The following is a 268932-nucleotide window of genomic DNA, read 5'->3' as shown; positions in this document are numbered from 1 at the left end:
CAGGTGGATCATGAGGTAAGGAGTTCGAGACCAGTCTGGCCAAGATGGTGAAACCCCATCTCTACTAAAAACACAAAAAAATTAGCCTGGCGTGGTGGCACGCACTTGTAGTCCCAGCTACTCTGAAGGCTGAGGCAGAAGAATTGCCTGAACCCAGGAGGCTGAGGTTGCAGTGAGCCAAGATCGTGCCACTGCACTCCAGTCTGTGTGCAACACCACCATTACTTCTATTCGATATTGTGCTAGATATCTTAGCAATCTGACAGCATAATAATATACTAAAGCAGTAAGATAAGATTTTTAAAATATGTAGGGATTAAAAAATTTTAAATTATACTCTATTTGCAGATGATATAGTTGTCCAGAGAAAATGCAAGATAATCTATAGTTAAATTACAAGTAGGAACACAAAATCAATATATCTCAGTAATGCTAACTAGAAAATGTGTTAAAATGTGTAAATTATAATAGTAATATATATGTAAAATAACCATGAATAAATCTAACAGGTGTCCAAGCCCATTATGCAGAAAATTAAAAATGGACAATGGCTGGGTGCAGTAGCTCACACCTGTAATACCAGCACTGTGGGAGCTTAAGGCAGGAGGATAACTTGAGACCAGGAGTTCCAGACCAGCCTGGGCAATAGAGTCAGCACCTGTCTCTATTGAAAAAAAAAAAAAAAAAAAAAAAAAAAGGAGCTGGGCCTGGTGGCTCATGCGTATAATTCCAGCACTTTGGGAGGCTGAGGTGGACGAATCACCTGAGGTCAGGAGTTTGAGACCAGCCTGACTAACATGGTTGAACCCTGTCTTTAAAAAAAAAAAAAAAGAAAAAGAAGGGAAAGACATTAAAGATTGAAAGATGACCTAAAAGAAGATATACTAAGTTCATTAATAGGAAGTCTTAATGCTATAAAGTCATTAATTCTCCCCAAACAGATATAACAATTCAATAATATTTTAATTAAAATCTCATGTTTTTCCATTAAGCCTGGCAAACTAATTATAAAATTCATATGAGAATGTCTAGCTATGAACATCTAGATTTATCAGAAACCTACTGCTAGGAATAACTAAGAAAACTGGATAAAAAAACAACAATTCATTTGAGGGCATCAGCTAAATATTAAGGCAATGAGGATTCTAGGGGCTAAGATCTTAAGAAAGAATGACAAATGAAAAGAGATAAACCTGACACTCAGTGTGTCACTCCTCCTCTTTCAGCATTTGCTAATTTGTAAACAGTAGGCTAAAAGAAGAATACAGAGAATAGCGGTAACATGAGAAATTGAGCAGAGCTTTTGCCATTGTTATGGGGCTAGGAGACAAAAATCAGAATTTAGGACCTACCAAAGAAGAATGGCCCTGATGACCAACCCAAGGCTTCACATAAGATCTTTGAAGATCCACATTGTAAGACAAAGACCTAACTAGAAACAGTCCAGCCCTCACGAAGAAATACAAATTCAAAATTGTTCATTCCCTAATAAAGTTATTTGATCCCATCTTTAATGTTGCTACAAGCAAAAGTGAATTTTCTCTGAAAGAATTAATGCCATTCGGATTCTATTTCTTAAATTTTTATATATATAACATCTGGCATTCAACAAAAAATTACCAGACAAGCCAGGGGATAATTAGCCAAAGCAAGGGCGGGGTGGGGGGGGGGAGAGAGAGAGAGAGAGAGAGAGAGAGAGAGAGAGAGAGAGAGAGACAGAGAGAGAGAGAAAGAGAGAGAAATAAAAGGCCAAATAAGCAGACCTACAGGAGATTCAATTATTGAAGTTATTAAACATGGATTTTAAAATAACTTAGGTTATATACTGAAGAATACACAGAGTGAGAAAAAGAATTTCAGCAAGAATTGGAATCTTTAAAAATAATAAACTTGAAAATACAATAACTAAAAGTAAGAACTTATTAAATAGGTTTAACAACAGATTAAACACAGCTGAAGAAAGAATTAATGAAGTAGAAAATAGATCAGCCAGGCATGGTGGAGCACACTGTAGTCCCAGCTACTCAGGAGGCTGAGGCTAGAGAATTGCTTGAGCTCAAAAGTTCAAGACCAACCTGGGCAATATAGTAACAGAGTATGTGTGACCTCATCTTAAAGAAAGAAAGAAAGAAAGAAAATACGTCAACAGAAAATATCTATGCTGAAGCATAAAGAGAAATAAAGAATAGAAAATACAGAAAAAGCATAAGAACACAAAAAACTTCTAATGTGTTTTTTAATTGTAGAAAGACAGAAGAAAGACTGGGGTAAAAGTGATATTTGAAAAGATCATATGTGGAAACATTCTAATAATGAAAAATAATAAGAAACACTACAAAGCCAAGCAATAAATACAAATCAAACCATAAATAGAAATCTTAAAATTTTTTTTAAAGCAGTCAGATATAAGAAACATTATTTTCAAATGAACAAGATGGTCCAATGATTTATCAATGGCAATTATGAATGCCAGCAGAAAATATAATAATTGGCTGAGTGCGGTGGCTCACACTTGTAATCCCAGTACTTTGGGAGGCCAAGGTGGGAGGATCACTTGAGCCCAGGAGTTCGAGACTAGGCTGGGCAACATAGGGAGACCCTGTCTCAAATAAAATAAAACATAAAAAAAATTTAAAAAAATAGAACGATGTGTTTAAAGTGTTGAATGAACTAGAATTCTACATCCAGCCAGCAAAAATAGTGTTAAAGGTGAAAGCAAAATAAAGACTTTAGATAACAAAAACCTAAAGAAATGGACAACAAAGCACCTGTACCAATACAGATATTGAAGAAAAACTTTCAGATGAACTCATGAAAATACAGCAAAAAATAAACAATTGAAAGGGTCAATATGTAGGTAAATGTAAATGAATACAGACTCAATGAAAAATGGCAAGTTATACATGAAGAATTAAATAGAATGACTTGATCTATCAGACACCAGAAATTATCATAAAGCAATAACTAAAAAGTATGGTACTCTTTCAGGTTAGACAAATAGGTGAATGGAATAAAAAAGAGCTACACACAGAAACTTGAAAGATGATTGAGTGGGCAATGAACATCAGTGGTATAAAAATGAACTATTAATAAATACAACTGAGAAGACTGATTCTCCATTCATAAAAGAATGAAACAGATCCCTATTGTAAGGACTGTATGTACAACCAAGGTAGAATACAAACTTAAATTTGGAAGGTCAAACTATAAAGTTTCAAAAGAATTTATTGGCATACACTTTATAACCTTGGGGCAAGGAGAAATTTCTTAATCAAGACCCCCCAAAAGAGGAAAATATCAAAAAGTTGCCATTAAAATAAGAACCTCTAGTCTTTATATCATAAAGAGGGTAAAAATACAAAATTCAAGCTTTGAAAATAAATTTTTGATAGCTATAACTGACAAAAAGAGATATAAATCTAGAATATATAAACACTTCCTAAAGTCAGTCAGAAAGAGACAAGCAACACAGTAGAAAGATGTGAAGTGGTAACACAAATGTGACCCCAACAGCACATGAAAAGGTGATTGGTCACGTTAGTAATAAGGGCAATGCCAAATGAAACCACAATCAGATACCACTTCGCACCAGCCATTGGCAAAAATTTTTAAGTTAGGTAAGTACCAGATTCAGCAAGAATGTGGGCCTATCAATACCCTTACATACTTCTGGTGAGAGTGTTAATTGGTACAATCACTTTGGCATTACCTCGTACAGTTGAAGATGTTTATATTCTACAACCTAGCAATTCTAATCTGAGGTATATATCCTGAAGAAACTCTGTATCTGGAGATACACAGGTATCTCAAGGCACAAGCAAAAGAGTTCATGATCACGCACGCGCACACACACACACACACACACACCCTGAAAACTGGAAACCACATAAATGCCAACAGTAACATAAATTTTGAAATTATGGAATGCTGTATAGCAGTTAAGAAATGAATTACAGCTAGGCACATGAAAACTGATTAATCTGAAGAGCTGTTTAACCTGGATCAATCAGAAAAATAGAAAATAGCTCACTTTATGAACAAACAATTCCTTTATATAAATTTTATAAGCAAGGAAAATTAAACAGTATATTGTTTGTGGATGCAGGCTTGAGTGGTAAATTTTTTTTTTTTTTTTTTTTTTTTTTTTTTTTTTTTTTGAGACAGAGTTTCGCTCTTGTTACCCAGGCTGGAGTGCAATGGTGCGATCTTGGCTCACCGCAACCTCCACCTCCTGGGTTCAGGCAATTCTCCTGCCTTAGCCTCCTGAGTAGCTGGGATTACAGGCACGCGCCACCATGCCCAGCTAATTTTTTGTATTTTTAGTAGAGATGGGGTTTCACCATGTTGACCAGGATGGTCTCGATCTCTTGACCTCGTGATCCACCTGCCTCGGCCTCCCAAAGTGCTGGGATTACAGGCGTGAGCCACCGCGCCTGGCCCGAGTGGTTAAATTATGAAGAAAAGCAAGGGTATCACTGACCAAAAAATTCAGAAGCGTAGTTTTTGGCTGGGCACAGTGGCTCACACCTATAATCCCAGCACTTTGGGAGGCTGAGACAGAAGGATCACTTGAGGCCAGGAGTTCAAGGCTGCAGTGAGCTATGATCAGCCCAAGGTGATCGGGTGAGACACTGTCTAAAACAAACAGCCGCAGCAACAAAAGAGAAAAATCAGGAAAAAAGAGTAGCTGTCTTTGGAGCTTTAAGAGGATGGCTTCAGTGATAGGTACTCCAGGGCTTCTGAGGTCCTGGTAGTGTTCTACCTCTAAGTCCTCGTGGTGGGCACATGAGTGCTTTATTATTGTTGTTTCTCTGTGAAGTACCCAATACATTTTTTTTCCACTTTTGGAAAAGAAATTGTTCTTAAGTTTTCTATTAAGCATGTCTTGCATTCCAAAGCAGCATTATTCACATTCTTTGCATTCATTTGGGGTGGGTTTGCTGAACTCCGCATCTCTGAAGCCATGGAGCATGCAAGCTCGATTCCCATGTTCAGAGCTGGAAATTTTCCTCCCCTGTGTGAAGAGCCTCAAGAGAGGCAGAAGATGCTGTTTCCTACATACCTTGAACACTTAGAGAGTTAAAGAAGGTAATGGAAGAGCCGAGGAAAGAAGAACTGTAATGTACAAGAGACAACAGAGAAAAAATAGAAATTCGCATTTGGAATCTCTTAAGAAATTATTTGGTGAAGATGATAAAAATTATGCTCATAATTATGATGAGAAGGAGCATGAATTACGGTGCTTTGGTTTGCTCTACTGTTTCATCTTTTCTCTTCTATTAATTTATTCTGACCTTTGACAATCTCTTGTTTGGGTTTTCCCCTGCCTTTCAGTTTTACATTCTGCCTTTTAAATTCTTATGCAAGCTTTTCTCTGTTTGCTAAATTAAGTAGATCCATAAAGTAATACATATGTTTGTAGTGAGCTGGAAATTACAGTGAAACTGTCTGTACTTCCTGTGTTCATGAGATAATGAATAGGGGTAACTTTTTAAGGAATTAGAATAGAAAATCAAGATCACAAATGGTAGGAAGCAGAAGCTTTCACAATCTGGCTCCAAGGTTTTCTGCCTCTAACAACTCTTTAATCCTCCACTGTATTAGAACTCTCAGAACCAGCTTCGTTCCTTTCTTATTCCAAAATTACAGCTCTCTTTCCATTTGTCTCAGGTTCCAAATGACTTTTTATTTCTGCACAATTGTTACCATCTTATTTAAAAACTGTCATAAAAACTCAGCAAGTTTCTCAGAAAACAAGGCAAATGGAAAAATCTGTGCTTCAGTGATTGCTTAGAGTCTTGAAGTGGGCACTCTGTCTGCTCATGAAGAGAAGAAAAAAGACCTTCATAATCCTAGCTCTGCAACTGGAGAATCTTAGAAATATAGCATACCCTAGAAGCCATAGAGTTCTGCTCAGAATAAAATCCCCTTTTTCTTTGGCTTCAGCTTTTGACTTACTGTAGTCACAGGAAGCTTGAGACTTCAAAAGACAACTGTTATGCTGTTGGAGTTGTATGAAAATTCTTCCTTAGTGAGGTATTATAGGCCTCTTCTGGGCTAGCTTGGACCTCTACAAGACCAATTCTTCAAATATGTAAAATGCCGTCCCCTCATTTCGACATGTCTCCCAAGAGTCTTCTCTTCTGAAAGCCAGCATCCCTGCTTTTGCTTTCCACGTCATATGTTTCTAGGCGTAGTTTCAGACTGTGCTGGTGCCTCTTGTTTGGAGGCCTGGCTGCAGTATGGCAGCACCCTTTTTGAAGTGAGATGCCCAAACTGAGTATCAGACTCCAGATGTGGCTGAAATCCTGGGGATACTAAGTGCTTTATTCCCCCTTTTATGCTCAAGTTCCCAGATTTTGTTAGTTTTGATAGAAACTACATGACACAGGAAGCGTGTATAGAAACAATCAGGGATCAGCAACGGAAATCCACTGGAGTGCTTCTCTACAGATATATTCATGGTAAAGTCGCCACAGGTAGCCAGGGCTTCCATCAAGATATGAAGTGGAATATCCTCCCTGGGCCATGGGCAGGATGAGCCCAGGAGCGGGGTCTACTCCTCAGACCCCCACCCCAGGGCTTCCTGTTTCTGCTTCTGTCTGCAGGTCTGTTCTGCTCTCCTTCTTCTCTTGGCAAAGTGAACTTTCCATGTCTTTTATGTTTCTTTTTAGCTTTGGTTTGCCTGTGCTCCGTGTGGCATGAAACAGACCTACCCCAAACTCTGTAAACTTTTCATTTCAAGTGTTCCCATTTCCATTGCCCAGTTCCGTGTCTCTCAAACTTTTGTGTCCATGAAATCACCTGGGGATTTTGTTAAAATTCCGATATACTTCCATAGGTCTAGGATGGGGAATCCACATTTCTACCAAATTCCCAGATGACGTGGATGCTGCTAGTCCACAGATCATACTTTGAGTAGCAATGAATCAGGCTGCAGCTGTCCCAGTTTCCCAGTTCCCCAATTCCAACTTCCAGTTGGGAAAGGGAATTTTATGACTGTGTTCCAGTTCTTGGATTTGTTCACTCTGGTCCAATTAGCCACTGGAAGGGGAACGGATGTACATGTTACAAACATGGCCACCTTGCCTGGCCCTTTCAGCAGAAACTGTGGGTGGACTGATTTAAAATGCCAGTATAAGTCTACAGCAGAGGTCACTAAAACCCTCAGATCACCTTTGTATAAACGACTCACTAAACCAAATTTTGCTTATCTTACTCTTGTGCAATTTTTCTGATGGGAAATATCGTCATTTTCTTTTTTTAATTTAAGTTCTAGGATACATGTGCAGGATGTACAAGTGTGTTACATAGGTAAACGGGTTGATGGGTTGATGGTTTGATGCACCTATCAACCCATCACCTAGGTATTAACCCAGAATATATTAGCTATTAATCCCGATGCTCTCCCTTCCTGCACCCCCACCCTACCCCGACAGGCCCCGCCGACAGTGTGTGTTGTTCCCCTCCCTGTGTCCATGTGTTCTCATTGTTCAGCTCCCACTTATAAGTGAAAACATGCAATGTTTGTATTAGTTTGCTGAGGAAAATGGCTTCGAGCTCCATCCATGTCCCTGCAAAGGACATGATCTTGTTCCTTTTTATGACTGCATAATATTCCATGGTATGTATGTATCACATTTTCTTTATCCAGTCTATCATTGATGGACATTTGGGTTGATTCCATGTCTTTGCTATTGTGAATAGTGCTGCAATGAACATATGTGTGCATGTATCTTTATAATAGAATGATTTATATTCCTTTGGGTATATACTCAGTAATGCGATTGCTGGGTCAAATGGCATTTCTGGTTCTAGGTCTTTGAGGAATTGCCACATTGTCTTCCACAATGGTTGAACTAATTTTACATGCCCAGCAACAGTGTAAAAGCGTTCCTATTTCTCCACAATCTCGCCAGCATCTGCTGTTTCTTGATTTTTTAATAATCACCATTCTGACTGGTGTGAAATGGTATCTCAATGTGGTTTTGATTTGTATTTCTCTAATGATCAGTGATGTCAGGCTTTTTTTCATATGTTTGTTGGTCACATAAATGTCTTGTTTTGAGAAATGTTTATGTCCTTTGCCCACTTTTTAATGGGGTTGTTTTCTTCTTGCAAATTTAACTTCCTTGTAGATTCTGGATATTAGGCCTTTGTTAGATGGATAGATTGCAAAATTTTTCTCCCATTCTATAGGTTGCCTGTTCACTCTGATGATAGTTTCTTTTGCCGTGCAGAAGCTCTTTAGTTTCATTAGATCCCATTTGTCCATTTTTGCTTTTGTCGCAATTGCTTTTGAAGTCTTTTACCATGCCTATGTCCTGAATGGTATTGCCTAGGTTTTCTTCTAGGATTTTATAGTTTTCGGTTTTACATTTAAGTCTTTAATCCATTTTGAGTTAATTTTTGTATAAGCTGTTAGGAAGGTGTCCAGTTTCCATTTCCTGCATATGGTTAGCCAATTCTCCCAGCACAATCTATTAAATAAGGAATCCTTCCCCCATGGCTTGTTTTTGTCAGGTTTGTTGAAGATCAGATGATTGTAGATGTGTGGTCTTATTTCTGACCTATTCTGCTGCATTGGGCTATGTAAGACTATCATTTTCTAACATAATTGACATGGTTCTGATTTTCTTTGAATGCTGTCCACATAGTTAATATATCTTCTTTCTGATGCTTGGGTGAGGCTTAGGCCTATGAAATTCATATATTCATAAGCCTAAGAAAAAACTATGAATTATCCTCTTATAACGTCTCATATCATAGATGCTATTCTTCTGTCATTTCAGTGAGATTTTAGAAGAAAGGAAGAATTGCTCTCAGTCAGCCATCCTAAAGAAGAAGCACTTTACATTGTAGTTTTAAAATCCTTGTGCCATGCCCTGAACTCAGTGCAAACCAGCCGTCATTTATGTGAAACCTACAATTATAAAGGTTACACGTCCCTTTTCAGTTGCTTCTCCAGGTGGGTCACTATGGCCCTTCCAAGGGTCTGTCTGTGTGAGATCCAAGCTGTGGGAATGACATCCACAGGAAAACTTTGTAGAAGTTCAGAACTGAAACTTTCGCGTTACACCTCTCCATCCACACACATACCAGATGCTGACTTCCCTAGTACACTACGTCAGCAGGAATGATGGCAGCACTTTGCCTTTACTCCCTGATCTAGATGCTTACTCCATTGTGATGATTCTATGGTGCTTTATCCTCCCAATCTGGTGTGTTTTAGTTTCAAATATATAGGTAGTTTCTAAGGATCGAAGCACTTGAAGGAGTGTGCAGTGGAGAGGGGATGACAGGGATGGATGCAGTAGGATAATGAGAACGTTCTCTGGCATGAGTCTGGGGAAGGCAAAGAAGTGCTTCTAGCTTGGGGAGCTTAGGAAGAAATCCCATAGCAATTCATTTCAGTCCCGGATTGTCAGACTTGGTCCTATTGTTCATTCACTCTTTTAAAACTAGTCCTACAGAAATCATACGATCCATTAGAGGTTTGGAAGAGGTCTTCCATAATTCAGAGAACTGGCCCATTAATCAGAAAACTGGCTTATTTTCCATCTCTTCATTTTGTCAATGAAAGGCATAGCCACAATGGATAGATTCATTCTGGATGCAGAGAAAATCAAAGTACTCTTAGAGATTTGTTGGGCCAAGGAGACACTCACATGGGACCACTTTGTAGATCAATTTTCCAAGCCCATGAAAAATAAATGGAAATGTCCCTATGTGAGCTTGTTAGCATCTGTTCCGCTGCATTATGCATGATCCCGCCATGTTCATGGTGCATCTATCCATCACACTGTTTCAACAAGGATTTTCCATTTTTGCCAAATGGTAGATATCAAGACAAAATACATAGTTTCCTCATGCTGGTTTTCTTGGCAAGACTCTCTCTTGTACTTTTTTAAAAAATAGCTATCTGTAATTTATCGTTGTTTAGTATAGCCACAGAGGTTTGGCCTCCTCCCTTAGGGGACAGATTTGAGGGCTTGTAGGCACTTCTCTAGTCGTAATATTTGCTTGATAGTTTTTCTTTTGATAGGACTGTCATTTTTTAAAATTTCAAATAAACTTGTTTTCACTAGTCTGTCTAAAAGTAGATCCCATGTAGGTCATTGATAAATATGACTCTCATGTAGATGTTCTAAGAAAAAAAACCCAAAGATCTGATTCCTTTTCTGTTAGCTTACACAAATGTATACAGATATAAAGCAAACAGCATTGTGAGATTTTTTTCTGATAAAAATTGATTTATTCACTTTAATGCTATAGTAGGTAGAAGGGAAGCTTGCATTTAAATTACATTCTGATAAACAGGGTAATTATACTTGCCTGATTAGAATGATTTCTGCATTTAATAGGCATTGAATTTTTGCATACCAGAGCAAGTACAAAGCCTATGTGCCATTTTTCTTTCCTTCCACAGATTTAATATATGCTAATAGCTATTCAGACTCTTTCAGACTGCCGAATATTTGTCTTTGGTGCATTTTTCACCCTTGGCTGAGATAGTAATTGCAGCTGTTAAAAAAATTTATTTTCATTTTGTTGATTCTGTCTGTGCTCCAGATCTCCCATTCTAATTTATTTTATATTGCCCTCTCTGCTATTCTAGATTTCTCAGTTTCTTCTCACTAAGGACTTTTGTTTAAATCTTGTGAATGGTAATTATTAATTTGTCAGAAAAAATATTTCAGTCCAAATCACTATTGATTTAGATTGTCATTCGACTCAAATATTGAGTAATTGATAGTTGTATATACAAAGGAACCTTTCTTGCTCAACTTTAATAGTATCTGGTAAACCAGCAATCAATAGAATAGGGAAAAATTTTTACAATCTGCCCATCTGATAAAGGGCTAATATCCAGAATCTACAAATAACTAAAACAGATTTACAAGAAAGAAAAAAAAAAACTCATTCAAAAGTGGGCAAAGGACATGAACAGACACTTTTCAAAGAAGACATATATGAGGACAACAAACATATGAAAAAATGCTCATCATCACTGGTCATTAGAGAAATGCAAACCAAAACCACATTGAGATACTATCTCATGCCAGTTAGAATGGTGATCAATAAAAAATCTGGAGACAACAGATGCTGGAGAGGATGTGGAGAAATAGGGACACTTTTACACTGTTGGTGGGAGTATAAATTAGTTCAACCATTGTGGAAGACAGTGTGGCGATTCCTCAAGGACCTAGAAATAGAAATTCCATTTGACCCAGCAATCCCATTACTGTGTATATATCCAAAGGATTATAAATCATTCTATTATACAGACACATGCACACGTATGTTCATTGTGGCACTGTTTACAACAGCAAAGACCTGGAACCAACCCAAATGCCCATTGATGATAGACTGGACAAGGAAAATGTGGCACATATACACCATGGAATACTATGCAGCCATAAAAAATGATGAGTTTGTGTCCTTTTAGGGATATAGATGAATCTGGAAACCATCATTTTTAGCAAACTGAAACAAGAACAGAAAATCAAACACTGCATGTTCTTACTCATATGAGGTGTTGAACAATGAGAACACATGGACACAGGGAGGGGAGCATCACACACTGGGGTCTGTTGGCGGGGAATAGGGGAGGGACAGTGGGGAATAGGGAGGTTGGAGAGGGATAACATAGGGAGAAATGTCAGATATAGGTGACAGGGGGATGGAGGCAGCAAACCATATTGCCATGTTCTATGCACCTATGCAATAATCCTGCATGTTCTGCACATGTACCCCAGAACCTAAAGTGCAATAAAACTATATATATATATATATATATATATATATATAGAGAGAGAGAGAGAGAGAGAGAGAGAGAGAGAGAGAGAGAGAGAGAGAGAGAGAAAGAGAGAGAAAGAGAGAGAGAAAGAGAGAAAGAGAGAGAGAGGGGGGAGAGAGAGAGAGAGAGAGAATCTGAAGCAGTGGTTTAAGTGGCCACACTTAATGAAACTTATGAAGTTCCATAATTGTCAGTTTTGATTTTTTTCCACTATGCCCTTAAAGACCTATTTTTTCAGTGACTAAGACTTCCAGAATCCAAATCCCTCTCTTTTCCTAAATAATGACTTTCCTGAAGGAGAATATAACTCATTCACAAATTTGAGTCAGTTGTTTCAGAATAGTTTGAAATTGAGACAAATTTGAATAAATGTACAATTTTTGATATGAAAAGTAGATAAGTGAATATGAACCTAAGCCATAAATTTTTTACTCAGCTTTATAGACTTAAATGGAGCTAGAGCCGGGCATGGTAGCTCATGTCTGTGATTCCAGCACTCTGGGAGGCCGAGGCCGGTGGATCACAAGGTCAGGAGATCAAGACCATCCAGGCTAACATGGTGAAACCCCATCTCTACTAAAAATACAAAAAATTAGCTGGGTGTGCTGGCACATGTCTGTAGTCCCAGCTACTTGGGAGGCTGAGCCAGGAGAATCGCTTGAACTTGAGAGGCAGAGGTTGCAGTGAGCTGAGATCGGGTCATTGCACTCCAGCCTGAGCGACACAGCGAGACTCCATCTCAAAAAAAAAGAAATAGAGCTGAAATCGCGTTCTTTTGCAACTCTAGATGTCAACAGAAGCAAGTTTTTGCTACTGCAATGTTTGCAGACTGTGAATATTTACTGCTACAGGGAGGTAAAGTGTTAGTAAGCGGTACCTGTATGAACCACTTTTATAAATTTTAGTGATTAGGTATTTACTTTTTAATAAACATTTTATTATGAAAATGTTTAAAGTACAGCCAAGTGGGAAGAATTTTACAGTGAACACCGATAAAACCACTTAGATTCTTCCACACATTTTTCTTTTCTTGTTTATCACATATCTAACTTTCTATCCATCCCTTGATGCAGCCGTCAATCCATCTTATTTTTCATGCTAATTATTGTAAGTTGCAGACGACAACACATTTCATTCAAAATACTTTAGCATGCAGATTAATGAGTTCAATATTTGTTTATAGTTTACTTTTCTTTCAGTGTAAAATTTACTGTTTGTCAAAATGCATACATGCACCTGTGTAATTGAAACCCCAATCAAAGTATTGAACATTCCCTTGCTTCCTCCTTGGTCTCTGTCCTTACCCATATCCCCAGGTAACCACTGCTCTGACTTTTTCACCATAGATAAATTTGCCTATTCTAGAACTTCAATTAAAGGCAATCATGTATTATGTACTTTTTTGTGTATGTTTTCTTTCACTCAGTCTAATTTTTTTCTTCATCTCTGATTTTCATTCCTTTTTAAGGCTAATATTCCATTGTGTGAATATATCACAGTTTGTTTATCCATTCTCTGGTTTGTTTTCAGTTTTTAACTATTACGAATAAAACTGCTATGAACAGTCTTATACAAGTCTTCTTGTGTAAATGTATTTTTTATACCTCCTGGGCAGGACTGTAATTGTAGGGTCAGACAATAGGTGTATTTTTTAGTTTTATAAGAAACATACAGAATTTTTTAAAGTGGTTATATTATTTTTATATTCCCATCAATAATGCATGAGACATTCAGATATCCTGCACTTTTTTTTTTTTTTAAACTTTACCTATTCTGGCAACGTGAGCAGTAGTATCTCATGGCCTTATTTGCATTTCCCAGAGGTTTTATTCCTTTTCTTTTTTTCCGTTTTTTTTTTTTTTTTTTTTGAGACAGAGTCCCACTCTATTGCCCAGCCTGGAGTGCAGTGGTACGATCTTGACTCACTGCAACCTCTGCCTTTCAGGTTCAAGCAGTTCTCCTGTCTCAGCCTTCCAAGTTGCTAGAACTACAGGTGCACACTACCACATCCGGCTAATTCTTTATTTTTATTTTTAGTAGAGATGGGGTTTCACCATATTGGTCAGGCTGGTCTCAAACTCCTGACCTCAGGTGATCCACCAGCCTCGGCTCCTAAAGTGCTAGGATTACAGATGTGAGCCACCGCACCGGTCTAGATGTTTTATTTCTAATAGCTTTTAGAAAAAATACAATTAGAACATAAAGTCCATAATTTAGGTCCAAATAGAAAATAAGTCAATTTAAGACAAAGTTCAATAAAAATACTAGGTAAATAATAGTTGTGATGGTACATGGATATAGCAAAATTTGTTGAAATGGTCTATGAATAAGTGAAGTTTGAGAAATACTTTTACAGAGGAGGTAATTTTTCAGACTTCCACGATTTCATGGCTTTCTGTTTTGTTTTGTTTTGTTTTTGAGACAAGTTCTCACTCTGTCACCCAGGCTGGAATGCTGCGATCATGGCTCACTTCAGCCTTGACTTCCTGAGTTCTAGTGATCCTCCCACCTCAGCCTCCTGAGTAGCTAGAGACTACAGACACAACTAATTTGTAAAATTATTTGTAGAGACAAGGTTTCACTATATTAGCCGGGCTGGTTTCATGGCTTTTAAAAAATCCAGTAAAAAAAAAATCAACATGTAAAAATATTTAAGAAATTTTAATTATCATAATCCACTATAGAGTGCCTGAGCTCTGAGGTTAGGTTTCTAGGTAAGCCTAGGGAGAAAAAGATTTCCAGCCTCATCACTGCTTTTGAGGCCATGCTTTAAACAGTATACTTGTACAAAACCTAGAAAAGGAAAGAAAACTATATTCCAAAGACAAAGTGGCAAGGCGGATATTAGTACACATACTGGAGTCGGCCTGCTGGATTTGATCCTGGTCCCACTGCTTACTAGCTATGTGACCCTGGCAAATTACCTTCTCTGTGCTTCGGGTTCCTCATGTATAAAATGTGAGTTATAATAGTATCAACTTCATATGGAATTGTGAGGAGTATATGTGTAAAAACATGTGAGCAGCATGTAGTAAGCACGATGTAAGGGGCAGGTTACCATTCATTGCTACTGTAAGCAATCAGCACAAATATATTCAACTGAAAAACGAGGCAGGGGACTACATACCTCTAGAAAGCAGAAAGACATGTGCTTTCTGGAACAGTGTATCTTATTGTCAACCTGGCACTAATTTCCCTTTGATATGGTTTGGATCTGTGTCCCCGCTCAAATCTCATGTTGAACTATAATCTCTCATGTTAGAGGTGGGGCTTTGTGGGAGGTAATTGGATAATGAGGGTGGATTTCTCACAAATGGTCTAGCACCGTCTCCTTGGTGCTGTCCTTGTGATAGTGAGTAAATTATTGTGAGAGCTGGCTTTTTAAAGTGTGGCACCTGTGCACACTCTCTCTCTCTCTCTCTCTCTCTGTCTACTGCCTCCCTCCACGTTAGACACCTGCTCCCCCTTCAGCTTCCACCATAATTTTAAGCTTCCTGAGGCCTCCTCAGATGCAGATGCCTGTGTTATGCTTCCTGTACAGCCTGCAGGACCATGAGCCCATTAAACCTCTTTTCTTTATAAATTACCAGTCTCAGGTATTTCTTTATAACAATGCATGAATGGTGTAATCCACCTTTGTTCTAGGACAGTGACTGGCTCTTCCATTGGGCAACAGCTCTTCCCAGTACTCAGTGTGAGGCTGACCCTACGTCTTGGCCATCTGGTCTAGGCCTGGCCAATCTACATTTCCCATCCTTCTGTTCACATCGATTGGACACTTGATCTCAGTCAGAATACTACTACTACTCAATAAAATTTCTGCCGCCGCAATTGAGAAAGTAACTCCCTTTCTTTCTGCTACTGTTGCTGAGCTGGTAAGACAGGATGGTGCCTCTGGGAGCCATTTTGGATCTTCTAGGGAGAGCCCACCTGAATCCCACAGAGCAAAATGCAAAGCTAGAGAAAGAGAGAGAGGGAGCAAGAGAGAGAGAAAAAGAGAAAGATGTCCACTGGTATCACTTGAAGACTGGCTCCAGCTGTCTTGATCTGACCTTCCCAGCTGTGGACTCATACATTCCCTTTTTTGCCTAAGCCAATTTGGGTTTCAGTTGCTGTGATTTGTAACTGAGAAATCTGATGAATACATCTTTTATAGTCAAGGGCACATTTCTGCAAGACAATTTCCTTCAGTTAAGTTGGGGGGCTTTGCTGTGTGTATGTAAATGTTTTGCTCTGATGAAACTTGTGTGTAGGTGGTTTGTTTATATTACATGGAAAGACTGGTAGAGCCAGGTTTATGAAATACCCCAACAGATCGGGAGGCAGATTTGGAGGAAAATGATGCCAGTCTGTTTACTGCGAAGCCGCCGTGGGAAGCAGGAAGACACTCACTGTTTCTCAGTGTCATCTGGATTCCATGGTCTGAGTGAGATGGAATGGAGAGGGATGGGGAGTGAGGAGGAGAGTGGGGCAGGATTCTTCTGTAGGTTCTTCTGTCTCCCGCACCCGTTTGCCCTGGTGCTGCAAACGGGTGGGGAGACGAGAGATCTGCTGCTTTACTCTCCTCCTTCTTTCAGCCCGCCCTTATCAGCTGTTGCAATTGGAACTTCCAGAACCTGTGCCTCCAAGTCTCAATATTCTTTGATAACACCTCTGATAATAATCCTACCTTATACCCCTGGACTAAGACTCATACAAACATGATGTAATAATCTGATTTCAATTGGCCCAGCCATCTGGAAAAGGTGCCTTTCAATCATTTGGTTGCACTGAAACTAAGCCTAAGATTACCACATCTATATTTAGTGACTTCCTAATCACAGTATCAATAAATATGGCTTCTTATTGCAAAGCTGGATAATTGCACTTATTCTTGTTAACATCTCATGTGCTTCAAAGAGTAATTACAGATAATGAGAAAGTTTAGGTTCAAAGGATTACGCATATTATCGAATAACAAATGAAGAGTGTTTGAAAGGTGTGATAGGGGTTAATCACTGAGGGCTAAAACTGCCTGCTTGTGCATAGCTAAGGGAGAAGCAGCATGAGCTCCTCCATGGTGTGCAATCGATGCAACTCCACACCTCCACACCAGCCTAAATTCTGAAACCCTAACCACCAAGAAAACAAAAGAAGTGCTATTAAGAAATGAATGGGTTCAGTGAAGGGAGAGAGTGAGTGTGTGTGTGGTGGTGTTGGGGGGCAGGGGGATGGGGTGTGTGTGTGTGTAAAGTCTAGTAAAACTAACCTGTGATGTTTAGCAAGAATTTCCTGCGTATGGTCTAGTGTCTCTTAACTTCATTTATTAATGTTTTATATTCAATTCATTCACTCACTGAAAAAATATTAAGACTCCACTTTATGTTGCAGGAATTATACCATGTGCTGGGTATAAAATGAGGCTGCCCTCATAAAACCTGTAGTCCATCCGGGAGACAGATGTTAAACTACAATGGTGATAATCACTGCAGAGCAAAGTTACAGTGTGAGATGCTTTGATCTAATCCAGTCTACAAAGTTCAGGACAGATTTCCCTGAGGACCTGACATTGAAGTTGAAGCCAGAAGGAGAAGTTAGATTAGCAGAAAACGGAGGACAGCAGAAAATAATACAAAGCGTGAAGGCCCTGAGATGGGGAGCAGCTGGTTCCATGTAAAGGTGGGAAGAATGTTAGAGATGTTGGAGAAAAGTGAATAAGGCTGGAGAATAAATGTAGCTGGAGATGTGGGCTGGGGTCAGACCAGGTAGACCCTCTTGGCCCGGTATGAGAGGCTGAACTTTATCTCAAAGCTATTAGAGCCACACCACTGACAGGTTGTATGGGAAACTTTACATTTTCTTTTTAAATTACATTTCCTTTTAGAGAAAGGATCTCACTCTGTTGCCCAGGCTGAAATGCAGTGGCACAATCACAGCTCTCCACAGCTTCAAACTCCTAGGCTCAAGCAATCCTCCCACCTCAGCCTCCTGAGTAGCTGGGACTACAGGCACAAGCCACCATGCCTGGCTGTTTTTTAATTTTTTCAGAGACTGAGTCACTGTATATTGCTCAGGCTGGTCTCAAACTTCTGGGCTCAAGTGATCTTCCTGCCTTGGCCTCTCTCCCAAAATGCTGGGATTACAGGCATGAGCTACTGCACCCAGCCAAATTTTACATGTTCTTAAGTCACTGTATATTGCTCAGGCTGGTCTCGAACTTCTGGGCTCAAGTGATCTTCCTGCCTTGGCCTCTCTCCCAAAATGCTGGGATTACAGGCATGAGCTACTGCACCCAGCCAAATTTTACATGTTCTTATGGTTGGCATTTACATAGTTTCAAATACATATGATATCTTTTCATTCTGTTTTGTAGTTTGATCACTACTTTTAAAAGCAAAGCAGAGAAATTTAGAGTTAAAAAGTTAATAAGTGGTCAACAAGGACAAAGAACTTAAAAGGGCTTCGGGATTTTCTTTGTTCCATTACACCATTTTAGAGTTATGGGTTTTTTTCTCCCCTTTTATTTGTATGTCTTGGAAAATAGCTGTAAAAGCATTTTGTGAGATAGTTGTCTTTCCAAATTTTGTCGAATTTCTAAGGCTATAAATGACGGTGATATTTAAGATTTGATTCTAGAAAAAAGCCAGTATTAATAGGGCGGTAACTGGAATGTAAGAACAATGCAGGAGTTAAAAGTATGAGTTCTGGACTGAGGTCAGTCAAATTCAAGTCCAGCTTTGTCAGTTACTAGATGTATGACATCGAAGACGTTGTTTAGCCTCTCTTATCTGTAAAATGGAGACAATAATATTAACTACCTTGCTGGGCCATGATGAAGATGATGACAGAATGCCTTTAAGCAAGGCAATTGGTAAACAAAATAGTACATAATCAATCCATAATTAATACTAACAATTTCAGTGCAAAATCATCTTTTTCCACTAAAATAGATAGTGGAAAGTTCCATATTTATTATAATACATACCATTTTATAAGTACATATGTGATAAATAACTGATTACTAAGCTCATACACACATACAGTAGCTAATATATAAAAGTTTTGGGAGGCAATCTGAAGAATTAGAAGTTTGGATTAGAATTAATAAATAACAGAGTAATTAAAGTTAAACAGAAATTAAATACTGAAAGACGAACAGCCAAGTTTAAATGGGTTCATGAACAGAGATGTTCAAAACAAAAGGCAAGAAGTCAGTTCAGAGGATGCAAAAAGCAATACAATTTTTATCTTATTTATTTTTATTTGTGAGACAGAATCTCACTCTGTCTCCTAGGCTGGAGTGCAGTGGCACAACCTCAGCTCACGGCAACCTCCGCCTTGCGAGTTCAAGCGATTCTCCTGCCTCAGCCTCTCAAGTAGCTGTGATTACAGGTCCACACCACCACAACCAGCAAATTTTTGTACTTTTAGTAGAGATGGGGTTTTGCCATGTTGGCCAGGATGATCTTGAACTCCTGACCTCTCCAGTGATCACCTGTCTTGGCCTCCCAAAGCTCTAGGATCACAGGCATGAGCCACTGTGCCCAGCCCAATTTTTAAATTAAAGCTTGAAAGCACAGGGACAGAGAAAAAAGCAAAACAACTAACAAATATCTTCAAGGGCCAGGAGGTAATATGAACAGGTAAAGCCACTGTGTATAACAGACTAGGTGTAGCAGGCTCTGCATAAAGCATTCACATTAAAAACTATGTATATATTTTTGAAATCATGGTGACAAACAATTTGCAATCCCAGGAATAAAGTGAATACCCCAAATTAACAGAAAATAGTGATGGAATTATTGAACTGCTCCTTTCTGCTGCATATGTCATGTTCTGTGATCCTTCTCTTTTTCCTGATCTGCTCCCAGGCATATGCCCCCAACTTACTGTTGCATGTGAGCCAGGTGCTGTGGTTCCTTGGAAAGACAGCCCCTTTCTATCCTTAATTTGCCCAGCCCTTTCTCAGTTGGGTGTGCTGAGGTTTGACCCTAATTATGGATCTGGTAGCCAGGAAGGGGCATGGGGCAGATGATGAGAAGGGTAAGCATTGCCTAGCAAGGCACTTCTCTAAGGTGAAGCCTTTCAAGTAAGGGTGTGTGTATGTGTGCGTGTGTGGTGGCGGGGGGGAGGCTCTATCTTCCAACAATGAAAAATGGGCTTTTACTGCAAATCCGGAGAGTTCAAGGAAATCTGGGGGCATCAAGGTTCTCAAGTGCATCTACCCAGATAGACCCATCCCAATTTTGAGCACTTACTTCTTCCTCATGGAGGTTCGATTTGGTCTGGGAGATTGGCTTTTTTTCTGGGAATCCAAGCTTCTCTCGAGTTCTGCCATCCTTTTTTTTTTTTGAGTCTTGCTCTGTTGCCCAGGCTGGAGTGCAGTGGTATGATCTTGGCTCACTGCAACCTCCATCTCAGAGGTTCAAGCAATTCTCCTGCCTCAGCCTCCCAAGTAGCTGGGACTCTTGGCACATGCCACCGTGCCTGGCTAATTTTTTTGTATTTTAGTAGAGATGGAGTTTCATCATGTTAGCCAAGATGGTATTGATCTCCTGACCTCACGATCTGCTCGCCTTGGCCTCTCAAAGTGCTGAGATTACAGGTGTGAGCCACCATGCCTGGCCAATTTCTGCCATTCTTATAGTTAAGTCTTCAAGCCACGGGAGATGGGGGTCACTGTAAAAACTGCAAAGAGTTTTCTTCTTTTGCGTTAAATTGTTGATCAATAGATCTGCCAACAGATCCATCAATCAGTAGATAACTTCCTCTTTTTGTTAAATCAGTTTCCCAGTCCTTACAGTTACTATTTCCCTCATACCTTCCAAACACCTATCTCATTGCACCAGTTCACATAACTCTTTCCACTTGTATCTCGTCCCAGTTCTTCACGGGTAAAGGTCTTAGCAATCAGCAGGCCAGGGACCAGCAGTGCCTTGTCTCCTACCAGTGATGTGGTTCTTCATTCCATCCTGCAGCCTAGTGATCCAGTTAGAGGATCCTATGCCTAATATTGCTTCCTAGAACCATATGCCATATGAACTCTTAGACTGGATTCCCCGGAAGCAGCACCTGGTGTGAGATTTCTTGTTAAGATTATTATTGGGAGAGCGCTGTCTGGAGAGGCATGAGAGAAGAAGTCAGGTAGGGAAGAAAACTAAACAAGAGTGTGGCTGCCCTAGAGACCGACTTCCCCTTGTGGAGGATCTGGAGCAGAAATTGCACTGCAGAACTGGCTCCACCTGGAGTAGGAAGGCCTGTCTTTGATACATCAGTGAGTACTAGCTGGGGTCTTTATTCATGTCCCCACTCTCCCAGAAACATACATAAAGAGCTAGCAACTCTCCATTGCTTTTTGTTATAGTTGTTGTTTTTTGTTTTTTTGACACAGAGCCTCACCCTGTCACCCAGGGTGGAGTGTAGTGGTGCGATCTTGGCTATACCGCAACCTCTGCCTCCCGAGTTCAAGCAATTTTTCTGCCTCAGCTTCTTGAGTAGCTTGGATTACAGGCTTACACCACCATGCCCGGCTAATTTTTATATTTTTAGTAGAGATGGGATTTCACTATGTTGGCCACGCTGGTCTCAAACTCCTGACCCTAAGTGATCTGCCCACCTTGGCCTCCCAGCATGTTGGGATTACAGGCATGAGCCATCTTGCCCAGCCTCTCCATTATCAGCCAACACACACACACACACACTCTCTCACACATACACTCACACACACTCTCACACATACTCACACTCACACACACTCTCACATACTCTCACACACTCACACACTCACACTCTCACACATACACTCACACACACTCTCAATACTCACACACTCACACTCACACACACACTCTCACATACACACACACTCTCACACATACTCACACTCACACACACTCTCACATACTCTCACACACACTCACACACACACACACACACACACACACACACGGGACAGGTGCTCCAGGAGTAAAGATGGCGAACATCACCCAACTATAGCTGTCATTGTTATCCATCATAACTGATATTATCAAAAGGCAGTTCAGATTTTTGCAGCTGGAAAAAGTTTCCCTTTAATGGTGGCTGTGAAACTGGTACTATATTTTTTCTCCTACAAAAGGCTATGTTTCCCTTAATGTTCAACTGCAATTAAGTAGAAAAGCCTATTAATTTGAAGGGAAAATGCAAGTGAGTTTATTAATGGAGTGTTAACAAAAAGGTTTATTGTAGCAATGTTCTCCTCATTCCCTATGAGGCCTCCTAACACATACCACATACATTTCTCCCCTAAGAATGTCTGTGGGTTTCTGAGGTAAAAACACCCTTTTATTTTTTGTCTGCTGTAATCGAAGCAAGTTTCCAAGTTGGTGAATTAATTCACTGTGCCCTGCTTATAACTAACTAGCTAAGAAGAATACAATATCATATTATATATGCACGAAGATATATACTTTAATATGCGAACCAGAATTAATTAATGCTCATGTAGAAAAATCCATTTTGCCTCAGTATGTAAGCACCTGAGAAATGCATTTATCTGAAAGCTTCTGGGAAACTCCCAGAGTGATCTATTGAACTATAAATGTAAATCTACTTATAATTTATAAGCAAATAAGCCTCAGGCATGTTTTGATAGTTCCAGCCTTCTCTGGCTGGTCTGTACAGCAGAAAAGAAAAGAAGTACTTTTTGAAAGTAACTCTAATTTTCTTCCCACATTCAGTATACGTGAAGGAATTTGGGGAAATTTTGCATTTAATGGAAACGCATTTATAAATTTTCTTGTGACAATATTATAACCATTGTAGCAATCTTGGGGAAAGGAAGTCCTTGATCTTTGTTCAAGTCATCAGTTATGAATATTGGAAGTGAAAGCTGCTGAGGTTGCGGTGTAAGGGTAGTGAGCTGAAGGATCTTGTGAAAAACGAAGGACTTACACATTTCAGCATTCACGTACAGTTGTTAGACCACAAGTAATTATGACCTTTTTGGAAGAAAAATGCAGGAAAGCTGAATTGTTTCCCTTGCCAGGAGAGAGAATTTTTGAGCAGCTCCCTGGAGAGCAATAATGACCCAGCATGGGTTTGATTCATTTGTAATGGAAAAGGTATTAACTTGAGGAAAGTGTTCAAGAAATATTTGGAAGTTATGGTTTCTCTACCGGACTGCCTTGAAGATTTAGCTATCCCCCCAGGTGCCATGTGATCAGTAAGAAATGCAGTGACTGCTGAGTTTTTGGAGGTGGGTGATGAAGGGTGATGGTGATATGTTGAAGAAAATTAGATTTTCTTTTTCTTCAGGAGTGGTGGCTCACTATGACACATACTAGCTAACATTTATTGAGGACTGAAAATGTACCCGGCACTGTCTGAGAACTTTTCTTATTTATGAGAGAGGTACTATTGCAATCCACTTTCCACAGATAAGAAAATTGAGGTAAAGAGAGATTAAGTAATTTGCCTGTGGTCACACAGCTAGTTAGCGATAAAAATTGAAACCTAGATAGTTTGACTCCAGGGCACATGCTCTTAGCTTTTTGGGGACACAGCTTCCGAGGATGTAACCACAACCAGGAGAAGGAACTTTTAGGCTTATGTCATACTCAAGTTACTCTGAAGCAAGGTTGTGTCCCTGCAAAGTTAAATGAGGAATTAGATTATTTGCTAATATATTCTATCAATTCTATTTTGCAGTCCCTCTATTTTTAAAAAGACAAGTTGGTGGTGGTGGTTTCTGGGTCTTTGGTTATTGTTTTTTTTAGCCTACTTTGATAAATTCTCCACCTAATTTTGAGTTTGTACCAGTTGAAAAGAACCAAAACAGGGTGATACAAATGAAGAAAGTAGCCTGACTCTGGCTTCAGGCACGTCTTCCGTGCCAATGTGGATTTATAGAAGGATTTCAGTGAGACATATGCAACTTCAGTTGGGAAAAAGAGTTGGAGTGATGATGACCTTCAAAGATGACCTGGCGATGTGGAAACTGAGTGACTGAAGGCCAGTGACTTGGACAAGTTCATGCAGAATGACTCAGAGAAGTCTTTAAAGGGAGCCTCACACGTGTGCTTCCTGGAACATGCTCTTTCCTCAACTTGCCCTTTAAATGAAAGACCAAACTATCAGGCAACACTTGACAAATCACAGTGAAAGGTAACAGCTCTGGTGACAAGGTGTTTACTGACAGAGACAAACTCAGATGGAAAAATGTTCTCATAGGAACTCTCTTGGGCCCTTCAGCCATAGAGCGTCCTCTGGGGAAGAATACATTCAACTCAAGTTTACTTTGGTAGAAGAGATGCTGGGCAATGAAGTGGTGGAGGCTGGGTGGAAGAGTGATAATGACAAATTGTCAACCAAAAAGAGAATAAGGAGATTTATGGCTTGAAAACCTAACCCAAGCCGCAACTGTGAAGTACCAAGGATCTCAGGGGATTTGATATTTGGGGAAATCAGGCCAATTTCTTCTTTATATGTCTCGATCTTTTGAATACATCATGCTAATATTATCCAACCTTGGACAGTTGTGAAAATAGTTCAATGGTGATTGATTTACACTCTCCAAAAAAAGTTCCTATTCTGGAAATTAATTTAACATCACAGCTGTAAGAAATAAGTATTTGTCCCTCAAGTTTCCGGGCACATAGATATTTACTGACTAAATAAATCGAGGAATGTTTGCTGTAGCCAGGACATTATGTGCCTGGTCAATCCTTATCTATTTTGACATGGAACAAAATATTAAACTTATGATCAAAACATGTCTTTTTAGTTATTTAACTAAAATTAAACTGAATAACTGTCAAAAGTATCATTTGCATAATACTTTTTGAATTGCTCTGTACAATTTCTTTAAAGCCTTGACTAGCTTTAGTTCATAGCGTGAGAACGTGAGAGACGCCTTAAGGTTTACATGCATTTAACATCCTGTACAAGTAAACTTCTGCTTTTCTATTCAGCTTACCTTGTTAAATGGGGATAAATAGATTTTGTACAAACTTAGTAGGAATATTGCAGAACCAATGAGGAAATGCCCAAAGCTCTTTGATAATCTTACTTGTGGATGCCTGGTAATTATATTAATTAAAACGTCTTTTGCCAGCAGCACACAACCTGGCAATGTAGTCAAACTCGGATTCATTTTGAAATATAATATTTTAGAGTAGGAAAAAAAAGGATCATTTTCCACTCTAAAGGAAACCATAACTCCTTAGAGAAATGGTTGATTCTGGGTCTGGGTCTGCAAGTGCACGCGGTGAGCCTGGGATGTCCTGTTGTGCTGAAAACGAAGGAAGGAAGGAAGATATTCAAGACTACTGAGCACGTGTCGAGAAAGTGCAGAACCTGTGCTGAAGGACTCCCACTGCCCAAAGACGGAAGAATTTTAGCAGCCAAAAAGAATAATGACTACAATTGGTTGAAATATGTTGATTATGTAAAAATTCATAAGATCAGAAAAATAATGGAAACAAGAAAGAAAAAAGTTCTCAGTACTTGTCTGTTTCCATTGCAGGTGGTTGGTGCATCAAATTAATGCTCTGAAAATTGGTGAGTCAAACAAAAAATAATTAAGGATTTCTCTATCCTGTCTGTATAAATTGTATCTCAGTCTGTATAAATTGTATCAAATTGCCTTAGTGGTTGAAGAACGATTTTTTAAGCAAAAGATATTTAGTTATGACATGTGGAAGAAATGACAGAAATATAAAATCTCAGTTTTTCATCCCCCAAAGAAATAAGTGATTCAGGCAATTGTTACCAAAATGGATGCAAAGGTTGGGCATGGTGGCTCATGCCTGTAATCTCAGCACTTTAGGAGGCTGAGACTGGTGGATTACCGAAGATCAGGAATTGAAAACAATCTGGCCAACAAGGTAAAATCCTGTCTCTGCTAAAATACAAAAATTAGCCGGGTGTGGCAGCAGGCACCTGTAGTCCCAACTACTCAGGAGGCTGAGGCAGGAGAACTGTTCGAACCTGGGAGGTAGAGGTTACAGTGAACCGAAATCACATCATTGCACTCCAGCCTGGGCAACAGCAAGACTGTCTAAAAAAAAAAAAAAAAAAAAAAGTATGCCGAAAAGAGGAAATGAAAGATTTATAGAAAACTGGATATTTGAAAGGTATCAGGGTACTCATCCACAGGAGAAGAGGGGAAAGTCAGCATTATAATTAGGAGATTGTTATCTGTACCACTTCATCGATCCTAGCCTCTCTAAAAGTGGAACACCCAGACATCATGTGCCTCCAGAGAGAAGCAATATGAAGTTGATGGTACCATCTAAAATATTCTTGCAGAAATCTTAAGCTTGAATCTCATTAGGTTTTATAGGCAATACCAGAGACAGGGGAATTAGCTAAATGATACCACAAGTTAACAGTCAGAAATATCCAGAATGTGGGGCATTTCATAGGACCATTGACTCTATTTCCTTACTAAATCTGTCTTGGATGAAAAAGCAGGGAGGACCTCTCTCTAAGAAGACATTTTGAAGATAATTAGAAAAACTCAAAAAAATAAACAGGATGTTAGATGATAGCGGGAAATTATTGTAAATTTTGCTAGGAGTTATCAATATTGTGGCTATTAGAAAATATCTTATTTTTTAGCAATGTTTATTGAAGTATTCAAGAGTAAAATGTCATAATGCCTGGGCTTTGCTTTAAAACAAATATGATAAATACAGTAAAAGATTAATAAATGTTAATCTAGGTGCTGGAAATATGGGGACTCATTAAATTATTCTCTTGAATTTTTTTTTTTAAGAGACAGGTTCTCATCTGTCACTCAGGCTGGAGTGCAGTGGCACAAACACAGCTCACTGCAGCCTCTACCTCCCGGGCTCAAGAGATCCTCCCACCTCAGCTTCCCGAGTAGCTGGGACTACAGGTGTGCGCCACCATGCTTGGCTAATTTTGTTTTGTTTTGCTTTAGTTTTGTAGAAAGGGGGTTTTGCCATGTTGCCCAGGCTGGTCTTGAACTCCTGAATTCAAGCAATCCTCCCACGGTGGCCTCCCAAAGTCCTGGGATTGCAGGTGTGAGCCACCATACCTGATCTCTCTACTTTTATATATGCTTAAAAGTTCTCATAAGAAGAAGTTTAATCAGCAGTTAGGCTAATTAAAATTAATTTTAATTATATAATTATAAAATTACTTATAAATTAAGCTCTCAGGAGCAGTTCAAAATATAGAGAAACCTTCACATTGCTTTAAAAAATATGCATGAGGGCCGGGTGAGGTGGCTCACGCCTGTAATCCCAGCACTTTGGGAGGCCGAGGCTGGTGGATCACGAGGTCAGGAGTTTGAGACCAGCCTGCCCCACATGGTGAAACCCCGTCCCTAATAAAAATACAAAAAGTTAGCTGGGGGTGGTGGCGTGTGCCTTTAATCCCAGCTACTCTGGAGGCTAAGGCAGGAGAATCGCTTGAACCTGGCACGCGGAGGTTGCAGTGAGCAGAAATCACACCACTGCACTCCAGCTTGGGTGACAGAGCGAGACTCTGTCTCAAAAAAAAAAAAAAGCATGTATGTAAATATGAGACATTTTGATAAGGACTAAAATAGTTTTATTAGATGTATTAATGGTTTTTCTTGATAAACAATGTCTATGTAATAAAAAGAAGAAAGGAGAGATAAACAGGCTGTAATATTTTATTTGTTAGGGATACTTGGCTTTTTTCTAGTTTCAGAGCTGGGACCCGGATGAAGGCTGAAATCCATCAACTAGAACTACAATTTTGAGAGAAATATGCTGTTATAATTAAAATGCAGTTACTGTAATATAATTGCAAAGTAATACAGAAATATAAAGTGTACCAAAATCCTAGACAAAGTGAGTGCTTTTTAGTGGCATTATGCTGAAATCAAATGAGGTTTATATAATTCCTATTGTTAAAGCAAAATGGCACAACCTAAAACCTCAAAATGTAGTTAATCTAATTTGAATGAACAAACAAGCAGTTGTGCTCCCTCAGCCCAGGTGCAGCTTCTGACAATTTATACAGGTTTCTTCCCATGATCTCCTTACAGACATTTTTAAAGGCTTTTTTTTTTTTTTTTTTTTTTTGAGACAGAGTCTTGCTCTGTTGCCCAGGGTGGAGTGCAGTGGCACGATCTCGGCTCACTGCAACCTCCACCTGGTGAGTTCATGCGATTCTCCTACCTTGGCCTCCCAAGTAGCTGGGATTACAGGTCCCTGCCACCATGCCCAGCTAATTTTTGTATGTTTAGGAGAGGCAGGGTTTCGCCATGTTAGCCAGACTAGTCTCAAATTTGTGACTTCAAGTGATTTGCCTGCCTCAGCCTCCCAAAGTGCTGGGATTACAGGTGTGAACCATCAGGCTTAGTCCATTTTTAAGGGTTTATTTGTGAGTTTATCGGTGTTTTAGTCGTTTTCACATAGCTGCAAAGAACTGGCCAAGACTGGGTAATTTATAAAGAAAAGAGGCTTAATTAACTCACAGTTCTTCATGGCTGAGGTGGTCTCACGAAACTCACAATCATGGTGGAAGATGAAGGGGAAGCAAAGCTTCACAGGGCAGCAGGAAAGCGAGAGCTCGTGAAGGAGGAACTTGCCAAACGCTTATAAAGCCATCAGATCTCGTGAGACCTCACTATCACGAGAACAGCATGGGATAAACTGCTCCCATGATCCAATCACCTCCCACCTGGTTGATCCCTCAACACCTGGGGATTACAATTCAAGATGAGGTTTGGGTGGGGCGCAAAGCGGAAACATAATCAAACAGCAAGTGAATAGGTATACATCTGATGATGCTTCTAGTGAGTGATTTTTTTATTCACTACTTTTGAGTGACAAGTGCCTATTTAATTTGCTTAGAATTTTCAGTTTTAGGATTTGAATATACTAATCATTTGGGAATTGTCTGTTTCTAGAGTCAAGTTTATTTTACTGAAAAACCTCGTAGAAAGACACACCTGGTCTTGACAGTCTTGCCCATCAGGACCGTGATAAAGGCCGTTCTATTTTAAACTCAGATGTTTGTGTTTGTAGTAATAGCCTTGACAATTCCAAATGCTTTATGCAGAAACTGATATTTAAGCTATAAAATATAGAAATTCACCTCTATCTCCTGAGGAAATTTTTTATTACATCATTCATGCTAGAAGTGGTGTTATCATGAAAAATGATCTTTAGGGCAGATTAAAAATATCTTGCTCAAATAGCAGACACTCAGCTGAAGTTTTTTTTTTCTTTCAAAAGACTTGGCTAATTTATCATAAATGAATATGAGAAACAGCAAACAAAAGCCAAACTACAATGGGTATGTCAAAATATACTTCACATTTTCCCTAATAGAGGTATAGTTTCTTTTACCTAGCACCTCAACCTCTGTTAGTCTGGAAAAGATATTTGTTTATAGTTTCATTTATAGTTTGTGTGATAATAATAAGAGAGAAATTCCATGGGCAAATTTCTGTAGTATCACAGTGAAGACAAAATAGCGGCTTATGTGTAGACTACCCAGAAAAGAGAAAAGAAGTAACACAATAGTAGTAGTAGTAATAATATTAGCTAACATTTATTAAGCAATTATTATGTACCAAGTACTATGCTGTTATGGTTTGAATGTGTCCCCCAAAGTTCATGTGTTGGAAAGTTAACCCCTAATGCAGTAGTATTGAAAGATGAAAGCTTGAATAGGTGATTCGAGCATGAGGGTTTCCCCTTATGAATGGATTAGTGTTATTATTGTGGGAGTCGATTAGTTACTGAGAGAGTGGGTTTCTGATAAAAGGATGAGTTCTGCCCACTTCTCTCTCTCTCCTTCGACCTGCCACCTCTCTCTCTCTCTCTTTTTCTCTCTGTCTCACCTTTCCACCTTCCATTATGGGATGATGCAGCAAGAAGCCCTCGCCAGATGCAGACCCCTTGACCTTGGAATTCCCAGCCTCCAGAACTATAGGAAGTAAATCTCCATTCTTTATAAACTATCCAGTATTAGATGTTCTGTTATAGCAGCACAAAATGTATTAAGAGATATTAAGGGCTGTAAAACTATCATCTAATTTAATCCTCATAATAACTCTATGCAGTAGGTACTATTTATTTATTTATTTGAGATGGAGTCTTGCTTTTATCGCCCAGGCAGGAGTGCAGTGACATGATCTCAGTTCACTGCAACCTCTGCCCCCTGGGTTCAAGTGATTCTCCTGCCTCAGCCTCCCAAGTAGCTGGGATTATAGGCACCCACCACCATGCCCAGATAATTTGTATTTTTAGTAGAGATGGGTTTTCACCTTGTTGGCCAGGCTGGTCTCGAACTCCTCAGGCGATCCATCTGCCTCGGCCTCCCAAAGTGCAGGGATTACAGGCGTGAACCACCATGACAGGCCTGCAGTAGGTACTGTTATTATTGTGTAGATGGGGAAACTGAGACACAGAGTGGGCAAATAACCATCCCCAAGCAGATGGCAGTTAAACTCCAGAGCCTGTGTTCTGAAGCCTTAGACAAAAACTTTTGCTCATCACAGTCACAATAGTACAGAAGATTGTAACATTTCCAGTGGAATAAGCAATTAGTCATAATGCAATGGCTCAAAACAGTTCAGCCTATTTAAAAGTATACAAGGAAAAAAGCACAAGGACTTTATCAGCACACACACAGACACTCATGCAGACATACACACTAAACACACAGACGTGTGGAGAAGATAGAGATCTATCATATACCTACAACCATACACGAAAATGTATGTATTCTTTCAACAAATACTTAGTCTTCTACAGGGGCCTGGAATTTCAGGAGCAAACAGGCAAGCTTGATTCCTGTCCTACAGAGCTTGTGATCTATTGAAGAAGACAGATGTTGAATAGACAGTACACAAATGACTGAGTATGCATTTACCGGGGTCACAAGTCTCCTGAAGTAGGAAAGCACAGTGCTCTGATAACGTAAGAGGGAGCCCTGGCCTGCACTTCCCAGGAAGAGGAAACAGGCGCGTGTGATAGCCATGAATCAGAAGTGGAGAAAATCCACGTAATTATTGTGATTTTCTGCAGTTTGATCTTTCAATTCAAAAAGCTGATTCTCACTGGAAAGGCAAGGACTTGTGTTAAGTATTTTTGTACTTCGTTATTTCTTTACATACGTAGCATGGTGCCTGGGTTGAATTTAAGTGAGTCTCAGGGACCTCTGCACCTGTGGTGGGGCAGGTAATAGGGAGCCTTAGGGAGATCTAGGGCTTCTAAAAAAAAGAACTCACTTCTGCTGGGCTCAGATATGCCTAAGCGGGTCCGGGAAGCTGGCGTGGTGGCCATAGGTCTATTTACAATCGGGTTGAGGATGCTCCAGAAGGGGCATTCATCCATGGGGAAGAAGGTAGTAGGTCTGATGAGCTGAACCGGAGGAAAGCTTTGACCCGTCCCTGCAGGGGAGGGAGTAGAGATTCTGCTGCGGTGCAGCGGCCGTTCCTCCAAGCTATCCCCTGCCCCTCCGCATGCATGTCTGGCTCTTGAGTGGAGGGGGCCAGCTTTCTCCCACAGAACGTCTAATTAGGAGAAAGGGGCATCTTGCCCCACTGCAGAGCAAAGGAACCATTGCTTTTCTGAAAGAAGTGGGTGATGCCTGCTGAGACTTGCTGAACCTGGCTGCCCACAGCGATTTCAGGGCCCAGTGGAGAGATGAAACAGCAGCTGCGCCGGGCATGGATGGGAGAGTGGGAGGTGGGGTGTGGCTAACCACGTAACCGAAATGCCTGGTAGAGGCTGCGAGACTCACTCTGGCAATTTCCAGAATTAGATGCAAGGAACTTGGCAGGAAGCCAGAGGTCCTACATCAGTGGGAGCTACAAACCAGAAAAAAGGAAAAAGAAATTAAATTGCCTCTGTAGGCTGATGGGTTCTAGGGAAACTTAGGATAGATGTAAATGAACAAATGAGTTGGCATGGCAGCCTAAGTCAATTTGCAAGCTCAGTAGGCTTATTTATGTTCTATTGGTTTCATTATTCTAAAACTAAGTTGAAATTAGAACTGCTTCTAATTCAGACAAAGTGCTTGTTTTGCAAAAGAGCTCTGGTGTTTTATAGTAACTCGTATACAACTGCGAGCAGTAGAGGATGCCGGAATAGTGAACCCTGTTTCTCTTTTCTTCATAGAGAGATACTAACAGCCTTAACAAATACCCACTGGAGTTTTCACAAATACAACATAGCAGAGAAACACCCAGGGGGATAGGGTTTCCCTCTAGTATGAAAGGAAATAGTGTAGTCAATAGAAAAAGAAGCTGTGTGTGAAACCCCAGAGTGTAGCATGGGGTTTTCACCCTGGGGAGGGGGGCTGAAAATACCGAAGATGACAGAGTCCAGTGGTGAGACGGGTGGCGTGTCAGAAGGGGGCTGTGGTATGTGCTTAACCCTTAGACTGCCACGGTGCTTTCATAGTGTGTATGTGTAGGATTTTCCCCATATAAATACATACTCTGTGATGCATAATAAGGCAAAAATCCCAAAGGTTCCCTCCTTCAACTATTATATAGATGAAAACAATGAAAAGCAGTTAAACATAAAGTGGATATAGGTTAGGCATGGTGGCTGATGCCTGTAATTCCAACATTTTGGGAGGCCAAGACAGGAGGATAGCTTGAGCCTAGGAGTTTGAGACCAGCCTCGGCAATATAAGGACACCTCATCTCTACAGATAATAAAAAATTAGCTAGGCACGGTGGCATGTGCCTGTGGTCTCAGCTACTCAAGAGGTTGAGGTTGCAGGGAATGCTGATCGAACCACTGCCCTCCAGCCTCGGCGACAGAGCAAGACCGTTTCTCCGAAAAGAAATAATAAACGAACAAAATGCATATAAAAATATAAAAGGGATAGAAATGAGATAATTAATTAGATAACAATGTCTTTTAGATCAGTAGCGTCCAATCTTTCCTGACCTAGAGCTTCTCTACTTGCCTGGAATCCTTTGCTTAGTGAGATGGCACTACAGGCAGAGGGCACATGTATAATCCTGTGCATGTATGTGTCTAGTTTTATGAGGTTAGGGGGTCACAATGCAGCCTCTCCTCCTCCACACACACACACACACACTGTGGAAGTCTCTGCACTCAGGTCTCCCAGTTTTGTCTCGGGGAGCAGTGTCTGGTAATAACCGAGACCCTGTCCCAGACCTACCAAGGCTGGAGACTAATCGGCTACAGACCAACCAGTGGGGAGCTGTTTCAGTTATTTTAACTGTCTTGCCCATTGATTTAGGGCACCCACCTAAATTCATTTATTCCAAAAAACAAAACAAAAAAAACCAGCCAAGAGTGGTTACATTACCGAAATACTGGTATTATGAGCCTATTTTTGTTCTTTCATAGGAAGAATAATATATCTTGGTCTTGGAGTTCCGTAAGTACAGCATTTTTGTTGGCTAGACAGTGATATGCTTGCATGTTTTAATGCTTCCTTTATTAAGTTCTGAAGCTTCCATTTTTTGAGACATGTAACAGAAGGTACATAATGGCACTGTCATCTGCATTAGGTTTCTGGGACTTTGCTAACCAAACAGAAACGCTCCCTGAAGTCTGATTCTCCTCCCCCTCCCTGTCCCCTTTTGAAGTTAGTAAGAACACATTGTGTGCAGGATGGATTTTTCCCCATTTAACCCTAAGTTAAGAAAATACATTAAATAGATTGCAAAGTTCCATCTGAACAATTCTGAGATGTGAAGAGGCAATAATTTGGCCATGAGAAACCTGCACAAATAATGGTTTCTTGGGTTTTACATATAAACGCTGTAGGGACATTGCTTTTGTACCCACTGTAACGATGCTCCAAAAAGTCATGAAGAGGGACAGACTACTTCATCTGTAAAGTATGCAATGGAACTTACCAGAACACTGGCGTTTGAAGGCTAAATTATTTGGGGATCGGGGAGTGGATGACTTAGACTCCTCCTGCTCATAGCCGGCAGGCATGTGAGTAACGTACTGCACCACTAACTAAGAAGGAGGTGTACTTACTATTTTCCCTAACGTATATTTTGCCCTGAGACACTCTGTCCAATGACATGGCAAAGATCAGTGCCAAGTACTAGAATTTTATTCATTTACACTCTCATTCTTTTCAAAAGGTTGAATGGCTGCAGCAAAATCTAAGCTGAGATGATGATGTTCAAATTTCATTCCTTCCACTTCTGTAGCAGTGGATCTAACCAGCACATTTTCCTTATCTGTTAAAACGGAGATTCGATTTAGTCTGCCTGCCCCATTAAGACTGCTCTGGTGAATCAACAGATGCGGAAAACATGTGTATTGTAAGATGCTATATCCATGAAAGGGGTTACTGAAGGGCTGGACATCTTATGGACACTTAGTCAGTGGTAGTTGAGGGCTACAACATTTTTGGGCTCTACTAGAAAGCAAGGAGTTTCAGTGACTCGTCTCCGTTCCCTGAGCCTGTGGGTGCGAATGTGGAAATGGCATTTCTGAATATTTGAGGAACCCTCAGTGTCTTAGACGTTCCATTTAAACCACCCAGAGTAAGAGAGAAAACAGAAACACAGTTTGATTTTAAATCAAAAGTTATGATTTTATTTTTAATTTTAATACACCAGGAAAAAATATTTTTTTTAATGTCGTGAAATAAGCACTTGAAAATAACAACTTCAACATTGCTGTGATTTGCTCTGTGAAGCTTATATGGGTGGGCTTCCATATGAACACAGGCTCTGAGGTCCCCAAGAAGCTGAATCTTCCAGTGGTTTTCAAGATAGCAGCAAGCAACCTCCTGCCTGAGCATGCCCAGACAGGCAGACCTGTTTGAAACAAGTATGACCAGGGAGGACTACTAGGCTACTGCTGTGGCCTTCTTGGTTTCTGTCCACTGAAATACAGTCTCAAGTGGTACTAAAGCATTGGGAGAGTAACAGCACTTAAATACCAGCGTGAGTCAGAACCCTTCACTGCAGGCCCGAATGGGTTGTAAATGTGGCTTGGCCCCAACTTGTGAAACCAGTTCTTAATTTAACCAGTTACTTCAGAAGAGGTTACTACAATGCAGTTGTGGGTTTAGACGTCCAGTTAGATATATGTTACTGTGAGACTTTTGCCTGCCCAGCCTAAAACCAAAGTGCCATTTTTGAGACCTCCCCAAGCCCCACTCACGAATGTGCTCCCGCTGTCCATCTAACTCCCGCATCACTTCCTTTAAAAAGTGTCATTCAGGAGGAAGGGAAGCCTGAGAATTCCCCCCTGCCATCTGTGAGCCCTGAATTGTCAGTCTCCGAGGATGAGGAAAATAACTTGATGATTCAAGAGGCTTCTGCATGTTCTTCAGTGCTCTGTGCAGGTGCACTGAACTGGCCTCTTCAACTCTGCGTTGTGCCAGATGGCTCGCAGATGTTTACAACTGGAGTCTGTCACAACAGCATTCGAGAAAATGCCGTGGCTGCGCTGACACTTGTTTCCTGTAAGTCTTGGATACCAGCGTACAGAGGCTGTTGGCTCACTGGCAGACTGGGACCTACCCCTTCATTCTGATTGTCGGAACAAAATAGGGCGTCACGATTTCATCAGCTCTCACTTTAATGTGTATACACCACTGGCCAAATGTGGTGCTGGATTCTTGGCAAAGTCTCTTCCTGATGGCAATGAGTCTGAGGCACAAAGAATCAGGTGTGGTATAGAAAAGAGAACGATGTTTTTAAAGCTGTGGGACACAATGACTCACAGCACGGACACCAGCTCTACGATCGTTCTAAACTGAGAGCGAGATATTTATTATCGGAAACAAAGACTGGAGAAAGACACTACCTTTGACTACGGGGAAGTTCTGGGCTCTCATAAGATTCTGACACGATATGATTTTCACTACGAAAACTTTTAAGGAAGTGTCTAAAAGAGGTGGACATGGACCATGCTTATACAGCTTAAAGCTCTGAACTCTGAGAGGCAAAACCCATTTGTGCTACACTCTCCTCACAGCCGTCTTGAGTCACCCCTTGGCCAATCCAGTTACTCTGATAAAGAATCATTAAGCAAACCAGAAAAAAAAGCTCTCAGAATGTGCTCTAGCTGCCTGGGTTATGTGACACACACATGGTCTCTGAGTAGAAGCTGTACTATCAGAATACAGAAAAAATAGTAATCTGAGCATTTTGTTCCTCCCAGGTAATTCAGAGTCTAGGACTATGGCCAGATGTCTGGAACATTCTATGCTAGCGTCACTCTACTCCAGGAGCTTTGTTACTTCTATGTGACAGGCTTCACCTTATGAAGATGCTACATCTGATTTAAAAAAAAGACATCTGGGCCGGGCACAGTGTCTCATGCCTGAAATCCCAGCACTTTGGAAGACAGGGCGGGAGGGGGTGGTGGATCACCTGAGGTCAGGAGATCGAGACCAGCCTGGCCAACATGGTGAAACCCCATCTCTACTAAAAATACAAAAATTAGCCAGGAGTGATGGTGGGTGCCTGTAATCTCAACTCCTCGGGAGGCTGAGGCAGGAGAATTGCTGGAACCTGAGGCGGGGGGAGGGTTGCAGTTTGCTGAGATCGTGCCACTGCACTCCGGCCCAGGCAACAACAACAGCGAGACTCCATTTCAAAAAAGACATTCTGTGGGTCTTTTCCTGTTCTCCTAGGTTCTCACTGTCTTTCCAATCAATCCCACAAAACCCACTCATATGAAGTTTCTAACTCAGTCCAGGTATATTAGTCTCTGTTCTAATCAGTTTCTTTACATAAGTAAAGAGAGATGGAGAAGCAAGGGGGATATAATCAACCCTGTCTCTTCCCTCTAGCATTGTAAATGTAAAGTATTCCCTCTCCTCCCCTTACTTTTGTAGTGGAGCATAATTAGTAGGATGGGAGTAAGTGACTTTGAATAACAACCTCAATCCGTGGTTTTAATTTGGTACTTTGGCATTGCATTAGATGTAATATGTTAGTTACTCTTTTCCCGTAAGAAGGTCCACATAAACCCCCTGCTTTATGAATAGAGCACTTCTCACTAGAACTTCAATGCAAACTTGTGGACTTGGGTTGATGCTCAGACCTAGTGTATGAAATTGTGTGTGTATGAAATAAAGGATTTTTTTTAGTCCAAGAACAATGTTTTCACCATAGTAGGATTGGAATGCAGTGGAAAATCTTCAATAGAAAGATACTCTTTTGCAGCATAGTGGGGCAGCTATAAAAACTTGCCTGCCCAAGTTTTTCTGGAATGTTAACTGACAGCAGGATTATCTATGTGGCAGTCAATTCTCTGGTAGCTTTCAGATTTGTCATGGGCCAGTGATCCAGCCTCATATCTTGATATGATTAAAGCAGCTAAGCTGAGATGTTCAAAACAGTGTATTGAACCTATACTACCAAAATTTTGTTTTCTTAAAAAAATGTGGCTTTTTTCCCTCCCATGATGAACATTGGAATTGCCTTTAGATACATTTAGCTAATTTAAAAAATATCAGACATTCACCCTGTAAACAAAAATTCCAAATTATTTTACAAGTAAAGACAAACATGAACCTAATACCAAGATGAAAGTGCTTTGGAAGCATCATTTAGAGTCTTTTTAAGGTTTATGCTCACTTCCTTATTCTAACCTGCATGAAAAGAACTGCAATAAATCATTGAATTAAATAATTAAGTCGACCAGATGAGGCTCCAATGGGTCCTTCAATTAAACTCAAGTCAACTGTTATGTGGCCTTCTCCTCATTTTAATTATCCTCATTTTCTGTTATAAGGAAAAAAGGCTTATTGCACAGTATCGTGTATTTGCGAAGCTCAAAATAACGTTTACATCCTAAGAATCTATTAGTTTTTATAACAGGACCTGTCCTTTCAGCTCATGTCAGATTTTGCATAATTTATAATACATTCTTCCATCAGTTGTGTTTCATCTATGACCCGACACCAAGACATTATAGACTGCTCACAATAATTCAACACAGATGGAACAGCTTTCCTCCCCTGCACTGCCCCCCTCCCCCTCATTCCTCCAATCATGACTTGCTTTGCATGGATTCTTTGTTCACTGCTCAAACCATTCACACAGAATGGAATAAAACTTTATTCTTTTTAAATTCCACACATAAACGAGATGCTGAAAAAGCCCTTGCCATCTCTGACAGAAAAGCAGAGCAGCTCTGTTTCATGAACAACAGCACAATTAAAGCTAAAATAATATAAAAATAATTTGAAAAAATCCCTTTTACTGTACACTTTCAAAGGAAGAAAGAGAAACAACAGTTTTGTTTTGTTTTTTTTTTTTTCTGCTAGCCAGAAAATGTGTTTCTATTCATTTGGGCTTTGAAGTTCAGTGTACCCCACATCTGTGTGCCTGTATGCGTGGCTGTGTGTGTGTAATCTACGCAGTGCAGAAGCCCCTAATCTTTTCATCTAGTTTGCCTAATCATTAAGCTACTTAACCAATTATAATACTATTATGTCACATTGAACAACTTTACATAATTGCTTCTTTGAAATACTAGGAACATTGATACATGTATTTGGCTTGTAAAGGACTGAAATATTACAGATAATATTATCCAGCTTTTTTTTTTTTTAAGAATATGGCTCTTAATAAATTGATTTTGAGTTCCAGAGCGAAGGTCCCTTTTAAACAATTTCTGAAGCTGAGTTGAAGCAGGATAACTATCTTCTGATTTGGCCAAAGATATGACAAGTATTTCATATCACTTAAAATTTGAGGGATAAGTATATAGGGGGCCCTTTCTTGTCGACTTTCAGCCAAATTTGCCATGAAGTTTGTTGTAGTATTGCAAGTCAGCCAGCAGAGGGCACTTTGAACACCTCTACATTGCTTGGGGAGCAAATGCAGATGTGCAGAAACAGAGCCCTGCGGGTTCCTTTTGGAATTCACAAAAATATAGGAAATATGTGCTGTGCTACGGGGTATCATTTGGAAAGTTATGAGTGTGTGTGAAGTGAAAATAGGGAGGGGCATACACACCGTCTGTCTATCGAATTGATCTTCAGCTCACCTCTTTTCCTACTGTCTTTCTCCCTTTTCCAGCTCACAGTGGTCCTGGGCTGGGCCTTTTTACAGATACTACAGAACCCGTTTTTACATTGTTTGGTTGAGTGTTTATCTTTTCGATTCTGTATTTACTCCTCTGTTCAAAAGCTCGGGGCAACTGAACAAAAGGATAATGCTTCATACCTCATTTAAGACTGGAAATTACAGTTCAACTATCAGAAGTGCTCTGGGATGGAGCTGCCCCTGTGGGACCTGGGCTGTCCTGTTTCCATCCTCCCAGGAACAACCTTGGGAAAGTATTCGCCCCGTTTGGTTTTGGCAAACTCGCTAGCCTGAGGCTATGAAGTGAAGGTGAAGTTAGTTGAAACCTAGTTGTTTACATCTGTTTTCATAAGGATGATTAAAACATCTTTTCTCATGGGGGCTACAGCAGCTAACATTGCTTAAAAAGGCTTTAGTTTCTGCAAAAGCATTATTGTTCTAGATATACACCCTGTGTCTCTTTCATTTTTAGCTTTTCTGTTGGCTCCAGTTTAGTGTCCATAAAGGTTAGAAAGGATTGTGTGTGTGTGCTCGCACAGTTTCTAGAGTAAAAATGTTTCATCTTAGAGGAATGTGACACTTAGTAAATGCATTTTTTCCTATGTGTTAACAGCCTTTGTTTGACTTCGATTAGTCTCCTCTGCCTCTGGCTTGCTTTTGCTCTCCCTTGTCCTAGAGTTGACAGATAAAGAGGGAACGGGGTCTTCCAGCCGCAGTGCTTGGAGATGGAGGTGCACTCAGTGAGTCCTCACCCTAAAAGGATCATAAACTTACTGGGTTAAATCAACCTAATTATCCCTAAGCTGCCTTGGGTTTTGTGTTTGCTCATGTTTTGTTTTGTGTTAGCTGCACCACGTGTGATTCCTTGTGCCATTTTCTTTTGTCTGTTATTTTTCTTGATGACCCTGAGCTATGGCTTCCTCCTCAGTTCCAACACTATTCAGCCTTCGTTGTTTTCCTCATTTTGCCGATGTAGGCCTCAAAGAAGAAATGGCAGAAGAGCACAAGGTAGCTGAGGTACATGAGTGAGGACCAGAAGATGTTCTGAAAGTGAGAGTAACACTGGTCATGCTGCATCCAGTAGAAGACCAGGTAGTTAACGACACAGCCCATCAGCATCTGAGTGATCTGGGACAAGGTGATGAACATGGCAAACTTCCGGGAGACTCGGAAACCCGCCGCCCGCAAGGCATAGTAAGAGTACATCACGGCGTGCACGCCATAGTTCATAGTCATGAACCAACCTCCCCCGGCAACCATGTCTTTGTAGGAGTACCAAGAGTACAGGAGCACAGTGATGTGGTGGTACCAGTGCAGGAAGATCAGCTTCTGCTTCCTCAGAATAATGAATATTGTATCTCCTGAAAGACAAAGGGAAGAAGGTACATGAGGTCCCTGACCACCAATGACAATGACTTACAGTTTTGTAAGAGGGTAGACGTCTTGAGCTAGGACCGGAGGGTTAGATGGACTGGATTAGAACTCTGGACTGGTACTTACGAGCTCTGTGACCCGGGGCAAGTTATCCTCACTATTTCCAGTTTCCTCGTCTATAGAAATGGCGATAATTGAGAAGAGTAGTATGGAATTGCCTGAGCATTAAGTAAGATAATCAGCATGGCCCTCTTCAGGGCAAGACACAACAGGCAAGCAGCAAATGTTTCTTTCAAGGTATTTCACACAAAATCGTATTTATCATTGATTTGGAAGGGACACTACTAACTATGTTGCCAACTCCTAACTCAACATACATTTTAGGAATTATCACTTGGAGGGGACAGGTGACTTGTCTTAGATCACTTATCGATCAAAAAAGCCAGACTGGAATTTTAGATCATTTATCAATCAAAAGAAATAGATTGAAACTCAAGCTCCCAGCAACATGTTCTAAGGCCTCTTTATAAAGTAGTAAAACCATAATTTTTCTTTGGTACATGACAAAAGGTACACCTCAAACACATATCTTTGTGAGCTCCTGTAAATTACAAAGCCTTGCCAAGTGGCAGTGAGAAAAGTGAAATCTAAACAAAAGGCAGACAGAAAAAGGGGGACAAAGTCCTCTTCTAGGGCCGGGTGCGGTGGCTCAAGCCTGTAATCCCAGCACTTTGGGAGGCCGAGGCGGGTGGATCACGAGGTCAAGAGATCGAGACCATCCTAGTCAACATGGTGAAACCCCGTCTCTACTAATACAAAAAATTAGCTGGGCATGGTGGCGTGTGCCTGTAATCCCAGCTACTCAGGAGGCTGAGGCAGAATTGCCTGAACCCAGGAGGCAGAGGTTGCGGTGAGCCGAGATCGCGCCATTGCACTCCAGCCTGGGTAACAAGAGCGAAACTCCGTCTCAAAAAAAAAAAAAAAAAAAAAAGTCTTCTTCTAGACACATTTGCTGACAAGGGTAATAGGAATATTTTATACCAGTGAATCAAGTGAGGAGAAATTAAAAATAACAATTTCATTTTATAGAATTAACTTGTAAGCTTTCCAGGATCTATCAGAGTTTTGTCTCACAATATCCCTTTGAAGGAAAAGACCACAGCTTCTGAGGCAAGGAATTTATATTATGAAAGCTAGAATGATGCTGAGGTGGGTAGATGCTATGTATCTGCAACGCTTCACTGAAAAGTCTCAGGGCTCTGAAAATAGACTGTAGAACATTGGTGTAAAATTGGATGGAGAGGAAGTCCAGTGAAAAATACACCCAATTCGATTAGCGAGTAAGAGAATAAGGGAAGATACACGAGGATGTGGGACAGAAACAGGCTAATACAGGTGGATGCTTCTTTCTCTTTCCTATCTCTATGGTTAGGAGACATGGGAAAAACCGATATCCTTCATGACCTTTGGAGAACTCAAACCTGGCTTTTCTTAATGTAAAAACAAGAGCTAGAAGGTTCTTTTAATTTTTTAATTGTTTTTGAGGTAAGGTCTCACCCTGTTACCTAGGTGCGATCACAGCTCACTAAAGACTTGATCTCCTGGGCTCAAGCAATCTGATGTCTCACTGCAGCCTCAGGAGTAGCTGGGACTGCAGGCACGTGCCACCACACCTAGCTGATTAAAAAAAACACTTTTTTTGTAGAGAGGAGGTCTTGAACTCCTAAGTTCAATCTATCCGCTGGCCTCGGCCTCCTAACGTGCTAGGACTACAAGCATGAGCCACCACGCCTGGCCCTGGTTCTTTCTCTTCTTCCAAAATTTAATTAAGTACAAAAACTAGTACTTATTCCTATCTTATCTCTCATGTACTTCATGGATGGCCTAAAATGCTTGCACTGGGCAAGGTCAAAGAATGCTGGGCTGTTGAGAAGGACTTTGAAGGTTCTGATGGCAGTGGCTAGAATGATAAGATGGTTCTTTCTCTTCTTCCAAAATTTAATTAAGTACAAAAACTAGTACTTATTCCTATCTTATCTCTCATGTACTTCATGGATGGCCTAAAATGCTTGCACTGGGCAAGGTCAAAGAATGCTGGGCTGTGGAGAAGGACTTTGAAGGTTCTGATGGCAGTGGCTGGAATGATAAGATGGTTCTTCCTCTTCTTCCAAAATTTAATTAAGTACAAAAACTAGTACTTATTCCTATCTTATCTCTCATGTACTTCATGGATGGCCTAAAATGCTTGCACTGGGCAAGGTCAAAGAATGCTGGGCTGTGGAGAAGGACTTTGAAGGCTCTGATGGCAGTGGCTGGAATGATAAGCTGGTGCCCCATTCCATTCATTAGGAGAGCTATTAGTTTATTTTCCTATTAAACTGTTAAATCCTATTATTTCATATTTGTTTACAATAGAAAAGGAAAGTTGGCCAGGTATGGTGGCTCATGCCTGTAATCACAGCAGTTTTGGAGGCCAAGGCGGGCAAACTCCTGAAGTCAGGCATTTCAGACCAGCCTGGCCAACATGGTGAAAACCCATCTCTACTAAAAATGCAAAAATTAGCTGGACATGGTGGCAGGCACCTATAATCCTAGTTACTCAGGAGGCTGAGAAAGGAGAATCGTTTGTACCTAGGAGGCAGAGGTTGCAGTGAGCCAAGATCATGCCATTGCACTCCAGCCTGGGTGACAGAGCGAGACTCCATCTCAAAAAAAAAAAAAAAAAAAAAAAAGGAAAGTTGTCAGTTGCTATATTTCTGAGCCTATTATCAAATTTTTGTTGAAGTCCTCTTCTCTCTTGCAAGATGCCTGATTTTTATGGTGTCTATAAATGTCAGACAGGCTAATAATGACGGATGATGATGGTAACCCTCATAAGTATACTTAAGGGACAAAACTGGTGTCAGGAGACCCTGGGTCTGCTTCTCAGTGTTAAACTGTGCTATTTCTGTGTGCCTGTAAGAGATCTACCATTTCCGTAGAAACACTACGCTGTGCCTCCAATCCCTCTGTGGACAATAACGCAGACACGATCAATTGCAGCTACCATTGTTCATAGTGGAAGGAAGGTAGACATCCAAGAAACTGTATGTTTAAAACAAATTTAGTCATTCATAATTGAATAGATGTTTTTATGAGTCTCTTACCATTCACTAATATAAGTCCCCATACAATTCCAAACACATTATAATAAATTTGTCATAAAGTGATATGCATTTCATCCTAATTCTTTAGCTTAATTTAACCCTATCATCACTTTTATATTAAAATTTTATTGTCTAAAGAATGATTAAGAAAAACTATATTAGAATGGGCTAGTGTAGGATGGAAAGTGAAACGTACAATTCTGGAGTTGAGAATGGCTTTGTGTTTCTCCTGTCTGGAGGTGAGGGTGTATCTCCAGTTTATCTGAGACACACTGGGTGTTTCTAGTTACTTTAGGGGTAGGGAAGGGAGAAGGGTGGGGGACAGGAGGGGGGAAAACATGTCCCAAAATCTTGACGACAAAATTAATTTGAATTTGCTTAGGAGTTTTTTCCAGAATGCATATGCAGGATGGTAGGTGCAGGAATGAAATTGAGCATCTCCCAGCAATGGCTCTGAAGTTGATTCATAGCACCATTCAACACCCTATCACGGTTACTGTCCCTAAGACTGCTGACCCAAAGACTGGTAGTTTCCCTCAGGCAGGAGAAACTAGTGGGGTTCTGGAAGGGCTAACCAAGACCTCTCACGGTCTTGGATATGGCAGCTCAGATGCATCAGTTACGCCACTCTGGCAGGTACAAATTATTTTTCCTCTGGGGAAACCACATAATGTCACATTTAATTTGTCATGAGCCAGAGTCATGCCAAGTCATGATAATTTGGGGCTTTCCAAAGGCTATAGAGTGACCCAGAAATGTAAACTATCAGAGGGACTGTGTATTTGAGTTGGTTAATCAACCTTTCTTGTTCAAATGTCCTGTTGGCATAACAGGAAGGATTTTGGCCAAGTACAAGCAATGGGACTTTAGACTCTTGAATGTTTCAGTCATGTCATTTTAGCTACTTCCTGGCTCATGTTCTCTTATCATGATCTCTCTAACCTTTGGTCCAACTATTTTCATTCAAGAGGCAGCTTTCAGGCAGGGCATGGTGCTTCTCATACCCAAGTGTCACTTTTGAGCTATACCTTTGCAGTTATAGGAAAAGCAACCAGCATTTGGAAATCCCCAGTGTGCTGTCAGCCACCAAGAGACACAGAGAGGCAACTCTGTGTGTGTGGTTTGTCACACACAGCTGAGTCCCTCTTCCCAGAGCTAGCTAGAGGGCTGCTGAGTCAGAGCTTCAAAAACAATGACATGCTCAACTGAGCAAGGACCTGGGCTCAGAGCAGATGTTTCCAAGTTTTAACAAAACCAAATCTCAGCAGATTTTAATATAATCCAAATAGTAGGTGCTCAAAGATTTGGCACACAAAGCAGGTTAGTGGCTCCCTTCCTCTCACTTGTTCTAGTGGACTGCAACCCCCTAGTTCACTGAAATGAGCTCACGGTTTTCTGCTGAAATAGAAAGCTCTTCTTGCTATTTATTAAGAGTTTAGTGAAGGGGGAGTTAGTGTGGAATGAGTAGCATTTCACTTGGGGAAGATGCAAAAGTTCTGGAAGTTGACAGAGTGATGACTGCTCAACAATCTGAAAAATATGTATATTTTTCTGCAATTTAAAACAAAAGTGTGAGTTTGTGGGGGCTAGGGGGATACAGTTTCAGTATTATACATGAAAGAACTTTTTTTTTATTCTCACAAGATCTTTTCCTTTTGGTGCTTATAAGAGAGTCCAGAATCTTAGAATATTGAAAGGCAGAACTTGGGACCCAAAAATAAGAAAAGTTCTAACTAATTCAAATGGGTAAATCTCTTAATTAAATTGTAGTGACAAGATTTACCAACTGCAAAAACTGGAAAGAAATTTAACCTCTAAAATGCATGGGAATAAAAGAGTCATCCGGGCAAACATGTTCACTATATAAAGACCTGGGGTTGCTTGTCTTGGAGACCCTTGCACTGATTTTGGATCTGTTTTGAGTCAGCAGTTTCCCTCTGAATGGCCATTGTCAAAGGAGCTCCAGAATATTTGAAGAACAATGATATATATTTAATTTATTTTTCATTTTTTGAGATGGACTTTCACTCTTGTTGCCTAGGCTGGAGTGCAATGGTGCGATCTTGGCTCACTGCAACCTCTGCCTTCTGGGTTCAAGTGATTCTCCTGCCTCAGCCTCCCAAGTAGCTGGGATTACAGGCATGTGCCACCATACCCGGCTGATTTTGTATTTTTTAGAAGAGATGGGGTTTCTCCATGTTGGTCAGGTTAGTCTCAAACTCCTGACCTCAGGTGATCCGCCTGCCTCAGCCTCCCTAAGCGCTGGGATAACAGGCATGAGCCACTGCTCCCAGCCTAATATTCTGTATTTTTAAATGTTAAAAAAAAAGGTACTCAGAACATGAAAATTGTCTGTATAAAGGGTTTGAAGTATGAAGAATTTGTGTTAGTAATTAGCCTTATTAAATAACTGTGTCAAGATTAGAATATTATTTTTCCCAACACTTCAATCTCATATTTTAACTGCAAAGGGATCAATTATTGGATAATCCACAAAGAACTGCTACAAATTATTGTGATGAATGAGACCTTTCCAGGGAAAGGGATTATCATGCCAGTGGCACATCTGTCCTGTGGACTGCAAGTAGGAGACTGGACTATGGCTCCTTTGGGGCTCAAGAGAGAATGCTGTGTTCAATTACAATGTCCACTATGAGGCCGAGGGGCGTGGACATTTGGGCCTGGATTAAATTAAGACAGGTGATATTAACATCATCAGGATCAACACAACCAAGATGTAGGATGAAAACATGAACACCTCTGGGTGCTGCACTAGGAGATCTTCTCTAGGAATCCTCAAAGTCAGGACAGAGAACATAGATCTAATTACGTCTTTAAAGGAAATTCATCACTACAGATAGCTTGAGGTGGCATTTCGATAAATTATTCCTCCAGAAGGTAGAAAGGACTGTGAAAGGACTGTGTTTGTTCTCAAGCACCTCAAATACAACTGCATATAACTCAGAACACAATACAGGCAAGTAGTCCCTGCAGGGAAAAGGCATTTCTAGAAGAAAACACTAAGGCTGCTTCTTTGCGATCTGAGGCTTAAAGGTCAGAAGCATCATACCATTTCTTATTAAAAAAATTTTTTTTGGAAATAGTAGAAGTAGACATTGTGAAGCGTTCAGGGGAAGCATTCAGGGGTAACCACGTGTTTCATGCATTCACTGCATTTATGTAACTGTAGTCAGGCCTTTGTCAAAAAAGATAGGGGATTAATAAGGTTATTAAATAGCATGAAAGTCAGGGGGATATATTTCTCAACTTAAATAATTCAAGCTTTAATAATGTGTTAATTTATTTTAAAGAAAAAAAGTCATGGCTAGGTGTGGTGGCTTACGCCTGTAATCCCTGCACTTTGGGAGGCAGAGGCAGGCTGATTACCTGAGGTCAGGAGTTTGAGTCCAGCCTGGCCAATATAGTGAAACCCCATCTCTACTGAAAATACAGAAATTCGCTGGGCATGGTGGCACACACCTGTAATCCCAGCTACTTGGGAGGCTGAGGCATGAGAATCATTTGAACCCCGGAGGCGGGGGTTGTAGTGAGTTGAGATCGCACCACTGCACTCCAGCCTGTGTAACAGAGTAAGACTATGCTCCCCTCCCCCTCAAAAAAACTCCAAGAGTAAAGAATACATGCTCATACTCTCAGGTCAACCCCAGTTTGAGAACAAGTGCTCTGATTCAAAAACTCTATGAATCAAAGCAAATTAAAATACTCTTATATAATTTTTAAATTCCCAGAAATACCTCTTCAGATTTTTCAGGCTTTGTCTGTAGATCCAGGGTGAAAACCACTTCTCTAGCCTATGACTTCATACTTAGTGGTATCAATACCTCCCGGGCCCTTGTTCATAATCATATTGTAAAATTTTTTTTTAGATAAAGTTGCCATTCTATTTCAGCTGGTGCTTAACATAAATGCATTGAATGAATGACTGAATGAATCCACACTAATGCATTTCACCCTGAGACTGTCTTCATAGGCTGCACGTGTATAGGCGTATGTGTGGGGGCGTGTGCGGGTGGGCACATGCATGCGGTAGTTATCTAGTTATTTTGGACTATCTTTGTACCTCTGCCCCTCTTAGGAAAGGTTTTCAGGAAAAGTTTTCTTCTGTTGCTCTTCCCTTGTTTTTGACGTGGGAAGACAAAAGCTCAAACCAATTGTCATCTACTTGTAGAAAGCAGGTTTCTAGCATCGGTAGATGATGACTGGCTTGCTGGCCCTGCACACATCAGACATTTCCTGTTCTATCTGAATAGATGCAGGACATGAACAAGGGGCGCCTTACAGAAAGAAGACTGCTCATAGCTTATGTTGCAGGTGGCTCGTAAGGAAAGTGCAACCACAAACCCCCTTTTTAGGAGCAGATGAATGTGGCTGCAAACTCTTGGAATTACCTCAGTTTTGCCCTACGCCCAATCATTCTCCAAGTTCCCCTGGCTCCAGTCCCTGAAAACCTGTTTATCTCTTTAAGCAAACTTTTCCTCTACCTCTGGACTTGCCTTACCAGCCCAGGCTTTTTCGCATCTCCTTGGATTTCTCCAGGAGAGGGGACAATACATTTTAGGTTGGTGCAAAAGTAACTGCTGTTTTGCCATTGAAAACAATGGCAAAAATCACAATTTATATCTTTTGAACTAAATATATACAATTCTTAATTCCAGGTTAAAAAAAAAAATCCAGAACCCCAGAGGGTGACCAGGTTGGCCTAAGAATCTGTACCAGTTTGCTAGCATTATTGCTACCAGTAGATATCTTTCTGTGTAAATAAAGACAATTTCCTGGAAAACTGTGCCCACATCAACTCCTTGACTTGACTACTTCTGCTAACCTATGCCACACTTATATTCAAGACCACTAAAGAGTTGAGGGAAAAATTATAGAAATCTACAAATACAGCCTGTGTTTTCTATTAATTTCTAGAAAGTAAATTACATTCCCCTTCCCTAAGGCCATCTGGATGATTAAAAGCAAACACCACCAGAGACCAACCCTTAGCATTTGTTAATGAGAACATGAGGGTCCCCAAATGAAAAGCTTAATTTCTAACTCTACAGATGAAAATATGCTCAGATATGGGACTTGGAGACAGCTGTGTCGCTCTTTTTTCCCCATATTTTAATATTAGCTCAGCTCAGTGGGCCTCGGAAAGGGGGCTGTGTACATTTTATAAGCCCCTGGAAGTATATTTTTAGTAGTGCTCCAAAATCAGCCTGTTCAATGTAACTATCTGCTCTTAATATACACAATGTAAAATTATTTAAAAGGAAAGAGGGAGGAGTAATAGAAAGTAGAAGTTAGTCAAGAACTCAAATTCATTCATTGTAACTTTCCTGCAACCAACAAAATAGGACCTTCCAATTGTTTCTTTGTTCACTAAATAAATATTGTGGATATCTTGCTGCAAAGAGAGGGAGAGGAAATGGAAGAAGATACTCACCTAGTTCGGGTGCTTTGCTTAGCACAAATGCATAAGCCCAGAATTTGCTGACAGGTCCATTGTAAAAACTCTGGTCACAAACTGACTGCTTCAGGCCTTTGGTCATCAAAATGTACACCATATAAGCACCAGTTCGAAGAGCACCGAATATACTTCATGATGAAAACAGAAAAGAAACGGCATTTAGGAAAATAGTTTCACTTGTCACATTAACCATACTAAGAAGACTGGTTGACCACTGGCAGGAAATAGGCATCGAAGAATCATAATTATTTGTATTTCCTTGAAAGCATCTTAATATGTTCTGTAAACAAGAGCTAATAGAATGACTCAAGCACTTTATTCTGAAACCATACATGATACCACTTCCTCTTCATCAATGTTCCAAAAGGGGTCATGAAAAAGGGTAATAGATTCAGAGTAGGATCTCATGAAGAACACTGGTGACCTTTGAGTTTCAGCTTGGTGACTATTTCTTAGAGAGCAGGTGGGTGTGGCTGCAAACTCTTGGAATTACTTCAGTTTCGCCCTATGCCCAATCATCCTCCAAGTTCCCCTGGCTCTATTCCCCGAAAACCTGTTTATCTCTTTAAGCAAACGTTTCCTCTACCTCTGGACCAAGAATTTTGGTCTCTCCTTGGATTTCTCCAGCAGTCTCCAAATCACTTTCCACTCTCGGATCCATCTTTCTCAGAGATGTCAGCATGAGTGAGACTCCTTCGAAACCTTAGCTCTGTCACCTCCTCCAAGAAGCCCATTCAGGCAAGATAAGTGCTCACTCCCTGAGCTCCCTAGCACCATATGCTAACACTGCCCTAACACTGTTCTTCAGTGCCCTGCAATGTGTTTATCTCCACATAGGCACAGAAGTTTGATAAAGATTGTTGAAAAAGTGAAGAAAAATTAACAAAAATTTTAAATCAAGGAACTGGTAAAGAAACAGGAGAGTTCTGGAACACACTAGGCTCTACAAACACAACCTGCAGTGGGAAAGACTTGGTAAGGGGAACAAGCAGCCGCTGTTACAAAGTCAGCCCCTTAAATGTACATCCCAGAGCATGTGAACCATGCCCCGTACTGAAAGGAGACCTGGCTGACCATGTGGGGAAGATGGACCTGCTTAACCTTTTCTGTCCAAAAGGGCAGCATCTTACTCTAGAACTCAGTTGAGAGATCAATGAATGATCAACCATTGAATTGAGAAATTAAGCCTCTTTTCTCCTCAGAGGCACTGTTTTTTATTTAAAATATCTTATTAGAGTTGCTCTAGAATAAATCATTCCCCTAGGCTAACCTGTCCAGAGAGCATACATCCACCAACTAGAACTAAAGGTCAACTTTGTACAGAATCAAGATAATGAAGTTGAATTTCTGGCAATTGTCTATTAAGTTGGGTCTTTGTAAGTAGCTTCTCTAAAGATAGGAAGACTCCATCAAATGGTGTTACTCTTTCCAGTGTATGAAATTGTCCTGCAGAGGATTACTGTCATTTTACAGCTGTAGATCCTCTTTAATCCCTCAGTGATTTTTCTTTGTATCGGAATAAAAACCTCAACTCCTTTATCAGGACTGACGAGGCCTCTCTGCAGTGCCTCTCTCTCCGCATTCTCCATTCTCACCTCCTGCCATTCTCTTCCTGCTCACTGTGAGCCAGTCACCCCAGCTTTCAGACACTTTCAGTTTTCTGCCTCAGGACCTTTGTATTTCTCCCCTGTTCATTACAGAACAGGCTTCTTTTTGCTTTCTTATCTCAAGGAACTGCCTCCTCCCGGTGGAGTGACCTAAGTCTTCACAGTCCATTACCTGTCCTAATTCTGAGATGAAGGGCTGATTTCATTAGTAGCATCAAGTAATGGAGATTTTTCGGGATTTTTTTGGGTATAATGCCTTTCCCTCACCAGATGATGGCTATTTTTTTTTTTTTTTTTTTTTTTTTTTTTGAGATGGAGTCTCACTCTGTCACCCAGACTGGAGTGAGGTGGCGTGATCTCGGCTCACTGCAACCTCCGCCTCCCGGGTTCAAGTGATTCTCCTGCGTCAACCTCCCAAGTAGCTGGGACTACAGGCATGCAACACCATGCCTGGCTAATTTTTGATTTTTAGTAAAGATGGGGTTTCACTATGTTGGCCAGGCTGGTCTCGAACTCCTGACCTCGTGATCTGCCCACCTCGGCCCCCTCAAAGTGCTGGGATTACAGGCGTGAGCCACTGTGCCTGGCCAATGGCTACATTTTTAATATGTAAAGTTGTCACCATCACCAAATTAACATACTCGCAGCTTAAAACACCCATAATTTGCTACCATAGAGAGTAATATGGAAATATGAATGAGGCATTTCCACTGAGGCATATGTAGCAGAAAATGTTGGTTGCCTATTCAAGAGAAAAGTACCTTTTTCCTTCTTATTAAGAGAATCCTGATTTTGATGAGGTGCTTCCAAGTTTTGATTCTTCCAAGGAAGGTGACCTTATCTCAAATTTGGGAGTAAAACTGAAATACCTAAACCAGTTTTGGTAGCCCCATTTTCCTTACCAGTGATTTGTAGGGTGAGTTTGTGACAGGCATGTGCCCCAATTCTAGCCAAGATGATGTAACAAAAGGCTTCTGGCAGGTTGGGAAAGGTTTCCTTGCCCTTAAACATGTACCGCCTGGAAATGCAGCAGCCATCTTGCAATCCCGAGATCCCTTGAGAACAAAGCCAACACAGAGGATGGCAAAGTAGTTTTTCAAGATGTGACAGAGTTGCTGAATTAACCAATCATTCTGTGACCCTATCTCAAGACTTGTTGTTCTTAAGATAGTAAATCTTGCTTATTGTAAAACCCATTCAGAGTTTTGCTTTCTATTACTTACAGCCCAAAGCATTCCAGTGGACAAAAGACCCAAGATCTGATTTTCAGTAGACTTTTTTTTTTTTAGAGACAAGGTCTCGCTATGTTGCCCAGGCTGGAGTGCAGTGGCTATTCACAGGCGTGATCCCACTACTGATCAGCACGGGAGTTTTGACCTGCTCCGTTTCTGACCTGGGCTGGTTCACCCCTCCTTAGGCAACCTGATGGTCCCCTGCTCCCAGGAGGTCACCATATTGATGCTGAACTTAGTGCAGACAGCCGATTAGCATAGCACACTACAGCCCAGAACTTCTGGACTCAGGTGATCCTCCCACCTCAGCCTCCCGAGTAGCTGGGACTATAGGCACTCGCCACCGCGCCTGGCTCAGTAGACTTTTGAAAACTAGTTAACATTTTGTGCAGAAGTTCCCTCTGTGGCTATAAAATGCATCTAGCCACAGATACTGCTGTTTAACTATGTACTACATCAGTTATCTGCTTTTCATATACCAGTGGGGGAGATGTCAATGACTTTTGTACAAGGCCAAAGCAAGAAAACGTGCAAATCAATCACTTTCAAACTATATCCCTCCTTGCTCACTAGCTTCACATCTATGATTCTTTCAGAACCATCCAACCACATTTTATAGAGCATCCCCTTCCCCACTGACTCCAGCCGACTATATCCAGAAATCATACAGCCCAGAACCCTTCCTATACTCTACCTGCTATTAGACTATGATATTCACACATGATCAGAGTAGATCCAAAGAACGTATCTTTGAAATAGTTACGATCCTTTCATCCTTTTGGGTCTCAAAAAATTATTGTAATTTATTCCCAATTTCTAAGGTATTCACACAAGTTCATTTATTCTTTCAAGGGTCAAATATGTATTGGCATGGTTTTAGATGATGGATTGAAAAAAAATCATTAAGCTAACTCTGGCTAGTGGGTGGTAGTCCTGGAAGACTTCAAAAGAAATGGTATTTGAATTACGGGCAAATAGGTATTCACAAGTTTGAGGGTTAGGGTATGGGGAGGTCATTTCAGAGCACCGTAGAATTGAAGGTTTTGATATCATGGTGACCTACAATATTGCTGACAGCAAGTGTATAGCACATATTATTGTCCCATATCTGGACATGTGCCTCATTCTCTAAGCTCCGAACAATAAGGCTGACTCAGAACAGAGGACAGTGGCACTTTTCAGGGAAACCGTCAGTGCCAGCCATTGGGCCCATGTGTCTGTGGGCAAAGGCGCATTGTTGAGATGTGACAGTGCTACTGCTGGGAGCACTGTGGGGGCTGCCTGGCCAATGGGATGATTGTTATTTGTGGGAGCCACTAGCTCTGCCCTGGCACATTTCAGCCTCTGGACACTTTGAAACCAGGTGGTTTTCATCACAACAGTGTCACACTGTGACACTTTACCAAAATACACTGTAAGGTGAGGAGACTTTCCTTCCTCCCTAAGTTACATTAGCTTGAGAGGCAGCGTGATGCAGCAGGGAAACATGCTGCTGTGTTCTGCTACCCCCAGTCCCTTCTTAGGCTCACAGCAGATGTTGCTAATCAATCTCAGCACTCTTTCTGGCCATCCCTGGACAATGCATTGAAGTTCTAGACCACCCCAAGCCAATGTCAGTAGATTAGAGTTGCAAATCGAAGCCTTTGTACAATAGGCTCCAATCACAGCCCAATCACTTACTACTAATAGTTTCATAATCAGCCAAGTTACTTAACAATTCTTTCATCTGAAATGAGGATAATAATATCTAACATGCAATTCATCTTAGAAATTTTGTAAAGCAATATAAATAAGGTATTTAGTTAGCATCAAGCCTCTGATATATAGGTGCTCAGCGAAACAGTTTTCATTATATTACTCTTCTTACTTTATTACTATTTGTGTTGTTATTATTGCTGATTTACTTTGGCTAACCCTCAATGTTGAAAATAACCTTTCTCTCTGATCTTATTTTGTCAAGTCAGAGAGGTTAAGATTAACCCTAATTCAAAGTTAAGAAAACTGATTTACAGCTAATTCAATTTGCCACATTGATTGTTCATATTATTTCTATTGCTATGAGAATTTCTATTTATATACATTTTTTTCTTGGGCAACCAAGTCTCCAGGAGCCGAGGATGGGTGTCATTTTTGAAGCACTTCTCAGGTTTCCTGAGGCCTGCTCCTGGTGAGGCGACCCTGAGAGGGACATCTCCTGCAGTGAGGTTGCTCTTTTGGAGCAGCAGAAGCTGGCCAGAGAGCGGGGTCAAGGAGGGGCAGCCTGAGCAGTCCACACCTGGTGGGCTGAGTCCCCCAGTTCCTGATCCTGACTCTCATCTGACAAAAGGTAGTTATGCATCAACCTGCCAGAAGTGACAACTAGCAAGTTTACAACAGGATGCAAAATTAGCACATTCCATAGAAAGGCTTGAAGGAGAGGCTGTTGATATAGAAAAGTGTCCGGTTTAAGTGAAATGTATCGTTCCTTCAGATGATAAAGATTATTCCAAACCTAGAGCCTCAAACAGGCTGAGGGTCTGGACCACTGTGTTGAATGAAGGCAGATGATTACTTCATCATCTTTCCAGCTCTATGGTCATACTTTTTTTTTTTTTTTTTTTTAAAGAAATATACCATACAGGCCAAGCATGGTGGTTCATGCCTGTAATCCTAGCATTTTGGAAGGCCAAGGTGAGTGGATTACCTGAGGTCAGGAGTTCAAAACCAGCCTGGCCAACATGGTGAAACCCCGTCTCTACTAAAAATACAAAACTTAGCTACTTGGGAGGCTGAGGCAGGAGAATCGCTTGAGCCTGGGAGGTGGAGGTTGCAGTGAGCTGAGATGATGCCATTGCACTCCAGCCTGGGCAACAAGAGTGAAACTCACTCTCAAAAAAAAAAAAAAAGAAAAGAAAAAGGAAAAGAAATATACCATATATATCCTTTTTGTCAAAAGCCAAATGAATCAATGAAGTAGCAGAGAGCTCCATGGAGGGAGTGGTATATGTTTCTGCTCCCTCTGCAACATCAGACAGAACGCAGCAAGGAGATAAAGAGGCCAGGATCACAGTCCTGATTAGCTAAGGTGCTTTCTTCTCAAACTCCTGCTCTGGGTTCCTAAATCCACAAGGAGCCTGTTTCCTGATCACTAGCCATTTGCCATGAAGTATCAGGAATAGCCATTATACAATAACTGTCATACTTTGTGGGTGGGGGAGGGTACTTTCTATTTTGTTCATTTCTGCACTATTTGACTTTTTTTTTTTAAGTGATAAGATCTTGTTCTATTGCTCAGGCTGGAGTGCAGTGGCGCAATCACAGCTCACTGCAGACTTGAACTCCTGGCCTCAAGTGATCCTCCTGCCTCAGCTTCCCAAGTAGCTAGGATTATAGGCATGAGCCACCGTGCTGGTCTATTTAACTATTTTTAAACAAGCACATATTAGATTGATAGTTTTTAAAAAAATGAAAACGGGGTCTCATCGTCTTGTCCAGGTTGGTCTTGAACTCCTGGGCTCAAGCAATCCTCCTGCCACAGCCTCCCAAAGTGCTGGGAGTATAGATGTGAGCTACTGCATCTAGCCTATATTGACAGTTTTGAAAAATCTATTTTAAATAGGTGGCTGGTCACTATTGGTGCAATCACAATGGTACTAGCTTGTAAGGCTTTACTAGTGAATTTTTAGAATGAGGTTGAGATATAACACTAATCCCTAGTCAGCTTCTGGATGACAAACTGGCATTAGGACTGGTGGAGAAAAGACTTTCATTTATTAAATCAACACATTCTTAACACCCACCAAGTGTCAGATATTACAATAGTCATGAGGGAGGCTGGGGAGGGGGGTTTCTACAGACTATCATAGGAGACAGACATGAAAATAAATAAATATGTATGTATAATAGAAACAGTAGGAACAACAGTGGCACTGAAGAGCTGAAGAGTACATATGTGTACACGGTTGGCAGTTTCCTTTGGATATTTACATAAACAGATGTTGGACCTAAAACTTTTTTTAAATAAAAGTTTAGAAAGCCAGTTCTTGTTTTTAGGTTTATTGTTGTTTTTTCCTTTTATAGGGGTAAGTATTGTGGTCCTTTTTAAAGATGCTTAAGAGATAGAGCTAATCTTCTTTAAAACCAGGCTTTGGGCTGGGCTGGGCACAATGGCTCAGGCTGTAATCCTAGCACTTTCAGAGGCTGAGAGGGGTGGATCGCTTGAGCCCAGGAGTTCAAAACCAGACTGGGCAATATGGTGAAATCCCATTTCTGCAAATGCAAAAATTAGCTGGGCATAGTGGTACACAGCTGTAGTCCTAGCTATTCAGGAGGCTGAGGTGAAAAGATCGCTTGATCCCAGGATGTCGAGCCTGCAGTAAGCCATAATTGTGCCACTGCACTCCAGCCTGGGGGACAGAGTGAGACCCTTTCTCAAAACAACAGAACTACCTAGACTTCGACCATGACATCTGACCATTTACCTCCTTGCAAAAAGACTGAATAACTCCATATTTTAACGTTCCACTTTTATTACTATCTGGAAGTCAAAAGGGAATAGCTCAGTAATGTTAAGAATGCCAGAATTCTGCCCAGGGGGAAAAAAAAGCCTTGGGTATAAATCATCAGTACTTTAACTTATTTCACATGGACATCAATAGTTGATAAAAAACAATTTTATGTTGTTCCCTTACTGATCTCCATTTTAAATGTAAGATTTTTGGAATCAAACCATAGTTTCTCAATGATCTTTTATTCTGAGATCTCTACCAACCAATCTCCACCCTACTAACTCAATAACCAAAGGTACAATTACTTTTCAGTATTAGGCAATGAAAATGTTTTATCACACTTCTATCAATCAAATGGGGGCAGGAGCGAGAAAGGAGGGAGATTTTTGTCAGTTGTCAAAACATAGCAACAGGTGATCCAACAGTAGCAACTCTTTGTTAACATAGGAGGGGTCAGTGAGTTTCCTGAGAGCAAAAGTGGAACTGCTGTTGGTCTTAGACTCTGACGGTTTCCAGAGTAGGAAGAATATCCAGTGCTGCCAGAACAGGTTAAAACAAATTAATCTCAAATCCACTGTAATGCCTCTAGATTTGGGGGATGATATAGGATTACAGTGCCTGTGATACAGAATTATGGCACCTCCATGTCAACATCATATCTCTACAAACAGCATGCACCCCAGATTCTAAACGCTTTCCACACTTGAGAACAGTCATCTTTATTTTTATTTTTTTTAAGTTCAGGGATACATGTGCCATGGTGGTTTGCTGCACCTATCAACTCATTGTCTAGGTTTTAAGCCCCTCATGCATTAGGTATTTGTCCAAAGCTCTCTCTCCCCTTGCCCCCAAGCCCCCAACAGCCCTAGTGTGTGATGTTCCCCTCCCTGTGCCCGTGTGTTTTCATTGAGAACAGGCATCTTTAATAGAGAATGTCTACTTTAATTTGGTCTAGTGGCTAGCCTTAGCTAAAAACATATTTTTCAATAATATAACAAGCTAGATTAATATAATATAACAAGCCAACAAGTGTAGATTTTCTCTTCTTTGTCTAATAAATTAGCAGTTAAATGGGGGCGTAGTTTGTAATTTTTCTGATAATTTTCTTCCTCTACTATTTAACAATTCAGAGTGTGTACCATCACTTTACTTTTGATTACTTTATGATCATTTCTAGGTTTGAGTCATTTATCTTGCTTGAAATCTTTAATCAGATACCTCCATTAGAAAATTTGAAAATCTCCCTAATATCTTATGGATCAAGAAACATGAGGCAAAAATTACACATCACATTATCGAAATTAAAAAAACACGTATTTTGACCAAGCAATTCCACTGTTGGAATATGTATTAGTCCGTTCTCATACTGCTATAAAAAACTGCCTGAGACTGGGTAATTTATTTAATTGACTCACAGTTCCACAGAGCTGGGAAGTCTCAGGAAACTTGCAGTCAGGGTGGGAGAAGCAGCAAACATGTCCTTCTTCACATGGTGGCAGAAAGGAGAAGAGCTGAGCAGAGGGGGAAAGCCCCTTATAAAACCATTGGATCTCATGAGAATTCACTCACCATCACAAGTACAGCACGGGAGCAACCAGCCCCATCATTCAATTACCTCCCACTGGGTTCCTCCCACAACTTCAAGATGAGATTTGGGTGGACACAGCCAAACCATATCAGAACATAATATACCTTTAGGTATACCTGCAAAAATATACCAAGCTGTATGTTTTATAATATTAAAAGATGGCTGAACATGGAAAATTGGCAAATAAATTACAATGAACATAATATAGCCATGAAATGTACCAGCAACCTCTGCATCAAGTGCTGATGTGAAAGAACACCAAGATGCATGATTTTTGTTTGTTTGTTTGTGACGGAGTCTCGCTCTGTCACCAGGCTGGAGTGCAGTGGCGCAATCTCGGCTCACTGCAACCACCACCTCCTGGGTTCAAGCGATTCTTCCGCTTCAGCCTCCTGAGTAGCTGGGACCACAGGCATGTGCCACCATGCCCGGCTAATTTTTGTATTTTTAGTAGAGACGGTGTTTCACCATGTTGGCTAGGATGGTCTCGATGCCTTGATCTTGTGATCCGCCCGCCTCAGCCTCCCAAAGTGCTGGGATTACAAGCGTGAGCCACCGCGACCGGCCAAGATGCATGATTAAGTGAAAAACATAAGCAGCAGGATAGTACCTATGGTATGATCCAATTTTGTGTAAATTTTTAAAAAGGTTATTCATATATGTGATTATTACCATGTTAGAATGGTAATAATATCACTTTCTTCCAGAAGCTATTAAAAAATAGCTTTAAATCCTCATTTCTAATGTCTTTCTCATATTTTAAGTGGGTATTTGGTGTCAACTAATAATTTTTTTAATTAAAAAAATGATACCTTAAAAGTCTGAATGTTACCTAGACATTAACTCCTTTCACAGAGATCTCCTTAGAGATCTGACATGCTAGCTGGAGCTTTTAGTCAAGTGGGGAACCAGACAGTCAACAACTATGAAAAAAGAACAGTCATAGATAAATTAAAACTGAAATACATGATAAGAAAGGAAAGTACAAGATATAAAAGCTGAACTTAATTTAGAGTAAGGATAAGGAAGACAGAGGACAGAGATAAGGTCTTTTTGGAGAAATAACACTTAGGCCTTGAGGCATGAAGTAACTTCCACAGCATTCTGTGTAATGGTATCTAAAAATGACTGCTAAATAGTATCCTAGGATGATAATCTTGAACTCCTAGACTGAGAAAATGCTACGTGTTGCAGTGCGAAGCCTGTCTGTGCTGAAGACTTCAGGAAGAAGCAGCAAGTGAGGAAAGTCTTGCAGCACAGGGAAGCTACCTTCATGGATAATGTGATCCCCTGATAGACATAAGACAAGAGTGCACTCTAAGGCTGCCGTCTCAACTCACCACCAATCCTCTTGGTAAGTCAGAAAGCTTCAATCACAAACAGAGGTTCTGATTAAATGTTTGATAGAATGGGTTGGTTTCAATTCACTTTCAGAAGTACCTGTTTATTTCTCTATCTTGTAAACCTAAGCTTTTTAAAAATAAAAAAGAAAGCTTTAAGGGTGTGAACATTTCTCAGATAATAACTCCTTTGTTTTTCAGAGATCTGACATGTTGAACACTGCTCAGCACTGTCCTTGCATCTGGCGTGTGCAACTGGAAAACAGCACACTTGCTCCAGTTACCTGGCACGGCAAAGAAACGCGGGGGCCAAGTTTTAGAAACTAACCTGAGAAAAAACCGCCTGGCAGAGTGAGGAGCGGGGAGGGGTGGAGAGATTATAAATATTAGGCTGGACGGCCAAGTGCGCTGGCTCATTCCTGTAATCCCAGCACTCTGGGAGGCCGAGGTGGGTGGATGACCTGAGGTCAGGAGTTCAAGAACAGCCTGACCAATATGGAGAAACCCCATCTCTACTGAAAGTACAAAAAACAAAACAAAACAAAAAAAATTAGCTGGGTGTGGCAGCACATGCTTGTAATTTCAGGAGAATTAGTTAGGAGGCTGAGGCAGGAGAATCACTTGAACCTGGGAGGTGGAGGTTGCAGTGAGCTGAGATTGTGCTATTGCACTCCAGCCTGGCAACAAAACAAGATTCCATCTCAAAAAATAAATAAATAAATAATAAAAATAAAAATGAAAAATAAAACAAATAAAATAATAATAGTTTGGACTCTGTGGCTCACGCCTGTAATCTCAACACTTTGGAAGGCAGAGGCTGGAGGATTACCTGAGCTCAGGAGTTCGAGACCAGCCTGGCTAACATGGTGAAACCCTGTCTCTACTAAAAACACAAAAATTAGCTGGGCATGGTGGTGGCGCCTGTAGTTTCAGGTACTTGGGAGACTGAGGCTGGAACCTGGGAGGCGGAGGTTGCAGTGAGCCGAGATTGTGCCACTGCACTCCAGCCTGGGCTATAGAGCGAGACTTTGTCTCTAAATAATAATAATCATAATGATAATAATAATAATAATAATGGCAATTGGTAGCATAATGGATGTCAACTAGCATTTCCCAAAAGAAGCAGAACACCTGGCTATAGAATTTATAACATTTTGAGATTCTGATGAAGATATCCCTCTATTTTGTAAAACAAGCAGGATTTTATGTTACTTGAGCTACTATTATTTTTATTTTGAGATATAAAGATTTCATCTCCTTGGCACTACTAATAGCCTTGGCTCCATCAAGGCCAGGGAGAAAGGCAGTCACTGCTTGCTCCAGCCCAACGCCCAGGCTAAACAATCCAAGCTTCAGTGCTGGCTGAAAAGTACCTGACTGTGCAGGCACTGTGGGGGGTGCTGCCGCGGTGTTCCACATTTACAGAACTTGATTGAGCCCCTAGATTATGGAATTTGACTCTCACTATGCATCATGGGGCTCCATTATCCCTGTTTTATGGACAAAGAAACAGGCACGGAGAGGGCAGAGGACTGGCCCAAGGTCTCACAGTTACTAAGTAACAGAATCTTCTGTCTGCAGATCAGTGCTTGACTTTCACCTGAGAGCTGAGCCTGAAAACTCTCACCGGGCTTTCATTTAGGATAGTGGTTCTCTGGCTCTCTCCTCACTGAAAAGAGTTTAGTTTTTATCTTTCCATGTTTAGTTATTTTTATTGGGGCAAGAATGTGTATGCTCTGGAACTTAGATTATTTGCAAACATGAGCCGGTAAGTGTCTAGTCATGGTATGCCACTACAGTGAGAGGAAATCACCTTCTTTTCAGGCAGGGGACAAAACTTCAGTTTCAGAACTGCCAGGTGGAGGATTCCTCCTGCAGCTGGCTCCCCATCTCCCGCCCAGCTTTCCCTCCACAGTTTCCTTTACCGCTCTCTCCTAGCACTTGGCCAAGATCCACTGCCTGCTCGGAAGGATGCCAGGCGTCTGAGCACCACTCCAGAGCAGTGGAGCAAGGGGTTCTGTGTTTTAAGAGATTGCTCCAATACCACCACTGAAAAGAGATGGTAGGAAAAGATACTCCTTTCTAAATCACATCTTTCGTTGATAAATGTATTTTAAAGACAGGGATATACAGACCTCCAGGGAAGTTTCAGGAGGATTTTCCAAAGGGTTTCGGGGCCTGCAATATCTGGTAAACTCTTTGGCACATAAACTTCATAACGTGAGAAGGGCAGAGCCAGTCTCCTCCTTACCTGGATCCTTTGCATGAGAAATTCAGTAGTTCACAAATGAAATCAATTCACCATTGTGAGATCAGGAAGACAGATATCAACTGAAGCCCGTTGACTGACAGCCGTCAACTTGCTGGAGCACCTAACTCCTAGCAGCTGACCAGCGCACCCTCAGAACATTGAGTCTTCAGGCTTTAAATAGAAAAATTAAGCAGCACCTGTAAAAATCCTTTGTACTGGTGTTTCTAGAAATCATGAGAATTTATCTTCCAGGTGAAACTCACTACTAGTCTCTTCAATTGCAAAGGTTTATACATGGTGCCCAAATGGGCCACACTGGAACAGCTGGCAGTGACGATGTTGCCGAGTTCGTCTCCTTCAAGAGAAATCCCAGTAAGAATCCCTGGGGAGCACTTTGATCTCTGACCTGTGGCCAATTCAGCACCACTTATCCTAAAATCTCCAAGATGCTGGCATGATTACTCACACAGTTGAGAATCTCCAAATGGCCTTCTCTGGGGTCCTCTCATCTCCGTTTCAGAAACTTCCTTTTACTCAAGCCTGAAAATTTTCACCCTATGGCACTTCAAAGCCCTAACAAAAGCCTTCCAGATTCCTGTGAAATAAGGCAACAAGAAGTCCTGGCCCCAATTTAATCACAAAATAATTTTTGAAAATGAAAATCATAGCACAGATAAGCTGACTTTTATATATGTGTGTACATCTAATTTAAGAAGAAAAACTCAGTCTGTGGTTTGTGAATCTGTTAAGAGTTAGGGACACGCTTAAACTCTCCTGCCTGTTCTACTGATTTCTGTGTGTTTCATCCTCACAATTTTTTTTAAGGTCAATCTGCTAGATTTTGATGATACAATTCTGGTAACTTTCAAAATGAGAAATCTATGTATATCTTTATCTCTTGGTAAGAAATCACACTTCTGTCTCCATACGACACATACCACCAAGCTCATAGGGCTGATAGTTGGCACACACTGGACTGCCGCCTGGCTTGGCATTCTACCAGTGCTGTCCCAGGAATGTAGCTCTTTCTTTTCACAGAGTCATTTTTTTTTTTAATCCTCAGGGTAGAAAAAAAGCATAAAATGTCCTTAAGTGTGATTTCGCAAATTATCTTAAATGTCTTTGGGGGAAAAGTCTGAAAGTGGGTTGTGCCTGTGGAATAACCTTGGGTCCTTAAGCACCAATGAATAACGCAAACTCAGTGGGTATTTGTGAGCTACGGCGTTTATGATTATTAAGTAGGGTTTCCTAATAAAGGTTTCAAAAAGTCTGTGGACCTTGCTTTTTCTTGCTTTACAGATTCCCAGGCTACTGAATTTCCCTAATGGCCTCATAGCTGAACTCGCCAGGAGTCTCTAAATCCCCTCCAAGGAGAATGTATTTTTCTCACTTCACTGTGAAATGCAAGCACTGGGGAACAAAGGGAATTCCTTCCACCTCTGCCCCTGACCTCACAGCCAGTCCAGCAGCAGAGAGGATGGAGCCCTTGATGCTTTCGGGCTTTCTCTCTTCTGGAGGAAAAGCCAGTTTTCATCCGAAGTGTGAGAGGGGAAATGAAAAGACCACCACTGGAAGATCATTGGTTTATCTCCCTCACTTTCTGGCGTATTCCTTATTCTTGGTCTATTTTTTTCCCATAGTCCATGGTCCTTCCAAACTTTAGGTTATAAAATACAGATTTGTCTCCTCCGTGTCTGCAAAACAAAATCTCATAATTTCTCAATTAGATGTTAGGAGAAGACAAATGCAATGGGAGCAGGAAATGGCTGAAACTCTCTTGTTCTTTCTGGGGTATCATGTAAATTTTCAACCAATAGAATTGCAGATAGGTAGTCCAGGTTCTAAATATAGTCTTTCCTCAGTGTTGGGAAGACTAGTCCTAGGAACTCCCCAGGATACCAAAATCTGAGGATGCTCAAGTCCTTGATATTAAATGGCATGGTATTTGCACATAACCTATGTACATCTTCCCATATACTTTAATTATCTCTAGATTACTTATAATACCTAATACAATGTACATGCAATGAAAATAGTTGTTATATTGTATTTTAAATTAATTTTTATTGTCATCTGTGTTATTTTTTTCCAAACCAAGCTTGGCCGAATCTGCAGATGCAGAACCTACAGATATGGAGGGCTGATTGTAATTTCAGCCAAGGGGGAGGGTCATGAGATTTTAATGATTCATTTTTTCAACAAATATTTCCTGAACATTGTATATGTGCCAGGCACTATTTCAGGTAAGGATGGAGAGACCTGAAACTTTAAGAACTGGAGAACTTTGGAAATGATGTGGATAAGACATTAGGTACTAGGGTCATAGCAGCAAACTCTGATAGGAATCACATTTGTTGGAGCTTACATCTTAAATGAGGGAAATAGATAGTATGTCAAGAAGTGTATGTTATAGTATGCCAGATGGTGATAAGGACTATGGGGAGTGCTGGGTGGGAATATGGTGTGCTGTTTTATTATGTATAATAAACATTTATTTTTAATTTATAGGCAGGAAGAACTCAATAATATGGTCACACTTGAGCAGAGGCCTGAAGGAAGGGAGAGGATAAGCCCTACAATTGCTTTCCTTCCCGTAACTGGCCTTGGCCCTCCATTGCATCCTCAAGTGTGGTCTGGAGCTGGAACTGTAATCCAGAATACGTAAAGAACACTTACAACTTAACAAATAACTCTATTAAAAAATGAGCAACAAACCTGACTATATGTTACTCCAGAGAAAATATACAAATAATGAATAAAAAGCATATGAAAAGATGCTCAACCTCACTGATCATTAGAAAATGAAAATAATGAGGTATCGCCTCACAGTCATTAGGATGGCTACTATCAAAAAAAAAAAAATGAAAAATAATTACTGTGAGATAGATGTGGAGAAACTGGTACCCATGTGCACTGTTGGAGGGAATATAAAATGGTTCTATGGCTATGGAAAACAGTATGACAGTTTCTTAAAAGGAAATAGAATTACCACATGATTCAGCAATTTCACTTCTGGGTGTGTATTCAAAAGAATCAGAAACAGGATCCTGAAGAGTTCCTTGTACACACATGCTTAGAGTGGCAGCATTATTCACAATTGCCAAGAGATGAAAGCAACCTAAATGTCCATCAGCGGATGAATGGATAAACAAAATGTGGTATGTATATGATGGAATATTACTAAGGCTTGAAAGAAGACTCCGATACATACTCAAAGTGGATGAACCTGCAGGACATTATACTGAGTGAAATAAGCCAGTCGCAAAAAGACAAATACTGTATGATTCTGCTTATGAGGTATCTAAAGTAGTCAAATTCATAGACACAGAAACTAGAATGGTGGCTGTTGGCTTAGGAAGAGGCAGAAATGAGGAGTTTTTATTTAATGGGTACAGTTACAGTTTTGCCAGATGAAAGAGTTCTAAAGATTTGTTGCACAATGTGAATAACACTGCTGATCTATACACATAAAATGATGAAGATGATAAATTTTGTTATCCATTTTTCACCACCACCACCACCACCACCACCACACAAAAAGACCCCTGGAAGAGGGCCTTACATGTCTCTAACTCTAACTCCTATTCCTTAAAGAATCACTTCCAAATACCAATTAAGTGGATTTTCTAGTAAATGACTCTTACAATGTTGGGACAAAAAAAAAGTCCAAATGTAGGTGACATGTGCTTTTGATACAAATGCTAAAATAACTTCCCGAAACACGTCAAAGTTCCAACAATGAAGAGTTGATAGCCTAACATACACAATTTGATCAGAACTTTAATAAGCATAGTGATGTTGCATGGCAGTATTATGGCGCACAGTCAGTAATACAGAGCAAGCAGATTAGAAGAACTCCATTTCACACAGTCACAGCTAGCACCCTGCCAGGCAGATGTGAAGAAATTGCTTGATAATGACTCAGCACTTGAATCTATAAATTGAATCTTTTTATAAGTAAAAAAATATTAGTGACGAGTGCTGAAGAAAAGAGATAAACGGTGCAAGTGTTCTTGAGACAAGAATTATATATAGTATAAGAGATGGTGCAGCCGAAACCAGAACTGTTCTCTACAATTTACCACATGTAACTGTATAGTCACACACTCCTTGGTAATATTTCAGTAAGGACAGATCACATATATGATGTGGTCCCATATGATAATAATAGAGCACACGGAGAAACCTGCTTTGTGGCACTTGGTTTTGGCACTGCAGATCAAGTAGGAGAAATGATTCATATTCAGTCATGGTCCTGGGACACTCACTTTTTCATATGAAAAAATATGCAAATAAAAACATATACCCTCTAGGTTTGTGGAAGTATACAAGGATAAAAGTCACCTAGCGATCTATTTCTCAGGATGCATTTCCCACGGTGGATCCCTGTCACTAAGTGATGCATGACTGTGTATGATAGGCTATGCACGTTTTTATTAGAGAATATGGACTGAACAATTATCCACAAACCCTTTTAACAGCTCCATAGAAATCTCAATAAATTATTACATGTAAGTATCAGAACTAGTGATTGTTACCTGAATAGGAAAACAAGAATCTAGTGCCCAACATAAGCAAAACCAGAGAACACAGATATCCCTTTAGGAAACTCTGTTAATTAGGTTGTTTCTATCTGGGTTTATTCACTTAAAAACAAAAAAAAACAACAAATTTATTCTATACTTACTATATACTAGATCTTCCTCATACCAAACAATTAAGAAAAAGACAAATCAATTCTCACAAAACCCATATTCTAATGAGGGAGACTGATGAATACATTAAAAATAGCTTAATAATTTCAGTAGTAAGTGCCACAGGATAATAAAACCGAGTAAAGTGATAATGGACTAGGGATGCGGGCAAGAAGGTTGTCTTCTGACAGGAGAAAAGGCCTCTCAGAAGCGGGAACATGTGATCTGATAATGAAAAGGGGCCAAGTCTACCAAGACCTAGAGAAGAAGGTATCAGGTAGAGGGATAAATCACTAAGCACAAATCAGCTGGGCACGCTTGGTACGAGGCCAGAGGCTGGCAGTGATGGGGACTAGAAAGAGACATGGTTTAACAGGTGGGCATGGACTAGAGATTATAGGGCCTTTGAGGAGTCTATCTGACACAGAAATAGTAATATTAATAATCATAAAATTCATTTTATTCTAACTTCACTGTACAGGTATTGGGGGGTTTTAAGCAGATAGTGACATGATTTATATTTTTAATGATAACACAGGCTGCTATGTGGTGAAAGGATTATAGTAATATAAAGTAATTACTATGATATTAATAAATATAAATATTAAAATATTCATATTATTATAAAAGTAGTCAATTGGAGAGACACTTAAAAGTTTATTGTGGGCCGGGCGCGGTGGCTCACGCCTGTAATCCCACACTTTGGGAGGCCGAGGCGGGTGGATCCCGAGGTCAAGAGATCGAGACCATCTTGGTCAACACGGTGAAACCCCGTCTCTACTAAAAATACAAAAAATTAGCTGGGCATGGTGGCGCATTCCTGTAATCCCAGCTACTCAGGAGGCTGAGGCAGGAGAATTGCCTGAACCCAGGAGGCAGAGGTTGCGGTGAGCCGGGATCGCGCCATTGCACTCCAGCCTGGGTAACAAGAGCGAAACTCCGTCTCAAAAAAAAAAAAAAAGTTTATTGTGTCCTGCATTTCCAAAGAAGATGATGGCAGTAGATGGTACATGGTAACAATAGGCATAAAAGAAGCAGACAAATTTGGGATCTATTTTGGTATAGCTGCTTAGACTCCCTGAGATGCTGTGATGGGTGCTGTGATACATCAATAGCAAGGAAGAAAAGAAGACTAAGGCCACTGGCCTGAGCAACAGGGTGGATAATGACACCAGACACTGAGACGGAAAGAAATTGATTTAATTATTAACTTATTTGTGTATTGATTAAGTTGTAGCGGAGTGTTGGCAAGACTGGCTAAGAACGTTTTTATAAAACTCCTTCCAGACCATGTTGAGTTTAAGGTAAGACAGGACATCAAAGAAAATGCAGACTGATGTGAAAGCAAGAGATTTGGCAATTTATGTGCATGTATTGGAGGGACGTGGGGAAGGGAAGTCACAACCACAGGAACATTCCTCCTAGGAAGTCACAGCAGAGGGATGAGAGGTTGCTTTGGGGCTGCTTTGCCTCTCATGGCTCTGCATGGATGGCATGAGGCCAAACAGGAAGCCGACTGAGATAACAACTTCCTCAAGTGAGAGGTTACCAGAACACTACCATCTCAGGTGCAAGCCTCCAGTTAATAGTCCACAGTGCTGGAAAAAAATAGCAGGAGAAAGGTCAGAGGCACAATTAAGAAAGGCATGAGTAAAGATTAAGTATGCCATAGTTGACCAGAATCACAGTCTGATACCTGTCTAGAGAAACACACCATGTATTGAACTTCTCACCTACTGAACATGTCCCAAAAGCTTTTAGTGTTCAACGGGGACAATTAGTATAAGGGTCCCTGGACTCTGGTGAGGGGGCATTGGGTCATATATAAATGGGCATGTAAGCCCCTTAGTACTATATTGAAATTTTAATTACAGTAAAACATGGAGATTGTTAAAAAAATGCAGATTTCCAGGCTTCACCACCAGAGGATCTATTTTTTTTTTTTGGAGACAAGACCTCACTTTGTCTGGAGTGCAGCGGTATGATCTTGACTCACTGCAGCTTCGACCTTCCAGGTTCAAGTGATTCTCCCACCTCAGCCTCCTGAGTAGCTGAGACTACAGGCATGCTCCACTGTGGTCCAGCTAAATTTTGTACTTTTTGTAGAGATGGGGTTTCACCATGTTGCAACCCATCCACCTTGGCCTCCCAAAGTAATCCTAAAAGTGCTGGGATTACCGGCATGAGCCACCACGCCCGGTCAGAGGCTCTAATTTAATAGCTTTGGGAAAGAACTCAGAAATGGGAATTATTAATAAATATTTCAGATGTCTTGATGCAAATAACCGATAGGTCACAGTTTGACAAACTCTATAGCAAAATGTTTCTCTCCCTCCAATGCTCATAAAATCATATTCCTAATTAAAGCCAGTCACGAAGCCTTTCTAGATTTAGTCTTCTTTAACCTGTCTCAGTTATATAAGCAGCATGGCATTTTAAGTCAGACCAACTAATCCTGATCCTGTAACCAGCTATGTGCCCATGGGTAAATTTCTTAATCACCCAAGCATCAGTTCTTTCATCCCAAAAATGGGATATGGTTGTATTTTATGTGTATTTGAATCATTTTGAAATACCACTATATACATCATTATGGAGGATGTACCTTATATGTTAAATTTGAAGGAATGTGAATCCCTTACATCTAAACTATACTCAAGAATCACATAATTTCAAAGTTCCAGCTGGTTTAGTACCAAACGTAACAACCCATTTAGACGGCACTAATAGTATTTCCTTTGCAGGTCTGTTGTGAGGATGAGTAGCACCTTTCCTATTTTATAATTTTATAATGTTGCCACATGAGAGCAGTGTGTTAACGGGAAATGGAAATACCTGCCAATTTTGGCCATTAGCTTCTAAGCCACTCTCCCTCAGAAGTTCCTAAGTGTGATTTTGGTGACTCCTGTGCTGCTATTTTAATCATCACTATTGGTTAATTATGACCATGCTACCCAGGGGTTAAGTGATAGTGTTAGTGATAAAAATGAAAAAATTGTTAGAGCCAAAAACTTTTGAGAGAAGAAACAAAAGTTAGACCCAATAAAAAGTTGCTATTAGTATGTATCCATTTGTTGTGTTTAAAATTGTTTTAAAACACATTAGACAGATATAGATTTATAGGTTCTGAAAATACCTCCCTATGGGAAAACTGATCTTGAATTAGGAAAGTTCTGAGTTATTTGATTATCCTGAAATATTCAAAATATCTGTCTCATAAAATGTGTCCATCCCATAATAGTATTTCCTTTGCAGGTCTGTGGTGAAGATGAGTAAAGCACTTGGTATATGCTGTCTTAATGGGTTGTTAGGTTTGGAAATTTAGGGAAACACCTGTCACTATTTCTCTATTCTCAACAGGGGGAGCCTGTTCATTTTAAACCAGGGTATTACAAATTTGGGAGATACGAAGTTTTTAGAGCAATATAAGTTTCCCATTCAATACTGAGAGGTTCTTCCTGTCTCTGTTTCTCATAGCCTCCCCAACCACCACCCCACAAAAGGATTTGATGAATTACCCAAAAGTCACCAACGAAGCCTGATTGAAATCCTCAACTCTGTATTATTAGGCCGTCTAGAAGTAGATGAGTCTAATTTTCTTTCTCATTTTCTGTAATTTTGATCAGATGCTTCTCTACTTTGCATTCTATTAGTCAAAGTTAACAAATCACTTCTGAAGAAATTACTGCTTTAGAAATACTTTTTATAAAATTCAATCACTATTCTTGTACATTGACTCACATTTTTTTTTCCTACTATAAGACTAGAGTCATTTGAAATGCCTGAAAACTTGGCAGCTCTACAGGGTAATCATTCTCACTTTTGGACTGGATCCAATACAGGAAACAATAAAAGACTTCCAGAAGGTTTCCAAGCCCAGCTGTCTCTGACACCACTCCTCATTCTGCAAAAATATTTGAATGAGTTTTTAAGTTTGCACCTGTCAGTAATGCCACAGCAGAGAAACTGGTCCTTACCTTGTTTATAGTTACTTAAACCACATCTATATTTTTAGTTCAAGACATAATAATTTAAAACTTCTGGGGGAATGAAGGAGTAATTTTTTAAAAAATAGCTCCTGTTACCTAAAATAATATTGTGGGGAAAAAAAACTCTCTTATTTTCTAGTTGGTTTTCAGTACAAAATACTTCTCATCAAAAGGATTTCTGGTAGCTTTGTCTAGTCAAAAGATTGTTCATTTTGTTCTTAGCAATTAGAGTCGATTTGGCTCTTTTTCTTTTTTTCAGATTCCTGTCTTTGTGAAGGTTACAAATGCATGGTTTTATTACATTTTTGGAGTGTTTTAAATTGCAAATGTATTTAGAATTTATAGAACATCAAGGGATTTTGCCTGTAAAAGAAAAAGAGGTAATGGATAGAAAGTCCAAGGTGACCTTGACCCTCAGTTTGGAAACTTCCAGGCCCTTCAGTCATTCCCACTCAAAGGTTTTGGTGACCTCTACACATACAAAGTGTGTTTTCACCAAAGCTAAGCACAGAGTGCTCATTAGGGAATTGTAGCTTATACATTTTCTGGGAGTGAAAATGAGAATAAACACTAATTCTGTCAAAGGACTGGGTGCAATTAACCTCAAGTGAAAACATGAGGAATTCCTTGGGAGTACTGTAGTCTTTTCCTTACCCAATGGGACACATTCCAAGACCCCCAGAGCCTGCCTGAAACCCATCAATCGGGACACATTTCTGTTCATGTCTTTCACCCACAAATTTAACGCCTTTTCCATTTTAATTAAACACTTATTATGCGCCGTGGCTGTAACTCTTGCAGCTGGAGGTGCAACAGCAAAACCAGTATGGATTTCTTCTTTCTTCTTGGAAATTTCATGGATAGAAGATTTGTTTTCACCGTAGATCTTGGCAACCTCAGCATATGGTAGTTTTTTCCTTACTAAGTTGAAAACTTTCACCTTTTCTCTTAAAGCACTTTCTGTCTTCTCTTTGGCATATCTAAGTAGCCAGCATCACTACTCCTGCACCTGCAGTCATATTAAGTAAAATAAGTCACTCGAACACAAGCACTGTGACACCAAGACAGTCTGATCACCAAGAGGGCTACTAAGTGGCTCACAGGTATAAATCTGCTTGACAAAGGGAGGATTCAAGTCCTGGGAGGGACGGAGCGGGATGGTGTGAGATTTCATCATGGTAGTCAGAATGATGCACCACTTAGAACGATGAATTGTTCATTTCTGGAATTTTCCGTTTCAGTTACCGCGGGTAACTGAAACCACAGAAAGTAAAATCGTGGGTAAGGGAAACTACTGTACTCGTGTTTTATTGTAGGGACTAGAAGTGAGCCAGATTTTTTGCAACAAATTTCTTTGTCCTCCAAAAATAAGATCTATCCATGCCTTTTTTTATTTGCGTTATTTACTTTCTTTCCAGCAAATGTTACTCTGACAGCTATTTCAAGTGGTAAGCATACATTTATTTTAGGATAAAATGCTTACATAGGCAAAATTAATAGTGAAATAGAACCTCAGTCTTCTCTTCATGCACAAGTGTGGAGACGGTGGTGTATGAAAACATGCATTTAGCTTAATACAACTACAGTTGGCCTTTGAACAACATGAATTTGAACCACTTGGGCCCACTTGTACTCAAATTTTGTTCAACCAAACATGGTATTCATGGGATATGAAACCCACCAATACAAAGGGCTGGCTTTTCATACATTCAGGTTCCGAAGGGCTGGCTGCAGGTTTGAGTCTGTGCAAATTTTAGTACCTTCGGTGGTTCTAGACCCAATCCCCTATGTATACTAAGGGATGACTGTTCATTCAGACAGCTTACAAGCTTGGAATTGATTTCCATGGGCAATTTCAGAAAATGTGGAGCAATGCTAAACTTCTGGATTTCCTGATAGTTGAAATTTACTCCTAAGAGATAGCATGCCGTTTTTGAGATGCAGGCAGAACAGGACACTAGTTGCTAACGTTGTCTATGGATTATATGAGATCCTTGCCCAGTGAGAGCTTGTGGGTAAACGGGACAACTTTTCTTCTTGTCAAAGCAGCTCATCGTTGTGTCATTGTTGCATCAAGATAGCAAGTCATACGTTTTAGAGAGGCAGTGCTCCAACTCGAAAGACCTCAGGGCTGTATAATAAGCATAGCCACAATGGTGATGACAGAGGTGGAGAAGGAAAAGGAAGAGGAGGAAGGGGAAGACGGGGAGGAGTATAGTTACTTAAATATCCAGAGGGCACATGCCTCTGCAGTAGTTAACTGTGTTGGAGCAATTTTCTTTGTATTACACAACAGGCTTTAGGGTTTAGTTTCTTAAACCTCTCTGAGCCCAGGTTTTCTCATTTGTAAAATGAGAATAAAATACATACCTCAAGGCAGTCTTGAAAGTTACATAAGACAATATATCAAAAGAGCTTGGCACCTAATGTGCCAGGCACCTAATGAATGATGTCTATCGTTAGTGTTAGCATTATACTGCGAAAGATAAAGTTCTCTCAAACCTTTTCCTCACTAATTCCTCATTAAACAGCTAAATCTTGTGTGTTGAGGTGGGTGTTTAGACTGTGTTTGGAGAAGGGTAGTAGCATGATTGATAACTAATCATTTACCATTTATCAACGACATGCAAACCTTCTATAGATTAAAAGAGAAATAAAAGTAGGCACCCTCTATTCATATTTTTGTCAACCATAACCCTTAAAAGATGCAATTTATGTCATCCTTAATAGCAATGTATATATAAAGAAATCCAGTCATTGACTGAATTGAGATGTGACTCATGCTTGATGCTGGACCTGGGCATGCAGGAACACAAGAGTGACAGGGCTCCTTCTCATTAGGGTCACAGAAGGTAAGCCTTCCAGGAACTTACAGGAAAGTTTGACTTTCTTTCTTTCTTTTTTTTTTTTAGACGGAATCTTGCTACATTGTCAGGCTGGAGTGCAGTGGTATGATCTCGGCTCACTGAAACCTCTGCCTCCCATGTTCAAGCGACTCTCCTGCCTCAGCTCTTAAGTAGCTGGGATTACAGGCGTGCATCACCACGCCCAGCTAATATTTGTATTTCTAGTAGAGACAGGGTTTCACCATGTCAGCCAGGATGGTCTCAATCTCTTGACCTCACGATTTGCCCACCTTGGCCTCCCAAAGTGCTAGGATTACAGGAGTGAGCCACTGCTCCTGACTGAGAGTTTGACTTTCATACTTTAGAAATTCAGATCCAATTTTATTTGTAATTTTATCTTACGTGTGAATGTGTAGGAAGAAATACAGAACGTACTATAAAGGTATGGTAGAACAAGGATCAATACAATATTCACAGGTTAGGCAAATGAAGAGAAACAGACATAGCCAATTTAAGACAAGAAATACATGAGGCAGAAGATGTTTGTTTGCCTTTTCTTTTAATGACTTCAAACTTTAACCTAGTTCTACTCTATGACTTTAAGGATCCATGTCTTTAAAGAGAGCAGAAAATGACACACCTATCCTAGAGGTGTCAGTTAGATTAGAACACACCCCAGAGTGATTCCTTCATTCCAAGGGTGATAGAAGATGGGTTTGGTCTCAATAAACATGTATAAGGTGGCAAAAATCAGTTTGAGGAGTTAAGTTGAAATCTCTAGAGCTAGGCTGTCTGTTCAAAACTGGAAAAGTTTTAACTATATTCCTTTTAAAGGCAGAAATTAGATTTTGTTCTCTGCTATCCTCTCCTGAGCTCTGCAGCCTTGTCCTGGAAAGTTAGTTTCTTTTTTCTTTCTTTTTATCTACCTATCTATCTGCATTAAGCTAGTATAAACTCCAACTTAAAGCTGAACCTTTTCAGAGAAAGCACATCCCTACCCCCTGCATAAGAGAACGCTGAATAACTAATGATTCATAATTTCTTTAATTCACAAGCAACTCTATTGAATTGCATTGAAAATTTCTGCTCCAGCTCTGAGTTAACACAAATACCTGGAATCTATGAACAGTCTCTCCCAGCTACTTTAATCACCCTGCATACCCACTGCTAAGTCAATGCTGCTCACCCACATCTCAGAGCAAAAGACGCAAAAAGCCACCCCTCTGTCTACCACTGTACCACTGGTAGTCAAATGAAAGGAATAAAAGAAAATAGTTGCTTTATTACGTTGTTAGGAAATTGCAATGTGCAAGCAATGAAGTATTATGCCCCGAATCAATCAATCATTTTAATTACATAGATTTGATACTAAGTCCCAGGGCTCTGGAAACTGTAAGAATGATCTAGGATGACAACGAATACAGTGAGGATTGCTTGCACAGCCTCCAGCCAGCATAACAATTTAGTTATAAGTGACAAGAAAGGATCGAACAGCCAGCACCAACTCCCACTTAATACATTTTTGAAACAAATGCTAGGAAATGAGTTCCAAGGAGAGCTAGCAACCAATTAGTCCATTTACTAGTGCTCTGACTAAAAAGAGTTGCTGGTTTCAAGGAAGAAACAGAGCTCCCTATGTCATATGCAAAATCAAGTCAGATAAAGCACACCTGTCAATACCCTAGTATCGAAAACAGATGACAGTTATTATTTGGAGCTTTGATTAAAATGTAGGGAATAAAAATCGATAGCTTTCAGGAAAGAACTGTCAATACTTTTAAGGCTGAGGTCATAAGAGGTCTGCAAGAATTGTTTTATATGGGAAAAGCATTATATGTAGGAAAATGATTTTCATTGATCTAACGGTAGCACATAACCTATGGTGGGTGACCGATTTCTCTTTAATGAACACTAATACCACTTCTCTACAGTCCTTCACTCCCATCCACACCTTGATGATGTGTGGACTGTCAGGGGAAGGAATGCTCATCTTTCAATGTTTCGGTTAATTCTCTGCTCACTAATGGGAATCTCCAGAGAAGAAACTTCTAGTATTTTTCCATGTTATTCACTTTAATCTTTCCTTCTGCTAATCTATAATTTGGGTTATCTCGTTTTATTTATGGATGTCAGCCGTTATTTGAAGCATTCCAGATTATGCAATTAGGGAATTTCATTAAAAGTTCATTCCTTAAGTCTGAAGAATTTTTTAAGGATTCAATTTTTAGTTTGAAATCTTGTAGTACACACACACACACACACACACACACACACAAACACACCAAACCCTGCTAAACAAGAAGGATCTGTGAGATAACACAGGAAGTTTATAAGAACTGTAATCCCTAACTCAGCCTTAAATCAAAACAATCCTTAACAAATGCCTGCACGTGTTATTATACTTACATCTAAGTATACTACATCCTGAACTACCATGCAATCTCTTCTAGAATGCTCATGTTATTTTTCAACCAAGTTTCAAAAAAGTTATGGCATTCCAGCTATTTAAATACTATCCCATTTTGGTAAAACGATTTAAAGAATCTTACATGTCAGCTGTTTCAAGTTGTTATAGCACCTGTAATACAAAGATATTACAGAAGTCATATTTTTGTCCACACTCAAATGCATTAACTGTATTATAGAGAATTAAAATTATGGTAAAAGAATCTCTAGTTTAACATTAAATTATTAGAAGGTCAGACACCAAAATATTAACAGTAAATATCTGTGAGTACTGAGATTAAAAATCTGTGTGTATGCATTTTTGTGGTTTTCAGTTTTGATGCAGAGAATCCTACCTTTTATAACTAGAAAGGAAAATTACTTAGTCAAAAAGTGACCACTGGATAGATTTTCTAACTGTACATAAGCAATTCAAATCATATAAGGTTATCAAGTCAACTGTAGTTCCTGGGAGAATGAGAAGCCATTCTTCGCTTATGCATAGATAAACTTGCAGTTCTGCGTCCTATTTGCATGTATCACATGGATGGTGGTTTGGGAATGTCTGGAGCAGCAGGGTGACCTGCTGGCCAGTGCCCACCAGCAAGGATGTACAGCTTAGCTAAGGAGAGGCCAGCCTACCCACATTGGCCAGAGGCCCTAGTGCCATATGCAAAGCATGGCGATCTTCCTGGCTTCTCATCAGAAAGCCTCTTTCACAGCAGCTTGGAATTCTCCCTCTTACTGGGACATTTTTATTTAGAAACACACACACGCGTATGTGAGCACATGCAAAATATGCAGTTAACTAATCTCACTATTATTTTCTTGGAAATAACTGAAATTCCAGGTAGTTCTTGAATTCAAAGGAAAAGCTGAAAAATTTTCCTATTTCCCCCTTTGAAAATAAATGTGGACAGTTGTTAGTCTCTTAATTTCCCTTACTGTTTTTTTTTTTAAGCACTTACTGGCCAGATGTGGTGACTCACACCTGTAATCCCAGCACCTTAGGAAGCCAAGGCCAGTGGATCACCTGAGGTCGGGAGTTCGAGACCAGCCTGGCCAAATGGAGAAACCCCATCTCTACTAAAAATACAAAAAATGAGCTGGGCGTGATGGCCCATGCCTGTAATCCTAGCTACTTGGGAGGCTGAGGCAGGAGAATTGCTTGAATCCAGAAGGTGGAGGTTACGGTGAGCCAAGATCGTGCCATTGCACTCCAGCCTGGGTGACAAGAGCAAAACTCCATCTAAAAATAAAAAAAATCAGACAGACAAAAACCTCTGCCCTCATGGAACACAGAGTGCAGTGGACAGGACAGATGATGAACCACAGAAGTAATAAATACAGTGAACTGGAAGATAACAGGTGCTAAGGAGAAAAATAAATCAGGAGAAAGCGATAGCGAGCACGGATGGGAATATTGTGATTTTTGTATAGAGACGCTAGGGAAGGCCTCGCCAAGGCCAAATGTGAGCAAAAATCTAAAGGAGGTGAGGAACAAGCCGTTAGAATATCCAGGTGGGGCTGGACGAGATGGCTTAGCGCTTTGAGGAGCTGAGGCAGGCGGATCACTGAGGTCAGGAGTTTGAGACTAGCCTGGCCAACATGAAAACACTGTCTCTACTAAAAATACAAAAATTAGCTGGGTGTGGTGGCGAGCACCTGTAATTCCAGCTACTCGGGAGGCTGAGGCACGTGAATCGCGTGAACCCAGGAGATAGAGGTTGCAATGAGCCTAGGTCATGTCATTGCACTCCAGCCTGGGTGACAGAGTAAAACTCTCTTTAAAAAAAAAAAAAAAAAAGGCATGAAATTGGGAATGCGCAAGGTATGTCTGTTTTGTGGGAAATGATTTGATATATCATGTTGGCTTAGATAGAAAAGTTTGCACAGGGCAGTGGTAAAGGGTGAGTCAAGGCAAGGTCGTACATTAATACGGCCAGATTGAGGTTTTAATGTATAAGCAAAGGAGTTTCAATTAAGGTTTAAACAGGGAAACAATATGCTATGTAGAATATCCTTGGGTAGAGGAAGCATTTGAAGGATAGCAATTAGTGGTTGCAAAACTGAAGATATGAAGTGACAATGATCATAATCGGAGGGTCCAGGGTGGAAACAGGTGCAGTCAGCTACCTAAGAGATTCTGACAAGAACTGATAAAACTTGGTGACTGGATAGAGGAGATTTGTATACATATTTTGAATGACTTAAAGATGTTCATTAGGAAAATGATGAAAATTTTGATAAATAAATATCAAAGGGAGATCCAGTTTGGATATTTTAAATCTGAGTGATGATGTGTCAAATGTTTGGAAATACCATAGGCAGGCAGAACAAGTTTTAGTCGAGAGGTCAATCCTAAAATAGGAATCTGTTAGCAGTAAGTTGTCAAATAATCATTGGTGTTCTTCCTTTTTCTTTTTTTATTGAGCCAACACAATTTCTCAGTGGGTTATAAATAGAATAGCTGTTTTACTTATCATCCAAATTGAGACATTTTTAGAGAGTGAAGAGGGAGCTATTAATAATTACACTGAAACAATGTGTATAAACCTAAGACTGTCCAGAGCAGACCAGGATGCAAGGACCCCAGTTAAAAATTCCATCTCACTTTTAAAAGATGGCAAGTTGCCCATTTCTTATTTTTATTATAGCTCATGGTTCCTCAAAAGGGGTCAAGTAATTCAGTCAGGGTCACTTTATTGTGATTTGAGACGAGAAAGACCGAGATCTAGCAAAGGCTCCAGTTTTAGACATTTAGAAAACAAAGAGAATATTAATGAAGTAGTGTATGTCACATAACTCCACTATTACCTATTCATGAGGCTGCTGGCATGGTTAATGAAGCATGAAGGTTTTATGCAAGGGGGCGGGTGGGGATTGGAGCTAGTCTGAGTTGGCATCAGAATTTCTGATGTCAGGTCCCAGTTGAAGCAGTATTTTACCTGAGCTGTCTCTGATGTCAGGGGAATGGAATAAATTCCTGGTGAGCAGGAAGAGTGTGTAAAGGGTAACAAGGTTTGTGTGTATATACACCGTGTGTAGGTAGGGAACAAATTTTCTTTATCCTGTAGCTGCAATTTGTTAGGTAGTTATGTTACGGCATATATAGGTCACCAGAATAACAAAATTAATTTTAACAGCAGTTTTGTGAATGTGTGTATAGGACATTTAACAGAACAACAAAATTAGTATTAATAACAAAACTGAACAGGATAATGGAGGGGTATCCTGCCATTCTCAGATTGAAAGGGATTCAAATACAACTCAAAATGCTAAACAAATCCACTACGTTTCAGACTAGACATTGTAATCTCCAGTTATAAAAATGTTAGCAGGGTGTCCTTCATCAAGGAAAGAAGCCAGCTCTGGCAGTGCTAAGTAGATGGAGGGATTATTTTTCCTATGGCAATGGGGTTTTTTAACTTTACTTTTTATTAAGATTTTTGCCTTGAACATTTGTTGGGCTTTTTAATAATAATAACATGGGTGCTTCACTTTTCTCTTGGTGCAAAGGGAAACAAAATATGTTTTGTGTCATTTTGTGACCTGACCTTCCAAACAATGAGTGTGCTGCAGATGTTATCTCGATGTTGTGTTATTCCTAGTCTCAGTTATTTTATGTCTCAATAAACATAAATTATGTTATGTTTATTATTATAATACACAATTGCTCCAGTAATTTAGTTTTAAGAAAAATCTGATTCTGCAAAGAAAACTGTTATATGTTCTTCCTTCAGAAAAAAAAAAAAAAAGGATTTCCCACACATCCATTAATTTTAGTTTTGAGAAAATAGAAGAAACTGTAATTCACAAATATGGTATATTTATAATCAAGGCATTGGAGTCGACAATTTGTATGGTTCTTTGATAAAATGACGCAAAAATAAGAGGCTAAGGAAGGTGCAAAGTATTGGTATAGAAAATGTGTGTGATATTTTACATTTTTGAGTAGACTAATGATAAAATCAAAACAGGTTTTGATAAAACAAATAATTAAATGCACAATATCTGACCTACATCCTATCTGTCCACAAGTTAGAAACATTAACCAAGATAGATCCTTCAAGACTTGATCACAGGGATAGAAAAGAAAGGTCTCCAAATCATCCGCCCAGCAAAACATACACACTTAACTGAGGGTTACTGTCAGAAAAGAGAAAATGAAAGCCATTCTTCATTCTAACTATAAACCAATCAGTATTGGACAGGACAGGTAGAGAACGAGGACCCATAAAGTACAACATTTATGTTTTGATATAAACTAGCTACCTGATCTTATAATATGGCTATAATTGTTGCTCTTTCTTTTAATAAACAAATGCAATTAATTGCATTCAACTTTGTTTTTTATAACCATACTTTTTATCAAATAGTTATTTTTCCCTGGTTTGACCTTTTTAATGACATGTTGTAACATGTTACTATATGTAATGAAATATTACAAAAGGAATTGACCTCCTTTGGATTATCTCTGGTCCTATTTCTCTCCTTCCCTTCTCCCACACAGAGATAATTACTATCCTGAGGTTTTCATGCATATTTTAATACTTTTACTACATATATATTCATAAATAAAATGTAGCATCAATTAATGAGTTGTTAAAATTTTCATAAATAGTATTACACTTCTAGGATTATTTCCCAGCTCGCTTTTTTATTACTCAGCATTACGCTTTCCAAAGGCATATTTTGCTTGTTACTTTGCCCTTTTGGTGTTACATTTAAAAATCTGACATTTGTAACCTGTTTTTCATAAAATAGGAGCTTTTGTCCTATGACACTTATAGCTTATAGATCCATTTATTTTATATAAATAGTATCACTGCAGTCATTGTCATCATTATTGTTTTTGTGGATTAAGATGGGCTACTTTTGGCAACCATAGGAAAAAAACGAATACACTTGTGAGGGGCTTAAGTACAAATTGATTTCATTGTTCTAAAATTTGTCTTTTTCATTGTGCCATCATTTTATAGGTCAATCATGTCTTCACTCCTTCTGTATGGGTTATGAACTGTCTTTTTTTTTTTTTAGCTTAAACAGCTTCAGTTAGTTTTATTATACACTGTTGGCTTTATAAATAAGGTAATTGCCAATAATTCTTCAGATATTAAACACTGAATTTGTTTATAAAATCAGTGGGAAATAGGTCTTGAATGATTTGATTAAATACCATTTATCTACTGCTTCCACCATTAAACAGACTTTTCTGAAAGTCTCCTGTGCTATATTTAAGCACTTTGTTCATAAACATCCCACAAAAGAAAAGACATAGAATAATTTTCTACTAATCTTGAACATATTTTATATTTAAGCCAGAGATCAAATTTAATAAAAAAATGAAAATATAGCCAGGAAATTACAATGAAGTTCAACAGGAAAAATTGCTGATTAATAGGCGAGAAGTCAAACTACAAAGCGTAGAACATCTGGTTTGTGCAAATCAAGCATAAAACCATTGAGGCCAGAGTAATCACCAGGAAAGAGGAGTAAGCAAAGGTGAAGCAAGTGTGAGATTATCACCCATAAATTTGTAACACCAGGTAATTATCCTTTTATAACATACACTAACTAGACATACTGCTTTGATCTGTGTTGGGTCAAGAACCTCAAAGATGGGTTCTTGGAGCTCCTTTTGCTGCTGATGAAAAGAAAACACTGCCAGACAGGTAACTGGTAGCGGCTGCTTGAATCAGAAACCTGCACCCAATCTAGAAGAATGTAAAACTTTTTCAAATCAACTGTAGTAACCCAGCTGAAATGTCGTAGCAACACAATTAAATGACAGTGTCTGTGAAGAACAGGGAATAGGCACCTTGAAGTATCTGATGCTCTGTTGCCCTATCAAAGTTTGATAACTTAGCCAAATCTAACTCCTTTGCCACCAGGAGCAATCCCATCTAAAAGTCTTACTGATTCACATAACCAGAATTGTTCCCAGCATTCACCCTAAGAAAATGTTCAAACACACATGGATAAATGCCTCATAAAACTATCTTATCAAATAAAGAAATGCCTGTCCTTGGGTTAGGTAGGATGTAGGTTGGAAGTCGGTCACTGTGCCACCATCCTGGTCATATTTATAAAGACTAGTCGACACCAGAACCTGGAGCTTTGGTTCTGAAAGGGAACCTGGAGGAATCGTGGGGAGAGATTGTCAGAGAAACCCAGAGAAATCTTCCTCAAATGAAATGATCCGTTGTAGGCATAAGGAAAACTCAGCTGGCCATATTTTATCTACTCTATCAAAACTTATGAAAGGCTTCAATAAATTACACTGAATACCACCTGAATGAAGACTATGTCTCCATGAAAGCTGCTTCAGTCAACCCCAAAAAATAAAGAGAAAAACTGCAGGCAGTTCTTGCAAACAATATTATACTCCCATCACTTTTTGAAATAGACTGATTGGAAGAGGTTCCTTTTGTTTGTTTTTTTAAGTATGCTGCAGATATGATTTAATTCCCACAACGTTGTCTCAGTTCATGAGTAAATAGTGGATGGCATCTGAAAATTAAGCATAACTGGGTCCTGGCTACTGTTAAGAGCTAACGGGCAAGCTTGAGGACTTGAGGGAAAAGAAATTATTCCTAAGCAGTAAAATACACAGAAATTCCTCTTTTCAGTGATTTTCCAAAAGAAAAATTTACTTCTTCTACTGAAATGTGTGGTTCTTTCTCTTTCCTTCATTTCCCAAATTGATGGCATCTTATCCTGCAGTGACAAAGAACGGGGAGATGGAGTGGGTGATAGGCTGTTGAGCTATCACCTCACTGCAGACCATCTAATAGAAGACTGTCTCCTGGGCAACGAATTTCTATACTATTGTATTAGACAATATTTGAAAATGCATGAATTATATTGTAAGACTCACTTGAAACTTTCCACAAAAACATATCTTTATAATAATGACGTTTTCATTTATGATCAAAATAGAAAATTTCTTAAAACTCATTAAAACAACTGTTTGGGAAAAGAGAGGGTTTTTTGTTTTGTTTTGTTTTGTTTTGAGACAGAGTCTTGCTCTGTCGCCCAGACTAGTGTGTGGTGGCACGATTTTGGCTCACTGCAACCTCTGCCTCCAGGGTTCAAACAATTCTCCTGCCTCAGCCTCCCAGGGTAGCTGGGATTACAGGCATGCACTACCATGCCCTGCTAATTTTTGAATTTTTAGTAGAGAGGGGTTTCACCATGTTGGCCAGGCTAGTCTCGAACTCCTGACCTTAGGTGATCTTCCCTCATCAGCCTCCCAAAGTGCTGAGATTACAAGTGTGAGCCACGATGCCTAGCCAGAAGAGCATATTTTTGATGAATGCTTTATATAAACTTCATTCATAAATATTTGGATTCCCACCACCCTCCCCCAAAAAAAGCAACTATTCACTTGAGATTCTACAGAATTGTGTATGAGATTAGGTATGAATGTGTGTATGTATATTTTAGGAAACGTGTCAAATGCAGAAAAACACAAACAATAAATGGCCACTAATATGCAAAATGGAGAGTTGTCCACATTATTATATTTGCTTCATTTATTCTAACACATCACAAAAAAATAAACATTTTTTACTTCTAAATGGCCAGTTCACTACAACCAACCTTTACGAATACTGAGATTTTGTGTTATTTATTTATTAATTCATTCATTTATTTTTTGAGCCAGGGTCTCACTCTGCTACCTAGGCTCAAGTGGAGTGGTGCTGTAATAGCTCAATGCAGCTTCAGCCTCCCCAGGCTCAGGTGACCCTCCCACCTCAGCCTCCAGGGTGGCTAGGACTACAGGCGCATGACGCCATGCCTGGCTAATTTTTGTACTTTTTGTAGAGATGGTGTTTTGCCATGTTGCCCAGGCTTGTTTTATTTTCTAGTAAATCATAGGAATTTAATAAATAAGACGTCTTTTTTGCTTCTCTTTCCCCAAAAAATAAAAAATCAAGTTTATTTTCTTCTGGTATCTCTATACTTTAATATTAAAAAACCATTCTGAATTAGGCTTTTTACTTCCATGCATTGTTGACCAGCATTCTTAAGTATAGAGAAATCTCAATATGTTCTTCCAAACACAGAAGCACTTTCAGTTAATACAAGCATAGAATTCCATTATCAATGTTTTCCAAATTTTGGCTTAAAAATATTAAGATCCATTTTTTTAAAACCTTAGACTGCGGATGTTTGGACTTTTCTATGTAGTTCTGGATTTTTAAATTTTATACAAAACATGGCTCTGAAGAAAGTAAAATAACTAATAGAATTAATTAAATGAAAAAGGACACAAGAATAATTGGTCAGTCTAAAAAGGATAAAATATCACTATTGACTTCTGCATGTGCATTGCAGGAAAAAGTAAATGGGAGTTACTGGCCAACATTGGGAACTTGGATTTTTGGCCAGAGAGGAAGGAGAAATAAAAGGTAAGTCACAGGAATGGTAAAGATTGTTTGTGACCAGCTTGGACAACTAAGTGAAACTCATCTCTACCAAAAAACTATAAAAACTAGCCAGCCATGTTGGTACATGCCTGTAGTCCCAGCTACATGGGAGGCTAAGGCAGGAGGATCACCTGAGCCTGGGGCGGTTGAGGCTGTAATGGGCTATGATTTTGCCACTGCATTCCAGCCTGGGTGACAGAGTGAGACAATGTCTCCAAAAGAAAAAAGGTAAAGATGATAGATTGTATATGTATATTCTACCTCAATAGGTAAGTTTCCATTTCTAATTTCTTAAAAGACTTAAATATAAAAACCTACTTAACACCAACAACCACCTTTAGTACTCAAATAGTGGTTTCTAAATATTATCTCCTCTTTACCATAGGAATTAGGGCTCTGATATGGTTTGGCTGGGTCCTCACCAATATCTCAACTTGAATTGTATCTCCCAGAATTCCCACGTGTTGTGGGAAGGACCCAGGGGGAGGTAATTAAGTCATGGGGATCCTCTATGCTATTCTCCTGACAGTGGATAAGTCTCACGAGATCTGATGGGTTTATCAGGGGTTTCTGCTTTCGCTTCTTCCTCATTTTTATCTTGCTGCTGCCATGTAAGAAGTGCCTTATGCCTCCCACCATGATTCTGAGGCCGCCCCAGCCATGTGGAACTGTAAGTCCAATTCAACCTCTTTTCCTTCCCATTTTCGAGTATGTCTTTTTCAGCAGCATTAAAACGAACTAATATAGGCTCTTTGGAGAAATGGCTGATTCCAGTTCTGGACAAGGAATATACAACATGCCTGGCCTGGAATATCTTGTAATTAAAGAAAAAAAGTCAAACCATCACCATCAAATGGAATAGCAATGGACTAAAACACATCAAAATCAACGTATTTCAAAATCACTGGCATATAAAAAACTCCAAATCCATGAGTTTATAATGCTTAAGAAAACAAATCTTTTGTTTACATGCTAACTAATTATTATTTTTTAAACCTGATGAATATAGGCAAAGAATCAAGGATTCATCCCAATCTTTGCTGTAATAACAATATATACTTCAGGATAACCGAATAGTTGATAAAGGTAAGTTTCTTCTTATAGAAATCTTTTCAAATCTTAAACCTGAATGTAAGAAACCTTCTAGATCTAACTACAACTTATAAGAAATAGAGGGTACAGAAAAATGCGATCAAGCAAAATGCAGGACAGAGGAAACTCTATGGGGTAAACTATCTGGTTTCTTCAAAGGATGAATCATGAAGAAAGAGAGAGAGAGGAAATCTCTGTGTCAAAAGATACCAATTAATGGAAATGCATAGATCTCATTTTGATCCAGGTTCTTAAAAATAAACTGCAGAATCATTTATGAGACAACTGAAGAAATCTGAAATTTAATGGGAATGAATTATTAATTTAGAGATTATAATACTACGTTTATTTGTTTTTAAAGAGTACTCATTCTTTAGCCATGGTATGATTTTAATAAGAATTATTTCAGTCTCTATTATTAATAGTTCAAAATGATTTAGGGATGAGAAACAAGGTAAGTGAGATTAAATGAAGTAAGATCAGCCAAGTGTTGACAATTGTTTAACCAAGGTTGGGGTGCAGGGGAGTCATTGTACTTTTTTTCTCTGCTTATAAGTGTTAAAATTTAAAATAATAAAAGATAAAGATTCAGATAATATTGAAAAATCAGTAAAACGATGAAAGGCTTCATTAGGATAGAGATTCCCACACAAATATCAAAATACTTAAGGTGAGACATACTCTGTCAATCTTACATATAAATAAAAATGAAAATGGTTCTTCATATTATAGAGAATCATGACCTGATACAGATTGAACTGGAAGGATCCAAATCATGAGTACTTCAAACCTAGGGCCTTAAATTGCACTGAAATAAAAAGTATATTCAGTACTGGTGAGCAAGTGGGTGTTTCAGATGCAGGGATTCAACATTATGGAAATGCACAGATCATAAGAGTTTAATGGAAATACTTCTTCCTACTTGGTCATTTTTAATAAACTTTAAGTGACTAACAAAGCTTTAATGATAACATCCATTTCTGCTTAGAAGTAGAACAGTTAATATATAATATGAAAGAATACAAATGAATATTTATAAATATGAAAATGAATAGTTTTATGTTTCATAGTATATCTACATTTACTCCCCTCCTGTTCTTCCCCAAGCCTAGTTATAAACTTGCTGGTTTTGACAAGCAAAACACAAATAGAACAGGTGCCTTTGTTAGCACTCTAGGTAAATTCTGGCACTTGCTTGGACACCAGCTGTGTGCTAATTAGTCTCGTGATTGCCTAGATCACCAAATAATACAAGACTGAAAATGCTTCTGAAAGCTTCTGAAGGAACAAGTCTGCACACCGGCTGACAGATGCCCTGGAGAGAACAGGCCTTGTTCTGACAGCCTCTGTGTTGAGTTCTTTCACATTTACAAAGCTAGAGCTGGTTACATAAAATACATGCCTGCAAGTCAGTTCAGTGAATGCGGGTGAAGGGTGCTTTTGAGGATGCAGAGCAAAAGCATTCTCTGGTCTAGCAATCCTGACACAGACAGATGTTCAGTGTCTGGTCTGTGTCTAAGTGCCATCTTTTGATTAAGTGTTAGCAACAGCACACCCAGGTTATTTCAACCTTGTTCTCCAGTAGACTTCAACAGGTTACTTTTGGGCCTTCCCATTTAACCTTTCATCTTCATTTAGCCAGTAACAATAATGAATTGATGTACTGCTTCTCATCCTAACAGATGAATCAGATTACTGCACAGCCAATTTGGACAGGACACGAGATGGCCTGACAACTCTTAAAATATGCAAGGTTGGGTACATCATGGCAAATGGTCACAGTGAAGGCTTTCTTTCTGAACATGACTTTATGTCCTCATCATATTCAATAATCAAAAATATCAAATTTAAAACCAAATGCTCAATCATTGCATTGTTTCAACAAGTGATAAAGTGGATACATTTTATTAGAAAAATGAAAAAAAAAACCTACCTGAAGACTGCAAGGGTCAGAGACCAGAGCACTAATGGCTTCCTCAGTTCAAACTTTGCTCGTTTGTTCATTAGGTGCCGACCACCAAATATAAAGGCAGCATACAGAGCAGAAAACAGGAAAGATTTCTTCCTGCAAACAAGCACACGAAATCTTTAAGTAAGATATTTTTAGTCATTAGGAAACATCCAATTTTGTACCAGTTCTCCTCTTTGTAAGCACTGAAAAAATATTCTTGAGAATAGGCCTGCTTCACTGAAGAGAGTCTAGTCCATGTGGCAAACTAGTATTCTGTTGAAATCTCCCTTGACAAATCAGGTCATCCAGCAGTTTAGCCAACATATTAAGTATCAAGTCAGGATAGGTATATTTCCTTTGTGGGCTCTGTGACTGAAATTTCAACAACATAGCATTGAAGTACAAAAAGTAGGCTTTTCACTGAGAGAACTAATTTTATTCTTTAGAGTTTGTTGAGCCAATTTAGATACATACGTGAATTTTAAAAAGAAATGTTTTTATTGGAAATATTTGGTGACAAGGTTTTGTCTTGGAGCAAGAAAGCCATTTAATATTTTATCTTGGGTGGGTGTGGTGGTTCATGCCTGTTATCCCAACACTTTGGGAGACCAGGTGAGCAGATCACTTCAGGCCAGGAGTTTGAGATCAGACTGGCCAATATGGTAAAATCCCCTCTCTATTAAAAATACAAAATTTAGCCAGGCCTGGTGGTGGGCACCTGTAATCTTAGCTACTCGGGAGGCTGAGGCAGGAGAATCGCTTGAACCTGGAAGGCGGAGGCTGCAGTTCCCTGAGATCACACCACTGCACTCCAGCCTGGGTGACAGAGCAGAGCCAAAAAAAAAGGTAAAAGAATAAAAGAATGGTTACTCCATAGGCAGAGCAGTCCTGAGGGCTGCTGACTGGCTATTTTTACAGGTTTTTAAATTACATGCTAAACAAGGGGTGGATTATTCATGAGTGTTACAGGGAAAGGGGCGGGGATTTTCCCAGGAACAGAACTGAGGGTTCCTTCTCTTTTTAGACTGTATACCACGGCATTTGTAAACTGTCATGGAGTTGGTGGGAGTGTCTTTTAGCATGCTAATACATTATAATTAGCATATAATAAGCAGTGAGGATGATCAGAGGTCACTTTCATCACCATATTGGTTTGGGTGAGTTTTGGCCAGCTTCGTAACCTGTTTTATCAGCAGGGGCTTTGTGACCTGTATCTCCTATCTCATCCTGTGACTAAGAATTTCTAAGTTCCTAGGAATGCAGCCCAGTAGGTCTCAGCCTCATTTTACTTAGCTCCTCTTTAAGATAAAGTCACTCTGGTTCAAATGCCTCTGACTATAGTACTGATGATGCCAAATAATAAATTCAAAAGCAAAAATCAACAAGCTTCTATAATAGAACTATGATTCGACAGAAAGCAATAGAAGCCTTATAAATAATTTAAACAGTTGAGCATAATTCCTGAGAAAGCAATGTTTCTCTTAAAATGGGTCTTCCCTACTCAATTACATCAATAAGCGTTGAGAAATAAGTTACAAAACATAGTATCAAAAGCAAAATGTGTTCACCTGATATTATTTGTAAAATGCTTCACGTTTTCCCCCTTCATGCTGACATGTAATGCTGACTCACAAGGGACCTTGCTATTTACACAAGCAACATTCCTATGTAAATGAATGCAAGTGACCTACTTAGTGAATACCGTCAAATAAAGCAATGATTCCATAAATCAACCCAGAAATAAATGTTGAATAAATCACTTCCACTGAGGTTTATAGACTCTTCTGTTGGGCACACAAGACCTGGCACACAGTAGGTGCTTAATAAGTATCTGTTGAATGAACATGGTCTTGTCCTATAACATTTTCTGATGGGGAAAATTAGGCATCTGTGTACAGTAAACAGGCAGCGAACACTAACTGAAAGTTGCCCTTTTCCTTTAATATATTAATAATAACTAAAAAGTAAATTATTCAGTAAAATATTATGATACATTTTCTTCCCCCAGAAAGATATTGAAATAAAGTTCTACCAAGTTAATGTAGGTGATAGTAATATGAAAATATATACACTTTTTTCTAATTTATAAAGGTAATAAGTGACAATAATCACATATGATGATTTACAGAGTGATTCTCATGGGCAGACATAATGCCAAAAGTTTTACCATTTAATCCTCTTAATCGCCTGATGGTGCAGGTAAAGTATTATCTTTATTTCATAGATAAACAGGCTTAGAGGTAAAGTAGCCCTAGATTTTCCTGTTCTTGTGGTAAATGTTCAGAAGAAAAAGGGGGTACTTGATTTGTTATCTTATAAGCTGTAAAAATTCCTTAAGCTGTCCTGTTGAATTACATAATCATTGCATAATGTATAGAACATTGTTTAACTGTGAAAAGATCTTCATGTTTCCACTTTCACATTTTCTGAGCCTGGGAAACTTTCATCCAAACCCTTTTTGCTTCTTTGAGAACAGAAATTAATTATACATCTACCACTGAAGACATTTCCTTAAAATTATCATTATTTATCTTACTCATTCAATATAATTGAGATTCTGATTATGGTTATATTAACTGTATTACTTGCAATTATAAACAAGCCAAGTTAAATGAATATCTTCATACAATCCTATCATTCTAGCCATAAAGGGAAAAGCAATGCCTCAAGAACCAAGAAAAGAATTAAAAAAATCTTCCCTATGTATATTTTCTCTAATTTCCTCACTTCTAAAATGAGAATTAGTCCTAATGTACTGCTCACTTCCCTGCAAAGGCCACTCACTTTTCCATATGATTATTAGAGCTCTCTTTACAAAGCATCAATTCAACAGCGAAGGCAATGAAATCAGTCAGTACAGAGTCATAGAATTCGATAATTGCAAGGAACCTTAGAGGTGGAGCCCAATTTCCTCCTTTGACAGAACAGAGAATAGGGAGACCCCACTCACGGTCACACAGCTGCAACCGTACACTAGTCAAGATTATCCAACACTGTCACGGCTGTGATCAAGCAGGCTGGTAAACACAAAATAACTGCATAAGCTGTATCTGGGTCACAGGCAGTTCATGGAAATTGGTTTAAGTGCTATGATCAAAGTAAGTTGTTCATTGCATGCACAGAAATCTTTTACTGTGGTGAAATTCAAATGCTTTGGGTTAGTTTAGAATTAAACCTAAGCATCTGCTATAAGTGGGAGTTGCCTAAGGAAGCATTAACACTTACCTCTAACTGAGTTACCACGTATGGTTGAATGTACTATTAGTTTTCCATATTGCTTAGAAGACAAGATTTTCTTTAATAAACAGGGAAATTTAAGTGAATTAAAATTGCCTTTCCTTTCTGGCATCTCTCTGGTGAAGTTCAATTATATTCAAGATGAATAGTGGTTTGCCACTAGCACACTTAGTTTTTAGTGTGGATAGATTGCTTTCCTAATGGTTCAGTGGTAATCCAATAATACTTCATATACTGGCAATCCTCCATACTAGGGTATAATGGTAACACTATAGTGTTTAATTATCAGATAATTAGTCATTTCTAGATAGTACGGACTCTTCTGGTTTAATACATTTTAAATGTGCATCATATAGCACAACCCGTAACTATAGGTGCTTAATAAGTACTTTTCAGCACGGTGATTCGGGAGTTATGATTACCAGGTGACCAACCAAATAAAGACAACTCAAATGAAATACTGATGTGCTTTAATTCTGTCACGCTTATATTGATCCCTTTTCCCCTTCTATTTCTGTTATCAAGATGAATAATGGAAATTATTCCATAATTAATAAAAATGAACAGGGTCTTATCTTTAGAAATCTGAACTTCTCTATCATACTATCTTGTTCCAAAACATTTTTAGGAGATGCTTTTTTGATTCTTACCAGGGTAGCTGAGCAAGTTCTCACTTATGATTTGTATTAATTGCGCTACTCATTAACACTCCTGAAAGAGCGTGCATAAATTCAAAGACATGTTTTTTCAAACTCGTGGGATTTCACTGAAACCAGTGCTCAGCTTGAGTTTCCTCAGCACTCACATCAAGATTTCTGTACCCCAAGTCAAACTAGTTTATTTGCTAATGAAGAAATGTTTATGTGGGCAGTATTTCAACATGGAATAATTGCTAATGAACACTTTGGGAAGCTGGCCTGTGCTCCCTCCTGGCTTTTTCATGCCATATCTACATGGCCTTCATTATGGCTACTGTACACATGTGAGGTGCAAGGAGTTGGGAAAGCAAAGATCAAGCAGCGAGGGTATAAAGAAAAGGGCACCGCCCACTTCAGCTGATACCATCTACCTAGTGCAGAGAAAGTTTTGATGTTCTAAGGTGAAGAGTCTGACGCTGAGACAGAATGCCGACTGGTGCAGCTCGCCCTCTTTTAAGAGTCCTTTATAGCTCGGTTGCTGACTTAAGTCAGGAAACAACTTAGGGTTCGGAAGGTGATTTTAGGGATACAGATAAAGTAGGGACCCAGAGACTAGAGAAAATAACACAACTTTTTGCCAATATGACATTTAATGTATGTCTATGGTGGTTGTAATTTGATAAGAATATTAAAATAAGATTTTCTTAAGAGGGATCCTGAGGTTTCTTGAAGAGGTCCTACCCAGGACTGAATTCTGTCACATTCTTAAGGATTCCCCAAGATTTCATATAGGCATTTTTGTAAACATTAAAAATTATGGAAAATTTTCAGCAGAGTTTTGTTTTGTTTTGTTTTTTGAGGCAAGTTCTCATTCTGTCGCTTGAGCTTACAACCCATGGTTGTGACCATGGCTCACTGCAGCCTCAACCTCCTGAGCTCAAATGATCCCCCTGCTTCACCTCCTGGCACTACAGGTGCATCTAATTCTTTTAATTTTTTTGGAGCGATGGGGTCCCAACTCCTGGACTGAAGCAATCCTCCTGCCTCAGTCTCCCAAAGTGCTAGGATTACAGATGTAAGCCACAACACCTAGCCCGGAGATTTTATTCATAAGTAACTTACACGCCTAGAAATTCTGACAAACAATAATTTTGTGAATAATCATGAAAATATGCCCATAATTGATACAAATAAAGAGTGGCTTTATAATTGCAAGACAAAGCCATAAATAAGGTAAAGGTTTCCTTATTCCTATTCCAATCTGTTACCTATGACCAAATAAACCAAATAAGGTGTCATATCCAAGCTTCCCTGAGTTGTAAGCACTTTTCTCTTTTTGCTTCTCTCTCCAGATACTAATATAGAGATCACAGTTTCTCCTTATCTATTTGTTTTTTAAAAAAGGTACAAGAACTAGTTTTTAGTTTTTTTATCCTTGAAGTAGGCCATAATCAAAGTAAAGTTACATTTAGTAACCGGATTCAATTACACGGCTATACATCCCTTTCCAGGAAAGTATACCCCTCTTAGAAGCAGACCTGACATACAAAATCTTTGTATACATCTGTAAACTTTTCTTTTTCCTCCCTGTCACCTTTTAAAACATCTTGGTGGCCAGGTGTGATGGCTCATGCCTGTAATCCCAGCACTTTGGGAGGCTGAGGCAGGCGGATCACTTTAGGTCAGGAGTTCGAGACCAGCCTGGCCGGCATGATGAAACCCCTGACTCCACTAAAAATAAAAAAATTAGCTGGGCTTGGTGGCAGGTGCCTGTAATCCCAGCTACTCAGGAAGCTGAGGGTGAGAGAGGGGAAATAACTTGTGCCCCCCCAAAAATGGATAGAGAACTGCTTGTTGAAGTTGTGGAGGACACTGAAAGTCTTTGAGCTGGGAAGGAGGACAGAATTTAAAAAGATATGTTCACAGAGAAACTTGGTATGCATTATTTCTATCCCAGAGGGCATATGTGGCAAAAGTTGAATTCCTAATCTCTCGATCAATGCACTGAAGTGTGTGTGTGAACTGCGGCTCTTCACAGGAATTATCAGATGGGATCACCTTTAGGAATGAATATTTTCCTGTTTGTAGTAAAAGATGGCAAACCGGTAGGCTAATCACAGCGTTATTTCAGTAGAGTTAATATTTGGGGCTCAGAGAATTATCAGTTTCAATCCTAAAGCATTACATCTTAGAGAGGTACAAGAATATTTTTTCTTTGTTTTAGTAGATATGGCTTAATAAAACTGATCAGAAAGCATCAGTTTTGAAGTTAGAACCAAAGACTGTAGCCTGTCTCTTCTACTCTAGTTAGCAAAATCAAACAAAGAATTAAAATCCAGGCAGGGCACAATGGCTCATGCCTGTAATCCCAACACTTTGAGAAGCTGAGGCAGATGGATCGCTTGAGGTCAGGAGATCAAGAACGACCTGGACAACGTGGTGAAACCCCCTCTCTACTAAAAATACAAAACTTTAGCCAGGCATAGTGGTGCATGCCTGTAATCCCAGCTACTCAGGAGCCTAAAGCAGGAGAATCTCTTGAGCCTGGGAAGCAGAGGGTCCAGTGAGCTGAGATCACACCACTGCACTCCAGCCTGAGTGACAGAGTAAGACTCCATCTCAAATCCAAAAACAAACAAAAGAATTAAAATCCATTCAATTTTTTATCTCCTTAGAGTAAAACTTGCCATCACCCTCAAATCAAAATCTGGCAGAAAACATATCAGTGACTGTGCATGGTGGTTCATGCCTGTAAACCCCAGTGCTTTGGGAGGCCAAGGCAGGTGTATTACTTATCCTAGGAGTTCGAGACCAGGAAACATATTGAGACCCCATCTCTACAAAAAATTTAAAAATTAGCCTGGTGTGGTAGTATGTGCCTGTAGTGTCAGTTACTTGGGAGATAGGGGTGGGAGGACTGTTTGAGCCTGGGAGGCTGTGGCTGCAGTGAGCATGATTGCCCCACTGCACTCCAGCCTGGGTGACAGAGTGAGACCCCGTCTCAAAAAAAAAAGAAAAAAAAAAAGGTCAGTGGTCTTATTTAGACAAATCTCCCTTCTCCATCTGAAAACAAACTAAAAATAATCTCTATGATGACAAAACAATTTCTAGTTTCTGTTTTGTTTGAGAGTATTGATTGTCACAAGTGAGAATTTCCAAGTAACGATCTAGTCATAGTGAAACATAAAACTCTAATGGCTGTTTAACACAGTAATTTCTGAATGAGAGAGGCAGCATGTAGAAACAGAACTCAGAAGGTGGTTTTGTAAGCAATTCAATTTCATTGCACTGATTTTCTTGAAGAAATACTCTGCATTCTAAGAAAAAGAAAGGTATCATATGAATTTCCAATGTGGCAATGCTCACTTGTTAAATTATTTCAAAATAAAATAATGATGAGCCAGGCATGATGGTATGCACCTGTAGTCCCAGCTACTCAGGAGGCTGAGGTGGGAGGAGTCCTTAAGCTTGGGAGATTCAATCCAGCCTGAGCAACATAATGAGACCCTGTCTCTTAAAAATGAAAAAAGTGTAACAATAATGGTAATATAAAAAGTGTACTATAATTCTGAAATGCCTCCTATTAAATAAGAGTGGTTGAGTGACTCTCCTGTCACCGAGCTGAACTTTACCTCTTACAGCCTTAAAAATCTATTTTATAATATAAATGAAGCATTAGTCATTTATTTTCCTAAATATAAAATTGTCTTGGGCCTGAAGTTATACAAGTACAATTATGGCTATATCAGTCAAAGCTGTAGGCTTTTTTTTTCTTTCTGTCTTTTTTTTAATCTTCTTATCTACTCCAGTGGCCTAATGACCATAGAAATATAGAATCTCAAGATTGGAAATAGACCTTAGAGATCTAGTCTAAACTTTTCAACTTAGGATTCCTTGCTAAAAAATTCCTGGCTGATGGTCATCTAATTTCTACTAAATGTAGAAATAATGACTGGAACCTGGAGGTCATTAGTTCCTGATCATATGATACAGCTGGACTTCTTTAAAAAAATGACCCAAATGCTCAAGCCATCCATCCTTCCCCTATGGATGACCAATGCCCTTTCAAACAAACAGGCTACACTTAGAGTTGAATATAAAAACCTGTTTCCTGATTGGCTTTATTCTAAAGACACCTGGAATGCCTTATAGCTAATAGACCTATCTGACAGCTGGTGGCTAAAACCAGAAGTGAAAAATCACTGTCGAAAGGAGACGATTATTCACAATGCAATGAAAACTGGATTTCAGGTTTCTAAGATTAAGTTCAATTCAAACTGAGAATTTTCCTAGATTTAAATCAAAACCAAGGAAACTAACAGCTTGCACAATTATATAAACAAGCATAAACATATCCATGTTTTTGATCACTTGCTGTGTACTCAAGGACTGACATTTATATAGAAGGAGAATCCATTTCTGTTGCAAGTTACCACCACCTTAATATTTATATAGGGTTTTCATTTCCACAAATCACCTCATAGACAACTGGAAATTTAAAAAGCTAGAAAATAAAATTAAGGGGAAAACAGGGCATGTTTTCACATTAACTATTAGATGAGTAAATATACTCTTGTCACTAATAATTCTCTCAATATAAATTTTGAAAAGAAACTGGAAAGCAATGAGAAAATATACCCCAAACACTATTTCTGGACGAGAGAAAATATCTCAGCAGTGATGATGATCTCATGGTTAGCTCGTAAATTGATTTTGTCAGCAAAATCAAATGTACATAAGAAATTAAGCTAAAGAAAAAAACTGGCAATAATCAGAAGAAATACATTTTTAGTAATGAGTGCGAATGACTTAAACATTGTTTTTACTTATGAGATTATCACCCAATTACCCAAGAAAGAACTCTGAATTTCATTTTGCTCTTAAAAATAATAATATAGGGTCGAGAATGACGGCTCATGCCTATAATCCCAGCATTTTGGGAGGCCAAGGTGAGCTGGCTTGAGGCCAGGAATCCCAGGAATCCAAGGCCTGAGTAATACAGCAAGAACCTGTCTCTACAAAAAACTTCCAATAATAATAACAACATGGCAACATTTTAATTGGGGCCTTCATATTGCTCCCTCGAAATTGAACGCTCATTCAGTGACATAAGAGGATAAAATTTGCAGACACTAGCTTTGAGAACTCCGATACGAGGACAGCTACAACAAATTCTCAAAACTTAATGGCTTCTAACAACATAAATTTATCATCTTACAGTTCTGGAGGTTAGAAATCTGAAATGAGTCTTATGGGGCTAAAGTCAGAGTCACCAGGGTTGGATTTCTCCTAGAGGCTCTATGGCAGAATCCATTTCCATGCCTTATCCAACCTCTAGAGGCCACTTGCCATTCCTTGGCTCATGACTGCCTCCATCTCCATTTTCAAAATGCATCACGCCAAGCTGTTTCCATGATCACATCACCTTATCTTAGTCTGACCCCTCTGACTACCTGTTAAGAATCCTATAAATAGGCCAGGCATGGTGGCTCACACCTATAATCACACCACTTGGGGAGGCCCAGGTGGTGGATCACCTGAGGTCGGGAGTTCGAGACCAGCCTGAACAACATGGAGAAACCCCTTCTCTACTAAAAATACAAAATTAGCCAGGCATGGTGGTGCATGCCTGTAATCCCAGCTACTTGGGAGGCTGAAGCAGGAGAATCGCTTGAACCTGGGAGGCAGAGGTTGTGGTGAGCCGAGGTGGTGCCATTGCACTCCAGCCTGGGCAACAAGAGCGAAACTCTCAACTCAAAAAAAAAAAAAAAAAACCCTCTGAATATATTGGGCCCACCAGATAATCCAGGGCCACAGTCTAGAAGCTTCTTCAACTTAAAAAACCCATGTGATTAGATGTCCCTTGCTCAAAGATATTCTGGAATAATCTCACCATCTCAAATTCCTCAACCTAATTACATGTGCAACATGTCGTTTGCTATAACATATTCACAGGTACCAGGGATTAAGATGTGCATATTTTTGAGGGACCATTATTCAGTTTACCAAATGGATTAATCTAAATCGTAAGATCTAAAGCCCTTCTTCTACTAAAACACATAGGAGACCCCTGCAGATGCAAGTGTTTCAACCGATTTGCCATCTCCAAAGCCAGGCTCTTCCCCTCTACTCAAGGCAGCATTTTAGAATCCAAAGGGTGAAAGTCATAATATTAGGGAGATTGTCTTTAAGCAACTCATTAACATGTGACTCACAAATATCAGCACCTGAACTTTTATTAGTAGCACATGATTTACTATATCCCTTACAATGAACTAGGTACGCATGTTCAGAATTTCTAGTATAATATAAAACTTACTAAAATTACTAATATGAATTCGATTTATTCTGACTGTCCACAGTTCTAAATTGCCGTCTCTTAACACTCCTTTGCAGCAACAAAGGTGATTTGGTTTGTACCCGTTCTCTTAATCCCAATCTGAAAATACGTACTACAGGCTACTTCTCCCTGTTTGTAGCAATGCAGTTGTTTTACCCTTACTGTCTTCTTGGGGTTATGTCTATAAAGATAGGTTTCTATCCTGAAATGGTCCAGTATCAGTCTTCCTCTCAGACGGCCTGCTAGCAGCGCAGCATTTGACACAGATGGCAACTCCTTCTTTTCTGCAATGCTTCCTTCACTTCCTTCCGTTCTCACTATTTTCTCTTGCTTCTTCAGCTTCACCATCTGTTCTTTTTCATTCTCCTTTGCTGCTTTCCCTTTATCTCCCCAATCCCTAAACTCTGAGGATCCCCAGAATTCAATCTGTGGACCTCTTCTCTTTTGGCCTCCACCATGGTTCTCACATGGGGTGATGATTTTGCTCTTTAGAGGATACTGAAATATATGAAGACATTTTTGGTCTTTACAACTGGAAGGAGGTTGGCTACTGGCATGTGGTGTGTAGAGGCTCTGGATGCCACAAGACAGCCCTCCACAACCCAAAATTATCCAGCCCCCAAAAATGCCCATAGTGCTAAGGTTGAGGATCCTGAACAAGAGAAGTATGGAGACAGAAATTAAGACAAGAGAAATTGGAAAACTCAAGAGGGTGATATTGAAATTCAAAACTGCTTCAAAAATATGTTCACTGGTTGGGGTGATACTGCTTATGCCTCAGATATACTCAGGCTGAATTGCTTCAAACTGATTCCAAGCACAGAGTAAATAAAGCAAGCTTCTTGTTTTAAGTGAGCAGTTCAATTTATAACTGAAAACAAAATAACAAGCAGCAAGTCAGTATATTACTCTCTTCACTGTTCTAGAATTAGGTTCACTTCTGACTACGATGGACTGTGGTCCAGCTGCATCCTGAAGACTAAAAGATTCAATTCTTACAAATTATTCATCTGTTTCAGTGCCTCTCTTACATGAAGGTCATCTAGAACTGCATTTAAAAATATATCTCCAGAGAGGAGAAAAAGGAATAATCTTTTTTTTTTTTTTGAGACAAATTCTCACTCTATCACCCAGGCTGGAGTGCAGTGGCACGATCTCGGCTCACTGCAATCTCTGCCTCCTCGATTCAAGTGATCCTCCTGCCTCCGCCTCCCTAGTAGCAGGGACTACAGCCACGAACCACCATGCGCAGCTAGTTTGGTATTTTTGGTGGACACAGGGTTTCACCATGTTGGCCATGCTGGTCTCAAACTCCTAACCTCAAGTGATCCACCTGCCTCGGCCTCCCAAAGTGCTAGGATTACAGGTGTGAGTCACCATGCCTGGCCAATAATCTTAAATGAACAGAACCAGACTTCATGGTAACTGCCAAGACACCATCCCCCTACCTCCACACAGAGTTCAAACTCTTCTTGAAGTAAAATTTTAGTTATTCCAGTCATCTCTTTATTAACCAGTTTTATAGGATAATTCCATGATAACCAATATTAACTTCACCCAGGATGTGACAGTGTTACCACCATTCTACTCTGTTTCTGCATTTTCAACTTTTTTAGATTCCACATAAAAATGAAATCACACAATAACATTTCTTTTTGTGTCTGGCTTACTTCACTTAGGATAATGGCTTCCAGGTTTATCCATGTAGTCACAAATGACAGAATCTCTTTTTTAATACGAAATAAAATTCCATTATATCACAATTTCTTTATCCATTCATCTGTTTCCAGAAACCTAAGTTGATTCCATATTTTGGCTGCTGTGAATAATGCTACAATGAACATGGGAATACTCTCATATTCAAAGTTTGAGAATTTGATATCAGCAAAGTGTTCTATGACATACACTTCTAAAAATTGAGAGTAGTCAATTTTTAAAAGTATATGTCATAGAGTAGTAGCGGAAGCAATGGCTCATGTCTGTAATCCCAACACTTTGGAAGGATGAGGTGGGCAGATTGCTTGAGCCCGGGAGTTTGAGACCAGCCTGGGCAACATGGCCAAACACCATCTCTACAATAAAAATTAGCAATGCATGATGGTGGGCGCCTGTAGTCCCAGCTACTCAAGAGGCAGAGGTGGGTGAATTGCTTGAGCCTGGGAGGTGGTGGAGGCTGCAGTAAGCTGTAATTGTGCCACTGCACTCCAGCCTGGGCCACAGAGCAAATCTCAAATTAATTAATTAATTAAATTTAATAAAAACTGAGAGTAGCAATAGCTCTATTTTCAGAAGTATTGGAAATGTGATAAAATAGGTGGTACTGGCCGAGTGCGGTGGGTCGTGACTGAAATCCCAGCACTTCGGGAGGAGGCTGAGGCAGGTCAACACTTGAGGTCAGGAGTTCAAGACCAGCCTGGCCAACGTGGCAAAACCTTGTCTCTACTAAAAATACAAAAATTAGGCCTGGTGGTGCGTGCCTGTAATCCCAGCTGCTTGAGAGGCTGAGGCAGGAGAATCGCTTGAACCCAGGAGGCAGAGGCAGCAGCGAGCCGAGATCGCGCCACTGCACTCCAGGCTGGGTGACAGAAACTCCATCTTACAAAAAAGAAAATAGGTGGTATCACGTGATAAAGTATATCAATTGAGATGGACAAAATCAATTGCACTGTTTTCTAAATCTTCTAACAAAATATTAATCATCTTTTATTTTTATTTTTATATTGGCACATAGTCATCAGGCTAAAAATATTAATCGTCTTTATTAGCTACTCGCAGGCCTTTGCTCCCCTAATTAACATGTTGGGAGGCACGAATTCTCCTCTGAGGATTGTGCACAAAGCTAAATCCGTTCAACAGAAAGATGCGCTCCTGCTCGTGCCTGTCATCAGTTGCTACAATGGGAAGAAGGGTAAAACTGGTCAGGTAGTGTCCAGAGCTGGTTTAGGAGTCCTTTATCTCTATAGCTTAGAAGACTTTTATCTGTATATCTTTTTACATCATTTCCCACAAAGACCTTCACGTTCTTTTTTCTTTTTGCCCCTTCACAGGTTCAAAGCCAAAAAAAGAGAGAAAGAAAACCTTTTGGGAAAAATCTTAATTAAAAAAATCCTCAAGATCCCTCAGAAAACAAGAAAATTAAGTTCATAGCTCCCATTTCTTCATAAAGTGAAAGAGAACTTTACTTTAGTCTTAAAAGTTTCTCTTTACTGCTAGTTTGTGAGACAGAACAATAATTTCTCCTTTACTTGCATGTCAGGTGAATTGCTGAATGTGACTATGGTATGGCTGGGATTTATCAAGCATGGATTCCTAGAAAAGAGATTCTCAAAATCACAATGCCTATAGCATTCTTTTCTTCGGAGTTTCAAAAGGAAGGAAAAATGTTTAGGGAGAAGAGTGTGTATGTGACTCAACATTCCTTTGAAAGTCAGAAGGTTAGTGTGTCTTCCTGTATTCCCAAAGCATGCCCTTTAGGAATGTGCATTATGGGGAAATGTGTTCTTCAGATCGTTCATGCTGGCATGCACACACTGTGTGGATGGGTAGCCATCGCTCTGGATAGTAAACCTGAGCCTCTGCTTTCCTTGTCCTTTTTCTACTTTGCTTGTTTGTCAAGATTGATTTACTAAGCACCAAGGTTTGAGAGTAACAATATTTAGCTACGTTTACACAGAAAGGTTTCCTACCAAAAGAAAAAAAAATGTGAAAAAAAAAAATAGATTTGACAAAAGTATTTACTCAAGATACTTCTTGAGTCTACGGCATTTTTGATCAGTGTGAGAAATTCTAGATGTCTAAGTGTGATAACAACAGTTAAAAAGTATTACTGAATATCGTGGCAGCTCTTCTATGGGAACTTAATGCTCCATTGTAGACAAACAGTTGAGTCCTGACTTAGAAAGTACTACTGTGCATTGTTCCAGGCCATTAAATTAAAATGTGTTTCAATTTGCTCAAAGTAGTAATAACTTTGTAAAAACTGTGCACTTAGTATATTCTAGGCACTGTTTGAAGTGTCATGAGCACTTGAGATACACACATACACACACACATACACACACACAGACCCCATCTCATTTATACTTTAAAAGAGTCCACCTCTCAGTTTTAATCCCTAAGGAAAAAAAAAGAGTCCACCATTGGCTGGGCATGGTGGCTCACACCTGTAGTCCCAGGACTTTGGGAGGCTGAGGCAGGTGGATCACCTGAGGTCAGGAGTTCAAGACCAGACTGACCAACATGGAGAAACCCCATTTCTACTAAAAATGCAAAATTAGCCGGGCATGGTGGTGCATGCCTGTAATCCCAGCTTCTTGGGTGGCTGAAGCAGGAGAATCACTTGAACCCGAGAGGTGGAGGTTGTGGTGGGCCAAGATTGTGCCATTACACTCCAGCCTGGGCAACAAGAACGAAACTCTTGTCTCAAAAAAAAAAAAAAAGAAAAAGTCCACAATTAACCTAGTTTTGCAAAGAAACTAAGGAAACTAAAGAACAAGGTTAAATACCTTGTACAAGAACCCAGCGCTTTTAAGAGCCAGTGCTGGGATTTAAACCTAGGCATTGGGGTGTCAGAGCTTGTGCTTTCAACCGCTGCATTGTAGAGCAGGAATGTTATACTTCTCAGCTGGTTCTTTTTTTTTTTTTTTTTTTTGACAGAGTCTCACTCTGTCCCCCAAACTGGAGTGCAGTGGAGTGATCTTGGCTCACTGCAACCTCTGCCTCCTGGGTTCAAGCAATTCTCCTGCCTCAGCCTCCCAAGTAGCTGGAATACAGGTGCCTGCCACCAAACCCAGGTAATTTTTGTATTTTTAGTAGAGACGGGGCTTCATCATGTTGGTCAGGCTGGTCTCGAACTCCTGACCTCAGGTGATCAGCCAGCTTTGGTCTCCCAAAGTGCCTGGATTACAGGCGTGAGCCACGGTGCCTGGCCTCAGTTGGTTCTTAACAGTAATAGTTTTTATCATCCCTTCTAGCTCTCACACCCTATTCACTATTTCTGCCAGTTAAAAATATAAATCACTTACACTTGCAATTCACTTTGTCTCTAAGAGAATATTCCTTTCTTTAGGTCACATTCATAAGGCTCAATTTTTGGATATAGATAGAAATCTGTAAGACAGGTCTCCAGAGAGTACTTTCCAAAGTCACTGCATGCTCGAAGCTAACTACCCCGTTTCCATCTAATGTTTGCCTACTTTGCTGTATACTGGCAGCCATAACCCCTTGACTGCTTAGCGGCAGGACATACTGTGAGGTCTTAGGCATACGACACAGCTGTTTTGTCTTTGGGTCTTCCCGCTTAGACTGACTTATTCTGCATTTCCAGCTGTCTGATAGGACAATGTCCCTTTGCTTCAGAATCCTAAAATCTGATATAGAAAAACTGTTGAGGACACAAGTGTACAAGACTATATAAAAGGAAGTGTAAACATTAAATTATACAAAGTCAAGATCTTTATGTTTCTGTATGTAGTGTGTAATCTTCACTATTAGCCAACAATCTTGTTTATTTAAATACGAATGGCATTAATGTTATATGCTAGATTCTAGGCTCTACTGACTATAGGAATTTTAACAGATTTGGCATTGTCTCTAAGATGTTCAAAAGGCTTTTATTTTTTTTGCTGTTTCTGGTTTGAAACACAGTCTAGCTGTGTTGTGCAGGCTGGAATGCAGTGGCACAATCTCAGTTCACTGTAACCTCTACCTCCTGGGCTCAAGCCTTCCTCCCAAGTAGCTGGAACTATAGGCACACGCCACCACACCTGGCTAATTTTTGTGTGTTTTGTAGAGGTGCAGTTTCACCATGTTGCCCACCTGGTCTCAAACTCCTGAGCTCAAGCAATTCGCCCACCTTGGCCTCCCAAACTGCTGGGATTACAGGTGTGAGGCAACACGCCCGGCCCCAAAATGCTTTTACATGGTTCAAATAGTTTCACCTCTCCCTACTCCTCTGGAATCATGTCATAACTTTCCCCTGGAACACCCTCTGCTACAACCATACTGTCATTCTCCAAAGACATCACGCCTCTTTGTCCCACTTTCCTTCGCACGTGCTGTTCTTGCTAACTTGAATGCCCTTCCCATTCAACCTTGTCATTTTCTATGATCGCTGTGAAGATACTCCCTGACTGCTTCTAGGTCAAGTTGCCTATCCTTTCCTTATCACCACTGTGCTTTCTATATGTCTTTTTCATACCTACTGTAGCACCTGTCTCTTTGTATTTTACACACAAGCTAACATGTCTGTCTTTCCTTTGACATTCTGAAGGGTACAGATCGTGTCTTACTCAACTTTGCATGCCTAGGGCCCTTATGCTTTTCCCCAACATATGAATTAACAAATGACTTATTGGATTTTTCAAATCTTGTGCTTGGACATACTTTTTAAGGGGAAAAATACATTATTGAAGACTAAACAGAACAACTGATGCTCAAGTTGTCTATGAAACTGTGCTTCAAACTCACTTGATTCTAAATCTAAACAGTAAAAGTTGTGTTTTATGATAGCTCTTTTAGGAGCCGAAAAAATATTACAAATTAACTAAGATAGGTAGTGTAACTCTTGAAATGATTTAAATATTCATTCAGTAAGTATTAATTGAGTGCAAACTGTGTGCTAAGCACAGTTCTAGGCTCTGAGAATACATCAGTGAACAAAACAGACAAAAAAGCCTGTCCTCATGGATGGAGGTTACAAGCCGGGAGACAGACAAGAAATAAGAAAATAAGTAAATTATATAGTATGTTAGAAAATTACAAATAAATATTATGGAAAGAAAAAACGCAAGTTGGTACAGATGGAAAATGGGATGGAGAGTGAGGAACAGAGCACAGCGTTAAATAGTGGCGCACTGGGAAGGTGACTGTGAGCCAAGACTGGAAGGACGTGAGTGAACGAGCCACTCCGGGGGAAATGTGAAAGGCAGAGCGCAATAGCCAAGGCAGGGACTGTCTTCAGAGTTAAAATCGACCAGATTCTACTGATTTTGTCTTTGTATAATTCAATTATTTTGAGATGTCGTTTGAGCGTGTATAAATGTGTATCTGGGCAATAATTCTCCTTTCAGTAACTTTTCAGGTAAATACAGCTAAGTTTGCATAGTCATAAAGATCATTCAGGAAAAATGAGCATGAAAGCATCCAGACTATGGTAAAGAAAGTTTGTTCATTTTCATCAGTACCTGAAATCTTCTTTAAAAGATAATTATAAATCTTAGTTACCAAGAAATCCCAGTTTCTGATATTGCCTCTTGTGAGTTAACTTAGACAATCTGTAGACAGATTAGAAGGTACCATGGTAGAGTCTTGAATTAAAACAGCTTTAAAGTAGCTTGACACTAGAGAATAATTTATTTAATCTTTCTTCAGAAAGAACGTGTTTATCCAGAAATACTATTTGACCCAGCAATCCCATTACTGGGTATATACCGAAAGGATTAGAAATCATTTTATTATAATGAATGTTTGTTTATTGTACACGTATGTTTACTGTAGCACTAGTCACAATAGCAAAGACATGGAACCAACCCAAATGCCCATCAATGATAGACTGGATAAAGAAAATGTGGTACATATACACCATGGAATACTATGCAGCCGTAAAAAGGAATGAGATCCTGTCCTTGGCAGGGACGTGGATGAAGCTAGAAGCCATCATCCTTAGCAAACTAACACAGGAACAGAAAACCAAACACTGCATGTTCTCACTCATAAGTGGAAGCTGAACAATGAGAATACATGGACACGAGGAGGGGAACAACATATGCCGGGGCCTGTGGTGCGGAGACTGAGCAGAGGGAGAGCATAAGGACAAACAGCTAATGCATGTGGGGCTTACTACCTGGGTGACGGGTTGGTAAGTGCAGCAAACCACCAAGGCACACGTTTACCTATGTAACAAACCTGCACATTCTGCACATGTGTCCTGGAACTTAAAGTAAACAAAAATGTGTTTATCATTCTTTCAGGATTTTCTCTTGCAAACCCAAACCTGAATATACATAAGCAAGGGCTAGTTCTTGAAGAAACTGCCAGGATTACTCTCAACTAGACAGATTTTCTACAAGCACATTAATTCTGCTTCACTGGCCGACTGTTTTTAGGTCCAAGTTGCAAAAAGTGTCATGATTTCTGACAAGGACAAAAAACAGGCTTTCAATTTTCATCATGAGTCAGCAGGGAAGGACGGGGCACAAGTGACTTTTTAATGTATGTTTCTCTAAATGTACATATAAAGAAGTAAAACCTAACGGTCCTATGGAAATCAGAACTTTTGAAAAGAAGGCAAATGGAATGAATAAATATTACTTTTAAACTAAAACAAAAAGGCATTGAGTGATTTTTCTTTTAAAAATATACTCTAACAACTGCCTATTTCCATTTTTTTCAAAATAGAGCCTTTTACTCCAATGCTTCAGTGAGTTGAGATGAAGTTTTAAATTTTCAGCTGAGTAGTAACATTATATACTTATAAGTTGATCCCAATTTTAGGAAGCCATCATTAAGTAGAAACATAAACGTTTCAAAGATATCGTTGTTTCTTTAAAAACATAAAAGTCTAAAAATAAAAGTCTTTCTACATTTCCCTACGTTTCCAGAATATCTTCGTATCCTTATAGAACTCAATGGCACCTGTCTCCGTGAATGAAAGACCAAGATGATATAAATATACATAAGGAAAGGGATGGATACAAATCAATTTTCTTTATTCACTCTATTAGAAAGATAGGGCTTTAGGCCAGGCATGGTGGCTCATGCCTGTAATCCCGGCACTTTGGGAGGCTGAGGCAGGCGGATCACCTGAGGTCACGAGTTCAAGACCAGCCTGGCCAACATAGTGAAACCCCATCCCTATTTAAAAAAAATAAAAAAAAATTAGCCAAGCATGGTGGCACACACCTGTAGTCCCAGCTACTTGGGAGGCTAAGGCAGGAGAATCATTTGAACCTGGGAGGCAGAGGTTGCAGTGAGCCAAGATCGAGCCACTGTATTCCAGCCTGGGTGACAGAGTGAGACTCCATCTCAAAAAAAAAAAAAAAAAAAAAAAAAGGGATTTGGTTTATGGGTGATTTGTATTTTCTATTTGCATTTATGTGGATTATAAAAATAATGTATTTATTTTACAATAAAAATAAAACAATATGTAAGTTTTAATCAGAGTGACAGAAGGGAGAGAAAAGATTGGGAGCAAGAATTAGAGATTGAGAGAAGCTAATTTGCCCCAGTGATGGTCAAAACCAAAAACAGTCAAATCTTTTTTGTGAGACAGGGTCTTGCTCTGTTGCCCAGGCTGGAGTGCAATGGTATGATCTTGGCTCACTGCAACCTCCAAATCCCAGGCTTAAATGATTCTCCTGCCTCTGCCTCCCAAGTAGCTGGGACTACAGGTATCTACTGACATGCCCAGATAATTTTTATATTTTTTGTAGAGATGAGGTTTTGCTGTGTTGCCCAGGCTAGTCTCAAACTCCTGGATTCAAGTGATCCACCTGCCTCCGTCTCTCAAAGTGCTGAGATTACAGGTATGAGCCACTGCATCCGGCCCTCAGATCTTGGCCTGAGTGGAGCACAGTAAAACAAAGGGAGGGGCAAAGCTTGGAATGCCCACTAATGACAAATCAGTAACTCAGTTTTGCCCCTCGTTGACTTTTGGGAGGCCTCCCAAGGAAGTACACATATAGAGGGTAGTGAAAAATTTGATACCAATTTCTTCCAAACTTCTAACATACTGTCTGGTGCTGTGGAACAAGTTTAAGAGGATTCGGAGGTGTCATCTAACAACCATGTGTACACACATTCATATTTTCGAACTAAGCATTTTTATCAGCTAATCTTATGTGTTTCTCAAAGCGGTTTACTAACCACCTCCAACAGAACCTACGGCGTGCTTGCAAAGACAGATTTCCTCCTCCCAGGCTTTCTGAATCTAGAAGAGAAACCATAAAGTGTGTGCACTGAAGTAAGAGTCTCAGGTGATTTTTAAACTTGAGCTTGATCCACTATGTCATGCTTTTATCATGATGGTTTAGCTTCCTATCTTCATCCGCTCCCATCCAGAATCCCTCAGGACTCTTTGATTTCCTACCTCAAAGATAACATCACTGTTAACACATATCAAAATTAATTATATCCTACAAAGAATAAAATAATTCTGGCTAATATTATAATTACAAAAAAAAAAAGGTCAGTGCATTAAAAAAAGCAAAAACTTTGAAAAGAGAGGAAAAAGAAAAGGAAAAGTAGTAGACCATCTCTCCTCTATATACGTTAAGAGACACAGGACACGTGCACTGTTGTTGTCATAATACCACACCTCTAAGAAGGTAGGCCTGGCCGGGCGCGGTGGCTCATGCCTGTAATCCCTGCACTTTGGGAGGCCAAGGCAGGCGGATCACGAGGTCAAGAGATCAAGTCCATCCTGGCCAACATGGTGAAACCCGTCTGTACTAAAAATACAAAAATTAGCCAGGTATGGTGGCACATACCTGTAATCCCAGCTACTCAGGAGGCTGAGGCAGAAGAATCGCTTGAACCTGGGGGGCAGAGGTTGCAGTGAGCCAAGATCACACCACTGCACTCTAGCCTGGGTGACAGAGAGAGACTCTGTCTCAAAAAAAAGGAAGGTAAGCCTATGTCTCACTAAACTCCTAAAGCTTCTTCTCTATGGGAGAGACTAAGAAAAACATTAAATTAATCTAAAATTCCTTATCCTTTTTAAACGTAAAACTGAAACTTAGGAATAACATTTATTTTTCTTCGTAAGTTATGAGTTACATGAGGTGAAAGATAGTTTTCCAGGAATTGCTTTGAGGATGGTAGTTTAATGACAGAGATCGAAGATATTTACTTAAACTTTTCAAATCCTTTTGGTTTATGGTACAAAATTTTGCTGAATTATCTATCATGACTGAGAAGAATTTATCTGGGCTGAGAATAAGAAGATTTTTGATTCATTCATTCTTGCATACAGCTATTCAGTAAATATTTATTAAGGGCTATGTCCTGAGCATTGAGAATAGTTAACGAAACAGACACACTCCTTGGCACCCAGATATGTTTTGGGGAAAAACAGACAAGTAAACAGAAAAGCAGGGGAATAAAAATAAGGAAACAGGCCAGGCATGGTGGCTCACACCTGTAATCCCAACACTTTGGGAGACCAAGGCAGGAGGATGGCTGGAGCCTGGGAGTTCAAGACTGGCCTGGGCTATGCAGAGAGATCCTGTCTCAAAAAAATAAAAAAAAGTAAAATAAGGAAACATATGGGAGGAATCGTAACCCCATCTTGTTGGGTCAGAGAAGGCTTTCTGGAGACACACTCAGATAGGTTGAATATGAGCCTGGCAAAGGAAGTGAGAGGGAAGAGTATGGGCAAAGAGCCAGAGGCATGAGAAAGAAAGTACATTCAAACAACTCTAAGAAATTTAGAGCACTTGACCTTTAATTACAGAGTAAGTGGGAGAGGGCTGAGTTGAAGGCCCAAGAAGTTAAGTGGAAGCAGGATCATGAGGACTCTTAGAGGCCATGTTAAGATGTTTCTTTTTCATCTTAACAGCAATGGGTAGCCACTGAAGGTTTTTGTTTTGTTTTGTTTTTGTGGTTTTTTTTTTTGAGACAGAGTCTCACTCTGTCGCCAGACTGGAGTGCAATGGCACGATCTTGGCTCACTGCAATGTCTGCCTCCCAGGTTCAAGCGATTCTCCTGCCTCAGCCTCCCGAATAGCTGGGACTACAGGCACACGCCACCATGCCCAGCTAATTTTTGTACTTTTAGTAGAGATGGGGTTTCACCATGTTGGCCAGGATGGTTTTGATCTCTTGATCTCATGATCTGCCCGCCTCGACCTCCCAAAGTTCTGGGATTACAGGCGTGAGCCACCGCGCGGGGCTGCCACTGAAGGTTTTAAATGAATGAAGTCATGTGCTTGGATTTGTGATATATAAAGATCACTCACTGATGAAATGAAAGCTGGAACTTCAGTAAATCTGGTGGGAATGGCACAGGTTTTAGACAATGGCAGGGCGTGCAGCTGAGGATAAGGCAGGCGTCATGGGCAGTGAGGTTAAAGGAAATTCCTCCATCTGTACCCTCCCTACTGGAGTGTCAATTTCAGAGCAACTGGTTAAATGTTTTACACATATGGGTGTATGAAGTTAATCGGGTGCCTTCTACAAAGAGTTTCGCTCACACACTTATCTGTGAGCACTGGGCAACAGCAAGGTCTAATATTTCCTCATTTGTTTTGGTCCTTATCATGTTCTTAGATACAAAATTATGCTCCTCCCATCATGTGTCAACTACCAACACGCAACAATGTCAGTTTCAGGACTAAGTAAACAGCCATCCATATTTCCAACCAACCAGGCTAGTCTCGAACTCCTGGATTCAAGCGATCCACCTGCCTCCGTCTCTCAAAGTGCTGAGATTACAGGTATGAGCTACTGCATCCGGCCCTCAGATCTTGGCCTGAGTCTTCCTTTACAAGACAGAACTTGTAAAGGAAAGTTCTCAGCTCACTTGGAACGTGTTTTGGAAGATACAAGAAAGGCTGGATTGACAAGGATAGGTAAGTATGTAACTGAGCTACCAAGATTTTAGGTGGATGCAAAAGTTATTACGGTTTTGCCATTACTTTTGCACCAACCTACATATTCAGCACTCAAAGGCAAAGTAAACTTTTCAAAAGGACAGGCTTATCTTGCTTTTCGCAGCAGATTTAGTCCAGAAAAATTACGTAAACATCTTCTTTGAAAAAAACTAAATTGTATTTTGAAAACATTTGGGGAGCGTTCCTATTTAAGAAAAATTAATAATTATTTGTAAGGATTAAATAATTGTTATTGTTTTATATATTTCTGTTATTGTTTTAAATATTTTTCAAGTGAGGCACATTTATACTGGATTGCTTTCTTTTCTTACCAACTGAGAAGACAGGGTGTTACCTAGTGTCATCTGTTATCTCCTAAAAAGTCCTCGAGTCTCTCAAGAGATGCCTTAACACCAGGACAAATGTTATTGTAAGTGATACACCCCACAAGATGTTCTTTGATTGGAACCTGAGTTTCACTGGACTGGATCAATTGTGAGGCTAAGTATGGCAATATGACTGAATGTCCATCCACGATATCCATTTGCCTTGCTCCTTTTTAGAGATTAGTCTGCAATGAAGCTATGGCAATGATTACGAAAATAATATGGCCAGGTAGGGCTTCTGGGAAAGGTTTTTAAAACATACTGACTTGGCTGCATGTCCGTTTGGAGTTTTATTCCTTTGCTCTTCTCTTGCCTTCCTCGTCACAGACCTGATGCCTAGCAGCATTCATCTTACAGCAATGGGGCGGCACACACGAGAAAGAAAGACAACAGAGTAAAAGATGAAATCAGCTTAGTTTCCTGATAGAATCTTCCAGCTGGCTTGTTAGCTCTAGATTGTGTGCTCTGGACTTCTGTTGAGTGAGACAAGGCAGTTCCCATATATTATTAATATTCTATTTGTTGATTTTTCCATTATTTCCAGCCCAATCTTAATGCCCTAAATTTCAGTTAAAACTTCTCTGAATATAAGGCACCAAGTTTTGTTGCTACTGACAGTATGTGGGATTCTGTGGTCATTTAATAACATGGACTAGAACTAGCAAGCCAATTCGTCTAAAATGTAAATATACTGCAAGTGACATTTGTATAGCCTCCCTCCTCTATAAAGACGCTGAGCTGCCTGATCTGTGGGAGCTGTGTCAGTACCATAAGACAGCAGGCAAAAACAAAAAGCCCTGCGTACACTTTCTGGTCATTTTGGCCATAATTATTCTCATTTCATTATGCTTGATTGACCAAATATTAAAAATGACTGAACCAAGGATGCTAAAGCAGAACCAACACAGTAGCCCAAGGAAAAGTAACTTCCCAGAAAAATAGAAGGACAACGTTCTGTGAACAATTTTAGGCAAATTAAAGCGACATCGTAATAAGCAGTATTAAACCAAAGTGTCTGCCATCATCCATCTGGCCAGGGATTGGATAGTTCCCTTTAAGCAAAACATATTGTGTGGGCTGAGCACTGCAATAGCTACGGTGCTTACTCAGAAGCTCAACCTGTCTGGCAGGCTCCGGGATTCTCAGACTAGCTTATATGCACATGACCATCGTCATTTTAGGATATCAAAGACAGAACATATTTATCTGTGCATGAGTCTGTATTTAGGCATTGAAATGTATATAAATATAGGTAAGTACACATTTCTGCTCAAGAAAACATTATGTAAGTTTAACACATATAAAGATCATTAGCTACTTCTTTCTAACTCCCACTCCTATATAAAAGCTCTGGGTGTACTAGTTTATTTGAATATGAAAGAATTTTTTATAGTGAAGGAAGCCTCCTAAATGATCAATGCTTATACTGTATGTCACATCTGCACCTTGGACATTGGGCTGAAAATAATGAAGCACTTAGGAAATGTCTGCTGCATTGATGTTGCATTCCCTGTTGCTTCGCAGTATGATTCTAATGTACGTTGAGGGAAACTGAGTTACAGAGAGGTGGGACCCCTTTCAGGAGTCACCAGAAGGGCTAGAAGAGTTTGGGATGCTGAAATGCGGGGTTGTGTGGATTACTGTTTTAATTTGAACTATTCAAATGATCTGTTTATATTGATCAAAATTGGCCATAGAATCTCCAAATCCTCAAGTTCACGTTATGACAAATAGGCATCTCTTCGCTAGAAAAGTAAACTGCCTCTTTTATAAACAGGAGGATTTTTAGAATTATCAGTAACAAATCCAAGTTAACATAGTGTATGTGAACTTAAAAACATGAACAGGGCTCCAACTGGTTTACTTGTTTATTCAAAAACATTTACTGAATGCCTATAATATTCATAAATGTCATCTAGTTTTAAATAACAAAAATTTCTCTGGCAAAGTTGAGAAAAAAACTAAAAGCAAGAAATAAAATTTAAAAACTAAAGAAAAACAAAACCACAAACTCCAATGCTCTAGGTCCTGTGGTGGTGAGGAGGACCCAAGAATGAATATTAACAACAACCTAACTATCCTGTCATCCCCAGGATGACCTGGGGGTCCCACTTTAAGAAACACAAATCTCAAACTGCTCATCGTTTACTGAGATTTTTGAGTAAACAAAAGTCTATAATTCACTCTAAATATTCAGAGTGGTATGAAAAGGATAGGAGAAAAACATAAAGAAGACAGAAATTCTCTTGCTGAAATGGCTAGTTTTTAAGGCACGTTAGAATGGCCAGAGAAGAATGGGTGAAGAGGTGCTTCTGCAGGAGGAAAGCGGGGCACAGCCACTCGGGGGGTGTGGTGCAGTTTGAAGGACCTGGATTTCTGGGCTACAGGGGTCAGAAATGAGGGTGGAGAGTTAAGATAAGGTTGTATCTTGAATGACTTTTATGCTCAAATGGGGCTAGTTTGAACTTTATCCTGAAAATACAGGAAGCCACGAAGGGTTTTAAGTAAGGGAGGAGGAGCATGCTGAGATTAAATTTTTAGAAAGCCCGCTTTGGCAGTGGTAATACGAAGGGCAGATGGGAGGGGTGTGTGTAACCTGATAGAGACAGAGGCCAGCTAACTGCAGTTCTCCTCAAGAGAAGATGCTTAAGGTGGTGGCGGCAGAAAGATGGATGGCTCTGAAAGATGGTAACCCAAAATACAGTAATTATTCCATATATTTATTGAAATAAATTCAACAGAGAAAACAGAACAGAAAGGTCATGGCAGCTGATTTAACATGGGAGAGAGGCAAAAGAGAGGGTAAGGGATATACATGAGTGGGCAGTGTTAGTTTTTTTGGAGAATAAAGAAGTGGCATTTTAGAGGCTGGGGGCATTGGCTCATGCCTGTAAACCCAGCACTTTGGGAGGCTGAGGTAGACGGATCACTTGAGGTCAGGAGATAAGACCAGCCTGGCCAACAGAGTGAAACCCCAAAAAATACAAAAATACAAAAAATACAAAAATATTAGCTGAACTTGGTGGTGTGTGCCTACAATCCCAGCAATTTGGGAGAATGAGACAGGATGATCACTTGAATGCCACTGCACTCCAGCCTGAGCAACAGAGCAAGACTATCTGGAAAAAAAAAAAAGCATTTTAGTGTTTACTAGTAGATAGTTAATAGCAATGTAGGACTTACTCCCAGAGGTGGAAAGAAATATACAGGGTGGCCAGGTGTGGTGGCTCACGCCTGTAATCCCAGCACTTTGGGAGGCCGAGGCGGGTGGATGACTTGAGGTCAGGAGTTCGAAACCAGCCTGTCGAACATGGCGAAACCCTGTCTCTACTAAAAATACAAAATTAGCTGGACATGGTGGTGCATGCCTGTAATCCCAGCTACTCAGGAGGCTGAGGCAGGAGAATCACTTGAACCTGGGAGGTGGAGGTTATAGTGAGCCAAGACTGTGCCACTGCACTCCAGCCTGGGCAACAAGAGCAAAACTCCATCTCAAAAAAAAAAAAGAAAGAAAGAAAGAAAGAAAGGAAGAAATCTACAGGGTGTGGACCATAGAAATACCAGGGCTAAGGATATCTAGTTGGAAGTCGTCCATGTCTGGGTGGTGGTGGTTGAAGTCATGGACATGAATAAGGTCATCCAAGGGGAATATCTGAAGGTCAATACAGAACCTAATGGGAAGGGCAGGGAGCAGAGCATCACCACTTACCGAGGAGGTAGAAGAGAAACTAGCTAAGAAGATTAAGACGACAGAGCCAAGAGGGAAGAAGAAATCTAAGGTGCGTCATGGGACAGGGGTAGAGAAAAGAGTTAAGTGTCACCGAGCAAATCAAGTCAGATAAGGACTGATAAGAAGAGTGTTCTATTGTGACCTGCAGGCACAATCAAGGCCTAATGAGTCTATGAATGGATCATTCATTTCTCCAACAAATATTTATTGAAGTCTCTGCATGCCAGGAGTTAGGCAAATAAACCCCAAACCTCAAGGACAGCCTCATCCTATTGTGAAAGCATAGTGGAAACATGTAGCATTTCCTTACAAATGTTGTACTATATATTAATAAAAGCCATGAACTATAACGTATTTAACACTGACATTGCACTTGGGTAAATGGGAAGAGGTAAGGTGACATGCTTTGGGAAGATGAGGCTTGCGGGGGCGGGGATGTCACAGGTGTCAAGGGATCCTGAGGACAGGGAAGAAGGGGAGAAAAGGCATGAACCTTCTCATCTTGCTTAACCCTTCATTTAACTCCCAAATTTGTTTAGAGAGCAAAGTCCTAGGCTAAAGGGAAGTCATTATTTCCCAATATAATCTCTTTGGGTGTCAAAGAAGAAAATTAAGATACAAAAGAAAAAGTTAAATTCACCAAATGAAACTAGAATACTTCTAAGATAAACTAGAATATTTCTAGAATATTTCTGACTACCATTTATAGAAACAACTCACCTCATAGTTACTTAGGCAGGCACTGATTAAATGTCTATTACTTAAAGCCTCTCTGAAAATGTAACATCTGAACATCCAAAATGACAATTACTAGAAAGCCTGTTTACATACTTTTAGAAAAATAGAATAATAATATCCATAACACTTTAACACAGTACATTCTGTGATTACTTCATGTATCCATTCATTTGCTCAACAGATATTTATAGAGTTCTTGCTAAGGCTTACAGTTATTAAAAAGGTGAACTTGTGCTCATGAAGCCTACATCCTAGCAGGAGACAGAAATTAACAAATAACTCTGAGTATCTATTATAATGTTATAGTGTTATGTACAAAAATAAAACAGAGCAAATGGCCCAGGAATGACAAGCCTTCATTAGGTGTGGTGCTCAAGGAAGACCTCTCACTGTTAGTGGAGTAGAAATATATGAACATAAATGCTTGAAATGATGAGAGAACATATTTGACTGCGTAATTGATATCTGTTTCTGATCCCCACGATATAGTCTTCCTTCGATAAGCCATCACTGAGACCTACAAGTTGCCAGGCACCATTTTAAGCACGGGTTGGGAGGGATAGAACACTTCCTGCCCGCAGTGTGGGGGTTCAGTCAGGATGGTGGAAGAGATTGTAAAATTATAATAGTCACAAACCTTCTTGAGAAGACAGGGAAGAAGGTAAGAAACAAATCTTCTTGTGACTGTTGTAATTTTACAATCTCTCCCACCATCCTAACTGAACCCCACACCTCAGGAGTAAGTAGAACACATGGACGAATGTGATCAGTCATGAGAAAATGATATTTAAAACTTATGCTAATTCAGCTGATAGTGAGATTATTTCAGGCCTCTGGTGGGACATGTATTGTGGCAGGATAGAGAAGAGTAGAGATCGGGAAATATCACGTTACAGAATGAAAAAACAATATGAAACAAAGGTTAGAGAATGTTTGTCCAGAAAATGAGGATTATTGGCAGATGTGTTTACAATGTTTAAAAGGGATGATGTGAGCTGGGTGTGGTGGCTCATGCCTATAATCCCAGCACTTTGGGAGTTGAGGTAAGAGGATCACTTGAGGTCAGGAATTCGAGACCAGTCTGGACAACATAGCAAGACCTCATCGCTACAAAAAATTTTTAAATTATCTGGACTGGTTATGCAAGCTTATGGTCCCAGCTACTCAGGAGGCTGAGGTGGGAAGATTGAGCCCAGGAGTTCGAGGCTGCAGTGAGTTGTGATCACACCACCGCACTCCAGCCTGGGTGCCAGAGCAAGGCCCTGTCTCCAGAAAAAAAAGTGATGACGTGGGACATAAGGTGGAAGAGGAACCGTGAAAGGCCTTATATTCCAGGCTAAAAATGTGAGCACTTTCATTTTATGTATATCACAACCAGACCTATAAAATAGAACCTAGGATATTCCTTTATTATGTGGATGTATAACTGGTTGATGATAAGAGACTCCCCTTAAGACTAACAAGGAAGTCGTTTAAAGTAATCTGAAGGCACCTAATGAACGTGATTTATTAAGCTTCTACCAGAGTCCAGTGTTTCTTGAGATTTTTCAGAAACTACACTAAGAACTTGATGCTGATTTCTCCTTTACTCTTCACACCAACTTCACTAGGTGTGTGTACCATCCCCATTTGCAGATAAAGAAATGCAGCACATACTGCATTAAATAACTTTCCCAAATTTGCATAACTAGTAAAAAAAGGAGTTCTCAGTTCAAACTGGCTTCTGTATGACTTCAAAACCAAAGTCAGTAACTTGGAGGGCAAAAATTATAATTTAGTTGGCAAATATGAAACGAGGTTAGAAACACATGAAATGAAGCTGAATAGAAACACTTACAGGATAGCAGGGTAGTAGCCTAGAGAAAAAAGGCAGACACTAAAATTTTTTAAATAGGTAAGTTCAAGGGACAGGTAAAAAGACCTTAGCGGGGAAGAAGCCCATCAGCAGACGAACTGCAACCAAGCACTGTCCCTCTTTTCCTTCTCCTTTCTCCTCTTCTAGTAACTGACCACAATCAAGCCTGCCTAGAGGAACAATGAAGTAATCCTCCTATTATCAGCAATGGTCTGATCCAGTGCCAGCCACCACAGACAACTTGGTGTTCAGAGAAGATCCTCCAAGATGAACAAAGGGTCAAAATAAAAAATTCAGGAAGAGAGGAGATTGATCACAATTTCATGTAAGGCTTAGAAAGAACTGACCTTTACCTTCCTTAACATCTCAAGAACTTCCTTTGATTCATTGTGTGTTGAGCCTGTGTCAATCTAGTAAAAAAATGAATTATTTTTCCTCAACTTGGATATGTGATCAGGATAAATAATTAAGTCTGGATTCATATGAAAGATATGGTGGGCTTCTTAAAGCATTGGTCACAAAGACTGCATCTCCATAAACTGAGCTGCACTTGTTAGGATTCTAGGTATTTGAAATTTCTAGTGTTATTTTGGTCTCAGTTTTCTATATAAGTTTTCTCAAATTCCCATTTCACTTGTTGACATATCATGAATGACTCAAATGTTTTCCCTTGATTTGGAAATCACCCAGCATTAGAAATAGGAACATAAATATAATACTTCAAGTTTCAGATTTAAGCTTAATCAATTATAAAGTGTTTAAAGGCTGTGCTGAAAGTTCTTCTCAGTAGAATTCCTACAACTATGGGTTTGTATATAATAAAATGTTCGCTCTAAGTTGAATGCCTTGTTTAAAACTAGAAATGTGTAAGTAGTAATAAAGAAAATATGTCCTCCTCTAACCAAAGTAGGACTGATTACATATTCAGTTGACTGACAGATACAATCATCTAAATTAGGAGCAATCAGCACTTCCTTACAAACTAGTCTTGAGATATAGTCTTCCCATTGGCTTATGAATATTTTCTTTATTTACTCAGAATAAATACTCGGTAGGATCTGCCAGCCACCCCTAATTATACCAGCTGCACCCAGTGACCACAGTGAACCGTATTTTACATCCTAAATAACTGGTTCAAGGTAAGACGTGGTTTTCTGAGTTTCCTATCACCTTTGTGTTTCAAGTCCTCAGATGTTAATTTGTGAAGCTGCTGTTTCAGGCCAAACTAACAAAATTAGCAGGTGATCAACTACGCTATGTTCATTCGTATCCCTACGGAACACAGGTAGAAGTAGGGGAAGAGTGAGAAAGGTGGAAGTGGAGAAATAGAGGTCTGAAGAGAAAATTTTATCACAGAGATGTCTAGCTGTCTTCTGGGATTGTCTATTAAAGAGCTATGACACTCATGTAAATGCAGAATCACTCTCATGCTTCCTTGTTGGTTAGAAGGCCAAGGGTGCCATGGTAATACTACCAAACACACATCAAAGCTTGGCAGGAAAAATGGTACCTTTGGAAATTTTGTAATCCAGTACTAATTTCTTTGGTTTCGTTAGAAAACTGGAAAACCTTAAATTAGAAACTTTAAGTTAGAAACTTAGAAAGCTTCAAATTAGAATTTGTAGTTAAAAAGGTCAATTTTAGCTCCTTCCAGCATTAGAATTCGGCGATTCTCTGACTCTGAGCCCGGATTAAATTCAGCCCGCCTGAGTAGAAACCTAAGTAACTAGCTGGTTACCTTTAGTGAGCTTCCACTTTATAGCTACTTCCGCCTAAGAAGTTCACCATTGTGACTAACTTTCTTGCGGGCAAAGTTGGAAAACAGACATCAAAGTCAATCAGAAACGAAGCAAACTCACTTTCTACTGCCATTGTCAGTAGGTCCTTTTAAGATGATCCTCATCCAAGATTTGATAAGTTGTTTTGACTTTCATATAGATCTTATTATCCATGTCAGTTAAATTTATGCTTCCTCTAAATCTATCTAAATTAAAAAGGTAAAAAGCTAATGTTCAGTCTTATCAGATTTATCTTATTTATTAATAGAATGCAGATATTTTTTAACCATATAACAATAATAGTAATGATAGGACCATAAACGTGGATGGCCCTTTACAAGTCACTAACATTACATACATTCCTCAACAACACACTCTGAGGCCATCACAAACCTTCGGAAATAACACGATTGGCCACAGAACTCCCAGCCATCTAGCTTCATGGGCTCCCACTTTAATTTCAAAACAACAATACTGTGCACATTCATTTACATGATTAGGGCAGCGCTTAACTGTATCTCATGTAGTGCCTACGTCATTCTTCGGACAAACTTACTACCTTTTACAGACAAGAAAACTGGAGCTCAAAAACGGACTTACTTATAAATGGCTAATAAAGAGTAACTCTGGGTTCAAAGTGAGTCCAATTCTTTCTTCCACCTACAGATCCTGCTAAAGTCACTAAAGAAATGCATAGAGTAGTTCTTCCATGTTATTGCTTAAGCTTCTAAAGAGCGGTGACCTAATACAACATGGTCTATAATTTATTACCGATTTAACTACTTCACTAAGAAGTCACTTTTAACTTTTAGCTTGTAAAGTACGCCTAATAAATACCACTCAAATGGCAACCTCTTTCTTCATGGCCTTGTGGTTGTAAAGCAAGCTAGTAATATATGTCTGTGGATTTGTGCTAATAAAGTTCTACATACCTCATGAATTCCACAAATCCTATCGGGTATTTCTTATCTGATGGACCTTATGCTAGGTGCTGGATACACAGTGCCAAACAAGATGGGTACCAATGAGTCTCACAGAGCTTGTTTTATTGAAAAGAAAAGAGATACACACTAGCCAACAAGCAAATAATACTAACTATGATGTGTTCTGAAGGAAAACTAGAGTGTCGAAGAGACGGTGTCAGCAGGTAGAGGGGAGCTCTTTTAGATGGAGAATGCAAATGTCTCTCTAAAGACATGGAAATAAATTGAGATCACGAAAAATGAGAAATAGCCAGCCTTGAGAAGAGTGCAAGGAAGAATATTCCAGGGAAAAGAAAGTGCATACTGGAAAGCCTGAACACTAGAGCTTGGCATGTGCAAGGAGCTGAGCAATGGTCATTTTTTGTGTGGTAAGACAGCGAATGTGGGGCGTGGCGAATCCCACGCGGCTCTTACATGTGTCCCCAGACTCCTGTAGTTTCCATCAGACACAACCTGAATAACTGTGTTATAATCCAAAAACGATTACAGATGAAACATATAAAGATATTACACCCACAGTACCTAAGCCAAGGACACAGTAATCTATCTTTTCAATGAAGATCTGTATGAAGTTAGATTATTGTATATAATTATAGGTATTGATATAGATGCATCAGTGGGTATAGATAATGTGTCTTTGGTATAGAAAACGTTTTAAAGGGATATTAAAAGTTATCTTGCAGGGTTGGAGATTAGGGCAACTTTCATTTCTTTTTAATTTTAAGAAAAAAGTGATATTATGGGGAATTAGCATGTTTGTGGGAATATGCATTTTTTTAATTAAGAAAATAAACAACAAAATGAAGAAAATGTTTTTCTTCTATGAAAGCCTGGTTAGAAGAAATTTCAGCTGTTTAAACTTAAGGAGTGAAAAACATCAAATCCAAGAATGTTCTCTGGAACTGAGCCCAATACATCTTTATTTGAGTGAGAATTGGACACATTTCCATCCCCTTGGGGCTCCAGTCTGTCAATATTTTACTTTTCAGAGATAAAGAGACACATGTAGATCATCACAGTGACTTCAGTAACTTTCCTTCTCTTATTTATATTTATTTTATTTCTATCGTAGTTTTCCCTGTTAAGGACTTTTTTCTTTTCCCTTACATATATATTTTTAGAGAACAACGCACATACAAAAAATTCCTCTTGCTCTGCTAGATCTGCACTTTTTCTCTCACATATATCTCCATTGTTTGTCTTTTTTTAGACGTAGTTGGGAAGTGAAATAGAGAATTCCCATATAGCTGCCCTACTCTTCTCATTGACAGTGTTTTGATTGAACAGTTTTTACACAAAAGTCAGCTTTGTTTATCTAAGATTTTTTTTTTGGTTGGGATTTAACCTACCTCTGCCTCCCCTTTCCCAAGTCCACTTCAGCCAACCTCTCATTCAACAGGTACCAGCCTCTAACGTAACTAAAATAATGTCTACCATTACTGAATCTTGCTAGCAAAGAATCTCAAATTTTCCCACTTGGTTGTAAATTATTTTGTAACCTCTAGTATTTAAGGGGCCTTTGTCCTATCTAATCCCTTCCCTGGCAGGACACCTTATAGAACCTGCCCCTCACGCTAGGCATTAAGCACCTTCAGGGATGATGGCTGTGTCGTTGGTTTGCTTGGTATTCCCCACTGTTCCTGCCATGTGGTGATTATCTATGACCTCCCTAATCCCTGGGTGCCTTAGCTGGGACTGGCTCACATGCTTCTCAGGTTGCTGCTGGCTTTATAGTCCTTTACTGCCCATGCCACTTTGGAGATAGGCAGGGTTAGTACTTTTCTATATAAACTCCAAACTTGACTTTGTGTTTCACAGGAAAGTGAAAAAGTGGGGTCTCCTTTCTTTCCACAAGATGATAACCAGGGAAGCCTGGGGGCAGGGTTTATTTCTGCATCTGCAATGACCAGCGGCTTCCTGTTCCTTCCTTCCTAAACTTCTGTGTCAGATCCATATTAGTTTCTATCCCTTACTCTGCTTAAAAAAAAAAAAAAAGAATGGATATTGACTCTGAATTTCAAGTTCTTTTTAACTATATTGTTAATTTTTTTTGAGATGGGGTCTTGCTCTGTCGCCCAGGCTTAAGTGCAGTGGTGCAATCACAGCTCACTGCTTCAGTCTCCTGAGTAGCTGGGACTACAAGTACCATGCCAACACGCTTCTTTTTAATTTTTTAAATGGTTTTCTGCCTTCAATTCTAAGCACTTCTCAATTGTAACCAAGAGATAATACTTTTTATGAATTCTTAAAGTTATCAATAGATACTCAAAGTTTTAGCAAAGTCTAAGTGATATTAAGCTTATCCTTATTGCCCAAGTGACTTCAATGACTATTTGTTCACTGCAACCAAGGGTCATTTTAAAAAAAATGAACATATCAAAGTCCTCAAGAAATACCTAAAGGATAACAAAATCTAAATAATATTGTGCATATTCTTTTATTATTGTATTAGTCTGTTTTCACACTGCTGATAAAGACATACCCCAAGACTCGGCAATTTACAAAAGAAAGAGATTCATTGGACTTACAGTTCCACGTGGCTGGGGAGGCCTCACAATCATGATGGAAGGTGAAAGGCACATCTCACATGGCAGCAGACAAGAGAAGAGAGCTTGTTCAGGGAAACTCCCATTTTTAAATCTATCAGATCTCATGAACTCATTCACTTTCATGAGAACAGCGCAGGAAAGACCCACCCCCATAATTCCATCACCTCCCACTGGATTCCTCCCAAAACACGTGGGAATTCAAGATGAGATTTGGGTGGGGACACAGCCAAACCATATCAATTACCGACCCAAAGATCACCTCCTGGGCACCATAAAAATACGAGTACCAATAGTAAAACCTTCCGGAATGACCACTCAGTATTCTAATGCTTCTTAGATTAGCTCTTTGAATCTAAATAGATACTATATAAAGGAACATTTAACAATTACTTATTTAGTATGCAGCAATAATATTCCCTTTTTGGCCTTGGACTCTCTTTCTGTGTTTTATAACCTAGTTGAAGCACTTACAATTTAGTCTGAACAAACTATTAAGTTGTTTTATCCTCAATTTAGAGACTGTTAAGGTATTTTTTATGACCCACCACTGGTAATAAAATGTCTAATTTACTTGTTCTCATAACTCTTGATTTTGGAAAAACTTTGTCCATAAAAACTGATTCATCCTGAGGCATAAATGACTGATGGGTCTCCCTGCTCATCTTTAAAGTTGCATGGTTCTGACCCCTGAGAATACAGGAGAATCACCTTAAGAGTTTTGCAAAATACAATATTTGAGTGCTGCCTCCTAGAGAATCAGGTATGTCTGGAACATTGGTATTTTTAAAAGCTGCCTAGGTAACTCTAACCTTTGGCCCTATACATCTGAAGGATACCTACAATGCACCTGAAATATGCAACTGAAACCGCAGTTCCCTGGGACCACACATCAGAAAGGGGGTGTGTCAGAAGATCTAGTGGCCAGGAGGATGGAAGACCCAAGGCAGCACTACAGATCATGGAGAAAAACCCAGTGGGGAGGGGTGATCTGAACCTTAAGAATCACTAAGATTGTGCAGAAGTATTTGATCCCACAGCATTCATATTGTATTAGTGTAAAAAAACTTTTGGTACCCTGGGAACTGTAGACAAAATTTTAAAATACAAAAATTCAGCTGGTGTGGGAGAAGATACTTGAATCAGAATGACTACCACAGAGATAGTTTAGCCCTGGCTTGAGTAGCATCATTTCTCAACAGTCCTATAAGCTGCTTCTGCTTTTCTGATCATTTTTCTTTTGCCCACTTCTCAACCAGCATCATGCCAAAAAAACTGCCCACATTTTTCTTAGTGACTCAAATAGGAGCAGCAGCAGCAACAGTAGGGGCTCTGGGAAAGGGCTGTGTAAACCATGATTGTCACTCATCCCTGCCCATCCGCTTATTATCGGTAGCACTATGGTCTCTCTGCAGCTCTTATCAAATGCCAATGCCCTTTGTGTTCCATAGGCTAGTGGAGCTGGCAGTCTGACAACCAGAAAGGAAACCTGATAAGATTAGAGGTACTTTGCTTCCTATCCAATTTCTTCCTCATTGAGGGAGGAGGGGGGATGTTTTCTTTTCTCACTCAAATATCATAAAATTGATTCTGAAATAGAATCAATAGAGATCTAACAGAAACAGAAAGAAGCCAGGCATGATGGCACATGCCTGTAATCCCAGCTTACTTGAGAAACTGAGGTAGGAGGATTGTTTGAACCTGGAAATTCAAATCTATCCTGGCAACATAGTGAGACCCAGTCTCTTAAATTAATGAATTAAACAAATAAATATTTTATTTTAAAAAACAGGAAAAAAAAATTAGGGGGCCAGCCACAGTGGTTCACACCTGTAATGCTAGCACATTGGGAGGCTGAGGTGGGTGGATAGTTTGAGCTCAGCCTGGGCAACATGGCAAAACCCCGTCTCTACCAAAAATACATAAGTTAGCTGGACATGATGGACTACATGCCTGTGGTCCCCTATTCAGGAGGCTGAGTGAGGAGAATCACCTGAGCCTGGATTCTGCAGTCAGCTGAGATCACGCCACTGCATTCCATCCAGCCGGGCAACAGAGTTAGACCCTGTCTCAAAAAAAAAGCAAGAAGAGGCTGGACACAGTGGCTTACACCTATAATCCCAGCACTTTGGAAGGCTAAGGCAGGTGAGTCATGAAGTCAGGAGTTCGAGACCAGCCTGGCCAACATGGTGAAACCCCTGTTTCTACTAAAGATACAAAACATTAGCTGGGCATGGTAATGCACACCTGTAATTCCAGCTACTTAGGAGGTTGAGGCAGGAGAATCACTTGAATCTGGGAGGTGGAGGTTGCAGTGAACTGAGATCACTCCATTGCACTCCAGCCTGGGTGACAGGGCAAGAATCCGTCTCAAAAAAAAAGAAAAGAAAAGAAAAGAAAAGAAAAGAAAAAATTTGTGATATTCAGAAGGTTGTTTCCTGACTGAATCCCCCAAACTGTCATTAGCATTCCAATATAATATTTTTTCTTTATTTTTTTCCCGACTAGGAGTCCTCAGAATTTTTTTTCACTTTTTTATCTTTAATTTTCTCTACAAATAAAGTTACCACATCCCTAGAGTTACTATTTCCGCTATAGCGAATGGAGAATGCACTTGTTGGTGGGGTGAGAAATAGTGGCACAGGGCTGGTTATGCACTTCCCCCGGGAAGTAGTAGGTCTGTGGTCGCACAACTCTGGAGAATTTCATCTTCCCAGAAAAGCAATACATTGCTGGATGCAAATAGTTTAAATTGCCACTGTTAGATCCACACATTTCTTGCATGTCTGTTGTTGTATTTTTTTTAAAAAAGCATCACTATTTAAGGTGTTTTTGCTTCTTTTGTCACATTGTAAAAAAAATACAACCCAGATGTTATACAGGTTTTACAGATCTGAAAACAGGCTTGATGCTTCTGTGACTTGGGTGGTGTATAAATCGTACGTGGTGGTGCTGGAACTTGCAGCACTTCTTACACCTTGCAGCACACCCTACTGTTGTGTTATATACTTCTTGCCATTCTCCAGGCTTCTGTTTCATAGCATGGACTGGACTTTGAAAACAAAAAGGTTTTGATTTCCAGGTGTATTTTTTTTTTTTTTGAGATGGAGTCTTGCTCTGTCACCAGGCTGGAGTACAGTGGCGCAATCTCGGCTCACTGCAACCTCCGTCTCCTGGGTTCAAGCGACTCTTCTGCCTCAATCTCCCTATCCAAGTGTATGTTTTAAGAGTACTAATTGAGCCAGGCGCAGTGGCTCACACCCGTAATCCCAGCATTTTGGGAGGCTGAGGAGGGCGGATCACCTGAGGTCAGGAGTTCGAGACCAGCCTAGCCAATGTGGTGAAACGCTGTCTCTTAAAAAAAAAGTACTAATTGAATTTCCATTTTTACTCCAGGTTTAAAAACTATGTATTTTTTTTTCATTTATTTATGTTTCTAAATAAAGTCCTCTGTTGGCTGAACATGGTGGCTCATTCCTGTAATCCCAGCACTTTGGGAAGCTGAAGCAGGCAGATTACCTGAGGTCAGGAGTTCGAGGCCAGCCTGGCCAACATGGTGAAATCCCATTTCTATTAAAAATACAAAAATTAGCTGGGCGTGGTGGCAGGCACCCGTAATCCCAGCTACTCAGAAGGCTGAGGCAGGAGAATTGCTTAAATCAGAGGGCGGAGGTTGCAGTGAGTTGAGATCATGCCATTGCACTCCAGCCTGAGTGACAAGAGTGAGACTTCATCTCAAAAAATAATAAAATAAATAAATAAATAAAAATGAAATAAAGTCCTCTGTCACGCAAATTACTTAGTAAAAGTCTGCTGGTGACTCTCACTGAGAGAATAACCGTCCTGCCAATTTGGCAGCACATGACTGAGATTTCCATTTCTCTTAAGAACTAGAACGTGAAAACTCACTGCGACATATTAGTGGTCTGATGTATGATGCCAAGCTCATCTTCTACCTTCAGCTCTGCTCTACCAAATGTCGTTTGTTTCCGGGATCTTCGCAGTCCAGGGAACTTCATCTGCAACATCCCGCCCCTTACTAACTTAGTAATGTCCAGGGGTTAAAGGAAATTTGCCTTACCTATTTAACAGGAATTAACAGGGTTAATCTTGCACCCTTTCTGAAAAGAATTTACAAACATTGCAGACAGTCTTATCTATCCCTGTCTAAACTGTGGAATTACTGCCATTTAATATAATCAGTCTACTCAGTTTGCTTAAGGAATTTTTGACAAAACAGTTAAATGAATTAATGGAATAATCAGGAAGTTCAAGTCTCCAATAGAGAGCAAGAATGAACTCTTGCTCTCTGGATAATCAAATTGGGCCTTCCTCCTTCAGGTAGATCATGTCATTTCCTCATTCATACTAAATAGGTAAAGAACATAATTACTGAATTCAACTTCTAGTTAATTCCTTCTTTGATCACTGAGTATCCTTTGGCTGGAACCTTTGTTGGCTATGCTGCCATTTTTTCCAATTATCATCAGTCCTACAACATATCAGTCCATCAATATAACTCATCTTTAAATTGTGGTTTTGCCCTCTCAAGAAGTTATTAATTATACCAATGCTAAATCTTCTAAAATGCTTGTTGACTTGTTGATTATCCCCCATGCAATTCCCCTTCCCCGTCCCTAGGCACATAAGGAATGGCTCTTTGCTAAGTTCCACAGATCCTTGAATCTACCAATTAGAAGCTAATAGCCTACCTCTCTACCATGAAGGAACTATGGGCTGGAACATAATAGATGTTGACTTATAATTTCTTAGAATATTGTGTAAGAAACATCAAACTCCTGATTCCAGGATATGCCAAAGACGCATCAATAAAAAACCAAACCAAACCAAACCAAGAAAAACCTCATTTGGCATTGCCAGATGTGGCACATCTCATCAAGGTCAGTTCAAATAAATAGAAATGAGATTTCCACCAAACTAGACTCTAGTGCTTTTTTTTTTTTTTTTAACTTATCTTTACCATAAATTTTTTAATGGATCCTTTGAGATTTTTGATGCATGATATTTATCATCCAATTACTTCATTAGTTCAATTTTTTTTTTTAATGGTATTCTTGTATCTGAGGATAAGGTCAGAAAATTTCATGCTCTCATTTCATGCTGATTTTCAGAAGAAAAATGTTAGTTTTGTATAGAAATAACCCATCCTAAGAAATATAAGATATTTCTTATTATATTTCTTATGTATTTCTTAGAATGATAAGGTATTCAAAGGGTGGTGATAACCAGCACTTTCAGTCAGCATTATCTAAGAATAAGAATCTGTGTTTCTACATACAGATCTCCTAAAAAAGAATCTGCACTTAGCCAGGTGCAGTGGCTCACGCCTGTAATCCCAGCACTTTGGGAGGCTAAGGCAGGAGGATCACCTGAGGTCGGGAGTTCGAGACCAGCCTGACCAACATGGAGAAACCCTGTCTCTGCTAAAAACATAATTATCCAGGCATGGTGGTGCATGGCTATAATCCCAGCTACTCTGGAGGCTGAGGCAGGAGAATCATTTGAACCCGGGAGGCCAAGTTTGCAGTGAGCAGAGATCGTGCCATTGCACTCTGGCCTGGGCAACAAGAGCGAAACTCCGTCTCAAAAAACAAACAAACAAAAAAGAATCTACACTTAACAGGATTCCCCAGGCAATTTGGATGCACATTAAAGCTTGAACAACACTGCATTAGAAAGTTAGGTTTTCCATCACAAAAAGGAATATAAAATAAGGTTACTTTAATTATATAAGAAGAGGGTTCTTGAGAAAAATATAAGCCAGGGAATTGACATAGTAATTTCATTGTAAAAATACCAAATCTGTCATACAGGGACATTCTCTTTGACCCACTAGCTAGATACTAGTGATAGTCTGTTAGTTTCTATTACCTCTGAAATAATCCACAAAACTAGGCAGTTACCTGCCTTTGGATGCCACTCCAATCAATAATCCTTATCTAGGTACTTTTACAAGAAATGGAGAGCCATAGGGAGTAGTTATGAATATTTTAGAGCCTGGAAAGTCTATCTTCCACTGTAAATTAAATCAATAAACTTGGCCCAATGCTTACAGTATATTCACATAATGTAATACTATGCTGGCATTAAAATCATATTGCTGCCAGGCAGGGTGGCTCAAGCCTGTAATCCCAGCACTTTGGGAGGCCCAGGCGGGCAGATCGCAAGGTCAGGAGTTCAAGACCAGCTTGACCAACATGGTGAAACCCTGTCTCTAAAAAATAAAAATAATAAAATAAAATAATCATATTGCTTACCTCCATTTCATTTTTTGATGATGAATATGAACATTTTATATAATCTTTCCCTAACAGAATGTGAATAGCCATGAGTGAGCTGATGAGCCCATCAGAGTACAGATGACTCCTGAGGTCTTACCTCAGTTGTCAATTACAGCACAACTCTTTCCAGCTTTACACTGGTACCTAACCTGCAGAAATGATCTGATCGACAACATCATGAGCCAGAATAGATGCAGTTAGTGTCTTCTCCTTGGGTGCTACACAGGAGTAAACATCACCAATAAAAACAGAATTTGTAAGCAACTCTTTAAACAGACTCTCCTTGGTTTGATGAATTGAAATAATTCTGAAAGGAACAACTGTAATCACTGTGAAGAGGATGTTTGCCAAGAAATAAGTTTTTAAGATGGAAATTCCAGCACTTCAAAAGACTGAATTTTAGATGTCAGAATCCATCCACTGTTGAAAAAGGAAAAGAAAAGGAAGACCCGAAACTATAAAAATATTAGAAGAAAACCTAGAGAAAATCTTCTAGATACTGATCTAGGGAGAGAATTCTTGACTAAGACCTCAAAGCACAGCCAACAAAAACAAATGCAGACAAATACCAGAGAAATAATGAGCAGAGTGAACAGACAGCCTTTGAAATGGGAGAAAATATTTGCAAATGATACATCCTGCAGGGGACTAACATCTCCAGAATTTACAAGGAACTCAAACAACCTAACCAAGAAAACCCCAAATGCCTGGGCAACATGGTGAAACCCCATCTCTACCAAAAATACAAAAATTAACTGGATATGGTGGCATGTCCCTGAATTCCCAGCTACTCAGGAGGCTGAGGTAAGAGGATCACTTGAGCCTGCGAGGTCGAGGCTGCAGTGAGCCATAATCGAGCCACTGCACTGCAGTCCAGGTGACAGAGCAGGGCAAAGACACATGTGCGTGTGCACGCGCACACACACACACACACACACACATACACAGGCACACACGCATGCCAAATAGGCCAGGCACAGTGGCTCACGCCTGTAATCCCAGCATTTTGGGAGGTTGAGGTAAATGGATCACCTGAGGTCAGGAGTTCCAGACCAGACTGACCAACATGGTAAAACCCCATCTCTACTAAATACAAAAAATTAGCTGGGTGTGGTGGCGCATGCCTGTAATCCCAGCTACTTGGGAAACTGAGGCAGGAGAATCGCTTGAACTTGGGAGGCTGAGGTTGCAATGAGCTGCGATTGTGGCATTGCATTACAGCCTGGGCAACAAGGGCAAAACTCTGTCTTAAGACGTGGGGGAAAGCCAAATAATAATCCCATTAGCAAGTGGGTTTAGGGCAGGAACAGACATTTTTCAAAAGACAAACAAATGGCCAAGAAGCATAGGAAAAAATGTTCAACATCACTAGTCATCAGAAAAATGCAAATTAAAACCACAACGAAACATCATCTTATACCAATCAGAATGGCTATTATTAAAGGACAAAAAATACCCGTACGACATGGATGGAACAGGAGGTCATTATGCTAAGTGAAATAAGCCAGGCACAGAGAGACAAACATTGCATGTTCTCTGTTTTCACTAATTTGTAAGATCTAAACAGTTGAACTCATGGAGCTAGAGAGTAGAAGGATAGTTACCAGAGGCCCAGAAGGGAGTTGTGAGGGGGAGGGGAGGTAGGAATGGTTAATGGACACACACATAAAAGAATAGAAGGAATGAATAAGACCTAGCACTTGATAGCACAACAAGGTGAGTATAGTCAATAATAATTTAATTGTACATTGAAAATAACTAAGAGTATAATTGGATTGTTTGTAACACAAAAGATAAATGCTTGAGGGGATGGCTACCCCATTTTCCATGAAGTGATTATTATGCACTGCATGCCTGTAACAAAACATCTCATGTACCCAAAAACATATACACTTACTGTGTACCCACAAAAATTTAAAATAAAGTTTTTAAAAAGGACAAAAGAAAACAGATGATTGTAAGGATGCAGAGAAAAATGAACTCTTACATACATTTTGTTTTGTTTTGTTTTGAGACACAGTCTCGCTCTGTTGACCAGGCTGGAGTGCAGTGGTACCATCATAGCTCACTGCAGGCTCAGTCTCCCAGGCTCAAGCGATTCTCCTGCCTCAGCCTCCCAAGTAGCTGGGACTACAGGCACGAGCCACTATACCCAGCTAATTTGTTGTATTTTTAGTAGAGACAGCGTTTCACCATGTTTCCCAGGCTGGTCTTGAACTCCTGGGCTCAAGAGATCTACCTATCTTGGCTTCCCAAAATGCCGGGATTACAGGTGTGAGCCACCACACATAACAGCTCTTATATACTGTTGATGGGAATGTAAATAAGTTAGTACAACCTCTATGGAAAACTATGGCGATTTCTCCAAGAACTAAAAATAGAACTACCCTTTGATCCAACCATCCCACTGCTGGGTATATACCCAAAGGAAAAGAAATCATTATATCAAAAAGATACCAGCACTTGTATGTTTACCACAGCACTGTTTACTATAGCCAGCATATGTAATCAACTTAAGTGTCCATCAGTGGAAAACTGAATAAAGAAAATGTGTTATGTGTACACACTGGATACTACTTGGCCATAAAAAAGATTGAGATCCTGTCTTTTGCAGCAACATGTATAGAACTGGAGGCCGTTATCTTAAGTGAAACAATTCAGCCACAGAAAGACAAATACCGCATGTTCTCACAAGTGGAAGCTAAATAATTTGTACACAAGGAAGCAGAGTGTGAAATGACAGAATGGAGACCTGGAGGTGTGGGGTGATAGATGATGGGAGGTTGCTTGGTGGGTACTAAGTGTGTGGCTCCACTGATGGGTGCACTAAAGGCCTGACTTAACCACAATGCAATATATTCATATGGCAAGCTGCACTTGTACTCCATGAATATATAAGCATATACATATATGTGTATATTTTAAATCTTCCTAATTCTGATATGTATCTGCCTACATAGAAAACTCTCCACTTAGAAAAGATCAACATAGAGCGTATATTTTGTAAGCACTCCCCCAAAATTTAATGAATTTATTCATTTTTAAAGACTATATCCTATAGATTTTTGAGAGTTTAAATAAATGCTTTCTTAAATCTTGAATTTTTTCCCCCTTAAAACAAGTACATCATGTAGCCAGAGTGAGCAGTTATGTGTTCCAGATATGAAAAGTAGAAATTTGATAGGCCGGGCACAGTGGCGCATGCCTGTAATCCTAGCACTTTGGGCGGCCGAGGTGGGTGGATCACCTGAGGTCAGGAGTTCAAGACCAGCCTGGCCATCATGGTGAAACCCCACCTTAAAAAAAAAAAAGATAAGTGGAAATTTGAATGGATACTATTTCTTTTTACGTGCATTTACTTCGTGCATTTTAAAAAATTTTTTTCACAGAGAGAGTGTCTCACTATGTTGCCCAGGCTGGACCTGTACTCCTAGACTCAAGCAATGCTTCTATCTCAGCCTCCCAATGTGTGGGAATTACAGGCATGAGCTACAGTGCTCAGCCTACTTCATGCATTTTCAAAATAACCATGAAAATGCCTGCAATAAAACCCCTCCACAAATTCATTATACTCAAATTCATAAGACATTCTCCTTGGCTAACTGCCGAACTTAAACAGGCAGCAAGAATTAAATTCACAAATTTTGAATTCTTTGCTTACCGATTGATCTAGATGTGTTTGAAATGGTTCTCAATCCAACAAACACCCAAACGTACTGGCAATTTCCACATTATTTTATGTTACTACAATATTTTCTAGCAAAGGAGAACCTCAAACTCATTATCTGTCAATGGCTAATTTCTGAAACATTCTCTAATTGTTTAGATGATTTCTAAACAATTAGAGAATGTTAGGTAAAATACTGTCAAAAATCCTCCATTTGTATTTTTAAAACTAAAGATGCTTAAAATTCTAAAGAGCAGAACAATTAAAATGTTATTCTTGACATTATTTAAATGACTTTAGATATTCTTGCATTGTATGATCCTTTAATTTCCATGCTCTTATTACTTGGTGATAGCAGATATTCATATTTTAAAATAAAAATAGAGTTTTAGGGTTGGGCATCGTGGATTTCATGCCTGTAATCCCAGCATTTTGGGAGGCTGAGGTGGGCAGATCACGAGGTCAGGAGTTCAAGACTAGCCTGGCCAACATGGTAAAACCCTGTCTCTACCAAAAATACAAAAATTAGCCAGACATGATGGCACATGCCTGTAATCCCAGCTACTCGGGAGGCTGAGACAGGAGAATCACTTGAACATGGGAGGCAGTTGCAGTCAGCCAGGATCACGCCACTGCACTCCAGCCTGGGAGACAGAGCAAGACTCCATCTCAAAAAAATAAATTTAAAAATACAGTTTTAAGATTAAACTTTAACTTTGAAATTCTTAACTGAATTTCCATACCTTTTAATTGCATAAATTCCACATGACTAGAGATTTCAACTTTTTTTTTTTTTTTTAATACAGGTTGTGTATCTTTTATCCAAAATGCTTAGGACCAACCAGAAGTGTTTCAGATTTCAGATTTTTTTAAAAATTTTTGGAATATTTACATATACATAATGAGATATCTTAGAAATGAGATCTAAGTTTAAACATGAAATTGATTGTTTCATATACACCTTATATACATAGCCTAAAGGTAATTTTACATAATATTTTTCATGATTTTGTGCATTAAACAAAGTTTTCTCTGGACCTGCCACATGAGGTCAGGTGTGGAATTTTCCACTTTTGGTGTTATGTTAGCACTCAAAAAGTTTTGGAGTTGAAGCATTTCTGATTTCAGATTTTCAGATTAGGGATATTCAGTTTGTACCACTGTTATGTTAACAAATTGCCAATAAGATCAGTATTTGGGTATGACCAATGGGTATGTCAGAAGACTTCTATATATGTAATTATTTACCAAAAGGTTTCTAACTAATTACAACTAGGGCAATAATGATGTTGAGATTTGACATGCTTGCCCATTAAGAGACAGCATTTGTGGGCCATAAAGAAGTCTAGAAGGCGGGCCGGGCGCGGTGGCTCAAGCCTGTAATCCCAGCACTTTGGGAGGACGAGGCGGGTGGATCACGAGGTCAAGAGATCGAGACCATCCTGGTCAACATGGTGAAACCCCGTCCCTACTAATACAAAAAATTAGCTGGGCATGGTGGAGCGTGCCTGTAATCCCAGCTACTCAGGAGGCTGAGGCAGGAGAATTGCCTGAACCCAGGAGGCGGAGGTTGCGGTGAGCCGAGATCGCGCCATTGCACTCCAGCCTGGGTAACAAGAGCAAAACTCCATCTCAAAAAAAAAAAAAGAAGTCTAGAAGGCAATCTTGTATCAAAAATAAGAGAATAGACTTTTGAATGAGAGCTCCTAGACTTAAAACCTTTCTCCCACTTACTAGCTGTACAGTGTTTGGCAAATTACTTAATCTCTTGGTTTCTCATTTTCCTCATCAGTAAAAAGGAGATTTTAAAAGTCCCTTGTTGCCTAGGACTGTTGTGAAGATTAACTTAGATAATGGATTGTACAGGATACATTTATCAATCAGTGAATATTAAGCTTATTATAGAAGTTATAGCATTCAACAATTAAAAAGTCCTTATCTGAAAATGTTAGCATCTCTAAGTTCTAAACTAGGTAGAAATCCTAGATGCAAAATAAAAGAGAGTTTAATACAGACTAACAGTAAGATAAATATTCATGAGAAATATTCAATTCTAAATAGCTGACTCCTATTGATTTGGCTCTTGGCCTTCCCACATATACCCCCAAAATAACTTTAAAACTTAATATTAGTTGGGTTACCCTATAATAAGAAACAGTTTCCTTAAAGTCTATCAAGAAGTCATACCTCATGTCATATCAAGTCTTGTTATGGATACTTCTTTTTGCAGAGAATTAACTAAATATACCATCAGAGACAAAACTGTTGAGGAAAAAACTCATCTATTGCAGTGGAATCTCACGTATTATTTCCTGGCATTATATTTATAGCTGTTATTGTCACGTTATTAGGATTATAAAACCTTTACTTGCCCAAATCTTACCTCTCTGACACTGAGCTCAGGATCACCTTTGTTTTATAAGAACAAAGGATTCTCTCAGGCAGTGAGTGAGAATTTATTCAGTGAAAATACTGATAGTGCCACATCTGGCCTTTCTGTCAGGCAGTGATGCCTGATACCAGAGCATCTCACATTGTGGATATATCTGAACATATGAAACACCTGGGAATCTTGTTGAAATGCACACTCTGATTCAGTGGGTCTGGGTGAGGCTTGCCTGAGATTCTGCATCTTTGGCAAGCTCTCCAGTGATGCTGCTGGTTCACATACACAGATCACACATAGAGGTAGTGAGGATTGCGACAACTAGGTCGCTATATATAGTGTGTATGAGTGTGTGCGCATGCATGCACGTATGTTAGAAGGCTAAAAATATTTCAGGAAATTTTAGAAGGGGAAAGCACTTTACTGCACTGTCCTAGAAACCTTATTTCAAAATGAATATTTGATTCTTTCAAAATTTGCTTTTACAAATTAGCAAAGACAATCCTTCGTCTCTCAAAAGGAGGATGCCAAACCTATGTGACTCCTCTATGAGTATAAACACAGGTCTGTTGAAGAGCAAGAATGACACAGTAGTTGATAAATCATTTCTTTCTGTTTTTTTAATTTTTAATTTTTTTAAATTTTACTTTAGGTTCTAGGGTACATGTGCAGGTCATGCAGGGTTGTTGCATAGGTACATACTATATCCGGCATTTCTCCCCATGTTATCCCTTCCCACCCTCCCCACCTCCCGCTGTCCCTCCCCTAGCCCCCCTCAAATGCCCTCAGTGTGTGATGCTCCTCTCCCTGAGTCCATGTATTCCCATTGTTCAACAGCCGCCTATGAGTGAGAACATGCGGTGTTTGATTTTCTGTTCTTGTGTCAGTTTGCTGAGAATGATAGTTTCTAGATTCATCCAAGTCCCTACAAAGGACATGAACTCATGGTTTTTTATGGCTGCATAATATTCCATGGTGTATATGTGCCACATTTTCCCTGTCCAGTTTATCATCGATGGGCATTTGGGTTGTTTCCAGGTCTTTACTATTGTAAACAGCACTGAAATGAACATACGTGTGCATGTGTCCTTATAGTAAAACGATTTATAATCCTTTGGATATATACCCATTAATGGGATTGCTGGTTCAAACAGAATTTCTATTTCTAGGTCCTTGAGGAATCGCCACACTGTCTTCCACAATGGTTGAACGAATTTACACTCCCGCTAACTGTGTAAGAGTGTTCCTATTTCTCCACATCCTCTCTAGCATCTGTTGTCTTCAGATTTTTTAATGATTGCCATTCTAACTGGTGTGAGATGGTATCTCAAGATAGTTTTGATTTGCATTTCTCTAATGACCAGTGATGATGAGCATTTTTTCATATGTTTGCTGGCCTCATATATGTCTTCTTTTGTAAAGTGTCTGTTCATATAATTTGCCCACTTTTGAATGGGTTTGTTTTTTTCTTGTATATCTGTTTTAGTTCTTTGTAGATTCTGGATATTAGCCCTTTGGGTAGACTGTAAACCATTTCTTTTCGATGTGCCTTTGGGTATTGTTTTGAAAATAAGAAATTCACATTTTAATGTTGATCAGGTAGCGCCACCTGTGTTAACTGGCAATCAGGAAGCCAGAATAGTAACAGATATGAAGAAACAATGATAGTCAAAATGTACATTATGAAAACTTTCTGATATCATTGGTAAGACTTAATAATAATAGTGAAAAGGGAATTATAATTATAGTAAAATTATGGTACACATACCATTCTGCAGAAAGCAGGTAGCTATCATAACTTATAAGACCTTATATATAATTTAATTTTTTGCTTAAAATATTAATCTTCAAAATACAATGACAGCAATTACCACCTACTTATCTCTTTTGAGTGATTTAAACTTTGATAGCGGGATAATTTAATAGCTACTTATATATGGTCGACTAAAACTTAATTGATAATTAATAATGGAAGATTAAAAACTGCCACAGTTACAGATGATGAGAAAAGTACTTATTGGCATAAAATCCCACAAAGGTGATCAGGTGAAAATACCATGTAAAAAAATAAAAGGCAATAAATGCTCCTTTCAGATTCATAAGCTGTGGGCACATTTTACCCTTTACATAAATCCCATTCTTGAAACAGTTTTCTTGGCATCCTGAAAATTGAAGCTTTTGAAACCTTATGCTCCAACATAAATATGGAAATGAAAAACTATTATAATTTAAAAAATTTTAAGAGTGCTTTTACAGATTTAAACAAAGCTAACATATCTTCATTTAAAGTAGGATCCACGAAGCTCTCCAATGTCATTCCTGAAATAACTAGAGTTGGAATAATGGGCTGTTTCTTACTTTGTAGTTTCTAATGCAATGTAAGCAGCTTTACAAGGATTAGCTGTCTCCACTGACCTAACAGCATTCTTTACTTCATTTGAAAAGAAACAGGAAGTTTTTTCTCTGCAACTTTATAACAAGGCACAGAATTTGTCTATTAAAAATACCAATTCCACTTTTATTAAGTAAAATTAAGAAATTTTAAAAGTACCAGGATTTTTGTCCATCAATATTAATTTCTTTTCTTTTTTTTTCTGAGACAGTCTCAGTCTGTCACATAGGCTCCTGTGCAGTGGCACAATCATGGCTCACCACAGCCTTAACATTCTAGGCTCAAGCGATCCTGCCACCTCAGCCTCCCACGTAGCTGAGGCTATAGGTGTGTGCTACCACACTTGACTAATATTTTATTTTATTTTTTGAGACAGAGTCTCACTGTATCTCCCAGACTGGAGTTCAGTGGTGCGATATTGGCTCACTGCAGCCCCCGCCTCCCAGGTTCAAGCGATTTTCCTGCCTCAGCCTCCCGAGCAGCTGGTACTACAGACATGCACCATCATGCCTGGCTAATTTTTGTATTTTTCATAGAGGTTTCACCATATTGGCCAGGTTGGTCTTGAACTCCTGGCGTCCTGTGATTTTTCTGCCTCTGCCTTCAAAGTGCTGGGATTACAGGCGTGAGCCACCATACCTGGCCTATTTTTATTTTTAATAGAGACAAGGTCTTGTATGTTGCCCAGGCTGAGATATTAATTTCTTGATGTGAACATGTGATTTACGTCTCAGCAAAGTTATTTTTTGAACTATCTCTGTCATGAGACCCAAACTGAATTCCTTATCAGTTGCTAACTTCTATCTTACACCATCCCCACTGAGTTGAGAAGATGACTCGGTGCTACATGAAAGGGAAGTGCCAATGTAACGACCAAAATAGACAATCACAAGCTATAATGTCACACTAACAATGGATCCCATCTCTTATTTGTAATTAACTTGGAGAAGAAATGCTAGGATGAAAATGAGTAGAAGTCAAAACAGGGACTTTCCACAAAGAGAGAGCTGAGTCCAACTTCTATTCTTTTGATGTTATCAATTCTGTGACTGATTCTTGCAGCATTATTATGAGAATTAAATGAGCAATATATTTTAAGCGCATGTTGGCACTTAATGTATGCTTGCTACAATACATACAATCTACATAGCATATATGCAATTATACACTAACATATATGCTTGCTACGATACAATCTACATAGCATGTATTGCAATTATACACTAATATATTACTGCCCAATAAATGTTTAGCAAATAATATATTTTTTAAACTTCTATGAACACTTAATTTTGAAGTACATATTGACCACACTCACATAGACAAAAACTTTTACTTCTTAAAAGTTTTTTGACTATAAATTATTATGACTGCTTTTTAAGAACCAAATTGTAATGATGATGGCTTTAGCAATCTTCCTACATTTGGTCACATACTATTTATTCTATATTATATAGTTACATTAATACAAAAGAGATAGCCCTAGAGACTGAGAGCATAGGAAACTCCTAATCTATAGCAAAAATTTTTATTATTTACAATAATCAGAAAAAATAATTTTTCAGTCTATCAAGGATACTTAAATAGGTTTTTATTATGAATATTTTACAAAATCAAAGTTTAAAAATTTGTATCACAAATATCAGAATTTATCTGTGTGACTGAGCTTTTTTGGAACACTTATTTTTCCTCTAACACGATGCCATTCTTTCCAGACAGTAAGAGTCCCAAGTCTTCCTGGTTCATATATACATACCTAGACCCTGAGACAGCTCAATATGTGTGATCCAACTGCTACATATTTCAGGTACATTTAAAATAATCAGAATCACCAGAATCACTAGAGGGCTTGGGGCAGATCAACAAACTCCTCGTATCTAACATCTTCCTAAACCACAGATTCTCATCACATCTCCGGGAGAGATTTAATAACCTCCCAATCCCCACTTCCAGAGATGTCAAGGCCTCCGCATTGGTGACTATAAAAGGTTCCCAGAGAATTACAACACGGGAAGTACAACTCATATTGAGAACCATTGCCCTGAATAATGAGCGCTGCTACAAGGCAGAATAGGAATAATAAAGCACACAAGCATTTTTTAAAAAACATGTTGCAAACATTCTCTTAGGAATAGTGCCTTAGTGGGCACGCGTCCAAATCTGCTGCTTTCCTTTCTTTGAATACCTGTTCAAGAAACAAAGGAATAGAAAATAAGAAGGGGAAGACAAGAAAACCGGAAGCTGCACCAGAGCCACCTTGAAAATGTAAAGGACTGGTGGTTGTTGCCTGCCACAGTTAGCAGAATCTAAATATTTGGGAAGTTAAAATGTATTCTGGAGTAAGAAGCTGTGTCAGGAAAGAGGATTAGGTAACAAGTGACCTAGAATTAGGATGTGATTCTCCCTGAAGGATTGCTGGAGAAGAGATAACAAAAGGTAAGGGCTTTTCCAAGACATTTCCACACTGGACTGACCTCCACATAAAATCTTACTAAATATATATATATATTTTTTTAATTTTTTTTTTTAAAGACGAGGTTTTACCATGTTGGTCAGGCTGGTCTTGAACTCCTGACCTCAGGTGATCCACCCGCCTTGGCCTCCAAAGTGCTTGGATTACAGGCGTGAGCCACCATGCCCAGCCAAATCTTACTAAATATTAACAGAAATAAAAGAGTTCTGGCTGGGCGCAGTGGCTCATGCCTACAATATTAGCAGGGGCCAAGGCTGGAGGATCACTTGAGCCCAGGAGTCTGAGACTAGCCTAGGGAACCTAGGGAGTCCCCTGTCTCTAAAAATGATTTAAAAATTAGCCAGGCATGGTGCCAAGCATCTGCAGTCTTAACTACTCAGAAGGTTGAGGAGGGAAGACCACCTGAACTCAGGAGATTGAGGCTGCAGTGAGCTAGGATTGCACTGTTGCACTCCAGCCTGGGCAACAGAGCAAGACCCTCTCTGAAAGAAAGAAGGAAAGAAAGAAAGAAAAAGAAAGAAAGAGAGAGAGAGAGAAAGCAAGCAGGAAAGAAAGAGGGAAAGAAAGAAAGAGGGAAAGAAAGAGGGAAAGAAAGAAAAGGAAAGAAAGAAGCAAAGAAAGAAAAGGAAAGAAAAGGGTCCCATGTAATAAGGCACATGCTTCCTTTTGAGGACAGAACAGACAAGTGGATTGAATTCGTATCTTTAGGCAGTGTTATACTTCTTTAGTAAATAAAATAGGATTAATGAGTACCTGCCTTGGAATAAAATATATCGTAAAACTGAAAAGCATTCATACTGAAAGCACAAAATTAGTCCTTAAAAGAAACCTTTAATATGATAACCAGTGACTGGATATTTGTGGTTAAAAGAAGTCATGACAAAGCTGGTAAAAGATGCAGTTTCCTCAGTCACTTAATTGATTTGTAACAACTGATAGAAACTGGCTAATCATCATTCTGATTAATCGTTTTTGGCAGATTTGGAAAGGAGGATAGCCGAGTCACTGCCCCTTGGGGTTCTTCTAGCAAGGCCAAGGAGAAGGAGGAAAAGAAAGGCTCAAACATCTTATTCACCATTTGTCATAGTGGGAAATACCATGAGGGAAAAGAAAGACTCAAACATCTTATTCGCCTCTAGTGTCAAATACTCACAAACTTCATTTGCTCCCTCCACAATTTAGGAGAAACTGAAGCATAATATAAAATTAATTTGGTACATGCAATGTGAAGCAAAAATAGTTATTCTACTTTGAGTGGGTAAAATGTCAAATAATAGTACACAGTAATTAGAGTATGGGAAAAGAAGTGACTGAATACTGTAAGATATTTCTTGGATAGGCTGGGCTCGGTGGCTCACACCTGTAATCCCAGCACTTTGGAAGACTGTAGTCCCAGCAATTTGGGAGACCAAGGCGAGCAGACCACCTGAGGTCAGGAGTTTAAGACTAGCCTGGCCAAGACAGTGAAACCCTGTCTCTACTAAAAGTGCAAAAATTATCTGGATGTGGTGGCATGCACCTGTAGTCCCAGCTACTTGGGAGGCTGAGGCAGGAGAATCGCTTGAACCAGGGAGGCAGAGGTTGCTAAGCTGAGATCGCACCACTGCACTCCAACCCCTCTGGCAACAGGGCAAGACTTCGTCTCAAAAAAATAAAAAATAAAAATGTCCTAGATATTTTATTTCCCTAAGAAACTCATCAGCAATTCAATAAACATTTGCTGAGTGCCAACTACCTCAAGGAATTATAGTTATCTACTATGGAAGCTGTAAAGCCATGTGCCCTCAGGGAACTACACTGTTGAAATAGCCTAATTGGGACTTTGTTAGTCTTAGTATATTGTCAAGCAAATTATTAAAACTAGGAAATATGTATTCATGAGGAAGTGGACTAGCACTTTGTCTTTGGCATTGCAAATCCTTTTCTAGAAACAAGAATTAACTAAATATGTTTAAATAATCATTAAATATCCAACTACTTTATATATAAACACAAAGATAAACCAAAGTTCAGGCCAGGCTCGGTGGCTCATGCCTGTAATCCCAGCACTTTGGGAGGCTAAGGTGGGCAGGTCGCCTGAGGTCAGGAGTTCAAGACCAACCTGACCAACATGGAGAAACCCCATCTGTACTAAAAATACAAAATTAGCTGGGCATGGTGGTGCATGCCTGTAATCCCAGCTACTCGGGAGGCTGAGGCAGGAGAATCGCTTGAACTCAGGAGGTGGAGGTTGCGGTGAGCGGAGATTGCACCATTGCACTCCAGCCTGGGCAGCAAGAGTGAAACTCCATTTCAAAAAGAAAAAGAGAGATAAACCAAAGTTCATGGGTATAGTACACTGAAACTGTATTTGTCTAGTTAGTCAATTATGATTTAACACATGGTTTTAGAAAATCATTACATTATGTTCTTTCCCTTATTTGCAATTTGGTACTTTTAACATATGTTATTAACAAAAATCCAAACATACTAGACAGCCCTATTCTGCTTTATATTATAAAGAGTTCATCTTTCCACGTCACTACATATTCATCCATCTCCACAGAAATAGATAACTACAGTAAAGAGCTACCCAGTGGACCCTCGTGTGCATGGTCTAATTCAATAAACCCCATTTTGAAGATCACCAACATTTTTAACTAAATATGATGTGCTTTATTTTGTAGCACCTGTGAGATCAACCTACACATTTCCTCTAATCATACTAGGTTTACTGAGATAGGAACACAGCTCTTAGAAAGAAAACTCCACACTCATTAACATTTTTCTGTATTCCGAGGGCATGATGAGTCAAGAACCAGGACAAAATTTAACAACCATTCTCTAATTGGCAGCCAAGATATTGGATTTTTAAAAATTTGTATTTATTTATTTATTTTGAGATGGAGTTTTGCTCTTGCTTCCCAGAGTGGAGTGCCTGGCTCACTGCAACCTCTGCCTCTCAGGTTCAAGGGATGCTCCTGCCTCAGCCTCCCAAGTAGCTGGGACCACAGGCACCTCCCCCACCACACCTGGCTAATTTTTGTATTTTTAGTAGAAACAGTTTTTTATTTTTAGTATTTTTATTTTGCTGAACATCCCTGCAAAATTATATCTTGGCCACATTGGCCAGGCTGGTCTCGAACTCCTGACCTCTCACCTGCTTTGGCCTCCCAAATTGCTGGGATTACAGGCATGAGCCACTATCACATCTGGTTAAGATACAGGATTATTAAGTTAAACAAATGTTATGACTCACAAAATCTGAATCTCAGGACTTACTTTGCACAGTTGCCTTACTTTTATCCATTTTAATCACTTCTAGACTGACTTTGTGATTTACATAGATTTTTCTCTCCTTTACCTGTAAAACTGAGACAATAATTATGTACCTGACAGCATGATGATAGTGTCACACTGGAATATTGGACATTTTTTTTAAATGAAGATTTTCCTTATGAAGTTTGTCAATACACTTTTATGGAGTACCTTCCATGTGCCCAGATACCAGGACAAACCCAGGGAAACAAGACAGACAAAAACCTGTCATGGGATTTATAATATAAGAGAAGTATCAGTTAACAATCTATGAGAGGACAATAGTAAGAATTTGGTGACAAAAGTTCCTTTGCTTAACCATGTAAAGTAGAAAAAGAAGTATCTTGGGCTGGGTGTGGTGGCTCACGCCTGTAATCCAAGCACTTTGGAGGCCAAGGTGGGTGGATCACCTGAGGTTGGGAGATCAGCCTGACCAACATGGTGAAACCCCGTCTTTAAAAAAAAAGAAAAAGAAAAGAAGTATCTTTCAATTAAATTGGTGAAGTTTTAATATTTTACTATAGAAATAAAGTGCACATTGTTTTTTTTTTTTTTTTTTTGAGTCAAGTAACACAGGGAGGTGGAAAACGAAAGCCAAATCTCCTTCTCTTTCCTAATGAACTCTGTTCCACTTCAGATTTTTATGCATATTCACATATCAATAAATGCATATACTTTCTCAAAATCACATTTTTAAAAACTATCGTGCATCTTGATGTTTTTAACTTACAATGATGTATCTTTGAGACCTTTGCACATTAACACATGAGACGTTGGTGTTTCTAACAGTTACAGAGAATGCAAAGACACCTTCCAAAAAGACTCCAAAATGTACAAAAATTCACACTTTCAACAGCATATTTCTCTCTAACATTCAGATTGCTCAAAAATTTTAATCTCTTACCATCTAAAAGATGAAAGTTTTATCTCATTGCTATTTTATTTTTTCAGTTATGAGTATATTTAGGCATTTTTTCATATGTCTGCTGAAAGACATGGCTAAAAAACATTTCCTTTCCTGTGAACTTTCTATTCAGGTCTTTATTATTGAGTTATATTTTTCTTATGGATTGGTACAACCTCTTAGAAAAACTGGCACCTAAAGGAAAACATTTAAACATTAAATATTCTAAAAAACAACACATGAGGGTTTGCTTACAACTTACACACACACACACACACACACACACACACACAAAATTGGGTGTCTTTTTTTTTTTCTTTTTGGCTACAGTAACCAAAACAATAAGATTGACTGTATAATTTTTTTTTTTTTTTTTTTTTTTTGAGACAGTCTCGCTCTGTTGCCAGGCGCTAGGCTGGAGTGCAGTGGCACGAACTCAGCTCACCGCAACCTCCGCCTCCTGGGTTCAAGCAATTCTCCTGCCTCAGCCTCCCGAGTAGCTGGGACTACAGGCGCGCACCACCACGCCCAGCTAATGGGTGTCTTTTTGATAGTGTATCTTGGAGATCTTTCCATAACAGTGCTGCTCCTGACACCCTGTCTCACTTGTCAAAGAAGCTCCTTCCAGCTAAAGCATCTTCACTGGCCCTTTCCCCAGCCTTGTATTTCAAAGCTGGCATAGATCAATCACTCTGTTTTATAGGCTTTGCTCAATATTATTTTGCTGAACATCCCTGCAAAATTATATTTTCCTTCCAACTGCCCCACCCACCCCTGCCTTCCTGTGTTGCTTTTCTCATTAGCAGGAATTGCCATCAGACACACTGTATCTATACAAACTATAATAATATATTACTTATTTGTTTATGGTCTGTCTCTTGCTACTTAAATGAAATCAGGGATTAAAAACAGCATTGGTAAATAATTTGGACAGGTGTGCTAATTTACAAGCTTCCATCAACACCAGTCTCATGGCGGTAAAGCTTCAGATATTTTTGATTTACTGAAATTATCCTCTCTAGTCTATTGTAACAAATACCAAAAATATGCATGTTGCCCATATGTTGTTGCAATGTGCGCTGACTTTTGAAAAATATTGTTTTCTATAGAAAGTTTAATTACAAAGGGAAATTAATACATCCCTTCATTTGAAACACTGACCATATTCCACAGTGGAGATAAGGATGAGAGAGTATGATCATGCAATAAATAAAAGGGTTAAGAAACAGGTAAACAGAAAGAAGGAAAGTGATCATCTCACACAGTGACTGATCCTTTATGGTTTTAATTGTTGCTTTTCTATTCAGTGGAGTCTTGTGCCTTATTGGTTTCTCCAACAGAGTAGATCAGTACTAAAGAATAAATAGAATTCAAGTCATTATCCATTACAATTAGCAATGGATGCTGCCATATGAAAGAATGCTGTCTATTCCCTCTTGTAATGGTGGTAGGGATGTATCATATACAGTCATTACAGAAGACAATATCTATCAACATTTCCAGTGCAATGTAATCCAAGTAATAAAAGACTGGGAAAAACACAAATTTCCATGTAATGAATTATATGCAACCTGAACAATATAGAATGCAGAAGCCCATAGTTTACTCAAGTGAAATATGTCTGTGTCTGTTTAAAATATCTTCAAGATGCACTGTCAAGTCAATAGAGTAAGATGCAAAATGTTACGTATTATATACTAGTATTTGTGTTCTTAAAAGAAAAAATATATATACAGTCAATCCGCATTCACTGATTCTGTATTTGTAAATTCCCCTACTTATTAAAAGTTTAACCCCAAGTCTATATTGATGGCACTTTCATGGTCATTTTTTTTTTTTTTTTTTTTTTTTTGAGACGGAGTTTCGCTCTTGTTACCCAGGCTGAAGTGCAATGGTGCGATCTCGGCTCACTGCAACCTCCGCCTCCCGGGTTCAGGCAATTCTCCTGCCTCAGCCTCCTGAGTAGCTGGGATTACAGGCACGCGCCACCATGCCCAGCTAATTTTTTGTATTAGTAGAGACGGGGTTTCACCATGTTGACCAGGATGGTCTCGATCTCTTGACCTTGTGATCCACCCGCCTCGGCCTCCCAAAGTGCTGGGATTACAGGCGTGAGCCACCGCGCCCGGCCCATGGTCATTTTTAAACATTCACAGAGGGATGAAAAATTGGAGTTGCCTGACCTGCACGTTCCCAGCTGAGGTGGCGTAAGGTGACACACTGCCTCCTGTTTCAGCTTTCATACTGCAAAATAGGTGTCTCTTTTGAAGTCTTATTTAGTCCGTGTCTTTCTAATTGTTGTGCTTTGTGTTGGCAATTTCACTGTTTAAAATGTCGCCCAAGCTTACTGCTATCTCGTGTTCCTAAGAATGAGAAGGCTTCAATGGGTCTTACAGAGAAACTCCGCATGTTAGTTAAGCTTCGTTCAGGCATGAGTTAGTGCTGTTGGCTGTGAGTTTCATGTTAAGGAATCAACAATATATGTTAAATAAAGTATTTTAAGCAGAAACACACATAAAACTAGGTTATGTATTGATCAAAAATATTGTAACCAAAAGCTCTTAGGAAACTAACCCTGTATTTCCATAAGTGCAATGGTTCCATATTCACAAGTTCAGTGTTTGTGGTGACTTTACAGAACATAACTACCTGGAATAATGAGAATCAACTGTATTTGTAATTGTTTTTGTGTGCATAAAACATCCCTGAAGGGCACATTGGCTATCCACGGAGAGGAGAATTGTGCGGTTGGGGAAAGGGGTGTAGTCCTTTATATGAAATACTTTTTCACTGCATACCATTGTGTAACATTTCAAATTTTATACCATGCCGACTTTTTTATTTTTAAAAAACAAAATCTAAAGTTGAAAAATAAACAACAAGAATGCTAACAGTAGAACACTGAACAAACAATTGAAAGATTATCCACAGTAGAATTAATTATAAAGGTAATAGACAACCAAAATTTTCTCTTAATTTTAGACTCAGTAAAACTTTAATGTAGCAATTTCAAGGGGCTGTGCTGAACCATTTTGCTGAATATAGACATCTTGTGGGCTGTGGGGTTTTTTTTTTTTTTTTTTTTTTTTGAGACAGGGTCTCAATGTGTTGCCCAGGCTGGAGTACAGTGGCGCAATCACAGCTCAATGTAGCCTGGACCTCCTCAGGCTCAGGTGATCCTCCTACCTCAGCCTTCTGAGTTGTTGAGACTACAGGCACATGCCACTATGCCTAATTGTTTTTCTATTTTTTGGATATGGGGTTTTGCTATGTTGCCAAAGCTAGTCTCAAACTTCTGGGCTCAAGCAATCCACCCACCTCAGCCTCCCAAAGTGCTGAAATTACAGGTGTGAACAACTGTGCCAGGCCTGAATATATAGATATTTTGGATAACTATTTTCCCCAGAAAATTAAATTTGCCATTGTCATCCTGTCTCCCTACAGGAGGTTAATGAATGTGCTATGTATGTCAAATTTTAAGGAACCCAAACGTGATGTGCAGTATAACAAATTCCACTGTTTACTGACCTTGTACTACATGCTAGGTGATAGACGTTAATTAGATCTTCAAAACTCTGCACAACAGTTATTGGGACACTCATTGACAAAGAGAAAACTGAGTCTTCAGGCGTGAACAATTTACTTGAGGTCATCCAGAGAGTAAGTGGTACAGCTGGAGTTTGAACTAAATGGTCTGTGTCCAAGACTATGCAGGGAAAAATTAGTCCCTGTGAATGAAGAACCAATCATTTAGATAAAAATAACACAGAATCACGCTGAGAATATAAGAACTCCAAACTATGACTCAAATGTGCAATGAACATCTGAGGTATTCAGACACGAAACAGAAAGCAGAAGCCTACTTGGGTGTGGAGCCATACTCAGTTCACCTGATGGGGGCTTTGTATTTGCTTGTTCTATCTGGATCTCTCTTCTCCTCGTTGGTTCCAGAGATAGCATGGTTTTCTCATCATGTCAGATGCCAATCCTTCAGTGACGCCTTCCCTGACCCCTAAATAGCTCCCTCTGGCCCCCTCCTATCACACTGTTTTCGTTGTAGCAACATCTAATGTTACTTTGTCTATATGCTTGTTTACATGTTTAGTCTTTGTGTCCTAGTGGTATGAATGGTCTCTGAGAACAGTGGCCTTGTGCCTGGAACAGTGTCTGGCAAATACAGGCCCCTCAATAAACATTTATCACAAACTGAATCAGTGAAATTCTACAGTTACTGGACTGACTGCATATTGTAGGAACTTAGATGAAGGCCAAGTCTTGTCATCAATGAGTATAAAATGCTATAAGGGTGACATACAAGTCACAACTGACTTTAATGAGAAAATCTACCAGTCCCAAAGGAAAAGCAAAAATGGAAGAGTTTAAAATTAAAAGTTCAAAACTTTAAAAGGTTGTATGAAGGAGGCAGCAGTGAGTTGGGCTTCCTAAGTTTCAGAAATAGAAAAAGAAGACAGATATTCCAGTGGTTTAATTTGCCAGGGTCATAAGCTACTTATAGAGCAATGGGAGAACTAACTGTAAGATCGAACGGTGAGTTGAGGTCAAGGAATCTTCCGTCAGGCGGAGAATCTGAGTGAATGTGACAGGCAATTTGGGAGCAATGTAAAATTCGTATGCCTGGTTGTGACATGACATTTCTGAACGCTTAATGAGAAGTTAAAAAATATTGCTGGCTAGGAATTCATTGCTCAGTTGAAAGCGAAGCGATACTAAAATGTCTGCTGAGAGTCATGCCAGTAAGAGCTCCCTTTCACGGAGAGCTTACAGAGTGCTGGACCTTTTGTAAGCTATTGACACACCTTAACTAGTTTAATTATCACCACGGCCCAATTTGATTTTCTCAATTCCACACTTAGAAATGGGGGCCCGGGGAGATTAAAGAATGTGCTCAAGTTCACCAAGTCATTTAACAAAGGTGGAACTGAAACTGTCTGAATCTACAGGTCCCAGAGTTTGGTACACTGCTTCCCTGATGACAAGTTTAAGGTGAGGGAAGATGAAGTCAAGGCTACCTTAGGAAAGGAAAAAGTAAAACTGCTTTTATAGCATGAGTATTCTGAGCTAGACACTTCCACCTAACTCAGCTTCAAAACTGCCACAAGATGCCATGATTTGTCAGAAGAAACCAAGCAGAGCTGGGCATGGTGGCTCACGCCTGTAATCCCAGCACTTTGGGAAGCCAAGGCGAAGACAAGCAGGACAACATGGTGAAACCCCATCTCTACACAAAATGGAAAAACTAGCCAGGTGTGGTGGCATGCTCCTGTAGTCTCAGCTACTCAGGAGGATGAAATGGGAGGACTGCTTGAGTCAGGGAGGTCAAGGCTGCAGTGAGCCATGATCACGCCACAAAAATGGGACCCTGTCTCAAAAAAAAAAAAAAGGAGAAAAAAAAAACCATACAGGATGAAGCCAGGCAGGTTGGTAGGCTGCTTATTTCCAATGAAAGAATTTCTCTTTTTTTGAGACAGAGTCTCGCTCTGTTGCCCAGGCTGGAGTGCAGTGTCACCATCACGGCTCGCTACAACTTCTGTCCCCTGGGCTCAAGCAATCCTCCCACCTCAGCCTATCAAGGAGCTGAGACTACAGGCGTGCCCCACCACACCCAACTAAGAAAGGATTTCTTAAATGTAATGTGGTATGTGGCCTTTCTGTGCATTTAATCTTTATCATGGTCACCCAAATTGTGGTAAACATATAAGCTTGTAGAGCAGGTTTGATCTCTATTCCTCAAAAAGAGAACTGGCTATTGACTAGCTGGACAAGCAAAAGAGACCATTTGCTAGATGTCTGCAAACAATAAGCTCAGAATGGCAAACCTCTCCATTATCCTCTCACAGAAAACAATACCAGGGCATCTGTTTAGTGAAACCATGTGATATTGGCATTTCATAGGCCAAAAAAGCTAAGTATTGACAATTTTGTATAGTTCATCGTTAATATTCCTTTATGAAAGGAGGCCTTTCCACCATTATGTTCCTAACTGAATTCGTGATTCCTTCCTGTCTGGCAGACCTACTCCAACTTCTTAGTCTGGCTTCCAAGCTTCCAATCTACCTTCACAAACCCAACTTTATTCCTCAAACCCCACGCAAGCCTTAGTCAGGCCAGGCTGATTCTCCTCTCAGCTACAACTGTTCATCAAATTCTCCATTTTAATAGCACTGCAAGAAACAGTAAGAATAACTCAGATTGTCTAGCTCAGAGACATGGCAGACTGCACTCCAGCTTTGTTCTCTGTAACACCTGTGGCTGTGGAGGGCAGGGAGTAGCATGGCTCTGGTATCAGGAGCTGAGCAGTTTTAGTCTCAGATGAATCACACTCAGAGGTGAGTTAATCACTTCTTTGAGAGTCAGCTTCCTCAACTATAAAATAACTATGACGATGCATTCCTGTCAGAATTAACAGGAGGATTTATGAAATAAAGTATGTGGAGCTTGCCAGGTACCCATGCATTTATCATCCAAACATTTACCCATGCGTGGAGTAAATCCAAGGCTAATTCGCCAAGGACCATCCTACATCCTCTGGCAGAACACTTCAGCGCATCAGGGAAGCGGGGAAAGAGGGTGGTCTTTTCCACATAGATGACCAGTTAGGCTTCTCTACATCCCTAACAAATTATCAACCCATGACCCTGCTTTCAATACATCTGCCTCCTCTTGTCAGTGACAGAGCCTCCGCACTCCTGGGACAGCTTATGAACAAAAGCCCAGCTCAGAGCTGATCTGGTGGAAAGATACTGCCAGCCTTCCCCTAGGTACTATAAATCCCAGCCTGCTATCAAGTGAGATCATAGAGAAGTTCCTCAGGAGTTGCAACAGAAGTTGCACATTCATTTAGCTCCTGGACTGCAATGTTTTTTGACATTACATCCTGATTTTTCCTTCAAAGGTTGTGGTCTTTGGGCTAAGGACCTTGGTTTGTTCTTAACTTACTTAATAACAAGAAATCACCTTTCTTTTCAGAAAACAAGAATTCTCTTAAATTCTTGTGGTTCTACTTTTGCCCTTGCTGCCAGAAGGCAACTGAACACTGCCTGTTAATCTCAGCATGGTCAGTCCTAATGGTTAGCATATAGGTCATGGCAGTATGCTGGTCTTGCTCTATTGCCCAGGCCGGAGTGCAGTGGTGTGATCTTGGCTTACTGCAATCTCCACTTCCTGGGTTCAAGTGATTCTCCTGCCTCAGCCTCCCAACTAGCTGGGACTACAGGTGCCTGCCACCACATCCAGATAATTTTGTATTTTTAGTAGAGAAAAAGTTTCACCTTGTTTGGCCAGGCTGGCCTGAAACTCCTAACCTCAGGTGATCCACCCACCTCAGTCTCCTAAAGTACTGGGATTACGAGCGTGAGCCACCATGCCAATCATCTTCCATATGAAAACAATGGCAAAGAATTCACGAAGTGTGTGTGAGCACACACATGTGTTTGGAAATTATCCATTCTTCTTTCCAGTTCTCTTTGGGTTCTCCCTTAGGAAACAAAAACAAATTTTTTAAAACAATTTTTCTATTTATTTATTTATTTTTAATTAATTAATTTAATTTTTCTTTTTCCTCTTTTTTTTTCTTTTTAAATTGTACTTTAGGTTCTGGGGTACATGTGCAGATCATGCAGGATTGTTGCATAGGTACACATATGGCAATGTGGTTTGCTGCCTCCATCCCCCTGTCACCTTATCTGGCATTTCTCCCCATGTTATCCCTCCCTGACCTCCCCACTCCCCCCACCCCCACTGTCCCTCCCTTGGCACCCCCACCAACAGACCCCAGTGTGTGATGCTCCCCTCCCTGTGTCCATGTGTTGTCATTTTTTAACACCTGCCTGAGTAAGAATATGTGGTGTTTGATTTTCTGTTCCTGTGTCAGTTTGCTGAGAATTATGGTTTCCAGATTCATCCATGTCCCTACAAAAGACACAAACTCATCATTTTTTATGGCTGCATAGTATTCCATGGTGTATATGTGCCACATTTTCCTTGTCCAGTCTATCATCGATGGGCATTTGGGTTGGTTCCAGGTCTTTGCTATTGTAAACAGTGCCGCTATGAACATACATGTACATGTGTCTTTATAATAGAATGATTTGTACTCCTTTGGGTATATACCCAGTAGTGGAATTGCTGGGTCAAATGGAATTTCTATTTCTAGGTCCTTGAGGAAGTGCCACACTGTCTTCCACAATAGTTGAACTAGTTTACACTCCCACCAACAGTGTAAAACTGTTCCTATTTCTTCACATCCTCTCCAGCATCTGTTGTCCCCAGATTTTTTAATGATCACCATTCTAACTAGAGTGAGGTGGTATCTCAATGTGGTTTTGATTTGCATTTCTCTAATAATCAGTGATGATGAGCATTTTTTCATATGTTCGTTGACCTCATATATGTCTTCTTTAGAAAAGTGTCTGTTCATATCATTTGCCCACTTTTGAATGGGTTTTTTTTTTTTTTCTTGTAAATCTGTTTTAGTTCTTTGTAGATTCTGGATATTAGCCCTTTGTCATATGGGTAGATTGCAAAATTTTTTTCCCATTCTGTTGGTTGCCAGTTCACTCTAATGATTGTTTCTTTTGCTGTACAGAAGCTCCAGAGTTTAATTAGGTCCCATTTGTCTATTTTGGCTTTTGTTGCCAATGCTTTTGGTGTTTTAGTCATGAAGTCCTTGCCTATGTCTATGTCCTGAATGGTTTTGCCTAGGTTTTCTTCTAGGGTTTTTTATGGTGTTAGGTCTTATGTTTAAGTATTTAATCCATCTGAAGTTAATTTTAGTGTAAAGTGTCAGGTAGGGGTCCAGTTTCTGCTTTCTGCACACCGCTAGCCAGTTTTCCCAACACCATTTATTAAACAGGGAATTCTTTCCCCAATGCTTGTTTTTGTGAGGTTTGTCAAAGATCAGATGGTTGTAGATGTGTGGCGTTGCCTCCAGGGCCTCTGTTCTGTTCCATTGGTCTGTATCTCCATTTTGGTACCAGTACCATGCTGTTTTGATTAATGTAGCCTTGTAGTATAGTTTGAAATCAGGTAGCGTGATGCCTCCAGCTTTGTTCTTTTTGCTTAGGATTGTCTTGGCTATGCAGGCTCTCTTTTGGTTCCATATGAAGTTTAAGGTGGTTTTTTTTCCAGTTCTGTGAAGAAGGTCAATGGTAGCTTGATGGAGATAGCATTGAATCTATAAATTACTTTGGGCAGTATGGCCATTTTCATGATATTGATTCTTCCTAACCATGAGCATGGAATGTTTCTCCATCTGTTTGTGTCCTCTCTTATTTCCTTGAGCTGTGGTTTGTAGTTCTCCTTGAAGAGGTCCTTTACATCCTTTGTTAGTTGTATTTCTAGGTATTTTATTCTCTTTGTAGCAATGTGAATGGGAGTTTGCTCATGATTTGGCTGTTAGTCTGTTATTAGTGTATAGAAATGCTTGTGATTTCTGCACATTGATTTTGTATCCTGAGACTCTGCTGAAGTTAATTAACAGTCTAAGTAGATTTTGGGCTGAGATGATAGGGTCTTCTAAATATACAATCATGTCATCTGTAAATAGAGACAATTTGACTTCCTCTTTCCCTAATTGAATATCCTTTATTTTTTTATCTCTTGCCTAATTGCTCTGGCTAGAACTTCCAATACTATATTGAATAGGAGTGGTGAGAGAGGGCATCCTTGTCTAGTGTCGGATTTCAAAGGGAATGCTTCCAGTTTTTGCTCATTCAATATGATATTGGCTGTAGGTTTGTTGTAAATAGCTTTTATTGTTTTGAGATATGCTCCATCAATACCTAGTTTATTGAGAGTTTTTAGCATAAAGGGCTGTTGAATTTTGTCTAAGACCTTCTCTGCATCTATTGAGATAATCATGTGGTTTTTGTCTTTGGTTCTGTTTATGTGGTGAATTACGTTTATAGACTTGCGTATGTTGAACCAGCCTTGCATCCCCAGAATGAAGCGTACTTGATTGTGATGGATAAGCTTTTTGATGTGCTGTTGCAATCAGTTTGCCAGTATTTTATTGAATATTTTTGCATCTATGTTCATCATGGATATTGGCCTGAAGTTTTCTTTTTTTGTTGAGTCTCTGCCGGGTTTTGGTATCAGGATGATGTTGGTCTCATAAAATAATTTGAGAGGGATTCCCTCTTCAAAAACAAAATTTTGAGCTAATTTTTCTTTTAATAAAATTTTATGAATTTATGCTTATATTCATTTTATATTTTGTTTCATTTTCTTTTTTCTTTTTTTTTTTTTTGAGATGGAGTTTCACTCTTGTCACCCAGGCTGGAATGCAATGGCGCAATCTCAACTCACTGCAACCTCTGCTTCCCAGATTCAAGCGATTCTCCTGCCTCAGCCTTCCAAGTAGCCAGGACTACAGGTGCCCACCACCAGACCTGGCTAATTTTTGTATTTTTAGAAGAGACTGGGTTTCACCATTTTGGCCAGGCTTGTCTCAAACTCCTAACCTCAGGTGATCCACCCACTTTGGCCTCCCAAAGTGCTGGGATTACAGGCAAGAGCCATTGCACCCAGCCTACATTTTGTTTTCCATATTTATTAAATGTATATATTTTCTTTAAATCTCCAGCCTTAAGAACATGCTTTTTGATTTAAATTTGAAAAGACAAGTTCTCTATATGAAAAGTAAGTTACCTTATTAGCATTTTGTGATTTTTTACTGCTAAGTATAGCTTGTGTGCTGCTGCCATTATAAATTTGAATTATCCAAAACGAGATAAAGGCTTGAACTTTGCATGTTACTTCTACAACAGAATACAGCTGATCCTTACTACGAAGAATTCATACTTATTTAGCATACTCACTAAAAGTAATTTGTAACCTCCAGATCAACACTCATAGTACTTCATAGGCATTGTGGTCATGCACAGAGCGGTGAAAACTTTGAGCTGCCGAATGTGCACGTCCCCAGATGAGGCTAAACCAGGTGATGCTGCTTCTTTTCTGGACTCTCATTCCGTAAACAAATGTTTTTTGCAGTCTGCTTAGTGCTACCTTTCTTACATTTTTGTGCTTTTTCCTGATTTCCTATTTAAATTGGCCTCCAGTGCTGAAATGCTGTGGAGTATCCTTAACTACAAGATTATGATGTGCCTTACAAAAAAAAAACATGTTAGATTAGCTTAGTTAAGATACGAGTTCAAGTGATATTGACTGCAAGCTTAATGTTAACAAATCAACAATATGTTAAATAAGATGTGTGATATTAATTATATCTATAGGTTTCATCCACAGCTCCTGGCTCACAACTCCCACAGCCCTTGTTGCAGTCTTTTGTTACAATGTTGGGGCACTTTAGGCCCAGAAGCAGGCGCAGAAAATGGAATCTCTCTCTCTGATCTTCCCTTGCTCTGGTTTCCCCAGCCCAGGTAAGACTCTAATCTTCCCTGGCCTTTCTGATTGAGTCATGAGACCCTCAATCAGAAGGGATCCTGCCCCTTATCCTGGAGAAAGGAATGTTGCACAGAGGCCAAGGAGAATCTGAACAGACAGGCCTTGCTGGGTTTCCCGCTCAGTCAATGAATATCAGATTGGCCAGGTGTGGTGGCTCATGACTGTAATCCTAGCACTTTGAGCAGCTAAGGCAGGTGGATCTCCTGAGGTTGGGAGTTTAAGACCAGCCTGACCAACATGGTGAAACCCCATGTCTACTAAACATACAAAATTAGCCAGGTATGGTGGTGCATGCCTGTAATCCCAGCTGCTTGGGAGCCTGAAGCAGGAGAATCACTTGAACCTGGGAGGCAGAGGTGGCAGTGAGCTGAGATCACGCCACTGCACTCCAGGCTGGGCAACAAGAGCAAAACTCCATTTCAAAAAAAAAAAAAAAAAGTATTAGATGATACCTTTTTTATCCAATCACATTTCTGCATGGCTATTAATCATACTATATAATGAAATCTCCATAAGAAGCTCAAGATTGGGTTTGGAAAACTTCCATATAGCTGAGCATCTGGAGGTTACTGGAAGGTAGTGCACCTAGGGAGGACATGGAAGCTTCAAGCCTCTTCTCCCATACATTGCCCTATGTATCTTTCCCTTTCCATCTGTATCCTGTATAATATTCTCTTTTTTTTTTTTTTTTTTTGAGACAGGGTCTCTTGCTTTGTTGCACAGGCTGGAGGACAGTGGCACTATCTCGGCTCACTCCAACCTCTGCCTCCTGTCCTCAGTCCTCCCACCCCAGCCTCCCAAGTAACTGAGACTACAGGTACATGTCACCACACTTGGCTAATTTTTCATTTTTTTGTAGAAACAAGGTCTCACTATATTGCCCAGGCTGTTCTCAAATTTCTGGGCTCAAGCAATCCTCCAGCCTTGGTCCCCACAGTGCTGAGATTACAGTTGTAAGTCACTGTGCCCAGACTTATAATATCCTTTATAATAAACCGATAAATGTGTTTCCCTGAGTTCTGTAACCCTTTCTAGCAAATTAGTGGAACCCAAAGATGGAGTCATGAGAATCCCAACCTGAAGCCAATCAGAGGTCAGAAGTTCCAGAGACCCAGATGTGCAGCTAGGGAGAGCAGGGAGTCTTGGGGATTGGACCCTCAACCTGTGGGATCTGTCCCTATCTCCAAGTAGATAGCATCAAAATTGAACTGGAGGATACCCAGTGGATGTCTGCTGCAGAACTGATTGCTTGCTTTGGTGGTGGTATGAGAGCAGAGGAAAAACAGTTTTGTGGTTTTCTACTCACACACAGAAGATGTCTTTAACAGAAGCACACTTAAAACAAAGTCATGTATTGATCAATTGTTGAAGATGTTGTGACCAGATACTTGCAGGAATTTAACTTTTGTATTTCACCTGGGAGCAATGATTCAGTGTTTGCTAATGCAGTGCTCCCAGCAACTTTATAAAGCATAACTACTGCAAGTAATGAGAATTGCCTGGACCTCCTACGAAGTACAAGGTTTAGAGGTAGACAGTACTAATCCATCCCAGGTACACGGATTAGACACTGAGAAAGAGCCTTCTAGGATAGCATCCACACTTGACACTGGTTGCTTAGTTAAGTGAATACCTTTCTTCTTAAGAAACGTCTTTTTTGAGATCTGATTTTGCTTGGTTTAAAATATATGCTTACAAAAATAAATAACTACATTAGCCCAAAGTACTTAAAATTCTTGGTGATGTTTTTTACTGTAAACTCTGCAAAGAGCTTTTAAGTCTTGTTATAGTGAAACAATGGACATATATCTCTGGAATATGGAAACTTTTCATTTGAGTCTCACATGCAGGGGAAAAAGGCAAACAACGATACTCCCTAGACCTCCCAAATCTGCTTGTCTTCAAGTTTGAAGCACAAGAAAGAATATAGAAGGAGAGACACACTGATGTGTGCCTACGTGGATTCTCATATGCTTATGTTCCAGTGACAGCTTCCCATTTGTCCTGTGCTAGGTAAACCCACAGGTTTGTGTAATAAAGACAAAAAGCATGCCATGTATCACCATAGTAGCATACTACTTCATCCATTGACTTGATCTGCCTATCTTGGGTATTCAAATAGCAACTATGACCTGCTTCTCCGCCCAGACAGAACAAATTGCTGGGTGTGACTTAGTCAAGCATGAGAACGAACAGAGAAAAATGTGCACTCAGGTTGTCAAGGCACAGAAGTAGGTAGTAATGGGAAGCAGATCAGATGTGATCCCAGCAGACCAATTTGTTCTCTGAGTGCTAGTTTCAGGATGGCAATAACTGTTCCAAGTTTTGTTTATGCCCCTAATGATACCCACAACCAGCCATTCTCATCCTAGAACATCCAGGTCTGATACATTTTGAAAGAATCAGACTATCATCTAAAATTGTATTAGACCTGATAAGAATAGTTTCCTTTACTTGATTTCTAGATCTGCAAAAGGCCACCTTTACTTTGCCCTGTTATTAAACAGTCCATGTCACTCAGCCTATGGCTGCATTTTGCCAACATTTCCTCAACTGTAATAAATTCCTTGATCAACTGATTGGTCCTACTGTTAGATGCTCTGCCAAGAAATAAGATAAAACAGCATCACCTTGGGAGCTAAATGATAAGAACTTATGAATACGAAGAAACAACACTGAGGTCTACTTGACGGAGGAGGTTGGAAGGAGGGAGAGGAGCAGAAAACTATTGGGTACTGGGCTTAATACCTGAGTAATGAAGTCATATGTACAACACACCTCCATGACACATGCGTACGTATGTAACAAACCTTCACATGTACCCTCAAGCTTAAAAGTTAAAAAAATATAAAAAAAGCAAAATAAATAACTTGTTGGATGAAAAAAATAGCATTACCTTCAATGTAAATTTTAAAAAAGATTTACCCACAAAAATTAGAAATTAAAAATTTTTTTTTAAAAAGAAAAAGATTTTTAAATATCAGTATGTAAAGAAAGCCACAGTCTTTTTTTTTGGAAACAGAGTCTTACTCTGATGTTCAGGCTGGAGTGCAGTGGCTCAATCTTGGTTCACTGCAACCTCTGCCTCCCCAGCTCAAGCAATTCTCCTGCCTCAGCCTCCCAAGTGCCTGAGATTACAGGCCCATACCACCATATGCCCAGCTGATTTTTGTATTTTCATTAGAGATGGGGTTTCACCATGTTGGCCAGGCTGGTCTTGAACTCCTGACCTCAAGTCATCTGCCTGTGTCAGCCTACCCAAGTGCTGAAATTACAGGTGTGAGCCACCGTGCCTGGCCTTCAGTCACTTTAAATATATATTCTCATAATAATGCTTTTACTTTTGAACATACTTTTTTTTTAATGGTATCTCTTTTTGCCTGTGGCCCTACTGAATCAGACTAGACTTATCAAGCTTTCTGTTGACCTTGCTGACGAAGCTGACATTCCTAAAATGTCAACACACCTTCACTAAAATAAATTTGCTTTTCTTCTATAAGACCTATTAGTCACAGATGCAAATTCTACGACAACAAAATACATGTAAAGCACAAGAAACCCATCACACTATATACCACGACCTTTACCTACATTTTTACTTTTGCTCCAAAGTTGGCATATTTAGATTTCGATGCATCTAAACCCATCCCAAGAATATAATGCACTGAATGAACAACCTAATTATTCTTACTGAGTGCAATTAACTCAACAGGATACTTGTTATATATCACTCATTCTCCATCCTGTTTTGTTCCCTTGCTGGTGAGGAGTTGTGATCCCTTGGAGAAGGAGAGGCGTTCTGGTCTTTGATGGTTTCATCCTTTTTGCGTTGGTTTCTTCCCATCTTCATGGGTTTATCTAGCTTTGATCTCAGGGAGTCCCTTGAAGAGGCAGTTTGTCCCTTGTCTGCCTGCGGAGGTGCTGCTGGGCTGCCACAGACTCCGTTCGGCTGCTGTGTAGGCTTCCTGTGTCTTTTGTTTACACAGGGAGGTTAGGCCTGCCTCTGTAATGGTGGATGCCCTTTGCCCCACCAAGCTCTCTGGTTCCAGGTTAAGCTTGAACTACTGTGCTGGCTGGGAAACCACTCTCAAGCGGCAGGGCTTCAGCATGCTGGGCTTTGTTGGGGAGGTACCCGCCTAGCCACATCCTCTGTCTCCCTGCTTTTAGCACTCCCTGTCTCCTGGGGGCTGGCTGGTAGCTCTGTCCCGCAGGCTCTCCCGGCCAGCCAATGCGTCCGCCCTAATCTGTGCCAACAATCCGCGGCACCGGCAGTGGCTGCTATTAACTCTGTGCAGGTATCTTGCCGCGCTTTTCAGCCAGGCGAAGATCTCTTGGTCTGTGGGTTGCAGAGGCTTTTGGAGAAGTGCATTATCTGGACCGGAGTGCTGGCTGCGGCAAGCTCCCAATCCTCCAGTCAGATGCACTTCCCGGATGGGGCAGTGCCCTGCCCTGCCTCGGTTTGCCCTCTTTGGGCTATGCCCATTGTCAAACCAGTCCCATTGAAATGAACCTGGTACCTCAGTTGGAGATGCGGCGATTGCTCGCTTTCTGCATCTCTCTCACTGGGAGCTGCGCACCAGAGCTGTTTCTATTTGGTCATATTGGCGGAAATCCTATTTATTATTTTTTGAGACAGTCTCATTCTATTGCCCATGCTAGAGTGCAGTGGCGTGATCTTGGCTACTGCAACATCTGTCTCCCAGGTTCAAGTGATTCTCCTGCCTCCGCCTCTCTAGTGGCTGGGACTACAGGTACGCATCACCACATCCGGCTAATTTTTGAATTTTTAGCAGAGATGGGGTTTCACCATGTTGGCCAGGCTAGTCTTGAACTCCTCACCTTGTGATCTGCCCACCTTAGCCTCCCAAAGTGCTGGGATTACAGGTGTGAGCCACTGCACCTGGCCTCAATGTTTCTACTTTTTAAGAAGAACTTTCCATTTGTGAAGAGTCATATAAAAAGTGCGAAGATGATTTTTATTGCAACCTGAAATTGTTTCTTTCTTCTGAGAGTATATTATTCTTGTGCTAGCATGGTCAAAGATACCTTATAGCCAACCCAATCCACCTACTTTGCTAACGGATAAACTTTACCTGATATCGTGTGGAGGGCAATGTGCCTGGTCCTTGAGAGACAAAGTACAAGACTGGTCTAAGCCTCTCAAGGTGATCAGTCTCTTTGTCATTTAAGAGTCAGTGTAGGCAAAGCAATTCCAGTCCTCTGTCAGTGAATGGTCAGTGTTCAGACACATCACCAGGCCTGGCTGAGGCTAAGGCTGAAGTTATAGCAATAATAAGAGCAAATCTAGGCATAGTGGCTCATGCTTGTAATCCCAGTGACTGAGAGGGTAAGGCTGGAGGATTTCTTGAGGACAAGAGTTCAAGACCAACCTGGGCAACATAGCAAGACCTCATTTCTACAAAAAATTTAAAAATCTGTCAGGTGTGGTGGCACGTCCTGTAGTCTGAACTACTTGCAAGGCTGAGATGGGAGGATGGTTTGAGACTAGGAGTATAAGACTGTAGTAAGCTGTGATCATGCCACTGCATGCCAGCCTGGGCGACGGATGAGACACTGTTTCTTAAAAAATAAATAAATGAGGCCGGGCTTGGTGGCTTACATCTGCAATCCAAGCATTTTGGAGGCCAAGGCAGGCGGATCACCTGAGGTCGGGAGTTCAAGACCAGCCTGACCAACATGGTGAAACCCCGTCTTTAAATAAATAAATAAATAATAAAATAAGAGCATGTCTTTCTACAAACTTACTGAGTACGAGTTGGCTTGTAAATTTCTCCTTGATAAGAAAATGAATAAAAGTTGAGATGCTTGGGTAGGAAGCTTGGTGATATGGCAGCCACCTTGTAACCATGAAGAAAAAACGATTGACACATTATGGATGGCAAAACAGAAACTCAGATAGAACCCAGATCATTGATAACAGTATTAAACCAGGGAACAACCGCTGAGGCTTCCAATCGAAGCTATTGTTATGTGAAATAATTAAAAGTCTTCATGTTTTAGGCTACAGTTAATTAAGTTCTGTTACTTGCACTTGAAAGCATCTTAACAGAGTTCCCTGATTGACATAAATGTTCTTCACAGCAAACTGATGAGTATTACCCAAAAAGGACATAACCCATGAAGAAAATAATCTGAAATGTATTGTATTTTGTACTCGACTGGTCAAACTTAAAGCAATTTTAATACGATAATTCAGTATATTTTGTGTTCTTCTAAAGCTACTAGTTTTCTTTTCTCTGTCTTCTAAAAGTAATTTAAAAATATGTTGACTGAAAAGAATGAGATGCATCTCCTCGAGCTTTTCATGTGTCAGCTAGAACTTTACCTTAAAGAAACAGAATTCTCTCACTTATATTTTGGGGCAGGAAGTATTTAACAACATGTATAAATATCTATTCTATATATTTCTTAAAAGTTAAGCTATAGAAAAAATATGGCCTGAAAACTATAATTTTTTTTTCTTTGAGACAGAGTTTCACTTTTGTTGTCCAGACTAGAATACAATGGCGCAATCTTGGCTCACTGCAACCTCTGCCTCCCGGGTTCAAGCAATTCTCCTGCCTCAGGCTTCCAAGTAACTGGGATTACAGACATGTACCACCACACCCAGGTAATTTTTTGTGTTTAGTAGAGATGAGATTTCACCATGTTGGTCAGACTGGTCTCGAACTCCTGACCACAGGTGATCCACCTACCTCGGCCTCCCACAGTGCTGGGATCATAGGTGTGCACCAATGTGCCAGGCTGATAATATTTTTGTTAAAAAGGAACAGGCCAGGCATGGTGGCTCATACCTATAGTCTCAGCACTTTGGGAGGCCAAGTCAGGATTGCTTAAGCTCAGGAGCTCAAGACCAACCTGGGCAACATGGTGAGACTGCCTTGCTACAAATAATCGAAAAATTAGTCCAGTGTGGTGGTGAATGCCTGTAGTCTCAGCCACTTGGGAGCCTGAGGCCAGAGGATCACTTGAGCCAGAAGATTGAGGCTGCAGTAGCCCGGGTGACAGAGAGAGACTCTATCCTAAAACAAACAAAAACACAAAGATGGATAAGTTTTTAAAGACTTACACCAAAATGTTAGTGTATATCTCAGGGTGACATTTGTTTTCTTCTTTTCACTTACTTGTGTTTCTTAAATTTTCTATAATGTGTTAAAGTTACCTGCTCCAAGCCTATCCACAAGAAGCAGAAAATTACAACTGATAGAAGTTTATGCTTTTAAAAGTGTCTCTGCAACAGTGTATATTATTTATCAAGATGAATCCTAGTAGTTTTCTACATTAGGTAAAATATTTAAAAAATTTATATGTATATCTTCATAATTCTAGGCCTCTAGATACATACAATTTAATTGATGGGACAAATAAATAAAATACATGTATAAACTTCAGAAAATAGGGCAAAAATAGGCTGGGTGTGGTGGCTCATGCTTGTAATCCCAACACTTTGGGAGGCCGAGGTGGGTGGATAACCTGAGGTCAGGAGTTTGAGACCAGCCTGGCCAACAAGGTGAAACCCCATCTCTACTAAAAATACAAAAAAATTAGCCAGGTGTGGTAGTGGGTGCCTGTAATCCCAGCTACCAGGAGGCTGAGACAGGAAAATTGCTTGAACCCAGGAAGCAACGGTTGCAGTGAACCGAGATCGAGCCACTGCACTCCAGCCTGGGCAGCAAGAGTAAAACTCCATCTCAAAAAAAAGGAAAATAGGGTAAAAATAGTAAATCATTAAACCTAGACAAACTAAAGAGAAAACTTTAGAGGAAACTAAAGAGGAATATTTCTTTTCATTTTCTAATATTGTTTTCTAATATTTCTTTAGAAAACTAAAGAGGAATATTTCAATTTTACATGAAAAAATATAATTTAAGCTAATACTGAAGACAAGAAGCAAGCTATTGATGGTCTGGCCTAAGGTCAATGAAAACATAACTTATATAACACTTTAGAAAAGTACTTCATTCCAAATGTCCTAGATATTGTGTATAAACAAGACATATGGAGCTGTTATGTCATAACTACTGAGGAAGAACAGTTTAAATCTATTACAGCACATCTAGATATGATAAACTATAAACATAGAAAACCCTATATCCTTTCCCCTGAGTAAAATTTAATCCTGAAGAAGGATATCCAGTTGCACCTAACTTTAGTTATTTTTTGTACTCCATCATGAAAAGGTGGAACAAGCACAGTTTCATCAGCATCACTCCCTATTCCTCATCCCTCCAGCATTGCTGGGGAAAAAGGAGCCTCTGGACACCAAATGCTCTGTGGGGAAGAACTATCATCAGCCATAAAATGTTTGGTCAAAAGACAAACTCATAGATCTCTGAGGACGAGCTTTCTATTACTTATCCATGGTATAATCCTCAAAAACATGGCAGTTATTTCTTTTAGTATATGCCACATAGTTTTCCACTGTATGAGTGTGTTTATTTTATCCATATAACGCAAATTCACCCCCCAAAAATCTTGAGTTTGCCTGAATTATCCATATGAAATAACACCTGCAATCTAAGCTCAGACAGCAGACATAATGTGTTAACCTCTTCTCACTGTAACAGTAGAACTGAAAGTTAGAATTAACATTTGCTGGATTTAAAAAGAATAAGACAAATCGTTAAGAAACCTTTATTTATTTATTTATTTGAATGGGGTCTCATTTTGTCACCCAGACTCCTGGCGTGGAGTAGTGCAATCATGGTTAACTGCAGCTTCAAACTCCCAGGCTCTTTTGCTCAAAGCAATAGGAAAAAAAAAAAAAAGTTAAAAAAACCCACAAACTTTCTGCCACAAGAATATTGAAGAAAAAAAACAAACAAACACAAAATCCCAGTCTCAAGCAATCCTCCTGCTTCAGCTTCCCAAACGGTTGAGACTACAAGCAGCTACCAAACCTGCATAATTATTATTATCTTTTTTTATTTTTATTTTTATTTTTATAAAGCAAGACGAAGTCTTACTATGTTGCCCAGGTTGGTCTCAAACTCCTGGTCCCAAACAATCCTCCCAGCCTCATGACCTCAGCCTCCCAAAGTGCTGGGATTACAGGCATGAGCCACCGCACCTGGCCTATACCTTGTTTTCTTATATCCAGAAATAATCATTTAATTTGTCTATAACTTAAGAATGAAATTTTGTCTAAATTTAGATAAAGGATAAAACTAAAAAATATCAAAGAATTGTTTACGGAGATATTTTTTAAACTATATTCCAAAGTCACGTGTGGTGGCTCACATCTGTAATCCTAGCACTTTGGGAAGCCAAGGCAGAAAGATTACTTGAGACCAGGAGTTCAAGACCAGCCCAGGCACCATGGCAAGACTCAGTCTCTACAAATAATCTAAGAATTTAGCTGTGTGTGGTAGTGCATGCCTGTAATGCTAGCCACCAGGGAGGCTGAGGTGGAAAAATTGCTCGAGCTCAGAAGTTCAAGGTTACAGTGAGCTATGATTGTGCCACTGTCCTCCAGTCTGGGAGACGGAGTGAGACCCAGCCTCAAAAATAAATAAATAAATAAAATTAAGTCCGGGTGCAATGGCTCCCACCTGTAATCTCAGCACTCTGGGAGGCTGAGATGGGTGGATTACTTGATTCTAGGAATTTAAGACCAGCCTGGGCAACTTAGTGAAATATTGTCTCTACTAAAAATACAAAAAAATAGCTGAGTGTGGTGGTGTGTGCCTGTAATACGAGATACTTGGGAGGCTGAGGTGGGAGAATCACTTGAGTCCGGGAGGTTGAGGCTACAGTAAGCTGAGATTGTGCCACTTCACTCCAGCCTGGGCGACCAGAAAGAGATCCTGTCTAAATAAATAAATAAATGAATAAAATTAAAACTGCATTTCATATGATTTTGAGCCATTCTCTTCTAACCTCTAGGGACATAGACAATGGAGAGAAAGACTGGGATGGAAAGCCAGGTGTTCCTAGATCTAAGCCAACTTCCGAGATCCCAGTTAACCTGATCAACTACAGGGTAACTAAAATGTAAAACAAGGAGGAGAGGAGAGAAAACGAAATAAAATGTAAAACAAAACAAAACGTCTATTTTTTGTGTACTGAAAGTTAGTCCTCTCCATCTTTCTCCTTTCAGAAAGGGAAGTCTAGAAGAAGCAAGAGTCCAAAGAAATGCCCTGGGCCAGTGTGATCTGCTTCTCGAGCAGTGCTGTGGGAACCCGTCACCTTGCTCCCAACCAGATCACTGGAACTTCTGACCAGATCACACGTAACAGGCTCTCTGGATCCACAGAGCCTGACCTCTGGACTAGACAGACTGGCCCCTTCTAAACTTCATTTCAGAGAGTATCAAAATCTTTCTAACACCTCCAAACCAGACACCATCTCCTAGGCATTCTGCAGTACTACTGAAGATAGTTGTTAACCGTGTACTCCAGGTATGTGTGCGGTAACTGTTTCCAGGTGCCGCAAGGTCCCTGAGCCAATTATTCTATTTATTTTTTTTTTCACTCTAGGGATGAGTTTACACTTAGCCTTTTATTTCTATTAGATTAGATGACTTTTGTCCCTAGGGAACCTTTTTCCCATTAGATACATTCCTCCATATGTAAAAGTTGTAATGCTAAAGTTAATGTTTTTTATCATCTTCCCTTGAACTATAATCCTTTCCTATTAAAAAATAATCAAATTGGCTGGGTACGGTGGCTCACGCTTGTAATCCCAGCACTTTGGGAGGCCGAAGCAGGTGAATCACCTGAAGCTGGGAGTTCAGGACCAGCTCCCAACCAGATCACTGGAACTTCTGAGCAGATCACACATAACAGGCTCTCTGGATCCGCAGAGAAACCACATTTCTACTAAAAATACAAAATTAGCTGGGCATCGTGGCGCATGAGTGTAATTCCAGCTACTCAGAAGTTTGAGGCAGGAGAATCACTTGAACCCGGTAGGCAGAGGTTGGGTTGAGCCGAGATCACATCATTGCACTCCAGACTGGGCAGCAAAAGCGAAACTTCATCTCAAAAATAAGAAAACTGGAACAGCAGAAGGAAAAGGACTAAACGCTGAACTTTTTTTTCTCTCTTGCCCAAATTCCTATCTAAACTGTCTGGAAAGTCACATCCTACAAATCATAAAATCTCTCCAAACCTGAATCTGGCATAACATCACATGACAGATAAAGAAGGAAATCAAAATATTTTACCCTAAGGCCTCTAGATGACTTCAAACCAAACCAAACCAAACCAACCAAACAAACAAAAAAAACCCAAAATATGTTTCTTTGCTACTAAGGGCAGTCACCTATGAGACCTAATCTACATAGGAACCTTATGTAGAACCACAACTCCTTATCTTAACCCACCTTTCTACTGATTCCTGGTTTTTACATAATAATTTAACTCTTTTAACAAACTGCCAATCAGAAAAGCTTTGAATCCAGCTGTAAGCACCACGCCCACCTCTCCCCCCCAATTCAAGTTGTCCTGCCTTTCTGGACAGAACCAATGTATACCTAACACGTATTGACTGATGTCTTATGTCTCTCTAAAATGTATAAAACCAAGCTATAAAGCAACCACCCTGTGCACATGTTCTCAGGACCTCCTGAAGCTATACCTCAGGCCATGGTCACTCATCTTTGACTTAGAATCAATCTCTTCAAATATTTTAGTGTTTGATTCTTTTCATCAATAAAGAGAAATAATAACCATCATTTTACCACCTTTACAGAACTATTTTTTTTAAACCACAGTAGTATGTTTTTCTTCCAGGTTTTTTTCTTCTTGTGCATACAATTCCATCCTCCCTTCTACTTTAGAGATGTCTTTTTTAAAAAACTCATCTCGTCCAGACACGGTAGTGCACATCTGTAATCCCAGCAACCTGGATTGCTTTGAGCTCAGGAGACCAGCCTGGGCAACATGGGGAAACCCCATCTCTACAAAAAATACAAAAATTAGCCATGTGTGGTGGCATATGCCTGTGGTCCCAGCTACTTGGGAGGCCGAAGTGTGAGGATCACTTTAGACTGGGAAGCAGAGGCTGCAGTGAGCTGAGATCGCATCACTCTACTCCAGCCTGGGCAACAAAGTGAGACTCTGTCTCAATAAATAAATAAATAAATAAATAAATAAATAAACATAAAACTATAAAATAAAAAAGTCATCTCTCTCTGATTGGAGTAGGTAGTTTGAGTACCTAGAAAAGGACTAATAATCCCCAACAGTTAGCATAGATTCACTAAGAATTAGTCATGTTAAACACCTACGTTTTCCTTTTAAAAATGAGTTTAGATGAAGAGAGCAAAATTTTTTTAAGGTACTGGACAATCTCCCATGATTTACTTAAGGAAATACAAAGAAGTGCTGGACAGTATAATCAGATACATTTGAAAGTTAATGAACAGCCGCGTGTGTCCATGCATGCATGCATGCATTCATCTATTCAACAAACACAGTGCAAGCGTATGCCAAATTCTGTGGTAAGCACTGATTTCAGAGAAAATATTTATCTATTTATTTTTTTGAACCCTAGAGTGTTAGTTTTTTTTTTTCATGCTGAATATTTATCTATTTATAAACCAAGTGCCAGTGAACCACAAAAAAAGAGCAATAGATATAGATGGGTGCAGAGAAAAAGGCTTTGGAATTCAAATTTCGATTAAGTAGGCACTGAACAAGGGTTGCTTCAAGAAGTAACATTAAGAAGGGAATTTGGTGCCAGATTTTGAATGACCTTAAAACAATAGGAAAGCACTGAAGGTTGAGATGGAGTCTCCCTCTGTTGCCCAGGCTGGAGTGCAGTGGCATGATCTTGGCTCGCTGCAACCTCCACCTCCTAGGTTCAAACAATTCTCCCGCCTCTGCCTCTTGAGTAGCTGGGACTACAGGCGTATGCCACCACGCCTGGCTAATTTTTGTATTTTTAGTAGAGATGGGGTTTCACCATATCAGACAGGCTCATCTCGAACTCCTAACCTCGTGATCCACCTGCCTCAGCCTCCCAAAGTGCTGAGATTACAGGCGTGAGCCACAGCACCCAGCCAGCACCAAAGGTTTTTAACCATTGTGATGAGATCAGATCCGTGACTCAGAAAGACAATGGGAGATAGGAATCTAGGAGACTAAAAGTAGTCCTGGGGAGCTGAAGGAAGTCAACGGCAAGCACAATGAAACGAGAAGAACAAAACGACAGCCAGCTCACACGGGAATTGGTTGTAAATTACAGGTAGGAGAAGAGGGAGATGAGTACTTTTATGCTGAGCTATGTCCTGGTCCTACGTAGATGACAAAGTAGGTACAGCAGATTAGCTAAGGAAGAGTTCAGTCTGTGAAATTGATGGTTTGAAAAGACAGACCCAAAGAATGAGAGATGGAGTCAGTTTCATACAGAGCAGTGCTTCTACTTAGGGCAAGTGGGAAGATTTTTCACAGTAACATTTGTCTGGACCCCCCCCCACCACCGCCCCACAGATCTGCTAAATCTGAATCCCTGAGATAAGCCTGTGCATGTGTATACCAGGGAAAAACAAACTCTCTAGGTAAGTCTGATTCAGTACCTGCGTAAGGATCATGGACATGGAGCATCTTTCTAAAGCTTTTTCCTACCCCACACTTTTCTCTTGTCAGTGGAAAAAGGATTTAGTAATTACAAAGAGCTGGCAAAGAACCAAGTACTAACCAAAGTAATGCAGTCACACACAATATCAGCAATCACAAAATGCAGGTTCAAAAAAAAGTATTTTTGTAAATATGAATGCAAGAACAGTAATTCAAAACTAAATACAACTCAAGGCAACCCTGTATTCACTGATGACAGTGTCCTTAAATTTTCTAGAATGTCATGTACAGTAGGAACTTTGCAATGTTCCAAAGCAAATTAGTGGCAACCTTTTTAGCAGAATATGTAACTAGAACACCACTCCTACCCCTACCTGAGAGCAAGGCTCTAGTACAGACTTACTGTGTTGAATGTACTAAGTGCCAAATTTTAGCAAGTTTTAATATATCTCTTAGTGGTTTCTAGTAGGTAATAATTGTTCAAACCAAAGGAGGGCTAATACTTTATTTTTCAGAAGTAGCTAGTTGGATTACCAGTGGACTGCAAATAAAATTTGAGAAGTGGCTTAGAAAAGAAGGCCTAAAAAGAACAATATATATATAAGAAGTATTAAGACAGTCATGCAGAAGTGGAACTAAAAGACAGCTAGAGTCACAATTAGGATGACAGGACGACTGATGGAGGAACTCATCTTTCAGGTCAATACATAGAAGAACTTTTAATGAAAAGAAAGAACTTGGGAGAGAGATCCAAGATGGCTGACCACTAGCAGCTTGGGATTATAGCTCCCAGTGAAAGTGCAGAGAACGAGAGGACACCACACTTTCAGACGAATTTTTGTTGCTCACGGACCAGGAGATTCCCAGCAAAGGAGCCCCACGGGTCGCCAGCACAACTCTTGTGGCCGGCACGGCAGTTTTGCTGGTGCCTCAGTGCGGCAGTTCTTGGTGCAGAGTGAGCGGGACTTGGTCCCCTTTTGGCCGATTCCCAGGCAGAAAAGCACCATCAATCTTAAAACCACTGTTTCCACTGGCGCAGTGGTTTGCTCAGATTTCAGCACTGGGAATCAACAAGTTGGACGTCCACTCAGAAACCTAATTTGAAAGTCGGAAATCACAAAGACGATAGATGGATAAATTTACAATGATGGGAAGAAGCCAGCGTAAAAAGGCTGAGAATATCCAAAATCAGAATGCCTCTCCCTCTACAGGGGATCACAGTTCCTCATCAGCAACGGAACAAGCCCTGATGGAGAATGAGTGCATTCCATTAACAGAAGTAGGTTTCAGAAAGTGATAAGAAACTTCTGTGAATTAAAAGAACTTGTTCTAACCCAATGCAAAGAAACTAAGAACTTTGAAAAAAGGTTTGACAAAATGCTAACGAGAATAGACAATTTGGAGAGAAATATAGGTGAATTAATGGAGATGAAAAACACAATACGAGAACTTCACAAAGTATGCACAAGTTTTAACAGTCAAATTGATCAAGCAGAAGAAAGGATATCAGAGTTCGAAGACCAACTTAATGAAATAGAACGAGAAGTCAAGATTAGAGAAAAAAGGATAAAAAAGAATGAGCAAAGTCTCCAAGAAATATGAGACTATGTGAAAACACCTAATCTATGTTTGATAGGTGTACCTGAATGTGATGAAGAGAATGAATCCAAGTTGGAAAATACTCTTCAGGAGATTATTCAGGAAAACTTTCCCAACCTAGTAAGACAGGACAATATTCAACTCCAGGTAATACAGAGAACACCACAAAGATACTCCTCAAGAAGACCAACCCCAAGGCACATAATCGTCAGATTCATTAGGGTTGAAATGAAGGAGAAAATACTAAGAGCAGCCAGAGAGAAAGGTCAGGTTACCCACAAAGGGAAGCCTATCAGACTTACAGCAGATCTCTCAGCAGAAACCCTACAAGCCAGAAAAGAGTGAGGGCCAATATTCAACAACCTTAAAGAAAAGAACTTTCAACCCAGAATTTCATATCCAACCCAACTGAGCTTCAAAAGCGAAGGAAAAATAAAATCTTTTGCAAACAAGCAAGTACTTAGAGATTTCACCATCACCAGGCCTGCTTTGCAGAAGCTTCTGAAAGAAGCACTATACATATAAAGGAGCAACCAGTATCAGCCTTTCCAAAAATATATCCAGCTAGCATCAAATGGCAGTATTAAACTCATATATATCATTAACTGGATAAAAAGCCAAAACCCATTGGTACGCTGTATCCAGACCCATCTCACATGCAACGATACACAAAGACTCAAAACAAAGGGACAAAGGAAGATTTACCAACCAAACGGAGAGCAAAAATAAATAAATAAATAAAAAGCAGGAGTTGCAATTCTCACCTCTGATAAAATAGACTTTAAAGCAACAAAGATCAAAACAGGCAAAGAAAGACATTACATAATGGTAAAAGGATCAATGCAACAAGAAGAGCTAACGATCCTATATATACATGCACCCAATACAGGAGTGCCCAGATATATAAGACAAGTTCTTAATGACTTATAAAGAGACTTAGCCTCTCACACAATAATAATGGGAGACTGTGACATCACATTGTCAATATTAGACTGATCAATAAGATAGAAAATTAACAAGGATATCCAGGACTTGAACTCAGACCCGGAACAAGTAAACTTAATAAACATTTATAGAACTCTCCACTTCGAATACACAAAACATACATTCTTATCAGTACCATATCACACCTATTCCAAAAGTAACTATATAATTGGAAGTAAATTACTCCTCAATAATTGCATAGCATTTCATAGGTTTAAATGAAATATTGGTTGGCTGCTTGTTATTTTCTTCCCTTATTCCTTCCTGTCTCCATTGTTAAGCACAATTATTGGCATAAAAGAGGTTTTCAATTCCCATTTTTAGACTGCATTCTAGCCTGGGCAATAAAGCAATACTCCCGTTCTCTCTCCCTCTTTCTCTTCCTTTTTCTTCCTCTTCTTCATTCTTTTTTTTCTCTCTCTTTCTTTCTTCCTTTTTTTTCAAAAAAAAAAAAAAAAAAGAAAGAACGAACTTTCAGATAAGTATGCAGAAATACCTTCAATCAGCCACTTCATGTGTCAAGGAGTGAAAGGCGTTTCCTGAGAAGTCCTCAGGTCCCGAATGTGGATGACCAAGAAAAGAATGAGAAAGTGATTTAACAAGTAGGTGACTATTCCTACTGACCACCAGCACACACTATCATCTGTAACCTTCTCTACAGTCAAGAAGACTTATTTTGAGACATCTGATAGCCTACCCATCTCTCACCTAGTAGCCCCCACACATCATAAAAATAGACAATGCTGGAGAAGCATCCCAGCAACCCGACCACGGCCAGTCTTCCCTGGACACCATGAACCACACTGTTGAAACCTTCTTCACTCCCGCCAGCACCCACCGTCCCCCGAACTATGAGATGCTGAAGGAGGAACATGAGGTGGATGTGCTGGGGGTGCCCCACAACCCTGCGCCCCCGACATCCACTGTGATCCACATCCGAAGTGAGACCTCCATGCCCGACCATGTCGTCTGGTCCCTGTTCAATACCCTCTTCATGAACTCCTGCTGCTTGGGCTTCATAGCGTTTGCCTACTCTGTGAAGTCTAGGGACAGGAAGATGGTTGGCGACCTGACCGGGGCCCAGGCCTATGCCTCCACCGCCAAGTGCCTGAACATCTGGGCCCTGATTTTGGGTATCATCATGACCATTCTGCTGATCATCATCCCAATACTGATTCTGCAGGCCTATCAGTAGATCCAGAGGAATCATCCCAGCCAGGGGCTCTGCCCGTGACCTGTCTCCCACGTACTCCAGCTTCCATGCCTCGCCCTGCCCCAGCTGAGTCCTGTATCAGCCCTTTACCCTCACACACTTTTCTACAATCTCGTTCAATAAAGTGCACGTGTTCCTGGTAAAAATAAATAAATAAATAATGCCGAGAGGCAACGTGATATTCTTCCTTTTTTCCTTTTCTGATTACACTATACGTTTTGAATGTTGGGATGTTTCTGATTCAGAACAAGCAATACAGATTAGTGCCAGTGATTCTTTTAAATATAAGTGGAATGGGTTCAGGTGCAATGGCTCTCGCCTGTAATCCCAGCACTTTGGGAGGCTGAGGTCACTTAACGTCAGGAGTTCGAGATCAGCCTAGTCAACATGGTAAAACCCTGTCTCTATTAAAAATACAAAAATTAGTCAGGTGTAGTGGCATGTATCTGTAAGCCGAGCTACTCAGGAGACCAAGGCAAGAGAATCACTTGAACCCAGGAGGCGGAGGTTGCAGTGAGCCAGGATTACAGCACTGCACTCCAGCCTGGGCAATAGAACGAAACTCCATCTTAAAAACAAAACAAAACAAAACAAAATCCATATATATGTATATGCATATATATATGGAATGTTTCAAAAAAAATACTATAAATTGAATAAAACCATGGAGGTCAATGTTCTATGATTTCAGATTCATTATGTATTATTCAATAAAGTAGGTAAACCTATCTTATGATGTCATGTAATAGTTATTATAATTAGCCAATCCTTATCTTCACTCATTTTATATTTGTTCTATGTCTACTAAAATTTAACTTATTTCAATTTATGATGAAAAATTTAAAATGTGCGATGCAGCATATAGTGTTTTAAACTTGTTTTAGGGGCATATGAGCAAAAGCCTGAAAATCACTCCTTTTCCTAGGAAAAATCCATAAAGCCAATTTCTTCTGATTAAGCACCACACTTAAGAGGTCCTTTGACCTCTTAATCATCCCTTAATTTACATAGTATCAATTGTTTCACCCCTTTCTGGAGCCATTTTTGACTGGGCATAAAGTTTCCACCTCCTCGCAAGAGTTACTATGTAGCAAACAGTAAGCAGAGAAAAAGCACATAACCTAACTGTTCCTAACAAATGAAGGCTTCTCAAGTTAGACCTCAGCAAAATGGAAAAGAAAAAAAATTCTTTGGGAGGCCAAGGCGGGCATATCAGCTGAGGTCAGGGGTTCAAGACCAGCCTGGCCAACATGGTGAAACCCCATCTCTACTAAAAACACAAAAATTAGTCAGCATGGTGGCGCATGCCTGTAATCCCAGCTACTCCCCGGGAGGCTGAGGCTGAAGAATAACTTGAACCCTGGAGGCGGAGGTTGTGGTGAGCCGAGGTCACACCACTGCACTCCAGCCTGGGCAGTAAAAGCAAAACTCTGTCAAAAAAAAAAAAGGTGTAATGAGGTAGTACGTAAATGTGTTCAGTGCAGTGCCTGGCACATAATGGGGAACTCAGGCTTTCACAGTTTAGGTACTGAATGATCTAAGGCACACCAAAAACTTGGAAACAAGGCTGAAAGAAATGGGACAAAGTAACAGTGGCTGCCTCTGGAAAAGAATTAAAGGTGTTTCCTTTCTGACATCTTTATAATTATTAATGTTTTTATTTCTCTTCCTATCATTATTTCTTATCTTAGAATGAGGAAAAGAATTTAAAGCTAATAAAATGAAACAAAAGGTATTCTGTGATTCTTCACATTATGGGAGCTGACCTCCAAGAATAGGGATATCCCCAACCCACACATTTTTATTTTACTGTCAATGGTGGGTGGCTGTTTATAAGTAGCTACACTAAAACCTGCTGGGAGGAAAGTCTGGCTGCAGACCAGGTGGAAGCACAAAATTCCCAGGGTCTAGAACCAAGCTGAGTGAAAGAAAATATCACATAGCAGACAGAAAACATTTTATAGGCCAAAGCTTTACAAAGCCGCTCCAAATCTGTGTGCCACAGTTCGTTTTACATGAACTGTGAAAGAGTTTATGATAGAAGCATCATTAAAGGTGTCATGGCTTTCTGCAATTACAAAAAGTGTTGATACTGAGCAAATGATCTTCAGAAAATAATAATTCTCATTTTAATGTTTGTTATAGCCGGTGAAGTTAATAGGGGTTTTCTGTAGTTATCCTGGCCTTAAGGGTTCAGGATCCACCTAGTGAAAATTATTAACACAAGAGACATTTGTGAGATCACTAAGACCACAGATACCTGACATGTTTTCAGTGCAGCCAAGTTTTCAAGTGCATTGTTTTACTGATTGAATGCTGTATTAATATTCAAAGAAGAGGATGACTGGGGCCAAGTGATACACCATCAACGTTCCACCAGCCATCCAAGCCTTAGTCAAGCCCAGTTTTCCTTTTCTGAATCCCACATATAAATCCTACTCCCTTACCTGAGTTGTCTATTGCGCAAAAGATCATAAAAGGTGGCTGCAAGGGTTTAACAGTTAAAGTATGTAAAACATTTTAAAAGAAGGCCTGCAATCAGTAAGCAACCATGTATTCACTGTTAGTATCATTGCTTCAGGACAAAGAAAATCTACCCTGCTGTCTAGGTGTGGTGGTTTATACCTGTAATCCTAGCACTTTGGGAGGCTGAGATGGGAGGATCACTTGAGGCCAACAGCTCAAAACCAGCCTAAGTGCTGGGCAGGGTGGCACATGTGTGGCACATGCTTGTAGTCCCAGCTACCCAGGAGGCTGAGGTGGGAGGATCACTCGAGTCCAGGAGTTCTGGGCTGTAGTATGCTGATCAGGGGTCCATACTAAGTTTGGCATCAATATGGTGACCTCCCGGGTGCGGGGGACCACCACAAGTTTGCTCAAGGAGGGGTGAACTGGCTCAGGTTGGAAACAGAGCAGGTCAAAACTCCAGTGCTGATCAGTAGTGGGATTGTGCCTGTGAATAGCCACTGCCCTCCAGCCCAGACAGCATAGCGAGACCCTGTCTCTTAAAAAAAAAAAAAACAGCCTAAGCCACATAGCAAGACTCCTAACTACAATACAATAAAAAAAATTAGGTGAGGTGGTGCATGCCTGTAGTCCCAGCTACTTGGGAGGCTGAGGCAAGAAGATCGCTTGAACCCAGAAGCAGAGTTTGAGATGACAGTGAACTATGATTGTGCCACTGCACTCCAGCCTGAGTGACAAGCAAGACCCTGTCTCTATTTAAAAAAGAGGGAGAGAGGCTAGGTGCAATGGCTCGTACCTGTAATCCCAGTACTTTGGAAGGCTGAGGCAGGCGGATAATGAGGTCAGGAGTTCAAGAGTAGCCTGGCTAACATAGTGAAACCCTGTCTCTACTAAAAATATAAACATTAGCCAGGCATGGTGGCACATGCCTGTAGTCTCAGCTACTAGGGTGACTGAGGTAGGAGAATCACTTGAACCCAGGAGGTGGAGGTAGCAGTGAGCCAAGATCATGCCACTGCACTCCAGCCTGGGAGACAGAGTGAGACTCTATCTCGAAGAAAAAACAAAACAAAACAAAACAAAACACTCATATATCTCTAAAATAAATGATTGGAGGTTACATATAATTAGAGTTGCTGGTTTTTTTTTTTTTTTTAAGTTCTCAGAAACCTAAATAACTATGCCAACATTTGTACCTGTCGGAATACATGTACAATCAGAATCTGGATAAATAAATGAAGTTATGAGTTTTAATATTACAATAAAGCCAAGTTATAGTTTCACTCAGATTACCTAGGATTATCAACAGAAATGACATATGTGTACAGGTAACTTTCCTAGGTACATCCCTAAGCTCTCCTAACAAAGATAACTGGAAAGTAAATGAGAGCAGGTGGATGTTAGCTACATAAAGAGTAAAGAGAGGGCTGAGGCAAATTTGTGGAATGATGTCTGGTTCCTATTAATAAAGGACAGTTTGGCTCACCTGTGTCCAAAGGTGAAAAAATAAATTAATCATCAAGACAATGTTTGGTTAACTCATTTCAGAAAATAAAATACTTGGACCTGAAATATTGCAGACTGTTTAAGCAAAGATGAATTCCTGAATTGCCAGAATGGTGCTACACTCATTTTACTTTGTTGTCTAAAGACTGATTAGATGGGGGACCAGGCACCTGTAATCCCAGCTACTCAGGAGGTTGAGGCTTGAACCTGGGAAGTAGAGGTTGCAGTGAGCCAAGACTGGGTTCAAAACAAACAAACAACAACAACAACAACAAACTGATTTTCTATCCCCCTAAGTATTTCTAAGTCTCCATCCCTCTCATAACTCTTCCACTATCTAAGTTGAAAGATTCTTCTGGCCAGGCGCAGTGGCTCACACCTGTAATCCCACCACTTTGGGAAGCCGAGGCAGGTGGATCACCTGAGGACCAGCCTAACTAACACAGTGAAACCCCGTCTCTACTAAATACAAAAGAAAAATTACCCAGGAGTGGTGGCGCAAGATCACGCAATTGCACTCTGGCCTGGTCAACAAGGGCAAAAATCTGTGGAAAGAAAAAAGAAAAGAAAAGAAAAGAAGGAAGGAAGGAATATTCTTCTTTCAAGGAAGTATGGAATATGTTGACTTTGAAGTTTCCAGCGATTTTTCTTACAAATGCATTCAGAAGTTTCTTAAGATTTCAGGAAGCAATTTAAAGCAATCTTCACTGAAGGAAAAACAACAGCCAAATACTATGTCTGTATTTGAAAGTTTCATTAAGTTCCAATGTTATACACTTTGACACATTTAGAATCATCTTCAAACAAAAAAGCAACAGGCAGTCCTTTGAAGACCACAAATTTTTTAGTTCCAATGTGAAAAAGACTTTATGTAAAAATTTTAATCACTAATTATAACCAGTACAAGTATCCAGATGGATAATATAATCATAAAATATTTTGCATTAAGCTTCCATCCTTTGGAATCCTAAAGAAACAAGAATTGTGTGAATATTTATAATTTCTTTAAAAATACATGAAAGTTTAGATCAAAGCTCCAGCACAATTTTACATTATTTGGACCCCACACAGATCACATACTTCTTCTCTATATGTTTTCTCATTATTCTCACTCTTAACCTAGTACATATCATGCCTATATCCCAGTGCTTTCTAAAATTTATTGAATGACACGTTATGGTCCTCACATGATTTTTAATCCTTAATCAATATGAACTGTGATACCTCAAAATAAACAGCAAGTGACATGAGTACACTATAGACATTCTATATTCCAACAGAGCTGACCAAATTTGTTGCTGCAATGTTAATGATGAAATGCAGCTCTGGCCTACCCTGTTCCATGGACACAGATGCACTGTTTTCCAGCCATTTTTCTTACAAATGCATGTAGAAGGTTACAGGGAAGATTTCAGGAAGCAATTCAAAGCAATCCTCACTAAAGGAAAAACAACAGCCAAATACTATGTCTGCATTTCAGCAGTTTCATTAACATTATGCTGCTATATTTTATGTTTTTATGCTGCTATATTTTGAGTTAAATGATACACAGGTTTTTAGTGCTTTTTATGTTTTTGAATCGTGAAATTGTACATCATGTTACTTTCCAAACTTCACCCATTAAAAAAAAGAACATATAGATGTACAATTCCTTTTAAAATGTTTCATGGTCAGGTGCAGTGGCTCACACCTGTAATCCCAGCACTTTCAGAGGCTGAGGTGGGCAGATCACTTGAGGTCAAGAGTTTGAGACCAGCCTGACCAACATGGTGAAATCCCATCTCTACTAAAAATATAAAAATTAGCTGGGTTCGTGGCTGGCACCTGTAATTCCAGCTACTCTGGAGGCTGAGGCATGAGAATCATTTGAACCTGAAGGCAGAGGTTGCAGTGAGCTGAGATTGCACCACTGCACTCCAGTCTGGGCAACAGAGCAAGACCCTGTCCCAAAAATAAAATAAAATAAAATGAAGAAAAAAAGAAAAGAAAAGAAAAACAAAACAAACAAAACAATTGGCTTCCATCTCAGAAAACAAAACAAAACAAAACAAAAATAAAGTGAAACAAAATGTTTCACTGCATTTTTTTTTCCTTTGGTAAAAACAAATTTGTGAATAAAAAGGTTTCCTCAGCTGAACAGCATTTAATTCTTAAAATTTTCACACTACGTTACAGACTCTATAACACAGAATAAAACAAGTAAATCCTTTTACACCACCAAGGGCGTGAGTGGAGAGAAAAGTCAGAAAAATATACAAAGCTTTGAAAGGCTGGATGTGTGGAGAATGCCAGGAGAGGGGGTAGGGTTTCGTGAGGTTCCAGGCAAGCCCTTTGAAGACGTCACCTCACATACATAATGTTACAGCAGTCAGCACAGGCCTTCTGCTTTCCTATTGGCCAGCACCGTGTCAGCCGACATCAGAAGATAATCATCATTGGCTAGACAATTACAACTGGAGCAACTAGCGCTGCTGGTAGCACAAACCTGGCAGGCTGCTGAAAGAGAAGGCAGAGAGAGCCCAGCTTCCCTTCCCACTCAATGAATTTTATGTCGCCTTACCAATCACCAGGTGACTTTGCTCCCTGGCTAGCAGCACTTCTAACTTAAGTCAGTTCTTAGTGAGAAAAACAGGTAAAGGCCAGACATCTCATAAAAGAGCAAAATGCCTCTATTTTCAATGTTGTAAAATTACAAAGACTTTTCAGTGTAAAATTGGAACTCAGAACTCCTATTTGGACCTATGAGTAGGCATTTTTCTCTACCTCATGTCATAAACTCTCATTTACCAGATAATATTACCCAGACAGGATATTTTTCACTGGACATGTAGTATCAAGATGAGGCCCAGGATGATTCTACAAGGAAATAGACTTACTACTTTGCATTTCAATTGCTATTCTAACCTATTATATATGAAACTATTTGCTAGCAAAGTAAAAAGTCTGCAGTATTTACTTTCATGGCTAGGCCAATGTGTATGAGGTTAATCATTCATTAGAGCAGCAATAAACTTTAGATAAACTAGCCTCAGTTGTACCCTTTAGTGTTTATACAAACGTGACTCTGCAAGTGGGCCCCCATTCCGTGAATACATGCTATGGTCGGTAAGTACGGATTACAGGGTATGTTTCCATTAATTTGTGCTATGGTTAGTAAGTATGGATTATAGGGTGTGTTTCCATTGATACATGCTATGATTAGTAAGTATGGATTATAGGGCATGTTTAATAAAGTATTATTATTTTAGGTCCTCTTAAATGAAGCTAGTTAGTAAAGACAGCATACTGGCAAAACCTACTCCTGGCCCTTCTCACAATTTTTCAAGTCAGTGTAGCTTACTTTTGAGAGAGATGTTTTAATTCTTTAAATTAGCAAATTTTGCTTGATACTAAGAAGAGATTTATAGGGACAACCACGAATTCTCAAAAGACAGATAGTAGAAGCTTCACTATATCATGTTTTTCCTCCAGAAGCTATTCCAAACCATTTTAAGTCAATTAGTCTGAAAAAGGTTAAGATTTTGTGATCTCCTCAAGTTCCTCTCTCCTCAAGAGTGTCTAAGCCTTGGTTATGGAGTTCCCTTCTCCTGTTATAAAGGGAATGAAAAGAAAATCTAGTTCAAGACTTTTTGTCCTGCGTCAGCTGGATTGTATTAAAAATAAAAATAAACAAATGTAAATAAAATTAATTTTTTGAGCAGCCAGGCGTGGTGGCTCACGCCTAATAATTCCAACACTTTGGGAGGCCGAGGCAGGCGGATCACCTGAGGTCAGGAAGGAGTTTGAGACCAGCCTGACCAACATGGTGAAACCCCGTCTCTACTAAAAATACAAAATTAGCCGGGCGTGGTGGCGCAGGCCTGTAATCCCAGCTATTCGGAAAGCTGAGTCAGGAGAATCGCTTGAACCTGGGAGGTGGAGGTTGCAGTGAGCAGAGATCAAGCCACTGCACTCCAGCCTGGGCAACAAGAGCGAAACTCCGTCTCAAAAAACAAAACAAAAATTAATTTTTTGGGAGGAGGGGGGACGGAGTATTACTCTTGTTGCCCAGGCTGGAGTGCAGTAGCACGACCTCAGCACATTGCAACCTCGGCCTCCCTGGTTCAAACAATTCTCCTGCCTCAGCCTCCCGAGTAGCTGGGATTACAGGGACTTACCACCATGCCCAGCTAATTTTTCGTACTTTTAGTAGAGATGGGGTTTCACCATGTTGGCCAGTCTGGTCTCAAACTCCTGATGTCAGGTGATCCACCCACCTCAGCCTCCAAAAGTTCTGAGATTACAGGCATGAGTCACCATGCCCGGCTATACGAGATCGGGAGTTAGAATCCACCCTGACCAACATGGTGAAACTCCGTCTCGAAAAAAAGAAAAAAAAAAAAAAAAGACTTTTTGGCTGTATAGTGTTTGAGGATGGAGGAGAGTTATAAAATTGGGTCCCCAGGATATTGGGAGAAATGCATAAAATCTGGCGCCACACACACACACACACACACACACACACACACACGAAAATAAGACAATTAGGGTCAGGAAGAGTTGCAAGGAAGGGATAATAGCCAGCAGGGTTCTTTGACTGCAATAAGCAATCCAAGGATAGCAGAAGCCACGAAGGGAAAAATCCCAAGATGTGACTCTGACACGGTATGCAAGTTCAAGCCTGTTAACCTTCGGGTATAACGAGTAGTGCTGGCGATAAAATGGGTACCAATCACCATTTCAACTCACTGGACATTTTCTCAAGTATATGCCCTATGCAAAGCACTCTGCTAGGTGCTTTGCAGAATCAAGAGTGTGATAAGACAAGAACCGTCCCCTGAAGAGCTGATGATGGTAAGTGAATATCCATGTATATAAATAAACGCTGGTAAAGGATATTGGCAGAAGAAAGGTACAGATAAAGAGCTAGGAGGAAACAGTGGTCAAAGCCTAACAGGAGCAGATACGTTGGCACATTTTTGTCGTTTTCAGTCCCAGGAGGGCTACGACCTGTCTGGCTCAGTACTGACTGAATGGAGAGAAGAGGCGGGAAATGGTACCTGGAGCAGGTCTAGGCAGTGGCCTCAGAGAAAACGCAACAAGTAAGAGGCAGTATAGACCGCGGTGGGGCTAGGAAGGGCGGGCGTACAGTGAATGGGGTCAGCCGGCAAAGCGAGGGAAAGCAGTCTCCGGAAGAGCAGGTTAAGCCAGGTCGCGGCAAGTCAGAGATTCGGCAGACAGAAGGAAATGCAGAGCACACAGGCTAAAGTGGGAGGACGGTGGGCCCGAACAGGGTGGCTAGAGGTAGGACAAACAGCTGCGCAGAAGACCCGGGCCCCAGGCTAGGCAGCCGCGCGGTTCCGGCGCCCCCCGGCTCGGGCCACCGCCCCCTCCCCGACTCCAGCGCCACCCTCTAGGCGCGAGGAGGAAATGCATCCAGAGAAGGATCCCGGGCGGCGGGGCTCCAGGGGACTCGGCTGCCCCGAAACGCCGAGGCCTCTCCTAGTGGAATCTGCGGGCTCGACCCGCGGTGTCCAACCTTCTCGCGGACCCACCCCTGCAGCCCCTGGCCTCGGAGGCCCGGGAGGGCACCAGCCCCGTGCCCATATGGCGGCTCCACTTCCAGTCCTTCCGAGCCGCTCGCGTCCCCGTCTCTTAGTCTCTGGCCCTTGGGCCTGTGGCCCACCACCGCCGCCGCCGCCAGCCACGCCGCAGCTCACCCCCAGCAGGCCGGCCCCGCCGGTGCGCGCGACCCAGGGGGCGGACTCCGCCCGGCAGCCGCCGCGAATGGGCACTGGGGCCCGGGCCGGCCCGCGGGAAGCTGGGAGTGGGCGCGCTCCGGCCGGGCGTGAGGACAAGGGAGCGGCGGCCTGGCCTCCCGACGCTGGCCGGCTACTCCAGGGGGCCGGAGGGCAGGCAGGAAGTTGAAACCCCCTTTTCCCAGGTGCGGCCCCGTGGCACCGGCTCCTACTGCACCAACCCGCCCCGGCCCCGGGCGCGCGGGCGTTTCTGGTTTCCCATTGAAGAGGGCAGGCGGGGAGGGCGCGGGGTAAGCGTGCGCGAGCACGGCGGGCGGAATCCCCCGGCGCCCGGGAGACTCTGCGGCCCGACCCTCCCCATCAAGCCACCTTCCGGGCTGCCGACCCCTAGCCCAGCTCCGGGGTGCGTCCGGCTTGCAGTTTACAGATCGCCAGACCCGAAGTTAAGGGGAGGAGGGGAATGCTCTTGCCACAACCCAGTCTCCAAGAAGCGAGATGAGCACACCCTCCTCTGTTAAATATTGCAAGGTGACACTGGATCGCCTCCCACACAGAGATTTTCAAAAGGACTGGCGGAGGGACGACAGTAAATAAGAAAGGTGTTTTCCCTGATTCTTAGTTTTCTGGGGAAGAGCCCCTCCGCCCCTAAGGACTCTGCAGACCGAGGGGCTTTTAATCTGTGTGCCTGAACTCCAATCAGCAGCTACGCACAAAATTAGAAGTGAGTGTGTCCAAAAGGCGTTTCCGTAAAACAGAAACTTAATAATGGCGTGGCTCCACTCGCTCGGGTTCATTCATTTATTACTGTTTTCATTGTCCCCTCCTCTCCTCCCTCCCACTCGGTCTCTCTATGAAACCGGAAAGGGATCCGCGTGGGGAAAGGGGTACTAGAAAGGGGGCATCCGGCCGGCCGGGGAGCAGCAGACACAGGAGGACAGTGAAGTAGGAGCGCTGCAAGGAGAAAGGAAGGACACGAGGGATGGGGAGACGGCGAGGACCAGGGCCGAGGGCGGCGGGCGGGAGAGGGTTAAAGGGAGCAGGAGACAGGGTCCTCCCTCCACCGCCTTTCACACTCCGGTTGCCGGAGGCCGAGCGAGAAAACCCAAATCTAGATGAAAACTGGGGTGGGGTGGTTGGGTACACAGGTAGGCGATCTGGACTGTGGCATCTCTCCCGTCTTCCCTGTCGTTCAGACATCACTCTATGCACACATATATGTTCTATGTTATATAATCTACATAAAAGATGCCTGTGTAACCGCGGTTCACACAGGGGCACCCACAGACCGCGCGCTTCATGCACCCCCAGCGTCTGCTGCACCCGGGAGACCCGAGAACTCAGTGATCGGCTAGCTGCCCGCGATTCATCGCTCCATTCACGCCCGGGCAGGGAATACCGACATTAAGGCACTCCCGGGAAGACGCGCAGGGCTCCCGGGAACAGTATCAAGCGAAAGCATCACGTACCAGTTTTCCTGCATCCATTGGATGGCTTCATTCTCGTTGAACTGCTTTTCGAATTCATATTCTTGTAAAGTCAACACTGACATGTTCATTGGGGCTGATCTTCGGAGTCGCTACGTGTTCTCGATACAAAACAAAATAATCTGTAAAGCGCTAGGTTTCGAGTGCTCTCCTGTCTGCTTCCCCCACCCACCCCCCTAGGTCTTCCCCACGCCGCTCGGTCTCCGGCGGTCGTCTCTCTCCCTGCCTCTTAGCTACATCCAGGGCTGAGCATTGCCTGCGCCTCCGCTCCCAGCTCCTCTCTCTGGGGCTCTCCTCCTCCCGGCGTCCGCATCCACCGTAGGAGGAAATGAATGCCTTGCGGTCTTAGTGCCCGCACGTTTGTCCATCACCCTTTTTACTCGTCTACAGGGAAATCTCCTCCCCCTCGTGCGATCGGAAAAATTAACCCTTGGTGAGGGAGTGTGCGAAAGAGCGCGACCTCTCTCCGCCCTGGGGGACAGTTTTGTTTAAGGCGAAGGTGGTTGGAGTGGGGGAAGGGCGCAGAGCGAGAGGAAGTGGCCTGGAGGTCATCCAGATCCCCCAAGCCCAGCCTCGTGGGCCGCCTTGCTTTGAATGAAGTTTCGGCGTCTGGGGCTCAGCCCCGCGGCGCGTGGATCGGAGAGCTTGGCGAGTAAACGATTGGGAAATAGTAAAGCCTGCCAGTTCTCTTGCAAGAGAACTCCGAGCAAATTTGCTTTGAGATTATCAGTGAAGGGAATGCGCTTCCCACCTCGTCGCCCTACCTCTGGGACCACTCCCACCCCTACCCGGGAGCTCTGGCTTTGATTCATGCTAACCAGGCCCTGCGGGCGGCAGAGCACCTTAATCTCGTGCAGACTGGGGATGCTGAGTGTGATAGTGGACAGGCGAGAGAGGCTAGTAGCCGGAAGTGGAAGAAAGGGCTGGGAGACGGTTAGGTGGAGGGTTTAGATACAGGGAATGAGAGGATTAATGAACAGAGACAGAGTGGAGAAGGAAGTTAACAGACAGGAGAACTGGACCGACTGGCCAAATGCAAAAACTTTATTTGCATGCATGATAAATTTTGCTTTATTTACTGTATATATATGTAGAACAGAATGATATGTGAGAAGAGGGCTGAATGTAATGTTGACCCTTACTGAGCCCTCAGTCTCCAAGAGGAAAAACTATTTTCTACTCCATCCATCCCTCCACTCATTTCCCCCAAAAGTTTGGAAAAATTAAATATGAGACAAGGAGGTATCTAATAATATAATTATAAACTTTACAAAATAATAAGGAACTCATGCTTTTAAAAATTAGATGAACATTTGGACCAGAAAGAGAATTCCCTTTCTGAGAACATCTCCCCACCTCCATAGTAGTCCAAAAAGCACACTTTGATACAATTTAGATGCCTCTAACTAAAAGTCGGAAATGGGAGGAAATTTTTTAAAGTAGGAGAAAGGGGTCAGGTGTGCTGGCTTCCGGCTGTAATCCCAGCAATTTGGGAGGCCAAGGAAACCGGATCACCTGAGGTCAGGAGTTTGAAACCAGCCTGGCCAACCTGGTGAAACTCTGTCTCTACTAAAAATATAGAAATTAGCTGGCGTGGTAGCATGCACTTGTAATCTCAGCTACTTTCGAAACTGAGGTAGGAGAATCACTTGAACCTGGAAGACAAAGCTTGCAGTGAGCCGAAATTGCACCACTGCACTCCAGCCTGGGCAACAGACGGAGACTCTATCAAAAAAAAAAAAAAAAAAAAAAAAGAGAGAGAGAGAGAAAAAAAATAAAAGAGGCAGGTATAATGAGAAAGTACAGGAAAAATTTTTTAAATCCAGTACAATAGGAGAGAGATCCAAGATGGCTGATGATTAGCAGCTCGGGCACGTACCTCCCAGTGAAAGCGCAAAGAACGAGAGGACGCCACGCTTTCAGACGAATATTAGTTGCTCACGGACCAGGAGATTCCCAGTGGAAGAGCTCCACGGGTCGCCAGGGCGACTCTTGTGGCCGGCGTGGCGGTTTTGCTGGTGCCTTAGCACGCCAGTTCTTGGTGCAGAGTCCGGAGATTCCTGGGCAGAAAAGCACCATCAATCTTAACACCGCTGTTTTGGCCGGCTCAGTGGATTGCTCAGATTTCGGCGCAGGGAATCAACAAGTTGGACGTCAGAGACCCAGTTAGAAAGTCGGTAATTATAAAGACGACAGACAGACAAATATATAATGAAGGGAAGAAACCAGCGTAAAAAGGTAGAGAATACTCAAAATCAGAATGCCTCTCCCTCTACAGGGGATTGCAATTCCTCATCAGTAACGGAACAAGGCTTAATAGATTACACGTGTGTTCCAATAACAGAAGCAGGTTTCAAAACGTGGGTGATAAGAAACTTCTGTGAATTAAAAGAACTTGTTCTAACCCAATGCAAAGAAACTAAGAACCTTGAAAAAAGGTTTGACGAAATGTTAACGAGAATGGACAATTTAGAGAAGAATATAAGTGAATTGATGGAGCTGAAAAACACAACACGAGAACTTCGCGAAGCATGCACAAGTTTAAACAGTCGAATTGATCAAGCAGAAGGAAAGATATCAGAAGTCGAGGACCAGCTCAGTGAAATGAAACGAGAAGACAAGAATGCAGAAAAAAGGATGAAAAGGAATGAGCAAAGTCTCCAGGAAATATGGGACTATGTGAAAAGACCTAATTTACGTTTGATAGGTGTACCTGAATGTGATGAAGAGAATGAATCCAAGTTGGAAAATACTCTTCAGGATATCATTCAGGAAAATTTTCCCAACCTGGCAAGGCAGGGTAATATTCAACTCCAGGTAATACAGAGAACACCACAAAGATATTCTTCAAGAAGACCAACCCCAAGGCACATAATTGCCAGATTTATTAGGGTTGAAATGAAGGAGAAAATACTAAGGGCAGCTAGAGAGAAAGTTCAGGTTACCCATAAAGGGAAACCTATCAGACTTACAGCAGATCTCTCAGCAGAAACCCTACAAGCCAGAAAAGAGTGGGGACCAATATTTAACATCCTTAAAGAAAAGAACTTTCAACCCAGAATTTCCTATCCAGCCAAACTAAGCTTTATGTGCGAAGGAAAAATTAAATCTTTTGCGAACAAACAAGTACTTAGAGAGTTCACCACCACCAGGCCTGCTTTACAAGAGCTTCTGAAAGAAGCACTATACATATAAAGGAACAACCAATATCAGCCTTTCCAAAAATATATCAAAAAGCAAAGAACTTTAACACAATAAAAAATTTACATCAACTAATGGGCAAAACAGCCAGCTAGCATCAAACGCCGGTATTAAACTTATATATATTTTAATTGGATAAAAAGCCAAAACCCATCGGTATGCTACATCCGGGCCCATCTTACATGCAACAATACACAAAGACTCAGAGAGAAGGAGGAAGATTTACCAATCAAACAGAGAGTAAAAATAAACCAATAAACAAAAAGCAGGAGATGCAATTCTCGCCTCTGATAAAGTAGACTTTAAAGCAACAAAGATCAAAAGAGGCGAGGAATGACATTACATAATGGCAAAAGGATCAATGCAACAAGAAGAGCTAATGATTCTATAGATCAACGAGATAGAAAATTAACAAGGATATTCAGAACTTGAACTCAGACCCGGAACAAGTAAACTTAATAAACATTTATAGAACTCTCCACTTCAAATACACAAAACATACATTACCACCTCACGCCTATTCCAAAGGTGACTATATAATTGGAAGTAAATCACTCCTCAGTAATCGCATAGCATTTCATAGGTTTAAATTAAATATTGGTTGGCTGTTTGTTTGTTATCTTCTTCCCTTATTCCTTCCTGACTACGTCATTAAGTATAATTATCAGTATAAAAGAGGTTTTCAATACCCATTACTAAATTGCATTCTAGCCTGGGCAAGAAATCAATACTCCCATTCTCTCTCCCTCTTTCTTTTCCTTCTCCCTCCTCCCCATTCTGTCTCTCTCTTTCTCTTCCTTTTTCCTCCTTCCTATTTTCCTCTCTTTCTCTTTAAAAAAATAAAAATAAATAAAAAAAATAAATCCAGTACAATATAGATCAAAGCCTAGCCTACTTGACGATTAGCAAATTAATGTATAAATTGACACTCCCAAAGATTGTCAATTAAATTTCTTTCTCTCTTTCTTTCTTTCTTTCATGGAGTCTCACCGTTACCCAGGTTGGAGTACAGTGGTACAATCTCAGTTCACTGCAACCTCTGCCTCCCAGGTTCAAGCAATTCTCCTGCCTCAGCCTCCCCAGTAGATAAGATTACAGGCAAGCACCAACACACCCAGCTAATTTTTGTATTTTTAGTAGAGACAGAGTTTCACCATGTTGGCAAAGCTGGTCTTGAACTCTTGATCCCGTGATCCACCTGTCTTGGCCTCCCAAAGTTCTGGGATTATATGCGTGAGCCACCACGCCCAGCCAAGGGTTGTCTCTCTAGAGACCTCTACAGTACAAGTCTACGTCGCTTGGCAAGATTGGGCTGTGGCCAAATGAGAGATAAAGATTTTAGCACAGTGCCTGGGCCTGTGAATAATCAATAAATATTTGTAAAGTGAATCATTGATCAAATAAATGAAATAAGGTAGGAAGTGAGAAAGGAATCAAGACAAAAAATCCACTTTGGGAGGCCCAAGTCGAGAGGATTGCTAGAGACCAGCCTGGGCAACATAGTGAGGCCCCATGTCTACAAAAAAATTAAAAATTAGCCAGGTGTGGTGGTACACGCCTGTAATCCCAGCTACTCTGGAGGCTGAAGTGAGAGGATGGCTTGAGCCTGGAAGGTCAAGGCTGCAGTGAGCCATGATCACACCACTGCAGTCCGGCTTGGGTGACAGGGTGAGATCTTATCTCAAAAACAAACAAGCACTGCCCGTGACTGTGAAAACTGGCGACTCTATATGGAAAGCAATTTGGCAGCCTTTATGATAATTTTATTTATTTATCTACTTGTTTTTTATTTTTTGACATTTGGACAGGTTTATTGAAGCTGAACAGTTTCCCCATAATCTAGACAACTTCAGGTTACAGGCTGTGTGACTCTCTCCAACCGTAAGTCCTCATCACCAAATGGGATAGATGAACATCTGTTCCATGTGCAGTATAATTTGGCATAAAGCTGCAGCCACAAGTGGACTCTGCTGCTGGATACGGATCAGGCTCTCTGGAGCGTCTATTTGTACATGTGACCTTCACAGAACATTTCCTTGCATTTTCTGTTGTCCAGGCCTTTGTTATCTTCATCAAATTCTTCTCCAACTTTAAATTTTACAAAGTAGTTCCTTAGGCGGCTGTTCGCGAAGATGATAGAAGAATCCTTATTCTGCTCAATCACTTTCTGTACCTTCAGCTACTTGGCAAAGTCAATACCAAGCAGTCCTGAGAGAAGCGATTGCTGGTGATGATTCGCACCTCAAAATCACACTTCGTGATTTGCACCTCTGCGTCTCTGCGACTCTGGTGGCCTTTTATTTCTACTTGTTACCTCCTGGTCATGAGCTGGCTGCTGGGTTCCCAGCCAGGACGTCCACATTCAAGGTGGGGAAAAGGGAAAGTACCACAGACCATTAGCCCTACAGCAGAAACCTCCCCATTTCCTTAAGTCTGGATAGTTGGAAAAAAAGAAAGGAGAGAAGAGAAGAGAAAAAGGGGAAGAGAGGGGAAGAGACAGGAGGGGAGCGGATTTATTTATTTAATTTTTAGAGATGGGGCCTTTCTATGTTGTCAAGGCTGAACTGGAATGCCCATCTCAGCCTCCCTGGATGCCTAGCTAGGACTATAGGCACCCAGCATATATCATCATTTTAAATCCATACCATTAATTCACCAGAATTTTGGTTTTTTTTTAATTTGAGATGGAGTCTTCCTCTGTTGCCCAGGCTGGAGTACAGTGGTGCAATCTCGGCTCACTCCAAACTTTGCTTCCTGGGATCAAGCGATTTTCCTGCCTCAGCCTCCTGAGTAGCTGGGATTACAGGCATGCACCAGCATTCCCGGCTAATTTTTGTATTTTTAGTAGACAGGCTTTTGCCATGTTGGCCAGGATGGTCTTGAACCTCTGACGTCAGGTGATCTGCCTGCCTTGGCCTCCCACAGTGCTAGAATTATAGGTGTGAACCACCGAGCCCTATTTACCAAATATTTTTTGAGTACATACTCATCTGAGTTCTTGGAACTCACAAATGAGACAAACAGGGCTCTTGCTCACTTGGAGCTCACATTCCAGAAGGGAAGACAAAAGGCTGAGGTGAGCCGAGAATGCACTGAGATTGCGCTGAGCTGAGATCCATCATTGCACTCCGGCCTGAGCAACAAGAGTAAAACTCTGCCAAAAAAGAAAGAGAGAGAGAGAGAGAGAGAGAGAGAGAGAGAGAGAGAGAGAGAGAGAGAAATGAAAGAAAGAACAAAAGAAAGAAAGAAAAAGAAAGAAAGAAGGTAAAGAAGGAAGAAAGAGAAAAGCATCTCATTGTAGTGGTTGGGGAAAAGAAAGAGGAGAACATGTCAGGTTGGATGTGGTGGCTCACACCTGTAATGCCAGCACTTTGGGAGGCCAGGGCCAACCCCTTGAGCCCAGGAGTTCGAGACTAGCGTTGCCAACATATTGAAACCTCGTCTCTACAAAATAATAATAATAATAATATTTTTAAAAATATGGCCGGGCACGTTGGCTCACACCTATAATCTCAGCACTTTGGGAGGCCGAGGTGGGTGGATCACAAGGTCAGGAGTTTGAGACCAGCCTGGCCAATATGGTGACACCCTGTCTCTACTAAAAATACAAAAATTAGCCGGGTGTGGTGGCAGGCACCTGTAGTCCCAGCTCCTCGGGAGGCTGAGGCAGGAGAATCACTTGAACCCAGGAGGTAGAGGTTGTAGTGAGCTGACATCACGCCACTGCACACCAGCCTGGCGACAGACTCCATCTCAAAAATAAATGAATAAATAAAATAAAAAATAATTAGCCAGGTGTGGTGGCATGAGCCTGTGGTCCTGAGCCATGTTAGTGTTACTGCACTCCAGCCTAAGGCAAGAGAGCAAGACACTGTCTAGAAAAGAGAAACATCTGGCCAGGCGTGGTGGCCCACACCTGTAATCCCAGCACTTTGGGAGGCTGAGGCGGGTGGATCACCAGGTCAGGAGTTCTAGACCAGCCTGGCCAACATGGTGAAACCCCGTCTTAAAAAAAAAAAAGAAAAGAGAAACATCTACACTGTACTTTCTTTTTTTTCTGGAAAGACAAACAAGAATTAATTGGTGATGTATACATTGAGGAAAGACCCGAGAGAAAACAAAAGAGAGTTTCTACACTTAATTTTTTTGTAGTACCAGAATTTTCTTACCATATACTTGATTTCATTTTAAAAAAAGAAAAAAATCAACAGGAATACCTGAGCTGTGAAATAATGAGTCACTTTTCTATTTGTAATTTGCAATACTGAACAACTTAACATGTAACATAGTATTAGATGCTAAACATTTTAAATGGCAATTTTTCTAGACTTGTTTTCAACTACAAGACATACAGTAAGGTTAGGAAAGATGGGAGGTCCTGCTGAGCAGTCTAGGAAAAAAAAAAGAAATTGAAAAAAAAAAAGAAATTAAAAAAAAAAAAGGAAATCTTTGCGCAGTGGCAGTATCGTAGCCAATGAGGTTTTTCCGAGGCGCGATTATTGCTAATTGAAAACTTTTCCCAATACCCTGCCTTGACGACTTGCAATACAGTCGGCACTGGCAATTTTTGACAGTCTCTATGGAGACTGATTTTTCTCAAAAAAAAAAAAAGGAAAGATAGGAGGGAATGTTGGGAGGGTGCCCAGCAACACCACTAAGAATTTTTATGAAAAGATTTATTGTGTGTGTTTCTAAGCCATAACTAGGTAGGTGGCTAATATTGAATATAAATAACTGGGGCTCAAAAAGTAACAGTTAATTTATATTTAGTAGTAAAATTTTAAAAATTTGGAAGGCAGAAGTGGATGGATCACAAAGTCAGGAGTTTGAGACCAGCCTGGCCAACATAGTGAAACCCTATTTCTACTTAAATTACAAAAAATTAGCTGGGCTTGGTGGCAGGCACCTGTAATCCCAGCTACTTAGGAGGCAGAGGCAGGAGAATCGCTTGAACCTGGGAGGCGGAAGTTGCAGTTAGCCAAGATTGAGGCACTGCACTCCAGTCTAGGTGACAGTTTGAGACTTTGTCTCAAAAAAAAAAAAAAAAGCTTGAAGTGAAGGAGTATTGGAAGTTGGAAAGACAAAGATTTACTGCAAAGATGACTTGACTACTACACAAAACATCCAGAGTTTAGTCCTGGCTCTTTTACAGACTTAGCTACCTGACTTTAGGGAAAGTAATCTGATCTTCTAACTTGTTTTTATTTCCTTTTTTTTTTTTTGTTTATTTGTTTTCTGAAACAGTCTAGCTTTGTTGTCCAGGCTAGAGTACAGTGGTGTAATCATAGCCCACCTTATCCTCGAACTCCTGGGCTCAAATGAACCTCCTGCCTCAGTTTCCCAAGTAGCTGAGACTACAGACACCCACCACAATGCCCTGCTCATTTTTTAAAAATTGTTTTGTAGAAATGGGTTCCGCCATGTTGCCCAGGCTGGTCTCAAACTCCTGAGCTCAAGTGATCCTCCCACCTGTGGTGGAGGATCTCCCAAAGTGGTGGAATTAGAAGGCATAAGCCACCTCACCCAGCCTAATTTTCTTTCTATACATAAAACAGTACTATGCTGGAGGACCTTCATACCAGCCCTTATTTTTTGTGACATATGAATATGTTAAAATACACATGCATTGTTTTTTGAGACTTCTAACGCTAATCTGCTTTTCCAGGCCTCTTTCCTTAGGCCGACTCCAACCAAGCTGAACCACTTGATGTCATCTGACCACCTCAAACTTTGCTATCTCTGCTGCATTTCTCCAGCAATTCCCTCTGCTTGAGAACCCCACCTGTCCCATTCCTACCTGTCAAAATCAGTCCACTCTTTGGATACTTACAAATTACTCCCTACTTAAAGCCTTCCCTGTTCACAGAGATAATTTATCTCCTTTGTCCCCTAACCTCTATGAACTGGTAGGGGGATACAAATAAACCTATCCTATAAAACGTATTATATCAACAAACATTCCTTATTAATCTTGGAGAGGTTTGAGGGACATATAAAATACATCACATATTTTATGTAAATTAGAGAAGTGCAAATAATTACATAAAAAGAGACTCACATCCCAATGTAGATACCTATAAAAGTTTAACTAAATGAACCATGAGTACAACAGTTAAGAGGAACAAATTGGGTTTTTAAAAATATATAAGAAGGAAATGTGACAGGCACTTAAAAGTCCAGTTTTACTCTGGAGTTTTCACAACACTGTGATCACATGCTTTCATCACTGAAAACAGTTTCTTCCAGAAACCTGAAGTTTGTGAGTTAAAAATTTCTTTTGGCTGGGAGCAGTGGCTCATGCCTGTAATCCCAGCACTTTGGGAGACCTAGGCAAATGGATCACCTAAGGTCAGGAGTTTGAGACCAGCCTGACCAACATGGAGAAACCCCGTCTCTACTAAAAATACAAAATTAGTTGGGCGTGGTGGCACATGCCTGTAATCCCGCAACTCAGGAGGCTGAGGCAGGAGAATCGCTTGGACCTGAGAGGCAGAGGTTGTAGTGAGCCGAGATCGCACCACTGCACTCCAGCCTGGGCAACAAGAGTGAAACTCTGTCTCAAAATAAATAAATAATAAATAAATAAATAAATAAATAAATAAAATGTATTTTTTTTTCTTTCGTTTTTTGAGATGGTATTTCACTCTGTCTCTCAGGCTGAAGTGGAGTGGCATGACCTTGTTTCACTGAAAACTCTGCCTCCCAGGTTCAAGCTATTCTCTTACCTCAACCTAGCTAATTTTTGTATTTTTAGTAGAGACAGGGTTTCACCATGTTGGCCAGGCTGGTCTTTAATTCCTGATCTCGAGATCCACCCGCCTTGGCCTCCCAAAATGCTAGGATTACAGGTGTAAGCCTCCTCGCCTGACCAAATTAGGGATTTCACTTTGATGGTAGCTCACACCTGTAATCCCAGCACTTTGGGAGGTTGAAGAGAGTGGATCACCTGAGATCAGGAGTTTGAGACCAGCCTGGCCAACATGGTAAAACCGTGTCTCTACTAAAAATACAAAAAAATTAGCTGGGCGTGGTGGCGGGCACCTGTAATCCAGCTACTCAGGAGGCTGAGGGAGGAGAATCGCTTGAACCTGGGAGGCAGAGGTTGCAGTGAGCTGAGATTGCGCCATTGCGTTCCAGCCTGGGCGACAAGAGTGAAACTCCACCTCAAATAAATAAATAAATAAATAAATAAATAAATAAATAAATAAATGAATAAATAAAAGCTAGTGAGTGACAGAGAGCTACTGTGGTCAAGGGAATTAATTTGTCTTGGCCCCTGGGGACTCACGGCCTCTCAGGCAAAGGAATGGACTAGATTATGAGCTTCTATCTGTCTCGTGCTTTCTTCACTTCTGATGTATTCTGATGTACTTCCTCTATACACATTCAATACACAAAACTATTCAATAGTACAAAAATTTATTTGCAATATAAGTGAAAACCTAAAGAACTCTATTTGATAATGAAAGCGGATTTCTCATTGTTGCTTTTAAGATCTTAGTGCCCCTAGGGGACAATTGAGCAATCTGCATATGAAGGGAAACCTAGAATGTTACTTTTACTTTAATACTGAGATCTCTTTTGTTCTCTACTTATGTATATGTGTTTTAATGAACTGACTGTTGGGAAGTTGCATTTACTCCTTATTTATGTTAATAAAAAAGAAAAGATGCGTGGAAAATACGTAATGATGAAATTTGATGATACTTGAATTACAGGCCCACTTTCGCTGTCCCTCTATGTTGGGGACTATGGATGAGGCCTCAAGAAAGGCATTGGCCCCAGTGGGCCACCTTTTCCCACCATGAGCCAGCCTTCACCATCAGAGGCATCAAATGGAGACCATGACTGGAGCTTCAGATAAGCAGAGAGTTGACTATTGTGTAAGGTTTAGGAGGCCCTTTTAACACCTTGTTATGTGACCGTATAATAGTGAACACCAATTAAACTCCTAAAGACTAGCTTTGGCCAGGCATGGCGGCTCACGCCTGTAATCCAAGAACTTTGGAGGCCAAGGCGGGCTGATCACCTGAGGTCGGGAGTTCAAGACCAGCCTGACCAACATGGTGAAACCCCATCTTAAAAAAAAAGAAAAAGTAAAAAAAAAAAAAAAAAAAAAAAAGACTAGCTTTTCAGTTCGTTCCAGGCCAGGTAATTTAAATGGAAAAAAAAAGCCTCATATTTTTTATTATATCTAATGACTGAAAATTCTTTCCATCTGGTTTCAGTATTAAGAAGACTTGTGTCGTCTTGAGTAATTGATCTATTATAAAGAATACTGTCAGCCTGGGCAACATAGGGAGATCCCATCTCTACAAAGAAAAAGAAATTATCTAGGTGTGGTGGCAAAAGCTTGTAGTCCCACTCAGGCTGAGGTGGGAGGCTAAGGTGGGAGGATTGCTTGAGCCCAGGAAGTTAAGGCTGCAGTGAGCCATGATTCTGCCACTGCACTCCAGCCTGGGTGACAGAGTGGACCCTGTTGAAAGAAAGGAAAAAGGAATGAAGGAAAGAAGGAATGAAGGAAGGAAGGGAGGGAGGAAACTGATCCATGTCTTCATTGTTAGAACTTGGAGGCAAATCTGTGGCTTGTCCTTGTGGCAAATGTTTAATTTTTTTTGTTTGTTTGTTTTTGTTTTTTTGAGACAGAGTCTTGCTCTGTCTCCAGGCTGGGGTGCAGTGGTTCAATCTCTGCTCACTGCAACCTCCATGTCCCAGGTTCAAGTGATTCTCCTGCCTCAGCCTCCCAAATAGTTGGGACTACAGGCATGCACCACCACACCCAGCTAATTTTTGTATTTTTAGTAGAGACAGGGGTTTCACCATGTTGCCCAGGATGGTCTCAATCTCTTGACCTTGTGATCTGCCAGCCTCAGCCTCCCAAAGTGCTGGGATTACAGGTGTAAGCCACTGCGCTCGGCCAAGTTTAGCTTTATATAATACACATTTTTAACCTCATTGCTCTTCTCCTTAGACTGTTAGCTTATTTTTTTGAGTCACCCAGGCTGTAGTGCACTGGCACAATTGTGGCTTACTTCAGCCCAAACTCCTAGCCTCAAGTGGTCCTCCCACTTCAGTGTAGGGTCCAGCCCTACAGGGTCCTATAAGCTCCTCTCTGCTGGTGTGGAGACGAGAAACTGTAGAAATAAAAGGCACTAGACACAGAGATAGAGAAAAGAGAGTTTGGGCCCAGGGGTCCACTGCCAACCAAAGTTTGGAGTCCGGCAGTGGCCCCAAGTGCCTAGACGCTCTGACTTTTATTGGGTACAAAGCTGGGGGCAGGGTAGGTAGGGTGTGGTCTTGGTGGTCAGTGATAGGGTCAAGTACATCACATGTCATATAGCTAGGGACTCAAGACTGTCAGGTAGCTGAGATGAGGTGAGGAGCATAATGCGTCAGCACTTTCCCATAACGTGTCAAGAAAGAACAAGACATTAAGATTTATATTACTTTTACTGATTATCTCTTCTAAGAAAAAAGGAACCAGGTGCAGAAGTGGATCATGAGAGTGGACATGGAATGTGACCGCTGAAGCACAGCATCACATAGAGACATTTAACCCCCGGATGTCTGCGGGCCTACCTGACAGCCATCAGGCCTACAGCAAGAGCTTAGAGAAGCGAAGTTTTCTCCTAACACCCCCAAGGAGGGAGATGTCTCAGCCATTTTGTATGTCTCCTTTCCTAGCTGACTAAACAGCGGGTGCTTTCCCAGCGCTGGCACTGCCGCACAGCCGAGGCGCCCTCCAGCAGCCCTTACACGGGCGGGGGGTGACAGAGGGGTTAAAGCGTCTTGCCTTAGGGTCATTTCTTTCACAGTGTCACCCCAGCTTCACACTTCTGACCTAAGAGGCATTAGTACAAGAATTAGGGCCGGGCGCGGTGGCTCATGCCTGTAATCCCAGCACTTTGGGAGGCCGAGGCAGGTTGATCACGAGGTCAAGAGATCGAGACCATCCTGGTCAACTTGGTGAAACCCTGTCTCTACTAAAAATACAAAAAATTAGCTGGGCATGGTGGCGCATGCCTGTAATCCCAGCTACTCAGGAGGCTGAGGCAGGAGAATTGTCTGAACCCAGGAGGCGGAGGTTGCGGTGAGAAAAGATCGCGTCATTGCACTCCAGCCTGGGTAACAAGAGCGAAACTCCGTCTCAAAAAAAAAAAAAAAAAAAAAAAAAAAAAAGAATTAGGAGCACCTATGAACAACGAAGATCACATACGAATAACTAATAACTACTACGGTTATGTTTCTAGTTACTTTCTTCTTCATTATTTATATGAAAATAGGCTGAGGCTTCTGGCTCCTGCCTTGGCACTTATGGGTTCTCCCCCCTGCACTTCAGCCTTCCCTATCTTATATTAATTATTTTATTGAATTTTATACTTTATGTATAACAAGATAGAAACGAATGGAAGAAGGGAAGGAAAGAAGGGAAAGATGAAGGGAGGAAGGCTTATCATACAAAGGAAGACTTGGAAGGAGTCATTATAGCTGCCTATTTGAAGACGAATATCTTTTTATTTTTATTTTTTATTTTTTAGATAGGGTGCTGCTCTGTCACCCAGGCTGGAGTGCAGTGGTGCGATCTCAGCTCACTGCAACCTCCATCTTCTGGGCCCAAGCAATTCTCCCACCTTGGTCTCCTGAGTAGCTGGGACTGCAGGCATGCACCATCATGCCACCAGTTAATTTTTGCATTTTTTTTTTTTTTTTGAAGAGACTGGGTTTCATCATGTTGCCCAGGCTGGTCTTGAATTCCTGGGCTCAAGCGATCTACCTGTCTAAGCTTCCCAAAGTGCTGGGATTACAGGTGTGAGCCACTGTGCTTGTTTCAGAAGACAAATACCATGAGAAAGAAAAGTGTGGCACAGTGGAGAGTATTAGGCCTCCTGTCAGAAGGCCTCTGTTCTTTCCCAGTCCTGCCATTAACTTGCTGGGGAATCCTGGTATATTAGTTGGGGTTCTCTAAGAAAGAGAACCAGTGTGATTTTCATGCCAGGCATTGTGGCTCATGCCCATAATCCCAGCACTTAGGGAGGCTGAGGCTGGTGGATCACCTGAGGTCAGGAGTTGGAGACCAGCCTGGCCAACATGGAGAAACCTCATCTCTACTAAAAATACAAAAATTAGCTGGGTGTGGGGGCACATTCCTGTAATCTCAGCTACTGGGGAGGCTGAGGCACGAGAATTGCTTGAAGTGGGGAGGCATCAGGTTGCAGTGAGCTGAGATTGCACCACTGCACTCCAGCCTGGGCAACAGAATAAAACTGTGTCTCAAAAAATAATAATAATAATAAAAAAATAAGAGAGATTTATTATAAGGTATTGGCTCATGTGATTGTAGAGACTGAGAGGTCCCATGATCTACCATCTGCAAGCTGGAGCCCCAGGAAAAGACAGTGGTGTAGTTCAAAGGACCAAGAGCTAGGGAGCTGGCCAGGCATGGTGGCTCACACCTGTAATCTCAGCACTTTGGGAGGCCAAGGTGAATGGATAACCTGAAGTAAAGAGTTCAAGACCAGCCTGGGCAACATAGTGAAATACTGTCCCTACTAAAAATTCAAAAATTAGCCATGTGTGGTGGTGTGCATCTGTAGTCCCAGCTACTCAGGAGGCTGAAGCAGGAGAATTGCTTAAATCCAGGAAGCAGAGACTGCAGTAAGCCAAGATCGCACCACTGTACTCTATCCTGGACGACAGAGCAAGACTGTCTAAAAAAATAAATAAATAAATAAAAAGAGCTAGAGAGTTAATGGTGTAAATTCCAGTCTGAGTTTGAAGGCCTGAGAGCCAAGGACGCCAAAAGTGGGAGAAAATCAATGTTCTAATACAGGCATCCAGACGGAGAGTGAATTCCACCTTTTTGTTCTATTTGGCCCCTTAATGGGTTGGATGATGTGCACCTACATTGCTGGAGGCCATGTGCTTTATTCAGCTGAACAGTTCAAATCCTAGTCCCTTCCAGAAACACTTCAGAGATATAGCTAGAATAACGTTTAACCATATCTGGGCATCCTGTAGCCCAGTTAAATTGACACATAAAATTAACCATCACACTTGGACAAATCTCTTCACCTTTCTGGGCCTCAGTTTCCCTATTGTGAAATGAAGAGGTTGACTATTATGGTCAGTAAAGTCTCCTCCAGCTTGAAAGTTTCCTTAGTTTTTTTTTGAGATGAAGTTTCACTCTTGTTGCCCAGGCTGGAGTGCAATGGTGTGATCTTGGCTCGCTGCAACATCTACCTCCTGGGTTCAAGCAACTCTCATGCCTCAGCTTCCTGAGTAGCTGGGATTACAGGCATGTGCCACCATGCCTGGCTAATTTTTGTATTTTTATCAGGGATGGGATTTCATCGTGTTGGTCAGGCTGGTCTCAAACACCTGACCTTAGGTGATCCACCCACCTCTGCCTCCCAAAGTGCTGGGATTACGGGAGTGAGTCACTGCCCTCAGATGATTCTTTTATTTTAATTTTTTGCCCTGTCTTACAGTGCTGAGAAAGTTTTATGGTTCTAAGCAGGCAAATGAGAAAGGGGAAAGAGAACTTTGACAAACTGGCTACTCTACAAACTGCATGCCACCCCCAGCCTAACCACCTCTGGTTCATGTTCTCTGAGTGTGATAGACTCTCAGGGAGTAGATTCTTCTCAGCCAGTTCAACTATCCGGAGTCTTTCTCAATTAGGTTGTCAACTAGCCAGAGTCTTTCTCAATTAGGTTATGTTGAGATCTCTTATATTTACTTAAGTATCTTTTTTTTTTCTTTTTTTCATCAGAAATTCCTGCTCATTACTTAAGTATCTTGAGAAAGAGCTTTGGAAGAGATATTTGTTACAAAATCTGATGATTTATAAGGTGTCATGTATTTGAGGTCACTTTCTAATCAATTTGAGTTTTCAAAATAGAGTTTCACTCAGGATGTGGAGGAAGAAAAAAATGGGATTATTGGAGATAAAATAATAAGCAAGAGATTAGATGTAAAGAGATTAGATTAAATATTAGGGGGTTTAAGAGGAGACTTGACAGTGACAGTGAAAGAAAAATTTTCCAAAGCAAAAGAGATTTGGGGAGATCAGCAAATTAGTGACATAAGGGATTTAGTTTGCAGCATCAGTAGGGAAAAACATGGAAAAGCAGAGCTTATAATCTTATTTCTTGCTATATCAAAGTGGACATTGGTTGTTTTTGCCTCTCCTCTTCTGGTAACCGTGTTATGGGACCAACAGGTTCATATGCCCACGGTGCAGAACACACCAATACACTGAGGCAACAGGGCTTGCAGAAAAAAAAAGAAAAAGAATTTAATGATCACAAGTTACCAAATGAGGAGATAGAAAGAGACCCTCACACACATCTCCCCGAGAAATTCTGGGCTCGAGTTTTAAAGGGGATCATAGAAAGCAAAGGGTTGGAGAACTGGGGTCATTGATTGGTTGGGATAAGAGGGATGAAGTCATCAGGACATCAAAACTAGATTCTTTGGTGAGTCAGATCTTTCTAGGGTCCTTCAGACTAGTTGACAGCAATAGTTTTATCAGTATGCAGGACCTGAAAGAATATCTCAAACAGAAAACAACGTTTTATAATGTTCAGGTTGTTATCTATAGAGCAGTTAGGGGGAGCTATAATCTTTTGAAGGGGTCTGTGATTCTGAGGCAACTGACCCAAACAGCTAGGAGGAAGCAGTCAGAGAGTGAGCTGCTTCATGACTAATGCTGAGTGTGCTGCAAGCTGTGTTTACTATCCTTTCTTCTCCTCCCTTTTCCCCGACTAATTTATAAAGCTCATAGGGATGGTTTCAACTGCAACCCACTGCTCCTTTGCAGAAATGTGGGAAACCCATTTGTTGCAAGTAGACCCTGTCAGTCATGGGCTGCCTTCTCTCTCTCTCTCCTCTCTCTTTTTCTCTCTTCTCCTTAACCACAGGTATGGAGTGGGCATTTGACCCGTGGACATTTGACCCAGGTAGGGGCAATTTTCGCACCTCATCCCTGAACCCAGTTATTGTTCTAGAGGTGGACACATGACCCAAGCAGAGCCAATCATAAACCAATTCAATGAACTTTCACTATCTTCATGACTGTTCTTCAGGGAGAAGCACAAGACGATCTGACCCTGCTGATCCATACATGATAGTGGTTCATTTCTATTTCTTTCTTTCTTTTTTGTTTTTTGAGATGGAGTCTCACTCTGTCGCCCAGGCCAGAGTGCAATGGCATGATCTCGGCTCACTGCAGCCCTGCAGCCTGGGTTCAAGCAATTCTCCTGCCTCAGTCTCTCAAGTAGCTGGGATTACAGGCTCCCACCACTATGCCCAGCTAATTTTTTTGTATTTTTAGTAGAGACAGGGTTTCACCACATTGGTCAGGCTGGTCTCTAACTCCCAACCTCAGGTGATCCACCCACCTCGGCCTCCCAAAGTGCTGGGATTACAGGCGTGAGCCACCACTCCTGGCCTTCACTTGGTACTTATTTCTAATAGACTGTCTAGGTCTCTGAGGAGCTGGAAGCTAATTTAAATGATTCCCTCTTTTACCAGTCACCTAAAGGCCTTCCATTGTTTCTCTCGAGATCACTTAGGGTTTCTTAGACTTGGGAGAGCTTTGTGAATAGTGGAGGGATGAGGCACAGGGATTACAGAAAAAGTGAAGGTCAAAGAATTCTCAACTATGAGACACAACAAAAGAGACATGTTGTTGCCAAATGCAAAAGAAACTTCTTTAAAATATGTGTCTTCAAAGTTTGAACTGCCAGTTAAGAGCTATACCTTCAACTCCTCCTAAAATTCTCCCTCCAGTGGACCTGAATATGAAGTTGTTGTCATAAATCTCTAGGTGGCTGGAAAAGTCTTTTCACTACCAACATCAGAGACAGTGAAAGAGGGTCTAACAGATTCTGTAGAGTAGCAGCCAGAACTTTCCTGTATTAGTTTGTTTTCATGCTGCTGATAAATACATACCTGAAACTGAGAACAAAAAAACGTTTAATTGGACTTACATTTCCACATGACTAGGGAGGCCTCAAAATCATGGCAAGAAGCAAAAGGCTCTTCCTACATGGCAGCAGCAAGAGAAAATGAGGAAGAAGCAAAAGTAGAAACCCCTGATAAACCCATCAGATCTTGTGAGACTTATTCACTATCACGAGAATAGCATGAGAAAGACCCACCCTGATGATTCAATTACCTGCTCAGGTCCCTCCTACACACATGGGAATTCTGGGAGATACAATTCAAGTTGACATTTCATTGGCAACACGGCCAAACCATATCATTCCTCCTCTGGCCCCTCCAAATCTCATTCCCTCAAAACCAATCATGCCTTCCCAACAGTCCCCAAAGTCTTAACTCATTTCGGCATTAACCCAAAAGTCCATAGTCCAAAGTCTCATCTGAGACAAGGTAAGTCCCTTCAGACTATAAGTCTGTGAAATCAAAAGCAAGCTAGTTACTTCCCTAGATACAATGGGGGTACAGGTACTGGATAAATACAGCCATTCCAAATGGGAGAAATTGACCAAAACAAAGGGGTTACAGGGCCCATGCAAGTCTGAAATCCAGCAGCGCAGTCAAATTTTAAAGCTCCAAAATGATCTCCTTTGACTCCATGTCTCACAATCAGGTCACGCCGATGCAAGAGGTGGGGTCCCATGGTCTTGGGCAGCTCACCCCTGTGGCTTTGCAGGGTACAGCCTCCCTCCCAGCTGCTTTCACAGGCTATTGTTGAGTCTCTGCAGCTTTTCTAGGTGCACAGTGCAAGCTGTCAGTGGATCTACCATTCTGGGGTCTGGAGGATGGTGGCCCTCTTCTCACAGCTTCACTAGGCAGTGCCCCGGTAGGGATTCTGTGTGGGGGCTCCAACCCCACCTTTCCCTTCTGCACTGCCCTAGCAGAGGTTCTCCACGAGGGCCCTGTCCCTGAAGCACACTTTTTCCTGGCCATCCAGGTATTTCCATACATCTTCTGAAATCTAGGTGGAGGTTCCCAAACCTCAATTCTTGACTTCAGTGTACCTGCACACCCAACACCACGTGGAAGCTGCTAAGGGTTGGGGCTTCCACCCTCTGAAGCCACAGCCTGAACTGAACATCAGAGGCCCGTTTCAACCACGGCTAGAACAGCTGGGAAACGCACCTAGTTCCTAGGCTGCACACAGCATGGTGACTGAGGGCCCAGCCCACGAAACCACTTTTTCCTCCTGAGACTCCAGGTCTGTGATGGGAGGGGCTGCCAGGAAGTTCTCTGACATGGCCTGGAGACATTTTCCATATGGTCTTGGGGATTAACATTAGGCTCCTTGCTACTTATGCAAATTTCTGCAGCCGGCTTGAATTTCTCCCCAGAGAATGAGTGTTTCTTTACTATCACATGGTCATGCTGCAAATTTTCCAAACTTTTATGCTCTGCTTCCCTTATAAAATGAAATACTTTTAACAGCACCCAAGTTACATCTTGAATGCTTTGCTGCTTAGAAATTTCTTCCACCAGATACCCTAAATCATCTCTCTCAAGTTCAAAGTTCCACAAATCTCTAGGGGAGGGGCAAAATGCCACCAGTCTGTTTGCTGAAACATCTGCAAACAGTTCCCAACAAGTTCCTCATCTCCATCTGAGACCACCTCAGCAATATGATTGCCCATATTGCTATCAGCATTTTGGGAAAGCCATTCAACAAGTCTCTGGGAAGTTCGAAACTTTCCCACATTTCCCTGTCTTCTTCTGAGTCCTCCAAACTGTTCCAACCTCTGCCTATTACCCAGTTCTGAAGTCACTTCCACATTTTCAGATATCTTTTCAGATATGCTCCACTCCTGATACCAATTTACTGTATTAATTTGTTTTCATGCTGCTGATAAAGACATACCTGAAACTGGGAACAAAAAAAAAAAGCTTTTTTATTATTATTTTTTTTTTAAATAAAGATGGGGTTTCACCATGATGACCAGGCTGGTCTTGAACTCCTGACCTCAGGTGATCCACCCGCCTTGGCCTCCAAAGTGCTTGGATTACAAGCATGAGCCGCCACGCCCAACCAGGTTAGGAAATTATTATTTGTTTTCTTTTCTTTTTTTTTTTAAGACGGGGTTTCACCATGTTGATCAGGCTGGTCTTGAACTCCCGACCTCAGGTGATCCACCCACCTTGGCCTCCAAAGTGCTTGGATTACAGGTGTGAGCCACCACGCCCGGCCGAAATTATTATTTATTTTATTTTATTTTATTTTATTTTTCGAGACGGAGTTTCGCTCTTCTTACCGAGGCTGGAGTGCAATGGCGTGATCTCGGCTCACCGCAACCTCTGCCTCCTGGGTTCAGGCAATTCTCCTGCCTCAGCCTCCTGAGTAGCTGGGATTACAGGCACGTGCCACTATGCCCAGCTAATTTTTTGTATTTTTAGTAGAGATGAGGTTTCACCATGTTGACCAGGATGGTCTCGATCTCTTGACCTCGTGATCCACCCGCCTCGGCCTCCCAAAGTGCTGGGATTACAGGCGTGAGCCACCGCGCCCGGCATTATTTCTTAATAAGGCTCTGCCACATGTATCCATAGCTCCTAGGTTTAAGAACTTAATGGTTCTTCATTGGACAGGATTACAGAATACATGAAGATTCACAAGTCTTTTTTTCCTTTCTTTTTTTTTGAGACAGGGTCTCATGCTGTCACATAAGCTGAAGTGCAGTGGCATTAACACAGTCCACTGCAGCCTCAACATCCCAGGCTCAAGCTGAGATGGGAGAATTCCCTTGACCCCTTCGAGGGACCCCTCTTCACTAATTTACTCCACTGCTGTGCACTTAAACTCCTTATAGGAGGGGTAGCATACAGGTGAGCGAGGGCAAGTGCTTTTGGTCTCCAGCCTCACAACAGTGTCTAGGGGTGTTACAATGCTCTTTTAGCTTTGCTGTCCATGGATGGCTAAGTGTTAACCAGATCAGAGGAGAGTCAGGGTGACAGCCTTTTATACCCTGCCCTCTTGGTACCCTGGCTCTTGTCTGGCATCCAAGAAGAATCAGGTCACATGGACTTAAAGGATGGTGAAAGCAGGGATTTTACTGAGTGATAGAGGTGGCTCTTAGCAGAAAAGGGATGGAGTGGGAAGATGATCTTCCCTAGAGTTTGGCCGTCCCACAACCAATCTCTCTGACTGTCCCCAGCTGAACTTCTCTCAACATTCAATTGCTCCTTCTCTCCTCTGCCATGCCGCTCTGCCGCTCTACCAGGAGATCTTGGGTTTATATTGGCACAGGATAGGGATGTGACAGGCCAGAGTGGTCTCAGAAAAGGCAACATTTGGGCTTGAAAACAAGAATGCCTGTTTCCATTTAGGGCTGCGGGTTTCCAGGCTTGAGGGTGGGACTTTTGCCAGGGAGCTGCCCTCTTCCACTCAGTATTTCCCTGCCTCCTGTCCTTATTCAAGCCATCCTCCCACCTCAGCCTCCCAAGCAGGTGGGACCATAGGCACAAGCCACCATGTTCAGCTAATATATTTTTTTAAAGATAGAGTCTCTCTATATCACCCGGCCTGGAGTGCAGCGGCGTGATCTTGGCTCACTGCTACCTCCATCTCCTGGATTCAAAAGATTCTCCTGCCTCAGCATCCCAAGTAGCTGGGACTGCAGGCATGCACCATCATGCCTAGTTAATTTTTGTGTTTTCAGTAGAGACCGGGTTTTGCCATGTTGGTCAGGTTGCTCTCGAACTCCTGACCTCAAATGATCCACCTGCCTTGGCCTCTCAAAGTCCTGGTATTACAGGCATGAGCACCACACCCAGCTTAATTTTTAAACTTTTTGTAGAGATGGGGTCTTACTCTGTTGCCCAGGCTGGTCTCCATCTTCTGGGCTCAAGTGACCTCTGCCTTGGCCTTCAAAGTGCTGAGATTAGAGGAGTAAGCCACTGCACCTGGCTCACAGGTCTTTTTGTGCTACTGGAACTGATCTTAAACAGGATGAACAAGATGATTCTTTTATGGTCTTCCCCCTTTACACTGCCATTTCATTCATTCATTTATTCATATACTCATTCATGCATGCATTTAGACCAGACACTGGATGAGATGTTGAGGATACTCTCAAAGACCCATAGCCCAGTGGAAGAAATGGACAGTTAATCCAATGATGACAGCACAGCGAAGCAAGGGCTCCGAAGGGTGTATTATGGAGGTTATTTGATGGCAGAGAAGGGGTGTGCAACAGGCTGAGAATTTTTGGTAAGGCTCCCGGCAGAGGTAATATAAGTTAAGATTTGAAGAACCAATAGCCTCTAGCTCAGAAATCCCTTGTCAGAGAAGTATGTGAAGTAGCCTGATCTGTGCATCAGACTTTATTTGGCTCCACTTGCTGTTAGTGTTTCTTCAAACAACCACAAAAGCAATGGTTTACTATTTCGCAAGTTGCGGTTAGTGCCTCGCATACCTTATCTTATTTAAGTGTCACAACAGCCCTGTGGTCTAGATTCTGTTAGTAGACCCAGTTTATACATAAAGATCAGTAAAACAGTAAGGCGTCTTCTTATGCTCATGGAGTTGGTAAGAGGAGGATTTGAGGTGAGGACACAGGTAGCCCGCTTCAAGAAATGACTCTTTTTTTTTTTTTTTTTTGAGATGGAGTCTTACTCTGTCGTCCAGGCTGGAGTGCAGTGGCGTGATCTTGACTTACTGCAACCTCCAACTCCTGGGTTCAAGCAATTCTGCCTCACCTTCCCTAGTAGCTAGGACTACAGGTGCCTGCCAGCATGCCTGCCTAATTTTTGTAGTTTTAATAGAGACAGGGTTTCGTCATGTTGGCCAGGCTGGTCTTGAACTCTTGACCTCAGGTGATCCACCCACCTCAGTCTCCCAAAGTGCTGGGATTACAAGCATGAGCCACCATGCCCAGCCTTAAGAAACAACTCTCTTTCTCTCTCTTTCTTTCTTCTTCTTTTTTTTTGTTTAGAGATGGAATCTTGCTCTGTTGCCCAGGCTGGAGTGCAGTAGCATGCTCTCGGCTCACCGCAACTTCCACCTCCTGGGTTCAAGCTATTCTCCTACCTCAGCCTCCCGAGTAGCTGGGACTACAGGAGCACGTTGCCACTATGGGCTAATTTTTTGGTAATTTAGTAGAGATGGGGTTTCACCATGTTGCTCACGCTGGTCTTAAACTCCTGAGCTCAGACAATTCACCCGCCTCGGCCTTCTGAAGTGCTAGGATTACACTCATGAGCCACTGTGCCTGGCAAGAAATGACTCTCTTAACCAAAATGCAGTTCTATCTCTTACCTCTGTTTCCTTTTCTGAAAATGAAAATCAAATACAGTATAAGTGTAAACAGATAATTTTTCTAATGTGACTAGCGCTGTTCCTGGGACAACAGCAGGCACATGGTCAATGTTACAATCTTTTCCTCAGTTTCTTATAAAACAGTAGAAGTGAAAGCGGTGTAAGACTTAATTCAGGTGAATGACTCTTGCTTTAGAAATGAGGAAGTACTGAGGACAGGAGTGATTAGGTGGCTTTTGCAAAGGGACTTTCTCTTTTTATTTTTTATTTTTTATTTTTTAAAATGGGGTTTCACCATGATGGCCAGGCTGGTCTTGAACTCCTGACCTCAGGTGATCCACCCACCTCAGCCTCCCAAAGTGCTGGGATTACAGGTGTGAGCCACCGCGCCCGGCCGCAAAGGGACTTCCTCTCAGTTTATTCATTTGGAACATTGAACATTTGGTTTATACTAGAAACCACTGGTGCTGATAACTCAGAAAAGCTGTACGATAAAATTTTCATCAAGAGAACACCAAGTCAGGCTTTGTAAAGTGGCATAACATTACTGTTATTATTTTATTATTTTATTTATGGGGTCTCACTATGTTGCCCAGGCTGGTCTCGAACTCCTGGGTTCAAGCAATCCTCCTGCCTCGGCCTCCCAAAGTGCTGGGATTGCAGGTATGAGCCACCGTGCCTGGCCCAAATGGTATAAGATTATTAAAGACAAGCCTTTTTAAAAGATGAAGGAAATGGTACCTGTCATAGGCCTCTCTGCTGGCAAGACCGCATCTGCCGCTTACTAGCTAGGCGATCTGGGCAGAATACTTATCCCTCTATCATTTATAAACACATAACAATACCTAGCCCATAGTGTTGTCATGAGAAATAAATAAGCTACTATTTTTGAAAGTGTTCAGGCTAGCAGCAGGAACATAGTAAGGCTTGCTAAATTAAAAAAAAAAAATTAAAAAAAACTCACAAATTCTGATATAGGGTAGGCGACATTCAAGCTGAGTCTTGAAGAAATTTAATTTGCAGAAAAGGTGGGAAGGCATTCCAATTTCTAACTGGAGAAACAGCACTTGCAAAGACATGGAAGTATAATAACAACAATAATAATAATATTAACCACCTATTGAATATAGACAATGTACCAGAACTTTTATATGCTGTATCTAATTTAGCCTTATCAGCAACTCTGCAATGTAGGTTTTATTATCACGTAATACAGGAGAGGATGGTAAAGAGAAGAAGCTCAAGGTCAGAAGTTAGGGTGGGTATTATTAGCTGTATAATATAGTTTAGAAAGTTATGAGTTAGGTCAAATGGTAAGAAGCAGAAATGGGCATACAGTTCCAAGTCCGGCTGTAGATTTTGCTTGTGTTTGGAGATTTCCCTTTCTCTTGGGTGCTAGGTGTAGGAGTCAAATTAGCAGAAGATAAGACAGTGGGCCAGGAGCCAAATCTGAAAGACTTTTCTGGATCATTTTAATTATAAGGAATGTGGACTTCATTCCTTAGATAATGAGGAGCTACTGAGGAATTTGGCTTCTGAGGGCCAAGATAAGTTTTGGATTTTTAAACAATGACAGTCTAGACTGTGTAGTGAAGGAGAGATTTTTAAATAACAGGCAGGCTTGACCCAATAATTCCATGGTTATCAGGAATATACCCAAGAGTAGTGAAAAGAGATATTTAACAAAAATGTATACACGGACTGTTCTTTCAGAACAGCATTATTCATAGTAGTCAAAAGGTGGAAGCACCCAAAATATTGATCAAATAATCAATAAACAAAATATGAGATAGCCAGACAATGGAATATTATTTGACCAGAAAAAGCAAAGTTTTCTTTTTATTTTTTGTAGAGAATTACTGATACATACCACAGCATGGATGAATCTCGAAAACATTATGTTAAATGTAAGAAGCCAGTCACAAAAGACCTCATATTATGTGATTCTATCTATATAAAATGCCCAGAATAGGCATATCTATAGAGATACAAATTAGATTTGTGGTTGCCTAGGACTAAAAAGCATAGGGTGTTAGGGTCATAGCTAAATGGTATGAGGTTTCTTTTCGAGGTGATGAAAATGTTCTAATATTGACAACTTTGTGAACATATTAAAAACCATTGAATTGTATGTTTCAAATGGGTGAGTTGTATGTCAATTATATCTCAATAAAACTGTTACCAAAAATGAATAAATAAAATAGGCTGAATACCAGCATTTAGGAGAGAAGGGGGAGGGAACTAAAGCTTTGAATGAGTCTATCGAATGACAGGCAAAGAATCAGGCAGTCACATGGTTTCTCTCATTTAGCTGAATTCCTACGATATCCCCATGCAATAAGATTTTTTCTTTTCTTTTTGTTTTTTTTGAGACAGGGTCTCACTCTGTTGCCCAGGCTGGAGTGCAATGGTGCGATCTTGGTTCACTGCAACCCCCACCTCCTGGGTTCAAGCAATTCTCCTAACTCAGCCACCCGAGTAGCTGGGATTACAGGCATGCACCACCATGCCCAGCTAACTTTTTATATTTTTAGTAGAGACAGGATTTCATCATGTTGACCAGGCTGGTCTTGAACTCCTGACCTCAAGTGATCCACCCACCTCGGCCTCCCAAAGTGCTGGAATTATAGGCATGAGTCACCGCACTCGGCTGCAATAAGATAAAAAAAAAAAAATCTTCAATTCATAAAAGTGCAAAATAGGGGTCACTGTGATTTCAAAATCTTTGTGCTTGGCATTTTCCAGAACACTCTGCTTCTATGGGGCTCCCTCTCAAGACAACTTAATTATTTTGGCCTCTTGTGGGTTCTTATTTATTGCTCATTTTTTGTCCTACTCTAATTTCAATTGTCACTCCATGTTCTTTTCTAGGTCATTACCCTATTCAAAGAATTTTAATATATTCATTCAGACTTCCATATTTCTAGATAAAACCCTCTGATACTCTGCTAAAAGAGGTTTTGGTTTATTTTCTTTTTTTTAAAGATGGGGTTTCACCATGTTGGCCAGGCTGGTCTTGAACTCCTGACCTCAGGTGATCCACCCACCTTGGCCTCCCAAAGTGCTAGAATTACAGGTCTGAGCCACCGCGCCCGGCTGGTTTATTTTCTTACAGCTTGCAAAATAACTTTCTCTTGTCCTTTGTGAAAGTTGCCGGTACCTTAATGAAGTCACCTGTAAAACCTGAAAAAGATGGAACCAGGAGGCCATAAAGGAAGGGGCCTCATGCATGTATATCTATGCAGAGATATCCAAAGAATTCCTCAAAACGGCAATATTCCAGACAAGCTGCTGCACAAAGACATTTTTCTAACGATGGCTGTATCCATCAATAAGTTAATACCAACTCCTGCAACAAGCCCCTGTGATCAATGGTCTTTGAAAGCAACTTACTTGGACTTGTCCTCTTCTTTTTTTTTTTTAAGGTTTCCCTTGCCCCAGTATCTTTGGATGGGCCCATATGGGTCTGCCATGGTACAAGTATCCTGAATTGAAATTCCTTGCAATAAACTCTTTGTTTTGAAGAGCCAGTCTCTCTGTTATTTTGGTTGAGACCTAAGTATTAATAGGTGTAGCTTTTTTTTTTTTTTTGAGACGGAGTTTTGCTCTTGTTGCCCAGGCTGGAGTCCAATGGCACAATCTCGGCTCACAGCAACCTTCTGCCTCCCAGGTTCAAACGATTCTCCTCCTTCAGCCTACCAAGTAGCCGGGATTACAGGCATGGCTAATTTTGTATTTTTAGTAGAGACAGGTTTTCTCCATGTTGGTCAGACTGGTCTCAAACTCCTGACCTCAGATGATCCACCTGCCTTGGCCTCCCAAAGTGCTGGGATTACAGGTGTGAGCCACTGTGCCCAGCCAGGTCTAGCATTCTTTGATCACACTTCTTTCCTTCCAGACTCTGCGTGCCATCAACAGTGAAATAATTACAATACAGTGTAAACAGGTCATAGGGATTTTCCCTCCCCTTACTATTCTCTAAGAGCTTTACATATATTATCTCACAGAGGAACTCAAAAATATTTGTGGGATGGATGTTATATTTGAAGAAGTGGAGGGTGAATCAGGGAAGATTTTATGTAGGAGGACATATATTTGAGCTGAGTCACTGAGAATTGGTAAGCATAATGCAGATAGTGGCAGAGAAGAGCTCTGAGGACTGAGGAAGACTTTAGGGAGGAACTGAGGTCAAGATCATTGATATTAAGGTAAGCTTGAATTCAATTCCTGGCTGGCCTCTCTAACCATGTGACCTCAGTAATTCCTTAACTCTTCTGGGTCTGAGTGCCCTCAACTATAGTATAGGATGGACAGAACATGTCTTTAGGGGTGTTGTAGTAAGAGCTTAGAAAAGTGTTAGGTACAAAGTTCTAAGTATACATTAAACTAACTTTCTTCCTTCCTTCTTTCCTTCCTTCCTTCCTTCCTTTCTTTTTTTCTTTTTTTTGACTGAGTCTTGCTCTGTTGCCCAGGCTGGAGTGCAGTGGCTTGATCTCAACACACTGCAAACTCCATCTCCCAGGTTCAAATGATTCTCCCACCTCAGCCTCCTGAGTAGCTGGGATTACAGGTGCCCACCACCACACCTGGCTTATTTTTGTATTTTTAGTAGAAACGGGGTTTCACCACGTTAGCCTGGCTGGTCTTGAACTCCTGACCTTGGGCTATATGCCCACCTTGGCCTTCCAAAGTGCTGGGATTACAGGCGTGAGCCACCACTCCCGGCCCTAAACATTTTTCTTAAGCTTCAAATTAGATTTTCTAGACCCATCCTCCTGCTCGTGAGATGCTTTAGTGGTAGTAAACACACAGTGTGGGGAAATGCATCATTTTTAGTAGTCAGAAAGCACTCAATAGTTGTAACTACTATTTCTTTATTCATTAAAAATGTTATCAGAATTTTTTAGAAGAATGTGAATGCTCAAGATGATGCAGTGTAAAGTGGAAAATGCTAGACTAATACCCAGGAGAGCCGGACTCTATCACTTGCATGTTATGAGAGCATGGAGAGACGCTTAATATCTTCTTGGATTTTGTAGCCGTAAACAAATGCCTCCCAAGTCACCTCACTGGCTTTATGTAAGGGTCAAACGACATTATAGAGCTGCTTTCCAAAGCACAAAGCATTATACAAATATAAGATATCACTATTATTACTGGAACCAGGTCCTCCTTGGTTGTTTTGGCTCCTGGAATCACAAAAGATTGAAAAATTTGGCTTCGAGAAACAGGAGTCACCTAATAAAGGGAGTAGATTATATCCCTTTTCAAGTTAAAGCCCACATTATAACATCCTTCAATTCCACTCGCTAATCCCATCACCATAGAAAATAATGTCTAGGCTGGGTGCAGTGGCTTAAATCTGGAATCCCAGCTCTTTGGTAGGCCAAGGCGGGAGGCTTGCCCAAGCCCAGGAGCTCAAGACCAGCCTGAGCAACATGACGAGACCTCGTCTCCACAAAAAAATTTTAAAAATTAGCTGACCATGGTGGTGTGCACCTGCAGTCCCAGACAAAGTATGACTCTGTCTAAAAAAATGAAAACAAAAATAAAAAACAAACACTTTGGTACCAAAAAAAAGGAAATGGTGTTAAGTTGACCCAGATACACCTTGTGTACTTGTTAAATAAATTAGAACAGTCTTCACTCCTCAGAGAAATCTGTATTTCTCTTTTGTTTTGAATACATTACCATTTCAAATCTATCTTTTGCTTTCCCCATTTTAATGGAAATGTAGGTGTAAGATTAATTCACTTTCCTCTTAACTCTAAGAAAACAACTCCACAAAAGTGATGCTAGCCAGCACTTTGGGAGGCTGAGGCAGGTGGATCACCTGAGGTCAGGAGTTCAAGACCAGCTTGGCCAACATGGTGAAACCCCGTCTCTATTAAAAACACAAAAATTAGCAGGGCGTGGTGGTGGGCACCTGTAATTCCAGGTACTCAGGAGGCTTAGGCAGGAGATTCACTTGAACCCAAGGGGTGGAGGTTTCAGTGAGCCGAGATCACTCCATTGCACTCCAGCCTGGGCAACAAGAGTGAAACTCTGTCTCAAAAAAAATAAAGTGATGCTAAATGTCAACTGACACTTAGCTTCACTGTGGCCGGACAATAGAACATGGTAGGGATGTCCTGAACTGGAGAAACAGGTCCCATGTAAAAAGGCAGGTCTGGGTCACACATGGTGGCTCATGTTTGTAATCTTATTAGATTGGTTTAAAAGTAATCATGGTTTTTGCCATTAAAAATAACTATTTATTGTGAGGCTGAGGCAGGGGATTGCTTGAGGCTGGGAGTTCAAGACCAACCTGGCCAACATAGAAAGACCTTGTCTTTATGTTAAAAAAATAATAAGTAAAAAAAAAAAAGGCAGCTCTGGCAAACCATGGCCTTGTGGGAATACAGGCCTAGTATTGCCAGATTTTCAGTTTCTTAAGAAAAAAATGTGGACTTATGTGTGATGTGTCAAGATTTTTAAACAGGCCGGGCATGGTGGCTCACACCTGTAATCCAAGCACTTTGGGAGGTTGAGGCGGGAGGATCACTTAAGCCCAGGAGTACAAGACCGCCCTGGGCAACACAGAGAGGTCTCTACAAAAAAAATTTTTAAAAAGTTGCTGCATATGGTGGTGCACACTAGTAGTCCCAGCTACCTGGGAGGCTGAATGGGGAGGATCTCTTGGGCCTAGGAGGTTGAGGCTGCAGTGAGCTGTAATCTCGCCACTGCACTCCAGCCTGGGTGATGGAGTAAGACCCTGTTTAAAAACAAAAGGCTGGGCACGGTGGCTCATACCTGTAATCCCAGCACTTTGAAAGACTGAAATGGGCGGATCACCTGAGGTCAATAGTTCAAGACCAGTCCCCATCTTTACTAAAAATACAAAAATTAGCCAGGTATGATGGTACACACCTATAATCCCAGCTACCTGGGAGGCTGAGACAGGAGAAACCTGAGCCTGGGAGGGGAAGGTTGCAGTAAGTTGACACCACCGCACTCCTACCTGGGCGACACCACACTCCTACCTGGGCACTCCACCACCACACTCCTACCTGGGCGACACCGCACTCCTACCTGGGCACTCCACCACCGCACTCCTACCTGGGCCACACCACACTCCTACCTGGGCGACACCACACTCCTACCTGGGCACTCCACCACCGCACTCCTACCTGGGCGACACCACACTCCTACCTGGGCGACACAACCACCACACTCCTACCTGGGCGACACCACATTCCTACCTCACTCCACCACCACACTCCTACCTGGGTGACACCACACTCCTACCTGGGCACTCCACCACCACACTCCTACCTGGGTGACACCACATTCCTACCTGGGCACTCCACCACCACACTCCTACCTGGGTGACACCACACTCCTACCTGGGCACTCCACCACCACACTCCTACCTGGGCGACACCACATTCCTACCTCACTCCACCACTGCACTCCTACCTGGGTGACACCACACTCCTACCTGGGCACTCCACCACCGCACTCCTACCTGGGCGACAGAGGGAGACTCTGTCTCAAAAAAAAGAAAAAAGATTTTTAAACATTAGACAGAAGTTAAATTTCTTTTTTCTTTTCTATACAGACGGGGTCTTACTGTGTTGCCCAGGCTGGTCTTGAACTCTTGGCCTCAAGTGATCCTTCCATCTCTTCTCCACAAAGTGCTGGTATTACAGGCATGAGCTATCATGACTAGCCTAATTTTATTTTTAAACTAGTCATTGCTGAGGCAAAGCCAGATCTGTCTGCGGTCCACATTTGATCCAAGAGTTTGCAACCTTGGTGCAGGGGAGGAAAGCCACTGAAGCCACTTGAGGGGTGAGTTACAGAAGCAGATTTGAATTTCTGAAAAAGCACAGCAAAAGTGGAGACTGAATTAGGATTTTAAAAGTATATCTTTTTTTATTTTTTCTGTCTGAAGCAACACCCAACGTTTATTTAAACTACTCATATTTCAGAATTCCCAGCATTACTTTGGTTTTTAAAATTTTAATCTAAGGTAACATGGTCAATACCTGTGACTCTAGGAAGAAGGAGAATGAAGAATCAAGGACGACCCCAGGGTTTCTGTTCTCAGTGGCACCATTAATGAAATCAAAGAACATGGAAGGGAGAAGTTTATGACTAGGCTGAAAACCCTTTTGTGAACACCATTGCCAGCTGGGTGTGGTGGTTCATGCCGGTAACCCCAGCACTTTGGGAAGCTGAGGTGGGCGGATTGCCTGAGCTCAGGAATTCAAGACCAGCCTGGGCAACACAGTGAAACCCTGTCTCTACTAAAATACAAAAAATTAGCCAGGGGTGGTGGCAGGTGCCTATAGTCCCAGATACTTGGGAGGCTGAGGCAGGAGAATCGTTTGAACCCAGGAGATGGAGGTTGCGGTGAGCCGAGATTGAGCCATTGCACTCCAGCCTGGGCAACGACTCTGACTTTAAATCAATAGATAGATAGATAGATAAGAGCAGTCCCTTAGAAGGCAGACTGGGGAAGCAGATCCCAGATGGTACCACCATAGAAGTAGAAAGTTTAAAACTCAAGCTTTTCTGCGCCGGAGAATCAAGAAGGCCTTCACAGAAGAGGAGCTACCTAAATTCAGTGCTGACGTGTGAATCAGAGGCCCAGAGGGCATTCAATGTGGCTTTTTCTTCATTAAGAAATGAAGAGTCCACAGAAGCAGATGTGCACCCAGCCCTCACTTGCCCCTACTCCTGTGTTCCCTGCGTAGTCTGAATTTGCTTGACTTTTAGTCTTGCCTGTCTTTCCTGTCTTTTTATTTTAATATATATTTTATTGTGTTTTAGGTTTTGGGGTACATGTGAAGAACGTGAAAGATTGTTGCATAGGTACATACATGGCAATGTGGTTTGCTGCCTTTCTCCCCATCACCTTTATCTGACATTTCTTCCCATGTTATCCCTCCCCAACTCCCCGCCCCGCCGTCCCTCCCTTAGTTCCCCCCGACAGACCCCAGTGTGTGATGCTCCCCTCCCTGTGTTCGTGTGTTCTCATTGCTCAACACTCGCCTATGAGTGAGAACATGTGGTGTTTGATTTTCTGTTCTTGTGTCAGTTTGCTGAGAATGATGATTTCCAGATTCATCCATGTCCCTACAAAGGACACGAACTCATTGTTTTTTATGGCTGCGTAGTATTCTGTGGTGTATATGTGCCACATTTTCCCTTGTCTTTCCTGTCTTACTCTAATTGGTACTCTACCATTCCTTAACCAACTCGGAATCTTCTTAGAAAGCCCCAGGCCCCTACAATACAACATCACATTAGATCTGGTGAGGGCCTGGGAAAATTTAATCCTATAGGAATTGTGTTAATTTGTTAGGGCTGCTGTAATACAGTATCACACACTGGGTCTGTGGCTGGAAGTCCAAGATTAAGATGTCACCAGGGTTGATTTCTGAGGCCTCTTGTCTTGGCGTGTAGGTAGCCATCTTCTCCCCCTTCCTTTACATGGTCTTCTCTCTGTGTGTCTGTGTTCTAGTCACCTCTTCTTATAAGGACACTGGTCAGATTGTTAGGACCCACCCTGATGATTTCTATATTAGTCACTTCTCATGCTGCTAGCAAAGACACAGCTGAGACTGGGTAATTTATGAAGAAGAAGAAGTTTAATGGACTCACAGTTCCACATGGCTGGGGAGGCCTCACAATCATGGTGGACAGCCAAGGAGGAGAAAGGCATGTCTTACATGGTGGCAGGCAGGAGAGACCGTGTGCAGGGGAACTCCCCTTTATGAAACCATCAGATCTTGTGAGATTTATTCGGTATCATGAGAACAGTAAGGGAAAATACTGCCCCCATGATTTAATTACCTCCTTCAATTCAATTACTGGGTCCCTCCTACGACATGGGAATTGTGGCAGCTACAATTCAAGATGAGATTTGAGTGGGGACACAGCCAAACCGTTTTAACCTCATTTTACCTTAATTACCTCTTTAAAAACCTTATCTTCAAATAGTCACATTCTGAATGGAGTTAGGATTTAAACAGATGAATTCTGGGGGGATATAATTCAAGCCACAATATGAGACTCACAGGGTAACACTTTATTAAATTAGTCCCCAGTTGCTCTGTTCTCACTTTAGAATTTGCCAGTCAAATATAATTTTTCTTTCTCTAACCCTCTCTGATATTGTGAAGTTTCTTTGGAGCTACCCTTGCTCTAACAGGTCATAGAAGATGATGACTCTGTGCTCACAAACTCTTCCCCTGCCTTGATGGCTGGACAAGGTAGACCACTCCCCTCCCACCTGAAAATCACTCAGGAGCAATGACATCCTTCAGCAAGGTGAGCTCAGCCTGTTACAGTCAGGGACATGCAAAAGTATAAACCCTAAAGAATGGTGACTTCATTTTGTTTCTATTCTGAGGCGTTTTGAAATAATTCTGGCAATGACTAGCAATCCTTTCTTGCAATGTGGCAGAATGAGGAAGCACATGAATGACTATGACCTCCTAAAATTCTTCTCCGGTTTTAAAAATCACCCATATTTTATCCATGTAATTCATCTATGCTTAAGGACACAGGATCTGTCTTTGAATGACTGTAAAACAAAATGATTTTGGTAGAAATAAGAGTGGACTTATCAAGTACTACAGCCTTCTGGTTTGGGCTGTCACCTAGCACTGCAAATAGAGCATCATTCTGCTGGTACTCACTGCTCAGGGGCATTATCCTAAGTAGCTTACATTCATTATGTATTTTAATCCTCACTACCACCTTGCTGTATTATCTTCATTTTACAGATGAGGAAATTGACGTTTTAGGAGGCTAAACCACCCTTGACTCTCCTATATCACTCTAGTGCCCTGGATAGGCAATACTTGATGCAAGGTACAGGTGGGTGGATCTCATACCAATAAAAATAAATGCCAATAAAAATCTCATTTAATCTTCTCCAATGGTACAAAATCAATGTTAGCTCAGCTGTACAGATGAGGAAAGTATAGATGAGAGCACATTTTTAAGATCACTCTTGGCAGACAGTGATGCAGCAGGGTTTAAACCTAGGCAGCTCTGGCTCCAGGAGTTTTCTCATGGCTCATCATATATGTCTCTCTCTCTCTCTTTTTTCTTTTTTGAGACAGAGCCTTGCCTTGTCACCCCAGGCTGGAGTGCAATGGTGCGATCTTGGCTCACTGCAACCTCCACCTCCCAGATTCAAATGGTTCCTTGCCTCAGCCTCCTGAGTAACTGGGATTACACGTGCCCACCACCACAACCAGCTAATTTTTGTATTTTAGGTAGAGACAGGGTTTCATCATGTTGGTCAGGCTGGTCTCAAACTCCTGTATTCATGTATATAAACTTCAAAAAAGAGACATATGGCCAGGCGTGTTCATGCCTTTAATCCCAGAACTTTGGGAGGCCGGGGTAAGTGGATCACTAGAGTGACGTGGGAGAGTCAAGGATGGTTTAGCCTCCTAAAATTAGCAGATTACTGATTACCTTGTTTCCATATTTTGAACATAAAATAACAGTCCCAAACAAGCTTCAGCCCAGGGGAAGCCAAACATCAGGAGAGGAGAACAGATAATAATAGACTAAGAGAAAGAGCAGTCCTGAAGTGATCTTTTGCTTTTGACCGCCAGCCCAATGGGTGAAGCAATTTCAATGTTGGCAGATAACCATCAAAAGATTAGAAACTGGGAAGAGAGGTGCTTAGAGTTTTTGCTGGGGGACAGGTGGGGGTTAAAAGCAGGAAGTGGTAGAGATCAGATTATAAAATCCAAAGCTCTCTGTTCCCTTTCAATCATCCCCCTACATAAACTCCAGGGTTAGCAGCGTATGTGTATGTGTATGTGTATGTGTATGTGTATGTGTGTATGTGTGCACATGTGTGTTTTTTTGTGTATGTATGTGTGTGTTTTTATGTGTGTATGTGTATATGTGTGTATGTATGTGTGTATGTGTGTGTGTGTATGTGTGTATGTGTGTGTATGTGTAGGTGTGTGTGTGTTTGTATGTGTATGTGTATGTGTCTGTATGTGTATATTTGTGTATGTGTGTGTGTGTATGTGTAGGGAAGGATACAGGCTGAAATCTGGGGACATGATGAGCCCAAGGGAATAGGAGAAAAAGGAGATATTTGAGGACTACAAGTACTATGAGAGAAAGGCAATAAACTGAACAATTTATATGCTAGAAAACAGGGTTAATTTGCCAAATAGAACAAAAAATTAAAATAAGCATAATAATATCAAAGAGAAAAATAAATACAATAGAAGCATGAAGCAGCAGTAGCCAGGCATGGTAGCCCATGTCTATAGTTTCAGCTACTTGAGAAGCTGAGGCTGGAGATCACTTCAGCCTGGGAATTTGAAGCTGCTATGATTTATGACTGTGCCTAGGAATATTGCCACTGTACTCTAGCCTGGGCAACATAGTGAGACCCTGCCTTTAAAAAATTAACCAACAAACAAACATGAAGTAGCAATCAACAGTTGCAAAAGAAAGTAGGAAATATTGAGTATGGACAATATACACGGCGTAATTTAAGGAACTTGACAGATGGATTGAATGGCATAATGGACACAGTTAAAAACAAATTAGTAACTTGAGTTTTCCAGCAAAAAACCAGTGGTCTCTTGTGGATATAGGGAGAGATAGTTGCCTGATTTCAACAGGGAGAGGTGGTTGCCAGAGGGGACTCTAACGGAGTCTCCGTATATTGGCCAGGCTAGTGTGCAGTGGGGTGATGGCGGCTCACTGCAACCTCTGCCTCCCAGGTTCAAGTGATGATCTTCCTGTCTCAGTCTCCCGAGTAGCTGGAATTAGAGACATGAGCCAACATGCCTGGCTAAGTTTTGTATTTTTAGTGGAGACGGAGTTTCACCGTGTTGGCCAGTCTGGTCTCGAAATCCTGACTTCAAGTGATCCACTCACCTCGGCCTCCCAAAGTGCTAGGCTTATATGCATGAGTCACTGCACCCAGCCTCAAACATTTTTTTCTATTTTCAGCTTTCCTCTTCCTGCAAAATGTAGTAGGAGAAATTTCAGAGATTTCTGGCCTTAGTAAATTAGTTTCCTTCTCGCAGCCGCCTTACCCACCACCTACCACCAACTACCCAGGAGCTCTGCTCCTGCCCCAGGAAATGTCAACAGTTTCTCATCTATGGCTTCCTTTCTTTAGAGAGTATGGCTCAGGGTTTCACTTGTCTCCTACATACATTAAAGAGAGCATTTGTGTTTTTAAATTTCTTTCCCTTGTTACTTTAGGGTGATTTTTCAGAGAAGAGAATTGAAATATTACTTTGATGTAATAAAGCCAGAGTGTTTGAAAATGCAATTAGAACTTCATGTAATTGTATTTATTTATTTATATTTGGAGACAGGTTCTCACTCTCACTCAGGCGGGAGTGCATTGGGGTGATCTGAAGCCTCATTGCAGCCTCAGACTCCTGGGCTGAAGCAGTTCTCTTGCCACAGCCTCCTGAGTAGCTGGGACTACACGTGGGTAGTCCCACAGGTACTGGAACTACAGGCTACGTCTAAATTTTTTTTTTTTTTTTAAGAAAGGTGGTTCTTGCTATATTGCTTAGGCTTGTTTTGAACTCCTGGCTTCGAGATCTTTCTGCCTTGACCCTCAGAAGTGCTGGAATTTCAGGCATGAGCCACTGCATCTGGATAGAACTTCATATTTTTTTTGTAATATACAGATTTACATTCTGCCTTTTGTATTCAACATTATGATACAACCATTGTTTTATTCTATTATAATAAGTATTCATAAACAATTATTTTAAATGACTAGCATAAACTTTATCACATGGCTATACAAATATTCACATAACCACTTTCTTTTTTTGAGATGGAGTCTTTCTCTGTCACCCAGGCTGGAATGCAGTGGTGCAATCTTGACTCATTGCAACCTCTACCTCCCACGTTTAGCAAATTTTTTTTGTATTTTTAGTAGAGATTGGGTTTCGCCATGTTGGCCAGGCTGGTCTCAAACTCCTGACCTCAAGCGATCTGCCCACTTTGGCCTCCCAAAGTGCTGAGATTGTAGGCATGAGCCATCACACCTGGCCACCATTTTTTTTTTTTTGTATGTAGACAAGTACTTTTTCTCCTTTGGGATGGGCTTAGTGTTGTAGAACACCTAGAATAAGACCACCTGACTGTGGTCACTGTCAGGAAAAGTATAAGATCTTTTACATTGTGCATATGCCCCTGGGTACCTCTCTCATTTCCATAAAATCTGCTTTTACCTATATGATCAAGACTGAAATCAGGATCTCTCATTTGGTTCCTATACTGTATGAGGTTCATATCCTGAACGTTCTGCCAATGGATGCTTCGTAGGCTCTCCAAATTCCATATGGCAAAAACTTAACTCATTCTCTTCCTGCCCAATTCTGCCTGCCTGAGACTCTAGCCCTTCCAGTTCATGTTTCCAAGGCTTTCTAGCCAGAAATCTGCCATTCATCCTAAATATCTCCTTTTCTTTTACTGCATCCATCCAAATGTATATCCTTTTACTTCTGCCTCTTTTTCCATTTTCACTGTTGCCACCTTGAATCAGGTGAGAAAGCTCAGGTTCAGAGAGGTAAGTTACTGCCCATCGCCCAACATTTGGGAGTGGGTAAAGCTGAGAATGCTCCCAGCTTCAAAGCTCAAACTGCCTCGCTTCCATCAAACTGGGCTTCTAGGCAGTTTGGAAGGTCAGAAAGGTCCTTTCTCTAACCTTTTTTTAAATTTAAATTTTTATTTTTGAGACAGACTCTTGCTCAGTCACCCGGGCTGGAGTGCAGTGGTGAGATTTCAGCTCACTGCAAATTCTGCCTCCCAGGTTAATGATTCTCCTGCCTCAGCCTCCCAAGTAGCTGGGATTGTAGGCACCTGCCACCACATTGGACTAATTTTTATATTTTTAGTAAAGACGGTGTTTCGCCATGTTGGCCAAGCTGGTTTTGGACTTCTAACCTCAGGTGATCTGCCCACCTTGGCCTTGGCCTCCCAAAGTGCTGGAATTACAGGTGTGACCCACCATGCCCAGCCCTCTCTGACCTTACTCTTATATTTTGTTGTTGTTTACTTTTGGATCTGGAATCATTTGGCTATTGATGGTATGGACCAGAGTTATCAAGTCCTCAAATTTGCCATCAACATTATTGGATTCTAAACTGATTTTTAAATTCTTCACTGTACTAGTTGACTTGTAAAAATGCAGGGCAAACTATGGGAGAATGATTTTGATTTCCTCTAGTGCCCTATGGCAACATGCTAGTAGAGCTAGGAGACTCTGGTATTTCAGTTACTTATATTAGTTTCCCGTGGCTGCTGTATCAAATGACCATAAACTTGGTGACTTTAAGAAGAATAAATGGTGAATTTATGCTCTCACAGATCCAGAGGTCAGAAGTCCAAGATCAATATTACTGGGCCATAATCAAGGTGTTGGCAGGGCTTCATTGCCTCTGGAGGTTGTAGGGAACAATCTGTCCCTTGGTTCCTCCAGCTTCTGGTGGTTGCTGACATTCCTTAGCTTATGGCCACATCACTTTAGTCATTAAGGCCAGCACCTTCAAATCTCTCTCTGCTCTGCCTTAATACCTTCCCTTCTGTGTGTTGTCTGTGTGAAAGCTCCCTCTGCCTCCCTGTTGTAAGGATACATATGATTGCATTTAGGGTCCACTCAGATAAACCAAGATAATCTCTCTATCTCACAAGTCTTTTTCTTTTTTTTTTTTCTTGATGGAGTCTCACTCTGTCACCAGGCTGGACTGCAGTGGTGTGATATCTACTCACTGCAACCTCTGCCTCCCAGGTCCAAGCAATTTCCATGCCTCAGGCTCCTGAGTAACTGAGACTACAGGCACGCACCACCATGCCTGGCTAGTTTTTTGTGTTTTAGTAGAGATGGGGTTTCACCATGTTGGCCAGGATGGTCCCGATCTCCTGACCTCGTGATCCACCTGCCTTGGACTCCCAAAGTGCTAGGATTACAGGCGTGAGCCACTGTGCCTGGCACAAGTCTTAATCTAAGTTTCAATTTAAGGACCTAATCTAAGGTAAAATTTACAGGCTCTATGTATGAAGATCTGATATCTTTGGGTGGTCATTATTCAGCCTACTGAAGTACTTCATTTTATTTATTTATTTTTGACATAGAGTCTCGCTCTGTTGCCCAGGCTTGAGTGCAGTGGCACAATCTCAGTTCACTGCAACATCTGCCTCTGAGGTTCAAGTAGTTCTCCTGTTTCAGACTCCTGTGTAGCTGGGACTACAGGCATGGGCCACCACACCCGGCTAATTTTTGTATCCTTAGTAGAGACGAAGTTTCACCATGTTGGCCAGACTGATCTTGAACTCCTGACCTCAGGTAATCCATCTGCCTCAGTCTCTCAAAGTGCTGGGATTACAGGCATGAGCCATCATGCCCGGCCTGAAATACTTTATTTAGTATTTGTAGAGTTTTCAAATTTTGTGTGATGGAAGCCACAGGGCACTTCTTCCTGGACCTTTTTTTTTTTTTTTTTTTTTTTTGCATGAGAGAGAATGAATAAACTTGGGGGAAGCACAGGTTTTGAAATACTTTCCTTTCAGATCAAATAAGCCCTGCACATGTCAGACTCCTTTTCTTCCTTCCTTGGAATATCAAACAGTTGGAAATCTGGTATTGTGTAGCCCTCGCTTACGAATAAATGGAAACTGTATGCTCAATCATTTAACTGATATTCCAAGTTGCCAGGTAACACTACTTGCCTTTCCCCTGCTTTCAATAGAATAGATTTGCTTAAAATAGTTATTTCCCAAAGGAGGGTAACTTGCATCCTGTTTTTCTGGCAATGTGTAATTTTGGAATACACAGATACAATTTATTAGGACGGTGACACAGTGTCTGTGATAGATACTAAAGAACAGCTGGTTCAGTTCTGTTCCACTCTCCTTCTAGAGTGCCTTTAAGTAAACTTTAGTCTCAAAAGGTGAGAACTACATTGACTTACCTATCTAGATCTGGATGCAAATTAGGTCTGTCTGTTAGATGCAGTCGCGTTTGGAAGGAGGAAAGCAGCTGGAGTTATCTTCCTGCCCTTTCTGGCTCTTTTCTTAAAGCTAGCAGATTTTTCTGCGGCAGCTTCCTGTTGTTTATTTTTCTGCTTTGTGGATATTGACTCACAGTTGTGGCAGAGCCAGCAGCTGTAGTGGCAGTGATGTGATTCTAGCATCCCTGATTCTGCATCATAGCTGTAGTGGTGTGTTTTTGACTCACTCACTCCAGTGGTAGCCTCAGAGATAGTTCAGAGTTAGCAGATCCATTCTGTAATATTCCAGGAATCATTCTTAAAGACTCAGCCTAGAGCCCTTTGCACAAGCTGTCCCAAAAACTTTCTCAGGACCCAATTCTTTGTATTCAGTTTCTTTCTGCTTAAAATACCTACAGTGGTTTGGGTGGGTGTTTTACCAAATACTGACTGACACCCTATCAAGGGGTGTGGAGAGGGACAGGAGGTCAATGCTATTTCAATATTCTATACACTTAGGTTCTAATTTTTAGGAAACTTACTTCATTATGTTCCATTATACCTTCCCTGTTTTCTTGTCATTTGCAAAACCTTAATTAAAATATAAGATGGGTCCAGGTTTGGTGGCTCACATCTGTAATCCCAGCACTTTGGGAGGCCAAGACGGAAGAACTGCTTGAGTCCAGGAGTTTGAGATCAGCCTAGGCAACAAAGTGAGATCCCATCTCTACAAATAAATAAATAAATAAATAAGTAAATAAAATAAAAGAATATGTAATTTCTAACTTCCCCCAAAACAAAACTTTTATTTTTCCTCTCTAAAACATATAGTAAAAGAATTGTCGGTTGGGCACGGTGGCTCACGCCTGTAATCCCAGCACTTTGGGAGGCTGACGCGGGTGGATCACCTGAGGTCGGGTGTTTGAGACCAGCCTGACCAACATGAAGAAACTCTGTCTCTACTAAAAATACAAAATTAGCCAGGGGTGGTGGCACATGCCTGTAATCCCAGCTACTCAGGAGGCTGAGGCAGGAGAATTGCTTGAATCTGGGAGGTGGAGGTTGCGGTAAGCTGAGATGGTGCCATTGCACTCCAGCCTGGGCAGTAAGAGCAAAACTGTCTCTCTCTCTCTCTCTCTCTCTCTCACACACACACACACACACACACAAAAGAATTCTCAAGAAGAAGAAAACACGTAATTAAGAAGAAGATATGTATTATGGTTATTATATATTATGGGTGATATTATGTTTTAGCTAAAGCTAGGCCAACATAGGTGAGTTCAACATTAAGTTTATCAGCTGATATGACTTGTTTACTAATTTGACTTAAACCATCACTGAGGCTGGTTGTGGTAGCTCATGCCTGTAATTCCAACACTTTGGGAGGCCCAGGTGGGAGGATTGCTTGAGCCCAGGAGTTTGAGACCAGCCTGGGCAACAAGTAAAGACCCTATCTCTACAAAAAATTTAAAAATTAGCCAGGCATGGTGACATGCACTTGTGGTCCCAGCTCCTTGGGAGGCTGAGGCAGTACGATTACTTGAGCCTGGGAGGTTGAGGTTGCAGTGAGCTGTGTTTGTGACACTGCACTCCAGCCTGGGAAACAGAGTGAGACCATATCAAGAAAGAAAGAAAAAGGAAGAAAGAAAGAAAGAAAGAAAGAAAGGAAGGAAGGAGGGTGGGAGAGAGGGAAAGAGAAAGAGAAAGAGAGAAAGAAAAAGCAAGCAAGCAGTATTATCCGATGTTTGAATTAGCAATTGTTAGCTTTGATTATATGCATTTACTGATAAAAATGTCGCAGTTTTCTGGCTCTAGGATATAGCAGACCAGTTGCTAAATATTAAAAATATTCTATAGCAGTTTCAAATCTGTCCTTAATCAGTATTGATTTGGAAAATACAGAGTAATTTGAGGGTCTTTAGGAAATTTCCTCTATCAAAAATGATCTTCATTAAAATTGACCAAAAAAATCACCATTAATTACTTTATGCTAAACTTTGCTCTTTAGGTGTATCCTGGGGTATGGGGCAGGGTGGGGTAGTGGTGGACAATCTTATGTAGATTTATGTTGAAATGCTAGTAATCGTTCAGTTTAGATTAGACTGGGCTTGGAACTAATAACTAATATGAAATTGTGTATGGTTGAATCTAAAGTTGAGTGTAAAAGTTGAGTCATCAATGGACAGGGAGAGTTCTAGAGGCAGGTGAGCATCTTAGGTAGTAGTGTGTACTAACACTAAAGTTTAAATTTAGGCAGTGAATTTCTAAAGCACTGAGGGCTTGACAGATTTAGTGTTGAGGGCAATACTTCCAGAATTGTGTGAGACATTCTCAGCCAATGAATGGACAATATCCCACCATTCTTTTCTATATGTATGGCAGATATTGCATATTGACCAGTCTTTAGCTCTTCTAAACCAAGTCTTCAATTTTTCTAAATACAGCGGTGTCAGGAACCACCACCAATAGATAGAAGTAAGGGGTTTTGGCAGTAGCTGTTGATTATCTACACAACAGCCATTGCTATTCCCATTTCTCAGGACACAGGATGAAAACACTCACAATGCCAGATGCTTTCCTCAATTTCTTATTCAAAGGCATGGGCTTGGGTCCTGCCAGGGTACTTCTTGGAAAGCGTTGAATGAAACACTCGGACACAGGTATATCTACAGGTGATGCTTCCTGAAATGCTACTGGCATAATATGGCTAAGGAGGGACAAGCCTGCAGACCAAACTAATTTGATGTTAGTTTGAATAGTTAGAATAGGAAGATAAAAAGTTTCTAGTCTTTAATGACTGTTGAGCCATTGCATCAATCCTGGGACTGTCTGCCTCTGTTGTTCCTTTCTATTATTTTGTGAGAAAAATGAACAAATTAAAAATATCTGAGTAAATATACATTTTTTCTCTCAGTTTCTTAAAATACATTTTACTACTTAAGCCACAAACTATAGCATTATTATATGGGGCTTATAAAGAATGCAGATATAAACTTATGACAGCTATAGAATGAAGGATGGCGGTGGTAAATGGATCTGCATGGTGTAAGGTTTCTACATTTTACATGAAGTGGATGTTAACTCTAGGTAGAGGGAAAAATTTAAAGATGTATATTTCAATCTTTACCATAACCACTAAAAATCAATGCAAAGAGAGGGTTTATAAGCCCATAGACAGATTTAAATGAAATTCTAAAAAATATTCCAGTAATCTAAAAGAAGGCAGAAAACATGAAACAAAAAACAGAGGGGACAAACAGGAAACAATAAAGCGGTCGACCTAAACCCAATCATGTTTATAATTATATTAGATGTTAACAGTCTAAACACTGCAATTAAAAAGCAGTGATTGGCTGGGTGCAGTGGCTCACACCTGTAATCCCAGCACTTGGGAAAGCCTAGGAGGGTGTATCACTTGAGCTCAGGAGTTTGAGCCCAACCTGGGCAACAAGGCAAAACCTTGTCTCTACAAATAATACAAAAATTAGCTGGTTATGGTGGCCTGCACCAGTAATCCCAGCTACTCGGGAGGCTGAGGTGATAGAGTCACTTGAGCCTGGGAGGTTGAGACTGAAGTGAGCTGAGATTGCACCACTGCACTCCAACCTGGGAGACAGAGTGAGACCCTGTTGCAAAACAAACAAACAAACAAACAAACAAACAAACAAACAAACAAACGAAATAACTAACTAAAAAAGCTAAAAAAGAGAGCAGTGGCTGGGCGCGGTGGCTCATGCCTGTAATCCCAGCACTTTGGGAGGCCGAGGCGGGTAGATCACGAGGTCAAGAGATCGAGACCATACTGGTCAACATGGTGAAACCCCGTCTCTACTAAAAATACAAAAAAATTAGCTGGGCGTGGTGGCGCACGCCTGTAATCCCAGCTACTCAGGAGGCTGAGGCAGGAGAATTGCCTGAACCCAGGAGGCAGAGGTTGCGGTGAGCCGAGATCGCGCCATTGCACTCCAGCCTGGGTAACAAGAGCGAAACTCCGTCTCAAAAAAAAAAAAAAAAGAAAAAGAAAAAAAAAAAAAAGAGAGCAGTGGGCTGGGTGCAGTGGCTCACGTCTATAATCCCAGCACTTTGGGAGGCCAAGGCGGGCCTATCATCTGAGGTTGGGAGTTTGAGACCAGCCTGACTAGCATGTAGAAATCCCATCTCTACTAAAAATACAAAATTAACTGGGGTGGTGGCGCATGCCTGTAATTCTGGCTACTTGGGAGGCTGAGGCTGGAGAATCGCTTGAACCTGGGAGGCGGAGGTTGCGGTGAGCCGAGATCGCAACATTGCACTCCAGCCTGGCCAAGAAGAGCGAAACTCTGCCTCAAAAAAAAAAAAAAAAAAAAAAAAAAAAAAAAAAAAAAGAGAGAGAGAGAGAGAGAGAGCAAGCAGAGATTAGATTATCAAAATGAATTAAGAAGCAATACTCAGCTATATGCTGTTTACCATGAACGACTGTAAATATAAAGACGCAGACAGGTTGAGAGCAAACGCATAGAAAAGGGTGTATCATGCATGTAGTAAGCGTACAAAGGATGGAATGGCTATATCAATATCAACAATGATAGGCTTCAAGACAAAGTATTACTAGAGGCGAAGGAGGAGATTTCATAATAATAAAAGAGTCAATTCATTAGAAAGACATAATGATCATACATTGACAGTACCTGATAATAGATTTGATCACAAAATCAAGCTCAACTGAATGCTGCATACAATAAAAACTTACACAACAAAGTAATTTAGAAAAATTAAAAATGCGTTTTTAGGCTGGGTATGGTAGCTCATGCCTATACTCCCAGCACTTTGGGAGACCAAGACAGGAGGATGGCTGGAGCCCAGGAGTTCGAAGCCAGCCTGGGCAATATGGCAAAACCCTGTCTCTGCAAAAAATACAAAAATACAAAAATAAATAAATAAATAAATAAGGATTTCCTCTATAAATAAGGAAAAGGTATATAAAAAATATCTGACAGGTAATATCAGTGAAGCAGAAATAGATACCTTCTTATAGCTCACAGCTGCTCATCTGGAAAGTCTTTTTAATTGTGGTGATATAAATAGACTAAGTAAGCCTTTTAAAATCTAAGCATTATAGGCTTCGCATGGAACCTGTTACCTAATAACTTTACCCATGTTTACAGTCATTTTGTTATTTATTTATTTTTACTAAAGTTTAAATTTAAATTTTTTATTTTTCTTTTGAGACAGTATCTCACTGTGTTGCCTAGGCTGGAGTGCCACAGCACAATCACAGCTTAATGTAGCCTCAACCTCCTGGATTCAAGAGATTCTCTCATCTGAGCCTCCCAAGTAGCTGGGAGGACAGGCATGCACCACCATGCCCAGCTAATTTGTGTCCTTTTTTTTTTTTGTAGAGACGGACTTTTGCCACGTTGCCCAGGCTGGACTAAGAATTCCAAGTTCAAGTGATCTGCCTGCCTCAGCCTCCCAAAGTGCTGGGATTACAGGTGTGAGCCACTGCACATAGTACCACTTGTTCACTGTTCAGCCAGGTTTGGAGGTGGTGTGAAACAGGTCTAAAGGCCAGACCACCTGAGGTCTATTTCTATTATTTTTTTTTAAGATGGGGTCTGGCTCTGTCACCCAGGCTGGAGTACAGTGGGTGCAGTCATGGCTCACTGCAGCCTCAACCTCCCAGACCCAGGTGATTCTCCCGCTTCAATCTCCCAAGTAGCTGGGACCACAGGCATGCACCACCATGCCTGGCTAATTTTTTTTGGTAGAGATGGGATCTCCTCATGTTGCTTTGCCTTAGCTTTGGAAAGTGTGAGGATTACCCGCACCAGTCACTAAGCCCAGCCTTGAGATTTGTTTCTCAAATATTATGCCATATGGCTTAGAGGTAGAGGTGGGGCAGGGAGCCAAGGGGGCTGACATTTCATCTGCACTTCATTCTCTAAGCAGCACATACTTTACAGATGTCTTTTTCTAATTTCCGCAAGAGTGTCCTGTGGGCTAACAGTGACCACAGCTGGGTTGCTGAGGGGGAGGGGGAGGTCAATGTGGTTTTTGATGTCATCTGCTGACACTGGTGTCCACTGGAATAGCTGTCATCCTCTCTGGTCCTCAGATGATAAAGCATACAATTGCCTAGACGATCCACATTCCCATTTCCACAGCCCCTTTATTTTCATCGCTCTTTGTACTGCTTTTAGCATCTCTGGGAGTGGGGAGGGCATGGAAATTATCCTGCTGTCATGCTGTTCAGGGCACAGGGAAGCCTAAGCCATTGTATCTGGTACCATCTGCCCAGGCACACCATGCGGTCATTTCTCTTCAGAGCCTCTGCCCTAGCAATGGGGTCAGTTTTTTTGTTTTTTTTTTTTTTTCCTTCCAGAGACCACCAGCCTATCTAGGGATTTTGACTCCATCGTAGACCTCAGCCAGTCATGGGTGGTGCAAGATTAGAGACAAACACGTCCACACATGTGTGTGTCTTTCCACAATGTCAGGCTTTTGTTAATGCTATTCCAGTCCATGAGTTACATGGAACTACATGGCTTAAGCCATGCCACGAATCAGTTGATATTGCAAACCATACGCGACAGTATATTTAATCAATATAGAAATGCTTTAGGTTAAACATTCCACGACATGCAAAGTAGCATTTAACATCAAGAGGAAAAAGAGATAGAAGAAAGGATTAATGACCTAGTTGAGGGGTAGCTAAGAAGACAAGAGTCCTGGTCTGGCCCTGGTATCCCTTTGGTCTCGCAACTAGACCAGATAAGGACACAAACAAGCACACTCTTCCACTATCAGTTCTTGCCAGAGGACTCTGTGACTATCCCAGAGGACTTTGACTATAAAGAAGAGTCAGAGTCCTCTGGCAAGAACTGATAGTGGAAGAGTGTGCTTGTTTGTGCTCTTATCTGGTTGCCTGCAGTCTTTTTCTTTTTATTTGTTTGTTAAACAAAACATCCTTGTTGGCAAAGTGCTCTATGAAATCTGAAATGGAGTCTTTTTCTAAGATGGAGTTAGTTTATGTCAACTACACAGCCCAAGAACTGGAGGCAAGTTTCCTCTTTTGGGGACCCATTAGATTCTCTATTAACACTTCTCTGTTTCCACTGAAGCAAGATAAACTCTTTCTTGAGGCTGAGGACTCTTTTCTAGTCTAGAGGTTGAAGACTGTAAAGAGGAGAGGTAAGACTGGGACATTCCCCTTTTACTCGTGTATTTTCCCCAGTATGCCATATGTATCATGGCTTCTTTCTGACCTCTGCACCACTAAGTTTTCTTTATTTTTTCATTTTTTTTTTTCTGCTCCCCTATCCCAACTGCCTGACCTAAGTTTTAAAATCCCAATTCAATAAGGAACTCCTTTAAAGTTTGTTACCTGCCAGCACATCCTCCTTCCCAGTCAAGGAACACAGAGCACTCCACCTGCCTGAGTGGAGGTGGTGGTTTGTGTGTGAGGAGGCAAAGGGCAGGCTGGAGACGGAAATACCACCCTCCCACCCATGCATGGGGTATGCGGGTATGGCAGTGCCTTAAGATTTAAAAATATCTAATACATTTTTTTCTTGTGCTCTTTTCTGTTTTTAAGCCTTAACTGATGTCTTCAAAGGATTATTTCCTCAATTTAACTGATGTGAGGATACTTGTCAATTGAAAATCATTTGGCGTATCCCTGACGATGAATCTATGGCTCAGATTCATTGAACTGTGATTGTGCAACTGTGCTTTCAGGCAGGGATTGCTCAAAGGCTAGAATGGCTCTTCTGGACTTGTAAGGTTTACTGGGTTTCCCTAGAGGAGTACACGTTGTTTTTAAAGAAGGGATTTAACGTCACAGTGCACCTTAAGGTGACGACTTTCTGAATGCATTGTCTTTCATGAGACCCAAGTTTTGATGCTGAGAGTGTAGGATGTTTCCTCTTAGAAGAACCCTGATTATTTCTTTGCCTCTCTTTCATTGAGATACTTTTCCTTCCATGAGATTTCATGGAGATGGGGACAATTCAGCTTGGAGATCATTGTCTTCCTCTTTCTGGTGTCCCTTTATTCTCTCTTTGGAATCAATCACTTCTAGTCATCTAGAAAACTGGGGAAAGGCTGGGGTGTTTCTTATTTGGCGAAAGTTTTTTTTTTTTGCATGTGTGTGAGAATGTTTTTCCTTTTTTTTCTTGCAGTATAATTTACAGGCAGTGATATGCACAAATCTTAAATGAATGGGTTGATGAATGTATGCCTATGTATACCCACACGTAATCACTACTCAGATCAAAATAGACAATCTTTTCACAACACTGAAAAGTTTTCTAGAGCACTTTTTCAGTTAAGACCCATTCCTGCAAGTAACTACCACTTTGATTTCTATCATGTCTTGGGTGGGCTCTTTGGCATTCTGTGGGTTTCTTCTCTTCTAACACCAGGTGAAGTAAGCTGGCCCTGCTATTCCCCAGGCCTGAGGAGGAAGAAGCCAGTCTCTGGAAATTATTTAGAAAATTCCAGCCCTCTTTTTCTGTCTTTCAGAACAGAACTTTTTGTTGGATAAGCTTTTTGTTGCTGCTGTTTTTCACTGAATGGGTTTTCCCCTCTGGTCTGGAAAAATCTGAGATGCAAATGCTTAGAGAGAAAGGGCCAAAGCGGGTCTTTTGGCCTGTTTTGGTACTAGGCTGAACTTGGTTGGCTGATACAAATTATTTCTTCAAATAGCCCATGCTAATTTATAAATAATAAGAATGCTTTTACTGTTTTCCACAATCTATATTCTTTCACTCAATAATATTAATACTATATCTGCTATAATCCATGGCTGGCAATGATGATGTGGATTTAGGTCATAATATATGTAATACATGCTTTGACTTAAAAAATGCTGTTAGGGATGTGTGGGTGCTGAGATGTAAGCACTATAGTTATTGCATTTTGTTCTGGAGATTTCCTTATATTTTGTTCTGGAGATTTCTTTAAGGATTTCTGAACTCACTGGGTGAAGGGCTGAAACACACGAGACACTGGGGTTGAAGCAGTCTAGCTTAGCAGACGCTTAAGTTATTCCAACTCCAGTCTCGGTGGAGGCTGATGCAAGATGTTGAAGCAAGGAGAAGACTCAACCCAAGTACCAGAGTGTGACCTCCAGTTGGGTTAAAGAAGAATAGGAATTTGGGAAAGTAAAACTGTTTTTTTTTTTTTTTCCAGGAACTGCCAAAGTTTTAGTGTTTAGTAGTTAATAGCATAATTGACCAAGGTCCAAGATGTGAAGATACCATATTTAAGAAACTGGGGGGTAAATCACTCTATAGACTAACTATATTTTATGTGATAAGAATGCACACATTTTATAATATAAAATCTGTCTACATGTAGTAGTTGGCTGCAAAAAGTCATTCGATCTTCTCTTGGCTTGGAAAAAATGGTGTTCCAGATTTCAGTATAAATTATTAGCAATTTTCAACTCTTGTGTGGCAGGTATTGTGTTATCACCTTCCAGTTCTTCCATCCCAGCTATGTCATAAGATCTGTGATGTTCTTCTCCAGATCATCAATGCAACTACTCATATCATCAATTCTCCCAATGTTCCGGTAAGGCATGGTCTGAAATTTGTCTTGCATCTGCTACAGGACTGTCTGCACCACTGAAGTGAGCCCCTGCGCAGTCTTGGGGTCAGTCTTGGCTATATCCCTGGTGCCCATCTTGGCAGTGATTGACAAACATTTTTTAACCTATTCTGGGACCTTAAGTTCTTTGTGTAAAATGGAAGGAGATATGTAGTGAGGGAGCTGTTCATTTATTTCAGGAACAAGTATGGATTTGCTAGTGGGAAGAAGAACCGTCTTCTTAAATTTATAGGGTATTGGCCAAGTTCAGGAATTTCACAGTGCTATGTTGGCATTTTTGGGTTATGTTTTTATGTAATCCATGTTGCATGACCCTTCTAGTGAGTTTGATTAGACAGTGTAGCACGGCTTAATTTTTCTAAGTAGCCAGCTTGAGTTTTCTCTGTTATGTTTTTTTATGGTTGTTTCCCAGTAGACTCTGTGTATATGGACAAGATTTTTTGGTTAGGCAGACTTTACTTTTTGCAGGAGCAGCCTTTAATCTGGGACATGGAATGTCCAGATACGAGAATGGGGAGGACTTTACTCTGTGGCCTCTTCCCATCATAGAGGTCCTATTCCCTCTAAATAATCTAATTTTTTTTTTTTTTAATTAGAGACAAGATCTCATTCTGTCACCCAAGCCGGAATGCAGTAGCACAATCATAGCTCACTGCAGCCTCAAACTCCTAGGCTCAAATGATTTTTCTTCTCAGCCTCCTGAGTAGCTAGGATGACAGGCTCAGGCCACCAAACCCTAAATTTTTTTTTAAAAAAGGCTAGTTTTAAACTCCTGACCTCAAGCAATCCTCCTGCTTTGGTTTCTCAAAGTTCTGGGATTATAGGCATGAACAACTGTACCCTGCCCCTCTGGGTAATTTGTACAATTATTATTATTATTATTATTATTTTTTGAGAGACGGTCTCTCACACTGTCACCCAGACTGTAGTTCAGTGGCAGGATCATGGCTCTCTGTAATCCAAACTTCCTGGGCTCAAGCGATCCTCCCATCTGAGCCTGCCAAGTAGCTGGTTCTACAGATGTGCACCATCATGCCCTGTTGATTTTTTTCTTTTAAAGTAGAGGCAGGATTTCGCTTTGTTGCCCAGGCTAGTCTCAAACTCTTGGACTCAACTGATCCTCACACCTTGGTCTCCCAGAGTGGTGAGATTATGAGTGTGAGCCATCTTACCCAGCCCAGTTATTTAAAAAAAATTTTCTAGGGACTTTTTCTTTATTTAACCCCTGTAAGCAAAGTGCCAGTGCCCATATAAATGAAGATTGGGATATGAGAAGATGGAAGGGGCAGGTTGTGTGACACTGACTGAGGTAGCTTTACCATGGTCAAAATTGTACTTAGATCCTTCTTTTGGCTTTTTTTTTTTTTTTTTAAAGACAGGTTTTCACCATGTTGGCCAGGCTAGTCTTGAACTCCTGACCTCAGGTGATCCGCCTGCCTTGGCCTCCCAAAGTGCTGAGATTACAGGTGTAAGCCAGCACGCCTGGCCTGGCCTTTTTTGTTTTTCTTCCAGGCCACTTAACTTTATTTGCTTATTTATTTTTGTGTTCTTTTAAAAACAAATTCTGCTGATGAAATGATATATACATATTTTTTTTTCCCAAAGAGACAGAATCTTGCTATGTTGCACAAGCTGGCCTTGAACTCCTGGGATTGAGGCTCCAGGCCACTTTAGACATGTTCATTCAGAACCTGAAAACTCTCAGGAGTTTTGTCTGGCTGAACTCCCTTACTTTTCCACTGCAGTATTTGGCTGTGTTTGTGTTTTCTGTGACCCCAGAATTTGTCGTGTGCTCACACCTGCTGACCACACCCTTCTTGTTCTCTTTTGTTTCTGCCATCTTAGACCAGAAGCTGTCAAGCATAATTTGAGATGGCAATGGAATATGTATTTTTTTCTTTGTAAGCAAAGTTTCATGGAATATGTATAGATAGTCACATATAGTATGATTTTAGGATTGAATAGTCCATTCTTTATTATTATTATTTTAAGACAGAGTCATGCTTTGTCACCCAGGCTGGAGTGCAGTGGTGCGATCTCAGCTCACTGCAACCTCCGCCTCTTGGGTTCAAGTGATTCTTGTGCCTCAGCCTTCCAAGTAGCTGGGTCTACAGGCATGCACCACCATGCCTGGCTAATTTTATATTCTTAGTAGAGACAGGGTTTCACCATGTTGACCAGGCTGGTCTCGAACTCCTGACCTCAGGTGATCCACCCGCCTCAGCCTCCCAAAGTACTGGGATTACAGGTGTGAGCCACCACGTCTGGCCAGAATAGTCCATTCTCGATTATTTTAGATGCTTCTAGAGTCAGAACATAGAAACATTCACAAGGTGTTGAAGGACAGAGCTTTCTGTCTCAGGTAGATTGGAACTACTAACAATTTTCTGACAAAAGGATAGGGAAGATACTCAGATATTCTTCTAATATTCTTCCCTGAGAATTGACCATTGGACATGGTATTGAACTTGTTAGGTAAACAGGCAAAACACCAAAACATGGTGAGTGTTGATTTGGGAAAAGATTATGGTTCCTCTCCCAGTAACTCCATCTGTGCCAGAAATTTCAGTTTGCCTATCTAAATCTAAGTTCCCTTTCTTCCTTAAATGTAGAAACCCTTTTATTTTTTAGTTGTGGCAATGTCCTCAGCTGTATTTCCAGCCTCTTTTACAGGTAGAGCTATCATCCAATAGAGTTCTAGCAGATGAGATGTAAACAAAAGATATAAACAGCGTAGGGGTTCTTGGAAAGCTCCTTAAAAGGGGGCTGACCTGGCTGGGCACAGTGGCTCATGCCTGTAATCCCAGCACTTTGGGAGGCCGAGGTGGGTGGATCACCTGAGGTCAGGAGTTCGAGACCAGCCTGACCAACATGGTGAAACCCCATCTTAAAAAAAAAAAAAGGAAAAAAAAATTGCTTGAAGCCAGGAATTCAAAACCAGCCTGGGCAGCATAGCAAGACCGCATCTCTACAAAATTAAGAATATAGCTGGGGCATGATGGTGTGTGCCTGTAGTCCCAGCTACTCAGGTGGCTGGGGAAAGAGGATAGCTTGAGCCCAGTAGTTCAAAGCTGCAGTGAGCCATGATCTTGCCACTGCACTCCAGCCTGGAGCAAGACCCTGTCTCAAAAGAAACAAAAAAAGAGATAAATTTCCAGCCCAGAGGGGGCCAGTCTCTCCCAAACCAGAAAGGTTTTTAAACATGTTAAAACATCATAATACGACCTCCACCTCCTAGGTTCAAGCAATTCTCCTGCCTCAGCCTTCTGAGTAGCTGGGATTACAGGTGCCTGCCACCACACTCAGCTAATTTTTCTATTTTTAGTTGAGACAGGATTTGTCCATGTTGGCCAGGCTGGTCTTGAACTCTTCTTGGCTTCAAGTGATCCCAAAGTCTCAGCCTCCCAAAGTGCTGGGATTACAGGCATGAACCACGGTGACCAGCCTTTACTAAGTATTTTATTCTGGCTTTCAGTTGGTGCTTTCTTTTGTTGAAATTGTTCATTACTGGGCTATGGGCAACCACAGATATAAACAATAGGGAGAAGGTTATTTTACCTTTTTGTGGCCCAGTTTCCAGATCATAAAAATTATTGAAGTGTTTTTATGAGACTTGTGTAACATACTATTTGTAAAGCACGCAGCACAGTGCCTGGCATAAAGGCACTGTGGCCTTCAATAAATATAATCTTTTTTAAATTACAATTTTTTTTCTTGAAATAGAGTTTCTGTCCCCCAGACTGGAGTACAGTGACATGATCACAGCTCATAGCAACCTCAAACTCCTGGGCTTAAGTGATCCTTCCACCTTGGCCTCCTGAGCAGCTTAGACCACAGGCACATACCACCACATTAGGCTAACTAAAAAATAAAGTGGTTTTTAGTGACAGGGTCTCACTGTATTGCCCGCTGGTCTCCAGTTCTTGGCCTCAAGCAATTGTCCCACCTCTGTATCCCAAAGTACTGAGATTACAGGAATGAGCCACTCGTCTTACCAGTACATATGATCTTAATTCAATGAGTAATTATTAAGGAACTTCTCTATGCCAGACACTATGCTAGAAATATGTCTTGAATAAAGAATAGTTTCTTAACAGAAGAATATATTCTGAAGAAGGAAGGAAGGAGAAATAAAGAAAAAGAAAGAAAGAAAAGAGAAAGAAAGAGAAAGAAAGAAGGAAAGAAAGAAAGAAAGAAAGAAAGAAAAAGGAAAAAGAGTCTCTACTCTTTTGGGTTTTATATATTCTGGGGAGATTCAGACAGGTAAACTGTGAGGGTAACATACTGTGATAAGTACTAACAGATGTATAATTAGAGATTCTTATAGAAGCACATTAGAATGGCTTCAAGTTCAAAGTTGGAGCTCAGGGCTCCCAGAGTAAAGGGATGCCAAAGCTGAGGTCTGTAGGGTGAGTTGGGATGAGCCAGAAGAAGAAGAGGAGGGATGCCTGGCACTTCCAGGGAATCTCAGAGGAATCTGGATGTTTGAAACCAAGAATGGTAGACCGAGACTATGGTGAGAGTTGAAGCTAGAGAGGACAGCAGAAAATCCATCAGTAAGGGCCTTATCAACAGTTGGGGATTTAAAACCTTATCTTAAAAGTGATGGTCAGCCATTAAAAATTGGTAATCGGGGCTAGATATCACCCTAAAGGGCCTCAAATTTCATGGAGGGGGAGTCAGTCACGTCAATGCTGCAAAACCTGGGTCCAGTCACATGAAAACTGAAATATTTCTGTGTGATTTACAAGGAGATCATTAGTGATCTTGGCAAAAGCAGTTTTCAAAAGACAGAAGAGGTAGAAGCCAGATGATGTTGAATAGTGACATGAATTGGAAATGAATATGGTTACAGCTCGTTGCTAGAACAGATGTTCCATGTGGGAAGGAGGTTTGTCCGCTGTGTTTTTTGTCAAATCCCTAGTACTTAAAACAAAGCCTGGCATGTAGTCGACACTCGCAGACACAAGTATTAAGATTTGCTGAACAAATGAAGTAACTGTGTAGAACACTTGTCTCTGAAGTGAAAGGCAGACCCATACCTTGCTGGCTTGAAGGGTTGAGAATGGGTGGATTTTATATGGAGTGGGAAATCATGTTTAAATGTTGACAGAAAAGGAGGCAGAGAAAGAGTAGTCAGAGGCGTGCAAAAAAGAAGGGAAGTTCAGAGGAACGAAACTCTAAGGAGGCAGGAGGGGCAGGATCCCAAGTGCAGGGGAGGAGCGAGCGTGGGATGAGGAAGGCCCCCTCAGGTTCCCACTGAAAGACAGGAAGAAAGGATGGGCGGCCTCCACGGGGAGAGCGGTCAGTGGCAGAGACTGAGAACATTTTGTTTGGAGGTTTCATTTTCTCTCGAAATGGGGGTGAGATTGTTGGCTGAGAATGCGAAGGAAGGAAGGAGAAGAGAGTAGAGAGTAAGTTTGAGACACGGGAGTCACCATGCTAAGAGGAGTGGGAGTTTGCTGGGAACAAAGAATTGCCAGCTAGTGTGGAGGTACTTCTGAGACTGAACGCCATTAATCTGTAGTTCCACAGCCCTGGGCTATGATGCCTTTCCCTCTTCTCACTCCATGTCACTCCCTTTACCAATTTTTTAAATATATTTTATGTTTGTGGGTACAGAGTAGGTGTATATAATCATGAGGTATGTGAGATACTTTGATACAGGTTTGCAATGCATAATAATCACATTAGGGTAAACAGGATATGCATCACTTCAAGCATTTATCCTTTCTTTGTGTTACAAATAATTCAATTATACTTTTAGTTATTTTTAAATGCACAATGAATTATTATTGACTGTAGTCACTTTGTTGTACTATCAAGAATTAGATCTTCGGCAGGGTACGGTGGCTCACACCTGTAATCCCAGCACTTTGAGAGGCCGAGGTGGGTGGATCACCTGAGGGCAGAAGTTTGAGACCATCCTGGCCAACATGGCAAAAGCCCGTCTCTACTTACAGTACAAAAATTAACCGGGCATGGTGGCAGGCATCTGTAATCTCAGCTACTTAGGAGGCTGAGGCAGGAGAATTGCGTGAAATCGGGAGGCGGAGGTTGCAGTGAGCCGGGATTGAGCCACTGCATTCCAGCCTGGGTGGTAAGAGCGAGATTCTGTCTCAAATAAAACAAAACAAACAAAACAAAACAAAACTAGATCTTCATTCTATCTAATAATTTTTTTGTGTCCATTAACATCCCCCCTTGCTACCCACCACCCTTCCCAGCCTCTGATAATCATTGTTCTATTCCCTATCTCCAAGAGTTCAATTGTTTTAATTTTTAGCTCCCACAAATAAGTGAGAACACGAGAAGGTTGTCTCACTGTGCCTGGCTTATTTCATTTAACATAATGTCCTCCAGTTTCATCCATGTTGTTGCAAATACCAGGATCTCTCTTTTTTTTTAATATTACTTTTTTTTTTTTTTTTTTGAGACTAAGTTTCGCTCTTGTTGCCCAGGCTGGAGTACAGTGGTGTGATCTTGGCTTACCGCAACCTCTGCCTCCCGGGTTCAAGTGATTCTCCTGCCTCGGCTTCCCAAGTAGCTGGGATTACAGGCATGTGCCACCATGCCCGGCTAATTTTGTATTTTTAGTAGAGATGGGGTTTCACCATGTTGGTCAGGCTGGTCTCGAATTCCTGACCTCAGGTAATCTGCCTGCCTCGGCCTCCCAAAGTGCTGGGATTACAGGCATGAGCCACCACGTCTGGCCTAAATATTACTTTTAGAGACTGGATACAAGTACGTGATGAGGAAAGACGTTCCTTCTTTGCTGCGTTTACTGCGAGAATGAAGACCATTCTCAGCAATCAGACTGTTGACATTCCAGAAAATGTCGACATTACTCTGAAGGGATGCACAGTTATCGTGAAGGGCCCCAGAGAACCCTGCGGAGGGCCTTCAATCACATCAATGTAGAACTCAGTCTTCTTGGAAAGAAAAAAAAGAGGCTCCGGGTTGACAAATGGTGGGGTAACCGAAAGGAACTGGCTACCGTTCGGACTATTTGTAGTCATGTACAGAACATGATCAAGGGTGTTACGCTGGGCTTCCGTTACAAGATGAGGTCTACGTATGCTCACTTCCCCATCAACATCTTTATCCAGGAGAATGGGTCTCTTGTTGAAATCCGAAATTTCTTGGGTGAAAAATACATCCGCAGGGTTCGAAGGAGACCAGGTGTTGCTTGTTCAGTATCTCAAGCCCAGAAAGATGAATTAATCCTTGAAGGAAGTGACATTGAGCTTGTTTCAATTCAGCGGCTTTGATTCAGCAAGCTACAGCAGTTAAAAACAAGAATATCCGGAAATGTTTGAATAGTAGCTATGTCTCTGAAAAAGGAACTGTTCAGCAGGCTGATGAGTAAGACCTTAGAGTTGTCCAGCTACAGAAACAAGATGCCTATCATAGCTAAGACCTACTTGTGATACTTAAATGATGCAATAAAAGACCTATTAATTTTGAAAAAAAAATATTACTTTTAGAATAAAATTAAAATAGCGATGAGGCTCACTATGTTGTCCAGGGTGGTCTTGAACTCCTCGGCTCAAGCGATCTGCCCACCTCTACCTCCCAAAGTTCTGGGACTACAGGCATGTGGCACCTTGCCTGGACCTCACTTTGTCACCCAGGATGGAGTGCAATGGTGCAATCTCGGCTCACTGCAACCTCTGCCTCTTGGGTTCAAATGATTCTACTACCTCAGCCTCCAGAGTAGCTGGGATTACAGGCTGTGCCACTACTCCCAGCTAATTTTTGTATTTTTAGTAGAGACAGGGTTTCACCATGTTGGCCAGGCTGATCTTGAACTCGTAACTTCAGGTGATTCATCTGTCTCTGTAGTGGCTCACTCCTGTAATCCCAGCACTTTGGGAGGCTGAGGCGGGTGGATCACCTGAGGTTAGGAGTTTGAGACCAGCCTGGCCAACATGATGAAACCCTGTCTCTACTAAAAATACAAAAAATTAGCCGGGTGTAGCAACACATGCCTGCAATCCCAGCTACTCTGGAGGCTGAAGCAGGAGAATCGTTTGAATCCTGGAGGCAGAGGTTGCAGTGAACCGAGATTATACCATTGCACTCTAGCCTGGGCAACAAGAGTGAAACTCCGTCTCAAGCCAAAAAAAGAAAAAAAAAGCATGAGCCACTGCGTGCAACCAGCCTCATTCTTTTTTATGGTTAAGTAGTACTCCATCGTGTATATGTACCACACTTTCTTTATCCATTCATCTGTTGATGGACACTTATGTTGCTTCCAAATCTTGGCGTTTGTGAATAGTGCTGCAATATACATGGGACTGCAGATATCTCTTTATATATTGATTTGCTTTCTTTTGGGCATATACCTAGTAGTGAGATTGCTGGATCATATGTTAGTTCTATTTTTAGATTTTTTTTGGGAACCGTCAAACTATTGTCCCATGGTGACTGTATATTACATTCTCACCAACAGTGTGCAAGGGTTCCCTTTTCTCCACATCCTCACCAGCATTTGTTATTGCCTGTCTTCTGGTTAAAAGCCATTTTTACTGGGGTGAAATAATATGTCATTGCAGTTTTGGTTTGCATTTCTCTGATGACCAGTGATGTTGTGCACCTTTTCATATGCCTATTTGCCATTTGTAAGTCTTCTTTTGAGAAATGTCTATTTAAAGCTTTGTCCATTTTTAATCAGATCATTAAATACTTTCCTATTGAGTTCTTTATGCTCCTTATATATTCTGGTTACTAATCCCTTGTCAGGTGGATAGTTTGCAAATAATATTTTCTATTTCCTGGGTTGTCTCTTCACTGTGCTGTTTCCTTTGCTGTGCAGAAGCTTTTATCTTGATGTGATTCCATTTGTCCATTTTTGCTTTGGTTGCCTTTGCTTATCGGGTATTGAAAAATCCTTTCAATATTGGCCCAGACCAATATCCTGGAGAGTTTCCCCAATGTTTTCATTTAGTAGGTTCATAGTTTGAGGTCTTAGATTTCAGTTTTTAATTTATTTTGGTTTCATTTTTGTATATGGTCAGAGATGGGTGTAGTTTCATTCTTCTGGATATGAATATTCAGTTTTCCCAGCACCATTTATTGAAGAAACTGTCATTTCCTCCATGGTTGGTCTTGATATTTTTGTCAAAAATGAGTTCACTGTAGATGCATGAATTTACTTCTGGCTTTTGTATTCTATCCCATTGGTCTATGTGTCTGTTTTTATGCCAGTACCATGCGATTTTGGTTACTATAGCTCTGTAGGAAAACTTAATCAGGTAATCAGATTCTTTCAGTTTTGTTCTTTTTGCCCAAGATGGCCTTGGCTACTCTGGGTCTTTTGTGGTTTCATATGAATTTTAGATTTATTTTTTATATTTCTGAAGAATGTCATTGATATTTCGATGGGGATTGCATTGAATCTGTAGTTTGCTTTAGGTGGTATGAACGTTTTAATAAGAGTGATTCTTTCAGTCAGTGAACACGGAATATCTTTCTTTGTGTCCTCTTTCATTTCTTTCATCAATGTTTTATAGTTTTCATTGTAGCAATCTTTTGCTTCTTTGGTTATTTCCTAGGCATTTTATTTTATTTGTAGCTATTGTAATTGGGATTACTTTATCTTTTTTTCCAAATAAAGAATAATCTTTATTTAGAAAAATCTGTTTAAGAAAATTTTATTACCTAACCGCTCACAAATATTTGTCACGTTCTGTGACAAATCTAAATAGATCCTGGTTTCTCCACCTCGAACAGATTCTGCTTTTCTAAACTCGTCGCCATCATAAATACCCTACAGGGCGAACAATTTATCCCCCTAAGCTTCCCAGTCTTCTGATGACATTAAATTTTCTGAGGAACCGTTAATAAAAATCAGAAGAAAAGGATACGAACACCGCGGTCTGTATTTCATTTCAGGGTGGAGTTTGTGCAAAACCCATTTATTCTCCAGCTGGTGGAGCTGAGATTGCTGAAGCTGGGTAAGAGGCTGAGATGTGGAACTCATAGTACATATGCAAGGGAAATCCTGCCATTGCCACCAACTGGGCAGGCCTAGAGACACCCTGCTCAACCTGCGTACCGCCTCTACCGTTTTTGGGAGCTGTCAGCTCGGGATTATTTTCTTGATTTCTTTTTCAGATTGTTTGCTGTTGGCATATAAAAAAGAAGCTGATTTTTGCATGTTGATTTGTATCCTGCACGTTACTGAATTTGTTTTTCAGTTCTAACATTTTTTTCTTTTGGGTAGTGTTTAAAGTTTTTCCAAATATAAGATCATGTCATGTGCAAATAATGATACTTTGACTTCTTCCTTTCCAATTTGGATGTCCTTTGTTTCTTTCTCTTGTCTGATTGCTCTAGCTAGGATTTTCCCCCTTTATTTAATTCTTTACTACATAAATAAATGTTTCATATTGACCTACTAAAGAAGCATACAGATTTATTTCACTTACCTCAGTCGGGGAAGTTACTCTTTCATTTAGTAATATGTATATAAAGCTCCTCCATGCCTTTTCATGTCTTGACAGCTTTTTATTTTTTTTTGAGATGGAGTCTGGAGTGCAGTGGCAAAATCTCAGTTTACTGCAACCTAAGTCTCCCAGGTTCACGCATTTCTCCTGCCTCAGCCTCCGCAGTAGCTGAAATTACAGGTGTGTACCACCATGGCCCTCTAGGTTTTTTTTTGTTTTGTTTTGTTTTTGTATTATTAGTAGAGATGGGGTTTTGCCACGTTGGCCAGGTTGGTCTTGAACTCCTGACCTCAGGTGATCCGCCTGCCTTGGCCTCCCAAAGTGCTGGGATTACAAGTGTGAGCCACCGTGCCTGGTAGGGTCATTTCTTTTTAGTGCTAAATAATAGTTCATTGTCTGGATGTACCAGTTTATCCATCCACCTACTGAAGGACGTTGTGGTTGCTTCCAAGTTTTGGTAATTATGAATAAAGTTGCTATAACTATCCATGTGCAGGTTTTCGTGGAGACATAAGTTTTCAGCTCTTTTGGGTGAATACCAAGCAGTGAGATTGCTGGATCACATGGTAAAGACATGTTTAATTTTGTAAGAAACTGACAAATTGTCTTTCCAAAGTGGCTGTCCCGCTTTGCATTCCTACTGTCAGTGAATGAGAGCTCCTGTTACTGTACACTTTCACCAGCATTTGATGTTGACCTTTGATTTGCAACTTGTACTTTGCCACGTCTGGCAATGACAGCATCGAATGCGATAGGATTATGAGTGATTTTTCTTTTATTTTTTTATCTATATTTATATAAGATTCTTTAATAGACAGGATCTAATGAATTTTATTTAAAATACATGGCAGTGCTGGGCGTGGTGGCTCATGCCTGTAATCCCAGCATTTTGGGAGACTGAGGCTGGAGGATCACCTGAGGTCAGTTGAAGACCAGCCTGATCAACATGGTGAAACTTCTTCTCTACTAAAAATACAAAAATCAGCCAGGCGTGGTGATGTGCACCTCTAGTCCCAGCTACTTGGGGGACTGAGGCAGGAGAATGGCTTGAACCAGGGAAGCGGAGGCTGCAGTGAGCCGAGACTGCGCCATTGCGCTCTAGTCTGGGTGACAGAGAGAGACTTTGTCTCAAAAAATAAATAAATAAATAAATAAAATATGTGCCAGACCACTACACACCTTTTAGAATAGCAAAAATTCAAAACACTGACAATATTCATTGCTGGTGAGAGTGTAAACAGGAACTCTCATTGACAGTGGGAATGCAAAGTGGTACAGCCACTTTGGAAAGACATTTCGTCAGTTTCTTACAAACCTGTATGTATCCTTACCATAAAATACAGCAATCTTAATCCTCCATATTTACCCAAAGGAGTTGAGGACCTATGTCTCCACAAAAATCTGCACATGGGTATTTATGGTAGTTTTATTCATAATTACCCAAACTTGAAGGCAACCACAAAGTCCTTTAGTAGATGAATGTGTAAACTGTGATACATCCAGACAACAAAATATTATTGAGCAGTTAAAAAATAAAAATAAAAGAGCTATTCAGGCATGAAAAGGCACAGAGGAACTTTAAATGCATGTTACTGGCCAGGCTCACACCTGTAATCCTAGCACTTTGGATAGGAGGATCACTTAAGCACAGTTGATTGAGACTAGTCTGGACAACATAGACTATGTCTCTATTTTAAAAAAGAAAAAATCCATATAAATACATATTACTAAATGAAAGAGACAATCTGAAAAGACTATATACTACATGATTTCAGCTATGTGACATTCTGGTGAAGGTGAATTGTGGTGAAAGTCGGCTGGGCGAGGTGGCTCATGCCTATAATCCCAGGACTTTAGGAGCCTGAAGCAGGCAGATCACTTGAGATCAGGAGTTCAAGTTCAGCCTGGCCAACATGGTGAAACTCCATCTCTACTAAAAATACAAAAATAAGCCGGGCATGGCGGAACACGGCTGTAATCCCAGCTACTCGGGAGGCTGAGGCACGAGAATCATTTGAGTTTGGGAGGCAGAGGTTGCAGTGAGCCAAGATCAAGGATTGAACCACTGTACTTAAGTCTGATTGATGGAGTGAGACTCTGCCTAAAAAAACAAAACAAACAAAAAAAACAAAACTGTGGTGAAAGTGAAAAGATCAATGGCTGTCAGAGGTTGGGAGAGGAAAGTAATGAACAAAAGGCAGAGCACAGAAGATTTTTAGGGCAGTGAAACTATTCTGCATGACATTATAGCAGTGGATACTTGTCATTCTGTCTTTGTCAAAACTCACAGGATGCATAACACCAAGAGTGAACCCTAATGTAAACTCTGAATTTGGGTGATTAAAAAAACAAGCATGGTGGATATACATGTATGTAATCTGTCTATCTATCTATCATCTCTCTAAATATATATTGAAACAGCCATATCTACTGTCACTCTCCTCAATGAGTTTCTCTTTAGCGATAGAATGAGGAAAAGAAATAAGATCTATCTTGCTTTGCCAAGAAAATGTGGCAAATTTCTTTACACCTGCCCCATTTAGCCACCTGTGGGTCTCATTGGGACTATTTATGTGCCTCCAATTCTCCACAGAGCCCTGCAGTGGAGGCCTTTGGCCCCACTGCACACTGTCCTCGGCACTCACAAAGGTACCCTGGGTTATTCACAAGTCTGGCTGGCTTTTTTTTGTCGGGGGTAGGAGTGGGGAGGGGACGGAGTTTTGCTGTGTTGCCCAGGCTGGGGTGCAATGGTGTGGTCTTGGCTCACTGCAACCTCCACCTCCCAGGTTCAAGCAATTCTCCTGCCTCAGCTTCCGGAGGAGTTGGGATTACAGGTACGCACCATCACGCCCGGCTAATTTTTGTATTTTTAGTGGAGACGGTGTTTCACCATGTTGGCTAGGCTGGTCTCAAATTCCCAACCTCAGGTAATCTGCCCGCTTAGACCTTCCAAAGTGCTGGGATTACAGGCATGAGCCAACACACCTTGGCCAGTTTGGTTGATTTTTAGAGCTGTGGTCAGCATTGGTGTAGGGTCCTGGAGGGGACTGCACTCAGGGAATGCTCACTGACTGGCACTAGGGGAAGAGCCAACCTCATCTGCTTACTCTGTTCATATTAAGTATATCCAGGCAATTCAAAGACAGTAGACAGGGCCAAAAGAATGTCCACAGGAGTGAACAAAAATCAGGCACTTTAAGACTAACTTAAAAAAAAAATTTAAAAACATTCGTGACAATTTTTTTTTTTTTTTTTGGAGATAGAGTCTCATTCTGTCACCCAGGCTGGAGTGCAGTGGCCCAATCCTGGCTCACTGCAACCTGCATCTCCCAGGTTCAAGCAATTCTCCTGCCTCAGCCTTCTGAGTAGCTGGGATTACAGGTGCCTGCCACCATATCCAGCTAATTTTTGTATTTTTAATAGAGACAGGGTTTCACCATGCTGGCCAGGCTGATCTCAAACTCCTGACCTCAGGTGATCTGTCTGCCTCGGCCTCTCAAAGTGCTGAAATTACAGGCATGAGCTGCCATGCTGGGCCTGCAACAATCATTAATTACACATAAGATTTTACATTAATGTTAAATAATTAAAATATTAAAAGCTTATTTTATATTATTTAATCAATTAACATTAAATGTTAATTAATTAGTGTTAAATAATATAAGCTTTAACATTAATGTTAAAATCTTTGAAAATACACGGGTCAAGAAATATCAGAAACCCATTTTCGCTCTTGCTAAAATTTTCAGAAGTTCTCATGCAGGTATTATTCAGGAAAAGTTTTCTGAATAGTCATATTTTAATTTTTTTTCTTTTTTACCTTCAGTAATGGCTATACGCAAATATTTTAATTTTTTTTTTAATAGTTGGAGTCTCACTATGTTGCCCAGGCTGGTCTCAAACTCCTGGGCTCAAGCGATCAACCCACTTTGGCCTCCCAAAGTGCTGGGATTACAGGCTTGAGCCACTGCACCCAGCCCCTAACAGTCATATTTTAAAAATGCAGTTTTTCTTTCCTTAGATGCCCTTGGTCAGGGTTGGCTGTCCTCAGTTTGCACTTCTTCCTAAAGTTGTTTTAGTTTTTGAGAAGGTTTTCTTTCCTGTCAGTAAATGTTTATTTTTTCAGGCTGATTAGTGATTAGAGAGTACGTCTGAGATAGTGTAGATAAAAAGAAAGTTGTATATTTAAATTTGGAGAGGCTTTTGAAATAGATACAATAGAAACAGTCACCCCCAGCCACTGTGGTGATGGATCTTGCCCAAAAGTCTCAAAGAGGTGACTCACTCAGGCAACAATTGCTTAAGTTCACAAGGGTTTATGTAATGGGCACAGATGTCATGTTGATGTTGCCAGTATGCCAAGGGGAAGCGTCAGTGCTCTGGTGGTCACTGCAAAAGTGGGTGGCAGAACTGGAGGATTCTGCCTGCATTAGTGTTACTGTTATTATTCTAACAATTTTGAGTTCTTACTGATTTCTTTTTTGTTTTAATTTTTAATGTAATTATATTTATTTATTTTACTCATTAAATTTCATAATAATTTTATATAATACGTGCTGCTTATATTTTCTTTGTACACTTGAGGTTATGCTAGTTGAACCCCTGGCTTCCTTGACTATAAAGCCCAACCAATTACTGACCGTACTGCACTTTAATCCAGCGGTCCCCAACCTCTGGGCAGTGGACTGGTACCAGTCCATGGCCTGTTAGGTACTGTGTCGCACAGCGGGGGTTGAGCAGAAGGTGGGCAAGCATTAACCCTGAGCCTCACCTCCTGTCAGATCAGCGGCAGCATTAGATTCTCATAGGAGCCGGAACCCTCTTGTGAACATGTGAGGGATCTAAGTTGCACGCTCCTTATGAGAATCTAACTAATGCCTGATGACCTGAGATAGTACAGTTTCATCCCAAAACCACCCCCCTCACCCCGGGTCTGTGGAAAAATTGTCTTCCATGAAACCGGTCCCTGGTGCCAAAAAGGTTTTGGACTACTGCTTTAATCCACCAAACTGGCTAGATTAAATATATGGTGTATTAGTCAGGGTTCTGCAGAGAAACAAACCAATAAGATCTATGTTTATCTATATCTATGTCAATATCAATATTCTATACAAGGAGATCGATATCTATATCTATATCTATATCCATATATATATATACAGCTATTCTATACAAGAAGAATGTGTATATATTAGATATATATATAATCTCCTTGCATAGAATATAGAGATTTTACATAAGGAATAGGTGATTATGGAGGCTGACCAGTCCCATGATCTACAGGCAGGAAGCTGGAGACCCAGGAGAGGCAAGGGTATAGTTCCAGTCTGAAATCCAGCAGGTTCGAGACCCAAGAAGAGCTGAGTTTCAGTTTGAGTCTGAAGGCAAAAAAAAAAAAAAAAAAAAAAAAAAGTCAGTTTTAGGCCAAAGCAGTCAGGCAGGAGTTCCCTCTTAGCCCTTTTGTTGAGTTCGTCTTCAATTGAGTGGATGAGACCCACTCACATGAGTGAGGGCTATCTTTCACTCAGTTTCCTGATTCAAATGTGAATCTCAACCAGAAACACCCACACAGACACTCTGAGAAAAATGTTTGGCCTAATGTCTGGGAACTCTGACCCAGTCAAGGTGATACACAAATTAACCATCACATCTGGCTACATAAAAGGCCTGGAAAAATTTCCACTGATTGACAGTTACCACACCACAAATAGAATAGATTGCAAAGGTTTGACCAGCTATGTGTGGTCAGAATGACCCTGTGACATTTGGAATGTCACACGGGTGAGGCCCTCAGCTTGGGCCATGATGAAGGGTAATCCTCACAGCACAGAATGGGGTAGAAGAGGGAGGCATAGCTCCTCTTGTACCTTTTTAGGTAGAGGGCAGTGGTACTCTGTCCGGTTGCTTACACACGTGGCTGTACCTGAGGCGTACCTGTGTCGCAAGAGGCCCGTAGGCTCTGAGGAAGCCAAAAGCAGAGCTCTGGGGATAGGAGGGAAACTAGGGGTCACATGTCCCTCTGCAATATTCCATCCACATGCCCTCGGCCCTGGGGAAAAGTTTTGTAACTTTACAAAATTAGATAGAACATGAGAACACGAAACCCGACAGCAGATGCAATATGCAATTGTGGAATTTAAGTTATCATTTCGTTTATTCCACAACATTATAAAAATCTTGGATTTTTCAAGATGGAAACTGTATTAATTTGCTAGGAGTCACCATAACAAAATATAAACTGGGTGGCTTAAATGGCAGAAATTCGTTGTCTTACAGTTGTGGAGGCTAGAAGTCTGAGATCAAGGTGTGGGCAAGATTGATTTCTTCTGGGAGCTGTGAGGGAGCAACCTGTTCCGTCCCTCTCTGCCGGCGTCTCGTGCTTGCTGGCATCTCTCACGTTCCTCAGCCTCTGCAGCGTCACCCCGATCTCTGCCTTCATCTTCCCATGGTATTCCCGTGTCTATGTCTGTGTCCAGGTTTCCTTACATAAGGACACCAGTTGTTTTGGATCAGGGGCCCGCTCTAGTCCAGTATGACCTCATCTTAACAATTCCATCTACAATGACCCTATTTTCAAGTAAGGTCACATCCTGAGGAACGAGGAGTCAGGACTTCAGCATATGAAATTTGGAGGGACACAATTCAACCCCAACAGAAGCTAATAACAAGGAAAGCCATCTTTTGTAGAGAATTATCTCTATGTTAAAAGCTTGCCTTCTCTCCTCTCTCTCCAGTTATCTTTGTTACGTTCCACTTACAGAGGAGCACACTTTTGCCAGTGATCCCTGCAGATATGTGGTGTGGTTGATACCACTAAATATTTATGTAAGCTGGGCATGATGGGTAGGCCAGGTGCCATGGCTCATGCCTGTAGTACCAGCACTTTGGGAGGCGGAGGTGGGTGGATCATTTGAGGTCAGGAGTTCGAGACCAGCCTGGATAACACGGTGGAACCCCATCTCTACTAAAAATGCAAAAATTAACTTGGCATTGTGGTGCACACCTGTAATCCCAGCTACCTGGGAGGCTGAGGCAGGAGAATCGCTTGAATCTGAGAGGTGGAGGTTGCAGTAAGTAAGCTGAGATCACGCCACGGCACTCCAGCATGGGAGACAGAGTGAGCCTCTGTCTCAAAAAATGTATCTATATCTATATCTCTATCTACATATGTAGATATCTATATCTCTCTATATCTCTCTATATTTATATTTATATATGTAGATGCCTGCCTCAGCCTCCCAAAGTGCTGGGATTACAGGTGTGAGCCACTGCACCCAGCTGTAACTTCTTTAGGACACAAACATGTTCTATAGTTTTTACTATCTCTCATGCACCTACACTAGTTACTAGCTGCTCAATAAAACTGAGATGCAATATCTAGATACAGATATAGATATTACTTAAAAATTTCTTGGCAGGGTGTGGTGGCTCACATTTGCCACCCCAGTGCTTTAGGAGGCCAGGAGTTTGAGACCAGCCTGGAGAACATTTTTAATGAAAAAAAATTAGCCTACTTGGGAGGTCGAGGTGGGAGAATAGGTTGAGCCCAGGAGTTCTAGCTGCAGTGAGCTATGATTACACCACTGCACTCCAGTCTGAGTGATAGAATGAGACCCTGTCTCTTAAAATATATAAAAATTATCCAAGTTAACCTGGTTCAAAATATTAGACACTTTCATTACCTGTGCTCCATCTATGTGCACGAGTCACGAAGTCATTTTATTTTCTTAGCATGAGGCTTGATCCTATTGTCTTCCTTGCATTAACAGTGCTTCTGACCTCATTCCTGTCCCTGCCACCCAATGTGTAGATGAATGTAGTTTTCCCCTATTCCATACTCTATTGTAAGATTTTGCTCTTCTAATATCATTCACTGGTCATAGAATGTCAGAGGATCCTTGCATCAATTGTACAAATAAAGCTCCTGGAATTCAAGGATGGCTGATATGTATTCTTATCCTATTTATGCAATCCTCTGACCTCCTATAACAGGACTGCTGAGTTCTGCTGAAGAAATACATGGATTGGCACTATTACAAACTCATTATTTCCATCTAACCTTATGAACTTTCCCTGCCACCTGTAAATATATGACTTTCTCCACTCTACTCCTCAATAACTATTTTAAATCTTCCTCAACCATTAATGTAACGTACGTACTTTCTGGAGCCTATGTAGTTGTTCTGAAAAGTGGAGAAATTGGGTGTGATTTTTCTCATGTCTCTTCCCATGTGCTTACAAACTTACTGACACTCTCTCGTCTACAGCATCTAGTATGAGATCTACATCCTCATCTTCCACAACTTTTTGAGACAAAGTCATGCTCTGTCATTCAGTCTGGAGTGCAGTGGTGTGATCTTGGCTCACTGCAACCTCCACCTCCTGAGTTCAAGCAATTCTCATGCCTCAGCCTCCCAAGTAGCTGGGATTACAGGTGCACACCACCAAACCAAGCTAATTTTTGTATTTTTAGTAGAGATGGGGTTTCACCATGTTGGCCAGGCTGGTCTCAAACTCCTGACTTCAGGTGATCCACACGCCTCGGCTTCCCAAAGTGCTGGGATTGCAGGCAGGAGCCACCGTGCCTGGACCATCCACAACTTGTTCTGTGACACTTACCCTTGTTCCTTGACTCTACTCCCTTGGCCTCCGAGGACTTTACTCTATGGGTCAATTCCCCTTCTCTCCCAATATCATCCATCTCTTTCTCTTTCACACTGTATTTTTTTTTTTTTTTTTTGAATTCAGCATAAAAAATAAATAAGCGTTCACATCTTAAAGCATGGAAAGCTTTAGGTATGACAAGAAGAATTTAAGATACTTTGTAAACTTGGTGGAAGTACAGTTAGGTTTAGAAGTAATGTGTAAATGTCCATGTTGGCGGCTGTAATCAGAATTGTTTTAGGGTTAAATGTACAGGAAAGTTTTAGAATGCAGGATTGTGGAAAGTACTTTATTCATTACTCATCCTATCATTGTGTTTAAGAGATGAATTTGGGGTGCCTTAGAACAATAAGCATTTCTAGATATAAACCCCATATTATCAAGAGATCTACACAAGCCAGCAAACATCTGCAGCTCTTCAGCATGGAAGACGGCAGCTATAAGAGCAATGGCTTACTCACAAGTATCTCTCCCAGGGAATTCTTTTCTGGTCTTGAATAGTTTCCTCCTCTAAGGCCTACTAAGGGGTCTAGAGGGCAAGAACCATGTACCTGTTAGCAGGTTTTCTTTTTTTTGAAAAAATACAAGGCACAGATCTTTTCTCAGAGGAAGAGCTAACTGAATAAAGCCCTCACCAAGGTCTTCTTATACTCCACTAGCCCAGTTCTTTAAGCCCAAAGCTGTCTTGCCTAGATTGTAACTTCTTTTTTTATTTAATTTAATTAATTAATTTATTTATTTTGAAACAGAGTTTTGCTCTTGTTGCCTAGGCTGGAGTGCAATGGCGTGATCTGGGCTCATCACAACCTCTGCCTCCTGGGTTCAAGCATTTCTCCTGCTTCAGCTTCCTGAGTAGCTGGGATTACCTGCATGCGCCACCATGCCAGGCTAATTTTGTATTTTTAGTAGAGATGGAGTTTCTCCATGTTGGTCAGGCTGGTCTCAAACTCCAGACCTCAGGTAATCTGCCTGCCTCAGCCTCCCAAAGTGCTGGGATTACAGGTGAGCCACTGTATCCGGCTGTAACTTCTTTAGGACACAAACATGTTCTATAGTTTTTACTATCTCTCATGCACCTACACTACTAGCTGCTCAATAAAACTGAGATGCAAAATGCATGAATACAGGCAAGACTGATGAGTTACAGCTATTTGTACACCTCAAGAAGGGACTGTAGAGTGTATTGTCACAAAGTAAGTATTTGTTTTCAGCTAATATTTTAATATAATGGCCTGAAAAATTATGTAATTGGTTGATACCTATGAGAATTCAGAAAAACTATGCATAATCCATTTTGAGGTTAGGATAACACTTTGAATAAGCCCTACGAACAGAAATAGTTTGGCAAACTTGAAGAGCAAGTCAACACAATTAAGATTTGTTAAGCATGTATTTGAGCCCAGTAAGGAAAAAGTAGCCATTTCTAAATAAGCAGGTAGGAAAGCTCCACTCTGATGAGGAGAAAATCTTTTTCATTTCATATTGTCTTTGGAATCTGGTGATATTTTATATTTATCACATAGTCAACTTGGACTATTTACATTTCAAGTGCTCAGTGGCTGTTTGTGCCAAGTAGCTACCATTTTAAACAATATAGGTGAAAGGCACCTTAGTACTGTTTGTTGAGGGAAGGTTATGAAAACACTTATCAACATGGCTGTGTGTGCCTATAGTCCCAGCTGCGCAGGAGGCTGAAGTGGGAGGATTGTTTCAGCACATGAGTTTGAGGCTGCAGTGAGCTATGACCACGCCCTGCATTCCAGCCTGGGAAACAGAGTGACACCCTGTCTTAAAAAAAGAAAACATTTAACCCACTCCTATGCCCACTGCTTAAAGGTTTTCTCATGGAGATTAATACCTTGCAATTTCAGTTTTGTACGCTTATCAGCGGCCTGCAGCTTCCCACAGGCATCTCTTTACGTGACACCACGAAGTGCCAAAGCAGGCGAGGCAAGGTGCTGTCAGATTACCGTTGCTTAAAGTCTGGATATCACAGCAAAAACTGGAGTAGAACTGGGCTGAGAAGAAATAAGATAGGTTACAAGATACAACTAGCAAGTCAGGAGGAAGTTAAAATTGAAAAATAAAGAGATACCATTTTTTTATCCTATCAAATTGACTAAGAGTAAAAAGCCCATTTAGGAGAAACTGAACAAGAGCTCTGGGAATGAATGCAAAGGAGTCCAGAAACACTAGGTAGATAAGATCGACAGGGTGAGGCTACAGGAAGTGAGGGAAAGGCAGGTGTTCCACCTGCCTCCAGCCTGAGTCACTGAAAGCATTCTTTTGCCATTAGCTTTGTTACAGAGAATACAGGAAAGAGAGCTAGTTTTTCAGAAGCAAGAACAGATTGGGAATGTTGAGTTAAAAATTTGCATTCAGCAGTGTGTATACTAAACCTGGAACGATACAGAGAAAATTAGCATGGCCCCTGCACAAGGATGACACAGAAATTTGTTAAGAAAAGGAAAGTTGTATTTGGAACTCGTTAGTGAGACACAGGTTGTGAGTCACTGCAAATAAACAGCAGCTGAAACCTTCTCCAGAAGGACAGTGAGATTTTAAAAGTACATAGGGGAACTTCATCAAATGCCAATTTTGAAAGATTGTCTGAAGGTTGGGGCTAGTGGTAGGAGGAAAATGAGGACATCAGAGTGTCATAGATTGGGGAGATACTTTCAAAAGAGTGAGTTTAACTCAGCTGAATGCTGCAGAAGGGTGCAGTGGTAAGAATGCCATGAAGAGGTCATTCAACTTATTTAATGAAAATTATTTGAGACTTTTGAGGGAGAAATATCTACAAAGTAAAATGAGCAAAAAATATATTACATAGGGTTGGAATAAATAATACCTGCTGATGTTGAAGGAATCGCAAAATTACCTTTATGTTAATGAAGGGAAAGAAAAATAACAGTCTGTGGTAGGAAGTAAATCTGATGAGATGGACACTGAAATCTGGAATTGTGAATATGTTTTTCTTAGAAATTTAGTAAACATTACAATTAATTCTTCTTAATTTTAACAATTTTTTAAAATTAAAAAAATTAAATTTGATTTAAATTTTAAATTAAGTTTTTTGTATTAAAATTAATTTTAATAATTTTTAAATTAAAATTTCATATAATTAAAAAAATTTAGCCAGGTGCAGTGACTCATGCCTGTAATCTAGCAGTTAGGAAGACCGAGGTGAGAGGATCACTTGAGCCCAGGAGTTCGAGAGCAGCCTGGGCAATATAGTGAGAATCATATCTCTACCAAAAAAAAAAGCTTACCAAGCAAATGGAGAGCAAAAAAAAGCAGGAGTTACAATTCTCATCTCTGACAAAATAGACTTTAAACCAACAAAGATCAAAAGAGACAAAGAAGGACATTACACAATGGTAAAAGGATCAATGCAACAAGAAGAGCTAATGATCCTAAATATATACGCACCCAGTACAGGAGCACCCAGATACATAAGGCAAGTTCTTAATGACTTACAAAGAGACTTAGACTCCCACACAATAATAGTGGGAGACTTTAACACTCCATTGTCAATATTAGACAGATCAATGAGACAAAATTAACAAGGATATCCAGGACTTGAACTCAGACCTGGACCAAGCAAACCTAATAGACATTTACAGAACTCTCCACCCCAAATCCAAAAAATATACATTCTTCTCAGCACCACATCACACCTACTCTAAAAGTGACCACATAATTGGAAGTAAATCACTCCTCAGCAAATGCGAAAGAATGGAAATCATAACAAACAGTCTCTCAGACCACAGTGCAATCAAATTAGAACTCAGAATTCAGAAACTAACTCAGAACCACACAACTTCATGGAAACTGAACAACTGGCTCTTGAATATTGACTGGATAAACAATGAAATGAAGGCAGAAATAAAGATGTTCTTTGAAACCAACGAGAATGAAGACACAACATACCAGAATCTCTGGGACACATTTAAAGCAGTCTCTAGAGGAAAATATATAGCAATAAATGCCCACATGAGAAGCAAGGAGAGATCTAAAATCGACACCCTATCATCAAAATTGAAAGAACTAGAGGAAGGGGCCGGGCGTGGTGGCTCACGCCTGTAATCCCAGCACTTTGGGAGGCCGAGACGGGTGGATCACGAGGTCAAGAGATTGAGACCATCCTGGTCAACATGGTGAAACCCTGTCTCTACTAAAAAATACAAAAAATTAGCTGGGCATGGTGGCGCGTGCCTGTAATACCAGCTACTCAGGAGGCTGAGATAGGAGAATTGCCTGAACCCAGGAGGCGAAGGTTGCGGTGAGCCGAAATCGCAACATTGCACTCCAGCCTGGGTAACAAGAGTGAAACTCCGTCTCAAAAAAAAAAAAAAAAAAAAGAACTAGAGGAGCAAGATCAAAAAAACTCAAAACCTAGCAGAAGACAAGAAATAACTAAGATCACAGCAGAACTGAAGGAGATAGAGACACAAAAAACCCTTCAAAAAATCAATAAATCCAGGAGCTGGTTTTTCAAAAAGATCAACAAAATAGACAGACCACTAGCCAGATTAATAAAAAAGAAAAGAGAGAATAACCAAATAGATGCAATAAAAAACGATAAAGGGGATATCACCACAGATTCCACAGAAATAAAAACCATCATCAGAGATTATTACAAACAACTCTATGCACATAAACTAGTAAACCTGGAAGAAATGGATAAATTCCTGGACACTTGCATCCTCCCAAACCTAAACCAGGAAGAAGTCAAAACCCTGAATAGACCAATAACAAGGGCTGAAGTTGAGGCAGCAATTAATAGCCTACCACCCAAAATAAGCCCAGGTCCAGATGGGTTCACAGTCGAATTCTACCAGACATACAAAGAGGAGCTGGTACCATTCCTACTGAAACTATTCCAAACAATCCAAAAAGAGAGAATCCTTCCCAAATCATTTTATGAGACCAACATCATCCTGATACCAAAACCCAGCAGAGACTCAGCAAGAAAAGAAAACTTCAGGCCAATATCCATGATGAACATAGATGCAAAAATCTTCAATAAAATACTGGCAAGCCGATTGCAACAGCACATCAGAAAGCTTATCCACCATGATCAAGTAGGCTTCATCCCGGGGATGCAAGGCTGGTTCAACATACACAAGTCTATAAACGTAATTCACCACATAAACAGAACCAAAGACAAAAACCACATGATTATCTCAATTGATGCAGAGAAGGCCTTCGACAAAATTCAACAGCCCTTTATGCTAAAAACCTTCAATAAACTAGGTATTGATGGAATGTATATCAAAATAATAAAAGCTATTTAGGACAAACCAACAGCTAATATCATAATGAATGGGCAAAAACTGGAAGCATTCCCTTTGAAATCTGGCACTAGACAAAGATGCCCTCTCTCACCAATCCTATTCAATATAGTACTGGAAGTTCTAGCCAGAGCAATCAGACAAGATAAAAAAATAAAGGGTATTCAAATAGGAAAGGGGGAATTCAAATTGTCTCTATTTGCAGATGACATGCTTGTATATCTAGAAGACCCCATCATCTCAGCCCAAAATCTCCTGAAACTGATAAGCATCTTCAGCAAAGTCTCAGGATACAAAATCAATGTGCAAAAATCACAAGCATTCCTATACATCAATAACAGACTTCAAGAGAGCCAAATCCAGAACGAACTGCCATTCACAATTGCTACAATGAGAATAAAATACCTAGAAATACAACTAACAAGGAATGTAAAGGACCTCTTCAAGGAGAACTACAAACCACTGCTCAACGAAATAAGAGAGGACACAAACAGATGGAGAAACATTCCATGTTCATGGTTAGGAAGAATCAATATCATGAAAATGGCCATAGTGCCCAAAGTAATTTACAGATTCAATGCTATCCCCATCAAGCTACCAATGACCTTCTTCACAGAACTGGAAAAAACCACCTTAAACTTCATATGGAACCAAAAGAGTGCCCGCATAGCCAAGTCAATTCTAAGCAAAAAGAACAAAGATGGAGGCATCCTGCTACCTGACTTCAAACTCTACTACAAGGCTACATTAATCAAAACAGCATGGTACTGGTACCAAAACAGAGATATAGACCAATAGAACAGAACAGAGGCCTCAGAGGCAACACAACACATCTACAACCATCCAATCTTTGACAAATCTGACAAAAACAAGCAATGGGGAAAGGAGTCCCTGTTTAATAAATAGTGTTGGTAAAACTGGCTAGCCATGTGCAGAAAGCAGAAACTGGACCCCTTCCTGACATCTTACACTAAAATTAACTCCAGATGGATTAAAGACTTAAACATAAAACCTAACACCATAAAAAACCTAGAAGAAAACCTAGGCAAAACCATTCAGGACATAGGCATAGGCAAGGACTTCATAACTAATACACAAAAGCATTGGCAACAAAAGTCAAAATAGACAAATGGGACCTAATTAAACTCCTCAGCTTTGGCACAGCAAAGGAAACAGTCATTGGAGTGAATTGGCAACCAACAGAATGGGAAAAAAATTTTGCAGTCTACCCATCTGACAAAGGGCTGATATCTAGAATCTACAAAGAACTAAAACAAGCCCATTCAAAAGTGGGTGAAGGATATGAACAGACACTTTGCAAAAGAAGACATACATGAGGCCAACAAATATATGAGAAAATGCTCCTCATCACTGGTCATTAGAGAAATGCAAATCAAAACTACATTGAGATACCATCTCACACCAGTTATAATGGCAGTCATTAAAAAATCTGGAGACAACAGATGTTGGAGAGGATGTGGAGAAATAGGAACACTTTTACACTGTTGGTGAGAGTGTACATTCATTCAACCATTGTGGAAGACAGTGTGGCAATTCCTCAAGGACCTAGAAATAGAAATTCCATTTGACCCAGCAATCCCATTACTGGGTATATATCCAAAGGATTATAAATTGTTCTACTATAAGGTCATGTGCACACGAATGTTCATTGCAGCACTGTTTACAATAGCAAAGACCTGGAACCAACCCAAATGCCCATTGCTGATATTCTGGACAGGGAAAATGTGGCACATATACACCATGGAATATTATGCAGCAAATATTATGCAGCAAAAATGATGAGTTCATGTCCTTTGTAGGGACATGGATGAAGCTGGAAACCATCATTCTCAGCAAACTGACACAAGAACAGAAAATCAAACATCGCATGTTCTCACTCATAGGGGGTGTTGAGCAATGAGAACACATGGACACAGGGAGGGGAGCATCACACACTGGGCTCTGTTGGGGGGAAATAGGGGAGGGACAGCCGGGGGGTGGGGAGTTGGGGAGGGATAACATGGGGAGAAATGCCAGATATAGGTGATGGGGAGGAAGGCAGCAAATCACACTGCCATGTGTGCACCTATGCAACAATCTTGCATGTTCTTCACATTTACCCCAAGACCTAAAATGCAATAAAAAAAAAAGTTAACCAGATGTGGTGGTAGGCACATGTAGTCCCGGCTACTTGAGAGGCTGAGGTGTGAGGATTGCTTGAACCTGGGAGGTTGAGATTGCAGTGAGACAAGACTGGACCATTGTACTCCAGCCTGGGCAACAAGAGCAAAACTGTGTCTCAAAACAAACAACAACAACAACAACAACAACACACATGGAGCTACATCAAACTGAAAAGCTTCTACACAGCAAAGAAAATAACCAACAAAATGATAAATTAAAAGACAATCTGCAGAATGGGAGAAAATATTTGCAAACCATTTATCTGGTTAATATCTAAAATATATAAGAAATTCCACCCACTGCCTCAAAGAGGAAAAAAAAAAAAAAAAAGGAAAAATAAAAAGAAATTTATACAACTCAATAGCAACAAAACAAAAGAAAAACAAAAATAATCTAATTAAAAGATAGACAAAGGACCTAAAAGATATTTTTCCAAGGAAAACATGCTAATGGACAACATATGAAAAGGTGCTCAACTTCACTAATCATCAGGAAAATGCAAATCAAAACCACGAAGAGATATGACTTCACACCTGTTTAGGATAGCTGTTATTGAAAAGGTGAGAGGCAGCAAGTGTTGATGGGTGTGTGGAGGAAAGGAAACCCTTGTACACTGTTGATGGGAATGTAAATTGGTATAGCCATTAGGCAAAAAAGTACGGAGGGTCCTCGAAAAATTAAAAATAGAGGCAAGGTATGGTGGCTTATTCCTCTAATCTCAGCACTTTGGAAAGCTGAGGCATGAGAATCACTTGAGTCCAGGAGTTTGAGGCTGTAGTGAGCTATGATGGTGCCAGTGCTCCAACCTGGGTGAAAGAATGAGACCTTATCCCTAAAAAACAAACAAAAAGGAAATAAAGTCAGTATCTTGAAGTGATCTCTACACCCCCTTGTTCATTTCAGTATAATTCACAATAGCCAAGAAACTTAAACAAAGTGTTCATTGATAGATAAATGGATAAGGAAAATCTCTCTCTCTCTCTTGCTCTCTCTCTCTCTCTCACACACACACACACACACACACACAGAGTGAAATAATAGGCTTAAAGAGGAGATCCTGCCATTTTTGACAACATGGATGAACTTGGAGGACATTATGTTAAGTGAAATAAGCCAGACAGACAAATATTGTATGATCTCTTTTATACATAGTAGCTAAAAAAAAGTCAATCTCATTGAGGAAGAGAGTAGAACAGTGACCACCAGCTGCTGTGGGGTGGGGGAAATAGGAGATGTTGGTCAAAGGTTACAAACTTTCATTTATAACATGAATAAATTTTGGAGATCTAATGTACAGTATAGTGACTCTATAGCGAATAATACTGTATTGTTTACTTAAAATTTGCCAGGAGTGTAGGCCTTAAGTGTTCTTACACACACACATGCACGTAATGTGTATATATATGGTGATGGATGTGTTAATTAATTTGAATTTGATAATTATTACACAAAGTATATGTATATCAAATCAACAGGTTGAACACCTTGAATATATACCATTTTTATTTGTCAATATACCTCAATAAAGCTGAAAAAAAAGAAATATAACATGAGTCAAATGTGAGACACATAGTAATTCTAAATGTTTTAATAGTCATATGAAAGAAGTAAAAAAAGTAAAATTAGTTTTAATAACATGTTTTATTTTCCAGTATATTAAAATCATTACCATTTATATATTCAATATGAAATTATTAATGAGATATTTTACTTTTTAAAAAATATTAAGTCTTGGAACAGGTATATATTTTACACTTATAAGACATCTCAGTGTGAACAGGCCACACATTTCAAGTGCTCAGTGTGTACCATATAGGACAGTGTATCTTTAGGTCACTGTGGTCAATAGAAAAACAAAATAAGTGAAAATCTTTGTTATGACAACTGAATTTATGCTTTTGCTGAATTAAAGGCAAAGAAATAAAATTTTATGAAATAAACATACTACAAAATGATTTATATGGTATATGTATCTTTATTATTCATCCACACATCAACAGAATACTCAGATATACACACATATGTGAATATATTAGTTGTTTTTGATGCTTTTCAGGTACATAAAAAGCATAGCTTTACAAGTTTTTTTACTTCGTAACTATAAAGTTATATTTATCAAGGTAGAAGCCTAAAACATCAGAGTGTCGTAGATTGGGGAGATACTTTCAAAGGAGTGAGTTTAACTCAGCTGAATGCTGCAGAAAGCATTATAAAACAAAATAAACTGGTTACTTTAAAAACAAATAAATAAATAAACAACTGAATTTATAAATTTATTTTTAAAGTAACCAGTTTATTTTGTTTTATTAGGGGAGTTGATTGGGTATTTTGCTTTGTTTTAGAGTTGGAATTTTGCTCTGTCATCCTGGTTGGTGCAGTGGAATGAACATAGCTTACTGTAGCCTTGAACTTCTGGGCTCAAGGAATCCTCCTATCTTAGCATGTGGAGTAGGGAGGACTAGAGGTGCATGCTACCCCACCTGGTTAACATTTTACTTAAGAGGTTGCTATGCCAGGCACAGTGGCTTATGCCTGTAATCTCAGCACTTGGGAGGCTGAGACGGGAGGATTCTTTGAGGCCAGGAGTTAAAGACCAACCTGGTCAACATAGGAGACCCCATCTCTAAGAAAAAAAGAATTTGCTACCTTGATTTCCAACATTTAAATATTTGGGCATATGATATGTGGGCATTCATCTATAACCCTGCCACAGGCCCTGCAAAGGTTGGACATGGTCCTGGCTTGGAACTCTGCTCTCAAATGTGGGCATGACTCATTCCCTCACTCCTTTGAGAATGAGCTAATTTCCTTTTGTCAGTGAGAACTGAAACTGTATACACCCACATAGCTTACTGTATATATTTACAGGCCTTTGTTATTCTAGGTTTCATCAACATAGCTTTACTATTCTAGGAAACTCTTGCTGAAGAAGAAAAAAGTTGTGAATAACATTATCATTCATTTCAGCAATGTCCTGAAAGCCCATCAACTCTTTATGAAAAGCATCAATTTGTTCCTCCAGTCATGGGAGCCATATCAAAACTACAGTTGAAATCCCAAGACTGCTTGAACCCAAGTCTCTTTTTGAAAACCTTGCCTTCACATCTTCACTTTCCTATGACCACAAATCTTAAATTACTAAGTCATAATCCTTACAGAGTCTTAATTAAGCACGAACATTGGATAAGATCTGCCTTAAACTGACTCAGAGTCCCAATAAATATCCCGACTTTATCCTCCCGCTTCTGAGATGCTCTAAGACTCCGTGGGATAGTACTCTCTTACCAAGATCAGTATAAGTTCAGCTTTGTCTTTTCGACAGTTTGTCTTAGTGACATTTTAGGGAGTCAGCATTCAAGATCAGTAAGTCTTCTGCTGAACATTATTTTTAGAGGGAAGTCTTGCTCTGTCACCCAGGCTAGATTGCAGTGGCACAATCTCGGCTCACTGCAACCTCCCAGGTTCAAGGGTTCAGGCGATTCTCCTGCCTCAGCCTCCTGAGTAGCTGGAATTACAGGCACCTGCTAACATGCTTGGCTAATTTTTGCATTTTTAGTAGAGATGGGGTTTCGTCATGTTGGCCAGGCTGGTCTTGAACTCCTGACCTCAGGTGATCCGCCCGCCTCAGCCTCTCAAAGTGCTGGGATTTACAGGTGTAAGCCACCATGCCCAGCCTAGTCTTGAACTCCTGACCTCAAGTGATCCATCTGCCTTGGCCTCCCAAAGTGCTGGGATTACAGGTGTGAGCCACCGCACCAAGTCTACTCAAATTGTTTTAAATAAGAGGATGTTAATCAAATTTTCTGTTCAGGTGATTGTTCAAAAGCTAAAGCATTGTAACAGAGCTTATTTCAGTAAGAGTAGCCAGGGATGCGAAGGATATTCTAATCATAAATCATTCTGATTGTCTGGCTTGATCTCAGAGAAGTGAAATTAATAACACATCAGGGTATAAAGAGCATATTCTTTCCACATGAATATCATTTCTCATAAAGGAGTTTTTGCAGAAAGTTAGCAACTTCTCTGGAATTAAAGGAACATCACTCTGTTACCCAGGCTGGAGTACGGTGGCGAGATCATAGTTCACTGCAGGCTTGACCTCCCAGGCTTAAGCAATTCTCCTGCTTCAGCCTCTTGAGTAGCTGGGACTACAAATGTGTACCACCACACTCAGATAATTTTTAATTTTTTAATTTTTTGTAGAGACAGGGTCCAACTATGTTGCCCAGGCTGGTCTTGAACTCCTGGGCTCAAGCAATTGTCCACAGGCTGCAGCTTTAATTCATACAGAATTGTCCTCAAAGAAGGTTACAGTCTGGGCTACGTTTTGGGCTTATTTCCCTTTCTTCTTTATGGGGGAATGTTCAATCTGTAATTTTCTGAGTTACTCATGAAAGACTTCTGAAAGTCTGTCAGACTTTTTTAAAGTCTTGAATTTAAGATGAAGACTTGTTGAAATTGGTCTAGGACATCTGCTTTGATAAGGAGTCTTGACAGCCAATCAAAAGACAGCAGGTTTTCAGCTTCTCTTTTTAGAACCAAGACTATCTTGAACTTACTCTCTATGAGTACGATTTTTCTGTTCATTATTTAACATGGAAAGACAAAAGGGATGGAACAGGGTGAACTGAAGTTCACAAGGACATGCTTGAAGAATCATGGGTGTACAAGCAAACTTCAATGTAGGGGGTTTGGAAGGCAAAAGAGAGCTGAGGAAAATACCTGAATCAATAGAATGGATGTTGAGTATGTGTTACTCAGGGTCCAATAAGGAAAAGAGAAACCATAACAATTCTGTTAACAAAGGAAGTTTAACATAGGGAATTGAGTCAGGCACAGTGACTCATGCCTCTAATCCCAGCACTTTGAGAGGCCGAGGCAGGAGGATCACTTGAGGTCAGGATTTGAAACCAGCCTGCCCAACATGGTGAAACCCCATCTCTACTAAAAATACAAAAATATTAGCTGGGCTTGGTGGCGGGTGCCTGTAATCCCAGCTACTTGGGAGACTGAGGCAGGAGAATTGCTTGAACCTGGGAGGCAGAGGCTGCAGTGAGCCAAGATCATGCCACTGCACTCCAGCCTGGGTGACAGAGTGAAACTCCATCTCCAAAAAAAAAAAAAAAAAGGTGGGGGGAATTGGTTAAATGAGTATTGAAGGGAATTCAGATTACACAGAGAGTAACTGCAGGAAGTAGCTTACATCCTATAGTACTGGTAGAACCAAGAGGAAAGATTGGGGTTCTCAAAAGCTTACAGGCTTGGAGGAGAGGTACCATTAGAGCTGCTTGGCGTGTGCTGCTATCTCTTGGCTTGTGATGGATATCATTATGAGGCTAGTTCTAATAGGTGGAAAAAAGCTAGAATCTGGAATCATTTGCTTCTGCAACCAACTGTGCTTCTGGGGCAACGATGCATTTCTGGGGAGACCAGAGAATAATAGAAAGCAAATAGAAAATCATGAATTCCTTTTCCCTCTTCCTGCTTTCTTGTCTCCCTCTAGTTTCTTCTACCAGCAGAACCTAACAGGAAAACAGATGGTAAAGGAGAAAAGTGTTTGCAGAATCTTAGTCCCAGCATCACAGAGCTAGAAGAGAAGGTTTGAAGCTGAGAGACAATAGCTTAGTAACTAACACAGAGATGCCACATGTGGATAAAAAAAGGAGAAGAAAAATCTAAAGACTGAGTTATGAGAGAAAAACAGGGAGCCAGAGAAATTAAAACTCAGTTTTAATTTCATGATGTGACAAGCTCCGTGCCAATTTTTTCTATTAAGATAATATATTCAGTGTTTTGAGAATTCCAGGCATTTGAAAATCTTTTCAACAAGAAGAATATAAAAAAAGGACACAGAGCCATTTGAAAAATTAGTTTTTGACTATAAAAATGTTAACTATGTGAAGTAGTAAATATGCTGATTGGCTGTATCTAGTCATTCCACAATGTATATATACTTCAAAACATTATGTTGTACATGATATGTATAGTTTTATCTGTCAATCAATAAATAATGTATTTATTAAATTAATACATGGAGAGACGTACAATGCTCATAAATTGAAATATCCAGAATAATAAAGACGGTTTTTGCTGTCTGGCTGGGTGCAGTGTCCCTGGGATGGCCCTGCAGTCTACGTAGCCGGTGCCCTGGGTGACTGTGGCACAGCTGCTGTGCAGCTGCCTGAGGGGAGGTGGTACCTTCCCAGAGCTGGATTCCCACAAGTGAGTGGAAGTTCAGCAGGCAGGCAGGGTCTAGTGGAGAAGCCATGGAGAATAAAGGCTTGGAAATCTTCCAGACAGACCTGAAGTTACAGACCCACCCCCCACACCAAGGGCAAGATGTGTAAGTATTGCAGCTTGGACACCAACACCAAGTCATGAGTCTTGCTATGGAATAAAATCTGCTGCTGCATCTGCCTGGCCCAGATCACCTGTTCTAAACACATCCAACCTGTCCTACCACCTGGAAAAGATGACCTTCAGGAGTTTTACAGTCACCCAGCAGATGTGGGAAGCCTTCACTCCCACCTCCTCCAAACCCAAGCCCAAGTCATCCCAGCAACTGGCGCAGGACCTGCTGGCCACTAAGGCTGACCACAGTGATGGGAGCAAGCAGTAGCAGGAGCTGATGGCCACTGTCCTTGGACTCATCTGCAAGGGGCAAGGACATCCAGAGAGGACGAGCCCACTTCCAGGGTGCTGCTGAAGATGGCCAATCCCAGGTACCAGCTCCTGAGCAGGAAGCACATCTCCACTGAGGCCATCCCTGAGAAGCACGGAGGGTCAGAGAGGTAATTCTGAAGAAGCTGGGCAACGCCTTGTGGTGTGGCATCTCCAGGGACAAGTGGAGGAGCGAGAACCAGAACTGAGCCTTGGTGACATTGGCTGTCCACTTTCTGGGTGTCAGCTCCCCCATTTGCCTGTACGTGGGTTCCAGGTGCCTGAAGCCCTTTGAGGTGCCCAAAAAGAACACAGTGGAAACCATCATGCCAGTGCTCTTCATCAAATGGGGCACCAGTTCCAAGGAGTGCAGGGCCACCACCAACTATGGCAAGGACATTATGAAGGTGTGCTCCTTGCTCAACATTGCCGTTCAAATGCCTTGCCTGTGCAGACCTTCTATGCTGGCATCCAGCAGGCTTTATAGCTCCCTAAGCTGGACAGCTCCCCAAGCTGGAGAGCCTACTCTCTTGGTGCTGCCCACTGGTGGACTACTTCCAGCAGCCCACCGTGGACATGCTCTTGTGAAGAAGCAGAAACAGCAAAACACAGGCACTGCATGCTGGTGAGCAACCATCTTTTGGTGGGAAAGCATGCTTGCCACTCAAGGAGCAGCAGTGTGTCATCCCTGGTGTGTCTGAAGATAGCAACAATCATGACCCGATGTTGGAGGCCACCAAGTGGTCCACCATCCAGGGGGCTGGTGAAATTCCTGCAGCTCTGCAAGCAAGTGGCCGAGATGCTGTCTGCCTTGAAGTATCCCACCATCAGCATTGTGAAGCTGCTGTTTCATATGCTGCTAAATACCATGTTCAACAAGGAGACCAACTCCAAGGAGATCCCCATGGCCAAGAAGGTGATTGCTAAGGAGCTCTCCAAGACCTGCCAGGAGATGGCTGAGATGGGCGTGTTTCTGAATGTCACCATCTTTCTGGACCCATGCTACAAGAGGCTGCCCTTTCTGTTTGCCTTTGAGAGGCAGCAGTTGGGGAACTGCGTGGTCAAACAGGCCAAAGGCCTCCTGGACAAAGTCAAAGATGGCAGCTACTGGCCAGCCAATGCAAGATCTACCCTTTGCCAGAAAAATATCCAGTGAAGAAGTTCATGGGGACCTCGTTGCCTCAGCCCTCCTGCATAATCAGCAGCATGCTGGCTGAGATCCGCTGCCAGATGGGCGGCCTGGAGGCCCAGGAGTAATGGCATGCCTGGTGGTGGAGGAGGAGCTGAGGAACTTCAAGTCCCAGAAGGTGCTCAGCCACCCACATTGTGCTGAAGTGTCTCTTTGGCTCTGCAGCCAAATGGTGAACACCAAGAGGGACTGGCTGGCCCCCGATCTGCAGGTCTTTCTGTACCTGAACAACCTTAACTGGGTGGAGGTGGAGCCTGGGGCCCAGGACAAGGAGCTATGGGGCTTGGACAGAGAGCAGGTGTTCCCTTGGGAAACGGCATCAGCCATGGCTTCTTTGGCATCTGGGACAGTGGCTTCCTGTAGAGAGGAAGCCTTGTCTTACGAGTCATAGCCTTGTGGCAGTCTGTTGGATGTGTTGCTGTAAATACTATAAATATAGCTAGGTTTATAGACCAACTGTGGTCTTTGAAACCTAAAAGAAAAGGCGGAAAACAGAAAGAGATGCAAGAAGAAAGAATAAAGCCTTTGGATTGATGAGTCTTCTTCTCCCCTCAAGCAACTCATGCCTGGGAATTGCCAAGGGGAAACTCTCTAAGGGCAGCAGAACCTAGAGGAGGTTTTGCATCACAGATACTTAGGGCATGGCACAGGCACATCATTTGTGATTTCGGATTCAAGTTCTTCCTGGGAGGGTTTAGAATAAATCCGAGAAAATTCTGGATGGCATAGAACAAGCCTCTTGCAAGCATCATCTTAGGGACTTTGGAGATCTGTAGATGAATGAATTAATGTTTACATTTTAATGGCAGTACAGACCATGTTTCTGGGAGACTTGGAAGAGATCCTTTAGCCCAAATGTCCTTCCTGCAAAAGAGAAATCAGTTTTATGTTTGGCTAAAAGTGTGAATGATGAGCATAAAATGCGGGTGCTTTTAAAATGCAGGGGGAAAAAAGGCTTGAATTTGTTGTATTTTTGGCATGTTGCAGGCAATTAGTCTTTTTATCTCAAAATCCACTTTGTAGACTCAGTTCGTAAAAGACAGATCAGGCTGGGCACGGTGGCTCATGCCTGTAATTCCACCACTTTGGGAGGCTGAGGCGGGCAGATCACCCGAGGTCAGCAGTTTGAGACCAGCCTGGCTAACATGGCAAAACCCTGTCTCTACTAAAAAACACAAAACTTAGCTTGTCATGGTGGCAGACGCCTGTAGTCCCAGCTACTCGGGAGGCTGAGGCAGGAGAGTTGCTTGAACCCAGGAGGCGGAGGTTGTAGTGAGTCGAGATCGCCCCATTGCACTCCAGCCTGGGTGACAAGAGTGAAATTCCATCTCAAAAAAAAAAAAAAAAAAAGACAGGTCACTTGTAATTTTTCTTGTGTGTCTGGTGCCTGAATTGTCCGGTGTCCCAAGCATCATATTTTTTGGGGGGTTGGGGATGGCTGTGTAAGAATAAGACCCCTCCTTTCAAGTGTCATTTTTAAACCTGCACACAGCCAGCTTTTTAGCATC

General features: G+C 40.8%; 2 protein-coding genes, 2 non-coding genes and 2 pseudogenes across 5 annotated transcripts; 4 read left to right on the top strand and 2 right to left on the bottom strand.

Annotated features, from left to right (window-relative positions):
- Nucleotides 1-37781: 37781 nt before the first annotated feature.
- Nucleotides 37782-183288, bottom strand: ELOVL6 (ELOVL fatty acid elongase 6). 2 transcript variants are annotated; one of them, XM_012436581.3, is made up of 4 exons: nt 182916-183288; nt 86713-86844; nt 48750-48901; nt 37782-40138 (listed from the first exon to the last, which is right to left on the bottom strand). In XM_012436581.3, exons 1-4 carry the CDS (start codon nt 183002-183004, stop codon nt 39714-39716), a joined length of 798 nt encoding a protein of 265 aa, XP_012292004.1. In that variant the 5' UTR covers nt 183005-183288; the 3' UTR covers nt 37782-39713. The 2 variants fall into 2 exon arrangements, with proteins under 2 accessions (XP_012292004.1, XP_064240072.1); XM_064384002.1 differs by lacking the exon at nt 182916-183288 and adding an exon at nt 121534-121587 and having other exon boundaries at nt 38595-40138.
- LOC105706305 (interferon-induced transmembrane protein 3-like) lies at nt 171320-171789 on the top strand. The gene has a single exon (XM_064383740.1). The coding sequence runs from the start codon at nt 171320-171322 to the stop codon at nt 171719-171721; it is 402 nt and encodes a 133-aa protein (XP_064239810.1). The 3' UTR covers nt 171722-171789.
- A 7291-nt stretch (nt 183289-190579) lies between the features above and the next one.
- Nucleotides 190580-190720, top strand: LOC135277894 (U4 spliceosomal RNA). Its single transcript, XR_010345461.1, has one exon. It is a non-coding gene; the product is annotated as a U4 spliceosomal RNA (small nuclear RNA).
- Nucleotides 190721-232788: 42068 nt separating this feature from the next.
- On the bottom strand, nt 232789-233054 carry LOC105706250 (heat shock factor-binding protein 1-like; annotated as a pseudogene).
- Nucleotides 233055-239726: 6672 nt separating this feature from the next.
- Nucleotides 239727-240434, top strand: LOC135277752 (large ribosomal subunit protein uL6-like; annotated as a pseudogene).
- Nucleotides 240435-254468: 14034 nt separating this feature from the next.
- On the top strand, nt 254469-254570 carry LOC135277843 (U6 spliceosomal RNA). The gene has a single exon (XR_010345424.1). It is a non-coding gene; the product is annotated as a U6 spliceosomal RNA (small nuclear RNA).
- The last annotated feature ends 14362 nt before the right edge of the window (nt 254571-268932 follow it).

Source organism: Aotus nancymaae, unplaced genomic scaffold (genome assembly GCF_030222135.1).
Source record: "Aotus nancymaae isolate 86718 unplaced genomic scaffold, 86718_ANA_hifiasm-v0.15.2.pri h1tg000033l, whole genome shotgun sequence".
Taxonomy (NCBI): domain Eukaryota; kingdom Metazoa; phylum Chordata; class Mammalia; order Primates; family Aotidae; genus Aotus; species Aotus nancymaae.
This window is presented reverse-complemented; position numbering and strand designations above follow the sequence as displayed.

What these genes read in the sequence shown, in the direction of transcription:
- ELOVL6 (XM_012436581.3), bottom strand. Translation starts at nt 183,004, where the DNA reads ATGAACATGTCAGTGTTGACTTTACAAGAATATGAATTCGAAAAGCAG. An exon ending in CTGACCCTTGCAGTCTTCAG is followed by an intron (nt 48,902 to 86,712) that starts GTAGGTTTTTTT and finishes TTCATCATGAAG; the next exon opens with TATATTCGGTGCTCTTCGAA. An exon ending in AAGCAAAGCACCCGAACTAG is followed by an intron (nt 40,139 to 48,749) that starts GTGAGTATCTTC and finishes TTTGTCTTTCAG; the next exon opens with GAGATACAATATTCATTATT.
- LOC105706305 (XM_064383740.1), top strand. Translation starts at nt 171,320, where the DNA reads ATGAACCACACTGTTGAAACCTTCTTCACTCCCGCCAGCACCCACCGT.